The 220,860-nt window shown below is 38.8% G+C and overlaps 18 protein-coding genes and 1 non-coding gene across 28 annotated transcripts; 9 read left to right on the top strand and 10 right to left on the bottom strand.

Moving 5' to 3' along the window:
- Positions 1-1,204: 1,204 nt before the first annotated feature.
- ints3 (integrator complex subunit 3) lies at positions 1,205-16,693 on the top strand. Its single transcript, XM_014984189.2, has 29 exons — positions 1,205-1,545; positions 3,166-3,249; positions 3,380-3,463; positions 3,548-3,661; positions 3,985-4,069; positions 4,148-4,214; positions 4,835-4,976; positions 5,050-5,179; positions 5,650-5,747; positions 6,784-6,975; positions 7,055-7,142; positions 8,406-8,485; positions 8,576-8,667; positions 8,755-8,861; positions 8,946-9,065; positions 9,334-9,463; positions 9,555-9,609; positions 10,417-10,520; positions 10,601-10,765; positions 11,149-11,302; positions 11,418-11,486; positions 12,061-12,136; positions 12,220-12,333; positions 13,083-13,131; positions 13,209-13,376; positions 13,749-13,849; positions 13,938-14,010; positions 14,081-14,237; positions 15,769-16,693. The coding sequence occupies exons 1-29, from the start codon at positions 1,462-1,464 to the stop codon at positions 15,844-15,846; spliced, it is 3,060 nt and encodes a 1,019-aa protein (XP_014839675.1). The 5' UTR covers positions 1,205-1,461; the 3' UTR covers positions 15,847-16,693.
- A 3,916-nt stretch (positions 16,694-20,609) lies between these two features.
- LOC106916154 (C2 calcium-dependent domain-containing protein 4A-like) lies at positions 20,610-21,563 on the top strand. The gene is made up of 2 exons (XM_014984253.2): positions 20,610-20,716; positions 20,947-21,563. The coding sequence occupies exons 1-2, from the start codon at positions 20,656-20,658 to the stop codon at positions 21,501-21,503; spliced, it is 618 nt and encodes a 205-aa protein (XP_014839739.2). The 5' UTR covers positions 20,610-20,655; the 3' UTR covers positions 21,504-21,563.
- Positions 21,564-21,720: 157 nt separating this feature from the next.
- On the top strand, positions 21,721-38,781 carry gon4la (gon-4 like a). 3 transcript variants are annotated; one of them, XM_014984187.2, is made up of 27 exons: positions 21,721-22,275; positions 22,427-22,454; positions 22,532-22,786; positions 23,359-23,582; positions 24,390-24,464; positions 24,550-24,600; positions 24,680-24,733; positions 24,986-25,081; positions 25,686-25,778; positions 25,853-26,008; positions 26,365-26,575; positions 27,326-27,427; positions 27,542-27,582; positions 28,624-28,724; positions 28,808-28,988; positions 29,630-29,716; positions 29,823-30,000; positions 30,667-30,817; positions 31,799-31,946; positions 32,033-32,149; positions 32,618-33,286; positions 34,276-34,368; positions 34,951-35,148; positions 35,217-35,360; positions 36,594-36,829; positions 37,656-37,758; positions 37,837-38,781. In XM_014984187.2, the coding sequence occupies exons 3-27, from the start codon at positions 22,579-22,581 to the stop codon at positions 37,918-37,920; spliced, it is 3,801 nt and encodes a 1,266-aa protein (XP_014839673.2). In that variant the 5' UTR covers positions 21,721-22,275; positions 22,427-22,454; positions 22,532-22,578; the 3' UTR covers positions 37,921-38,781. The 3 variants fall into 3 exon arrangements, with proteins under 3 accessions (XP_014839673.2, XP_014839669.2, XP_014839668.2); XM_014984183.2 differs by having other exon boundaries at positions 21,722-22,275; positions 22,554-22,786; positions 28,805-28,988; XM_014984182.2 differs by having other exon boundaries at positions 21,722-22,275; positions 28,805-28,988.
- An 89-nt stretch (positions 38,782-38,870) lies between these two features.
- On the top strand, positions 38,871-46,865 carry LOC106916137 (protein disulfide-isomerase A3-like). The gene is made up of 13 exons (XM_014984214.2): positions 38,871-39,738; positions 40,694-40,772; positions 40,859-40,976; positions 41,567-41,674; positions 41,759-41,885; positions 42,785-42,898; positions 42,979-43,104; positions 43,777-43,959; positions 44,042-44,150; positions 44,475-44,603; positions 45,124-45,203; positions 46,179-46,236; positions 46,324-46,865. Exons 1-13 carry the CDS (start codon positions 39,575-39,577, stop codon positions 46,411-46,413), a joined length of 1,485 nt encoding a protein of 494 aa, XP_014839700.2. The 5' UTR covers positions 38,871-39,574; the 3' UTR covers positions 46,414-46,865.
- A 462-nt stretch (positions 46,866-47,327) lies between these two features.
- On the top strand, positions 47,328-55,175 carry cct3 (chaperonin containing TCP1, subunit 3 (gamma)). The gene is made up of 14 exons (XM_014984208.2): positions 47,328-47,425; positions 48,950-49,011; positions 49,361-49,411; positions 49,486-49,548; positions 49,658-49,754; positions 49,856-49,973; positions 50,904-51,090; positions 51,757-51,906; positions 52,662-52,794; positions 52,875-52,956; positions 53,638-53,818; positions 53,892-54,137; positions 54,708-54,839; positions 54,933-55,175. The coding sequence occupies exons 1-14, from the start codon at positions 47,398-47,400 to the stop codon at positions 55,023-55,025; spliced, it is 1,623 nt and encodes a 540-aa protein (XP_014839694.1). The 5' UTR covers positions 47,328-47,397; the 3' UTR covers positions 55,026-55,175.
- Positions 55,176-58,077: 2,902 nt separating this feature from the next.
- On the top strand, positions 58,078-62,443 carry glmp (glycosylated lysosomal membrane protein). Its single transcript, XM_014984240.2, has 7 exons — positions 58,078-58,228; positions 58,620-58,778; positions 59,236-59,334; positions 59,413-59,577; positions 60,214-60,432; positions 60,657-60,925; positions 61,003-62,443. The coding sequence occupies exons 1-7, from the start codon at positions 58,127-58,129 to the stop codon at positions 61,175-61,177; spliced, it is 1,188 nt and encodes a 395-aa protein (XP_014839726.2). The 5' UTR covers positions 58,078-58,126; the 3' UTR covers positions 61,178-62,443.
- A 275-nt stretch (positions 62,444-62,718) lies between these two features.
- jtb (jumping translocation breakpoint) lies at positions 62,719-68,888 on the bottom strand. Of its 2 annotated transcripts, none has more exons than XM_014984258.2 (6): positions 68,674-68,888; positions 66,794-67,066; positions 66,654-66,694; positions 65,727-65,812; positions 65,233-65,312; positions 62,719-64,487 (listed from the first exon to the last, which is right to left on the bottom strand). In XM_014984258.2, the coding sequence occupies exons 2-6, from the start codon at positions 66,880-66,882 to the stop codon at positions 64,331-64,333; spliced, it is 453 nt and encodes a 150-aa protein (XP_014839744.1). In that variant the 5' UTR covers positions 66,883-67,066; positions 68,674-68,888; the 3' UTR covers positions 62,719-64,330. The 2 variants fall into 2 exon arrangements, with proteins under 2 accessions (XP_014839744.1, XP_014839745.1); XM_014984259.2 differs by having other exon boundaries at positions 65,727-65,809.
- Positions 68,889-69,737: 849 nt separating this feature from the next.
- On the bottom strand, positions 69,738-75,653 carry LOC148156515 (uncharacterized). Of its 2 annotated transcripts, none has more exons than XM_088009896.1 (3): positions 75,490-75,653; positions 75,259-75,372; positions 69,738-70,081 (listed from the first exon to the last, which is right to left on the bottom strand). In XM_088009896.1, exons 1-3 carry the CDS (start codon positions 75,598-75,600, stop codon positions 69,959-69,961), a joined length of 348 nt encoding a protein of 115 aa, XP_087866022.1. In that variant the 5' UTR covers positions 75,601-75,653; the 3' UTR covers positions 69,738-69,958. The 2 variants fall into 2 exon arrangements, with proteins under 2 accessions (XP_087866022.1, XP_087866023.1); XM_088009897.1 differs by having other exon boundaries at positions 75,499-75,653.
- trnav-cac (transfer RNA valine (anticodon CAC)) lies at positions 72,583-72,655 on the bottom strand. Its single transcript has one exon. It is a non-coding gene; the product is annotated as a tRNA-Val (tRNA).
- A 1,513-nt stretch (positions 75,654-77,166) lies between the features above and the next one.
- Positions 77,167-122,825, top strand: rims2b (regulating synaptic membrane exocytosis 2b). Its single transcript, XM_014984173.2, has 39 exons — positions 77,167-77,703; positions 77,949-78,112; positions 82,812-82,844; positions 82,977-83,078; positions 83,322-83,532; positions 84,611-84,756; positions 86,730-86,907; positions 87,461-87,695; positions 89,229-89,510; positions 94,743-94,807; positions 94,909-95,028; positions 95,103-95,202; positions 95,941-96,064; positions 96,194-96,240; positions 96,962-97,050; positions 98,124-98,254; positions 98,954-99,125; positions 100,000-100,159; positions 101,471-101,539; positions 102,081-102,213; positions 102,463-102,570; positions 104,162-104,212; positions 104,299-104,364; positions 106,771-106,830; positions 108,728-108,837; positions 109,471-109,500; positions 110,609-111,139; positions 112,470-112,511; positions 112,665-112,703; positions 113,127-113,153; positions 114,135-114,157; positions 114,237-114,334; positions 115,449-115,595; positions 116,119-116,303; positions 117,312-117,447; positions 118,469-118,581; positions 119,364-119,465; positions 120,683-120,822; positions 121,950-122,825. Exons 2-39 carry the CDS (start codon positions 77,964-77,966, stop codon positions 122,136-122,138), a joined length of 4,743 nt encoding a protein of 1,580 aa, XP_014839659.2. The 5' UTR covers positions 77,167-77,703; positions 77,949-77,963; the 3' UTR covers positions 122,139-122,825.
- Positions 122,826-124,024: 1,199 nt separating this feature from the next.
- lrp12 (low density lipoprotein receptor-related protein 12) lies at positions 124,025-139,705 on the bottom strand. Of its 2 annotated transcripts, none has more exons than XM_014984190.2 (14): positions 139,557-139,705; positions 138,526-138,587; positions 138,143-138,442; positions 136,187-138,025; positions 133,206-133,283; positions 132,988-133,123; positions 131,604-131,806; positions 131,144-131,391; positions 130,516-130,665; positions 130,218-130,439; positions 129,529-129,795; positions 128,775-128,977; positions 128,559-128,691; positions 124,025-127,579 (listed from the first exon to the last, which is right to left on the bottom strand). In XM_014984190.2, exons 4-14 carry the CDS (start codon positions 136,239-136,241, stop codon positions 126,659-126,661), a joined length of 2,616 nt encoding a protein of 871 aa, XP_014839676.2. In that variant the 5' UTR covers positions 136,242-138,025; positions 138,143-138,442; positions 138,526-138,587; positions 139,557-139,705; the 3' UTR covers positions 124,025-126,658. The 2 variants fall into 2 exon arrangements, with proteins under 2 accessions (XP_014839676.2, XP_014839677.2); XM_014984191.2 differs by having other exon boundaries at positions 133,206-133,262.
- Positions 139,706-146,927: 7,222 nt separating this feature from the next.
- On the bottom strand, positions 146,928-154,266 carry LOC106916152 (coiled-coil domain-containing protein 127-like). Of its 3 annotated transcripts, XM_088009892.1 has the most exons (5): positions 152,516-152,645; positions 150,731-150,800; positions 150,402-150,513; positions 149,248-149,735; positions 146,928-149,164 (listed from the first exon to the last, which is right to left on the bottom strand). In XM_088009892.1, exons 3-5 carry the CDS (start codon positions 150,502-150,504, stop codon positions 149,120-149,122), a joined length of 636 nt encoding a protein of 211 aa, XP_087866018.1. In that variant the 5' UTR covers positions 150,505-150,513; positions 150,731-150,800; positions 152,516-152,645; the 3' UTR covers positions 146,928-149,119. The 3 variants fall into 3 exon arrangements, with proteins under 3 accessions (XP_087866018.1, XP_014839736.2, XP_014839737.2); XM_014984250.2 differs by lacking the exons at positions 146,928-149,164; positions 149,248-149,735; positions 150,402-150,513; positions 150,731-150,800 and adding exons at positions 150,995-151,526; positions 151,615-152,108; positions 152,991-154,266 and having other exon boundaries at positions 152,516-152,625; XM_014984251.2 differs by lacking the exons at positions 146,928-149,164; positions 149,248-149,735; positions 150,402-150,513; positions 150,731-150,800 and adding exons at positions 150,995-151,526; positions 151,615-152,108; positions 152,991-153,102.
- A 103-nt stretch (positions 154,267-154,369) lies between these two features.
- On the bottom strand, positions 154,370-158,163 carry ntaq1 (N-terminal glutamine amidase 1). Its single transcript, XM_014984254.2, has 6 exons — positions 158,056-158,163; positions 157,592-157,691; positions 156,447-156,497; positions 156,216-156,364; positions 155,415-155,539; positions 154,370-154,678 (listed from the first exon to the last, which is right to left on the bottom strand). The coding sequence occupies exons 1-6, from the start codon at positions 158,115-158,117 to the stop codon at positions 154,551-154,553; spliced, it is 615 nt and encodes a 204-aa protein (XP_014839740.2). The 5' UTR covers positions 158,118-158,163; the 3' UTR covers positions 154,370-154,550.
- A 602-nt stretch (positions 158,164-158,765) lies between these two features.
- bop1 (BOP1 ribosomal biogenesis factor) lies at positions 158,766-182,296 on the bottom strand. Of its 3 annotated transcripts, none has more exons than XM_088009842.1 (18): positions 182,206-182,296; positions 180,803-180,978; positions 167,871-168,081; positions 166,781-166,963; positions 166,114-166,200; positions 165,596-165,750; positions 165,399-165,516; positions 164,559-164,660; positions 164,272-164,484; positions 163,650-163,811; positions 163,491-163,571; positions 162,726-162,795; positions 162,183-162,315; positions 161,378-161,561; positions 160,556-160,847; positions 160,397-160,481; positions 159,147-159,254; positions 158,766-159,070 (listed from the first exon to the last, which is right to left on the bottom strand). In XM_088009842.1, exons 3-18 carry the CDS (start codon positions 167,985-167,987, stop codon positions 158,917-158,919), a joined length of 2,244 nt encoding a protein of 747 aa, XP_087865968.1. In that variant the 5' UTR covers positions 167,988-168,081; positions 180,803-180,978; positions 182,206-182,296; the 3' UTR covers positions 158,766-158,916. The 3 variants fall into 3 exon arrangements, with proteins under 3 accessions (XP_087865968.1, XP_014839682.2, XP_087865969.1); XM_014984196.2 differs by lacking the exon at positions 182,206-182,296 and adding an exon at positions 181,768-181,859; XM_088009843.1 differs by lacking the exon at positions 182,206-182,296 and adding an exon at positions 181,522-181,613.
- On the top strand, positions 170,716-177,496 carry LOC148156514 (uncharacterized). Its single transcript, XM_088009857.1, has 2 exons — positions 170,716-170,950; positions 173,492-177,496. The coding sequence occupies exons 1-2, from the start codon at positions 170,821-170,823 to the stop codon at positions 174,871-174,873; spliced, it is 1,512 nt and encodes a 503-aa protein (XP_087865983.1). The 5' UTR covers positions 170,716-170,820; the 3' UTR covers positions 174,874-177,496.
- On the top strand, positions 179,046-182,220 carry LOC106916115 (uncharacterized). The gene is made up of 2 exons (XM_014984165.2): positions 179,046-179,270; positions 180,836-182,220. Exons 1-2 carry the CDS (start codon positions 179,159-179,161, stop codon positions 181,636-181,638), a joined length of 915 nt encoding a protein of 304 aa, XP_014839651.2. The 5' UTR covers positions 179,046-179,158; the 3' UTR covers positions 181,639-182,220.
- A 7,054-nt stretch (positions 182,297-189,350) lies between the features above and the next one.
- Positions 189,351-192,932, bottom strand: LOC106916132 (uncharacterized). The gene is made up of 2 exons (XM_014984204.2): positions 192,640-192,932; positions 189,351-191,286 (listed from the first exon to the last, which is right to left on the bottom strand). Exons 1-2 carry the CDS (start codon positions 192,806-192,808, stop codon positions 189,689-189,691), a joined length of 1,767 nt encoding a protein of 588 aa, XP_014839690.2. The 5' UTR covers positions 192,809-192,932; the 3' UTR covers positions 189,351-189,688.
- Positions 192,933-194,044: 1,112 nt separating this feature from the next.
- On the bottom strand, positions 194,045-199,589 carry LOC106916123 (uncharacterized). Its single transcript, XM_014984192.2, has 2 exons — positions 198,993-199,589; positions 194,045-196,356 (listed from the first exon to the last, which is right to left on the bottom strand). The coding sequence occupies exons 1-2, from the start codon at positions 199,159-199,161 to the stop codon at positions 194,798-194,800; spliced, it is 1,728 nt and encodes a 575-aa protein (XP_014839678.2). The 5' UTR covers positions 199,162-199,589; the 3' UTR covers positions 194,045-194,797.
- A 1,133-nt stretch (positions 199,590-200,722) lies between these two features.
- LOC148156513 (uncharacterized) lies at positions 200,723-211,329 on the bottom strand. Its single transcript, XM_088009861.1, has 2 exons — positions 210,745-211,329; positions 200,723-203,562 (listed from the first exon to the last, which is right to left on the bottom strand). The coding sequence occupies exons 1-2, from the start codon at positions 210,806-210,808 to the stop codon at positions 202,190-202,192; spliced, it is 1,437 nt and encodes a 478-aa protein (XP_087865987.1). The 5' UTR covers positions 210,809-211,329; the 3' UTR covers positions 200,723-202,189.
- Between the last annotated feature and the right edge of the window lie 9,531 nt (positions 211,330-220,860).

Below are 220,860 nucleotides of genomic sequence, written 5' to 3'. Positions count from 1 at the left end.
AGGGATATTCCAAATTTTAAAAACAATTACATTTCCGCTAAAAAAGCAATTAAAACACACAAACCTTATTTCTAATATTTGTGATGATTTTCCACTTACAGGTAAGGATAAAAGACATTTAAGATTAGAATATTACACCTGACAAGTAAAACAATATTTTTAATGCAGGAATGTGAACTAAATGAAAAGCATGTTTAATAATATTTTACTTTTAATCTGACAAACAAACCTTATCAGAAATTAACACATATTCTAATTTACTAAATATTATTGTATTTTATGAGGCATGTCTGTGTAGCCCTGTGATAGACTGGTGATCTATATGACAACCTGTAATCACTCTTTGAAGGTGTTTATGGACATATTAGCAAAAAATTACATTTAATTAGTTTAATAAACAGGTATGTGCTTGGTACAGTCCACAAGTACAGTAACTTTATGGAGTTGTTAAGGCATCAGTTTAAAAATACAGAGTTTCAGGAACTTGCACTGTAACATGCTGTAGTTTTAGGTGATTTGAAATATATTTTACTAAATATTCCAGACCCATTTATTGGCACCACTAGTAAATATGTATAAAAAGTACTTTTTTATTCTATAACATGTGCATAATCTCTCAGTGAAAATTTTGGAAAATGTTATTGAAATCATTTAGTCGGGGTAAAAAGTCTTGTGTCAGGAATTACCTTTTGTAAGTATTAATTTGCATTAAGTTTTAGTTTTTAAAATACTGAACTTTGAACGTAAATTTTATTTTCTTTCTGATGGCATTGTTGTAAAATATAAACTTTTTTATCTGTTCCTCAGAACCTAAGTTACTTTTTTGCCAAGTAGATTTTTACTCTTACTTGAGTAATTTATTGGTATAATTGTAGTGCTACTCTTATTTGAGCAGATTTTTTGGGGGTAGTTGTTTTAATTTTCCCGTGTGAGATTATGCTATTACAATAAAATATGCAATCATTTTAAGCCTTTCCATGCATGCTTACCAGGGAAATCATGTGTTCTCACAATTTTTGCATTTATACGTTACTTGTAAACAAGATAAAGTTGTTTCGTTTCCATGCAGGTGGATGCCTGTGTAGTTAGTTATTCAGGGATTGGCCCTTGATTCTTTAGCTTGCTATTGGTTGTTACTGACGTTGCTCAGACCAACGTGCAACCTGATTGGTCATTGGGCTCCGTTGTTCACGCACCGTACCCCAGCTCAGTCTGTACGGATGTCCGTTATGTTACTGTGGTCGGACGGTGTTACGGAGTCAGACTGGTATCCAAGCTGCCTCCAAATAAGTTTTAAAAACACATATCAACTGGCCGAAGTGATTCACAGCGAGGCTCTGGCCCGGGCCACAGCCCCCGTGACTCTCCATTACATCGATACAGACACCCACAACATCACTGAAACGGTAGTCCCAACCCAGCACAGCTCCGCGGGGCCCCGGCGAGGCGCGGCGGGAGCAGATGGAGCCTGCACCGGCAAAGGCGAAGCCACAGGGCCGGCTCCTGGTGTCCACCCAGCTGGATGCTAAAGACGAGTTAGAGGAGGTAGGGAGACCAGGACTGGTTAGCTTGGATACCTAATTTTATTTTGGATGAACCGAGACAGGACGTTGATATAATAGACCCAATTAAATTAAATTTGTGCAAAAAAGCCAAAGGTACAAAGACATGGAACCATTTTATCAAGTGCTGCTGCTAACAGGCTAGTTAGCATAGCTAGCAGAAGGTTAGCGGCGGTAGTTAACAGGAATAGACCTGTGAGGTGTGTGAACACCTTGCTGAAGACATGGAGCTGAATGAGATAAAGTTGTAGTGTTTGTTTTCAGTGTTTGGGCTTTTAGAAACGCTGCTGTTTCTATTTACAATCTCCAAGTTCATGAAATATAGCCTAGCATGCTAATGCTACGTAAACATATGGATGAGACCTATGTGACAGTTGCGCATGCGTCCTGTTTCACATGTCAGAACTGTTGAGACCCTGTTTATTTTTTATTAAATTATAACTACTTGTGGAATCATCCACGGTTGGTTCAGAAAAGCAACCAAAGAAAAGTGCGTTTACTTTCACTTTTCCTCTTTAACCTGAAGACGAAAAGCTGAAGATGCACTGATTGCACCATTTGTAAGGCCACCATGTTTACCTTGACTGACTAAAAATACCACAATATTGTGGTGTTAACACAAAGATTTAAAAGTAAAATCTATAAAATGAGGGAGCTGGTGTTATTTAAACCACAAAAGCAACAAACATTCATGCTTCTGCTAAGTAAATGTTGAACTGTTATTGTTACATATTTAAACTTAATTTATTGTTTTGATTCTGATGCCAATATTTATGCATTGCGGCTAGTTTTAAAAGCTTAGTGTGTAGAACATTGCAATATTTATATTCCAAAGGACAGTTTGGAGTGCAGTACTTCTTGGTCAATATGTTCCAAGCGTTATGAACTTGCAGTGTATGCCAATGCAATATTTAGCCAATTGGACAGAGTCTCATAGCAACACAATGCTAAAGTTTACAAAGGATAAAGAGAGAAAAGAAGAAAGTAGGCATATATTTCAACTGGTACCCAAAAATCAACTTTTCTTTTGCTATTGCAGTTTCAAGAATTTCTAAAATTATTGCAAACATAAAAAGCATTTGTTCTTTTTCATTGCTTTTAGGTACATGGTCAGGGCTTTTTGCTGAAGTTTTAATCCACTAAGATTGAACTTTTAGCTGGATTTCTGAAATCAGCCTAATAGCCTGTTGGTTAATGTCTTTAAATACCAAAAGGTTAACTAGTTTATACATGAGTGAATTCTTCTTATCCTAAGGAAAGGTTCAAACTCCATAAAAAAAAGTATCTGTATTATTATTAGAGTTTAATGATGGTGTTTACATTGGAACACGTTGAATTAGCTTATTTTTGTTTCAAGATGAAGTATTTTCTGTCGCGGGTTTAAATGGTCATATTAGGACTGTTTTTTTATTGCACAAATCGAAGATTGTTTATTGAATGTTTCACGTTAATACTTAAATATATTAAATTAAGAGTATGGCTACTTCAGCTTCCACATTTCACGACTAGAAATATTTTCAAACGGTCTGCTTGTCTTTCAGCCAGCTGACCTGGAGTTTGTGTTGGTGTGTTTGATGGTTCATGTTTATTTTATGTGTTCCAGAGATTGGAACGGTGTGTTGTGATCGTCCAGGCACTGACCAATGGGCTGTCAGAACGGGAAGCCAACGATGCACTCACTGCCAACGTAAGAAACGCTCATTATGACAACAAAGTTAACGTAGTACGATAATGTGGGTTGTCAAATTAAAGGCTGGAGTTTTCTAAATGTTTTTGTGTGAAATCATTGAACAAACTTCTGTGTATCCTTTGTGCAGGTGTGTAAAGGCCAGCAGCAGCATGAGGAGGTCTGTCTGGGTCTGTTCACCCTGGTCCTCACAGAGCCGACCCAGGCCCAGAGGGTGAGTCGCCTCTCCAGGTCTGCTCTTCTTCAGCATCACTGCAACTGAATCATAACAGCCTTCTGATCTGGTGTGTTGGAACAGTGCTACAGAGATCTGACGCTGGTCAACAGGGACGGGATGAACATAGTGCTGGTGAAAATCAACCAGATCCTGATGGAGAAGTTCCTCAAACTGCAGGACAATCCCAGAACGCAGGTAGAACCCATCGTCGATGTGAAAGAAATAAGACAAATCAACCAATCAGTCGAGTTTATTTGTGTAGCAACAAGGCAGCAGTATTTTAAAGTTTCTGAGCTGCAGGGAGCCAGTGTAGGGACTGTAGAACTGGGTGATGTGCTCTAACTTCCTGGTTTTAGTCAGAATGCCAGCAGCAGCGTCTGGATCAGCTGCAGTGGAGGATTGTTTTAGGCAGACCTGTGAAGATGTTGTTGCAATGATCACTGCAACTAAAGATAAACACATGGATATGTTTCTCTAGATCTATGTGCTCAGAGTGTTAGTGGTTGGTTTGTGTGCAGCTGGTGTGGCTGGTCAGGGAGCTGGTGAAGAGTGGAGTAATTGGAGCTGACGGCGTCATCATGACTCTTCTGAAGCAGATTGCAGGTTAGATTTACACAGACTTCGTCTTTTATTTCAGAAACCAGGCTCTGTTTGTTCTGATGTTGCTGTTTGCTTCTGCAGGCGGAGACATCTCCGCTAAGAACATCTGGTTGGCCGAGAGCGTCCTGGACATCCTGCTCGAGCAAAAGTAAGCCTCACTCACATCCGTTCTCTAAAGAGGGCCTACTATGAAAAATTCACATTTCACGTGTTCTTGTCTGGGTTGTTCTTTAAGAAACAACCCAGACGCTTAAAGATATCCCCCAGCTGTTTTTTGGCAATGCGAAACGAGCCATTTCAAAAATCTTCCAAATGTTGAGTCACATTTGATGGGCTCTCCACTGTTGCCTAGCAACCCAAGCAGACCTCCAGCACATTTAGTCAGCTGTATGCACTGTACAATGGCTACTGGAAGAGTCTAGCAGCCAGCGGTAGAGACTGGTGTTTTGTTGTTGACTTGCCATCCAGAAACCACCTGCTGCATTCTTGCTGGATGTGCAGGAGGCTCCGCTTCTGCTTTTCAAAGATTTACGGTTGTACAATTGCGCATGTGTTTGTAGCCATTTTTACAATGTGTGAGTGTAAACGCTGAGTCACAGCATTTTATTTGGATTTAAAGTAACAGAGACCCAAAAACAATAGGAACTCAAAATAATGTTTTTAAAGCCTGTGGATCTGTCTTAACTTGTTCAAGGAATCATAATAGATCATGTTTACAGTTTGGTGAATTTTCATGATTAAATCTCTAAATGTTTTTGTTCTCTGAAGGGAGTGGGTGTTGAAGAGCGGGATGCTAATAGCGATGTCGGTGTACACCTACCTCCGTCTGATTGTGGATCACGGCACGCCGAACCTGCTGCCTCTGCGCCAGAAAGAAGTGGACTTCTGCATCAGCATGCTGCGGGAAAAAGTGAGGAAAGGACGATCTCCTGTTTCAGTTCTCGTTCTCACGTCGATAACTTTCTCTCTCTCTGTGTTTGTAGTTCATGGAGTGCCTCATCATCGGCAGAGATCTGGTTCGTCTGCTGCAGAATGTCGCTCGGATCCCAGAAATGGAGCTGCTGTGGCGGGATTTGTTGCACAACCCGCAGGTTCTCAGTCCTCAGTTTACAGGTGAGCTCAGCTTCACTACCTGAAAAACGGCCACAGGGACGGAAAGGTGCATTTTTCATCAAATAATCACTTCTTTTTTAAGATTTAATTTTTGGAAAGACCTGGATTTTTTCTCACCAATGCTTCGGTTTCCATAGTTCAGAGTGACGTCAGCACACAGAGGGCGGCCATCTTGTTTTAAAGCCTATTTTGCAGCTTCTGTTTATTTGGACTTTGAATTGAATTCAGATCAACTCTACAACAAAATATAAGAGTTTAGCCAAGATAATGTTTTTTTTACGAAAATAAAGTCATGATGTCACAAAGTTAAAGTAATAGAAATGCAATAATAAACTAATAAGACAAAAGGAAAAGATCAGAGATTTTACTTTTAAACTGTTTCGCCCAGTTCCAAATGTTGTTATGTTGTCGTTTTCTTTTATCTTTGTTTCCTGACATGTCTGTCTCCGACTGCGATGTCGTTCCTGCAGGGATCCTCCAGCTCCTGACAGCTCGAACGTCTCGGAAATTCCTCGCCTGTCGACTGACTCCAGACATGGAGACCAAGCTGCTGTTCATGACCTCCAGGGTAAAAACATAACCCAGAAGTATTCACACCCTCTGAGCTTCAAACACAAACCTTAGGGAACTTAATGACAGTGATTAAAGCTGTGCTCTGAGGCTCTTAGTGACTCAATAACTGTTGATTTAAATATGGATATAAAACAGATGCAGGTCAGTTTTTAATTGCTGGGCCTGTCACTTTAACAAATTTTTCTGGACGAAAAATTGATGCAGAAGTTATTATGATGAACGATGACATTGTTGTTTTGAGACAATTTTCAAGTAATATAATGGTAGAATAATGAAAGAACATGTTCTCAAAGATCAATAAACTTTAAATTCTAACAAACATTTAGCACTGGAACTGGAAGACATTTTAAATATCCAAAATAAATACATAAAACAATAGAAACAGCAAATAAAATGAATTATAAAGTCGCAGTAAACATGAAAAAAATGAAGACTTTTGTCATCTAGTTTTTATCTGAAAGAGAAAAACAATAAATCATACAAATGGAAATGATTGACTTTGTTTTAATTTATCATGCGATTAATTGGTTTATTGATTATTGCGACAGGCCTAACAATTGCATTGAATTTCCACAACAAAATTACACCAAATTTACTTTTAAATCTGTTTTTCTTGTCATGTGGTCCTAGTTACCATGACAACAGAAGTAAAAGAGAAAGCTTGGAAAAGATTAGAACTGTGTGTTGCGTTTTTCTGAGTAGATTTTGATTTAAAAGTCGTAATTTTGTCCTAATTTATTCTGTACTTCAAACTAAATTCAAATTTAAAAATACATTATTGAATCCAGAGGTAAATTTACATCTTCTTAAAGAAGATCATCACACTTTTCATATTTGAATTTTAAAGTAATTATAAAACTATGTATCATTTCCTTCAGCTTCCCAGTTTTGCTGTATTTTGTGTTGGTTTGTCTCATAAAACCAGTTTAAGTCTGAGGTTTTCAGTCAGATTACGGAGACGTTGAAGGGATGTGATGATTTCTGAAAGGCTCTGGTCGTGTGGTTGAATTTGCGTCCTCACCTGCGCCCAGGTGCGTTTTGGGCAGCAGAAGCGGTACCAGGACTGGTTCCAGAGGCAGTACCTGTCCACGGCGGAGAGCCAGTCGCTGCGCTGTGACCTGATCCGCTACATCTGCGGCGTCGTCCACCCCTCCAACGAGGTGCTGAGCTCCGACATCCTGCCGCGCTGGGCTATCATTGGCTGGTTGCTCACCACCTGCACGGTAAGAGGTCGCGACCCCAAGCTCCCAGGGGGGGAAGTGGTGTTTTTTAAACAAACTAACTTGTGATCTTTTCCTGCAGTCGAACGTGGCGGCCTCCAACGCCAAGCTGGCCTTGTTTTACGACTGGCTGTTCTTCAACCCAGAGAAAGACAGCATCATGAATATAGGTAACAATGAAACACCTGGCAGTTACTATGGAAACCGGTGTAACCATAAATATGCAAATAGTTCTGGATCTTCACATATCAATATTTAAAGCAGGTTTCAACAAATGTTTTATGTTTTGACCCATTAATTTATGCCATATTTAAAATCTGCTTTATAAATGTCTTAAAGAGACAGCGCAGCTCATGTTCTGTTTTTTATTTCCCCAGTCAGAGATCTCCTGATCAATACCAGCTTTCAGTTTCCTTATAGTCATACAAAATCCTATTATGCGAAATGCGTATTTGCATGTTTTCAAGTCTATTTGGGTTCAGCTGAAGAGTTAAAAAAAAAACTCCTGCCCATTTCTTGGCAATGATATAATATTTTTTGGTGTCTGAAAAACGACACGTTTAAAAAACATCCTGATTGTTGAGTCACATTCAATGGGCGCTGGGTTGTTACCTAGCAACTCAGACAGACCTCTGTTACCTAGCAACTCAGACAGACCTCTGTCTGTTACCTAGCAACTCAGACAGACCTCTGTCTGTTACCTAGCAACCCAGGCAGAGCTCTGTCTGTTAACTGGCAACCCAGGCAGAGCTCCGTCCGTTACCTAGCAACCCAGGGAGAGCTCCATCCGTTACCTAGCAACCCAGGCAGAGCTCCGGAAAGCTTGGTCAGTTGCTTTTACTGCTGTATACATTGGCCTGACGCAATTAATCAATTAATCGCATGAAAAATTAAAATAAGGTCAATAATTTCCACTTGGTGATTTATGGTTATTCTTTTTTCTCTCTTTCTGCCAGTTATTGGTAAAACAGGATGATAAAAGTGTTCAGTTAGGTGCTTTGATCTCAACTAACCTTTTCTTTGAAGGATAGATTTGTTTGGAGATTTCATAATTAATTTTATTTATTGTTTTGTTTATTTATTGTGGAAATTTAAAGTATCTTCCAGTTTAAGTGTTAAATGTTCATTTGAATTTAAAGTTTATTGAGCTCTCAGAATGTGTCCATTAGTATTATGTTACTTGAAAATGGTCTCATAAAAACAAAATTATAGTTTATTGCAGTAACTTCTGGGACAATTTATCATTCAGCAAAATTTGTTATTATGACAGTCCTAAATATGTGCTGTACAATGGCTGCTGGAAAAGACAAGTGTTTTGTTGTTTACTTACCATCCAGAAACCATTTGGTGCATTCTTGTTGGTTGTGCAGAAGGCTCCACTTCTGCTTTTCAGACATGTTTGGTTGTATAATTTTCTATCTATTTGGTTCCAGAACCGGCTATCCTTGTGATGCATCACTCCATGAAGCCTCATCCTGCCATCACAGCCACGCTGCTGGACTTCATGTGCCGGGTAACACGCAACCTGGATGCTAAAATACACACAAATACACACAAAATTGTTTCCAATGAGTAACACATCTCCTCCTCATTGACCCCTCAGATCATCCCTCACTTCTTCCCCCCGCTGGAGACTCAGGTCCGGCAGGGCGTCTTCAATTCACTCAACTTCATCATGGAGAAGAGGGTGCTGGCGTAAGAGCTGCGTCTCATTCACTGACTTATGTTTTTTAAAGTATCTACATGTTTTCCTCCCTCTAACTGATCTGGTTTGTCTCTCAGTCACCTTGCTCCCCTGTTTGATAACCCAAAACTGGACCGAGAGCTTCGCTCGATGCTCAGGGAGCGGTTCCCCGAGTTCTGCAGCCCGCCGTCTCCTCCCACCGAAGGTAGCGCATGCACACACTGAAAGCCGCTTCACAGTAAAACTCAACAGGAAACACCTTGAGCTGAAATGTTTCTGCGCCCTGCAGTGAAGATGGAGGAGGCGGTTTCCATGGAGATGGACAACCACGTCCTGGACAAGGAGGAGGGCTGCTACGACCACACGGAGGCAGCATTCAGCGATGATGAGGAGGAAGTCAACAATAAAGGTAGAAAAATGGAGGAGATTCACTGCAAGCTAAGGGTGCTCAAAGTGCGGGGCGGGGGCCATTTGTGGCCCCTGGACTGACTTTCTATGGCCCTCCCCCGAGGGGGGCAGATTCATCAATTACGTTTAAAGATTTTTAATCATATACATAAATAAGTGAAATAAAATAATTGGTACCTCTCTAGTACTCTATAATGGGTTGTTTTAGGGCTGCAGATGTTCCTGGTGGGACGTGACATCACTCTAACCGTTGACCAATCACTGTGCAGGAAAGAAGAGGGAGTTCCGGTTCCATCCGATCAAAGAAGCGGTGATAGAGGAGCCAGCTGACATCACGCCCTGGCTCGACCAATTAGACGACACCATGAAGGAGAAGGTGCAGCAGATTCAGAAGACCAGGTGAGAGCTCAACGCCGCCCCCTTCAGGTTCGGTCTGGAAGTACGGCTGTCTCCATAGTGATCAGGTTTCTGACGTCTGTCCTCCTCTCAGTGACACGGAGACCCAGTGCGAGGTCATGCAGGAGGTTGTGGATCTAATCATGGAGGTCAGTTCACTTTGACACAAAGCAGAAAAAAGTAGAAATTAATTAATTTGATCAAACAAATCTGTTTTTTCTGGAATCTTTAGTCGGATTTTCACAGTGAAAGAGAAACTGTGATGGGTGCTGCAGCTGTCTGTCTGTTTAGGTCATGTGACAGTTAGCACAAGCCTAGCTTTGCTTCTGCTTTTTAATTATAACAATAGTTAGAACAATTAACGTGCATTTCAGTGAGTTATAAAAAGATATTTGTTTTCTTATGGGCCATAATTAAAGCTGCAGTATATAACTAAAAAATATTTTTTTACATATTTGTTGAAATTTTTACCATGACAGTATAAAACACGTAGTCTGTGAAAAAACAGAGGTCCTTCCTTCTTCCAGCGCCAACTAGAAACAACCAATCAGAGGCAGGAGGCGGGTCTTAGTGCTACTCAACACCTCTCTTTCCCCCTTTGATCTCTGCTAATGCTGCTACAGCTAGCATAGCCTGTTGTGAATGCTATAGCTAGTTAGCATGGCCATGGATAAATGATTTTCCTCTAACGATAAGTTGTTTCTCTGCCATTATCATGTTTAGCAGTGCTTTCACAGGGTTGATTAACAGCGTTAAGACCCTCTTCCTGGCTGTGATTGGTGGATTCTGGTTGGAGGTGGAAGAGGATCTTTTCACAGATTGTCTGTCCCATGTTATATTGTCACAACATGGTGAAAGTTTTAACAAATATGTAAAAAACATAATTTTTATAAAAATTGCATACTTTGATCCGGTTAACCGTTTCAGCTCCAGAATGAGTTGTTCTTGTTTTCCAGGACGACTTCGACACGGAGCAGATGTCGGCTCTGGCTTCCTGTCTGGCTGAGCTCTTCAAAGATCACTTCAGAGGGGAGGTTCTCCCTGAGGAGATCACCGAGGAGTGAGTCCGTCCTCCCTGACCCGACCCGACGTCCCTCCGCTGGGTGCCGGTCCGTTTGACGCCTCCGCTGCTCTCTGCAGGTCTCTGGAGGAGTCCGTCTCCAAACCCGTCTGCCTGATCTTCAGGAACCTGGTCACCATGCAGGAGGACAACAGCGGCTTCTCGGTGCTGCTGGACATGTTGGCCGAGCTTTACCAGAAGCAGCCGAAGATCGGATACCACCTGCTGTACTACCTGAAGGCCAGGTGAGGAAACGGGCCAACGTGTTTTTTTATTATTATTATTATTGACCCTTTGCACGTATTCAGAACGCAACACAATCTCCCATGATGGGCGTTAAAACAACTGATGCGCTTCTGTAAAGCCTGTCAAAAAACTACAGCAGTGTATTAGTATGGAGCTAAATTAGTCTCATAAAGATTCACAAAGCGTACAATGAAATTTGTAAGCTGACTTTACGGTTGTTTTTCGTCTTTATTTTCCTTTTATTTTCCTTTTTGTGTTCCTGAATCAATGCTGCGTAGTGTCGGCGCCTGCAGGAGCGTTGCTAGCGTTAGCGGCTAATAGGCGACGTCCCAGACATTACATTATTTGATTCATGTGATCATCTGTGCGTTTGTGTTGACAGCAAAGCGGCGAACGGGAAGATGATGCTGTACGAGTCGTTTGCCCAGGCGACGGCGCTCGGCGACCTGCACACGTGTCTCATGATGGACATGAAGGCGTGTCAGGAGGACGACGTCCGGCTGCTCTGCTACCTCACGCCGTCCATCTACTCTGAGGTAAACACTGGCTGACCTCTGACCCCGTACCTCAAAGAGGTTCTGGAGAGGCTGTGTTGAGCAACTCCTCCCCCACGTGTTGCTGAACACATTCCCACTGAAAGCGTGTGCTTAGTTTCCAGATGAGACGCTGCGGAGCGGCGAGCTGCTCAACATGATCGTAGCCGTCATCGACTCCATGCAGGTAACTCCAGTGGCGTCAGAGCAACACCATGAATGTTCTTAAAGGGCCAGAACGTATGAAATGCAAAACCCCATAAAAACTGTTAAGATATTAACAGAACGCGTCTACATTCGATAAGCACTTCTTAAAATGAAATAATATTGAGCCTCTTTTCTCGTTGGATCCACCAGGACGTTACAACAGTTTTCACAATTCTTTTTTTTTTTTCTTGCTATCAAAATTACAGATTTTGTGGAACTAATTTAGAAATATTTGCACTCATGGATGACAGTAACTCCAACTTTTAGTTACTCGACATATCAGTGAAGTCAGTAGAAAATGAGTAAGAAACACTGCCACCTGCAGGTCGGAGTTAGCATCACTTAATCCTGACTTTCATGAGGAAGTGGAGGGATGGATTGATGTAATTTGGCAGTAAACAGATTAAAAGTTGTTTTGATTGATAGAATAATATTAAAGCACATAATTGATTTCCTGAAGTCTTTATTTATGTGTTCATCTAAGGGCCACATTAGAAGTGTTGGTGTGTTAATTAAAGTTTTTATGACGCTCACCTGGATGTGTCTGTGTTCAGCTACAGGAGCTGATGTGTCACGTGATGATGGGGAACCTGGTCATGTTCCGGAAAGACTCGGTTCTGAACATCCTCAGTAAGGAACCGAGATCCAGAGTGTGGTTCTGCTTCTTGTGGGTTTGTGGACTCCAACGTGTTCTGTTTGTTTCTCCTCCTCAGTTCAGTCTCTGGAGTGGGAAACGTTTGAACAGTACAGCACCTGGCAGCTCTTCCTGGCCCACAGCATCCCACTGGAAACCATCATCCCCATCCTACAGCACCTCAAATACAAAGGTGGCAACTTTCACTGGGCAACAGAATGTCCAAGATTAAAATAATAATAACGGATTATTAATGCAATTTATGACTGGATGATTGGTTGGGTGGTTGGTTGGTTGGTTGGTTGGTTCAATGGATTGTTGGTTGATTGGTTGGTTGGTTCAATGGATGGTTGGTTGGTTGGTTGGTTGGTTGGTTGGTTGGTTGGTTGGTTCAATGGATTGTTGGTTGATTGATTGGTTGGTTCAATGGATGGTTGGTTGGTTGGTTGGTTGGTTGGTTGGTTGGTTGGTTGGTTGGTTGGTTGGTTGGTTGGTTGGTTGGTTGGTTGGTTGGTTCAATGGATGGTTGGTTGGTTGGTTCAATGGATGGATGGATGGATGGATGGTTCATTGGTTGGTTGGCTGCTTGGTTGGTTGTTGGTTCAATGGATAGATGGAAAACTAATTGATTGGTTGGTTGACATATTGATTGATTGATGTATTGATTGGTTGATGGATGGATGGATGGATGGATAAATTGATGTATTGATTGATGTATTGATTGGTTGATGGATGGATGGATGGATGGATGGATGGATGGATGGATGGATGGATGGATTAATTGCTGTATTGATTGACATATTGATTGATGTATTGATTGGTTGATGGATGGATGGATTAATTGATGTATTGATTGACATATTGATTGATGTATTGATTGGTTGACGTATTGCTAACAGTTATTGGTTGTGTTTTTAAAACTTTCTGTGTTCTTGTTCCCAGAGCATCCGGAGGCCTTGTCCTGTCTGTTGCTGCAGCTCCGCAGGGAAAAGTACGACCAGATGAAACGTGTTTTCACGTTGTGACCCATCGCCTGTGCTAACGTCTCCGTCTTTATTCTGCCCTCAGGCCAAGTGAGGAAATGGTGAAGATGGTTCTGAGTCGGCCCTGCCACCCGGAGGACCAGTTCACCACCAGCATCCTGCGCCACTGGGCGTCCAAATATGATGACACGCTGGGGGAACACATCAAGGCTCAGCTCATCAAGAACAACAACCAGCCGCGCAAGAGGCAGAGGTGGGGACGACTACACATCCAAGGGGGCTCAAACTGGTGTGCAGGGGCCATTTCTCGTCCCTGAACTAATTTTTTTGTGGCCCCTCACCACAATTTAAGAATAAATTGAATAAATTTGGACAAAACTATCACATTTAAATCAGAATCTACTTATAAAAATGTTATATGCAATAAAAAGTGACCGTCTTTTTTAAGCTTTCTGGTTTACTTCTGTTGTCATAGTAACTAAGGCCACATCTACTCATTAACTCATACTCTAAAGTTCACCTTGCTACTCTAGATCGTTCCTCTTTAGGTCCAAAAAGTGAAAAATTAAGTTTTACATTTTTGTTCTGCTTATCAGTGAATCAGTTTCCTCTTGTTTACCTTCAGTCTTCGTAGTTCGAGCAGCAAACTGGCTCAGCTGACCCTGGAACAGATCCTGGAGCACCTGGACAATCTGAGGCTGAGTCTCAGCAACATGAAGAACAACTGTGAGCTCACACACTCACACACACACACACGGACGCAGACAGCAGCTGATCCTGCTCAGGTCGATGACGGCTCTCCTCTTTCTTTCAGTCTTCACTCAGACTCCCATCCTTCAGGCTCTGCAGCACGTTCAGGCCAGCTGCGACGAAGCTCACAAGATGAGGTCAGCATGCTACAAACACGCATTCATCACAATGTCACGGTTTCTTTTGACCGACGCTCTGCCTCTGCAGGTTCAGCGACCTGTTCGCCCTTGCAGAGGAGTACGAGGATTCCCAGGCGAAGCCTCTGAAGTCCAGGAGGAAAGCGCCGGCCTCGTCGCCTCGCTCCAGGAAGGGCGTAGCTCCGCCCACCAACAACGAGGAGGAGAGCGCCTCCAGTAGTGCCTCAGTACGTAAAAATAACTTCCTTTCTGTTTCTGATCGCTTTAGTGAAGCGAAGATTAAAACAGACCGTCATGTTTGCTTCTTAAACTGAAATGAGCAATATTTTTTTTCGCCCTTAAATAAATGTATTTTCTCAAAGATGCGAGAGGAAATAATTTACCCAGGAACACATCATGTTCACACTTCAGTCCGATCCAACTTTCACGTAATTGTTGTGAGACGTGCATCCTGAAAACCTTAACCTGTAAATACCTTAATTATCTTAAGGAAACAAAGACCCAATTTCAAGGTGTCAAATTGTCACATTTGATACATACAGCATTTGAATAACAACTATTGGTAACATAGTTAATAGATTGTGCTATAAAATGATTCTGTGTTGTTGGATATAACATAATACCCCCATTTAACAATCCTCTTTGACGTTTTTCTACAATAGTTTTTTCTTCCACCAAACTTTATAAGATAAATGCTCGTATTCAGCACTCCGAACCTTTTTTGTGATTTTATGATCTTCCGTCGCTTCCATCAGGTCATTAGTCTTCCATCAGCGGTTGTGTAAAATCATTTTTTAATGGTTTGATGTAATATTTTCATTGTCTGGATTCCATAATTATCAACATTAACAGAAATAAAGCTTTAAATATAGTAGTAATGAATCTATAAAATTAAATATTTTCGATGACATTCTAATGTATTGAGATGTATTTGAAATTCTAGAAAGGATTTTTAAGACCCCATGTCAACGTGGTGAACTCGTCCCAGCTTTATTGTGTTTTACAGAAAAACAAATTTATATTTGTTGAAATTTCTGTGGTTTTAAAGGTGCAGTATCACTTAACATCAACTTTTTTAGCTTTAAATAGTTTTATAATGTAATTCCCTCATGAACAACATACCTAGATTGTTGCCTTGATTCTTTCATGCATGTTTGAGAAATCCTTTAATCTCCATGGCAACCATTCAGCTGTACAAAACGCCTGGTTAGACCTAGCTCCGCCTTCGAGATGTAGCCCCTCCTCGTAGCTGCAGTTTCCAAGCAGCCCTCCCCTCTCGGCTCCTTCAGACTAGCCAGCAGCAATTAGCAAACACCTGGTGGAACTATACAAGCTATTTCCCAGTGTGACGCTGGTAAAAACATTGATAAAGGGTTAATGAAGGAGCCTTGTTGTGATGACTTCCTGAAGGTGCAGTTTCAGAAGCAGCATCAGTTTTTAAAGAGACAGAGGCCCAATTTCAAGGCATTAAATTACAAAGTCAAGTTTCTTTTTTAAGTCATATTTGGCATCTATAGGATTTTTGTAACAACTGAATTTAACAGTTACTTGACTATGCTATAAATCACATTATGAAAAACATGGAAAACGTACAACACTGCCCCTTTAAGAAATTATTTAGACATCCTGAACTTGTCCCAGCTTTATTGTGTTTTATATAAAAATGAATTATGTTTGTCTGTGTTTTTAAGCAAAGCTAAGGCTAAGCTCCAGGGGAAACGCATCATGACCTTGTTTCTGTTTGTCTGTTTGCTGCAGGAGGAGGAAGACTCAAAGCCCAAAGCGCCGAAGAGGAAGCGGAAAGGCTCGTCAGCGGTTGGCTCCGACAGCGACTGATTGAACCCTCTGACCAATCAGATGCCAACAAACACCGCCATCCGACCAGTCGCTCAGCGCTCCCCTCCCCATCCCCCACGGAGGGAGAAGAAGGCCCCAGGTTTGGGACTTCAAATCTGGGTCGTGGGCCAACTTCCTCCTGTTGAGATTGATGCCGTTGCCAGGGAGACGAGGCGCAGGCTGCTGGGTTTTGATCGCGCTGGGAGGAGAAACCACAAACTCTTGATCCAAATGGACCGATTTTTAAACATGACGAGAGGGACCCCTGTAGTTTTTCCCTGGAGGGGCGTGGACTCGTAACTTCCTGCTGTTTTTAGCAGCTACTTCCTGTTTGTCTTGCTGCAGTAAAAGCATCTGTTGTTCCTTCATGTCAGGTGAATTCTTCATAAACACAAATGATGGTTTCAGGGTCTCATTCGTTTGTTACTTGGGAGTTTTGATTGGAATGCAAAGTGGGGGTTGCTCAAAAGCACAACGGCAGCAACAGTTATCGTCATGGCAACCTTTCACTGTATTTACTGTTGTGTACAAAAACAATCTCAAATGTGGTTTTGATTTTTTTTTCAGTCCAGAGCTTCTGATCTTTTCTGACTTTTGGCAGAAACACGATAAGATGGATGCAGATCAGCAGAAGTATTTTTTTATCGACGGTGAATCTTTTACAGAGTCGCGTTTTTAAGGATCTTTGAAACTAAATCTTTAAGCTTTCCAAAGCCGAGTCAGAAAACAGCAGAAGTCCTCTGCCGCAGTTTTATTTACAGCCATATGTCTTTACAAAGCCTTAACTGGTTCAGACACAGAGCTGATTTTACAGGATGTGAAAAATAATAAATGAGCAAATGATGAACGGCTGATGTTTGTACAGGACGAAACCATTTATCTGTTCATGCACATCTCTGGAGCCAAATGGTGCCTCCTTGATCCAACCCCGGATTAAATGACTTAATTTTCATCTATGGATCAAAATTAGCTTCTTTCCAGGAAAGTACATTGTTTTGGGAAAGTATTTTCTCCTTAACGTTTTTTCTAATCCCTTAACAGGTTAGAATATGTCTATTAACATTATTGCATTTTTTTTTACACAAAATAATTTCTAGATAATTCAGGTTTTAGTCTATTTTTTAGCTCCTTTCAGAGTGAGCTGTTCCCCGAAGTCAACGTTTACACTCATTAAAATTGCTGCAAACAAGATTCATAATTATGAAATAGTGAAAAGCAGAAGTAGCACAACCAAAAAGAATGCAACAAGTGGTTTCTGGCAACTCTCATGCTAACATTAGCCTTGTATCTAAAATACAAGGCATTTTACATGATTTCATATGTATTAGCTATGTTTATCATACTGAATGGATTAAGTCACTGTAAATTAACATGCTGGTGCCACACGTTACCGACAGCATTTAAGCTAACCTTAGCATTTTGGATCATTTTAATTTATACACTAATGATGTCAGTAGCAAGTGTGATGTCACCAGCATCACACTTGCTGGTGACATCACACCAGTAAGTGTGATGTCACATTGACTTAATCCATTCAGTATGGTAAATATTGGTAATAAATATTAAATTATGTAAAATGCTTATTTTAGGTACAAGGCTAATATTAGCAGGATGGCTATCATTAGCATATTGAGTCACTAGCATGTCAATATAACTTGCATCTCTTAAGTTAAATTTAGGATTTTGAATAATTTTAATTTATAGCATACTGAATGGAGTAATTTTGTGTTAGTCAACATGCTAGTGATAACCTACGTCCTACTGGTAGTATCTACAGTCTAGTGACTCAATATTTTAATGATAAGCATCATGCTAACATAAGCCTTGTACCTAAAATAAGCATTTTGCATAATTTCATATTTATTAGCAATATTTATCAAACTGAATGGATTAAGTAAATGTAAATTAACATGCTGGTGACATCATAGGTGCTACTGACGTCACTTAAGCTAAATTTTGCATTTTGAATAATTTTAATTTATACCCTGTGTTAGCATACTGAATGGGGTAATTTTGTTTTAGTTAACATGCTAGCGATAACCCTCATCCATATGGTAGTGTTGATACTAGCATGTTGCTTCAACAACATGCTAGTATGTTGATAGTATGTTTATCATACTATAGCATGATAGTATGTTTATCATACGCATGATAGTATGCTTATTATACTATAGCATGATCGTATGTTTATCATACTATAGCATGATAGTATGTTTATCATACGCATGATAGTATGCTTATTATACTATAGCATGATCGTATGTTTATCATACTATAGCATGATCGTATGTTTATCATACGCATGATAGTATGCTTATCATACTATAGCATGATAGTATGTTTATCATACTATAGTATGATAGTATGCTTATCATACTATGGCATGATAGTATGATAAGCATACTATAGCATGATAGTATGCTTATCATACTATAGCATGATAGTATGCTTATACTATAGCATGATAGTATGTTTATCATAATATAGCATGATAGTATGTTTATCATACTATAGTATGATAGTATGCTTATCATACTATGGCATGATAGTATGATAAGCATACTATAGCATGATAGTATGCTTATCATACTATAGCATGATAGTATGTTTATCATACTATAGTATGATAGTATGCTTATCATACTATGGCATGATAGTATGCTTATACTATAGCATGATAGTATGTTTATCATAATATAGCATGATAGTATGCTTATCATACTATAGCATGATAGTATGCTTATCATACTATAGCATGATGGTATGCTTATCATACTATAGCATGATGGTATGCTTATCATACTATAGCATGATGGTATGCTTATCATACTATAGCATGATAGTATGCTTATCATACTATAGCATGATGGTATGCTTATCATACTATAGCATGATGGTATGCTTATCATACTATAGCATGATGGTATGCTTATCATACTATAGTATGATAGTATGTTTATCATATTGAATAGATTAAGTCATGTTGAAAACAAAGGTTATACAAACAACTTTCAAATGATCTAACTAACCTCTAAACAACTACCTAACTACTTGTCCTTTAAAATGACATAACAAACAAGTTTAAAAAGACTCAACTAACTCCTAAACAAACAATTATAAAATGACCTAACTACTAAAAAACCATTTGAAAATGACCTAATTACTAACAATTAGAAAATGACCTAACTACTAACAATTAGAAAATGACCTAACTACTAAGCAAACAATTTGAAAATGACCTAACTAACGACTAACAATTTTAAAACGACCTAAGTACTAAGCAAATAAATTTAAAATGAGCCAACTGGAGGAATGAAGGGCTCCACAGGTGTGATTTCATCCCACCTGGGCTCCAGCTCTAATTCCTCTTCCTGGTGGGTCTCTGGATGAACGAAGGCTTCCCTGGGTGTGGTTTTAAACCTTGGTTCCAGGATCTCTGGTTCAAAGTTTTCTAGATATATGATGTCTGACACATCATCTGGTGGACTGAAGGCCTTCACAGGTGAGATTTCATCCCACCTGAGCTCCAGTTCTAATTCCTCTTCCTGCAGGTGTTTGGTTGACACAGTCTCTGCAGGAATCAAGGCTGCCATGGCCGTAGTTTTGTTGGCCATGATGTGAGAGGTTTTGGGGTTTTCTGGCAAATTCACTGGAGCAACCCTAGACGAATGTCTCCGAATGAATTTAGTGAAAAACCCATTGATCCTCCCTGTAAGACGTTGGAACTTAGATTTTGGCTCATCTCGGCAGACAACGGCTTTCTTGGATTCCTCTGCATGCAATCTGACAAAAAGGTCTTTTATCATCACTTTGATTTCATCTACCATACCACTGATTGCTTCATCAACGTGATTGCTGGAATTGTCGTCAGAGTCAGAGTGTAAGCTAGAATTGACTCTTTCCACTACATATTTGACAATGAGCTTGTTTAAATTGGCAGTGTGTTCTGTTTGGACTTCTCCACTGACCTTCACGACTCTTGCAAAGGCTTCAGGCACCTTGTTGCCAACTATTGCTTCTATGGCTTCTGTGGTGCAATTGTCCTTTGGAAGACTATCCAGAGCATTAGATATAAAGAGCTGCAGGATATCTTCCAAAATCCTGACCAGAACGCAGGTGGTGGTGCGAGCTGGGTCTCCTGTTGCTAGACGCATCCACTCCATCCAGGTCAAGTGGATGAAAAGTGGATGGACTATACTCCTCAGGGTGTGGACTGTGACGGTCTGGGTTGGAGAATTCATTCTGCTTGGCATAATCGCTGTAGACTTCACTGATTTCGGGATAAGCTGAAAGTTTTCTGCTAAAATAGCAAGAACAAGTACTGAGCAGGGCTCTGCCACAAATGAGTGCAAAGTGAAGGTTAGAGAAGAAGACAATGCAACTAAAGACCCTGACGTTTATGACGTTTATTCACACGTCATAGACATCAAACCCGCCGAATTCTATGTTCTCACGTAATAAGTCACGTTTCCTAGACTTATGTTAAAAGCTGTGTCCGAATTCAGGGTCTGCATCCGGGTCCTTCGAAGACCTAGAATATCGACAACACCGGAAGAGAGAAGCTTATGTTGCATAGCAACCGTGACAGCGTGAAGCACAGAGCGGCGAAGGAAAAAAGGAGCCGAAGTTTGTTTTTTAGCCATTTGTTCTACTGATTTCTGTATTATTCTTCACCTTTTGTAGTAAAGGCTGTTCTATAGTAAAAAAAAAAAAAGGAAATCAGTTAGAACTCAGCCAGTTAAAACGTTTCAATCAGGCCTTTGATTGGTGTGATTGGTCCCACCTGCAGCTGCTTATATAAACAACACCATGACGGTCCAGTTGAGCACTGGTACCAGCACCAGAAACTGGTTTGTAGAGAACTGTTCAGGTAGGGTTATTTCATTATTTTTAAATAAGATGTTTATTTACTTATTTATTCTCTTCAGGAGTGGTCAATTTGTGGTTGTATTGGGGAGGGAAACTGCTTCAGGATTGTGAAGTTGAGTTGCTGGTTCGTCTGGACCTCATCGGGATTTTATCGGATCTTCCCTGAAAGTCTAAAAGTTTACAAAATACCTTCAAGTCGTAAATTTGATCCATTTGACTCTTTGTCTCAAGATAAAATGATGAAATCCGGAACGTCCATTCGGGCTGTGGTTCTGACTCCGGAACGGATCCCGACCTTCATCATCCCCTCTGCATACCAGGCCTCTCCGATGTTCCACCGGGACTCCCCGACCCGCTCCAGGCTCCTGTTGGAAGATGACGACGAGGACCCAACCGGAACCAGCCCGACTCGGTCGTCCTCCTGGCGTCGCCTGCGCTCTCCGCGGGCCTGCCGCCATCGCGTCGCCGATATGGACCCGACGACGCGAGCGGCGTTGTCGCTGCTGCACGTACCGAAGGTGACGACGTCTTACGGCTTCCGCGACGTGTTGGCCACTACGCCGTCCACCAACCGGAGGGAGTCTCTGTTTCACCACCGCAGACGCGTTAAGGTGACTGTGACTGCCGCGGCACCAAAGGACCCAGCGGAAGATTCTCCTACCGACGGTACCGGTCGGTCCCGGGTCAGCTTGCGGCCCGTTAAGGCGCTGGGCCTGAAGGTGATGGAGGAGCTGAAGAAACCTGCAGCTGCTCTGAAGGCGCTCAGTCCTGCTGCTCTTCTTAAATGAGATGATCTCGATTTACTCATGTTTTATAATAAGGCTATTTTAATAAAGATTTTTATTTCAGTTAATGTTCATTTCCTTTTATCTTCACATGACCATCTGCAGAATATACTTTAGTGTCAAAAATCGATGTCCTTTCAACTCTAAATTAACTCTCTGGGTTATAAATATCTGATTTAAAGAGGATGTGTTCAATATGTGACTAAGTTTTGTTTTTGGGGGGGGGGGGGACAAATCTGAACTTAAGACTGCATTTCTTTCCAACTAAAATACCAAGTTTAATAGCAGGAATATACACATTGAAAGTAAACTAAAATTGTGCTTTCGCGGTAGCTATAAAAGCCCCCTCTGTACCAGCCTTTGATTTGCTGCCGAAAAGTTGATGGGTGGTGCCGTATTTTCTAAAGTTAACGTATATAAATATACAAACGGCTTGCCATACACCCCTAGAAACCGCATATTGATTGCGTCACGTCGGCGCCGCGACGCCGGAAATGTAGTTTTTTTTTTTTTGTTTTTTTTTTTTTTTAGGCAGAATAGCCTAATGGTTGTGGCGGTAAGTGTGCGTGAGTAGCGATGGATCCTGGTGGTTAAGGTTCCCTCCACCCAGAAGCGACACCGGGCTGACAAAGACTCCTGGACGGGACGTTTTCACCGGAAATCGGCTGCGTTTGGAAGGAGCGGGCCGTTAGCCGCTAACCAGCTGGAGTGTTGTTAGCTTTGTAGCCTCATCCTGGGCTTCTTATCAGCCTTACCACTCGGAGACCCAACAGGCGTGAGTTTATCTGCGGGCGGCTGCTAATCAGACTAACTGCTTAATATCAGGATCCAACATTAACTTTAACACTAGCAGCAGCTCAGTGAGAGGTTACACTGGTGCTGGGGACCAACATCTGCTGAAATCTAACATTGTTTTCATTTTACAGGAGCTTCAGTCTGCAGCTGGAAGAGGCAGTGAGTTTCCTTTTTCATTTCCTGACATTTTTTTGTTCATTGTAAAGTGTTTCTACATATCTAAAGTTTAATTAAAGGATGTTCTTCTGTCTGGCTCAGAGATCAGAGGTCATGTTTCTCCACTATGAGCTCAGCCCGAAAACGCCTGAAATTAAGCCCAGCCAAGCAGCAGCATGCCTCCAGCAGCTCCGGTGTTGGACCAGCTCCGCTCAGCTCTGATGATGGCATGCTGCTGCCACCACCTGCTCCATGTCAGGCTGAGGAAGAGGAGGAGGAAGGCTACCTGCTGGTGGAGGAAGATACCACTGACTCCAGTCTCATCATCACTATGGGTAACACAAACACGTTTGTCTTCCTGTCTTCACATTCAACATGGATAAACTACTGATTGTTGAAGCTGGTTCTGAGCAAAAATATGAAGACATTTCAGAACTAATGAATATTTTAGTAATCATTTATTCTGATGATTATTCCGTCTTAAATTTCTTTCTTTCTTTTTAAATATTGAAGAAAAAATTTTTAAAACATGTAAAAAAGTGAATATTATTACTGATTAGATTTTTTGGGAAATTGCTGCAGTTGAAAATAAGTGTCTTGGTTTTTTATTTGTGTTATTATTTTTTGGTATTTTCTGCCAATTTTATAATTGACTTTTTATTTTTATCAAACTAAATTTAATATTTTCTTTTATCTTTTATCTACATGTGATTGTAGTGAAGCACTTTAATCACCTGTAATATAAATATAAATAATCTTTGAATTACTAAATGATTCCTGTTATTTCAAACTACAACTATTTAAACTCTTGACGTTATCCATATAAAAACACTGAAATTTGTGTTTGTAGCACAACAGAATGTGGAAACGTTTTTTTCTACTGACAAGTCAAACATCTCTGTCTCAGAGGACACCCGGAAGGAAGTAAAGGCTCAGAGGAAGAAGGCAGCGAAGCGAAAAAAACGGACGCTGAATGAGAAGGAAGTTGATGATCAGGGCAGGAAGTCAGAGACGGAGGAGGAGGAAGAGACGGGCGTGGAGGTGGAGATCGACAAAGATCTGGACCAGGCTCTGGAGACGAAGTCCAAACAGCACAACCTGACCACTGTGAACGTTAAAAACATCATTCATGTGAGTTCTGGTTACACAGATTGTTTAAAACTGTCACATTCTACCGGATTTTCACTTAACCACTGAAGCCTTTTTGATACAATATTAATAATACATTAAAAATGTAAATAAACAAATATTTAATTAAATAAATTTGAATAATATTTTTTTCACCTGAAATGCAATAATTGCGTTCCTTTAGTTATTTTGAACTGAGTGAAACTAAATGTGCCACATGAGCAATTAAACATATTTGCAGATAAAGGTGTTTTCATCTTAAATGCAAAATTAATTGTATTTTGAAATGTGTTGTAACTTTCGTGTAAAATGTATTTTATTGTATAAATTTGTTGTATTTTGCACAGTTTTAGTTTAGTTTCTGCTCTGAATATGTTTTTAAGCACATTACCTTTTTTGAGTCTGTATACTCCAGTTAATGATTAATCAATTTCTAAATTAGTTGATGATTATTTAAATAATTGATTAATCATGATTATTTCTATTAATCATTTCAGCCCTAATTGTTGGTCGATTGGTTAAATCTGTGTTTAACCACTTGGCCAAAGAAAAAGTCAAACACAAAGTCTTTAACAAAAAAAAAAAAAACTAATAAAACAATTAAAAATGAGTTTAAAATCTTATTTTAAAAAATAAATTGTGAAGCAACGCTGTAAATAATAAGCATAGGTCAGTTTTGTCCTTTGAGGAACAGGAAAAGACACTAAAATAATTAATTATTCAGTTTATTTTATGTATGGTGATTCATGTAAGCAAAATAAAATGTTTTGATCTGTAATGTTTCTTTTTTTTTGAATGTTTGTTTTCTAGGAAGTGATCACCAATGAACATGTGGTTGCCATGATGAAAGCGGCCATCAATGAGACAGAAGCCGTTCCTCCGTTTGTGAGTCTCCAGTAAAAAAAAAAAACTTAGTGCAGCTCCAGCTGAATCCTCACATTCTTATAATTATGAGTGTTTTCTGTTCCAGGAGCCTAAAATGACTCGATCCAAGTTTAAAGAAGTGGTGGAGAAGGGTGTGGTGAGTCTGTTTCTGAAGAGATAAATGATCTGAAATGCAGCTGCAGCCATAGTTTGTTCATGTTTCCGTTTCCCGTCAGGTGATTCCCACCTGGAATATCTCACCCATCAAGAAAAGCAGCGACGCCGCCAAGGTAAAACACAACAATGCAACATTTTATCCATAATCTGTCAGTCTGACAGTTCACTCCTCTTTAATAAAAACCTACATGTTGGTTTTTATAATTTCATGAACCTCAAATCTACTTAATTCTGGTATATCTGTTTAACTCATTAAAAATGAAACAATATTGTAAATAATTCAAGAACAGGAACTTTCTTTTGGTCTATGCAAAGCACGGATGTCGGTAAATTATGAAATTTAGTCCAAAATAATTTTGTTTCAGGCTCCTCAGTTTGTGGACATCCCACTGGATGAGGAAGACTCCTCTGACGAAGAATACCGCCCAGACGAGGAAGAGGAGGATGAGACGGCTGAAGATGTGAGGCTCTGATTTTAATGGCTAAATTTCATTTATTGTCATTAATAATTAATTCCTGTCAGGGATGGACGGTATGGCTGAAAAACGTATCGCAATGCAATCATTTTATATTGATCAATACTGATAATTATTGATTAGTTTTTTTGTTTTAAATATCTAGAATTCTGCCAGACCTTTCATGTTTTATCCAGTTTTTACTCCATGCCATTATTTTTTATTTTGAAGCAGTTATGAAGCACAGTAGTGAAACTTTAAACTGCTGCTGTGCCAGTTACTCAGTAGTTTGTTGCTAGGTAACCATAGATTGGGTGAGTTGCTAGGTAACCATAGATTGGGTGAGTTGCTAGGTAACCATAGAGAGATTGAGTCAGTTGATCCACCAACCTGGGTTAGCTCACATTCAGAGGTTGAGTTGCTAAAGTCTTTCCTCTGCCTACATCTCCCAGAATGCTGTACGGTTCTGGATCGGAGTTCAGTGAAATTATTGAATGTTTGGTTAGACGTATTTTCCATTGACATTGATCACGTGGCTATAGCGATATATATTATTGGTTTATTGCCCAGGCCTAATTTTATATTGTTTTTATTTATTTTCATTATTCAGACGTTCCAGGAGAGCGACATGGAGAGCACAGCTTCGTCCCCCAGAGGGACTCGGCTGAATCGAGCCGAAGACGACAGCTGCAGCCCCTGGCAGGTAGTGACTGATAACCACAGGATTGGCTGAAAGTCGCCATTATCTACGGTCACTCTGCATCTCTGTCTTCTCAGACATCTCGAATTCGGTCCCGGCGTTTGAAGGAAGGGTTGATGGGGCCCCCTCCTCCTCCTAAAGCCCCGCCCTCCAAAGGCGCGACTGACAGCAGCTTCCTGGAGAAGCTGCATGCGGTTGAGGAGGAGCTAGCTGGCTGCATGGAGCCGTACCAGGTAACTGTAGCAGGGACAAAGCCTTTTTAGGCCTCTAAACAGATTTCCTTTGGGACAGTTACTCAGTACTTAAGTAGCCTTACCAACCTTATTTTTTTTACTCTTACTTAAGTAGTTTCTTGGACGGGTACTTTTTACTATAGTACAATTTTTGAGTAATCTGGCGTTTTCTGTATGTAAGTGTGCCATATTATTTCAACTATTTGAAGATTTATATAAGCCTTAATTTCAGGACAAAGATGATTCTGATGGACTAAATATAAAAACATGCCACACTTTTCAGATTTTTATTTGTTTAAAACCTTGAAAACTATGTATAATTTTCTTTCTACTGGTGATTAATCTGACTTCCTCAGCCTATGTCTGAGTCAGAGGATGAGTCTGGGGTGATGGCGTACCGGACCCGGTCCAAGCGTCCTCTCCGCGACGTCCCGTTAGGCCAGCTGGAGGCGGAGCTCCGAGCCCCCGACATTACCCCAGACATGTACGACTCCAGCTCGGCGCCGGAGGACCGGGACTGGACCGACTGGCTGAGAGGCCTGATGAGCTCAGACGTTGATAACGAAGGTGAGCGACCGTCATAAGTTTAATTAAAAAATTAACTTACGAGTAATCTTTAACGTCCGTTAAATCTTATTTTAGTGATGTAGTTTGGCCGCCATCCAGCAGAGGGCGCCGTTGGGCATCCTTAAACGGAGCAGTTGAGAGAACTAAAGATGGCGGAGATAATAACAAGGAGGGAAAGAGTCACGGTCCAACCAGAGTCCGGTGTGGGATGTAAAGTGAACTTTATGCGGTTCTGTTTTGACATATAAACACTCGACAAGCTCCTTAAGTTTCGCTCTAATAACGCTAATTCAGGCGAACCGCTTGACCGGGAAGAGTCAACTGCTTGTTTAAAAAGGCGATTGCTATGCTACGAAGGCGAAGATGAGCTGATGACAGAAAAGAGGAGGAAAAAAACCCGTCAACCACAGACAATAGTTATGGATGAACATCTTTCTGTTCACGGGGAATTAAGTTTTTCACAAGAGACTCCTTTTTTGTTTTAGAAATATGTCTAATTTTAATATTGTGAGAAAGCCACAATACAGCTGACACCAAATAATATAAAATGTAATTATGTGTTTTTTAAATTCAGCATATTATGGAAAACTTTGCCCTTTATATTAAAAATTGTCAGTCCTGTTGATACAAGAGAAAACTCAGGTTTTTAAGAAACTGGTCGCTAGTCAAATAATCATTAATTTATGGATAAAATTAATCAACTTTAGATTAAGTCATTAACTGATAAGAAACTCTGTTTCCATCTTCCAGAGGAGTGTGATGATGAAGATGATCCAGAGTACAACTTCCTGGCCGACATCGATGAGCCCGACCTGGAGGATTACCGTGACGACAAAGCCGTCCGCATCACCAGTCAGTACAGATCGCCTTCAAACTAGTCATGCAGCTTTACTGTCAGTCATCAGGGATGAAACTGTCACCGTTTCCTTCAGTTTGTGTGATGATGGACGTTTTTCTCTCCTTCAGAGAAGGAAGTGAACGAGCTGATGGAGGAGCTGTTTGAAACGGTACGAAAGCACACTTCATTCATTCATTCATGCATTCATTGATGAGCTCACTGGTCATGAATAAACTACCAACTGTAAAGAAAGTATCAAATACTTTTTCAGCTTTTTTATTACTATTGATTGTTGTGGTAAAAGCATCAGTTTAATCTGGAGCTGAAGTGTTTCCAGGTTTCAGGATAGAATGAAAAACATTTGTTTCCAGATAGTTTTTCCTTTCTCCATCTTTTCATCTTTGTATCCGTCCATCTGTCTGTTCATCCGTCTGTCCATTTATCTATTCATCCATCCATCTATCCATTTATCTATTCATCCATCCATGTGTCCATTTATCTGTTCATTTATCTGTTCATCCATGTGTCCATTTATATGTCCATTTATCTATTCATCCATCCATGTGTCCATTTATCTGTTCATCCATCTGTCCATTTATCTGTTCATCCATCTGTCCATTTATCTGTTCATCCATCCATCTGTCCATTTATCTGTTCATCCATCTGTCCATTTATCTATCCATTTATCTGTTCATCCATCCATCTGTCCATTTATCTATTCATCCATCTGTCTGTCCATTTATCTATCCATTTATCTGTTCATCCATTTATCTATCCATTTATCTATTCATCCATCCATCTGTCCATTTATCTGTTCATCCATCCATCTGTCCATTTATCTGTTCATCTATCTCTGAATCATTCTTTTCTCCTCTCTGCCCATTTATCTGTCCAGTCAGTCCATCTTGCCCATTTATAATAAATGTTTCCATTTAGACTTTAACAGTAACTGAATTCTGGGAATTTGAGTTTGGAAAATGACAGAATTTTAACATAATAAAAGCTACAAACTGTTTTATTTCCTTAACTTATCCCTCTGATCTTCACGATTCTAGTAAAGTTTAATGTTTGCTAAAAAATAAAAACAGCTGAAGGTTTCAGAGATTGAACTTAGATGGGATATTAGAGTAAATTTGTATTGAACTCAGCAGCAGCTGTGGTAGTTAGCGCTAACCTGAAGCTAACGTTCAGATGTGTGTCTGTGTCTCAGCTGAAGGAAGACCTGGCCGGACAGGAAGTGGATGACGAAGATGAGGAGCAGCAGGAGGAAACGCCCGCTTTTCAGGCCTTAACGCTGGAGGAGCAGCGCGTGTACGTAACGTACTGACGAGCATCGCTATGACGACAGGGAGGCACGTTTACTTCCTGCTGACTGCTGGTTTCTACTTCAGCAGCGCGGCCGAAGATGAGGCTGAGGATGAGCCAATCACAGAGCTGCGAACGGTGAGGCAGCAGCTGGCTCTGATCAGGAAGCGGCGCCAGACGAACCCGATGTTCAGCACTCAGAGTCCAGAACCGTTGACCCTGACGCTCAGCCTGCAGCAGCAGCAGCGGCTGCAGCAGCAGATGCAGCAGGTACCGATCCGGGCCGGGTTCTGCTCTGCACCAGAACCTCAGCTCAACTCTGAGCTCTGACTAAAAGTGACTTTTACTTCAATTATCTGTTCTGTGAGTTGCGCAATGGAGTATTAGGGCGATGCTACAAGAATTTTAGTTTAAATATGAGAATTTAGTTATAATAGTAACAGAATGGAGACGCAAATTTACCAGCAGAACGACTTAAAATTACAAAAAACTCGTTTTCTATAATAGGGGGAAACAATGAAAGTGAAAAACTAAAAATACAAGAATAAAGTTGTAATATTACAAGAGTAATGTTATCATTTTACAATAATAAGGTTGCAGTACAATAACTGTATTCTTGTAATATTATGACTTGATTCTCTTAATTAAAAATGTTTTAAATCGTAGCATGACCCTAATATTATGTCGTAGATTTGACCTGAATTAAAAATCCAAATAAACAAAAGCTGTACAGAACGCTTGTCAAACAAGATGGCCGCCCTGGGCGCTCTGACATCACTCTGAAATATGGAAACACATTTTCATATTTCAGGAGTGGATTAGTGGGGGAAAAAAAATCTAATTTTCCAAAAATTTAATAAATAAGTTTCTCACCCAGCCTGACCTCTGACCTTTCTCTCTGTGTCTCTCAGCACATCCAGCTGCTGACCCAGATCAACCTGCTGACCTCACCTGTCCCCAAGCTACACAGTGAGGCAGAGACCACCAGGCAGTTCCTGGTAACTCACTTCTCCGCCTCTAGATTCAGATTTAATCCTCCATTTAGTTCGACTGTCAGACTGCAGGGAAGACGCTGCTGAAGACGTTTCTGTCCTCATCTTTCAGTTTGAGTTGGACATGTTGGCTCAGAGGGGAGAAATCCTCAGGTCTGCAGATGATCCCGGTTTCCGCAGTGCTTTCAGAAGCACCAACCTGCAGGGGGCGCTGGAGCTCCTGGAGGAGCTGCGGCAGACGCCTATCGACTACCGGCCGCAGAGCCACAAGCCTGACGGCAGAGGTCACAGTGAGTGTCTGTCCGACCTTCACAGCGCGACCGCAAGGCCTCAAAATGTCTTAAAATCAGTTATCTGAAATTAAGGCCTCAAAATGTCTTAAATTCATTAAAAAACAAAAAAAACTTAAGTCGACCTTACATATGTTAACCACAGATCTTAAATTTTGACGTGGCATGCAGTGGCGCCCCCAGAACATTTTCATAAAGGTAGCCAGAACCAGTAAAAATTTTAGAAGCTAAAAAAAAAAATAAAACAAGACATTTATATCATTTAAATTTTATAATTATTGGGTTTTACATTCGTCTTTGTTGAGTAAGGTTACTCTGTATGCCTTTCTATGACACGAACATGATTCTCTGGGGGACCCTGAGGGGTTTGCCAGTATTTTTTAAGAGGGGCCCATGTCCCCTCTCTCCCCCCCTCTTGGGGGCGCCCCTGGTGGCAGGACTATTTCATCTCATATATTCTATTTGGGATTTTTCTATCAGGCAAAAGTTTGAGTCGTGTGCAGACATCAGACATTACACAGTTTTGGTCCCTGCATTTCTTTTGTGCATCTCTGTGGTGATTAAACTTTAAATTTTATTTCTAATGGTTTTATAAAGTCAGAAATGTGAGCTGGTTCTCAGTACAGCAGCCTTACAGTTTCAGTTGGTGTTTCTCTGTCTCTTCAGTGCGCTGTTTCCCCGTCATGCCAGCTGAGCTCGCCTGGCTGTTCGCCACCCGACCCGTGTTCCTCTACCCTGAACTGCTGCCTTGTGCCAACCTGGACCCGGCGATGTACTGCCCCCGCAGGACGGCGGCCTTCACTGCAGCAGAGGATTGGTAACTCGGACACCATTAGAGAGAATCTACTTTATTGAGCTGAAATTAGAGATACAGTTTCTGGTTCTCCACAATCTCTGAGCAAGGCAAATAAATACATTTTTACTGATTAATCAAATTTTTGGTTTTTGAAAATTAAATTTTTTGGTAAATCTGTTTTTTTCTCTCCCAATGCACTGTTTGGATTTTCATAGTTCAGAGTGATGTCAGCGAGTCCGAGGCCGCCATTTTGTTTTGAAGCATTTTTACAGCTTATATAAGAGTCTGGCTAGGTTTTTTATTTTTCTTTCTTTCCTTTTCTTTTTTACAAAAATAAAGTCATGATGGGTTGTAATATTTAGAGAATGATATAGTAATTTTATGAGAACTTCAACACAAAAAAATGACAAAAAAAAGATATTCAAGCATTTTTCTTCATAAAAATTTCAGAATAAGGTCAAAATAACAGAATATGGGGTAGTAATTTTATGGAAATGAGACAAAATATTCAAGCTTTTTTCTCATTAAAACAAATGATAATTAAGTATTAATCTTGCAAGAATAAAGTTGAAATAATATGAGAATAGAGTCCTAAAGTTACCATTTCATTTTCTAGGTTGTACAACTTTATGCTGGTGAAACAATGAGAAACAACAAAAAGTTTTCAAGCTTTTTTTCTCAATACAACCTTTTTCCCCATAATTTTAAGACATTTTTCGGTAAAATTGTCTTTATATTCAACGAATATTATAATATTCTCATATTGAAACAAAAATTATCACAGAATGTCTGATAGTAAATAACTACCAGTAAATAAATGATAAAATAAATAAATAATAAATAAAAGCAACTTAATTATTTTTTTGTCATTTGTAGTTTATTTCTTTTAGAAAAGCAAGCAAGAAAAAAAGATTAAAAAAGAAACTTACTTTAAAGTGTTAGAGGGAGAACCGTAGCAAACTGGGAGTTGAATTTGCGTGTTTTTGTATCTTTTCCCCTCAGTCTGCTGGTCCTCGGCCTCAGGAACATGGAGGGAGCCTGCGACCCGCCGAAGCTTGTGTCTCAGTTTCTGCTCAGGAAAACCGTGGTGCAAGTCCGCCGCAGGATCCTGCAGTGCTGCAGACCTGGAAGTCCGGACAACATCGTAAAAGTATGGAGAAAAAAAAAAAAAAAGAAACACTCGCAGAGAAAACCGTCCGCTGTTCTCATCAGTGACCGACTCCTCCTCCTCTGCAGGCCTTCAGGTACCAGCAGGTGGTGTGGCCCATGCTGGTGGCCTGCAGTAATGTTGATCCGGCTGAAGTGCGCCCCCCAGTGGCGAGAGAGGAGAAGAACATGCCTCTCTGGCTCGTGGTATTAAAACTGTTTCTTTCAACAGAATAAAGTTACAGTGATGGAGAAGAGCTAAAGAAAACCATGAAGTCAGAGGTTCACAAAACAAACAGAACTGGATTTAAATGGATTTATTTATGACGTAAAAATGATCAAACTCAACCAACAGAAGAAATCAGAACCAAACGAGCAGCACAGAAGTTAAAACGTAAATATTTAGAATAGAATATACTTTGTTGATCCCCAAACAGATCAATAGGTTGTTAGTTGACAAGCGACTCCATCCAAGGTGTTAAATGTTAATGATACAAATATAACCACAAGCGACAAAATGTATAAAGTATATATACAGATCTGGAAAAATCGACTGCACTGAACCCCATTAAAACCTCCTGGTTATTCCACTCTTCCTGATTTAAAACATTACTCTTGTTGTTTCCAAATCAAAATATCAAGTCACCCTTCAATGTTCTGCTGTTTCTCCTCCAGCGGAGCCTTCCTGTTATCTGTCCTGTCATCAAACTCTTCAACAGCCCGCCCGGTTCCTCCCCGGAGGCGCCGGCCTCCAGCAGGCGGGGTAAAACCCGACACCTTGCGCTGCTGCGGTCCAGCTACAGCTTCCCGTCCGGGACCAGGTACCCGCCTCGCCTGCCTCAGAACCTGGACTTCAGACGGATCGGATTCGTCCTGCTGCAGCCGCCCGCCTCGCCTCCCGACGCCTTGGAGGGTCCGGCTGACCGTGCCTCCCACGTCCTCCTGAAGCGCCTCCTGCTGAGCAGGAAGGAGCAGAACTCTGACATCATCATCACCTCCACCATCTCTCTGCCGACGACGGAGCAGATTAAATACCACTGCAGGACGCTGGCCGGCCTGAGGAAGAGGAGGAGGAAGACGAGGCCGTCTGCTCCTGCTGCAGGGAAACCGAGCCTGAAGGAAGGTTCTGTCTCCTGTGTGGATGCTGCTGACGAAGACGAGGCCACCACTGAGGAAGAGCTGGAGGAGGAGAGCGACGTGCTTCTGGTTTTATCCGAATCTTCGCCCAGCGCTGCAGGAAGCGTCTCCCATGACGACGATGACGACCTGCCAGGTCCGACGGAGTCAGAACCGCAGAGAAAAGCAGCAGCAGATGATGAAGATGAAGAAGACGGCCAGCAGCAGGTAAATTAAACCCTTCTTCTTCTTCTTCTTCTTCGTCTTCTTCGTCTTCTTCGTCTTCTTCGTCTTCTTCTTCTTCGTCTTCTTCTTCTTCGTCTTCTTCTTCTTCGTCTTCTTCTTCTTCGTCTTCTTCTTCTTCGTCTTCTTCTTCTTCGTCTTCTTCTTCTTCGTCTTCTTCTTCTTCTTCTTCGTCTTCTTCTTCTTCTTCTTCTTCTTCGTCTTCTTCTTCTTCGTCTTCTTCTTCTTCGTCTTCTTCTTCGTCTTCTGTCACTGTGCATGAACAAAGCTAACAAAATTAATAAATGGCAACTCTGAGGCAAGTCCAATAATTGAATAAAATAATATTGTATTTTAATATTATATTAATGATTCCATTTATAACCAGAGTTGAGTAGCTCAAGTTACATTTACACAGTTACAATTTATTTGAGTAACTTTTTGGAAAATAATTACTTTTAGGAGTATTTTTACTGCCTGAACTTTTTACTTTTTGCTGTGAAGTTCTGCTACTTTTCCTTCAGTAATTTTTATCAAAGTATCGCTACTTTTAGATGAGTAAAATGTCTGGATTTTCAACCCACTGAATGAAAAACCAAAAATTCACCAGACACACATCTGCAGTTTTTGTTAGTTTCAGAAGTTTTTATTGAAAGAAACTAATTTGGAAAAATGTTTCTTCTCCCTGATTTTATTTTGCAATTGTTATTTATATGAATTATTTTAATTTCAGTCTCTAAAATATCAAAATTTCCACATACATTTACATTCTGTTTCGTCTGATGGTGTAATCTTTAAATGTAAAATGATTTATATTTTTGATCAGTATAATTTTTACCAAATATTTTTTACTCCTAAGTAATTTCTCGGATGGATAATTTTTACTTTTACTTGAGTAAAAATTTCAACGAGGCGCTACTCTTGCTTTAGCGTAATTTTTTGCTGCTCTACCCATCTCTGCTTCCTGCAGCATTAAAATCAAAATCTGTTTTCAGGAGAAGTTTTCATCGGAGGAAACGGAGGAAGAGGAGGATGATGGCCAGAGGGAGTCGGAGGACGTGGTGTTCGCTCAGGATTACCTCCACAGAGTAAGAACAGAAATACTCCTCACAGTACCTGGAGACAGTATTCACAGCTCTGGAGGTTTTCACATCACAAACATTATTTCTTGCTTTGTTGGAGTTGAACTCCACAGAATAACATGAAGTGATGCAGGATGAGGATTCGATTCAGTCGCGGTCATGAAGCACAGTGGTGAAACATTAAACTGCTACTGGGCACGTTACGCCACAGGTTGTTGCTAGGTAACCAAAGAATGAGTGAGTTGCTAGGTAACCGTAAAGTGGGATAGTTAAATGCTAAGAGTTTTAGTTGATTCCACCAATTTGGACATTTGTTTTTCCCAGCACAGCACAAAAATTTTAAATAATTAATATTAGTAATAATAACTGTACAACAGTAAATAACAATTAGGAGTGTTAGTCTTAAAAACACACATATACATTCAACATTTAAAACACACAACTCCTGAGACTGTGTGTGTATTATTAAGATCTCAATAGATATTAATAGTAAATATTGATCTCATATCTCTGTATATTTGATTTATTGTCCAGCCTGTTTTAAACTGGACTTTTTCTCTCTTTCTTCTCTGGCTGGTTCCTGTTTAGGTGTGTGAAGCGGTCCAGGTGCGTCCGGGCCTTTCTGAGCAGCTGCTGCAGGTGTTGGATGAGTTTTCAGCCTCGGGGCCCTCAGGGGCCCCGGAGGTTCTCTATGACAGGCTGGGCTGCTTGCTGCAGCCGTGGCCTCAGCTGCTCAAAGACTTCGCCGCCTTCCTGAACCCCAGACAGGCGCGCCGATGTGGACTGGTGAGTGGAGTCTCTGCCACTGTGATTTAGTTCAGGAAGCAAGCTGAGCTGCTCTTCCTCTCCGCCAGCTGCTGGAGCAGCAGCTGTTTGAGCGCAGCCGGCGGTTCCTGAGGCGGATGGGCCGCAGCCTGGGGGAAAGCTCGCCGCTCTACCAGCAGGTGGTGTCTGTGCTGCAGGGAAGCTCCGCCCCCTCATCGGAGGACGTGGACAAGGTAGGCGGCGAACACGGAGCATTCTCACGAGTCATTTATTTTATTGGTTACCATGGTAACCGTTAGTGGCATCAATCTCTGTGAGTATTCCCAAGATCTACAGTTCTCAGTGGGGGCGCACTGATTTACTGTCGCCAGGTTCCTTAGATCGGCCGATATTTACATGTGAAGCCGATCTCATCCACTGATCTCATCCACTGATCTCATCCACTGATCTCATCCTCTGAACTCATCCACTGAACTCATCCACTGATCTCATCCACTGATCTCATCTGCCTCACTAAAGGTCTAAATTACAGCCTCTGTGCTCTTCTGCTCTGCCGTTAGAAAGGTTTGACTGACAGACCGGCCCACCAGGTCATGTCTGCACGTTTACAGTGATAGTCACATCACTTTTACCAACTCTGTGACTGTCTTGCTGTATTTAGCGACATTTCAGACAGAAAAATATCATATTATAAGATCGGAATCACAGGTCAGGCTTTTTAAAGATCGGTAATCAGTGATCAGCTGTAAACCGTCAGTCAGTGCACCACTTGTTCTCTAGCGACATGCTGAACACAGAGGCTACTGACCTCAATTCGTTTGTTCCTGCTTTGATTCCTGGACCATTTGCTTCCTCTTTATCCTGTTTATGAAAGACAATCAGTGCCATAAAAATTATGTATTGTATAGATATGCTACTTATTTTAGTAGTCAATTAATCTAGCGATTATTATGATTAATTGATTAGAGTTTGCTCGTTATTCATTTATCCACTTAAGATTTTTTGTTCCAATATTAGAAATACATTAAAAGGTGCAAATTAACCAATAATTAATTTCCATTTTATAAAAATAAACATTTTATTGCCTAAAGTGCAATAACATTACATTTCTTCAGTGAATTTAAACTGGGTGAATATATAAAATATGCCACTTAAAGAGTTTTGGATAAAACATAATTACAGACGAAACAGTTTTTGTCTCAAAGCCAAAATGTATATCTATATTTTGTATATTTTTGGCTTAATATCTGCTCTGACTTTTTTTCATCAAATGGCCTTTTTTGAGTTTAGCTTCAGTTAATCAAATATTAACTAACTATTATTGTAATAATCAATTCCTCACAATGAATTGTTTTGGCCCATATCCATAGATAATATACAACATTCTTGTAATTTTTATGATAGTTTTGTAACTTGTTTCCGTCTTGTTGGCCCGTCTGTCTTCTCTTCCCACCGTTTCCTCTCAGGTTTCGTCTTTGCTTAGGAAGCATCCAGACCTGCAGGACGAGGTCCAGGAGATTTTCCAGCAGCTCCACAGCTGCTCCCAGAGCGCGGCGGACTCCGCCTGCCAGAACCCCGGCAGCGGCAGAGGGGAGTCCATCTTGGTGGAAGGTGATGAAGATGACGACAGGGAGCAGCAGGCGGTTTGTGCCAAAAACATCACAGTTTCCTCCAACGGGGAGAAGGTCGTGGTTTGGACCCGGTGAGAACAGATCACGTTTATAAAAGCTTCATAAGATCAGGACATTTCGTCATGTTTCTGAATTCACTCTCCGAGAAATTGGAGCTCAGTTCAAATTGTTGAACTCACTGCAGCTAATTTTCTGCCTTAATGTTCTTTGGCCTGACCTGTTAAATATTTATATCAAACAGCTTCAATGTGTTTTATATGATAAACCTGCACAAAGTAGCACAGCATTGTGAAGTGGATTAAATATAATATACCTGCGAAATGCTACGTTTTGCTAGCACTTAAACGACTGATCGAGTTAATCATGATCAATCAATTTCTGAAATAATCATCAACTTATTTTGTAATTGATTAATCGTTAATTGGACTGTAAAACAGGCCACACTCAGAGCCAATATTATGTCAAAACTACATTTAATTTAAGATAAAAAATACTTTAAATATATTAAATAAAACTCTGCTGTGAGTAATTAACTTTTTGTTAGGTTCCCTGTGGTTGTCATAAAATTACTGCTTCATTCTCCAAAAATACAACTTTATTCTGCTAATATAAAACTTTATTGTATTGTATTTATTTATTTATTTTTGGAACCTGACTCTTTTATCATAGAGTCGACCTGAATTCAAAGTCCAAATAAATAGAAGCAGTAAAAACTGATCGTTAAACAAGATGGCCGACCTGAACTGTGGAAACGCAGGAAGAGCGTTGGTGGAAAAAAATTTTTTTTTTCCAAAAATTTAATCTTTAAACACCAGAAATTCTTTTAACCTCTAAAATCGATTAATTAATCAACTTTGTTAATCGATCAGTTTCAAGCAACTGTTCTTCCTGTTCCAGTGATGCTGACCGCGCCATCCTGACTGCCTGCCAGCAGAGAGGAGCCACAACAAAGACATTCAGACAGGTGTCCGCCCTGCTGGGCAATAAGACTGTCAAACAGGTGAGAGTGGGCGGAGCCTCAGTGCTCGGGTGCATCGCCGCTTCCTGAGCTGAACTGACGCCACATGATTTCCTGCAGGTACGACTTCGTTTCCAGGACCTGATGAAGCTTTTCCTCTCCGCGTCCCAGAGGTCCAGTAGAGCAGAATCGGCTCCGGACTGATCCAGATGCTTCTGGAGGAGTTTGTTTCTGACCACAAAGCGGATCCATTTCTGGACCGGTGACCGGTTTACCTGAATCCAGCCCAGCAGAGGGCGCTCACAAGCTGCAGCTGGTTTAATTCAGGAACTTTAAGTAGAGGAGGAAGAGCCCAGGTCAGGACACTTCCTCTGAGGGGACAAACACAGAATCACTGTTAAAGTTATTCTCATTTTAGCTTTGATTTGACCCTGGTGCTGTGAAAAAGGTTCTGAAAGTCCAGCTTTCCTCCGAGCTTTAACCCTGAATGTGCCGGTCACTGTGAACATCTTAGGAGGGATTCAGACTTCTGGTGAACCAGCTTGAACGTATTTATTGTTGTGTGTGTTTAATATGTCTGTAATGACCTCAGTGATGATGGGTTGATGCTCTGAAGGTTTTGGTTTCAATCCTCCCACTGCCGAGCTGAAGACATAAGAAATGAGTGTAAAAACTGATGCTGGCGCTCTCCATGTTGGGTTCCTGGACTCTGAAATGCCTTAAGCATTTGGTTTCCCTTCAAAACCAAACCTGTTTTTACTGGCAGCTTTAATTATTCAGGATTGGTGGTCAATAGCCGTTTAATAGCATTTTAACATAAGTTGGTATTCCCTTAAGTAGAAATGCAGCTTTTGTTTTTGTTGTAACTTCTACTAACAAGTTGTTTTTATACTAAAACTCTGAACATCAGAAAAAACAATTATCTTGTCATAATAGAGCAAAAATAAAACTTAAGAGCCTTGATTACATCTCCAATGAAGGTTTTCTTGAAGTGACTGCTTATTTGTATTTAACATGGACAAAAAACACAAATTCAATAAAAAATGTCCTATATTTTTTTTAAAATTCTTTTTTTCTTTTTTTATAGATTTGCATCAACACCAAAACAAATGTAAGAGACCTTTTGCAGATGCTACAGCAGGGGTTTGCCAACTGCCTTTTAATTGTTTATTTAATTTCATCATTTAAAAAGAATATTTAATGGGACATTTATTAGTACATTTATTTTACAAATTCGTCTTTCCCAATGTTTAAAAGAAATTCTACCCAATACTAAATAAATGTATTTGGTTATTAATATAATTATCTATGCATACTTAATATAATTAGGGGGTAATATATTCTAGATTTTGTTCATAAAAAGTGAAGGTCTGTACCTTTAAAATTGGTGTTCTGTTTGACCAATGGCGTGCTTACATCACATCGCTTGCATGTCGTAGGACCAATCAGAAAAGAGATTTTAGAATTTCTCTCCGTATGTCCCGCCTTTTATTTGGCAGTTGTATATTTATTGGCATGTTACAGAAGAAACTATCGAAAGCCATTCATACTTCAAATTAAAAGCCGTTACTTTGATTTGAAAATTAAAGAGTATTATTTGGAATCATTTTATGTTAAATTAGTGCAAATGTTGAGAGTAACGGGTACCTCTTTTTAAAGAGATGGCGTCGAGAGATAAAAATAAGAAATCATTGTTAAACCGTCAACTATTATTTTGCTAGGTGTGACCGGAAATGTCTGTATTTTGAGGTAGCTTGACGCTAAATGTAGCGACAGTCTTCCCCGCTCAGTGACGGCTCAATTTCCTTCGTGTTTATTTAATTTTCCCGTCACATTTCGGTCCCGCTCTGTCTTCCTCATGATGCCCGTTATCCCTGTCCTGTCCGCTGTCTCGCTGGCGCTGGTGTCTCTTTGTCCAACCGCCCTGTGCGCGCGCAGAGACGTGCTCGAGCTCGGGGACGCGGACTTCGACTACCTGGCAACGGAGCACGAGACCATGCTGGTGAAGTTCTACGCTCCATGGTAACCGTTTCTCCGAGCTCCGGACAAATAGTCAGTGGGTTTGATTTGTTTCGTATGCCGCTGTAGGTTCCTGGGATTTTCTCATTAATTCCACTTCAGATTATCTGGATTTTAAAGTTACATACATAGAGATTAAATTCTCTAACTACTATCTAGCTACAAGAATATTATGACTAGGTTTTGAAACTAAACATCCATGCTAAATGCCTATTGCGGTTTGGGGCAGATATTAAACGTTTTTTATAAAGCTGTCAGGTACTAGTTATTTTGTTTCATTCATCTATCCGGCTTCCATCAATCATTCAGTCTATCCACCCGTCTATCTGTCCATTCAACCATTCATCCATCCCTCTCTATTCAGTCCATCTATCCATTCACCCAACCACTTCAGCCCATCCATCCATCCACCCATGCAACAAACCAACCAACCAATCATCTTCAGTCCATCCATCCATCCATTTCCAGTCCATCCATCCTGCATGAGGTTCTGATCTTGTTCCAGGGGTAAATTTCTGAAAATCCTCCAAAGTAAAATGCTCCCCCATCTACTGACTTCTTTAAATGCAGTAGAAGATGCACCTTGTTGTCGAAGCTCATTTCAGCTGCGTCTGTACGTGAACGTCTGAATGTTACTGTTTCTTGTGCACTTCACTGATCCAAAAAGAAAAGCTGTTTATCACTTTGAAGATATCTGGGTCAGAACGCGGACCCACCAGTGAGTCAAGACCTCCAGTTTTCTGTCACACCTAGTGGCAACATTACAGCATTCTGTCCATCTCCTGCTCCATCCAACCATCACTTATAAACAAAACGTAGATACTAGAGTTCGTTGGATTCAGTGGGATCAGAGTCTGACTTGGGCATAGACAGAGAGCGGTACACACCTCTAATTAAGGTTGACTCCATACTTGTTTACCTCTCCTCGTGTCTGGTTTCTTTCCCTCCCGTCTCTTAGGTGTGGCCACTGTAAGAAACTGGCTCCAGAGTTTGAAAAAGCAGCGGGTCGGCTGAAAGGAATCGTTCAGTTAGCAAAGGTTTGTTAATATTGTTGCTGTTGCTGTTGATGTTATCATCACAAACAGAAAAATAGAGGTTTGACTCATTTCCCTCTGGCTGCCAGGTGGACTGCACTGCTAACTCTGAGACCTGTGGTCGTTTTGGCGTCACTGGGTATCCGACTCTGAAGATCTTCAGGTCTGGGAAGGACTCTGCTCCCTATGATGGGCCTCGCTCTGCAAGTAAAAACATAAAACAAGAAAAACAGATTTAAAATTTAAAAACTAGAGGCTACACCAGGTGTAAAACCAGCTGTTCTTCCTAGATTTATATCCTGATGGACATCATATGTCCAGAAAAATAATCACTCCAATGGATTTAGACACAGATGTAGACAGACTTTGTTTCAAGGTTCTAATAATAATAAGATAAATATATAGATTAATATATTTATGCAAAAAGATTAAGAGTACCAGTAAAACCAAAAAATATTAACTGGATTAATGAAGTATCCATGATCTTTGTCAACTTCACTTCTTTGTTCTGCGTGAACTGCACACTTGAGTTTGTATTCTTTGAAACACATAATAGTAAGATAATTTGGGCTAACCCTTGAAAAAATAGAGAAACCTTTGTTGTTTTGTTTGTTGTTGAGTTTTCTCATACATTGTCTATATATCTCATAAATAAGTGGCTTGGTAGGAAAGACAATTTATTTGCCCTTGACATTTCCTTCAACGTGAGTATCATTGGAAGCATTTTTGAAAACCCAATAAAAGTTATTTTGGGAAAAAAGTTAAAAACACTGATTTATGTTGACATGTTTGTTCAGGTGGGATCTACCACTACATGACAAAGCAGACCGGTCCAGACTCGCTCCACCTGCAGAGTAAAGAAGACCTCCAGAACTTTGTCAACAACTACGACGCCAGCATCGTCGGTATGACGCCGCCTGTCCTTTTGGGCTGGGTCCAGCTGGGGGCGCTGTTGCTCTCTCATATAGTCATGTGTTTTTGTTCTCCAGGTGTTTTCTCAGGTACCGATGCGCCGCGTCTGGATGAGTTCCTGAAGGCGGCCGGTCTGTTGAGAGAACAGTTCAGGTTTGCTCACATCACTGACCTGCAGGTCGCCGAGGAGCAAACCCAAACCGAGTGAGTTTTCAGACACCAACACTGAAAAACACAACATCTTACCAAGTGTCTTTGGCCCAGTTTCTAGTGCTAATATATTCATTTAGTCTTATTTCAAGTTTACTAGCTTACAAGTAACTTTTTGGGAAGATTTAGGAGCTTGTTGTATTTAATAATAAATTATTTAGTCAGAGTTGGGTAGTAACTAGTTACATTTACTCAGTTACATTTAATTGAGTAAAATTTCTGAAAAAAATTACTTCTAGGAGTATTTTTACTACACTGTACTTTTTACTTTTACTTCAGTAAATTTCTGGATTCTCTGCCCACCATAAGTAAATTTACTGAACAAAGAACAACAATTTGATTTAACCAGAAAATCCAGACACAAACTGGCAGTTTTTGTTAAAATTCCACAAGTTTTTATTGAAATAATGTGAGTTTGACACACATGTAACTGTTATTTAAATGAATTATTTTCATTTTGGTCTTTAAAATACCAAAATATCCACATAGCTGTATTTTGGTCTATCTGATTATGTAGTTTTTAAATATTAAATAATTGACGTTTTGATCAGATAATCATTTCTAGAGTTGACTTTTTACCAAATACTTTTATACTCTTGAGTAATTTCTAAGATAGTTAATGTTTGCTTTTACTTGAATAAAAATATGTTAATGTTGTGCTACTACCATTTTCAGGTATGCTATAACAAGACATTTTAAAGCAGTATTTACATAAAACAAGCTGTTTTTCTAAAGTTACTTATAGGTTAGTTTGGTCTCATTTCAAGTGTACAAAGATATTTTCACTAGACACTAGGAATACTTGGTAAGATTTTGTGTTTTTGCAGATTTACACATCTTGAGAACAATTTGCAGAATTAAATAATTTTGCTCCGTTTTCTTGTTTTTTCCAGGAGCGTTTTGCTCTTCAGGCCTCCCAGACTGACCAACGCCTTCGAGGACAGCGTCGTTGTCTTCACCGATTACCTGACCATCAGCTCTCTGAGACGCTTCATCAGAGATAACATGTGGGCCTTTTTCTACTTTGCAGATAAAAGAGGAAATCTGTTTTTTTACTTGGTTTTATTCTCTGTTTTTCTGTGCACAGCTATGGCCTCTGTCCTCACATGACTATGGAGAACAGAGACCGCCTCAGAGTTCGTGACTTGCTGACTGCGTACTACGACCTGGACTACCATCACAATGTCCGGGGGTCAAACTACTGGAGGAACAGGTGACACACCGTCACACAAGACGGGTTTATTTATAGGTTTCTGTGTTTGCATGCAGGCTACAGAGTCTTTCTGCAGAGTGTTTAATGCTCAAACAAGCAATGGTTTTTGATTCCTTCATCTGAAGCATTTCAGTGTCAAGTTTTGAAATGGACATGTACTTATGGCTCAGCAGACGATCAGAGCTGTCATGTTTGGATATTCATTAGTTTGATCAGCGAAGGACAGATCAACTGTTCAGGGATCAATATTTAAATCTCTGAAAACAAACATTCAACACCTGGTCAGGTGAAGCTGACTATTATGGACGGACGGACTGACGGACTGATTGATTGATTGATTGATTGATTGATTGATTGATTGATTGATTATTGGACAGATTGATTTCTCTCTGATCGATTATTGGGTCCTGGTTTGATCAGCTCTTACAAATATTTCTAACTTGCCATGAAAACAATCATAAATCCTGGTTGGTCTGATCAGCGTGAAAAAATGTTGGATGTTATTTCATGTTGTTAAAACACTGAATACTGAAGCAAACAGCTTCTTATTGACATGTCAATAGATTCTGGCGCAACCGGCCCTTTAAGAACACTTTGGCCCAAAATGAAGATGAGTTTGTCTGTCTTGTAGAAACAAGTGTTCATCTCTCTCCTCTTCATGCTTGTTGCCAGGGTGATGAAGGTTGCCTCCAAATACAGTGGGCGTGGCCTAATCTTCTCAGTAGCCAATAAGAGGGACTTCCAGGCAGAACTGGAGGACGACTACGGCCTGGGGACGGCGGACGGCGGCGAGCTGCCGTTCGTCACCATCCGGACCAAACTGGGCCACAAGTACACCATGAGGGAGGAGTTCACGTAGGTAACATGGCCGACCAGGGCCGCGTGCCGCTGCGTCGGGTCGCCTTCTGCTTACTGAACGTGGCGGCGTGCGTTTCAGGAGGGACGGCCAGTCGCTGGAGCGGTTCCTGGAGGATTACTTCGCAGGTCGTCTGAAGCGTTACATCCGATCAGAACCGGTACCGGAGAAGAACGCCGCTCCTGTGAAGGTGAGATGGACAGTAAGGTTGTGTTCGTTCACTCGGCAGGAAAATGCAACAAAATCCACTTTTTTCGACATTTTGTTAGATTGTGAAGAAAAAAAGACCCTGAGCCTGATATTGGACAATAAATTGTCCCAGACGTTATCGCGATAAACGATAATATTGTTGTTTTGAGGCCATTTTCAAGTAATGGCAGAATAATGCAAGAAAACTTTCTCAAAACTCAATGAACTTTAAATTCTAATTTAACACTGGAAGTGCTTTAAGTGATTGATGGAATGACCTGTGGAGGTTCTGCTGTGACCTCTGACCTCTGCTTGTCTTCTGCAGGTGGTGGTTGCCGAGTCGTTTGATGACATCGTTAACGATCCAAATAAAGATGTTCTGATCCAGTTTTACTCTCCGTTGTGTCCACACTGCAAGAAGCTGGAACCGGTTTACAGGGAGCTGGCAGAAACGGTACAAGATTTGGGTTTTTTATTGCATTGAACGGATTTAGCTGCAACAAACTCATCGTTTCATTAGGAACAAACTCCACACCTCCAACTAGGGCTGGCAGTCAATCAATGTAATCAATTGATTGAATTATTGAGGATTTAATATTTGGAAAATCAAGGTTTTTTCCATCATTGGGTTTCCATAGTTCAGAGTGATGTCATCAGGCTGAGGGCACCCATCTTGTTTGGCAAGCATGTTTAGCAGCTTTTATTTATTTGGAGTTTGAATTCAGGTGCAAATAAATAAAAGGGTCAGGCAAATGATGATGTTACAAGAAAAAAGTCTTAATATTACCAGGATAAAGTCGTAATATTTGGAGAATGAAGCATTTTTAAGAGAACTCTGACATAAAATATAACAAAAAATTAATTATTCAACGTTAAAATTTTTTTCTCATAATTTTAAGACCTCTTCTGGCCGAACTGCGTCTTTGTTCAACTGATATGATGACAGCATTGATAATCTTCCTCTGTTTTCTCAGCTGTATTCTGATCCAAACGTCGTCGTTGCCAAGATGAACGCCGTCGATAACGACGTCCCGCTGGGATACGATGTCCAGGGGTGAGGTTTCACTTCCTACCACCACTTCCTGTTACAGCGGAGCTTTTTTACGTTTTTCTGAAATAACCAGACTCGTGGGTTTTGTTCCTTGCAAAAGTTTATCTAATTTTTATGCTTATTTATCATTAATTAGTCACAATAAGCTATTATTTGATTAATGGCATGATAAATTAAAATAAGCTCGATAATTTATATTCTGATCATATTTTTTAAAATGGCAATTCTGTTTACCGGGGCGTAATAATCCATTTTATTTAATGTTTCTGTTGTGTGTGGTTTTTATTCATTTTTTATTTATAATTTTTGGACATCTAGTTCTTTCTTTTGGATATTTAAAATGTTTTCCAGTTCTAGTTTAAAATGTTTTTTTACGTAATTAAAATGTATTCGTCTTTGAGAGGGAAAACAAGCATTATTTTTCCATTATCATTTTATTAGTTGAAATTTGTCTCAAAATAACAATTTCTGTTAAGATAGAAATTATCCTGGTCATTTTACACCAACATGATGTAATTAATTTTATTACCACATTTTTTCAGCTCTGGTTGTTTGTTTCGTCTGTTTTTCCAGTATTGTCTGTTATTTATCCCCATATATCCTCCCATTGGCTCTGACTAGCGTCCTTGCTGAACAAATAGTCCCACAGCATAATTCTGCCGTCACCGGGCTTCACTGTGGATGTTTTTAGGGTGATTTACTTGGATAGTTTTGCATGTGGGGTAAAAAGATTCAACTTTAAATTAGACTTTTTGCAGCTTTCTTTCATTTGTCTTTATTTTTTCTCTCATCTATGAGTGCATCTGTGAGTGCATGGCTTGTAGTTTAAATGTGCACAAATTTGCTTCTCTATCATATAAAATGCCAATTAAATCCATTAAAGTTTGTGTTTGTAAAGTGAAAAAGATTTAAGAAGTTTACTGAGGTAGGAAAACTTTCAGCAGATCTTTGTTTTATGCTGTTTTTCCCTCTTTCCAGCTTTCCAACCATTTATTTTGCTCCAGTGGGTAAAAAAGACGATCCTGTTCGCTACCAGGTAACTCTCAGCCGGTCCGGGTTCGGTTCTCTCAGGTCCAGCGGGTCGTCTCATGAGGTTTGATGACGTCTCCTGCTTTTTTCCCAGGGAGCTCGGGAGCTGAAGGACTTCTTGAAGTTCCTGAAACAAGAGGCGAGTCACAATCTGGTGCTGCCCGGGCTTAAGGAGGAACTGTGACATTTGTTTACCCGTCGATCTTAACCGAGAAAGAATAAATCACGATGTCAGTGAGAAACAAAGGGACAGAGTTAGTTCTGGTCTCTCTGATGGACCTGATGCAGAATCAGTGTGAAGCTCCACAGAACCAAGTCCGCCCACATTTCTTTCTTTATGCCCAAAATAATTTCTTATGTTGCCTCACTAGATTTATTTATGTATTTATTTATTTATGAAGCCATCACATATGCTTTGGGTTTATTTATTTGTATTTTAACCCAAGCTGAATGCTATATTTATTTATCACATGTACAATTTGTATATGGTGCTTTGTTGTATTTATTTATATTTTACGAGAGACTTTAAGGTTCATGACAAAGTAACAGATGTGATGAAACTGATCCTGAACTCTGCTCTGAGCCTTTTTACTCTGTAATCTTTGCTGGGACTGTTTAATAAACTGTTAACTCACATCTGGCTGTTTGAATAAGAGCTTGTGCAGTTTTTAAATTAAAATCTGTTTTAAGTTTTTTGTATTACTAAATGTGAATATTAATGTAGGTTACATGTATTGTTGTTTCTCCTTTTATTTCCTTTACTTCAACATATAATAATGACCCTCAACACTAAAAAACTGATTTATTAACTCTGCAGACCCATAAACATATTCTTAAAAAATTAAATTACCAGGAATGTGTATGTAGAGGTGTGAAGAATAATGTTAATATCTTTAATATTTCAAAAACATTTTAAAAGGTATATATTTTAAGAAACAAGAACAGCTTAATACAATTTGTAAGGGGTCTCGTACAGATTTTCTCCTTAAAAGGCGGATTGCGTGCGAAATTTATTTCATTCACTCTATTGGTGGATTAATGTGTCAATCAAATTAATTCTCTTCGCTGATTGGCCATATTTCGGGTCCACCCTTTCTGACCCTCCCTTCCTCTCGCCGTACCTCCCAGAACCTTCCAGGCGGCTGCTGTCCGGTGCACGTTGTCAAAAATGATCGGCCAGCAGGTTTTAGTGCTCAGTAAGTACTGAAATTCACCTAAAGTTCAGTTTTTATTATTTAGGTTAGAAATGGTGTTCGCCTGGTGTTGTGGTTCCACTCATTTTATTAGCGTTAACATTCAGAGCGGAGCGGCTGAAGCACAAAGCGGCTAAGCAGCAGCATGTGCTAACCAGGCTGATGCTGTTCGCATCACTTCCTCAGTTGGAGTTAGCATTGTTAGCTCCTGCTACACGACCATCACCACACTGAACGTCTCCACCCAGCCGGTGTTAGCATCTTTAGCTTAGAGGCGAAGAAAAGCGTGAGGGAGATGCTAGGCTAAGCTAAGCTAAATCGCGCTAACTGTCACCGTTACTCAGCATGATCATGTGCCTGTAAGGCTGAAAACTGACAGACATACATGTTTTTGTATCCATTTGTACTAAACATTGAGTTCTAAACACGGTTATAATTTTTGTTTTTGGCATGTAGTTAATATATTTAAGAAACCCGACTAGTTTAGGAAACGTCTAAGCAGTATTGGACTGTGTTGGGTATTTAATGCAACCAAGCTATTTTAAATTATTAGGAAAATAATTTCTTTGATATACTAGCGTTTAATATTTTAACTACGTTACTGAATAGATGTTTTGTTTTTTTATTTTAAGATATTTCATTAATACAGGAAGTACATTTGTATAATTTTTCACTTTTTTAATTTTAGTGTCATAAAAAATAGAAAGTGAAAAAAACGACACACAGGGTTGAATTTTACTTTAATGTTATAAGTACCAGGCAGTTTCCATTTGCACAAAAATGTGAAACCAGAACAGCACAAATTAGAATGCTTTAATTTAACACAGAAAAGCTACAATAAATACTATTAAATTAATATATAATTTATGCTAACTGTAATATTTATTAGAATCATTCACACAATACATTTTTACTCTGCTGGCCAATCCAACAATCTTTCACTGACCATTGGTGTGTTTTCTATTTTATAATTCTGTAGTATTTTTAGTATGTTTTATTCTACTTTTAGTCTTTTTATTTTACTATTGTCTTGGTTCTATATGCCCCACTGTACAGCAATAAAAAAACATTTTTTTATGTCCTTTATAAATAAAATGGATAGGACTGACATCCTTCTCTCCTGGTTTAGACTTAAGTGACCAAAATGCATTGGAGAATTGTTGTGAAGACTTTATGACGATGAGAAAGATTGATTAACCATATCAAATTATAGTAATCAGAGCAATATTGTAATTGTACGACATCTTGAATGCAATATCTGGCAGAATATTGCTTAAAGCAAATCCTGTATGCCAGTGGTGTGTTAGTCAAATTGAATGGAGTTTCACTACCTTTGATTCTTACTGTAGATGCCTAGTTTTAGTAGCAGAAACTGATTTCTTTAAAAGTATTAAATTTGAGTTGGTAATCCTGCAGAAATCTTGTTAAAGTCTTAACTAAATGACACTTTAATCTTAAATGAAGTTTTTTCTTCCTGATGCCACATCATGCAGTATTATTAACGTCTCTGTTTTTTTCCCCCTCCAGATCAGAACATAAAGAGAGAGTCGGGACGTAAAGTCCAGACAGGAAACATCAACGCTGCAAAGGTCAGTTTGAGCCACAGTGTTGTGGATTTCCACTAAATATTTCTCCTAAAACATCATTCTGCTTCTTAAAGGTCAGACACAAGCTGCGTTTCCATTGACCATGTAACTGTGCAGTTTGACATTTCAAAAATAAATTTGCTTAACGAAACCATGTCAAAGAATTGTTTCTCTATTAAGTGTTCTAAGCACCGCAACTGCTAATTTGTGTTTTTTCGACATTAGTGGAATATTGACAAACTTTTGCTTACATTTGTGATGGAAACGCAGCTGGTGAATCTGTTCACTACAGATCTGAACTTCATGACGGTTCTGGTTGTGGTTCTGTCTCTAACGGCCCAGTTTATTTCAGACCATTGCAGATGTGATCAGAACATGCCTCGGCCCGCGGGCCATGATGAAGGTGAGTGTGCTACAACATCCTCATTACGTCCATTGTCTGCAGTGGTCAGTAATCCTCCATGTTCTTCCTCCCAGATGTTACTCGACCCCACAGGAGGAATCGTCATGACGAATGACGGCAACGCCATCCTCAGAGAGGTCAGGGTCACTGATGACTTCCTCAGCTTGGACAGTTTGGAAATGTCCAACATGGATATTACAGCAGTTTGTCTTTGTTTTCGTCCAAACATCATGTCTGTGGCAACAGATTCAGGTGCAGCATCCAGCAGCCAAGTCCATGATTGAGATCAGCCGCACGCAGGATGAAGAGGTGGGAGACGGCACCACCTCAGTCATCATTCTGGGTAAGGATTTAGATTTTTTAAATCCACAGAATATTGCTTTAAAATAATAATAATTAAAAAAAAGGATCTGATTTGATCAATGATTTTTCTTTGTGTCCCAGCTGGAGAGATGTTGGCCGTCGCTGAGCAGTTTCTGGAGCAGCAGATGCATCCGACGGTGATCATCAGTGCCTACAGGCAGGCTCTGGAGGATATGCTGGAAACCCTGAAGGAAGTCAGGTAGACACCAGCTTTTCTCAGTCACAACTCCAGCAGGAAACCAGCCAAAAATAAAATGAAAGCTGTAGGACAAAGGGGCACCTGGTGTGCAAAGTTCATATTTTTGTAAAGCCATTTTATCTCTCTTGCTTCTAAAAACAAGTGCTTAAAATATTTTTTCAATTTTTTGGTAATTTAATGTTTTTTGGTGTCTGGAAAATGAGTTGTTTCAAAAACCTGTGGAATTTTAAATCACATTCCTGTGCTGTTGCCTAGCAACCCCAGTGGATTTCTCCCCATTACCTAGCAACCCAAGCAGATTTCCAGAACATTTGGTCAGCTGCTTTTACATCTGTATGTGTAGACCTGTTGCAATAAAACAATTAATCACATGATAAATTAAAACAAACTCAATAATTTCCATATGTATGATTTATTATTTTTTCTCTTTTATCTCTTTCTACTAAAAACTGGATGATAATTATATTACTTGAAAATGGTCTCAAAACAACAGTATTATAATTTATTACAATAATTTCTGGGACAATTTACTGTTCAGCAGAATTTATTATGACAGGCCTAAGTATGAGCTGTACAATGGCTGCTGGAAAAGACAAGTGTGTTATTTACCAGTCATAAACAAGTTGCTGCATTCTTGTTGGTTGCGCAGGAGGCTTTACTAATGCTTTTCAAGGCTGTATAATTGAGCATATTTTTCCAGCTTTTTCCACGTTTGAGTGTAAACGTTGAGTTGGGGAGTGTGGCCAGCAGCTTATTTGGATTGAAAGTGAAAAGATGCCCTAAAACAGAACTGACCAGACTAAAATCTCATTATCTAAGAATGATTTCATGCAAAAAAAAAGTAACATGTTTTGCATAGCCAACCTGTTCATGGAAGCATAGTAGGCGACCTTTAAGCAGATCACCAACCGTCTGTCTCTGCTCCTGCAGCACCCCAGTGGACACTTCAGATCGCTCCATGATGTTGAAGATCGTTCACTCGGCCATCAACACCAAAGCTCTGAGCCGCTGGTCAGAACTGGCCTGCAGCATCGCGCTGGACGCCGTTCGGACCGTCGAGCTGGAGGAGAACGGACGCAAAGAGATCGACATCAAGAAGTATGCCAAGGTGGAGAAGGTGAGACGGCCAGGATTCACTCAGCCTGAACAACACAAGAGGAGGTGTAGAAAATTCAATTCAAAAATACTTCATTAGATATAAACCTGCAACATGATCTAGAGCATTGCCATTAATCAAATATGTTACTTAAAATTATTCTTTTTTTTGTAAATGATTGGTCTTTGTTTTTATTTTTTGTAATGATAATTTACTAAAAATACAGTTAATCTGAATATTTGTTTTGGCTCCAAATGATCATAAAAACCATAATATTAAACCCCAAAAATGTTTTCCATGTATATTATGTAATATAAATACTGCAGGCATGTTCCACATTGTAAAGTAATATAACACTTTATTATGATAATCCAAATTAATGGAAGTGGCTACTTCCTGTTGAACTACACTTGTTTCTTTCCACTGTCGCCACATGCTTGCTGCTACATCAGTTAACTGTTGAAATTGAGAATTGAACTGATTGGATTGTTTTCAAGTAAATTGCTAAATTAAATATAGACTAAATTTAATCCTGAAATATTTTAAACTTGAACTTCTGTGCTTATTTGAAAACTTAACCTTAAATATTCTGTAACAGATCACTAGAGGAGCATTTTCAGAATAACTGCATTTTGTTTATAGCTGCTTTAAAGCTGCATCTTGTTCTAATTCCTGTGGTGCGTTCAGGTTCCAGGTGGGATCATCGAGGACTCCTGTGTGCTGAAGGGCGTGATGATCAACAAAGACGTGACTCACCCCAGAATGAGACGGATGATCAAAAACCCTCGCATCATCCTGCTCGACTGTTCTCTGGAGTACAAGAAGGGCGAGAGCCAGGTAAACATTTATAACCAGCCATTTTAATTGATTTTTTTTATTCCCCCTTGCTCTTTTCTGAAAAAATAAATTAACTTAATACAAATGACAAGCTATGAGAAGTTTTGATTACAGAAATATAGTTGTAATATTGGCAGAAAAAAGATCCAATCTTACCAGAACAATGTCTTAAAATTATAAAAAAGTAGTTTTAATGAGAAGAAAGCTTAACTAGATAATTATTCTACATACTTCTCCAAATACTACAACTAAAGAAATGTGCAGCTTTGAACACTTCCAGATTGTTCATCTTTGATGGCTTGGATGAGAGTCGACTTCCATTGGACTTCCGAAACAATCCGGTCCCGACTGATGTTACATATTCTAGTATTACTTGAAACTATGTTTTTGTAAAATCATTGCACCAAAAAGAAAGTAACCTGGCTGTCGCTTCGATTTTGTTGTAGAGTGCATTAGTGAAAAAAAATCCATATTTTCCAAAGGCCAAATGGAGAAAATCAGCTAATTATTATGCAGCTGCTTTTTTTTAAACACCATCTTGTTTTAGCTTCACCCTCTTCCACCCCCCCCCCCCCCAAAAAAAAAAAAAAACTCCAATAACTTTAACAAATTGACTACATGTTGTAATCAGTAACGGATACGTGAAAATACATAAAAACCTGTCGCACCATTTCAAAATGAAATGGTTCTAAAGCATTTCAAAACTGTTTTTTCTGAACTTATTCATATGAAAATCATTTCATATCATGTCATAGACTGACATCGAGATCACCAAGGAGGAAGACTTTGCCAGGATCCTAAAGATGGAGGAAGAGTACATCCAGCAGATCTGTGAGGAGATCATCCGCCTCAAACCAGATCTGGTCTTCACTGAGAAAGGCATCTCAGGTACTGAAGCCCATCACACCTGAACATGTGGCTTTGTTTCTGCTCCTCTGCCATTTTAACATTTTTTTTTCCTTCCTCAGATCTGGCTCAGCACTACCTGGTAAAGGCGAACATCACCGCCATCCGCCGTGTGAGGAAGACTGACAACAACCGCATTGCCAGGTACGCTGCAGTGTGCTTCCAGCTTTCCCACCACGTCTGAAGTCTATAAGATGATCAGATCTCCAGCATGGAAAGCAGCTAAAGATGAAATGACAACTTTGAGAAGGAAGTGGATGTGACGATGCAAAATTTATATATATTTTTTATGCTTCTGTTTGGGCCTCAACTGTGTCTAAAAGCAGACAAAATGCTTAAAAAAATAAAATAACACCAAGGCGGTTTTTGGTAATGAGTTCATGTTTTTTGGTGACTGGAAAACGACCCGTTTCAAAAACCTTTGAAATGTTAAGTCGCATTCATTGAGCACTGCAGCGTTGCCTAGCAACCCCAGCAGAATTCCACCGGTTACCTAGCAACCTAAGCTGAGTGCTAGCACTTTTGTTCAGCTGGTTTTACTGCTGTACAATGGCTGCTGGAAAAGACAAGTGTTTTGTTGGTGACTTAATGCTCAGACACCACTTGCTGCATTCTTGTTTTTTGTGCAGGAGGCTTTACTGATGCTTTTCAAAGTAATACATTTGTATAATCTCATATTTGTTTGTAACCATTTTCACACGCGATTGTAAACGTTAATTTGTGGGGCGTGACCAGATGTAACGACTGTTTTGTGTAGCCCAAAGACTTTTTCCTAACCTGTTTAAGGAACATTGATAAATCACCTTTAAATATTTTCTTCATCAGGGCGTGTGGCGCTCACATCGTCAGCCGGACAGATGAGCTGCGTGAACAAGACATTGGCCTCAAGGCGGGGCTGTTTGAGGTGAAGAAGATCGGGGATGAGTATTTCACCTTCATCACAGAGTGCAAAGACCCCAAAGCCTGCACCATCCTGCTGAGAGGAGCTAGCAAGGAGATCCTGGCGGTGAGAGCGCCCTCTACCTGTTATATCAGCCTGGCAGACTGGTTCGGTGTGTAACCGTGTGTGCGGTCTGCAGGAGGTGGAGAGGAACCTGCAGGACGCCATGCAGGTGTGCCGCAACGTGCTGCTCGACCCGTTCCTGCTGCCAGGAGGTGGCGCTGTGGAGATGGCGGTGTCAAAGCGCCTGACGGAGCGTTCCCGCGCTCTGACCGGTGTGGAGCAGTGGCCGTACCGCGCCGTGGCCCAGGCGCTGGAGGTCATCCCCCGAACCCTGATCCAGAACTGTGGAGCGTCCACCATCAGAGTGCTGACATCGCTGAGGGTAAAAGTCCAAAATAATGGCCTCCCTAGAGCTGAGAAAATCAATTATTGTGACGATAATCAGATTTTAAAAATAGGCATATTCTGCAGATTTTTCATTTAACCACTGGAGACTTTTTTAAACTAGAATTGAAACGATTAATTGTGATTAATCGTGATTAGTCATGATTAATACATTATTGAAATAATTGGGTAAAACATGTAAATTTCTTTTTTGTTATCTTAAATATATATATTTTTTGTACAGTTTTGGCTTATTTGCTGCTCTGAGTATGTTTTTTTTTTCCCAGCAAAATTTCCTTTCTTGAGTCTGTATACTCCAATTAGCGATTAATCGATTACTAAATTAGTTGACGATTATGTTTAATCCTTAGTTTGTGTCCATCAGTATAAATGAATATTTAATGCATCAGTCAGAAAATGCATCATGAAGAGGAAAAACATAAATATGTTGCAGGGCCAGCCAAAATAAAAAAAACAACCTTTGACCTATATTCTGGAACATACAGTATCTTGCCTGCTTTTTAAACCTGTGGAGCTCAGCAGGTTAAAGGTCGCAGTGTCTTTTCAGGCCAAACACACCCAGGAGAACAGTGTCAGTTGGGGCGTCGACGGAGAAACCGGCTGTCTGTCTGACATGTCCGTTCTCGGCATCTGGGAGCCGCTGGCCGTGAAGGCCCAGACCTACAAGACCGCAGTGGAGGTCAGAGCCGCAGCCCGATCAGAACCGCAGCCCGATCAGAACCGCTGCTGTTTATTACTCTGAGCTCTTACCATTCTCTCCTGTGATAAACAGACAGCCATTTTGTTGCTGCGCATCGACGACATCGTCTCTGGTCATAAGAAGAAGGACAAAGACGAGCAGATGGGAGGACACGGCGCCGAGTAGGTCCAGTTGGACCCGTGTTGACCCAGAACATCGGAGTCACTCCAGCTGTGTGTGTGTGAGTGGATGTGTGCGTTTAAACTCTGTATGTATGCATGTGTGGGGACCAGATGACTCGCTGAAACTTAATAAAAACAAATCTTGGAAACCTGATGCCTGTCTGCTGGTTTTGTTTATGTAAAAGTTTATTTTCTCCAGAGTTCTGTTGGTTCTGTTCTCACCTGAAGCTTTTATGGATCTAAACAGACTGGAGAGAAAGAATCCTGAAGTCTGCTGAGATAAATCAGAAGTCGAGCTACTATTGCTGTCTGAACAAACGCACCGCTCCGAACCAGAAACAACCAATTAGAGCCAAGAGGAGAGTCTTGGTGCTGTCAATCATCCTCATGAATAAGCTGCTAAATGAGCTTCTTTGTCGCCTGTGACCATGCCAACTAGCCTTAGCATTCACAACAGGCTACGTTAGCTGCAGGAGGGGATAGCAGTGCCACTTTGTGGGTGATTGACAACAGTTAGACCCGCCTCCTGGTTCTGATTGGTTATTTCTAGTTGGCACAGATGAAGTTGATTTTTTTTTTTTTTTTTATAAATAAAAAAATGTTTTATCCTCCCCCAGGATTTATACCATACTTTCACAGAAATAATTTTTATAAAAGTTATTGCATCTTTGAGGACTTATTGGTGTTATTTGTCTAAATTCACCAAAGGTTTAATTTTTGGTATTTCTGTTTCCACCTTATTTATAATATATATATCACTATATATATTTCATTTGAAGAAAAAGTTGAATTGTTAAAGATGAGTACAATATGTAAATTTGATAAATCAATATTTTTTCCAATTTTTTCTGTAAGGAGTTTTTGCAAGCCCGACCAAAATATTGTAGTGTTCAATAAATGTTCAATACTTTCGCCTTCACACTGACAAAAACAGCAGTTGTTGCTGACATCTGGAGAGAAGCGACAAATGTTATTTTTAACTGGATAATATCTTTGTAGAATCTTGAATTAAAATTCTTTGATCCTATTAGTAATTATATATTTATGAAGCAATAAAAATATTGCACTCCACAACCTTTTGCTCAGATAATCCCATCTATGTTTTCTTATTGGAGTGGAGAAAGTTTGTGAGTTCTAATAAACCCGATTGTAAATTTCTTATTCATTACATTAGTTCCTTCAATTGAAATTGAGTCATGAAGGTTGAAATCGTTTGGATGTTTGGTTTGTGCTAAACAGAGCAAACTATGAGGAACAGCTTTAATGACAATTTCAAATTCTTTTTGAGATATCTCTCTGTTATTGTTGTTCATAAAATGCTCATACAGTGGGGAGAACAAGTATTTGATACACTGTTGATTTTTCAGGTTTTCCCACTTGCAAAGCTTGTAGAAGACTGTAATTTTTTATCATAGGTACTCTTCAACTGTGAGTGATGGAATCTAAAACAAAAATCCAGAAAAATACAATGTATGATTTTTAAATAATTAATTTCCATTTTATTGTGTGAAATAAGTATTTGATCATCTATCAACCAGTAAGAATTTTGGCTCTCACAGACATGTTAGTTCTTCTTTAAGAAGCCCTCCTGTTCTCCACTCATTACCTGTATTAACTGCACCTGTTTGAACTTTTTACCTGTATAAAAGACACCTGTCCACACTCAATCAATCAGACTCCAGCATCTCCACAATGCCCAAGACCAGAGAGCTGTGTAAGGACATCAGGGATAAAATTGTAGACCTGCACAAGGCTGGGATGGGCTACAGGACAATAGGCAAGCAGCTTGGTGAGAAGGCAACAACAGTTGGTGCAATTATTAGAAAATGGAAGAAATACAAAATAACGGAAAATCTCCCTCGGTCTGGGGCGCCATGCAAGATCTCACCTCGTGGAGCATCATTGATCTTGAGGAAGGTGAGGAATGAGCCCAGAACTACACGGCAGGACCTGGTCAATGACCTGAGTAGAGCTGGGACCACAGTCTCAAAGAAAACAATCAGTAACACTCTACGCCGTCAAGGATTAAAATCCTGCAGTGCACGCAAGGTGCCCTTCCTCAAGCCAACGCATGTCAAAGCCCGTCTGATGTTTGCAAATGACCATCTGAATGATCCAGAGGAGGAATGGGAGAAGGTCATGTGGTCTGATGAGACAAAAATAGAACTTTTTGGTTTAAACTCCACTCGTCATGTTTGGAGGAAGAAGAATGATGAGTACAACCCCAAGAACACCATCCCAACCGTGAAGCATGGCGGTGGAAACATCATTCTTTGGGGATGCTTTTCTGCAAAGGGGACAGGACGACTGCACCATATTGTGGGAAGGATGGATGGGGCCATGTATCGTGAGATTTTGGCCAACAACCTCCTTCCCTCAGTAAGAGCACTGAAGATGGGTCGTGGCTGGGTCTTCCAGCATGATAACGACCCAAAACACACAGCCAGGGCAACTAAAGAGTGGCTCCGTAGGAAACATCTTAAGGTCCTGGAGTGGCCTAGCCAGTCTCCAGACCTGAATCCAATAGAAAATCTTTGGAGGGAGCTTAAAGTCCGTGTGGCCCAGCGACAGCCCCGAAACCTGAAGGCTCTGGAGGAGATCTGTATGGAGGAGTGGGCCAAAATCCCTGCTGCAGTGTGTGCAAACCTGGTCAAGAACTACAGGAAACGTCTGATCTCTGTAATTGCAAACAAAGGTTTCTGTACCAAATATTAAGTTTCATTTTTCTGGTGTATCAAATACTTATTTCACACAATAAAATGGAAATTAATTATTTAAAAATCATACATTGTATTTTTCTGGATTTTTGTTTTAGATTCCATCACTCACAGTTGAAGAGTACCTATGATAAAAATTACAGTCTTCTACAAGCTTTGCAAGTGGGAAAACCTGAAAAATCAACAGTGTATCAAATACTTGTTCTCCCCACTGTAAGTATACCACTCACCATTGCTGTCGAGTAACTGATTTGAACATTTGTAATGTTTTTGCTGAGATTCTTTCCTGCAGTAGGTGACGTAGTGACGTATGTGGGCGGGGCTTCTAGCAGTCAGCTGACGTGAAAGAGGCGGTCATGTGACTCATCGCACAACGGTCACAACAAAGATGGCGCCTGCAGGGACCGGCGGAATTTTCGTGATTTTAGTCATTTTTGTTTTTAGTTCGTGTGAAAGTTTGTTCAGCGGAGGAGATTCTTACAAAAGAGAGGTAATAAAATAATCAAACGCCGAATATGTTTTAAATTAATCGCGTTAAAGGACTGAATTACAGCAGTGACGAACAGGAAGTGAAAGTGTTTATTAAACAGAAAAATAGACTGAAATCCTTCACTCTTCTTTAATGGGATTCTTTAAAACTTCTTGATAATTGTTTAGTTTTCTGTAATTAATTTTTTAGATGCTACTAGTGTGGGGAAAGCAGGATAAAACCCAGTATACTGATTTAAAATGATTAAAAACAACACTTAATGTGACCTGAGAGTCGAAATAATTGCATTGACTTTAACAATCTTATCATAATGTACTCTATAAACTGATAATGACATTATCAGTGCCTCTATTTGATCGTTGCTGATTTGTTTTCTTCTTCTGTGCTTCAGCTGACTGTGAAGTTGTACCCGAACTCGACGCCCTCTGGCGGTGAGCTGCTTCACGTGAGAGCTGTGGGCGGAAACGACACATTGCACTTTCTCTTCTGCAGCCAGGGGGCGCCAACACTGCTGCTCGTTCACACCAACTCTAATTCATCTACTGTCGAGGTTTGGACATGATTCATCGGCACTGAAACGCCTAAGAAATAACAATTATTATACATTAATTAGCTACTTGTTTAATCGGGTGGTCACTGTCTTAAATATCTGATTGTTCTACAAGTATTTAGTTTATTTTTATCACTACACAAAGCTTAGTAAAGTTAGCATGTTTCATCTTTTGAGATAAGCCCAACAAATCCTCATCAAAACGTTTACTGGCATTAAAGTGGGGAAGAAGCTTTAATGTTTTTTTTTTTTTTTTTTTTTTTAATTAAGAGCATGGAAAGCATCCTTACAAATATTTAATATCGCAAATGTTCGCTAACTAAAGCAGAATATGAGGTGTGTCTTGTTTACTCTTGTCTTAAATCAAGAGCAAAATAATGTCAGGCCACAATAAGTCATATCAGACATTTATTTTTTTAACTTGTCAGGTATCTAAATGTGTCTGTCTGTTTTTCAGGTGAACTGGCCTGAGTTTTTGGCTCGTAATACCAGCGGCAGCCTAAAGGTGGAGCCGCAGAGCAGCATCCTGTACAGCACCGCCATTGTCTTCAGCCGGGTCAGAACCAATCTTTACCCTTGTAGAACAAACCTGACGGTGTGTTTACTGGAAAACCTTTTTTGTTTCTTCTCTCAGCTGTTGGAGTACAATGATGAAAACAACACTGCCGAGGAGAAATCCGACTTCTTCCCCGCCTATGAGCTGAAGGATTTCATCTGGACTCGGATGAACCTGTCCGATTCCACTGCGACGCTGTGCGGGTCTCCCACAAGGTCCGGCAACGGGTCGCTCTGCCTGCAGGTGGGACACTGGGACGACCCAGGACAGTCACTCCAATCACCAACAATAATAATAATATTATTATTATCGCTGGATTATTTCTCTAGATGGTTAAGGAAAAATTCAGAGCTTTTATGATTTGATACAAAGTCATAAAAATTAAGTAAATTTAATAAATAGCTTTTAAATTTGACTCTCAAATTTAACTTATTTTCTAAATATAAATGAGTTTTGATCCTGATCCTTGTACTATAAAATATTATCCCATAATTAAGGCTTAAGTGTTTTATATAATGAAATACAAAGACTTAGTTATATCATAATTATACCATAATTATGTGAAGTGAAATCGACTTAGGGTGATTCCAGATTTTTTACTAAGATTTTTCATAATTATATGGTGGTGCACAAATAATGTTGAACTCTTATTATTGCTAATGTAATAATATGACATAATTCTGGTATATTAAAATATAATCTAATTTTCATGTAGCTGTTTATCGTCCCTGTTGTCTTTCCTATAATGTTGTTAAAGTATCTTGCATATATAAGTGTTATGACTCAAAATCGAGTGATATTCATAAGATGGAGGCAGTATTATTATTATTATTATAGGTTTTCATATTGCCTTAAATTTCCTACCTTTTTGTTTTCCAGTTGTCTGTGTTTGGCTCAGAGGGGCGTGCCGACCTTTGGCCCCGCCTCCTCCATTCTGCTAACTCCTCCCAGTTGGAGGTGTGGCTTAACGGCCTGCCGCCCCGCTCCAATATGTCCAGGTTCGTGTTGGAGCTGCAGGCGGTGGGCGGGGCTTATCCACTGAGCACAGTGAACGTTCACCAGTTCATCGACGACGAGTACACACCTTCGATATTCCAGGTGACAAAACTATTTATTTTAAAGTACTTTGTTTCTTTTGTTGTTGTTTATTTTAGCATTTTTTCTCTATGAAAAAAAAAGTGAACAAGTTAATTTTCCGTGAATTATTTGGAGTCACATTCCACAGAAAACTACATGAATATTGGACCGTGACTAGGCGGGGGTTACGGTGTAAACCGACCGGTTCTGCTGCCCTTTAACCGGCTGTAGTTCCTCTCCTTCAGATGTCTCAATGGGTGTCTTCACCGAACAACGGCTCAGACGTCCTGGGTTTCGCCCAGTGGAAGCCAGTGGCGTACCGGACGCCCCATGCGACCCTGGAGGACGCAACGCCGTGTCGTAACTCCGACCCACAGCAGCAGAGCGGGAACTCGACGTCAGCTTCATCGGCTCTGATCAAAGCTTTTTACTCCGACCCAGCAGCCATGGGGTTGAACGTTAGCTTCGGCATAGCTGGAGAGCCTTACTACAACAGCACCATGTTCCTCAGCTGGTTAGTTCGTCTATTTATTCTTTATTTAGTGTTTCTGATCCGCCTGTCATTAAGTCGATGTATTCCTTCTCCCTCAGGACGATGCTGGTGGGCGTCGGCTCCCCTCCGGTGGACTCCTTCTCCCCGATGGTGATCGGCATCTTAACGGCTGGTCTGGGGATTCCCATCCTCCTCCTGCTGGGGGGCGGAGTTTACGTCTTAATCGCGAAGAAGCGGGAATCCTCAGGAACGGGCTACGAGCCAATCAACTGACAGCATAGTCCAGGCCAATGAGATGTTGAGACTTTTTTTAAGTTTCGGATGACATCACTGATGATTCAGCCAATCAAAAAGCAGTTGGTTTAACATTTCAGCGATAACTCACATCCGTTTCAGTCAGTAGACTAAATTAGCAGCAAGTAGAAAATTGTTTTAATTAGAAACATTGAGCATGAGCGAGATTTAAAAGCATTTATTGTATATAAGTGAAATCTAATTTCATTCTTTTTATAAAATTTATAGATATTTCATATGATGTTGAGATTTTAAAGCAAAGTGATTACTTTGTATCTCAGGTTTGAAAGTAGCTTTCTAGTTTAAGCTACTACAACATATTTATTTTATTACATATTTTTTGTTTGGTTTTTATAAACCTGGAGGAAACGTTGCTTACACAGCAAAAACACAAAAATATCAAGTATTTTTAGTGTAGTTTCCAGTGCAAATATCTCACTATATTTGAAGTAAGACTAACTTACATGTAACTTTTTAGCAAGACATAGGAGTTTGTTTTAATTGAATAATTATTTAATACGGATAAAAAGGTACTAGTTCCAAGGGATTTTTGACTTAAAACAAGCTTCTGTATCTCGCTAAAATTTACTTGTAAGTTAGTTTTGTCTTATTTTTAGTGTACAAATATATTCGTACCAGAAACTAGACCTAAAATACTTAGTAACATTTTGTTACCAGTGCATCTCAGTTCAGATAAATGTACCTAAATTATTGTTGGTTGAGCCTGAACATCACATATTCTGACCCAAACTGCATCAACCAATCAGGACTCGCCATGTAATCACCTAGAATTTATTTAGGACATGAACACAAACCTCATTGTGAGCTTTAATGCTATTTTTTAAAAAATCCTTTATGTAATCTTTGTATTTTAAAGATTTAATGTTAAATTCAAGATTTTGTTTATTTGATGTGGAGCTGCTTAGCAGCTTGGTGTCCAAAAAAGCTTTTCTACAATAAAAAGTGGAATGTGTTATTTCAGTGATTTGAAGCGTTATTAACCGTATTTTGAAGCAGTCTGAGTGTTGATCAATCATTTTTTGTTTTTGTAGATTTTGGGTAGCTTTGGATTTTGCTTTTGAGACTTTCCAGGTCTGGATAATTGGAAAAAGAAAAGTGAGCAAGGAAAATGTTTGATTTTCCAAATAATGTTTCTGTTAAGTAAAGGAATGACATTTTAACAATCCTAAACAAATGTAGTAGTTTTCACTGTGATTTGCCACATAAATCCATAATGTTTAACAATTCTGCCTAATTTAGTTGTGTTTCAACTAAATGTGTACTCATACCTAATTCCACCTGTGTGAAACTTAATTTCACATTAAACTTGAGCTGTGGTTCTTAAAATTAGTTTAAAATGCCAAACAAAGTTGCTTTTTAAAAGATTTTTAACAAAATAAAGGGATCAAATTTCACAGACTGCTTTAGAGAATCTAAATTCCCAGATCCTTGTTTAGTTGGTCCAAGACTTCTAGATATTGAAAAAAAGTTGATCAAATTCCACAAAATACTGAGATTGATTGTATTTGTAACGTATTTATTGAAATAATAAAGCAACAGACTTTTTGAACTAAATCAAAACAGGTAATAATACACTGTTTTATGTTTCTTTTCAGTTTATTTTGTCAGAAACTTCACAGAGAAACAAAAAACGTCCAACATAAACCTATTATTTACAATAAAAACAGAATGAGGCTGAAACACTTTGATAAAGGAACATAAAATTAAAACAGTGACTGTTTTAATTTTAAAATTTCTCTCTATTCAGAGTGAAGCAGCAACCAATCAGAACTCAGCCAGAGGAAATGTGAACCAATCAGGTGAAGAATGGGCGGACCTCAGCGATGACGTCAAGTTCTGACCAATTTCAAACTTTTAAATCTTTCCAGCGCATCCGGGATGTCGAAATGAGACATTATCAGACTTCACAGTAGATTTAAAACTATAAAAACACTAAAAAGTTCGCCGCGAGTTCGGGTAAGATTACCATACTGTGAGCTGCAAAAATAAATACAGAAACAGGAAGGAAACAATGGTTCGCATGGCAGAATACAAACTTTTTAAGTAATTTCGTTTCTCTTAGGGATGTAAGTAATCGATTAATGAGTTACTCTAAAGTTTGTTGATAAGCGGACGATCTCTTAAACAGTTTTCTCTTGCATCAACAGAAACCCGTCTTTCTAAAACAAAGGGCTAACTTTTGTACCATATACCGAATTTAAAAAAAGAAACAATATATTTTAACATTTCTTGAGTCAGCTGTATTAAAGTCATAACTTCAGGAGCTTGTCGAGTGTTTAAATTTCTAAATGGAACCGCAAAAACTGCAATTTATATCCCACAATTGACTCCGTTTGGACCATTTTTCTTTCCTGTTGTGATACAGCCGCCATTTTTTTTCCAGATCAACGGCTTCGCTTAAGGATGGTTTCCGAAACCACAACACTGAAAAAAGGTCTAAGCAGACGTTATTAATCGATTGGAATTAATTTTAACCTAACGAACCATTAATTGTTTATTTATCCAGAGCTCAAAAATACTTTTGTCAAATTTCTGCACAGGAACCGGAATACAGCCACATAAACCAAAACACGGATGTAAAAACAGTTTTTAATGGCAAACTGAAACAGAACTGCATCTTTAAATATCAGATTTGAATCTTTTTCAGACTTTTATTTCGTATTTCTGCAGGAAAATGTTTAATCTTGAAAGAAAAAGATCTTTGTTCCACACTTCATAAACAGCTGCTCCCAATTGTCACTTCCAGAGTCCATATAAGGAAGTTCCTGTCTGACATCAGCCGATGCAGGAAGAGGTTTCAGCTTCTGTTCCTAAGGTTCGTCAGTTTCACTTCTGTTCTCATCCAGATCAAACTACTCCTTCCCTGATTTCTCTATAAACTCTGTTCACTAAAATATAATCTACAGTTTGCATCATAAGTCAGGACTCATTGTCCGGGCTTTAGTGTTTTTTTCCTGCTGTTTTAGCAGAGAAACAGTCGCTGGTGAAGAGGAAAAACTTCACAGATGGGGAGCTGAGCTCAGCCAGCTCCATGGAGGACGTCCACCAGGTCCGGTCCAAACCTGGATCCATTTTAAAAATACTGCCACATGATTTAAAAACCCTCTCCTCCTAGATGGACTCGATCTGTCGGCGGACCTTCTCAGAGGCAAGGCGATCCAGCCAGCGCTGGCGGATGACCACCAGGACGGCGAAGACGACCGTCAGAGCCAACATGGCCGCCTCAAACTTCCAGAAGAGATGCTCCTCCATCAGGGCGGAGCGGCAGCTGGGAGGAGGAGGAGAACGGTTAGTGTCTGTTTACACTAGAAGAACATTTGATCTGGATCCACTTTAGATCTGATACCGAGAAATATTCCCAGTGCTTGATCTTAAATTTACACAAATTTATGGCAGATATTTAAATAGAAGGAAGGAATTGACAGAACAGAAGAAGAGCACAAGGGAGGGATAGAGGAAGGAAAGAACAAGGAATTAAGGAAGGACAAGGAAAGAACGAAAGGAAAGGATGCCAGAAAGAAAGAAAGGCAACAAAGAAGAAAGAAAAAACACAAGGAAAGACAAGAGAGGTGGCAAGGGCAAAAGAAAACGGGGTTAAAAGAAGGAAGGAAGAAAGATAGGAAGCAGAAAAGCAGAGAGGATGGAGGAAAGTTCAAAGATGAGGGAAGAAGAAAACAAGGAAGGAGTGGAGATAGGACACAAGGAAGGAAAAAAGCAGAAAAGCAGAGAGGATGGAGGAAAGTTCAAAGATGAGGGAAGAGGAAAACAAGGAAGGAGTGGAGATAGGACACAAGGAAGGAAAGAAGCAAGAGTACGAGGAAAGCATACAGATAAGGAAGGAAGGACATTTCTTTTTCATTTCTTTTTCCCATTCCTGTCCTGACTTGAGAGATGAAGAAGTTCACATCGACTGGAGTGAGGAGAGTTTTAATCTCCCAACAGAAAAATCCCTGAATGTGTTTCTGTCTGACCTCAGAGGAAACTTCAGTCTCGTTAACCCTTCAGGTTCTGACCTCTTGTACTCCTGTCTGCTGGTCTTGGTGCAGTTCACCCGCTCCACGTATCCCGTCTGTCTGCAAACCGTCTGCGTCTTCTGAAACACACACACACACACACACACACACACGTTTGAAGACGTCATCAGCCAATCGAGACCCAGCTCTTCACCGTCTCAGAATGGCTTCCTGACTGAATCTCAGATATAAAACTGATTCTTCAAGTACTGAAGCTAAACTAAAACTCAGACGGAATGAGATTCCCTTTGTGAGCTAAATGACTGAAAATACATCAATTATTACATCACAATCTGATTAATGTAAAACAGAAAAGATATAATTACTCCCACTGCTCCTAAAATTACACTTAAAAATCTAAATCATTCAATCATTATTTTAAAGACACTTATGAAACAGCAATTGCATGATTGCTTAAATGACAAGCGATACGATAAATGCCCACCCCCAGTAATCTGTAGATTAATGGAGCACAACAAGCTGAGTTAACGTACAGCGTTGAAGTCGCTGCAGCGGTTGCATTCCTCCAACACGACAAAGTTCTCCAGCAGCCAGCAGGGGGCGACAACAGGCTTCACTGCTGATGCAGAAGAACAAAAGGTCAGAAAAAAAAAATGTGAAAAACATGCAGAAGGTTTGGTCTTAGCTTTCAGATTAGTCCTGCTGTTTCCCAAAAAGATCTATACAGATACTAAAATGATAAATAATAGAGTAGGAATATCAAATTAACAGTGTTTCGAGGTGAATTAGAGGTAACTGTGAGTGCTTTAGAATGAGTTAATGGGGTTAGAGGAAAAAAAAGCTATAATTTGTTCAGATTCAAGGTTTTATATTGTGTACAAGTCATTTACAATTTCAGGATTAAAAATGCTGGCAGAGGTCAAAATTATGGATTCCATCACAAATTGGAATCGTAGGAAATTGGAATAATTTTGTGGAAAGTGCTACAAAAAAGTGAATTTAAATGCTAAAAAAGTAAAAATGAGGTTAAGAATACAGTAAAATTATACATTAAGAAGAAATGGAAGATGAGACGATGCTAGATTTGATCATAGTATCCAAAAAAAAAAACAAAGTTGGGAAATTTAGAAAATGTATTACAATAAAGAAAGAAGATATTATATGTAGGATGAGATTTGGTCACGCAGGATTAAAAATCATTCTTTAAAATAATCAGGTAGGTTGCTGAACAAATGGAAACAATACAACATATTTACTATGGTAAATATCCACACAAAAGAAAGATTTAAATAAAAATATAAGAAGTTTTAGGTAAAAGAATTGCTTCAAATGTCATCTGGGTATGTAGTTTTAAGTTTCTTAAAAGGAACAGGTATTTTGGAAAAAGTATAGTTTTATTAGTATGGATGCCAGGCGACATAAAAAATAAAAGAAGGATGTTTGAAGCAGTCGAGGCGTACCTGTCGTCTTCTCCTCGCTCAGCAGCGCCGCTCCGAACACTCTGGAATGAAAAAGCATCAAAATGGACTTTTAGCCCCAGAAACGCTGCTCTATTGAAACACTCTGAGGCTCTGCTGGAGGCCTGCGGGTCCAAACCCACCTGAGCGAGACGAGACCCCAGAACAGAGCGTGGATCAGGAGGACCCGAGGCCGACAGCAGGCGACTGGGATCCGGCAGTCGCTCTCCATCAGCCTGCCTCTCCAGCTGGAAGGTGACAGCGCCGCCACCCTGTCTGCTGCTGCTGGTTACTCACCAGTAACCCACTGGTTCTGGAGCTGGTGCAGGCTAACGCTTGGATTGGTTTGCTGCCTGGTTTGTTTACATGGTGCTCAGATTTAACTGGGGTGAGTTAAGGCAAAAGGCTGCAGAGACCTGGAAGAGAAAACAACATAAATCAGTCTGGAGTTTCTCCCTGTTATGATCTGATTTAGAACAAAAACATGAAAATCTATCATTTACATTAAGAAATTAGTTTTTTAGTCTTTTTTGAAACTATTGTAAAATCCCCGTTTGGCCTCACGCTGATTTTTGATTGTTTTATATTTGCCACAACATCTCTAGCTACAGTTATATTTACTAGAGCTGCAACTAATGATTATATTAGCAATTGATTATTTTCATCCACACACTTTTTAAACAATATTAGAAATAAATTAAAATATGCAAATAAACAAATAATTCAATAAGAAAATACTAATTTTATTGCCAAAAATGCAATACCATAGTATTCCTTTAGTTTACACTTGATCATTTGTAGATCAATTGATTAATCAACAAATTAGATTGGGCTCCATCATCACAGACTGCAAGCAGTTTCTTTGTGAACTTTGGTGCTTGTTTGTTTGCTTGAACAGCATAAGCAACATTATTGCGTAGTTTGACATTTTAGACTCAGTGGTGAAATGGCTCTTTTAACCGTTCTACCACAAGTTTATTTAGTCAGAAACTCAATAAATAAAATAAAACTCAAAGTGTGATGTGACAAATCACAGATAAACTATGGAAATTTAATAGAAATCAAAGACAATTAATTTAATAAGCATATTACACTGAGAGGAAAAGAGTGGAGGAAAACTATTTTTTATACTCATGCAGTTGTTGAAAATTGTGAACACAAATTTCTAGAACGTGTAGGAACTTTTGTATACAGAGGAAAGAAAAACCTCTATATACAAAATATATAGAGGTTATATAAAAAATAAATTTATAAAAATGTGTAATATATAAAAAAGACAATACAAAGACAACCTTTTACAAAAAGACACCCTTAGGAGAACTATATTCTATCTTACTGATGAAAAATACATTATAATATTTTAGATTTTTATGCTAAGTTTAAATAGTCTCACTCTCATAAAGAAAGAAAACAGTTGCTCAACAACTCAAAGCTAAATGATCAATTTCTAATAAAAATACCAGACCAAGTTGTGTCATAAAGATCACAAGGTACAATAAATGCAGTGAAAATAAGTTAAAAAGCGACACAAAGTTCAAATAAATCTGCCACTTGAGAAAATTACTAAACAGTAATTGTACAATTTTGGAAGCACAACACAAAGAAGAAGAAAAAAAAAAACAAATCAGGACTTTCCTCAGGGTTGTGTTTCATAGCAAAGCTAGTAATATTGTTTTAATATTGCCGAACTAGTAATATTTTTAAATTATTAAGGATTTTCTCCTTATTTTCCGCCTCTTGTAAACATCTGGAAACAAATGTTTAACCAGATTGGGATTATGTGACCAACAGATGGTTTATAATCAGCTGACTGTAATCACAGTTGATCAATAACGACTCAAAAACGTTCAACCGGCTAATAAAGTAACAATTTATCAATCTGAACTCTGGTTATTTACAAATTTTAGAAATAACTCGGATGCTAGGATGAGGCAGCAGTGATTTACAGCCCTCCTACTCTGAGTGTTTACCTAAAGAAGAGAAGCTAACGTTAGCAGCTGTTAGCTCAGCTCTGAGCACTCACCGTGATCCGCTGAAACAGCCGCCATTTTTAGATCCAACACGGCAGCTGAGAGGAAGAGCAGCTGCTTTACAGCGACGGTTGAAACACAATGGCCGATAAAAAAAAATGACCTGAGATCAGATAGACACTTCTGAAATCCACAGGCTGTTACCGGATTGTCTGACGGGCGGCCTCTGCTCACGACGACACGATTAAGCCGAGAAACGTCACAGTAAGGAGACTTCAAAATAAAAGCATCTCCACAACGTTAAGCGGATGCAAAAGAAGGCAGTTTTTTTTTTAGTGTATTTATTTAACATTGCTTACAAAAGGGAAAAAAAATAGTATGAAAAAAAACAAAGGTACACAGTTCACTATGATCTAAATTACAGCAGCATCATCTGAGCCTAAAATTATTAATCACTTAAAGAAATACTTACATAAATAATGGTGTACATGAAATATAACCTCGACTCAAACACTTTCAGCAGGAACAGTTAAATTAATAGCATTAACTCATTGCAGTCAAAAGATCCTGTATTTATATTATTGCATTTAAATTAAACAACTTCTTAATTTACTTCTTCACAAAATGCTTCACAATCTTTGACAAACTTTACTTTCAATATAAGGTGTAGGATTTCATCTTACCTTTACAAAACTTTTTATCTATATTAGGAGCAAATGTTTAACAACACAAAATCAGAACAGATCATGATAGTACATGTGGTTTGAAGGTTTTCTAAGGAGTAGTTTAACCTGTTTACAAGGTTTTTCTGTTTGGAAACTCACAGACGTCATGATTCGCCTTTGTGCAAACTTCCCAAAAATGGATCCAGTCCCCGTCCACTGTCCAAACATCTCTTATTGTTATTAGTGATTGTAAATTGTTTGGTGTTTATAATTTTTATTCTCACTCAATGCCAGGAGGGATTCCTGAGGAATAATGTAACGTTGACTATGCCATTAACATTTGTTGTGAAGGGGAGACAAAGTCACTTCCGTTAGTTTCCTCAGCTGCGTTGGAAACGTAAATGTTGGCGGAAGTCGGTCAGATGATCCACACCGCCGCCTAGAGGCCATGACTGAAAATTACATTACACTTTATAACGTCAAAATCAGAACCATGACTAAATGTTTTGCACCAATACAGATAATTTTTTAACATTAATATAAGAAATAAACCTCATAACCTCTGCAAAAGAACAGACAACATTATATTTTATTTTTTAAATATAGAGTTTACATGAATGTAAAGAAAAACCAGCAAAAGCAAATCCTTCAGTTTGTAGTTTTTTGTTGTTTTTCAGATGCTGTGAAGGAAGAAATGTGAACACCTGGAACCTTGAGGGCAGCGACACACCTGGCCAGGTGGAGTCTTCTGTCTCCTCCACCAGCTGCGGCCCCAGCAGAACTTCTCTAGGTTACACTGAGAGAAAAGAAAAACAGAGGCACCGATAAAGTCAGACAGGTTTAGTTTAGTTTCACACTCTGGGGTCCCACACCTTTCACTTTGGGAAATCTATGGGTTTGATGAACGTTTAGCTAAATTTTAAAGAAGAAAAGTGCAGATTATGTTACTCATAATCATAAAGTAAAAAATTGCTAAAAAAAATAAATTACATCATTACGAAATATCAAACATGGGCGGCAGAAACATACATGAACAAATCTCAGTTTTCCACAACCTAAAACGTTTGAAACTGATACAGTAGGTAATGTAACATAATACAGTACAGTTCAAAACACTTCTAGTATGAATATATATGATTTATTAAATTTTCACTGCAAAAACACAAAATCTTACCAACTATTTTTGGTCTAGTTTCTGGTGCAAATATCTTAATACACTTGAAATGAGACCAAGCTAACTCATAAGTAACTTCTCATCACAATATTGGAGTTTGTTTTAAGTAAATAATTCCTTAATATTGATTTTAAAAATTTCTAGTTCCACTGGAAGATTTTTTCACTTATACAAGACATTTTCCTACGTTATAAGTGAAATAGTCTGCCAAAGGATTGAGTACTTTTCATCAATATTAAGGAATTATATTGTAAGTTAGTTTTGTCGTATTTCAAGTCTGTTAAGATATTTGCACCAGAAACTTTTGTGTTTTTGTTCAGTTGACCTTTAAATGGCACAACAGGCTCAGCAGGAAAATGCATTAGAACAATGAAGCTTATGTAGAAAGCAGAAGTAACAATGAAAATGTGTCTGTCTGTCATTCTTTGTTTTTTCATTCCTGTGTGAGAGTTGTCATGGCAACTGTCGTCCTTTACCTCAGGGGTGTCAAACTCAATTTCACCGAGGGCCACTTCAGCATATTGGCCACCCTCAACGGGCCACATTGACTGTACAAATCAGGAGGGCATCCCTGCTAAAACACCCCAGACAAAAGGTTGACTTCCCTCATTCAGAGGCTTATAATGAGTCAATGGTCCAGGTGTGTTAGAGAAGGAATCCACCTAAAGCTGCAGATGGTAGCTCTGGAAAACTATTTAGGCACCCCCAGCATAAATGTATGAAAATACAATGTTAAAAATAAATTAAACACCACCTCATATAGTTAAATAAGTGATTTTATGTATTGAAGTTTAAAATATTACATTTGAGTTTCCATGGATGTAAAATTACTGCTCAGTTTAAAAATTACAATATTTAAATCAGTGTTTAAAGGTAAGCAAACAAATAATAAAAACAAGTCACATGGGCAGACATTATAGACTTTACGCAAAGATTTAGTCTCAGAGGCAACTGAAATCAATTAATTAAAAAAATCCTTTATGAATATCATCTCATGGTCTCTGAACTAAATGCGTCTTTCTGACCGGGAGCTGACAGCGTGTTGAAGAGTTATGGACCGGACGCTTTGGAGCGACTGGTTAGGAAGCGCATTACAAACCTTTGGTTGAAATGCGCTTCCTAAATTCAAGTCTCCATTACAGACCAGAGAAAACTAAAGAGAATGCAGCGTTGTGTTAATCCATTTGAGGAGCCGGTAGTTTATCTTGAGGAAATAAATGACGATGCAAAAGTTAATTAGACTGTAACATGCGCAGTCCGCTGCTCAACCACTGCGGACTGCGAAGACTTAGAAACCGCTGGAAGTAACTCATCCAGCGGTTTTAACAAATGGAGCCTTCTGGGTTCACGTTACCCAGGAGAGCGGCGTTCTGGAGGAGCTGCAGACGTAACATCTGTCCATTTCGGAGAAGTGAAACTACGCAAAACAAAACAAAACAAAAAAAAATAATAAAATCCTGGTAAAAGCGCACACCAGACCACGCAGGGTAAGACACTCAGAGTTCATTTGATCTGTTTGGATCTGACAGATGCAACTGACTGATGAATTAGCGCAGATTTTTCTGCAGATGGGAACCAGGAGGAAGTGCATTCAGACCCCAGCGGGTGAAGTGATGCTAATTTAAATGAAGTCGCTTAATTTAATTTATTAAAAGTTATTGGGGCCTCAGTCAGTGGTTTTTGTCACTACGAGAAAAATGTAGATGTAGACACATGTGCATTACGCCATAGAACTGCCAATTGGTAATTGAAGTAAAGTAGCTTCGATTTCAAAGAAGCCTACATTGAAGTCGATTGGCAAATGAACCATCACGAAAGAGGAAGGCTCTTGTTGTCTCGCTGCACCCCAAGAGATGCATAACCAACAAAAACTGTTTCTGTCTGGTTTTGAACCAGAGACCTATTGCATGTAAAGCAAACGTGATAACCACTACACTACAGGAACTGAACTTCTCTGCTTTGTTTCAGTTTGAGGTTCCAAAGTTGATGATGTGAGATGCAACGCATGAAAATTTCAACTGAGGTTTGCACCTCAGATGCCTGGATTCAGAGTACAGACCATGACACCACAGAATCTTGTTGACCTTTAGTAAACACCTGTGATGAATAGAACATGCAAAATCTGTTTCTGTCTGGTTTCGAACCAGAGACCTTTTGCGTGTGAAGCAAACGTGATAACCACTACACTACAGAAACTCATGCTCTTTGCAGTGTTCCTGGTAGAGGATCCACATTTTGTTAGAGACTAATGTCAACGATGGGCATGGAACAATGTCAAATACTTACAGATCCTCTCAGAGAGCACAGTAACTTGGTGAACAAACTGTCAAACTTATAATTGTGCCTAATTTCACATTACAGTCCATAAACTAAGCCTGGGATCAAAAACTTGTATTGAAGATGTCATTAGCAGAGACAAATGGTTCCGCAGAGACTTGGCTAAATGGCTAAAAAATAAAATCAATACTTACAAATAAAAGATGGTTCAAAAATAAAATTAACACATTAAATTAAAAAATATCTGTGAAATACAATCAACACTTCAAAATACACAATCTCTGGAAAATAAAATATTATGTATGTTGTTTTGAAAAACATCAGAATATAAGCACTTTTATCGAATCTTCATTGTGGTAAGATCATGTAAGTTCTTCTTAAATCCATGGAAACCCAACAATTTGTAAGGTAGGTGAGTTAGCTCAGCAGGTTAGAGCACCGTGCTGGTAATGCTGAGGTCGTTGGTTCAAACCCTGTATGGGGCAATTCATGTGTAAGGTCTTTCAGACAATCAACACTTCAAAATAAATAAGGGTTCAAAAATAAAATCAACACTCTACAATAAACAAGGGTTCAAAAATAAAATCAACACTCTACATTAAATAATAATGCTTTACAATCAAAAATAAAATCAACACTTCAAAATTAAAAAATGGTTCAAAAATAAAATCAACAGTTCAAAATGTATAATGGTAACTGTTTCTGTCTGTGCAGTCCATAAACTAAGCCTGGGATAAAACAATATATTGCAGATGTCATTAGTAGAGACTTGGCTAAATGGCTAAAAAGTAAAATCAATTCTTACAAATAAAAAATGGTTAGGAAGCACATTACAAACTTTTGGTTGAAAATTCAAGTCTCCTTTACAGATCAGAGAAAACTAAAGAGAATGCAACGTTGTGTTAATCCATTTGAGGAGCCGGTAGTTTATCTTGAGGAAATAAATGACGATGCAAAAGTTAATTAGACTGTAACATGCGCAGTCTGCTGCTCAACCACTGCGGACTGTGAAGAATTAGAAATGTGAAGTCGCTTAGATGTGGATACATTTATCTGCTTAATTGGTGATGGGATCTGGATTCACGGTGAATATTAACTAAACCGCATAAAATGCGACTAAATAGCCGATGTTAATATGATTGTAATTTCACGGATAAAAATAGTACATGACCGATTTTTTTCTTATGTTGTCGGATAACAAAAAAAAAAGTCTAACGCGACCTGCCGCCCTGACACCAACTCACACACATCTTCATTCACAGTCTTACTTGTAAATCGATTTTTCTTTTCTTGGACGTTTTGATGTTAGCGTGTCGATATCTCAGTTTTATTCGCTGGGAAAATCAATAAGCAGCTTGAGGTGACTGTGCTGCTCTCTAGTGGCGAGAAGCCGTAATGTTGGCTGGTAAAAATCGGAATGCATTGTGGGAGATGTAGTTTGTAGTCAATTTGTGCTCAAAACCTATTTTAAGTAAATCATCGGCCTATAAAGTGCTGGGGGGGCCACATAAAATGACATGGCGGGCCACATGTGGCCCGCGGGCCTTGAGTTTGACACATGTGCTTTACCTTTTCCATTCAATATATTTGCTCCTTTCTAGACTTAGATTTGCTCTTTTTTTTAATAAATTCATGCAGTTTATTACTAATCTAGGCTAAAACATCCATCCTTCATCCAAACCTGCTTGTTCTTACACTGTATCGGGTATTTATCTCCAGTGGTCATTATATTTAATTCCTTTTCCACATGCTTTGGTGTGGGAACAATCATCTCATCTTGAATGTGAAAAAAAAATAGATGATTGAAGATTTCAGGAGAAACAGAGTTAGCTCAAACCCTATTTCCATCATAGGAGGAGAAGTGAAGGAATATAAACACCTCTGTGTTAATTTGGACCTCAGACTGGACTGGAGACGCAACAGTGAAGCGTCTATAAGAAGAGACAGCGCAGACTGGACCTCTGGAGGAAGGTAAGATCCTTCATCTATAAACCTGTTGTTGAGAACGTCATTTCATCTGCTGGGGCAGCAGATCAGAACCAGGGACCTAAAGAGGCTCAACAGCCTGATAAAGAAGGCTGGTTCTGATCTGGTTCTGGTCTGAGGAATCTCTGGAGATGACGATACAAAGAAGGATTGTTCATGAAATCAAGAAGATTATGGACAGCTCTGACCATCCTCTTGATGGGACTGTCTTAGGAAAACAGCGTCTTCAGTCAGAGGCTCACCAGTAACCCACCGGAGATCCTTCCTGCCGACATCCATCTACAATAACTCTTTGAAGAATTTGAATTAAAATTAGTTATAACAGCACTTTTCAATTTGAATTTGAATATCATCGCCTTCCTAAAATAATGGCCTAAGTCAATTTTGGCAAAAGTGGTATTCTTTTGCCAAAATCACGTTCAGTAAAAATGACTTTGGCCATTATTTTAGGAAGTTGATGATATTTTTATCTGTAGGCAGGAACCCTGATGTTAGGGCTGATTTTGTGTCTCTGTTGACAGAGTGGAGATATTTACCACAATCGTGACTCTGCGTCGCTTCAGGCGTCGACAGATTCCAGGAAGTCGCATAAAGCCTTTTTTCCTCAGAGATGTGACGGTGTTCGACTCCCAGTTTGCAGAAACTTTTTCCTAAAAGCAACCAGAGAGATGAATTACCCTCCAAAGGATGTGCAGCTACTTTACACACAGTTGGTGTCCAAGTTCTTGTGTTTTAGTTGTTTGTCTGGTTGTTTTGGCTTTAGCCGCCTGTCCTACCTGCAGCGTTGCTGTGGCCGGAGTGAAGAGCGGCAGGCTGCAGTCGGCCCTCCGCAGAGGGCAGATCAGCAGCAGGAACACAGCGCAGGCATTCGGCTTCATCTGTCGATCATCTACTGATCAAACCAAAGAATCAATAAATCCTCTGAGCGTCCAGATCCTCCCGCTGCTTCTCCGTCCAAAATCGAACAGGCTGAATGACAAATATGACAGAAGGGAAAACAGAATAATCCTCTTAGTCTGGTTTACGAGTCATGTGACCACATGATGACATCACTGAGCCCAAAAACTACTGACAGATCATCGACACCACAGCAAACATGCAGCAGAAGGAGCTCAGGTCAAAGGTCGCGCCTGGCCTGAGTTCCTCTGGAAACACAGTCACAGCTGTGCTTTAGGTGGTGGCGGCATCATGCTGAGGGGATGCTGACGAGACGAACAGGGGAGAAAAATACGGGAAAATCCTGGAGGGAAACCAGTTGGAGGTTAGAGCTGCAACTAGCGATAATTTTAGTAATCAACTACTCTGATGATTAATCAAATAAGAAAAATGGTACATTCTGCAGATCATTTAAGCCGTTTTATACGATATTGCAAATACATGAAAAAATGCAAATAAACAAGTAACTTTTCATTTCAGTTTTTAAGTAACAAAATATGCACGATTACAACAATTAGTTAATCACAATTAACTGTTTCACCGTTTATTACAACATATAAGAACATTTGATGAAAAATCTTAGCTTCTTTGAAGTGAAAACAATATAAGCTCCCAGCTCTGTTTTTAACATGTCCTTGATTAAATACATGTGAATTGAATTGAAATATGAGAGCTTATTTGTTATCTCAATATTAAATAACTTTAATGTTGACAAAGATATAATTTAGAGAGTTTCAGTGAGCCTTAGTGTAATTTAATTACGTTTCTAGTTCAAAAGACCTAATTTACTGGAGACTCCAAAGCTTTTTTCTCACCTTAATAGAATCAATTTTAATTAATCGATGGTTTAATAGAAATATGGAATAATAGAAAATTAAACTGAACATAAAGGAATCCATGCACTAGCTTAATATGCATATTGCCGCTGTTTTTAATCAATATTACCAGTATTATTGTTGTTTTTAGTATTGTTATTGGTTTTATCCAGCAGAGGGCGCTATTTATGTATTTTTAGTGGGGAATTAATTTTATTTGTGAAATATTTTTTTTATTAATTACTTAACGTTTTAGGGGTGTTAAATGTTGATTATTATGAACAAGATAAAAATATTATATTATATTACATTATAGAATGTTATAATATTTTATGTTATATTATGCACTATTTTTGGGGGGATATATTGCTTCAATTCAATGTTGGCAGTTTAACAATAGCGTTATTGATTATTATTATTATCAATATTATTCTTATTACTGTTATTATTAATATTGTTCACTCAGGGGTGTAGTTTTCTTTATAATAACTCCCAAATTTTACTGTATTACAGACATATATTTCACAATTGTCTTACGTTTTCGGGGATTATATATTATATTATATTATATTATATTATATTATATTATATTATATTATATTATATTATATTATATTATATTATCAGGAACTAAATATTTTGTCCGTTTTCCCCCCTCTTATTTTTAACGTTAAAAATATAGTGTTTTATTTATTTATTTATTTTAGGTTACCTGATATAAATATCACCGTTGCTATTCTTATCACCTCTTTGTAGATCCAGAAATAGTGTGAAAAGCTCCCAGGCCGAGTGTTTTGGAGTCATTTATAGCTAATTGATTGATTGACTGCTGCGAGAGCTCGGTTGTATTTCTATCTTTGGCTGCAGGTCTATGTTTAGCCTGTGGACAGCGGCCTCCACCACCGCCCACCCGCCCGACGACCAGCTGATCTTTGTTGCACGTAAGCGCCGTCTTGTCGTGGCCCCGCCCCGCTTCCTATGGAGGATTTATTTATTTTCTCCTCCGTTTCCTCCTCCTCTCCCGCCGCTGCGTCCATTATTACCGAGAAGAAACGGAGAATGAACAGCGAGAAAACGCGACCACTGCAGGCCGAGCGGACCGCCTCGGAGGACTGAAGGATGAGCGCCGACCGCGGGACGCAGAGCCGACCGGAGCCGCCGCCACTGAGCACCGGAGGAGGCAACATGAGCTCGGACTAAGCAGGCGAGAGGACTCCGCTGCGTCCGTCGGTAAGGGATGAATGGATGGATGGATGGATAAACAGGTGGTCTGATGGCGGATGATGATGATGATGATGGCACAGCGCCGCACGGAAGCGCACCTGGAAGAAATAAAATGAGCGCTCTGCGGCTTTGCAGGCTGCATCATCAACATCATCATCGTCATCATGATTTATTGACGGTATTGACGGCTCTCGGCCGCGCTGAAACACCCCGACGCCGACTGGATTGACCCTGTCCTCCTTGTCTTGCAGCGGCTCTCGGTCGGGATGTCTGGAGCGGCCGGACCTGCACCGCCCACCGGGGCCGGACCGGAGCTGCCGGACCTGAGCCATCTGACCGAGGAGGAGCGGAGGATCATCCTCTCCGTGATGGAGCGACAGAAGAAAGAGGAGGAGAAGGAGCAGAGCATGCTGAAGTGAGTGTTTTTTTGTTGTTTTTTTTTGTATTTTAAATTAATCGGCAGTTATCAATATTTCCCTGGTACCATCTGCTGCAGAAGACACGATGTTCAAAAATAAAAGGCTGCCATGTGCAGTAAAGATGAAGGTTATACCTCAGATATTTACTCACTTTCTCAATAAATAAACGGTAAAGCTGAGCAAGGAATCAATCACTGCAAATAAAGGCTAATAATGAGAAATAAAATAAAGTTTATGGTAATCAAAATGGTAATTAGATGAAATCCAGAGGAACCCTGACCTGAAAACAACGTTTTGATAGATAGATAGATAGATAGATAGATTAGGAACACATGCACTTCCAGGTTTTGTACATTAAGGCCTACTTAGAAAAACAAATATTTCTGCCACATTATTTAGAAAACTAACATTGTACATATGGCATTGGTTTCAAAAGAGTTTCATCCTCATGAATTCACACCTGAGCGTTGTTTTAAACATGCCAGACCCATAGGGGGCGTAGTGCTAAGCTAAAGCCTGTCACCCAATCAGAATCCTTAAAAAACAACATGACTTCCTGTAAGGACCAAACATGGCGCCCAGAGGTTTGTTTGTGTGGATGTTTTTTAAATCTCCACTTTGATCTGAGTTTTTATAAATAATTGTTTTTAGTGATTTTATACTGAGTTTTTGAGTGGATAACAGGCTGAAACATACAAATGTCTTAGCTTCCCCAGATATTACTACGTGTGGACTCGGCCTATGTCTGTGAAAAGAAAATCTGCAAGAATCTTTATCAGTTCCAAAAGTTCCCTTAAGCTCAGCATTATCTCTAAAATATTTTAATTGCAGCAAAAAAGGGGAGAAAATGTAACAGTTGCTATGTCCGGTCTCTAAGTGGTGATGTAATGGAGTAAAGCATGAAATATAAACCAACAATTGTAGTGAATATGCCTAAAATCTGCTGTTATACCTCAAGGTTGTGGACCAGAGTGATGGTCATCTAAAAAGTCCAACATCTCAGTGATATCTGCTCATTGTTTAGCCCTGAAAACTACAGAGATGTTCTGACGCTACCGATCGGATTGCTCTTTGCCAGCCACATGGAGAGGACATCATAACCAAGTGTGTTATTTAATTTCCCTTTGGGATCAATAAGGTATTTGTAAATTGAATTTAATTAATAAAACTTTTGGCCCCCAAAACCTTGGAGCCCTGGGCTACCGCCCCAGTTAAACCTTGCTGAAGTCCAGTCCAGCATGCAGAGCAAGCATTCTACAAACTCTTTAAACAAACTCTGTTTCAAAGTATCTGAAATTAGTGTTGAATAATTGTAGGTCCAACTAGTCTAAATATTGATACGTTGAAAGTTGTCATGAAGACAAAACTAAAGAAGAAAAAATGGAGTCCAGACTCCTAGAAAGAAAATGAAACTTTCCTTTACATCAGCTTTATGAATCTCAATTCAGAAACCAGCTCTGCAGTTATTAGCTAGCAGTTTCACCTGTTTTTTCAAGGGTTAATTTCGCCCCCTGGCGCAGTGGCGCCCTGGGCAAAGAGCCATTTGCCCTTTTTGTTGTTGCACTACCACAGAAGGATTGGTTAAACAGCTGAAAATGAGAAAAGACGATGATCATCAGTCTGGGATCTGGGATCTACTAATAGAGGATTTCCCCCAGAAAACTTGCTAAGCTTGGTGGTTGGGCGCTAGTGGTCTGGTCATCCAACGACCCGCCAAGTTTTTGAGTTAAAAGATGTTTAAAGTTGACAGAAAATTTGAAAATGTCCCTTGATAATTATGCGTTATTAAAAGATAACACCAACTATAAAGTCTTAAAATTGCAAACATTTGAAAAAGACTGAAATAAATAAGCAATGATTAGCCTGGTGGGGGCACAAGTAAAGCCTGGTGGCCCGCCAGGCTGATAATACACTGGGGGAAACCCTGCTAATAATAATTAATAAAAGTAAAAACTGCCGCTTTTGCATGATTATAAAAGAAAATTCAGAAGAAACTGTACTTCAGACCAGATCAGAACGGAGATCCTGACATGTGGTCTTTACCCAGAATGCACTGCTCTAGGATCTGTGTGCTCATCTAACGTTTTGAAGCTAAAAACTGGGGTTTTTCAGGCTGCACACTTGTCACCTGCAGCCCTTCTGTTTCTGTTGGTTTTAATTGGGCTCCAGACTAAATCCAGTTATCTCATTAGTGGGAGTGTTGGTGGATCGGTGGCTGTGGTTTAACACGAGTCAAAGTGTCTTGAACTTTTGAGGTCTTTGAAAAATGTAAAGACTTTGTGAAAAAATCTGTGTTTTCTCTGCAGAATAACGTTCAGGAAAGAAAGGGGACGAATAAGTAGCTCTTCCTTGAACATTAAGGAATTTATTTTGAGTGAAAACAAAACGGACATAAGAAAACGATAACATCAGTTAGTCTGTCATATTACTAATTATTGCACAGACTTGTAAGAGTAACTTGAGCTGTTCATTGATCATGTTGCTATAACCACATTTCGCCACCAGATGTCTCTAAACTCAAACCTCCACCTCAATGAAGTAGGAAGACTTGAGTTTTATTAGGATCTGATACATAAAGACAATATTGTGATTATTTTCCCACAGAATGGAAAGTATTGAGGAGTTATACTGTAAAAACACAAAATCTTACCAAGTATTTTCTAGGGAAAATATTTGGTTCACTTGAAATAAGGCAAAGCTAATTTATAAGCAACTTTTCAGCAAGACATAGGAGCTTGTTTCAAATAAATAATTAATTAATATTGGTTTAAAAAGTACTGGTTCCACTGGCAGATTATTTTATTTATAACATGAGATAAATGTGTTATTAGTGAAATAATCTGCCAGTGAAACTAGAACTTTTTCATGAATATTAATGAATTATTTACTTAAAACAGGCTCCTTCATCTTGCTGAAAAGGAAGTTGTAAGTTAGTTTTGTCTTATTTCAACATTTGGTTTAGAAAATACTTGGTTAGATTTTGAGTTTTTGCAGTGTAGGATGATGAATGGATGATTCCCCCCCAGGTCCCGGTTTTCACATCATCAGTCTTGTCTGTTGTTCTTTAATTTAAGTTTTTATGTGTTAATTCATTTACTTTGTTTTGTTTTTTTATTTTCTGTGTCAGAGTTTCTGGAGTCATAAAGTAGAAGGAGATCAGAGGTGTCTGATTTTAAGAAATAAACAAATAACAGATCAGAACTCACAAAGGAAATAATTATAAAGACATTACAGCAAAACAAAAGAGTAACAAAAGAGTAAATAAAAGCTTAATTTCTACTCGCCTACAGAGATTCATCAATGACAAATTTAAAATATTAATTTTATGAATCAACCTGTCCAATCAGTTTGAGTCTAATTGACTGAATCTCTCTTTAATTAGTTAGTAGATATTGCTGGACTCAACTCAAACACTGATTTCATAACACTGTTTGGTTAGCAGGAGCTGGTTTAAGTAAATAATCCCTTAATATTGATGAAAAAGTTCTAGTGAAGATATTTAAATCACAGATCTCCAGAAGCTCTTCATTAACGATTAGAGTGCCATCATAACTTCTACAACTTCCTTATTTATCTCATAAAGATCTTGTCTGACCAGCATAACTTTATTATCGATCAAATTAGCATTTTATCTGTTCTTACTGTCATTATTAATTATTTACAGGTTACTTATTGACCAGTAGAACCTGATCATTAACGACCAATGTTTCTTTTTCACCGACTGCTGAACCTCATCTTGGCCTCAGGAATCACTTCATTTGTCTCTGGGACTAGAAAGACACCATATTAAGGACATGCTCACACAGCATATCCTGGATGCTCAATCCTGATTATTTGTTTTGCTGGAATCAGATTTTTTAATTTATTTATATATATATATATATATATATATATATATATATATATATATATATATATATATATATATATATATTTTTTTTTTTTTTTTTTTTTTGCGTAGTCGTTCATACTACCGAATGATCCAACAAAAATCAGACTTCCAAAGCGATGTGCGCTTTTACGTCAGATATGTTTGTGGAAGTATAATGGACGGTTTTATTTGGCAACGGGAGCCGACAGTAATGTCAGAGAAATCATGACAACACCAAGTAGATAACAAAATGAAAGCACAGCTATGAGCGACAGCATTGACTGCATTTTCTGTACAACTGGATGTAGTCGGAGCTAAAAGTGGTGAGATTGTGATGTGATGCTTCAGCGACACAGACTGCTTTCATATATTCATAATTATAGTTTTCATTCATTGTTTATGTCCTGATTTACTGAGTCTGGCTTCTTCTGGTGCAGAATTATGACATCAGTGACGTGAAAGTTGGACAAAACGCGACATGACTGTTCAGACTGCAGACGCTTTGAAAACAATCTAGGTCCACGTTTAAAAGTGACTCAAATTTAACTTTTTAGGGATTAAAACATCAGAACTGAAATGAAAAAGTTGGATATAACAGTCACTTTTCTGACAACTGCTCTTTTTACATGACAGGTAAACTGACAATACGGAGTTGAAGTTATCAAAACGTGACTATTTTACCTATCAGCCCATCATAGTTCGTCTTTCTGTTCTGTCCATGTCTCCATGTTTCTGTTCAGTTTGTGCTTCACTTTTGGTTAACTTCTCTCTATTGTTTTTGTTCTGTTTCATCCTCATCCTCATCATGGCCTTTGTGTCTTCAGGGATGAGGAGGAAGTAAAACCTCTCCCAGCTTCGTAAGTACCTCAGAGTCCGCTGTGCTGTTTGAAACCCCAGAACCAGAACCTCCTTCCTGTTTCCCAACCTGACGCCCCAATCCCATGGCGAACCTGCTTCCTGTCCGCTGACTGTCTGTGTTACCTGGACAGGTGGAATCCGTTCTCAGGGTTCAGTCAGTTGGTCAATAATGTTGCAGCCAATGTGTCCGAAGTTCTGCAGGTTAAAAGTCCGACTGACAACGAGTCGCAGACGTGAGTAAAACCGAGAAGGTGAACTGATCGGAGGTCTGTTTCAGGCTCAGCTCAGGTGTTGATCGATTGTTGGATGTTTTGCCAAATCAGATTTGATCTGGATCATTCATGAGGATCAGATCAGTGCAGAAAAAGTCTCCTTATCACAAGCTAGTGGAGAGATTGGAACCAGTTGTAAAGTAGGTAGAGTTTGACGCAGCATTTGTCCTGATGTCGGTGTCTGACTGCTCCTGTTCTTTACAGGAAGTTACATCAGCAGTTTGAGATGTATAAGGACCAGGTGAAGAAGCTGGGGGAGGAGCCTCCTGCGGCGCAGACGGCGAGGGCGGAGTCTCCCACCTGCGGCGTCTGCCACAAAACCAAGTTTGCCGACGGCTGCGGCCGAGCCTGCTGCTACTGTCAAAGCCGCTTCTGCGCGCGCTGCGGCGGGCGCGTCCCTTTAAGAGCCAATAAGGTTGGAGTGTGAGGTCGTATTTCCTCCTTTGGACCTTTAGTTTTTCTCTTTGAAAATCTTAACGTCCACGTTTTTCAGCTTAACGTTGAACATAAACACAATATCATGTCTTTGAATACGTTAGTATAAGTGTTGATGTTTTCTTCTATATGATAATTTGATTTCAAGGTGCCTTAACTCCCAAAAGATAAAGAATATATTTCTAAATAATTGTTTTATTTGTGGATTTAAAGAGTAAAACATTGAATAAGTCATGCAAAAAGTGTTGTTAGGTGTAAAAACATAATTAACAGTTAATTCAGTCTCACTTAATCTCAAAAATCTGCAAATAAAACAACAAAATGTGTCTTTTGCAAAAGCATTTATGCTCCTTGAACTTTCACATTTTGTTTCATTGTGTTTTATTTGGATTTTATTCAATAAATCAACACAAAGTGATTCGTTTTTGTAACTTGGAAGGGCATTTATTAATGGTTTGATGTGTTTCAGCCCCATCTGCTCTGATATGCTAAGATAAAATCTAGTCAACTAATCATCTAATTAGAAAATAGTTTCCTCCTTTGTTTAATTTAATCTTGGCTTCTCTGTTAAATATCTACTCGTTTGTTAGTGAACAAAAAGCATCATGAAGACCAAGAAACCCAGCAGATGGGTCAGAGATGAAGCTGTTTAGGTTACAAGACGATATCCAAACTCTGAACATCTCACAAAGCTTCAACTATCATCTGAACATGGAAGAAAAATGGAACAACTACAAACTTATCAACCTAAACCAATTAAAAAGCAGCCAAAAAGTCCCATGTAGTGACCAGTGTGAAACATAGAGACGGCAGGGTAATGCTGTGGGTTGTGTTTGTTTCTCATGGATGGGAACGCTGGGAGAACAGAAAGAAAACATGTTCAAACTCAAGAGCTGCAATGAAATGGATTAGATCCAAAGGATAGAATGGTCCAGTCAAAGCCCAGGCCACTTTGAAAGCCATTTTTCAACGTATTGGTCTGCCACATAAGATCCAAATAAAACACACTAATGTTTGAAATCTGAGCATACATAAACGTGTGTGTTGTTGTGTTTTAGGTGATGTGGGTCTGCAACGTGTGCAGGAAGCAGCAGGAGATTCTGACCCGGTCGGGAGAATTTTACCCCAACGCGTCGCCTCCACACGGGCCGATGCAGGGAGCGCCGGGGGCCGTGGGGCCCCTGAGCAACGGGGCCACGGAGCAGTAAGTGTCACTTAAAGTATTAGACAGCAAACACTCTTCTAGTGGAGGATAGAGACACAACCCGCCATCCAACTGGACCAGATTCGACCTCTGATTGGGTGATGGAGAATCAGGAAATGCAGCATTTTAACGGCCACTTTAATGAAACTACGAGAACGACCAGAAGCAGTCACTCTGACCGCCGCATTTAAACCTCAGTTAATTCACCTGGCAAGCTTGGAACTAAAATAAAACTTAATTTAATTACCAATGCACTGTATTTAGCAATAAAATTATTTTTTAATTGAATAAATTAAGTTTAATTATTCATCAAGCAAAAATCAAACACTATAGATTTTTAATTTCTTCATTTAACATTTTTTCAAACTTCTTTTTGCAATTTTGTTTTGAATTGGAAAAGTCAAAAAACGAACTATGCATAAATATAAATTTTATTTAATCTCTTGATTCAGTAAGATTTAGGTTTAATACCAAAACAGATTTTTTGTGTGAAAAAAATTAACAAATGGAGCACAATGGGGGTAAAAATCTGAAATTTGAAGTGTTTTCTAGAAGCTGCTTAAGGCTTAAAGGAGTTTTATGTGTGACACACCAAAAATAAATACGTTTTACTATTTTTAAGTGAAAATAAACCAAACATCTGATGCTAAATCTGCAGCAACAGGTCAGAAACAGGCAAAAAGGGATATTTTTCTCCTTTTTTTGTGTTTCTTAACCATTTAACCCTCAGCTTTGTCTGCAGATTTTTACTGCTGAGTCAGTAAAATTCAGACTCGTCGTTTTGACGTCTGACTCAGTCATAATTAGATCACACACATAATTTACCTCCAGACCCCATCTCCAACACACACACACACACACACACACACACACACACGCACTCAGACTGTGCCTGCCGTCCCCATCAAACACGCACAGCCCCGATACACACAAACTCAAACACACACGCTAATCAGATTAACAGAATAATAATCCCACAGCTCACTGGGGATTATTGCTGCTGCTAAATACAGCAGGCTAACACACACAGGCTAACGCGAGCTAGTAGCGGTGATGTAATACCCCAGGTGGGCGGAGTCAGAGTGAGATAGAGGGCGCTGAAAGGGGCGGAGCTTCAGTCGTACTCCTGCTGTCAGGTACAAACCTGCTGAGTGTGTCAATGTGTGTCAATGTGTCGAGTGTTGAACCGGCACAGAAAACAGAAACAGGCTCTTTGTTTACGTCCCTGAGCAAAAGACACACGACTCAAACACGATGATGTCTGGATCTACTCAGAGTTTCATCCGCCGCCCTGCAGCTGCATGACGGCTGCGTTGGTGCGCACTGACAGGAAACGCATGTAAGTCTGCGTCTCGCACATCCAGTTACAGGCTAATGCGGAGTTTGTGATCTTTGTTCAGAGAAGATTCAGTGAGATTCTGGGTGGTTTGAGGGAGCAGTTTCCCTCAGAGAAACAACATTAATGGAGTCCGAGAGGTTTATTATTTATAATGAATTCATGCCCCTCAGACTGATGAAGGAGGGAAGGAGGGATCTCTGGTTAGGCTGCTGGACGACGTTCAGTGGAAAGAAAACATCTGGAATTTGGGATTATTGGATCTGGATGAAGAAAAACGAAAAGAAAGATGTTAACTTATTCTGTCTTTCTTTCCTTGTTTCCTTCTTTTCATCCTTCCCTCCTTTTTTGTTCCCTACTTCCTTTATCTGCTTCCTTCTGACTTTCCATCCATCCATCCATCCATCCATCCATCCATCCATCCATCCATCCATCCATCCATCCATCCATCCATCCATCCATCCATCCATCTCTCTGTAAATTAAGATCTTCCCTTGTAAACTCATCTCTCTCTCCTGGTCATTCGTGAACCGCCATGTTGGAATCACTTCAAATAAACAAACAATCTCAGCGTCTCTTTGTTTACGTGAAGCAGCGTCTCCTGGCTCCTGATTGGTTCGCTCCGTGTGTCCGACAGGAGGCGGAGCCCCTCGGCGTCGTACTACGATGGTGGCGGCAGGATGCCTCGCTCGCCTTCCGACCACGGCTTGGACCGCCGCCCCCACTCCACGCACAGCTACCATGGCAACGGCGAGGAGGAGCTACGTGTCCAGAGGCGACCAATCAAAGACCGGCGCGGCCGCTGGCACTCACAGGTGGGACAGCGACGAAACGCCTCTAATGTCACAGAGTGGTGATTTAATTTCCATGATGGTGTAATGTTCAATGTTATGTGTGCAAAAAAAAGAAAGAATATTGTTTTTATTTCTTCATTATTATTTTTTTTATCTCATTCAATAACTATAAAATATTTATAAAATAATTTAATAAGCCGGTTAGAAAAAGCAGGAAGTGAATGAAACATGATGGATGGATGGATGGATGGATGGATGGATGGATGGATGGATGGATGGATGGATGGATGGATGGATGGATGGATGGATGGATGGATGGATGGATGGATGGATGGATGGATGGATTCCATGTATCTTTCTATGTGATGATTCAGATTTAAAGGTAAAAAAAATATTTTTTTATTTAATTTATTCAAATATTTCAAATGTTTCCCAGTTTTAAGTTTCAGTTTAATCCAGATTAAACTCTGGATTAAACTTTAAAAGCTAAAGCTAAATCTGAACCTGAAGCTAACTGCAGCGTTTTCTGCTAGACCTGTGTTAGGAAGTTCACCTGTTCTCCTTCCTGGATCAGGACCACCCTTTTGACCCGGTTCTGGTGGACCGGGAGCTGCGGCGCCGCCAGGAGGAGGAATTCCAGGCTCGCTACCGAAGCGACCCCAACCTGGCCCGCTACCCGGTCAAGCCGCAGCCGAGCGAGGAGACCATGAGGATGCTGGCGCAGGTCGGCCGGGTCCGGCACCAGCGCCGGCACAGCGACGTGTCGCTGGCCGCAGCAGAACCGGAACACCTCAACCTCAGACACTCAGGTCCGGATTTACTCTTTGTTTAGCATGTTGCTCATTTCTCTTTCCCACTTCCACTCAAAATGACCCTAGATTAATTAAAACATAGAAAACAATAAGAAAAAAATCTGAACTGCTGTGTTGCTGAAAAATGCTATTCAAATAAATTTTGTTGATTGATTGTCTAATTTCTGGTGTAAATATCTTAGTAAATTTGAAATAAGACAAAATTAACTTAACTTACTTTTCGACAAGATATTGAAGTTTATTTTAAGTCAATAATTTAATATTGATGAAAAAATACTAGTTTAATTGGCAGATTATTTCACTTTTAACATGGGAAAAGTGTCGTGTTATAAGTGAAATAATCTGCCAGTAGAACTAGAACTGGTTGCTAGGTAACGGGCTGGGCTGGGCCACGGTTGCCAGGTAACGGCTTTAGTGCTCCTTGCCAATAGAACTAGAACTATTTCTTACCTGAGTGAAGTTGGCCCCCCCACCTTCTTCAAATCAGACAAAATTGGTGTCAAACGTTTGTGCTGGTTTGTGCAGCAAAAATTTTCGTTTGTGCCGCTATCATTTTAAAGATATAAAGAAATGTTTCCAGAGGTCATCCAAGGTCAACCAACCCCCCACCTTCTTCAAATCAGACAAAATGGGTGTCAATCAACTCGGCTATGTTTGTGTTGATTTGTGCAGCTAAATTTTTTGTTTGTGCTGCTTTGGCTTTGAAGATATTAATGAAAGTGTAAAGGTCAAAAGGTCAACCAGCCCCCCAACTTTTATGAAATCCAACTTTCTTTATATCTTTAAAATGATAGCGGCACAAACGAAAATTTTTGCTGCACAAACCAGCACAAACATAGCACTAATGTTTGACACCGATTTTGTTTGATTTCATAAAAGTGGGGGGGCTGGTTGACCTTTTGACCTTTACACTTTAATTAATATCTTCAAAGCCAAATCAGCACAAATGAAAATTTTTGCTGCACAAATGTAGCCGAGTTGATTGACACCCATTTTGTCTGATTTGAAGAAGGTGGGGGGTTGGTTGACCTTGGATGACCTCTGGAAACATTTCTTTATATCTTTAAAATGATAGCGGCACAAACGAAATATTTTGCTGCACAAACCAGCACAAACGTAGCACAAACGTTAGACACCAATTTTGTCTGATTTGAAGAAGGTGGGGGGACGAACTTCACTCGGGTCTATTTCTTCAATATTAAGAAATTATTAACTTCAGTCCAGCTCCTACATCTTGCTGAAAAGTTACTTGTGAGTTAGTTCTGTCTTATTTTAAGTGTACTAAGATATTTACACTCGAGACTAGACCAAAAGTACCAAATAAGAGTTTGTTTTTGCAGTGTTTTCCGTTTGTTCTGTTGTCTAGTTGGTTATTTGTTGTTTTGTAGATCAATATGTTTATTTGATAGTATGTAATATTTGTTTTTTGCACACTATTTGGTGAATTAATAATAAAAAAGACACATAAGTGAGTAAATATCAGATTCCTGTTACTGTTTTGCTTTATTAACTCATTATTTTGCTCCTCAGCTGTCCGCCAGAATCGGCCTCAGGGACTGATTGGGTCTGGAGGTCAGAGGTCATTCTCAGTTGACAGGACTCCCAATCACCTCAGCCCCACGTCTCCTCGCCGCAGCCCGTTGCCACAGCAACTCCTGGACCCGAGCTCCGCCCTCAAGAGGAAGCCCACCAATGAGAGCATGGCACAGAGAGGGAGGATGATGGGGAAGATGCACGTGATTGGCAGCTTCAGCAGTTCAGAGGAGGAGCTGCTGACCACACCTGAGTACACCAGCTGTGATGAGCCTGACAGTAAGTACTACATGGAGAGGAAAGCTACGTAGAAACATCAGAACATAGAAACACACATCCAGAGTGTCAGAACATAGAAACACACATCCAGAGAGTCAGAACATAGAAACACACATCCAGAGTGTCAGAACATAGAAACACACATCCAGAGAGTCAGAACATAGAAACACACATCCAGAGAGTCAGAACATAGAAACACACATCCAGAGGGTCAGAACATAGAAACACACATCCAGAGGGTCAGAACAGAGAAACACACATCCAGAGAGTCAGAACAGAGAAACACACATCCAGAGGGTCAGAACATAGAAACACACATCCAGAGTGTCAGAACAGAGAAACACACATCCAGAGAGTCAGAACAGAGAAACACACATCCAGAGAGTCAGAACAGAGAAACACACATCCAGAGAGTCAGAACATAGAAACACACATCCAGAGAGTCAGAACATAGAAACACACATCCAGAGAGTCAGAACATAGAAACACACATCCAGAGAGTCAGAACATAGAAACACACATCCAGAGAGTCAGAACAGAGAAACACACATCCAGAGAGTCAGAACATAGAAACACACATCCAGAGAGTCAGAACATAGAAACACACATCCAGAGTGTCAGAACATAGAAACACACATCCAGAGGGTCAGAACAGAGAAACACACATCCAGAGGGTCAGAACAGAGAAACACACATCCAGAGAGTCAGAACATAGAAACACACATCCAGAGGGTCAGAACAGAGAAACACACATCCAGAGAGTCAGAACATAGAAACACACATCCAGAGAGTCAGAACATAGAAACACACATCCAGAGAGTCAGAACATAGAAACACACATCCAGAGAGTCAGAACATAGAAACACACATCCAGAGAGTCAGAACATAGAAACACACATCCAGAGTGTCAGAACATAGAAACACACATCCAGAGTGTCAGAACATAGAAACACACATCCAGAGGGTCAGAACAGAGAAACACACATCCAAAGGGTCAGAACATGGAAACACACATCCAGAGTGTCAAGATAACCTTAAAGGCTCCTTCCAGACTGAGCCGTTTTAGGGCGTCTTGTCACTTTAAATCCAAATGAGCTACTGCTGGCCACGCCCCCAACTTAATGTTTACATTCACGTGAAAATGGCTGCAAACAGATGTACAACTGTACACCTTTGAAAAGCATTAGTAGAGCCTCCTGCACAACCAACAAGAATGCAGGAAGTAGTTTCTGGTCCTTGCTGCAAGGACCAGAAACTACTAGATTTGTTTTCTAGAGAAGCGCTAAAAATTGAGATTGAATTGAAGTTTTGGCTTGTTTAGCCGTGAACAACAATAACCCACAAGTCAGAAACATAGTAATTTTAATAATTCAGGGTAAAAACCCTTAATAATAGTAGTTACTCCTTTATCTTGCTGAAAAGTTACTTGTAAGTTAATTTTGTCTTATTAACAAATGTCTTAGTTTGCTAAGATATTTGCACTAGAAACTCATCAAAAAATACCTGGTAAGATTAGTTGTGTTTTTGCAGTGTAACTGTCGTAGTGATATATGAACAACCTTCCTGTAACAGAATGTCACATTAGTTTAAATTGTCTTCTGCCCTCTAGTGGAGATGTTAGGTATTTTTGCCTTTTTCCTGGAACTTGTCTTTCAGTGTTATATCTTAAGTTTTCAGGCTCTGAACTGAGAAACAGGAAGGAGGGAGAGTGGAAAAGGAGACGCTGTGTGTGTTCGCAGTGACTTAAATTAGCTCAGTGTGATAATCTTCTTACAGCTGAATCTGGCTTCACCTCCAACCAGCTTCACCTGCACTTCCTCAGCCTCACAACAGAGGGATCCCCTGAGAAAACGTTCTACTTTCCTCACATCGTTTCTATATTTTGGTTGCAGGTTTTTGGTTTGTTATGGTGGTACGGTTCCAGACTGGGAACTTTTTTCCCAGTCTGTTACTGGGAACGGCCTGGGAAAGCGGGTATCACTTTTATGTTTAGTACCTCCAAATCCCACCACTAAATGTTGCCGAGAGTTGTCTCTAATGGATTGGTTTGTTAAAGATCAGCATTTTTGAACTCTAGTTGTTCATTCTGTGTTTCTTCTCTCTGTATGTTTCTGAAAACACAAAAAACATTCAGATTCTACATTTTTCCAGGCCATTTTACAGCACAACCAAGTAACTGTTACCTTCAATTGTTATAAAAATGCTACACATATGAAATTTGACTTAAAATAAATTTTGCTTCCTGATTTCACGCCTTAAAATTGGGGCTCTGTCTCTTTAAAATCTCTTGCCTTCAGGAAGTCATCACAACATCCAAGCATGAACTCACTGCAGCTCAGACTGACATGAACTTAAAGTGTCCGTGCATCCTTAAAACGTCTTAAATTCATTTTTTAAGGCAAGTTGGCCTTTAATATGTTTCTCAAAGGTCTGAAATTTTGTCTGTTTGCACTGTCTGATCTCATATAGTCTATTTTTTATTTTTTATTTGTGGGACTTTCCTGTCAGGCAAACATTTGAGTCGCATTCAGTCACATTTGTTGCGTTTTGTGACTTGAAGGTTGAGGCTGCTGCTAACTAGCTGCTAACGTACCGTTAACTAGCTAGCGTTTTTTTGTGTCTTAGTCATGTTTTCAAGTTTATCTCTAGCTGGCTGTTTGACGTTTGTAGATTTCTGTGGAGATGCATGTCTTAAATTTAATTCATAACGGTTTTAAAAGGTCTTAAATTTGAGTTGTTCAAACCTGAGAAACTCTGGTTTGGAAACGAGGCTCTTGGCCCTTTCCAACTTAAGTCACCATGTAAACCATTTCTCTATGAAGCTGTGCTGGTTTTAGTTCTGGTTTTTGTCCACTGTTGCCATGGTAACCCGTTCAGATGCGCTGTCCTCCTGAGAGTCGGTCTCCAGGGTTTCGGACTCTGACGTCATGAACGTCGGCAGAGTTTCAGTTTCCACGTTCTGCGTTCGGTTAATCTTCTGTGTCTACGTCTCAGGGACCAAAGTCATGAGAGACGATGGGTTCTGATTGGCTCAGAGTGACTCCTCCCATCGGGGTCAGAGGTGAGAGATCAGCTCAGAGTCGCTGACGCTGCGTTACTGAAGACACCTGGACCGCAGGACGCGGCATAAAAACCTCCAACAAACTCGAGTGGAAAACAGAACGGATCCTGGAGAAGCTGGTCGATAATCTGACCATGGTGGGAGACGAACATCTCAGCCTGCCGGTTCTGATGGGTCACAGAATCAGCGTTGATGCTGAATTCCGTCAATTGGATTACAAGTAAGGAGTTTGGATTACCAGGAGGTGCTGCAAGGAAGCAGGAATAGAAACAGCGCAGGAGGGAACCAAACTGTGGACAAGGCGCCTGGATCTGCTGCTGAGCTGCATATTTTGCTCATTTTCCTGGAAATCTGTTGGATTTTTCCAAGTTCTTAAGGTTAAAAACTCAAGAAGGTGCTTGGAGTTGCTGAAATGTTTCTCCCAGTTTGCCGACTCTCTGACCCAAAGTGAAGCAAGCAGCAGCAGGTTAGCAGCCGGTGAAGTTCAGCTGAAGCGACGATGCTGCCGCTGACAGAGTCGGACTCTGTGTTTGGCCTGAGCTAATCTTGTTACAGACAGGTATGAGCCGCCCTGCAGCCTGCAGGCAGCGCTCGGGGCAAACTGCGATCCCTCACCCACAGAGGAGGACCGAGGAGCTACAGGTTCCCCTCCTGCTCTTCTTCTTTTCTTCTTCATCTAAACCTTCGTATTTTATCATGGCGTCGTCCTCTCAGACCTGTGAGTACTGCAGAGGTTTCTGGCAGCGACCTGCACCTGATGACGGGTCTAAGTGGACTTCCTGTCCGTTTAAAGGCTCAAACACTCTGTTATTGCTCTAAATTTACCTGCATTAATCTTCTTTGACTGATGACAGAAAGTTTATAGGTTGAAACTGCAGCTGACGTACGATAATGCTGCATAAAACTGATCCCAGAGCTGTTTTCACGCCAACAAAACCAAAATATTACCAAGGAGTTTTGGCCCAGTTTCTACTATAAATGTCTTGAAATAAGAAAAAATCTAACTTAGAAGTAGCTTTTCAGAAAGAGATAGGAGTTTGTTTTATCTGCAACGGAACAAGTACTTTTTAACCAATATTAATACGAATTATTGACTTAAACTCCTATGTCTTGCTGGAAAGTTACTTGTAAGTTAGTTTTGTCTTTTTTTTTTTAAAGTGAATTAAGATATTTGCACTAAAAATTAGACAATCAATAAATAAGTCAAGTTTATTTTTATACCACATTTCAGCATCACAGTAGTTCAAAGTGTTTTCATTGTGAAAACATAACAAAAAGGAAACGTAATTTAGTCAACAGTTGTGGAAACCAACAACAGACGTTACATTTTTCTCAAGAACCATCAATTCACATGAAAATGTCTGTCAATGCTCAATTTATAATGGTTCAAAAGCAACTAAACAGCTGGGTTTTAGTCCTCGTTCAAAGAAACTCAGTGTTTCGGCTGGTCTTCAGTTTTCTGGAAGTTTGTTTCAGATTTGTGGAGCATAGAAGCTGAATGCTGCTTCTCCATGTTTGGCTCTGGCTCCGGAAATGCAGAGCAGAACCAGAACAAAAATATTTGGTGAGATGTTGTGTTTTGCAGAGTTATGCAGCATCATTGGGACTCAATAAAGAATGAAAACAGAGTCAGAAAAAAGATCTGTGTTTCTCCTCTGTGGAGGAAATGGATGTAGGTGATCAAACTGGCTTTTGGACAGACTGTCCACTGAAGGAAGTCAGAGCAACTCCTTTATCAGCAAAGCATTTCTGTCAACAACTGAGAAAACTGAAGCTGGATCTAAGAAGAAAAACAGTCAAGGAATCAAAACAGAAACACACCAAATTCACACGGGTCGATTGAAATCGTTCCCGTATTGTCTTTTTAAATACAATTTCTTTTCAAGAAGATTTTAAAGGGATGTACATCAGCAAAGGCCAAACCAAGAAGAGAGACTTCCTTTAAAAAGAGAGAACAGGAAGGGTTGCCTTAACAAAATGTGTCCATAAATATCAAATAGCTGAACGGTGTTATGCTGGATCTTATGACCATATGCTGAAGACAAGCAGGATTTCATTTAAGATGCATTTTAAATGAAGGAAAGAGAAAAAACTAAATGGACCAAAGATGAAGTTGTTTTTTTTTTAATCTTTAAAGTTTTAATTGTTTTTATTAAATTTGTTGTTTCCAGGAGACATGGAGAGCCAGTGGTGGGATCACGGTACCTGGCATGGCGAGCCCGCACCTATGTCTATGGTAACCCAACAAACACGCCCGCCATCATAACATCCACTACCTGTCTGCCTTTCTACCTGTCTGTTTCTATGAATTAAACTGTGTTATTTGTGATTCGTTAGCAGCCGGTCACATGGCAACCATCCAAAGATGGGGAGCGTCTGATTGGTCGAATCGTCCTGAACAAGAGGATGAAGGACGGGACGGTTCCTGCAGACACAGGAGCCCTGCTGGGCCTCAAGGTGGCGCTGCTGTTTCTCTTATGATCTCCCTGGTGGCGTTCAGTGGCTTGCTGACGGGCGCCGGGTTTTTTCAGGTTGTTGGCGGGAAGATGACAGAGTCTGGCCGTCTGTGTGCATTCATCACCAAGGTGAAGAGAGGAAGTCTGGCAGACACAGTGGGACACCTGAGACCAGGTAAACACAGCTTCTGCTCATAGATCATGTCTCTTCTTATGCATTAGACGTTGCTTTTTTTTTTTTTTCAAATTACAGTAGTTATAGTTTAACTTACCAGACGTCTGATTTTCTGTTTCCATCAACCTGATTGTTTTATTTTAGTTTCACTTTGTAAAAAAAACTTTCCTTGTCATATTTTTGGGGTCATCTGCATCGGTATATATTACTGGGTTGGACGTCACATGACATCACACATCATGTCAGTCGGTCGTCACGACAACGGGTCTGTATGTAGACCGACCCGATTTGGGTAATAACTAGTTACATGTACTCAATTACATTTACTTGAGTAACTTTTTTTAACTACTTTTAGGAGTATTTTTACTACTCTGTGCTTTTACTTTTACTTGAGTAATTTTATTATGAAGTATCTCTGCTCTTACTTGAGTAAAAATTTCTGGACTTTCTACCCACTGAATGAAAAACAAACATGTTTTACCCAAAACTGTACCAATATAATTTTAAATGATTAAATAATTGATAATTTGATCAGTTACTCAGTATGTGAGTAGACTTTTTACCAAATACTTTTTTACTCTTACTTGAGTCATTTCTTGGACAGCTACCTTTTGCTAGCTATAGCGGCTAATAGGCTCCGTCCAGTCCAGTAATAAATATCACAGCTCATCTAGTCGGTGCGGCTCGTTTGCCTTTTGAGGTGTAAACTGTAACATATGTTGCATTTTTGATCTCCAGGTGATCAGGTTCTGGAGTGGAACGGCCGGGTTCTTCAGGGCGCCACATTCAACGAGGTCTATGACATCATCATGGAGTCCAAACCAGAACCGCAGGTGGAGCTGGTGGTCTGCCGACCGGTCCGGTGGGTCACACACCTGGTCCAGTCCAAGCTAAAAAAAATAATATTCTCCATCTGAGATCATTTCTAACTTTAAAGTAGGTTTTATTAGATGCTAATGCTAACGGATATCTGTTGGTTCTTGCTCAGCAGAGACGTTTCAAGAGCACCAGATGCCTCCAGTGTTCACCTGGACTCCAGTGAGTTTTTACACAAACAATCCAACACAAGCTTACAGAAAACCAGAGCAGTTAAACTTTTTCCCTCAGAGTCCGACATTAAAATGTTCCTGTTTTAGCTCAGTTAGAATTAATCATATTATTAAAGTTCAAATATTGATCCCAAAGGGAATTTAAATGTTGTTGTAACTCTTACTAATTTGAATTTTTCAAAGAATTACTGCAGATGGTGATGGCAGGAAAGATCTGCTGTAGCAGTCTGTGTTGCAGCGACTTTGAGGAAGCCTCTGACTGAAGACACTCTGTTATTGTTTTAATTTTCTACATTAGTTCGGTTCTTTTTGGAGGCTTGTTATTTATTTTTAATTTATTTGGATGAGATGTCACAGTTAACTTTAATGAGGTGGATTAGCATTGATTGCTAATTGAAACTGAGCTGTTAGCATGTCAACACAGTCATGAGATTAGAGTCACAACATTTAATTTCCATTTGGGACGGTTCCTTTTGGTCTTTTTCTTGCTAGCACAGAAAATAAGCATCAGAAATAACATTTAAACATTTGTTTTATTTATATTTTATTACAAAATTACTGAAAAATATAAAAAATATAAAAGTTATTATTTTTTTCCTCATCTTCTCTCCAACCTTGTGAGGCCCCCATTTTGAAAACCAGTGTTGTAAAGTGCTGCGTGTTGGATGAAGCGGGCTCCAGTGGAACTGGTTCTTTTTTTCTGTGCTCAGGCTCCAGTTCCTTCGACTCCCAGAAGGTCGGCCCGTCCATCTCCGTCACGTCTCCCATGAGCCCCAGCGTTCTGTCGGGACAAGTCTCCGTAAGTTCAGCCAGCGTCTCGTACCCAGAAACCCGTCTGCAGACAGGCGTTTCCATGGTGACGTGTATGTGTTTACAGAGCGTAAACAGGCCTCCTCTGGTTCCCAGGATCCAGGTAATCTGTAGAGAGTTGGGCTGTAGGTTAGCTTGTTGTTAGCTGTAGAGTTCATCGGTTTACTGTAAAACAGACGCTTACCTGCAATTTATGAACAGTTTTTCCAAATGTGTGTCATGTTTTCTCGTGATCGGTACAAGAAAACATAAAACATTGTACTGAAGTAAGACTTCAACATATTTTTACTCAAAGTAAAAAGCAGCTTAAAATATTTGGTGAAACTGATCAGAACATCAGTTATTTAATATTTAAAATGACATCATCAGATGGACCAAAATATAAAATTATGAGGAAATGTTGTCATGTTAAAATGAAAATAATTTATATAAATAACAATTGCAATATAAAGAAAAATTTTCCAAGTCAGTTTCTTTCAATAAAAAACCGATGAAGCTTTAACAAAAACTGCAGGTGTGTGTCTGTGTCTGGTGAATTTTTCGTTAAAACTTAAGTTTGTTTTTAATTCAGTGGGTAGAAAATCCAGAAATTTTACTGAAATAAATTAGCATTGCATCATAATAAAGTTATTCAAGTAAAGGTAAAAAGTACAACGTAATAAAAATAGTCCTAAAAGTACATTTTTGCTAAAAATTCCTTAAGTAAATGTAACTAGTTGCTAACCGACTGTGGCTGTGATTTTTTTAGAGAAAATTTCTCCTTTTTGGCACACAGATACTTTTATTTTAAAGACGGTTCTGTTGGGATCACTTTCTCTGTCACATGTCCAGAGAAAGTGAAACAACAAGCAACAACAGGATGGAAATAAATATTAGCTACTAAAATCAGCCCAATTTTACAATAAAATATCATGATTAGAATCTCAAATAACAACAATGAGGGACGCCCCTTAAAAAACTGGAGCCCTGGGCTGCTGCCCTTTATAAAGTTTACCCCAGTATGAATGGCTCAGATCCGCTCTCTGTTTCATGGTTTTAATGTTATTTAATGTTTTAAAACAGATCAAACTGTGGTACGATAAGGTTGGTCATCAGCTGATCGTCACGGTCCTTGGAGCCAAAGAACTTCCTGTTCGGGACGATGGACGACCTCGAAACCCATACGTCAAGATCTACTTCCTGCCGGACAGAAGGTAGAAGAGCAAAGAAAAACAAAACTGCATTACTGCTATAATTCCTGTAAAAGTTTCACTATTTGATAAAAAGTCCACACAAGTACTGAATAACTGATCAAATCATTAATCATTTAATATTTAAAGGCAAAAGGTATTTTAAAATATTAAATTATAGTTAATATTTAAAAATATTGAACATATTTTAAAATACAAAATATATTTTATATATTAAATATTTAAAAAATATATATAAAGTTAAGTGGAAATTTTGTCATTTTAAAGACAAAATTTATTATTACAAATATCACAATTATAAACTAACAAAATCAGGCAAAAATGTTTGTTTTTTTCCAAATCAGTTTCTTTCAATATAAAATGCATGAAACTTTAACAAAAACTGCAGATGTTTGTCTGTTTTTGGTTAAAACATGTTTGTTTTTATTCATTGGGTAGAAAATCTTGAAATTTTATTCAAGTAAGAGTAGAAAGTAGAAAATACTCCTAAAAGTAGATTTTTTTTCCCAATAAGTTACTCAAGTAAATGTACCAAACTAATAATAATTTATAAAAACTAGCAAACACACTCTAAAAACTAACTGAATTAGAAAAAAAGTCACAACAGAATAAAACTGAACTACAGTGGAAAAAACCCCAAAGCTATTATAACCCGCTCTACACTTGATGTAAATCCTTGTTCCTCATCTGTTTTCCTCCCAGCGATAAGAGCAAACGCAGGACGAAGACGGTGAAGAAGTCCCTGGAGCCTCGCTGGAACCAGACCTTCATGTATTCCCCGGTTCACCGGCGCGAGTTCAGGGAACGGATGCTGGAGCTCACCGTCTGGGACCAGGCCAGAGTCCGAGAGGAGGAGAGCCAGTTCCTGGGAGAGGTGAGCACACCTGGAGCAGACGAAGAGCTTAAAGCAGTCTTTATTATGAGGCTGGTCCGCGGGAGCCCCCTGGTGGTCATCGAGGTACTGCATGTAAACGACCGTTTGTTTCCTGTGATGTTAGGTTATCTCACAGTGCGACGCTACAGCTAGCTTAGCAAAGGATTGTGTTTAAAAATAATGGATGAATGGGATAAAACCGGGTCACTCACAATAAAACAACGCCAGGACTACTTATAAGATCGGAGGAAACTAAGTTAAACCTGCTGAGAGTTTTGACGTGTCGTTGGTTAGCGATTCATTCGATTCTTTTGAACGGCTCTCCCGTGAACGAGTCTTTTGGTGAGAACTGTTTTTTTACGACTTTGCTAGCATATTATGGTCTGCTCACACTAACGACTATTAAATTAAATTAATTAAATACAATAGATAAATGCAGTTGATAGAAATGGATGGATGATTTTATATTTAATTTTTGTTTCTGGCAAAACAACTCATGTCTGTTTTTCTTTTAATTGTGCTTCTGAATTACAAGCTGTAAATGTTATTAATGCACACGATACTTGGTAGTAAAGAACAGCTTGTTTTTGATTTCCATGTTTGACATCATTGGAAATCCACTCTAAGAATCTGTAAATAACTCAAAACACCCCGACTAGACCTGTTGATGGCTTGAAAACAACAATAAGTGCGTTAAGAGCCTAATATTTTAATTTTAGGTTGTTTATATTGACATGTTGCGTTAACGAGGGGTAATTTGAAGCTGGATGGTCCGTAAGTGTTTGTTAAGTAGGTGAAGTGATCCTCAGACTGAACAGGTTTGAGGATCTCTGGCTTTAGGATCGGCGTCCTGACGTTCCCCGTGTTTCGTCAGGTGCTGATAGAGCTGGAGTCGGCGCTGCTGGACGATCAGCCTCACTGGTACAAGCTGCAGCTTCATGACGTTTCGTCGGTGCCGCTGCCCAACGCCTCCCCCTACCTGCAGAGGAGGGGACTGCAAACGGAGCCGTCGCAGAGCAGCAGGAGGCTTCAGAGTGAGAGTCACACCAGAAACACACCGACTCTCACTCAGTCACTTTCTTTTTATTATTTTTATTGCTGCTTAATGATCAATTTTTAGAAATATAGATGTTTATTTTGTCTTTATTCCATCATGTCGTTTTTTTTAACATCTATTTTTTGTTTGTTTGTTGTTTCACTTCTTATGATCCGTTACCAGATAAAGGTCCTTACTTTAACTCAGGTAATAACACCTGTGTGTGTGCCTGTGTGTCTGTGTGGAGTCCTCTGAATTTTATGTTGCAGTTTTTTGTTTCTGCAGCCATAAAATCAAAAACAATCAGGATGGACAGTTTGTAATCCTGTCCATATAATTGTTAAAGGGGACCTTTTATGCAAAATTCACATTTTGCACATTTTTATATTTCCATTTTAGTTTCTACTGATTCTAAAACAGCCCAAGCATTAAAAAATGAATTGCTTACCAATATGTTGATGTTTTTTGGTGTTTAAAAAATAAGCTGTTTCAAAAACTTTCCGATGTCAACGTTTTGTTGCCAGGTAACAACCTGACGAGCCCCGTCCTGTTACCTAGCAACCCAAAGGAGCTTCAGCACATTTTGTCCGCTGTTTTTACTGCTGTACAATGGCTGCTGGAAAAGACAAGTGTTTTGTTGTTGACTTACCATCCAGAAACCACTTGCTCCATTCTTGTTGGTTGTGCAGGAGACTCCACTTTGGCTTTTCAAACATGTACGGTTGAATAATTGCGCATCTGTTTGCAGCCGTTTTCACGTGCGAGTGGAAACAGCAGCAGCTTATTTGGATATTAGACGTAACTGTAATTTTCCTTAAAGCATCAATGCAGATGCTGTAGCAGTCAGTGTTATGGAAGCTTCTGACTGAAGACACTCATAGAAGTTTGGTTGCTTTCTGTTTGTGGATGAAGGATTGTTATGGTGCGTTTGACTCATAATTGACATTAACAGGTTAAGTGCGGTTCCCTCTATTCACTCCCCATTAACATTTTCACATTTTGTCATGCTACCCCACAAATTTCTAAGTATCTTAATGTGATTTTGGGTGACTATCAATACAAAGGAGTGACTCATTCTCAAGTGAGAGGAAAGAGATAATGGTTCTTAACATATTTTGTTACTAAAAAGAGGGCCAACACTTTGCACAACCAAAGCTTTTTGCCTCACTCAGGGTTACATATTTATTTTCTGTTTTTATTCTGCTCCTGAGTTTGATGGTTTTCTGTTTGTTGTGCTTCCAGCTAAAGATGATATGTGGTCTTCTAAACGTCCTCCTTCTCGTTTCTTCCTCCCTCTGTGTGTTTGTAGGATCTCAGAGGATCAGCGACAGCGAGTTTTCAGATTACGACTGTGAGGACGGCATTGGCGTCATTTCAGGTATACGCAACATCCCACAACGCAATTCACTCATCTTTTGAAAAGAAAGGCTGTAGGAAACATTATAAATTTCTACTAAAAAACATTAACTGGAACACAATGTCTCCATTGGTAAAAAATAGCATTTTTATTGATAAAATTTTTTTTTTTTTTCCAGTGGGATTGGTAAAAATCTGATTTTTTTCTAGTGGTTGAATTTACTTTTTTCTAAAAACTAAATTTTCAAATTCTCTTATTATTGCTACTTTAAGGTGACATGAGACGTATTTTATTGATCCCCGAATTGGGTAATTATTGAGCAGCAGCACCAAGACATGCAGAAATAACAGACAATATTCTCAATATAAATAAAAAAATACACAATAATCATGTCTACAAAATAAAACAGAAGTGTTATCTATTAATGTATGTACATATTTCTGATTTTCCGTCTCTGAAGTTAGAAACTTAGTTTTTCTCACAAGTTGCAGTTTGACTCAACGTTTATCTTTAGATCACATAAATGTAGACGGATAAACCACGTTTATTTGTTTCATTGCAGATTACAGACAGAATGGGCGGGACTTCCACAGCTCCACCCTCTCAGTGCCAGAACAGGTGATGTCGTCCAATCACTGCTCCCGATCTGAGATGGTCCGCAGGTCACGGTCGCCAAGCCAACCGCCTCCACAGAGGTAATATATTATGTTGGTAAAAAATTGGATCAGATTTTATTTTTAAACCATATTATTAGACGATTCTAGTCTTAGATTAGGAGATTAAAGAGCAAAGAGGTGAGATTTGTTTTTATGAGTTAAAATTACTTGCCACTTTTCGAGGCACAATATTTTTTGTTCTTTGAAGTTCGCCTTTTATTTTTACCCAAACTTTTCCTCTTCTTCTCTGGCTCTTTACCTCTCTGACCTCTGACCTCTGGTTGCCAGCGGCAACCCTCTGTATCCGTTGTACCGGGAGGACGCGGTGCGGCTGCTGCGCGGCTCCAAACTGAGCCGAGCGTACTCTGACGCCTGTCAGTACAGCAGCCTGGACAGGTAACCGAGGGAAACAGCACCAGGTGTGCAGTCCAGCACACCTAGACTGCAGCTAGAGAAGCATGGAGTCCGGTTCCGGCTTAATTAAACATTTTAATTAATAAATCAGTATTGAAGTTAACAAAGAGCTGCAGTTGGATCATTGATGTAATACTGGATTGGACATCACGTCAGTTAGCGCGCGTCATGGCTGTGCTTTGAGTCAGGAATATCTGTGGTCGGAAAAATGACACAGTAACGAAAATAACATAAAAAAACGCCATTTTTTTGTTATTTGACAACACAACAATAACTGGATAACAAAGGTCCAATTTCAGTGGTCAGGAAAATGTTTTAATTAAAAATAATGTAGAGAAAGTGAGAAGTTGTCAGTTATGCTAGCTAGACTTCAACAACCTTAGCATGTCCATGTGCGATGTGTTTCGGTTCAGTTAGCAATAAAATAAGGCGACACACACCAACTCTGACAAATCATCAGCAGAGCAGCTCTTTAAATTAGCTAATCAATCACCGTTGTGTTCAGATGATCACTTATCAATAATCGCAAACTAAAAATCAAGCCTGGAAACATAAAACTAGCAGACTGAATGTTCTGCTTTGGGGTTTTTCGGTGTTTATACATTTGAACATGAACGCAGCTTTGTTGGCTAGCGGAGCTGTTGTCAGTCGGTTACCGTGGCAACGGGTCTTTGGGTTTAGAGTCAACTCAGAGAGCAAGAAGAAAACAAAGCAGAATACAAATGGTTTTGAGTTGCTCTTCAACTGTTTCTCAGCGTTGTTTTCCCTTTGCCGTGACGCACTGCAGCTGCTGTGATTTATAAAAGTTCAACAAACGACAAAAACCTGAGTAATAGCTTCCTTTGTAGATTGTTGCAATATTCATAACAATCATCAAATAGGATGAAATTTTATAAAGTTTAGGAGCCATACTTTGTTAAATTTGAACAAACTTTGGGACCAGTAAAGATGTGAGATTTAATTATTGACCAACATTAAAGAGAAATTTGCTCAGTCCTCTTGCATTTTGACAGAACTGATAGAAACCAAACTATTTATAGATTTATACCAAGGGATAACGCACATCAACTTTCTAAGCTTTAACTGATTTTACTGAAGACATATTTTATAGAAATCTGTTAAGAAATAAAGGTGCTACGAACATTTTTCTCAGATTTTGCATCATTACTGTGACTCGCTGCACAACAATGGCGCCCGCAGGAGCGTCACTAGCATTAGCGGCTAACAGGTGCTGTCCGATCCAGTATGATGTGCTGATGTGTTGGACCATGAAAGCAGACACTGGTCTGAACTGGATTTAATGCGCTTTAGTCCTGATGTTACAGCTGATCTATGTTCAGCTTTTAGTTTTGAATAACTTTGTCTCACTGTTGGTTCCTGAACTCGGTTCTGGTTTTAGTTCTATAGTTTCACAGTCCAGACCTTTGGCTTAGCATTAGCCTCCCTTAATGTTGTAGCACCGCTTCCCTTCTGTCTTTGCTGTTTTTGGTACTTTGGTAGTAGAAGTTGTGGACATTTTGGTGTTTAGTTTGTGCTGAACATCTGGATTCAATTCCTCCTCCTCTGTATTCAGGCGACACCTGAGGAGAATGTCTGTTGCCAACTCTCTCGATTCCTACGACAGGTACCGCCGCAGTAGCTAGTGTAGTACCAGTAGTTACATTTTAAAGAGTAAACATGTAACTGTTGATATGCTTCTCTGCATGTAAGATACTTTAACGGTCCACAACAGACCTGGACAAACCATGTAATGAATGGGAGTTGTGAGGAATACAGGTAAGCTCTGCTAGTTGTTAATTTACAGGTGCTATAGGTGCGTCTATAGGTGATCCATATGTAGATTCAGTAATTTAATTCAAAAGAAGAAACTCATATGTTACATAGATTCACAGGGCCGTATTTACAAGGATGTGGGGCCCAGGGCTGGAGCCAGCTTGGTGCCCTGTCCATTAAACAAAATGTTTCCTAAAGAAAAATACGGAGTATAACTTCATAATTTTCATATACAGGAATATTGTTTATGATCATAAAAATCCCAAAATATTGTTGCACCGCAACTAATTTGGGCATATAAGTTTTATATAAAGTGCAATATTTGCAAAATATGTATTCAATAAAAAATAAAGAAGAAAAAATCTTTGAGTGCCCCCCCATTGGAGCCCTGTGTTACCGCCCCAGTAAGTGCTTTCTAAAGGGTGGCCCAGTAGATTAATTACATACAGAGTGATTTGTTTCTAGATTTTAAACCACTAAATGCCACTGGTTGAGAAGTTTATTTGTTCATGGAACGTTGTATCTAAAAATATTAAAAGAAAGTTTAGTGGAAGGAAAAATGTTTGTTAGTAAGAGGTGCACAAGTAACAAGGATGATCCAAACCTGAAATAAAGCAAAGTCATTTCAGGAGTTTGGGGAACATTCACAAAGTGTGAACTGTAGCTGGAGTCGGTGAGCGAAATGAACTCAGAGTTATAATAGAAATTAGAGATGTGCCGATCAGGTTTTTTCCTCCCGATACCGATACTGATCACCCATGAGGGCCGATCACCGATACCGATCACCGATACCGATCACCGATACCGATCACATAATTATATATATATATTTTTAATCATAAACCCTACTGGTTACATTATGTGGAAAAAGGAACCATAAATTCACCTTAGTTTAGACAAAAACTTGTTTTTAATAACTTTTTTCAAGAAGAAAACTAAACAAAACAGGCATTGTGCAAATTGTACTGCTATTGATAATACTATCTTTAACAGACTGATAACATATGAAGGCTCTGAAGAGGCTAAATAATGCAGAGAGCCAAGATAAAACCTCTCAACATTGCCGAAAAAAATTCAAGTATAAAACTTAACATTCAAAGGCAAAAACAGGATCCATTACAATAAACAATCCAGAGTTACTGAATGAAAACTTCCTGTTAGCATGGCGGCTAGCTGATTACTGCTAGCTCTGATTGGCTGTTTCTGACTGAGTGGAGTAATTATGCAGATCAGGGAGGAGATCGATTATTTTTTCAGAGATTATCTGTCTCATGTCAGGACAGCGACAGTTTTAATACGTATGTAAAATGTATTTTTTTAGGTTAGATGCTGCAGCTTTAAGCAGGTTGGTGTGAGAGTCACTACCAGGTGGAGCAGAAGCGAAGCTCCGTCTGTGAAATATTACTACCTGTAGCGTAGCAGCGGTTCAACAGCGAGAGCAGAGCCAGCGTTTTACATCGCAGCTCGAAGACTTAAATAATTTTCCAGGTTATTTGTTTAGCTTTCTGACCGTCATGCTAATCCGGGTGAGTGTTTGTAGCTGTGCGCTGCTTTACCTGCTATCTGATCCTCCGTATGTCTTTTTTACTGCAGTGAACCTCGATGTAGCCAATCTCCGTCAAGTATGGCATTGTTTTTATGTCGTATTAGCTTCGTTGTGTTGATGCATTTTGACGTGCTTCACCCACGTGCTTTAATTTTCCGCCGCAACACGCAAACTTCCCCATTCACTCAGTGCGTTATACAGTAGTTACACATCGCTTTGGATTTGTTGCTGCGCGTTTGCGCAGTGTGAAGGAAAGAGGAGACCAGCTGCACAGGCAGGCTGGAAATGAGATGATCGGTATCGGCAACAAGAGCCAATGATCGCCGATCACCGATCATGCACTTTTTCACGAAAATCGGCCCGATTATGATCGGTGACCGATCGATCGGCACACCTCTAATAGAAATATTTTCTATTGTTATGATAACAATAAAAATTATTGTTCTTGAAAAATATTCTCATTTGAAACAGGATTCTCCAGGATGCTACTTAAGATTTATACCACCAAACTACACCCACTAACTACATTTAGTCATATTTTCTGGTATATTTATGTTCTCCTTGAACAAATAGTGTAGAAAATATTAAAAATTACAGTTTTGTTTTTAAATATTAAATAATTTTTTAATCTGTTATATAATCTGAACTTTATGGTTCTTGTTGCTGTTTTTTGGTAGAAACGGAACTTTGGGTTTTCATTAGACGCGAGTCAAATATTTCCACAATGGTAACAATATATCACTCTGTGTGCAATAAATCAAAATAATGCATGAGTGTCAGATTTTGAATTGAATTACTGAAACGGTAACGTAGTGTAGAAACAGTGGAAGGTTTTGAGTGTTTGACGTTGTTCTGTTCTGCAGTCAGGATTTCATCCCAGACTTTCCCTACGAGCCAGAAGCTTATGATGAGGAGCTGCTGAGGTAAACAGACCAGCTACAGACCGGAGGAAAACCAGTTAGCTGTAGCTGTAGTGAGAGAGGTTTGGAAAGTGCTTCATATTCAAACTGCGTAATTTCACAGTAAAATGTAATCTAACGATTTGATTAAAAGCTTAAATTTATTGTTGAAACCAGAAATTTTAAGATAATAAAAAGACACCTAAACATTGTTATCACAGTCTATAGTTAAATCAAACTAAACATTTCTTGTTTTAGGTCAGTTAGAATCACTAAAATTATTTATTTTTGCTAAGCGCTAGAACATTTTTCATAATAACTTTTTCAGGCTAGTAACATGTATAAAGAGACATTTCAAAACATAAAATTTTATTTTATTTTAGTTTAAAATATTGCCACAATATATTATTAACGTTAATATATGATATAAACTTGTGAGTTGAAACTGTCTTCTTTAGTTAATTTGTGTTGTTTTTATCTCCAAAGTGGTGCTGGAAAAGTTTGGAAACTTACCTTGAAAATGCTTGAGAAGTTCTTGAATTTTTCTGTGGGAAAAGTGAACGAACCCAGAGAATAGATTGAAAATGCCGACTGAATCGTCTTTCACTTCTTATTTTTCTTCTGGGAACTCTGAGCTCTTCCTCTCTGAATCCCTAATTTATGTCCTTCAGTTTTAGTTAAAAGCTTTTATTTTTCTGTTCTCACCTGTTCTGAAACTTCCTGGGAAACATCGTGCCAAATATATTTCCTCTCCTACAAACAGTGCCTTTTTACTTTTGAGATCCACAGGTGACCAGAACAATGTCCTCCATGTGACTAACCTGTCCCCCAGGTGCAGCGGTTGTCATGGTGACAGTAGTTGACAGTTGTCATGGTGATACGCAGGTACAGCAGGGGGATGGACCGGAGGGATTACTACAGCCGCTCTCGCTCAGCCGACCAGCGAGCGATGGCCGACCGACCCGTCTACGCGCGGTCGCATTCGACTGACCGCACTGACTCCTCCTACCTTAGGTCTGGCCGCTCTGCCCCCCCTTCACCTGCACTGATCAGGTGACCCGCTGCTGACCAATCAGGAGGCGGCTCAGTCTCTACGGTGTTTGGAGCATGAAGTCCGACTCTTTATTTTTTCACTTTAACCCTCTTTGTTTTGTTGCATGTTCGGCAGCCTGACTTGTTCGTTGCCTTTTGTTCATTTGATTTGTTGTTTTGGTTTGTCGGTTATGTTGCAACCATGCATGTGTGCAACCCAGAGAGAAAACATTGAATTTATCGTCTGCCTGCTTGGCTTTCCTGCAACCTGCTGTTTAATCCTCTAACACACACAAACACACAAATACTGTCCACAAATAAAAACTGGACAGAAAAACTGTACATACATTATAATATACATTTATTTGAAGGATTGGTTTATTTTAATTAGGGCTGGAACAATTAATTGCGATTAATCAATTATTAAAATAATCATCAACTAATTTAGTAATTGATTTGCCATTAATTGGAGCATACAGAATCAAAAAAGACAGTTTGCTGAAAAAAATGCCAAAACTGTGCAAGATATATATATATATATATATATATATATATATATAAAGACACATAACCCTAACCCTATTTCCAAATATTGTAGTTTTTCTTTTTTTTTTTGCATAGAAAAAGTTTATGCGGTTAAATGAAAAATCTTAACAATTGTGCCAATTTTTAAACCCAGTTAATTGATTAATCGTCAAAATAATCGATTACTAAAGTAATCATTAGCTGCAGCCCTAATTTTAATTATTGGTGTTGTCTTTAATTTACTAATCAAATGCATGGTTCCTAATCAGACATTGACATTTGACCTTTCTTCCTTATTTCTTGTTTGTAGTTTATTTTCTGGATACTCCATTGCCTTATTATTTACTTTATTTTTTTAAAACAGGGCTAACGCTCGCGTCGGATCCAACATGACGAGTCCCACCGGAACGGCAGTCTCCCTTCGCCGCGGACGCCAGCTTCCTGTTGTCCCGCCAAAAGGACCTCTGGACCGAAGTACGTTTACTGGAGAACAGCTGATCTTATTGCCAATCAGCTAATAATAATCAATATTATCTGCATTCAAGATATTTATCTACTTTTAATTTTAATTTGGTTAATTTATTCTGCATCAGTTCATGCATCTTGAGACACTTTATAAAACAATCAAATTTATATCCAGAGATGTAAAATCACATTCAGTTGGCCCTCAACATGCTACAGTAGGAAACAAAAAGTAAACCACAGAGTTTGAGGTTAAATAAATCTGTTGGTGTAACAAAGATAAAGTTCATTTATTGTTTTCTTTACTGCTTCTAAATGAGCAATTTTAACTGATTTCTCCTTATTTCTGGTGCTAATTGAATACATATAGAAATACTTAATGTGCTTGTTTCCACCTATTTGGCCATTTGATCTGTAAATTAATTTTAAAATTTCATTTACATGAATGACCTGGACAAAAAAAGCACTAAAAAAATTTACTTTGAAAATTTTACAACTTATTAAACATCAGCAATCATCAAACTATAAATAAAAATGTTAAAGTCCTGCAGCATATAGATTCACCTTTTATAAAATGAGTGTTTTCTCTGCAGCTGATCCTGCTGAGTGTAGTTTAACAGCCTAACGCTGAGTTGTTTCTTTCAGATGGAGAACCTTTTGACTGTGTTCAGACAGGTAGTGACTTCAGCACCTGGTTAGAAATAGAGACATTCTCTGTATGTGTTGGGTCTTTAAGAAGAGCGTTGTGCCATAGCTGTAGTTGTTGATCAATGGAGGATAAAAGTGACGATTAGATGGAACAGATTAAGATGTGTGTGTGTGAAAACACTCGTGGACGTCATTGGGTTGATTAGGGCTTTGTGGGAAGTCCTAGCTGCGTTGCAATGCAGGAGGGTCAGGGGTTTACCTGCATTGAATGTCTGAGTGTTCAACTGGTGGATCTGTTGGCTGGTAACTAGCAACCAAAAACTTCCTAAAGGTGATATATTATGCAAAATTCATATTTTGCACTTGTACTTCCATTTGGGTCTCAACTGCTTCTAAAAACAGCTCAAGAGTAAAAACAAAAAACATCCAGCCATTTTTTGGCAATAAGTTCAAGGTTTTTGGTGCTTGGAAAATGAGCAGTTTCAAAAACCTTCAGGTTAAATTACATTCCACAGGCACTGTGCTGTTACCTAGCAACCTCAGCGGAGTTCCGCCCGTTACCTAGCAACCCAAGCAGAGCTTCATTACGTTTGGTCGGCTGTTAGTAAGGCTGTATGGGCTGTACAGTGATTGCTGCTGCTGACTTACCATCCAGGCACCACTTACTGCATTCCTGTTGGTTGTGCAGGAGGCTCCACTTCTGCTTTTCAAAGACGCACAGTTGTGTAATCGCACATCTGTTTGCAGCCATTTCCCCTCAGCTCAAAATGGGCACAACTGAGCAGACTAAACTTTCATTATCTAAGAATGATTTTGTGCAAAAACACTAACGGACATGTTTTGTGCAGGCCTCAGATCTATCCTGACCTGTTCAAAGAAGCATAATAGATCACCTTTAATCAATGAAGTTGATTCTCAAAGTTGAGTGAATTCAGTGGAAAGGATCTGGAGTCATTTTCTTCTTCTGCTACCTGCTGAACTCGATGTCTCCTCTCTGTGTTTTAACTACAGTAGTGATGTGATTGGTCATGTGACTGGTTAGCTTCTGAAGCTGGTCTTGCTGTCATTAATCCTCTCATTGTTTCTGATCATCTTCTTGTTTCCTCTTTCTTTAAACTGAACTGCTGTTCATCAGTTTTGGCCACTCCACCTGCAGGAGCACCAACAGCCACAGCTCCTCTAGTCAATCACCAACCTCCTCCAATGATACGAATTCAGGGACCACCAGCTCATCCACCTCCATCCACCCCTATTCACCCTCCACCTGTTCCCCCACCTGTACGCGCACCTGTGCCTACATCTGCACCCGTTCCCCCACCTGTACGCGCACCTGTGCCTACATCTGCACCCGTTCCCCCACCTGTACGCGCACCTGTGCCTACACTTGCACCCATTCCTCCACCTGTACGCACACCTGTGCCTGCACCCACCCCTGGTCCTCCACCCGCACCTGTACCTCCCGCTGCACCCACAGTCACACCAACACCTATAGCTGCCCCCGTTTCTGTTCCAACACCTGCACCTACCCCGGCCCCGCCTCCTGCTCCTGTTCAGCCCCCTCCTCCTGTCGTACAACCACAGCCACCTCCTGAATCCACTTTACCCCCAACTCCATCCCCGGCCCCTTCACCAGCTCCCTCACCAGCCCCACCCCCTCAGACTCCAGGTGTGTATTTCTGTGGGCTGGTAGCCTGACATTGACCCTTTGCGTCTATATCACCTAATTGTGTTGCGGCGCCACGACAGACGATGGGAGTATTGAAAGGAGCGACTGCGATTGTTTTTGTAGCCTTCCTTTTACTTGCTCAAGTCAAGCTGATTTGTCTGTGGAAGTAGCACATCTAGTTGGGGCTCATAAATGGTGGTATTTACAAAAATTGGACATAGCTAGCTAAGAGACCGACCCATAACTTCTCCCTCATATTTAATCAAATCGTCGACTTTGCCTGAATTCCAGCCATGTGGTTTATACCAATGTCATAAACAACTTTTCCCCTTACACTGGAGCGTAAGAAAGCGTACAAACATCCAGTTGGAGTGTTTCCCCCAGTGTATTATAAGCCTGGTGGGCCACCAGGCTTTATTTGCTCCTCATCAGGCTAAGCATAGATTGTGTTATACGCCAGTGTCTGTGAGCATAAAGATGGATTTATAGTTGATGGGTGCGAACCGGTAGAGCCGTACCTGAACCTGCAGGTTAGCTTCACATGCTATTATTTTAAATTTCGATGTCTGCTTGTGCTCCTCTGAATTTTTGTAACTTCTACACAAAAACACAGACTGTCCTAGCACCTCTACCACTTAGCTTAGCAGGTTTTCTAGGGGAAACCCTGAGATGCTTACTAGTTTTTCTCAAATATGGTTGGCTACATGATGATGTGGCATTCTGTCCAGGCTTACTAAGAAAGAGTCTGCGAACCTTAGCTACCGTCTACAGACAACGGCCTCCAGACCTCTAATGGTGTTTCATTTTGACTTTTGGCAAATGATAGATAATGTTTGCTGAACGTTCATGGGACTCTAAACATTCAGTGCTAGAGTGATAGACATGTACCTTCTCCATGATACAATGTTTGATTGCATCTTACTAATCTTATATATGAAGATTAGTAAGTATATGAACATTAATCATCAGTAAAAGTGTTTACTGCAAAAAAGACGTGCAACAAAATGACAAATTTGGTTAGCTGCTTGTCTTTAGCACTTTACGATCATTTTTACAGTGAAATCAACTAGATACAAGTGATATTTAGGGACCGACTGCCTGTTTTTGATTAAATTTACAGGCCTTGTCATGCAGACAGGTTGTTTTGACATCCATTATGGCGGAGCGAGGCTATTTTCTGAAAAGCGTGACGTCATGCAAAGGGTCAATTCAGGAGTTTAATGCTAGAATGTTCCACATTCCTCACATCAATGCTGTTCATTCATTTAATGCTTAATTTATTCATGTGTCCATGTTTGTTACATTATCACCTCACGTCTGCATGTGTCAGACCCAGAGAGACGCTCAGCTACACCTGGCGGCACCAGAAAAGGCAAGTCCACTCAGGGTGGTCTGATGATGAGTTCAGGTGATCCCTGAGCTCGTAAACTGAAGCTTTGGGTTGTTGTTGACGACAAAGAGGGGGTCACCTGAATGATGTCACTGTGGGTTTGACCAATCACCTGTCTCTTTCTGCATAATGCAGAGGTCACATGGGAGGACCAGCAGAGGAAAACACCCAATGGTACGGCAGCACCCTCTAGTGTTTAGATCGTAGTCACTGCAGTCTGGAGAGGACACGGTTTGCTTTAGTTGGTATCCCTTTAATTGTTAGTAACCTTCCAGGTAAAGACCTGTCAGCCATAATTTGCTTGTTACCATTATTGTCATAAAAACACTGTGAGTATTACCCTTTTGAATTATTGTTTTCTTGTTGTATTAGTGGCTTGTAGCTAAACACGACACAAAATACAATTTTTATGACAATAAAATGGGACCAAGAGCTGAGCTCTGAGGTACACCGAAAAGGTGTTTATTGTAACTGGTGTCTAGTGTGGTTTTTAGAGTGTTAATTGGTGAAACTGATAATGCCGAGCCCAGCTCTCTCATTTCATACATGTTTTATCCTCATGAGTTTTTGTTGTTCATTGATTGTTGTCGTTTGAAGGAGACGTATTGCCAGCGAGTGGAGAAGGTAAAGATACGTCGCTTCTTTCTGCTTGTAGTTTAGATTTGAGCTGCTTCAGAGAGTTTTCTAGTGCTTGACTCAAGCTTGGTTTTCATCTCTGGTCTAACAGATAGAATGAAAAACTGAAAGTAGTCATCCTCTTTACTTCGTTTTTGAAAATGTCTGACCCCTGATAATTTAGTCCTGTTTTCTGTGGTAGAGACATAAGAGCAGTAATGAGCACCGCTAACTAAAAAGGTTGCTGGGCTAACCCTACAACACTAATCATAAACATTAGATCTATTAGCGCTAATGTGCTACAACATGGTATTTAGTAGAAGCTAATGCTAAACTGCTAATTTCAACCATGTTGACACCCCACCATGTGTCAATGACACAACATATCAACATGCAGCTTCAAATTTGTTTTTGAGCACCTATCAACCTTTCACTCAATATTTTCAGTTTTATAGTTGCTGAGTTTTGCCAACTCTGTTGCTGATTGACCACAGAGAGGCTTCGGTCAGAAAGTGCATTTTATACATTTTCCTGTGAAACAGCAATGCATTCTGGGTACAGAATAAACATGAGAGAAAATAAAAATGCTATATACATGATCATCGCTCACTTCAAAATAACGGCATGAATGAAAACATCTAACTACTCAAAAATATCCTGACAGTCAATAAAACGTAATATATTCAAGTAAAAGTTTAAAAAAGCACTTTAGAGGAGATTAGGGGAAGCTAAATGTGCCAATAGTTTTCAAAGCTAGCAAAAACGCTAAGCTAAAAATTAGCTGCTCTATTAGCACACTAGAGGAAGTGTTTCCACCACTGCAAAAGAGCATATTCTGAATTCAAAAACAACTTCATGTTAACATGAGACAAACCTGAACATTACTGTTTTAAATTAAACTTTGATGCTTCACAATAAGATCCCATGTTAACATTTTGTGCCACATTTTTATTTTTATTTTAAACTGATCCTCCTCTTGTGTCTCTGCAGGTGTGATGAAGGACCCCACTAAGGTAAAACCCACACCAATCCAAACCAACTGCTTGTGATGTCACGGCCTTACTCGCCTGTTTGCTCGTCTTCTGTCCTCAGATGAGGGACAGCCTGTCCTTTAAATCGTCAGACAGCGACGTCAGCGATGTGTCTGCCATGTCCAACGCGTCTGAAACCAGAACCGCCCTCAAGATCAGGTGAGAAGCCAGGAACCAGCCTCACAGTATTAACATTTTCATTAAGTTTGCCTCTTTTTGTCATCTTATAACACAAACGATCAGTGCTCTTTATTAGGTTATAGCTCTCACATTCTTTTACAAATTAAATATGAACATGTTGATGCAAATTTGCAGCTAGCCTCTTTTGCTCTGAGTCTTTTAAATTAAATGTAACCTTTTAAATTTTGACCTGTGAGCAAGAACTGCAAGAAAAAATCCAGAAGAAATCTTGTTTGCAGTTTGTCACCAGCAGTTTTGGTCAGATGAATCTAAAGTTTAACATTTTTTTAAATTTAGCCAGTAAAGCTAATTCTGATCAAATCTGTCACTAAAATCATGAGAAAATACATTAAAGGTTGCGATTGTGTTGGAACGTGACAAAATGTGGACAAGTTTCAATTTGCTTTACTCTCTCATACATTAAGTTAATATAGGACAGAAACAATTAATTGTATTAATTGTGATTAATCGTGATTAATCGATTTTTGAAATAATTGTCAATTAAGTTAATAATAGGCTAATCGTTAACTGGAGTACGCAGACTCAAAAAAGGCCAATTGCTGACAGAACAACAGACTCTGAGCAGTTAATAGATAGATAGATAGATAGATAGATAGATAGATAGATAGATAGATAGATAGATAGCGTGCACTAAAGGAATGCTATGTTACAATTTCAACAATAGAAAGTTTTTGTTGTCATTTACAAAATTAATTAAACTATTTGTTTATTTGCGTTTCCTTATGCATTTCTAATATTGTATATAAAAAAGCTTAAATGGTTGGTTAAATGAAAAATTTGCAGAATTTACCAATTTTTTCAAAACGTGATTAACTGATTAATAATCAGAGTAACAAATTAAAAATTAATCGTTAGTTGCAGCCCTGATCGATGGAACGTCTAAGCGTCCGTCTCAGATCTGTCGTCTTTTCTTTTTCTTCTGCCTGCTTTATGTGTTAAGTTTCGCTTTATTTATTTTTTGCATGTTTTTTATTTTTTGACGATGTTTGCATGTGAATGTTTTCGTCTGCCATCTTTTTGCATGTTTCTCCATTTGCATGCTGCCATCCTGTCCTCTGATTGGCCGAAGCAGTAAGGCAGATTCTGTGGAGGACCAATCAGGGGATTTGGGCGGCGGCTCAGAGGGGGCACAGGAAGTAGAGGGAGCAGCAGAGGGCGAGTCTCAGCTCCATAAGAGTGAATCAATCGAGGAAGGGCTGGAGGAGGCACAGTCTGAAAAGTAAGAATCCTGTGCAGTTTACACTTCAAACACACAAAACTTTACCAAATAGTTTTGGTTCAGTTTCTAGTGCAAATTTTTAGTACATTTGAACTAAGACAACATTAACTTAAAAGTCAGTTTAAGTAAATAATTACTTAATATTTCTGAAAAACTTCTAGTTCTACATATAATTACTTCACTTATAATATGGGAAAATGTCCTGTTACAAGAGAAACTGGTACCTTTTAAATTATTTACTTAAAAAAGCTCCGACATTTTGGTGAAAAGTCACTTGTAGGTTAGTTTTGTCTTATTTAAAGTGTACTCAGATATTTGCACTAGAAACTAGACCAAAAATACTTGGTAAGATTTTGTGATTTTGCAGTGCATGTTGCCCTCAGCAGTGTTCATGTCGCCCAGCTTCTGGTGTTTTTATTTATTTAGTTTTTATCCCTCTCAGTCCTGTTAGTCTTCCACTCCTCTGGTTTATTTGACCTTTTTTTTTTTATAACCGATAGAAATATTTTTTGCTTTATTTCAGAGCTGCATCTACCTCTGGTGCTCCTCTCACCAAGTCCTCCAGCGTCGGAGGAGAGATTTGCTCGTTAGGAAGAAACGACGACGACGATGACGACAAGAAGCGGCGCTCCAGCTTCGGAGCGAGGATGATGGGAATGGTGGGACTGGGAAAGAAGAGTCAGAGCGCGTCCCAGCTCAACCCAGAGGGTCGGTCCCAGTTCGGTCAAAGCTCACAAACAGGAAGTCAGATCCTAGTGGAAACAGGAGAACATTTAAGAACCTTTTTGCTTTTTATAATTATTTATGTAATAGATTCTCTTTTACCTGATATAACAATTCAATTTGATTCAAAAATACTTTATTGATCTCAAAAGGAAATTAAATGTTGTTGTAACTCATTTCTTCTTTGAAGAACATAATACTTCTACTACGGTCATTTTAAATCATAGGCTTAAAGCCAACCTCAATTTCCATTTAAAGAAAATCAAAAATATTGTGATTTATTTTACTCTTTCCCATGAACAATGAGCAAGAGTAAACTTGGAGTAGGACAAATCTAACATAAGTAACTTTTCAGCAGGTTATAAAGGCTTGTTTTAAGTAGATAATTGCTTAATACTGATGAAAGAGTTCTAGTTCCACTGGCAAGGGGCACTAAAACTGTTACCTAGCAACCCCACCCAAGCCCAGCCCGTTACCTAGCAACCAGTTCTAGTTCCACTGGCATATTATTCCATCTAGAATATTTTTCCCATGTTAAAAGTGAAAGAATCTGCCAATGAAACCAGTATTTCTTCATCAAGGTTAAGGAGTTATTGACTTAGAACAAACGCCGATGTCTTTCTGAAAGTTAGTTGTAAGTTAGTTTTGCCATATTTCAAGTGTGCTAAGAGATTTGCACTAAATACTAGACCAAAAATACTTAGTAAAATTTAACATTTTTGAAGTGGCCATGTTTTCTAAAAAAAAACAACTTTTTTTTGTTTTTTAGATTAAGCTCAGTTTTTTGGCAGACATTTCCTTTTTTTATCTTCCTATCTGCAACAAGCTGCCATACATTTCAGATGCTTTATGTTAGCTCACTTCATGCAGTCCAGAACAAGTTTTTAGTGTTTCCATCAGCTCCTGCAGGAGATCTACAGCCTAACTGTTGATCAGTTTCCACCAAACACTCATCCAAATTTGTCTTCAATCTCTTTCGTTTGTTTCTCTCAGAGGAGGAGAAGAAGAAGAAAGCGATAAGACTTCCTGTCCAGAGGAGCGTAGAAACCGGTTTGGCCATCGAGTTTAAATCTCGATTCACCCGACAGCCGAGTCGAGATCCGGACGCTGAGGACCCAAAACCCGGAGCGTACGCACTTTTCAGTTCAACACTCGTTTCTGTTTCCTTCTGTTTTGTTCTTGTCACTTTCTCTTTAAAAAAAATCACACTACCTCCATTTTAACATATTTTATACATAATTTCCACTGAGTGTCACAATGCTGGTTGGGCTTCTTCTTTTTTTTATGGTGGTTGACAATAAAAGTTTAATGTGCATCACTGCCATCTGCTGGAGTAGATGGTATATATATCCAAAGGTGGTAAAGAATCCCAAAAATTATACTCAAGAGTAGCACTAATTTTATTCAAGTAAAAGTAAAAAATATGTTGTTAAAAGGCTATTGATTCACTGATTATCAATCATTTAATATTTAAAAATTATATCATCAGACAGACCAAAATATACAGTAAAGTGAAAAGTTTTGGTCTTTTAAGGACAAAAATGACAATAATTTACATAAGTAACCAAAAAAATAATAACAAAATCAGACAAAAGAAAAATGTTTCCAAATCAGTTTCTTTCAATAAAAAACTTTGGAAACTTTAACCAAAACTTCAGGTGTGTGTCTGTGTCTGGTGAATTTCTGGTTAAAACATGTTTGTTTTTCATTCAGTGGGTAGAAAAGCCAGAAATTTTACTCAAGTAAGAGCAGAAATACTTCAAGTAAAAGTAAAAATACAGCGTGGCAAAAATACTCTTAAAGGTAAACTAAAAAAAAAGTTACTCATGTAAATGTAACCAGTTATTACCCAACTCTGGATATTTCTCTGATTGGACAGGTTTGTATTTTCCGTTTGCCATAAAATTTCAATTACGTAAATAAATCAGCTTAATTGAAACACATCAGTAAAAAAAATCTGTTTTTTTAATAAAGTTTTGCACTACCATGAGGTGAATTCCAGCCAAAATATTAACATTTTTGTATTTCGCATTTTTTTGCATGACACTACAGGTTACTACCAGAATATCAAATAAGTTTTTCACATATTCGTAATGAGAGAGCTGTTAATGTCTAATAATATTAATATGCCTGCCTGTTTGTCTCGTCAGTCTGATATTTCCAGGAGTGAAGTTGGCGTCAGATAAGCAGTTCACCGGCTTCCTAGAGGGATTAGGTCCCGGCCAATTGGCTGGACGCCAGACGCTGGCCACGCCCCCCATGGGTATCAATGATCAATATTTAAACATAATTTATTCATTCAATCATACATCATCCTCATGCAGTCATTCACATCTATACTTAGTTATTTATATCAGAATTTCCACTTTTTACCATAAAAAGTTTTACTTTTTTTTGTCAATTACTCATTTATTAGTTTGGAAAGGGTGGATTTAAAGTTACGTGTTGATTAAAATAATTTCATTAAAATTCTTGGTTATTTTTAGTGCTGAGAATGTTTCTTCGTTTATTCTGTGACTAAAACTATAGAATAATTATTTGTTTACATGTTGCAGTATTTATTCTGTTTTCTCATTCTTTCTAGTTTCTGAGAGGATCTATCTGTCTTAGTTGATGAGTATGGAGGGCCAGCAGTGACAAAATTAAGTAAATAATAAATAAATATAACATGAAATATATAAATGTAATTTAATGTGTTTAAAGAAAAGTTTTTCTTTAAAACATAATTTTTTACTATTTAAATTCATTGTTTAAAAAATATTTATAGGATATTTAATTATTGAATTGCATATTTCATAATTTCATGATATAGTTTTAGTGGTATATTTAATTATTTAAGGATGTTTTTAATTATTTTATGATACATTTAATTAATAAAAAGGATATGTACATGTATATATTTTATGGTATATTTATTTATTTAATTTTGTCACTCCTTGCCGTCCATAGATGAGGTGCTGTAAGGATAAAAATATCTGCAGGAAGTGTCTGTCTGTGTCTAGAAGCTCATTGAAAGAGGCTTGATGGCGGCTGTGTGTTGATCAGGGGACATCCAGATCGGGATGGTCTACAGGAAGGAGCGGCTGGACGTGGAGGTGATCCGGGCCCGGGGGCTTGTGGGTAAACAAGGCAACAAGAACACTCCAGGTGACGAAACAAACATTTTATAATGTTGTAGATTTAAAAAATTAAACCAGTGTTGCTGATAAACTAGGCTGGAACTGAGACAACAACATGAAACATGCAGACAGAATTACAGTGGGATGCTTTAGATCTAAACATAGCCAGAACTTAGAATGGCCTAGTCCAAGGGTTTGTGACTTTTATAATCTAAAGAGCCATTTTTGCTCAGTCCAGCTAAATAAAATTTGATTAGAGCCGCAAATGTTACATAGCATGAAAAAATACAACGTATGCCAGCTATTGAAAAATATTTCATTTTCAAATGAGCCCCGTACACTGTAAAAATAAAATCATACCAAGTATGTTTTTGTCTAGTTTCTAGTGCAAATATCTTAGTTTTGTTTTATTTCAAGTGTAATAACTTATAAGTACTTTATCAGCAAGACACAGGAGCTTGTATTAAGTAAATAATTTATAAATATTGCCTGTAGTGCTTGTTTCATTAGGAAATTGTTTTCACTTATAATTTGTGAAAAATTTGTTTTTTAAGTGAAATAATCTGCCAGTGGAACAGGCTTTTTATCAATATTACAAAAAATATTGAGTTAAAACAAGCTCCTAATTCTTGCTGAAAAGTTACTTTAAGTTACTTCTGTCTTATTTCAAGTGTATTAAGATATTTGCACTTGAAACTAGACATAAATGTTTGGTAAAATGTTGTTTTTGCAGCGTATCCGCTACTTTTTGATGGTCTTATCAAATAAAATCCACATGTAATAGATGAGGTTCTGTCCATCCATGCTGAATAATTCATGACTTGTTTGAAACTTTAATAAAACTGTAAATAATAAAAGGGATTTTTTTTTATATGATAACTGGATAATATTGAATTATAAGTCTGACTGGAGTGATGCTGATATTAAAGGAGAGCCTGCAGCTCCCCCTGGTGGTGGGACGTAGCATTTATCCAGAGAACGTTAATAAAACAGGACAGGATGTACAGACACATGTCAACATGCTGTTCCCCTTTATTACCTAATATATATAAGAATCTATAATTTATCCACATACAGTTTTTCAGTCTTCTACAATCATCTACAACCAAAACTGAGAAGAAATGTCATGTGTATGTAATAAATTATGTTATTAACAAAGGACAGAAATGCAGCTATTCTTCCTGCAGATGAGCTTTTTGTGTGTTTTTACAGACTGACTCATGATTCTGTTTGCTTGTGTTGCAGCACCTTATGTGAAAGTGTATTTAATGGATAACGGGAAATGTGTGCTGAAGAGACGAACGCGTCTGGCAAGAAAAACTCTGGACCCGCTTTACCAGCAACAGCTCCAGTTTGAAGAAAATCCTGAAGGGAAAGTGCTGCAGGTACTCACAGCTCTGTGACGGACAATATTGATCTAATCTGAGGATTATTGATGAAAAACAATCTATTAACGTTTTTTTTTACTACCTTTTGTTGTTTAAAAAGTAGAAAAACAGGTCAAAGGTCAAATTTTATTGTGCTTACAAATATTATTTGCACTTTTTGTGTCATTTGATGTTAAGAAATGTGGCATAAATAAATAAAGCCTTTTTGAACTGAGAATGAAGTTGCAACCTGCAGAATAGTGACGATGTTTTCTGTCAGTTAATAAGAAACCTAATGAAAGTAAAATGTCCTCCTCGAATGTGAGTTCAAAAGTTTTAGATTTATTAGAAAGAGGAGGTTAGGAGAAATGTTGGAGACCTAAAAGACGAGAACCCTACATGGACTTTTAAAAGCTCTGTACAAAGAAGACTACCTGTAATTCACCACATTGGACTGTTAGAGTTTGGTATAAATATCTATTCCAATTCTGACCTGCATTCTTTCTCTGAGACACTTTGGTGTCAACCAGCAGTTTATAATATCTTTGTATGAAGAGTAATTTATATTAAGGAGATATGCAACACAGTAGCTGTGAAAGGAAGCAGCTGAAAGTCTCACTTTTCTATCCGTAATCAGTCACTATTTTAATCTTGAGGGCTAAACTGCAATACAGTAATAATCAAGTCAACACATCATTCTGAGGACATTTAGCCATCCGTAGCATCAACCTAACGCTACATCCGTTAGCTAAGCTACAATACCGCTTTTCAAGTCAGTCCAACAGCTAGTTATTGTGATCAAAAGCCTGGATAAAATGTTTGGTGAGCGTGGTTAAACATCTACAGACGTCAGAACAGTTTGTACCTACAAAATGCAAAATCTGCTTTAAAACAAACTTTATGCTCACAAACAACACCTGGATGGTCTGACTCTGGTATAAAAACAAAGCCGTTTTCATGCAATATATGCAAGCATTTTCCACAATAAAAGGCAGTAATAGTGTTTTATAAAGTAAATTGTATATATTTTGTTTGCAAAGTATGAGCTTTATATATATATATATATATATATATATATATATATATATATATATATATATATATATATAAATTCACTTTAAAACTGAAAATGTCTGTCACTGCAGATCATCGTCTGGGGCGACTACGGACGCATGGATCATAAATCCTTCATGGGAGCTGCTCAGATCCTACTGGACGACTTGGACCTGTCCAACATGGTGATTGGCTGGTTCAAACTGTTTCCTGCCACCTCATTGGTGGACCCGGCGTTGGCGCCGCTAACAAATAAGGAGACCGAAGGCGGCAAATCGTAGCATCAGGAGACGGGACCGACTGCGTCGTCGCATCAAACGGGCCTCGAGGCGAGCCGGAGGGGACAAACGGTCGCTGGGTGCAGTGACCCTCCTGTGCTCCTGCATGCTGCATGATGATGTCACAACGATGACGTACCAGTGCCATGATGATGTCATCGGGGCGGAGGGAGGCTCCACCCCTCGCCAAGGAGAGGGCGGGACCGGTTGGGCAAAAGATGCTTTGAAAAAGAGAGGCCAAAAGACTCGCAGCTGCCAGCCAATCACAGCAGCTCCTCTGTGTCATGTGACAGGCGGCCTCTGTTTCCATGGAGATGCAGGAACATGGAGGTCTACTGCGGTGTGTTTTTTGCATGGAACAACAAAAAGATCAGAAGAAAAAAAAAAAACCGTCAGAAACTTCAGCAGGAAAAAAAAGAGAAAACAAACCGACACCCTGGGAATGTCGCCTGAAAACTGGAAAATAGTTTCATTTATGATTTTTGTAAAATATCCCTGACATGCGACTCATTTTTCAGAGATTACATAACGTGACTTTAGATCCATGAAGGTTCTCTAAAACATCGTCAGTCCTGTAAGGTTTAACGTTCTGCTGCTATGCCTGCTACAGCCTTGTTTTAAAAAACTGGGACGCTGTATAAAATGTAAATAAATACAGAATGCAATGATTTGCAAATCATTTAAACCATATTTCCCTTTGAAATGTCTTCTGTTTGTTCAGACAAGAAGTGACTCAAGCACAAAAAAGGTACAAGAAATGAACAAAAGGTGCTCTTTTTCTACATCTTATGTTAAAATCTTTTTCACGTAATGGATTAAACAATTTTCTTCCACAACTAACAATCTTCTTACAAGTAGGGCTGGGCGATGCACCAGTTTTATTTATTCAGTTTTTGTTTTTTGAAGATTTAATCTTTGGAAAATCTGCATTTTTTTTGCCCTCCTGCTGTTTCCATAGCGAGTGATTTCAGAACGTCCAGGGCGGACATCTAGTTTGACAAAGTCAAAAAGTTGCAAGAAAAAATTTCTAATTTTGAAATTAATCCAAGATATTTTCAAGCTTTTTTTTTTTGTATTAAAAAAAACCCTGGAAATTTGTTAGTTTGAAAAGTTTGCAAAAAATTAAAAAAATCAAATTTTAAGATTAATTAAAAAATTTCTAGAAAAATCTTGGAAATTTCTGAGTTTTAAGGGTTGAACAGTTTAGACTTTTAAAACAGAAATTTCCACGTTTGTTCTTAGATGTTAGATTTTTTTCTTCCTACAGTGGCTTTAATAAGTTGTCACTTGAATGCCCCTCTGTAACACTGAGAAGTGATTGTTTATACTTCTCACAAATTAATTTTAAAATATAAAAGCATTATATTCATGTGAAGTTAGCGAAGCTTTAGCTTCTTATTTTGTTGAAACACTTTTTTTAATCGATCGTCTTCTTGGTCTCTGCTGGTTTCTACCTTTCTTCTCCACAGAGGCATAAATCTTCAAATTCATCTTTATGAGCAGCATTTTGAGAAAATACTTTTTTTCATGTTTCATTTGCTTAGAAATGTTATAACACGAAGCTTTTTTGCAACACATCACCAGCAGAGGGCAGCAGAGGCAGGGAAACTATAAAACATGAAATACAGAAGACTTTACTTTTAAAGATTTTACATAGATTTTTAAAATCAAAATTAAGAGTTTTTAGAGCGTACTCTGAAACTTAGCTTAATTTTTTTTATTTGAATGAAATGTTCAATAATGATCAAATAACAGACCTGCTAATTTAGACATCAAATGCCAAAAAAACTAATTCAGGAGGTAATTTCTGCTTACCATAACTGCATAAGGCAGACTGGAGTGCATTTGGTGAAAATGAAGTGAAAGAAGATTAAATCTCTCGAGTCAACTCACTTGATGTGAACTTTTAATCCTTAGTGCAGTTTACCAGGTTTTAGTTTTACAGACTCAAAGAAAAACACCAAACAAATTGGATCATGCAAGTCAGAAAAAACAGCTCCACAACAACACAATAATAATAACCATAGTAATATTAATAATAATAATAAATATACACAATCACACTCACACAAGGTCAGCCGAGTACCAAAACAGTAACGAGGATCAGAAATACAGACGCTTGAATGGCTTCAGTCTGGGTCGGGAAAAGAGGAGCCACAAACTAAAAACACAACGTTTATAATGGAGATGTGATCGGTGCTGCTTTCCGTTCCAGTTGTGGTTCTTCTTGGACATTTTGGTCTCATTTCTTCTTAGAAACTGTCAGAAGTGAATGAGAAGAAAAACCCAACAACTGGAGCGGGCGAGACAAATTTTCCAATCCAGAACAAAACGGCATGAAGGACGGGGAAAAAAAAACAAAAAACTTTGAAGACCGCGATGAGGATCACATGACCTGGATCTCAAAGTCAGGATTTAGTTTAAAAATATTAAACTAAAGGTTAATAAAATGACATTGTGCTTTATATTCAGTAATATGATAAAACGTTGTCCCAATGTCTAACAGCTGACGGCTAATAGCATAAAATCAAGATTAAGATGTTTATATTGGCCACAGGGAAATAAAACTTAAAATAAAGTCAGCCCGCTAGCAGGCCTCTTTGGAAACCTCCACTGGTCACATGATCCTCATCATTTCCCTTACAGACTCAACCAGCAGCCTTAGAAATGGAGGGACCTTTGAAACTTTTCCATTTGATCAGGAGTTCCCACAAATCACCCTGTCGTATGGTTTCCTTATCAAACTATTCCGTTCTTGCCAACGGAGAACCATCAGTCTGTTCAGTCAGGGATCGGTTTACTGTCGTACCGTTAAGCAGAACGTTTGCCTGCGATGAACAACAGAACTTGAGGGCTTTGGGTCATTTTGACTCATTGCCGACAACCTCTGTGTATCTGTAAACAATAAAATGTGTACCTATATCCTTAAGCCAAGGCGTACCAGTTTACTTTTTGCTACAGTTAAATATTTTCATGAAATTCTGTTTTAAATGGCAAGAAGAAAAGCCCAAATCTCACCCAGAATTTCTTAATATAATTCTAAGTGACCTACTGCTGGTAGATGTTGATTGGAGTCTTATGACCACATTTCCTTGTGTCTAACGGTTTAACTTCTCATACTAAAAAAAAAAAATCTGTTAAACTGGTAACATAACAGCGAAGTGGCGAAATGGCTGGTGGCTGAACGCGTGGTTGGCAGGCGGTAAACAAACAGCAGAGGAACCACAAACTGTTTTTTTTTTGGTCGTACCAATAGGAAACAGTGACATCACACCCAAGACTCTGATTGGTACATTTATCTGTAACCTTTAATCCAGCTAGCATGCTAACAAACTGTAAAATAAATTAGACAGAAGCTCTAGTCCAGTGTGACATGCTAGCACTGTATGCTAGCTAGCCATTTGAAGTGAAAGCTCTGGTTGGCATCTATAGCATTAGCTAGCTTGTTAGAAATGAAGAGCTAACTTGTTACTCTGTGTTAGCATGTTAGTCTCGCGTTTAGTGAGTTAGCTTGGTACAGTTTTACAGAAAAATAATTGCAGTCCTGAAGCAAACGTGTTTATAATGTTACTTGGCATGTTAGCAGATCAGTTAGCGTGTTAGCTAAGGTATGAGAAGACGATGAAGCGCCATTTGTCTGCGAGAGGGAATGAGGATCATGTGGGATTTGGGTAATTTTGCCTCTCTGCTGACTACCAGTTAGTCTCTTCTTACTTTCATTTAGTACCTGTGAACAAGAACATTTGTACCACCTTTATTATATGTGAGTATTTTCATGAAATTAATTAATAGTGAGAAGAAAAGCCCAAATCTCACTGAGAATTTAATAATATAGTATAAGGGATGTATGACGCAAAGTTGTTAGCAGTGTTGTGATCAAACCAAAGGAATGCTAAGTGACCTATTGCTGGTAGATATTATTGATTGGAGTCTTGTGTCTAACGGTAAACAGCACTGTTTCATACTCAAAGAAATTTGGGTAACAAAACAGCGAAGTGGCGAAATGGCGGCCGAACATGTGGGGTTGGCAGGCGGTAAACGAACAGCAGAGGAACCACAAAACTTTTAATTTTTTTGGTCGTACCAATAGGAACCAGTGACATCACACCCAGGTGTCTGTTTGGTACATTTATCTTTAACCTTTAATCCAGCTAGCATGCTAACAAACTGAAAAAGAAATTAATTAGTAGCTTTAGCCCTGTGTGACGTGTTAGCTAGCTAGCAAGCTATTTGAAGTAAAGCATCTGGGTGGCATTTATAGCATTAGCTAGCTTGTGAGAAATGAAGAGTTAATTAATTTTAGCATGTTAGCATGTTTAGCGACTTAGCATGATGAAGCTTCAGTCTAAAAGAATGGCAGCCCTGAAGTTAGCGTGTTAGCTATCAGAAGAGTAAATTTAAGAGATGTGTTAGTAATGGTACTTGGAAGTTGGCATGTTGTCTTGTTAGCGAATCAGTTAGCATGGTAGCCAATGAATGAGGAAACGCTGGACAGTTAGCATGTTAGCTGGCAGGCTAGCCTGCTAGCAGAGCAGCAGCAGCTCGTCGTCGCTGCTCTCCGTCTTGCCCGTGGCCTCCAGGCAGGCGTCGGGGATCTGAGCGGTGTGGACCATCCCGCAGTGTTCACAGGTGCCGTCCCGCCCCCCCCGGCCGCTGGCGCCGCGGTGATGATGGTGGACCGGGCCGGCGGTGCAGGACGGGTGCGGCTCCAGCAGAGGCTGCCGTATGTCGCTTAGCGATGAAGAGGAGGAGGATGAAGAGTCCGAGTCAGAGACAGGGATGAGGAGCTCAACGTCTTCCTCTTCCTCTCTGCTTCCCCATTGCTCAGCAGCCTCAGGGTCGTTTCTTCCCGTCTCCAGCTGGCGCAGTGGGCTTTGATTGGTCCACGGCTGGTTCTGCTGGTTCTGGTTAGTTCTGGTCAGATTCCTGGCGAGGCGGTGCAGGTTCTGGGCCAGGCGCTGCAGGGCGGTGGACGAAGGAGGCTGGGGCTCGGAAGCCTCCGGATCAGAGCTGGACGTCACCACGGTAACCGGGCTGGATGGGGGCGGGGTTTCTCTGGGCCGGTCTCGGTCTCGGCTCGGTGTCGAGGCCACTGACGCCGCCACCGACACGACGGCCTCCACGGCAGAGGGAGGCGGGGTTTTGTTAGGCAGCGCGGCGACGGGCCCGCCCACGGCGCCGACCCCTCGCCCTCTCTCGCCCTCCGTATCGGTGTCGTCGGAGTCGGGAGACAGCAGGTCCGAGCCGGAGCTCCCAGTGCTCCCAGTGCCGGAACTGTCCTCCAGGTCAGCAGAAACCAGAGCCAGAGAACCGGAGCGGCGAGATCGGGAGAAGGTGAAGAGTCTGCGCCACAGGTTGCGATGGCGGCCAGAGGAGGGAAGTCTGATGGAGGTGAAGCCGAGCTGAGAGCGCACAGCCTGGCGGAGGTTCTCCAGAACCGACGCCTGAGGAAGAACGGACCAGAGGAAACCTTCAACAGACGGGTCCATTTAAAAACACACAGCTGAGCAACAAGGTCATTTCACTAAGGGAGACTGGATGCAGACAGGACATTTCTCCAACTAACCGTTTTAAAAATTAACATATTTTAGTGCAGCTTTGGCTCTGATGGAGTTGTTCTTTCAGCAAATGGATTTTTTAAAAACGATTAATCGTTTGGTAAATTAGTTGACGGTCGATTAATCACTAGTAATGTGATTAATCGTTTCAGCCCTACATTTCTATTTCTGATTTAGATCTTAGAAAACATTTGATTCCTCGAAAAGAATAGTTTGCTATTGGTTTTTCATTTGTCTATAAATGATTTACAGTTTTCAGAATATCCATTCACTTCTGACCTTTTTGGACATTTAATTTCATAATTATAACTTTGAAAGTCAAAAAATATGATTAATTTTCTCAATTATGATTTAAGACTCAAAATCATATCAGCGTTCACATTTCTAAAGTATTTCTTCAAACGAGCTAAATTAATTAATGATCAGTTGAATATTTAAAAGTTGAATTTGTGACTGTTGAACAACCTAAATAACAGACAAATATGAGTTAAATATATTATTTGTCGATTTAATAATTTAACAGCAAATATGGTTTTTGAATTGAAAATGTTATTGTCATTTTGTCGATAGGTTTTGATTAAATGATGAACAAACTACAGATTATAATCATTAATCAAATTTTTACTTTTATTTCTGAGAGTACAAGAGGCCGTGCAGATATTCAATAGTCAGAATAAAGTCACCTTAAAGCAAGACATTAATCGAGAGAGTAACTCCACAATCAAGTTTCTGTTGAATTCCTGACAAACTTTCAGTTCTGATGATTTTCTGTTTCCTTATTGAGCAGCGATGCAGAAAAGGGGCAGTGAAAACGTATCCAGTAAGCTGAACGATGTGTAGTCATGCGTCTCCGAACCAACTGTACCTGGTTGCCAGAGCAGACAGGGAAATCCTCCACCGGGGGGATCAGGCCCTGGGCGATCAGCTGGCCGTAGGAGGGCGGAGCCTCCCTCCTCAGCAGCTCCGCCTCCACCCTGGACAGCTGCGTCTCGAACGACCTGCGGCGGCAACCACACAGATTTTATCCCCACCCGTCGTCCGGCAGAGATCCGACAGCCTGCGGCGCGGCGCGAAGCCTCACCTGCGCTCAAACATGCGCAGCGAGTAGAGCTTGCAGGTGCAGCCGAGGGCGATGACCAGCAGCAGGCCGCAGATCAGGCTGCCGATGACGGCGGCGGTGATGACTCTGGTGGGGACGATGATGGGGCAGCTCTCCTCGTCGCTGCCGTCGCCGCAGTCGTCCTGCGCGTCGCAAACCCACGACTCGAACACGCAGCGGTTGTTCTGGAAGTTAAAAAACTAGATTAGCTCTACAGAACCAAAAGGGCTAAAAGTTACACGACGTGTTTTTAAACCGTAATAAACTCTGAGGCTGCAACTAACAATTACTTTAGTAATAAATTATTCTGGAAACAAATCTGCAGATTTTTCATTGAAATCACTTTTTATCCAGTTTTGGAAATGCATGAATAATTCAGCAGATATAAAGTGAATTTGAACTGAATGAAGCTAAAAACTCCACTGAGGAGCTTTTGGCTGAAACACGTTTACAGACATTTAAGATGTTTTCATCTTACATATATATATAGTTTTAGGTTAATTACTGCTCTGAATATGTTGTTTTTCCAGAAAATCACATGTCCAGTTTACTCCAGAAAACATTTAACTCATTACTAAATTAACTGACAATTATTTCAATAACTGATTAATGTGATTAACTGATTTAGCCCAAAGCAAGAAACAATGTCTCTTCACAATCACAGGCAGATAAACGATGAAACAAAGACGATTATAAAATTTGCATAGTTTTATATGAAGTCGGCTGATCGTCTCACCTTGCAGTGGAAGTTTCCAGGTTGGCAGAAGAAGCAGTTCTTTTCGTCCGACCCGTTGGGACAGCGGTTCTGGTAGTTGCAGCGGTCGGAGCGCGGGTAGCAGGCTCCGTTCCTGGAGCAGGGGAACTCGTCCTCCTGGCAGGACGAGCAGTTCAGCTCGTCCCGGCCGTTCGGACAGTGCCAGTAGCCGTCGCAGCGCTGCTGCTCGGTGTAGCAGCCCCAGTTGCCCCCGCAGGGAACCTCCCAGGGCAGGCAGAACCCGTCCACCTGCAGCAGAACAGAACCGGCTCAGACACAAACACAGGGATGCAATGCAAACTGATAAACATCTCAGACAATAGGAGAGCTTAGAAATAAAATGTGGAAAGTTTTTCATACCAGATCCAATTTCTAGCTTTTATTTTTTCTAAAAAAAAAGAATTGATTTTATTTGTTGTTTCTGTTTTTTGTTTATTTTGCATATTTAAAATGTTTTCCACTTCCAGAGTTAAATGTTCATCAGAATTTAAAGTTTATTTATCTTTGAGAATGTGTTCTGTCATCATCATGCCATTATTTCACTTGAAAATGGTTTCAAAACAATATTATTGTTTATCGCAATAAATTCTGGGACAATTTATCGTCCAGGAAGTTTGTAATCGTGACGGGAATAGGAGTGAAAATCGTTTTAGGACCGAGTCTGGGCCGACCTGGTAGGTGACGTTGAAGCCTCTGGCGGCGTTGATCTTGTCAGCGTAGAAGTGAACTCTGAGCTGACCGGAGGAGGAAACCACGGCGACGGGCGCTCTGGAGTCGAACGCCGTCAGCACCCGGAGGAGGCGGCGAGGGTTCTCCTCCAGTCCGTCGTAGACTTTAACATAGTCGCCGTATCCGGTCCCGTCCAGCTTGAAGTCGGTGAACCTGAGGATGACCTGCAGGAGGAAGAGCAGGACGATCACCCAGGTTCTCCTTCAGATTTCTGTCAGAGCCCAGGGGGTCAAAGGTTACCTTCCGGTGGTCGCCAGTGTCAATCAGCCAGGTGCAGTTGCTTCCTGGAGGGTAAAAGTCGGGGTAGTTTGGGGAGCTGAAGGAGCCGTAGAAGTTCCTCAGCCACTCGCCGCAGGTGGGAACGTCGCAGTCGATCTCATCGCCGAGATCCTGAGAACAGAGAAACACGAACTTAATCAGAAACGGTTTTTAATTAGGATGGAAAACTGCTGAGAGAAAAAACTGAATTAATCTGTTGTGTCTCTTAATCCTTTTAGCCTTAAGTTTCAAATCTCTGCCTGGATATTTTTGCTTATTTTAACTGGACCCAGTTCTTTAAATGTCCTGTGAGTAAATATTTTTGCCCATTTCTCCATAACAACTGGAACTTTTAATATTTGGCTGTTATTTTCACAATTTACCGTCTATTCGAAGAGTGGACCCTCAGATTCATTTCACTTCCTGCTCCGGCGGGAGTGCAAACCGCATCGTCTCCCTTTCAGACCGTTGGAGTTTTTCACACAGCGCAAAGTGTGGTGGAATTACGCTACTGTTAATTTGGCTGGACTGTTGGCGCTACGATGGGTCCAGAAGGGTTCATTAAGCCATCGGTTCTGTTGGCGTCGCCTGCTTTGAACCGGACTCTCACCTGGCAGTCGATGCTGCCGTCGCAGCGCAGGCTGTGGGGCAGGCAGGTGTAGATCCGGGTGTACCGGGACAGGCAGGGGAACTGGTTCAGGTTGCAGGGCTGGAAGGAAAACGGCGAGTCCACACACAGCTCTTCATCCGAGTTATCCCCGCACTCGTCCATGGAGTTACAGCGCCACCAGTCCGGGATGCACTTCCCATTGGAGCAGTGGAACTGGTCCACGTCGCAGCTGGACGCCTCCGGTTTACCTGCAACAACATCCCGATTAGCGGCAGCTGGAATCTCTCGTGCTGCCCCGGCGTCTCCATTTGGTCCGCGCTCTGAGGATTTAAATCTGAGACTAATCCAGAATTACATCACTGCTCTCTGAACAGCCGTTACGCAACAAACAGGACGACGCGCCAGAGATCACAGGATGATGGAGACGGGAAGGACCCAGAGCTGAGCGCACCGTCCTCACCGGTGATGTAGGACAGCCGGAAGCCTTTCCCCGCCAGGCCGTCGTCAGAGTGGAAGTGGATCCAGACGTGATCCTGGGACGAGATGTAGGGGGGCGGCAGGGAGGAGCCGCAGACCCGCAGGCCGTCCAGGCTCCTGTAGCTGCTGATGGACATCCAGTCTGAGGTGCAGCGGTGAGAGCCCTGCAGGTCGAAGTCTTGGAAACTGCAAGAGAATAAATAAAAATGTTCTTCATCCTGGGAGAGAATGACTGAAAAATACCGGAGAGGAATAGGCCACTGAAAAAATAAAAATATAAATATTCTGAGTTTTTAAATCAGAATTGATTTCAGATCTAGAAGAAAACGAGTCAGAAACTAAAGTCACAAATCAGAGGAAAAAAATTTGAATTCTGTGAAAAAGCCAAAATTAAAGAAAAAGAAAAAAAAGTAAAATTTGAGAAAAATAAGTCAGAATTCTGAGGAAAACACTGAGAGCATTAACAAACAAACACATTAACTATAAAAAGCAGGAAGTAAAAACGGTTTGAAATGTTTCCTAAAGCAAACTCTGAAACAGGCTTCAACTTTAGGCCTGAACGACAGCCTGAACTTTGACCTCTGCACTGAAATAAACCCAGAACAGACGGACAGCAGGCGACCACAGGAAGAGCAAAAGCACATCACGAACCGAGCAGCCGGCCAAGAAAAAGGCCAGTTTTCTAAAATAATCCCTCAACTTCAACCAAATATGCATCTGAAAACATTCAGGAAAACCAACTTTCCTTCTTTGGAGAGAAATGTGAGATTCAGATCAGGAGTCTGAAAACTTTATAAGCAAAGGATCCATTTTTTTAATCCTCAGATAGAAAAAAACTCGCTTAGAGCTGCAACCTAAAAAGACCATTAATTGCTGATAAATATAAATATTTACTTATATTTTTCTTAGTTTGTGGATACATTTTCTTATTTTATGTTGATGTAATAAAAGCAGAAACTTTCCAGTGACAAGAAAAAATATATATTTTGTTGGTACTTTTAGTGACATTTTGTTGTGGAAATTCAAAAACAGACAAAACGACTGATTGGTGGCCGGCAGACACTCATCCACCTCAGCAAAGGAAAAAAAAATCTGCCTCTGTCCTTTTCTGCTCTGCTTTCAGAGGCTGGACTGAAGGACCGGCCCACCGGGTCATGTCTGCTCGTTTACAGTCAACAATAGTCACCCCACTGTCACAATCTCAGCAACTTTCTTGCTATATTTAGCGACACTTCAGACAAGAAAAGTATCAGTCAGAATCAGCAGGTCAGGCTTTGTGAAGATCAAGCTTGATGCTGAAGAACTGAAGGGTTTAAATTTATATTAACACCCAGAAACATGCTAGATTGCGGCGTGGCGTTTATCACCTGATGGTGATGGAGTCCCCGGGTCGGGCCCTGATGTTCCAGCTGCAGTTGAGCCTGGCCGGGTACTGGAAGGGCCAGCCGGGGCTGGTGATGACGCCGCTGGACGCCCGCAGGAGCTCAGCCACGTCGCCGCAGGCTGCATGGAGGGAAGACGACTTCTGTTACAGTTTCACCGCAGGAATCGCTAAACACCGACAGCTGAGAGACTCTGAACGCACCGTTAGAGAATCCAGACACGTAGACGTTGTCATTCCTCTGAGAAGAAGCAATGCATCCTGGGAGAAACAGGGGGAACACTGAACAGCACATTCAGACGTATTAGGCTTATTCTAAAGAACAAACAACAGATTATTTTATTATAGTAATCAGCCAGAAATGCTTAAAGGAAACAGCTTCATTTGAAAGAGCAATCTGTGTTTTCAAAGCAGAACACTTAAAATAACTAAAAATATGAAGTTTTTATTAAATAAGTAAAGAAATATTTCCCACAATAAACATTACAGTCAGAAGAATAATACTGCGATGAATAGCATTATGCTGATGATCTGATTATATCCCTGCAGTGCATCACTTTAATGCTTTTCCTGTGGAGGATTATGGGACGGCGTTCTCATTTCACTGGTAAACACTGGCTTAATGCAACAACAAGAGAGAGAGAGAGAGAGAGAGCGAGCACGGATTTCTGAACGTTTAATGATTCTGTCACCGCTGAGCTGAATGTGGATCTGAACCTTTAAGTCCAGCGTTACACCTGCATGGTGAGGAGCGAGCTACGGTCGGCTCACCGAGCAGAAAATAAAATATACTTTAGTTTTATTATAACTAGGGCTGTTGTAAACGAATATTTTAGTAATCGAGTAATCTATCGATTATTCTTACGATTAATCGAGTAATCGGATAAAAAAAATTATAAAATGAAATATTGGTAAATCTGGCATAATACCGGTGTTACTATCAGATATCAATATCAGTCCAATTTTTCATATTTGAGCATCCCTAACAGTTGCTTTTTTGTAGTTTAGAAAACTAACCTGTAACAATAATAGCTCACTTTCTAAGTTAACCAGAAGAAAAGTTATAGAAAAATCTGAAATTATATTGAATTTAATAACAAAGAGGCAGGCTCACAAAAATGCTTATAAAAAATGTCTACAATCCAGCTTTTAGTTTATGTATTCATCTTCAGTGAGTTTAATAGATTAATTAAACTCACCTTGCCACCTAACCTGTCACGCTTTGGGTTTGAAAATACGGGAAATGCCGCCTGGAGTGGGAGGAGAGGGCGAATGAACGAACATAAGATGGGGTGGAGGGGAGGAAATAGACCAGCGGACTGACGAACCGTTAGACCGGGGGACGAACACGGGGGGAAGCAATACGGGATATTTACGACACCTTCACTGGTCACACTCAGAAACTCATCTACCAGCCATGTACGATGCGCTCCGCCACCCGTTTCTTCAGACCGGGATATGAAATTTATTGTGCGGTTCGTCGGTAAAGCTACATTTACTCGGTAAGCATCAGCTACTCAGCCGCCCGCCCTGTTCAGGCTATCCGCTCACCTCAGCGCTCTTCCCGCCGTTCGCTTTCAACCAGCAGCCCCGGAGGAGAAATGCTGCCGTACTCCAGGCATTCCCCCAGTCATTTTAAGGATGCTTATTGGTTCCCCAAAAACGATAAAAAGTCGGGCATTATCATCAATCAATAAAATCCCCACGGGCCAATCTTGAAGATTGGACTTTATGCCGCTGAGACTTAGCTTTTGTCAACAACTCAGAGGCGGAAGTGAGAGCTCCGCGCGACGCAAATGAAGTCCCGGCCGGAACACGGTGCGCTAACTAATAAAACATAAATTAACGAAGCTTCGAGGCAGGTAAATTTTTCTCGAGGAATTTTAGTAATCGAGGTACTCGAATCATTCGAGGAATCGTTTCAGCCCTAATTATAACCAAGAGCTTCATTTTTAAAAAATGACTAATAAAAAACTGCAAAAACACGCAGTTTTAGAGCATTTTGTTAAACATTTTGTTTTGCAGTGATTTATTTAAAAAACAGCCAAATTTTAACCTGATCAAATAAACGTGACAATAAAATTTAAAGTTTTATTTTAAAAAATGTGAATGTGAAGTTAAAATAAGCTGCCTCTTAAATTGTAAACTAACAGCAGGGACTTTTTAAACTTTTTTAAAATGTTAATTTAAAATAATTTAAGGTGACAAATTTACTTTGTTGCATAAATTGGAATTATTTTTAAATTTTCTCCAATTTCTGTTTGATTAAAAACAACTAACTAATTTATGACATATATTGCACCCTCAGATGAAAGAAATTGCACTGAATTACATAAATTGAAATATACCAATAACCAGCACATTAAAAAAAAATCTTCTATAGATTGTAGACAAAAAATCCAAATAGACACAAAAAATTGTCATAAATCAGGGGGAAAAAACTGAAACTAGTATTTACCAGGAAAAGTCACATCTTCATTTAAAGGTTTTTCAATGCAACATAATGAGGCCTGTCGCAACAAATCAATTAATCGCATCATAAATTAAAACAAGCTCAATAATTTTCATATATAATTTGTCGCTTTTCTCTCTTTTTACCAAAAACTGGATGATAAAACTCTTCATTTTGGAGTTTTAATCTCAACTCGCCTTTTTTTTTTAAGGACAGTTTTGTTTACAGAGACTTCATTATTCATTTTATCTGTTGTTTCTGTTTTGTTCATTTCTTTTGAATATTTAAAATGTCTTCCAGCTCCAGTGTTACTTGTTCATTAGAATTTAAAGTTTATTGATCTTTGAGAACAAAATGTTCTTGCATTTTTATGCCATAACCATTATATATAACTTGAAAATATTATCATTTATTGCAGTAACTACTAGGATCATTTATCGTTATTGTCAGAGACCTAAAAAAAATCATCACATTAAGGAGCAATTACCAGAAATACAAAATAGTTATCCATTTTTAAGGATCTTTACAGTTTTATATAATAAAAATCGAAACTAGAGGGGAGATTTTAATGTTTGTAATGAGATGACACCATAAAAAATTAAGTAATTTAATCGTGCAATCTGTTTACAATAGAATAGAGCTCAATAACTAAATAATTTGATTAATTTTACACTAATTCAGAGATTAAACAAATGCTTCCTGACCCATTTGAACCCAGGAAGTGAGCTCTTACCTGACAGGAGCAGCAGGTAGACGACCCTCTGCCTGCAGTCTGAACTGAGGGCCATAATAACCCTGGAGTCGGAACCAGCTGTTGGGCTTTTTCTGATCGATCTGATGCGATGATTACCAAGGTCACGGAAGAGAGCGCTGCATGTCAGCTGACCACATTAAAAATAAAAAATAAAAAACACCCGATCCCAGCCTCAACGCATTAAAATCTCCATAAAATCCTCCCCTAACGGCCGCAGCTGACCTGCGCCGCTGGAAACAAAGACATCCGAGCCCGTTAGCTTCAGCTAGCAGCGCTGCGGTTCTTACTAGCTGGTTAAAGGATTCATAACGGGAATAAGCTCCGCTGGTTCAACACTCCGACACATGTTGAGATGAAATACGGTTATCTAACTGCAACACAAATAGATATTCCCCCCCACAGAGGAGCGCTAACAGGCGGACTGCTGCTAATGAGCCTAACGGTGGAGAAAGTGGCCCAGCAGCCGAGACATGCTAACGGAGCTACATGGCCATCCAGCCCGTCCACCGTCAAGCAACCAGAACCCGAACCCTGCAACAGGCCAGCTGACCCGATAAGAGTTCAAAGAGCCGGGACTGAGGCCAGCAGAGCCGCCGTTACTCTGTTTATGGGTCCAAAAGCATTTTTACGGTTCCGGTTAGTTGTTAGCTTCGAGTCAGACTGAAGAGCAAGAGAGAGAGAGAGAGAGAGAGAAGCTCCGCCAGTGACGTCACGATTCTTCTGTTTTCCCTTTTTCTTTCTTCAATTTTTATCTATAATTTTTTTCTTTTATCGTTTTCTTTCCTTTACTTTTAATGTATGTTTTTCTTTCTTTTACTTATACATTTAAATTTGTTCGCTTTCCTTTCTCTTTTCTTTTAGTTTTTTTATTTTCACTTTCTTCTTTTTCCATTGTCTCTTTTTTACTTTTTATTTTCTTTCATTATTTCTTTTCCTGTCTTCTTTATTATTCTTTTTCTTTTCTTCTTTTGTCCATAAATCAGGACCATCATATCAAAACCCCAAATAAAATCACTCAGCATTTTATGAAAAGTTCTGAAACACTTTTAAGATAAAAACAAAAATGCCGTGTTTGTTTTCTCATCATCTTTTTTTATAAATCAAGAAAACACAGTTTGTCTTTCTATTTATTTTTTAGATAGATTTTTATTGTTATTTCACACACATCTACATATGCCCCAGTTTTTAAGCTGAATAAATCTTCATAACAGCATAACATTGTTCTTTTCCACAACAGCAGCACATCTGTTGTCTGTTGCTGGGTCTCACTTTCTGAACAGCAGCTGGAGCTTTTCTCAGCTGTCCTATTGTTGCCTTGATTGGAGACTCAAACCCCTCACAGGCCCTAAAACCTGCCCATCTGCTGTAAGCCCCCTCACCCACAACCACATGCCACAAAGAAAAGACTATTACTGAGGTCACAGAGCTTTACATTAACATATCCAAGTATTTAAGGGGCTCAAATGTGATTAGCTTCATTGTAGCACCACTGATAATCAGGTTTATTTTCAGGTTTTAGGTTACAAAATATGTATTTTTATCAAGTTGTTTCCACGTCACATTGTGTAAGATCTTAGCGGTTACTTTTTCCAATTCCAACGACAGGAAACATGTAATTTGATTCTAATAGGAATTGAACTGACAGCCACCAAACTGAATTAGGGATACGGGAAATAAAAGCAACAAAAAGAGCTTTATAACATATAACTATAGATAATTTTTAACCAAACACCCAAAAAGTTACGTTGTGAATTTTGTGGCGAAGTTCCTTTCAAGCTGCAGCTGAACATTTAAGCACCTCTATAGATCTTGAAGAAGCTGTAGACGAACAAGGAGAAATATTAGCAAATAACCTTCAGTACATGATTGGGTTGATATTCATAGTTATATTGTTTATATCAAGGCTAAAATAAAATAATTTGTAATCATACTCACGTTTTCAAAGCCTTCCTCTTGAATGGTCTTCCTAAGATCTCGCCTCCATTTTCCTGTTTTTTCCCACATTTGTTTCCCGTGACTCATTTCAATTCCGGTTACTACGCTCAGAAAATCAGAAGCACAGTTGTCATCCACACGAAAGATTTCTTCCAAATCTTTCTTGACATCGCGCTCCAACACCAAAGTGTCCGCTGTGTGCATGATCTCTTCCTCCAGCTGCTCCCGGAAAAACTTTGGAATGATGAAGCTGCAGAAGACTTCTTGTCTAATTTCCAGGAGTCTCTCCAGCACGTCTATCTATGAAGAAACATCATCATTTCCCTTTTTATATTCTAACACACAAAGTGTAAAATGAAGACTCAACTGTGTAAAATACAAACATTTTTGTTCATCCTTTGCAGCTCCAGCTCTCTCTTTCTCCTCATCTCCTTGTGATTCTTCACTGCCAGGAAAGACACCAAGTCTAACATGAATATAACAGCAAGTTTAAGATTTTAGAGCACTTTGAAAGGAGATTATGTTTCCAGCCACCTTACTGTTGTTAACAGACTCTGAATATCTGAATAAATTAGAATGTCATTAAAACGCCATTTTATTTCAGTAATTCAATTTAAAAAGCGAACCTCGCATAGATTTAATAAAGACAATCCAAACAAAATATTTGTTAGATAACAAATTTGTCAAAGCAGTGCTTAATGTGATATTCTACTCAGGAAGCTACACTACACTGGAGTAGGTTGGCCAAATAAAGAAAAACAAATTATAAGGGATCCATTAGTGCCAAAAATATGTTAATGTGTCTTTGTAAGGTGTGTATTGTACTGTGTTGTATTGATGAGCTACGCCTAATGTAGCGCCCTGACTTACAGCATTTCTAAGTGAACACTCATGCTCTGAACTTTTTTAGTTTTTCTCTGTCAATACTGAAGGTGAACTTCAAATTAATTCCTTGATGTCTATGGAGCTCAAAATACCAAACGCTACAGTAACGCTCATCTAGAATAAATATTCAAGGCAATACTTGTCACCCATTGAACATCAAGATTACATAAAACCAGTGCTAGCTTTATTTTCTAAAATAGGTCATATGATAGGCACAAAACTGCATGGAAGTGTGAAAGAATTCAATATTAAACATGCACAATACATATATACCATAAATATATTACATAGATACAAACATATTTTAAGCCCATAGTTTTAAACCTAAGACTTATTTATATTTTGCTACACTAATGTGTATTTTTGCATGTTAGGACTGTGCTGTTACTCTTAAAAATTATCCTGAAGCAAGAGCTTTTAATTTATATAAAAACCTTACAGCTGTAATTAAATACGTTTACAAATTTGCACTGCAGAGGTATATGTTTCTATGTAACTAGCCTGAATTGCATTTCTCTTCTGTCCTTACCTATATTCTCATATGCTGAAGTTAATCCTGTATAAGCACCAATAGCAGCGGCTGCTATGAGAAGACTTGTGCTCCAGCCTCCCCCTCCTGATCCTCCATCTTGGTTAGAGTTGCGGTTGGCAAGCAAGCGTTCGCTGAAGCGACACTATAATCCAACAGATAGCAAAGAATGGAAATGATCACTTTGTGTGAGCAAAACAATTAACAAGTGATAGCATTTACATCAAACAAAATGGACGCCTTTTCACCGACACATTTCCATAGACATATAAATGTGTTCAGTCTTTCAGCTTCTATGCTTGATCAACAATATAAAATTAATAACGTTTACTTTTTTCATTGAGTTATCTGCTTGTTGAATTGACACTTTAAGATTATCATTAAGTATTTATTGGTCGTAATTACTTTTAATATGAATATTTCAAAATAATGCAAAACAAGATTCACTTCACTTAATGTCCAGTTTAATTTTAGTACTTAGATATTTTTATGTTCCCACATCAGATATAAGGTTTCCAAAAATAATCCAAGTTTAGAGTAAAAACATTTTAGACCCAAGAGCTGTGATGTCTCTTAAAAATGTTTTCAGATTACGATACAAAAGTTATTTGATAGCTAAAAGCTATTAATAGGTGGATCATAGTTCACCTTCTAACAAAATATGTTGTAATGAAAATTGCTTACTTTACCTGGATGTTGCTCTACAATGTCTAAAGCTGATCACCGTCTGTTTCTTGCAGTGAGGTCATTTAAAAACTAAACACACTCTAAAGTATCATAAGCCACTCCTCGGTTACAAAACAAATGACCAGTTCTGGATTAACCTCATCAGGAAGAAAAACTTCAACCCATTTCTTCCATTCATTAATAAATATATGAACACAATGACAGACTTTGGAATGACAGATGTGTGTATTTATTTCAGATGGAACAAATGCAGGACACACTGATATAAAACAGAACAAAACGCTTCCTGTTTCTTTCATAAACAGAAAGCGGAGAAAGGTGTAGGTAAGACCTTTAAGGAAGATTATTACGGTGATTTCAAGTATCTATTGAGAAATCAAAAAGACAGCTGAGACTTGGAGGGATGCACTAAACAAATCCTTTAAAAACCAAGGCATTGGAAATGTCAGCATGAAGAGCTGTGATGTCTAGATTAAATAATAAAAATACACTTTTATGGCAATTATTGGAGAAGAAAAATATAGTCTGATATGTGATCAAACAATAAATAAATTATATTTATTTGATTGCACCTTTTTTTCAGCTTCTTGAAGATCATTAAAATAATTCATCATCTGTTTTAGGCTTGGTGTGACTTGGCTCTGTGCAAATAAAATGTAACCCAAATATAAGGAATCTGTTTCTGTTCGCATTTAAGAACAATGAAACCCTTAAACAGCTAAAATCTTAAAATTAAGGTTAAATTATTCTAATTTGTTTCTTACTTTTTTTTATCTTTGCTTCATTATCTCTGCTTTGGAATATGATGGTGGCTGCTTCTGATTTTTTTTTGTTACTCTAAAGAAATGCATTTTTTCTTCTACTTTTAAACTTTGTTGTCTTTGTTTTCATGAGACGTTGCCTCTTCTCCGTGTTCTTCTTTTTAAATTCTGTTTATTTAACCCAGAAAATCTCAGTGAGATTAAGAACCTAATTCTGTCAGCCAGCAGACAGACCACCATCAGTGTGTGATTGTGTGAAAGAATGGGTGGGTGAATGAATGACTTAATGTAGTGTAAAGTGCTTTAGAGTTATCTGGATTAGACAAAGTGCTAAACAAACACGGGCCATTTATCAAGTTTAGATTTGACCTATTTCAGGAATCTTTAGATGATCTGTGCACAGAAAACTAAACAATGGGTGTTTATTCAGCTAATTCAGTCAACATTTTTTTTATTTCTACTGAAATTTAAAGGTTACATTTAATGCAAAATTCACATTATGCACATTTTTGTACTTTCATTTGGGTCTTCTAAGAACAGCCCAAGAACTTAAAAAATAAAAACACTCCGCCATTTTTTGTCATCTGGAAAATGAGCCATTTGAAAAACCTTTGAAATGCAGTTCCTGATTGTTGAGTCTTAATCACTGAAACTGTACCGTTACCTAGCAACCCCTGCCAAGTCCAGTCCCGTCACCTAGCAACCCACGCTGGAGAGACAGGAAGCTCAAATCGTGGAAGTGGTTGCTGTCAGCTGTGAGTAAGCCACAGCTTATATGTCAGATTGAATGCAGAATATGAATAATGTTATTTCAAACAAATGAACAACAAAAAGAACTGATGCAGCGGCAACAGCTGGTGACATCATCATCTCAAAAATAATTATTTAAAAAGAGGCAACAGAACTAAAACGTTTTCCAGCGTTTCCCCCAAAACACCAGCAGCAGCAGCCGTGGCAGCTCTGACACACTCTGGCCACCTAGTGGCAACTAGCATCACTCCAGTAAGTGGAGTGTCTCTATGTACATATTAAAAACATAAATGAACCCTGAAGGAAGACCTTCTACCTGCCGTCTGGATGGGCGCGTACGGAGGAGGAGGCGTCTTCCAGGTTCCATCAGGGTTCCTCATGTGAGACGCAAAGTTCAACAGGAAGCTGTCAGCAGGTATCACATGCAGCTTCCTGTCACAGACACCAGCAGACATTACTGTGGCATCATCAAATGTGTGACCTGTGTAGTAATTACTGTTTGTTAGCTGTGAACGCCTCTTCAAGCCACCGGGGGTGGGGGGTCAGAAAGGTGGAGGGAAGAGAAATAATAATAAAAATCAATAATCATTGCATTTTAATTATATTATTTGCATAAAATCTAACCTATTTTTAATTTATTACATAAGATAATGTATTAAAATGTAATTTCCCATGTTAATCTCTCTTATTGGCGATTTATAAAGCTTCTTGTTTGTCGCTCTAGCATAGCAAGAGCAAAATGGAAATGTTTTTGACAATTAACAGATCAAACCGCACCTGCCGACTAAAATCAGAAGGTTTCAAGCAGCATTTATGCTAAACAAATGTAACAATTTAATACTGAATGAAAGTGAGGAACAACATTCTAAATGTTAAAGTTTCTTTACACATTAGCAGTGTCTGTGGGGTGGCAAAAGGTGTCCATAGCTAGAAATTAATGCTATTACTGCAAAGGTAACCCCTGCTAATATTAGAGCAGAAATTAGAGAGATTAAATAAACAGGTTGCTAAGTAACATTAGCTAAAACTAGCATTGAAATACAGCACCTCGTTAGCATACCAAAGCAATATTTAGCGATCGTTATGCTCCTCTTTCATCACAAACAGTATGAACCTAACAAAAAATAACTGCCGCCAACGGATCAATATATAATTTCTTAGCGACCCCTTAGCTGTCCAACAAGGCGCCTGATGTAAAATGGTAGTTTTTTTGTTTGTTTTGTTTTGTTTTTGTACACCAGCATTGAACAAAGACGGCCAAATAGGCAGCAATACTAGGGAATTTGTAACAGTAGGTTACCTGTGGTATTCGGATGGGAGCGGAAGGCCTGAATCATGATAAACAGCCTTGTTATGCCTTGGACATCATAACTAACAAAACTGCTACATTGCTTTCATAGACTTAAGCTTTTTTTGCCAAAGGTAGCAAATATCTCAAACATATTTAGCCCTTTAACTCTTATGTTAGAAGCAGAGTTTTAAACAGGAGGGAGGGGCTGACAGCTCTGTGTGAGAGCCCAGAACATATAGAGAAACAGAAAGTTATGCCTAATTCTCACCGTCTTCAATATAGAGCCTTTAAAACCACTAAAATAAATCTGAATATTTTTCTGTATAAACCCTGGTGCTTTAAGCGTTATGTTTAAGTTATGATACTTCCCAGATATTTGATATTTGATCTCAGCTGTCCAGAACATGACAAAACTAAAAGTGGATTAAAAATAAAGCAACTTAACAAGTTATAATTTAATTAGCCCCTCTTGAGAAAGGAGATTTGGCTATATATAAAAACAGGCTTCAATGCCGAGAAATGATCAAATGTTGCAAGTCATACATGTCATACAAATGGAACAGATACAGAGTATGATTTGGATGGTATCAAAAACAAAAACACTAAACATAATTGGTTCCCAATCACAGCCACTGAATTGTTCAAAACAATTGTACAGTAAGGTAAGAAAAATAAAGTAAGACAAGCAAAAACAAAGCAGATTTAGCTGTAATGCTGAACTCTTGCCTGTTGAAAACAAGAAATACTTTATTGTCTGAAAAGTAAGTAAAATTTAATTTGTATAGCAGCTCTCACACATAAAATAACAAAGACGATAGATTAACATTATTAGATTAGCACAGTTAGATTAAGATAGATAAAAGTATGGCAGATTAGCAATGGAAAATACAGTTGAAACAAGATGTTTTTGAAATGAATACCACAGGAACAGCTCCCTCCTGTGGCAGAATAGAGAATTACAATTTAAAATGTTCGTGTTTTACAGTTGATGTTTCAGTTCCTGTCTAGGTAATTACAATGAAACATCCAGTTTCAGAGATGTCGGGGGGAGACAAGGCAGTGACCATTTTGAGGTTGGACAAGTAAACACCTTTTGTGCAGTTTAACACCTGGGACTAATAATAACCTGGCATGCAGGCTGTTTAAGCATTTCACATCCAGCAGATTATTGGTTGCTAACGTGCTAAGGTTAGATGGTGAATTAAAATTAGCATTGTCAGCTATCATGCTAGCAAAAAACAACTTAATTATGATACCCTTTAAGCTAATATAATTTTAGCTAATTTGAGCTTTTACATTGGTTTTTCTGTACTGCACGTAGTATGTTTTTGTAGTGACCATGCTAGTGCTACCTTAGATACTATAGTCAACATTTTAGCTAGCTTTGGGTTTTTAGCTAATTGTACCTTTTACATGGATTGTTTCATTCTGCGTAGAGTATGATACTGTAGGTCAACATGCTAGTGCTAGCCTTGGAGCTAGCATTACTTTTTAGTTAACTTTAGATTTTGCATGGGTTTCTTCGCTCCGCATGGATTATGTTACTGAAGGTCAACATGCGAGTGTATGTAAAGTTCTGGTCTCAACTGTACACAGGAGAACTGACCTTCACGATTCAACAGAAAAAGATAAACAGGAAGCAGCTAACAAATAGATGACCCTGTTAGTCGTCTTTCTATGGCCACACAGGCCGTAGTTTGGGTAGGCTAACAATAAGTGGAATTTTCACTCAAGTATTTTTCTTTCCTCACTGCTCTCCTCCAGTATGCCAGCTGCTTCCACATCATTCTTCCATTCTTTCTTTTATCCCCGGTCATGAGGTATGACAGACAGGAAGCACAATGGCGATCTTCTCTGAAGATCTTCTCCAGATTTGCCTTTACATTCTTCTTGTGGAAAGCTGGTATTTTACCAGCTTTCTTAATGATCTCGTTCTCCAGCTGCTCCCGACATGATCTTGGCGTAAAGTAGCTGCAGAAAAGATGTTGTCTTTCCACCAACATGTCCTCCAACTCCTCCAGCTGCGATAAATTGAGCAGTTCGGTTCTTTCTCTGAGCTCCATTTTTAGTGATTTTGTTTTCTCCATTAGTGGCATTTCAAAAAGACCGAAAGCACTTTTCAGTGAGATCCACTGACTCCGTTGAATATAGACAAGGTTTCTTTTGATCTTCAGCTCCATTTCTTTCTTCTCTCTCTTTGCTTCAAGATTTTTCCAGTCTAAGTCATGGGAAAAGTGGGAAAAAAGCTTTAAAAATATAAAACGGCAAGACGCCTTGGCAAATGTTACAAAGCGGCTTAAACATATCCAGACCATTTTTAGAAAAAAAATAGAAAAGAAATAGTTCACAAACTATTAACCATTTAAAAAATATACCACAAAATTGGTCTGTTTCTCAAAACTTTTCAGCCTGAGGATTACTTAACCTATTTAACAAATGTCAAAGACCAGCTGAAATTGCCCAACAATAACACATCTTAATGTAAACAACCTGAAATGAAAATATTATTCACCCTTATTGTTTTCTTTGTTCATCCATGCCGTTTGTTAAATGTGAAAAGCCATGAACAGTCAGGGTGTTTTGAATGATTTACATACTGTGAAAGTGTGGCTTTCCAATGATGACAAACATGGAAATAAAAAAAGAAACTTTTCTTTACTACCAAGTGTTGTGTGCATTAATAACATTTACAGCTATTTATTATTTAGAAGCAAAAGAAAAACAGACGAGTTGCTTTTACAGAAACAAAAATCACCTTCTGCAACATTAATGTAAAATTATCCAACCATTTCTATCAATATCTATCTACTGTATTTAATTTAATCATTTTTAGTTGAATAAAAACAACAATAGTTGTTGATGTGTGAGCAGAGTATTGTTAGCATAGTCATTAAAAGCGAAGAACAGTTCACACCTACAGACTCGTTCACGGCCGAGCCGTTCAAAAGAATCGAATGAATCGCTAACGAACGACAAATCAAAACTCTCGGTGGGTTTGACTTAGTTTCCTCCGATCATATAAATAGTGCTGGCATCGTTTTCTTGTGAGTGAGAATCGTAAATTTTAAACTTAAATGCTGTGATTTGACTGTAACTTACAAAGAGCAGCCACAGCGACACCTGCTGTTGCAAAACAGAAAGTACTGATCCAACTTCTTCCTCCGGTTCCCTCTCCATCCTGTTCGGTGCTGCCGATGCCACTCATGGCTGCTCTGAAATACAGCTGAGTTATGATATGAAAAAGAAGTCCGACTGAAAATGGGTTGGGTGAGAAATGACATTAACAGGAAGCATTTCACTGGAGCCTGACCAATCAGACCATGTCCTGTCTGATGTAAACACGAGTTACCTGTTCTCTGGACCGCCAGATTTACCTTACAGATTAAAATCATCGAGTTGTTAAGAGATGAATTGTTAGTGGAGAAAAGAAAAGAATTGGATAAAGTCAAATAACCTAAGCTCTGTTTTTGTGTACTTTCACTTACATAAGGGATAGATGGGTGGAAATCCAAAGACATTAAGATTCATTCAACCTTAGAAATGACTAAAAACTCCTTCAGTTTGTTATCATATTCAGTCATATTTTTCAAAAACTTGAAATAAAACGAGAAACATGAATGTAATTTGATAGTCTTGACAAAATTTCACATAGAACCTGAAATAAATTAGCTTTGTTTAACCGGCCATAGTTTGTGCTTTTCAAAAGAAAATCTACATTTTAGGCGACTTACGTGATCCGGTTGGTGATGTCCAGTCTGACTGTGATCAGCTTAATAATGACGAAACACACACCTTCCTGTAGACTTGGGTCAGTGTAGCCACTCCTTTCACCTTAAAGTAATGAGCCTATCATGCTGGAGGATGAATATGTGGAGGAACAGGTTTCATCAATCATCTGTTTATTGATCAGCTGTATCACTGAGCAGGACTTTAAACCAGTTTCTTCCCGTTACTGGAATTTACAGACAAGGTTAAAGTTTTTTTTTTATTATTATTACCAAAGTACAACCAGGTTTCCAGCATGCAGAAAGACATAAAACCATAAACACCTCGTAACATGGAGCAGCGTTTACCTGCAGATGTCAGCCAAGCCATATGATTAATGACAAATTACAGTAATTATGAGCTTCTCCTGATTAACTGCTTACCTATCCATCCAATCTGATGTTTAAGGGTGTATCACATCAGGAAAGCACTTTGGACTGCTTGCTTGGTCCGGTTCCAATGCGGATGTTATTTATTTAGCTTATTGAGGTTTGCTTTCACTTTCACTTTGTACTTTTTGCAAGTAAACAAAACCAAGAGGGTGAACCTCATCGCACCCATTGGACAGAGCAGAGTCAAAACCTGATCAGTAGCTTTTACTGTCTACTAGAAAAATGTCTCCAAAAGGGCAAGTATGTAAATTTATATTCCTACATGTATGCTATTAACACATATTTTAAACCATACCCTGTTTAACTATCTTAATCATAACCATTGTCTTTGTTTTTTAGTTAGGCTGTTAACAGCTGTTATTGTTAAATTTATCATTATGTCATGTCAATGTATTATAATCTGTTTTATCGCTTTGTTCCCCCTATAATCTGCAGAAATAACCAATCAGAGCCAGGAGGCGGGTCTTAACGCTGTCAATCACTCATGCTCAAAAACACTAATGCAAACAGCCACTTCAGTAATTAAAAAACTACTAGCATAAAACCTAGCATTAGCTGTATTTCCATAGCAATTGTGGTCAAACTTTTGTTGATTTTCTGCTAATGGCACAAAAGCACAATTTTGTAATCGCGGTGTTTCCATTTTATAAGAAATGAAATTAAAATCGCACATTGTAAAAAATAACAGAAACAAACCATCTTTCTCCTACCACTTCCTGTCGTCTTCTTTGTAACATCCGGCTGTTGACGTGAAGCTGCGATATGAAAAAAGTGTTTCCATTGCAATTTTGAGAAACATATCTAGTTCGGTATGGCTGAAAAAACCCCTCGACCCAGCACAAAAACTTTCTTTGTTTTAATCGAAAAACGTGAGTTTGTTTTTTTACTTTTTTCTAAGTTGCCGTGTTTCCATTAGAAAACTGTATTTGTGCAATTTCAAAAATTGTTGAAAAGTCTAAACAAACCAGTCAACATATCAGGAAGAGAAATGAGGATCTGCATAAGTCCAGTTTGTCCTTGGGAACAATTTCCAGATGCTTGAAGCTGCTGCGTTCATTACCCAAAAAGAAACATTAAAATCTACATTACAGTTCTCAAATTCAAAAAGGGACAAAGATCTTCATTTTTGGGTCACTGGCTGTGTTTACATTAATCATAACTGTGAAAACTGAAATTAAGAAAATAAATTTGCTAAATGGAAACATGCAAATTTGGAAAAAAAAACAGTTTTTGCTAAAAAATATTTTTTTGCATTAGAATGAGGTGGTTCATCTGCAATGGAAACTCTTTTCTCATCATACGAGTTATGATGAATAGCCTGATGTTTCTACTGGCAAAAACAACAAAAAATATATTTTACATAACTGCTTCACATCCGTCACTGCCATGATGAGATTTCAATAGAATTTCTTACTTAATGGAAATGGCAATTGCAAAATTGTGTTTTCTCAAAATTCGCAGAACATAAACAAAGATTTGTGCACATTTGTGATGGAAACGCAGCTCCTGATAATGAAACGAAACAGAAACTCAAAATTCAAATTCAAGAATACTTCATTGATCTCAAAGGGAAATTAAATGAAATGAATGTATCTCATTAGATTAAATTCTTCAAAGAGTTATTGTAGATGATGATGGCTGTTAGCTGAAAGATCTCCTGCAGCAGTCTGTGTTGCAGTGAATTTGAAGAAGCCTCTGACTGAAGACACTCTGTTTTCCCAAGACAGTCTCATGAAGAGGATGTCTATAATTTTCTTGATTGGAAATGTTTGTATGATTATGTCCCTATAAAGGCTCTTATGACACCAAGCAGAATTGAACATTAACTCCCATTAAATAATAAAAACATTTATCAACATTTGGTTTTAGATTTCCTGAAACCCCTGCTGAGTAAAGTTTGCTCATGACCAAATTTAATTAGCGCTGAAAAGTAGACCGGAAATTTTCTTTGTCCTCAAAAACCTGTGAAAAAAAACAAAGAAATTAACAACGTTTAGTGCAGGATATTCCCATGTAAAGTTTAAGCTACTCTGACTCATGCTCACTTTTTTAAAGTCCTTGTCTTTGATATTTTCCGTCGCCGCTTTCCTCCAGCCTTCCAGCATCTCCCACATTAGTTTTCCATTTTTTCTTTTGTCTCCAGTCCACAGGTACGAGACACAGGAAGCACAGTGACGATCTTCACGGAAGATTTTATCCAACTCCTCTTTTTTTATTAAATTGTACCAAATCAAAATATTGGCGTTGTCCTTTATTTTCCTCTCCATCAGCTCCAGTCGAGACTTCCTGGTGAAGTAGCTGCAGTAGAAACGCTGCCTTTCCACCAGCAGATCCTCTAAGTCGTCCAGCTCTGACAAAAGGAACTGTGTTCCTCTGCTTGCATAACCGTTGCGTACAGCATTTCTTTTCTCTTCTGGAGGACTTGAAAACGTAGAAAAAAATTCAATAAACGGAATAACCTGACTACGGTGGATGGAGAGACTGTTTCTCATGAGCTTTACTTCCATCTCTTCAATCTTTTTTTTTTGCCACCCTGGAGAAGCAAACAGACATTTCAACAAATGTAGGGTATGTTTTAATTATCTAAGTAACTTAAACAATTGTAACTTATTGATCTAAAAGTGGTTGTTAACACTTGAAGGTCTTTCATGTCTATGCAGACAGATGAAATGAATAAAAGTGAAAACCTGTTCAGTTGCTTGTTAGCAAAAATACAAATAGGCCAATACTAACCTAAACTATACTAAGCTAATGTGCCGCCATACATATCTGCTTATGTCAAAAATGCATTTAAAATAAAACCTTCATGCAGCATAAATACAAATCTAAATCAATATTTTAATTTGTACTATGTTGTATGTTCAAGAGCTGTTGCAAAAAAAAAAAGTATAAATTTCCACCAAAAAAAGTTAAGAAAAATTATTGATAAAACTTGGAAATTTCAGAGCTTCAAAAGCTGAAAATATTTGACTTTTGAAACTAAGAAATTTCTGAGATTTTCCTAGAAAAATTTCTAAGATTGATCTCTAAACTTCAGATTTTTTTCTTCAACTTTTCATAAATTTCTCCTCTATATTGTTGGCTCCCTCACAGCAGAAAATACAGAGTTTAATCTGAAAATAATCTCACTGTGGTTTTAGTATGATGGGCCTCTTCATGATATGAAAATAAAAAATCTAATCAGTTTTCTGTAACTTACAAAGATAAAGACCAACAGCTCCTCCTGCAGCAGCCACACAAAGAGCAGGAAGCCAAGTTCCTCTTCCTCCTTCTTCGGGTTCAGTGTTGCGGTTTGCACTCATTTCTCTCTACTAAGAGACATTTTGACTTAAAATAGTTCATAAAGCGTTTAAATAACATCCTACTGAGAACTAATGAAGATCAGGTGAATCAGTTTGTAACAGGCTTGACACCCAGGGAGTCTGTTCACGTTTTAACACTGTGTTCATTGTTTTCTTTGTGCATTTATTTCCTGCTTCAATTGGCTGATAAACAACAAAACGTCACATTTTAAGTTAAAACCCTTACCGTTTGAAGCTTTTGTTGAATTGAAAGTGGAGCTGATCAGCAGCCTGTGGTTCTTCCTTAAAATGAAGGTCTAGAAGGAAAACAAACGCCCAGATTTTAACTGTCGACCTGCCACTCCCCTCTGCTGCAGGGCAGGTTAGAGCGGGATTATATTTAATCTGGGAGACGGTTAAATTATTATTATTTTCTCTGAAATACAGCAAGCACCAAATGCAGTCTGTGTTTGTTTACCAAGTTAAATCAGGAGGACAATGGACTCAGAGATTTAAATTTATATTTAAGTTTATTTATATAGCAGGCTTTCACAGATATTTTTCACTAAAAATCCACAACCAAACAAAATGCACAGAAATATGCAACGTAGAAAACAGAAACCACACAGTCATAAATGTCAATCATAAAAGCCCAGTCTATCAAAAACTACTAAGAATTAAAATGTTTAACTTCATATACCATGTTGCTTTGGTTGCCTCTATCTTCGTAATTAATGAAAGCATCAGTGCTTTTTGTATTTACTGTGTTTGATTATTTGAGATATCCAAGTTTGACCAAAGAGCAAAAACAGAGGAAGGGAATAAATGGTAAATAACACAGCAGAACTAGAGGTTTTGAGCCGTCAATAAGTGTCTATAAAATGTTCCTCTATAGGCAAGAAGAATTGAACATTAACTCGGATAATAAAAACTTTGGTTCTTGAGATCCTGACAACCTGACAGTACGTAGACGTCTGCTTTGGCAAGACGAACTTCTTCATGACCAAACTTAATCAGCGCTGAAAAGTTTCATCCTCTAAAATCTGTGGAAACAAAGACAAAAAAAAATTTAATGCCTTGTAATTTTCATAAAGTATAAGCCACACAGATGAGATGAACCTTCATACTCACTTTTTTAATCGAATCTTGTTTGACATTTTCGTTTAATCTCTTCCTCCACTCTTCCAGCATCTTCCACATCAGGTCTCCATTTTTTCGTTTGTCTCCAGTCAACAGGTACGACAGACAGGAAGCACAGTGACGATCTCCACTGAAGATCGTATTTAGGTCTTGATTTGTTGGTATCCCAAAATAATTTAAGCCGCTCTCCCTCATCTTCTTCTCCAGCATCTCCCGGCGGTTCTTGGATGTGAAGTAGCTGCAGTAGAGATGCTGCCTTTCCACCAGCAGATCCTCCAAGTTATCCAGCTTTGATAACAGGAATAACGTTTTCCTGATTTCATAATTGTCAAGTAATAATTTTTCTTTGTATTCTGATGGATTTTCATTTTGATATTGTGCATCGAGAAACGATATAACATGAATGCATCGCATGTAGCCGGTGTTTCTCTGGAGCTTCACTTCCATCTCTTTAATCTTCCTCTTGGCTTCACGATTCTGCCACCCTGAGGAAACAAACAGCCATTTTTATAAACATTTAGGGAATCCTTTAGTATTCTGGCTTAAAAACTACCTTAGCAGTAGTGATAGCTCTACTTGGTGATGTAAAGCTGGTTCTTAACAGACTAAAAACTGGTGAATTCAGAATACTTGAGGGTTATTCAGGTGTATATACTGTGGACAAAGGTATATTTAATTGAAATTAATAGAATCCTTATCACTTGTATCCCATTGGTCATATTGCTAATCAATTATTTTACACAGCATCAAGGTGAAAATGACTTTCAGAGAAACCAACCAGTTTTATTACAACAAAGATACAGAGTTTAATCTGACATGATCCGTCAATGATGTTATCATTATGAACTCTTGGTATGTAATTAAAACATGTAATGAGTTTATTTTAACTTACAGAGGAAACCAGAAACAGCTGCTGCTGCCACACAGAGAGCAGAGCTCCAACTTCCTCCCCCTCCTGTTCCTTCATTGGGTTCAGAGTTCCTGTTTCCACTCATTATTCCTCTAAAAAGAGAGATTTTGATCTGAAATAGTTCAAAACATCCTGCTGAGAATTGATAAAGATCAGATGAATCGAGGTTAAATTAATAAATCAAGGCTTATCAAGGCTTTTCAAGGCTGAACTCTGCTAATTTTAACATGAGCTTTTATTATTGTGCATTTATTGAATATAGATAGCTTTAATTTCTTGATTAAACAACAAATACACTCACATTATCTAGTTATACTCTAACCCAAGTTATTTAAACTTTCCTCCAATTCAATAAACAATTTGCAGATCAACCCACGTTAACAAGCATAACCACCTTGGCATTAATTTCCAAAAATAAACCGTAGTTCACAGTACAAACCCTCATTTAAAAACTTACTGAGCAAAGCTTTTGTGGTACCGAGTGTAGAGTCGATCAGCTCCCTTTGCTTCTTCCTGATTAAATGTACCCTCCACATTTCCAGGAAAATCAGTCCAACCCATCTGGTTTTAGCAGGTGGTTCTGCTGCAGAACAAGTTAGACCGGGACCGAATTCATGAATACGAGGCTCAACTTATTTCCTTTCTGAACACAGAAATACAAATGATGTCTGTTTTGGCTTACCTGGGTTAAATCAGAAGAATAAATGACTCAGACCTGGACTTATCCTGGTATTTAAATAAGCAAATGTTTATTTACCCAACTATTGTTTAGGTAAAGCTGAGAGTACAGAACGACCTCCAGAGAAATTAAAGTTGAGATCAAGATACCTTAAAGTCAGTTTGCACCATCCATTGTTGTTTCAGCCTAATTGGACTTAATGGGAGCAAATCAAATCATAAAACGTGAGGCTGGACTGAACCACAATGCCGTGAAGCTTTTTGGAGAAAGTCTTTTGGACATGTGACACAAAACTTAAGCTTTTCAGCTCTTTGTTCAGAGAATGAATGAAGCAGACCAGGAAAAGGCCACTGTCCCGACTGTAAAGCATGAAGGAAGGTTTCGTTCTGGCTGCTTTGCTGCAGCCGACTCAGGGTGTTTTCATCTGCATCAAACTGTCCAGGCATTCTGGGGAGAAATGGGCCGACCAGTTACACAAAGTTTGGTCTCAGCTGCAGTTCATAGGTCTTTCATGGGACAATGACCCAAAACAGCAAAACACTTTCTCATCTTGTTGGAGATGTTTAGTACATCCAGTAGAGGGCGTCAGCGACATCTTAGGTCGGTGCACAAATGTGACATTTGAAATAATTACATCCTCTCCCTTTTCTTATTTAAATGTAATTCTTCTGTTTGACTGTAGGAAACCACATTGACTAAGTGTGCAACACAAACTTTTAGTCCCAGGAACCAAATCTGGCTAATTTAAACCATTTGCAGGCCACAAAGACCTTTATTTCAAAGGTCGGTGCACAAATGTGCACCGACCTTTGACTATTTCAAATAAAAGTTGAAATAATACTTTTATAGAGTAAACTAAATAAACTCTATTATACTTTTATGTTGAGATGCACCAGTTTGAGTCATTAATAACTGATTGAGGCAGGAGAAAAACTAATAGTTTCAAACAGTTTTAGATGTATATGGAAGTCTAAAGCCTGACCCTAAAAAATAAACAACCACTTTTTTAAATCTAATTATTAAATGAAGCCCTTTTTTGTTTCTTAATCAACGTTTTACTGACGTTGTGCTTTTTCCAACTAGCCTGATGAGGACAGAGTGTGTAAAGTTGTTTTCCTCAGCCTCTGATTTTAATGTCAACATGTTCAAGGATTATAAAAAAATGTTTTTATTGCTCAGACAATGATCCACAGGTCAAATATCTGACAACGTTAGAAAAAACTAAAGGATCCGACATCAGAACCAGGATAAAAGTCCAACACAACCGTTGATTCTGAACCACCTGAAGCAACAATGTCATGAAACCACATCTGCTGCTTCTGGTGGCGTTGAGGAAGATCAGGATGAAGACGATGCTGTGGACGGGTTTCCAGTGTATGTGAGCAGGAAGTGATCCAGACTGTAGACGGTTCCCCAGCCGTCAGCAGGGCTCATGCTGATGAAGTCATCCAGGTTCATCTGACTCTCTGAGGAGGAGAGGCGTCAAACCAGTGACATCATCATCATCATCATCATCATCACAGAAAACACGCAAGTGACTGTGTAGAGATCTGGAGCAATAAGTACAAAACTTAACTACATAAAAAAGAGAAATAAAAAATCTATAAGGTGGGATATTTATTAACATGGTTTTTGTAAAACCTGAATTATTTAAATTTATTGACATAATGAAACTATAGACGACTCCAATTTTGTACAAAGCCAAAAATAAAAAATTACTGAAAAAACCTTCAAAAACTATTTAAGACTAAGGAGCAAATTTCCTATTTAAAATATAGAAAAAAAACTTTAGTGCATCAGTAAGTTATGTTTGGACAATAAAACTTGTCCAAACATAAAACTGTTAAAATTATTTTATAAACATATAATTATTGTTAGATATAGTATATAAAATTGTTCAGTTATTGTTTTTGTTATTGATGCTAGTTTTTCTTTTGGTGATATTTAAAGTAGTAATGATTGTTTTTGCCACTGTAATTAAAATTAATTAGACACTAAATTGATGGCTTAACCATTAAATACGGGTTTAGTTCTTATATGTACGGATTATACATGTAGTAAATCTAAATACATATGTAAAGAGTGGGAGTATTGATAAATTTATTCAACTTTCTTGAATATGTCAAACTAAAGCTTTGACATTATGCTTCATGCTGCATCTCTATTCAAAACATAAATAAACCCAGAAGGAAGACCTTCTACCTGCCGTCTGGATGGGGGCGTACAGAGGAGGAGGCATCTTCCAGGTTCCATCAGGGTTCCTCATGTGAGATCGATCAGACGCGAAGTTCAACAGGAAGCTGTCAGCAGGAATCACACGCAGCTTCCTGTCACAGACACCAGCAGACATTACTGTGGCACCATCAGAGATGTGTGACCTTCATCTTCCTAATTGCTGTTATAAATTCCCTGTACTGTTTGTTAGCTGTAAATGCCTCTAAGCTGGAAAGCCAGCCCAGTGCTTTTCAAAGTGAGGGCCACCAAGGTATACTAGCGGGGCTCAAAAAATAGAAGAAATTTAAAATTTCAAATATTTTTGCTTTTTTTTTATTTTTATTTTTCATAAAATCAAATATATTTTTCAATCATTGTACATGTTAAAATAATGTATTGAAATGTAATTTACTGTGCTAATCTTTCCGATTGGCTGCCAGTTAGATTTAGAAACTTCGTCCAGCATGACATGACAAAGGTAACCCTTGGCTTATATTAGCGCAGAAATGAGAACAATTCAAGTAGCAAAGAAACATTAACTGCAATTAGCGTTGAAATACAGCGCCTCATTAGCATACCAAAGCAATATTTAGCGATCGTTAACGGATCGTTATGACCCACTTTAATCACAAACGATATGAACGTAATGGAAGAATAACTGCTTCATACATAATTTCCTAAGGACCCCTTAGCTGCCCAACAAGCGCCTGATGTAAAACTATTTATTTTTTACACCAGTATTTAACAAAAACAGACAGTAATACTAGGGAATTTATAACAGCAGGTTACCTGTGGTACTCTGGTCGGATGTGGCGGTCCGAGCGGAAGGCCATGGCTCCGTAGAGCCGCAGGCTGCAGGGAAACGACAACACAGAGTCCAGATCGTAAACCAGAGAGTCCGACTGAGGGCGCACCTGAAGCAGGATCACATGGTAGTCCTGAAACACGCAGAGATGCAGTTAATGACGCCAAAACAAAACAGCATCATCAGTCAGGGATTAAGATGTGGAGGAAACAGACCCAGATCACAGGCTCGTCGCCATGTCCGGATTTCTGCTTCCACAAAGGAATCTGAGGGAAAACAGAGAACATCATCAGCTTCAGAGGAAAATCAGCTGCTCTAAAAGTTTCAGGACCGAGACAGTCAAAAAATATATTAAAAAATTGCTCAAGATCCATTTTTTATTCTTTGGCGTTCACTCAGTTTGAGTCTTTTATAATGACAGGTATGGAGAATATTTGTAGTTTGTTTTTACTTTACAATATACAGCTCTGGAAAAGTAAAAGACCACTTAAAATGATCAGTTTCTCTCACTTTACTTTTTATTAGTATATACTAAGGTATATATGTTTAAGTGCAATCAACATTGACATGTCTCAGAATTTCCAAGTAATTTAGAATTTATCTGCAGAAAATGAGAAATGATCAAAATAAAAAAGACGCAGACCTCAAATAATGCAAAGAAAACAAGTTCATATTTATTTTGAAATTACAAACTAATGTTTTAACTCAGGAAGAGTTCAGAAATCAGTATTTGGTGGAATAACCAGGTGGTTTTCAATGGGGTTCAATGATGTGGACTATTCATTTTTTTCCAGAGCTGTATATATTTTTCTTGTTCTTATTGATATATTGCTTTATTTAGTTGAATGAATTGTACAGCACTATGATCAACATCCGTTTCTTTATGAGCTGTATTAAATTAAATTTTTTAGGGTTTTGTTATGAAATCTAACCTAAAAGGTGGCTTGGAAAAATATTTACACCCAGCTTCAATTGTGATGTTTTTCAGTATTTAAAAAAAGGAACCACCTCCTGCAGATGGTGGTTCTACAATCTGCCCCACATTTTTCAGATATTTATTAGCATTAAAAAAAAACACTTGCTTGTACTTGCCAGTAATGTTAGTAAATGTAAAAAACAACAAAAAAAACCCTGATCTTTATATCTCTCTATATCCGAGTGACAAAAGTTAGAATATCAACAGAAAGTCTTCAAATAATCACAATCTTATTCATTTTATATAATTATTACAAGAAAGTAAATACAGTTATTGATAACTGGATAAAGATTGCTTTAATCTCAACAAGTCTCTCACTAACTGGCTTATAAGGAATCTACATTCAGTATTAGTAGAGGTTCATATTTATCCCGAGCTTCTCACCATCCGTTTGTCATTAGAGATAAAAACGACAAACAGCTGTTCCAGTGGAGCAGTTCTCTCTTTCTGAACAAACTCGCACAGCTTCCACACATTTTCTTCACTGCAAAACAAGAACAGAAAATACGAAAATCAACAGGAAAATCCAGGCTAATGAAATAATGACACCTACAGGACAACGGTTCAGCACGTTTTTAAATAAACCTGTAAAAGTTGGAGAAAATACACCAAAATACAAAAAGCATCAGTTTTTTAGACCTGATAAGAAATATTACATTACAAAATAAGTTAACTACAGCTCGGATATTAATTGATTTATTTAAAACCAACACTTGTTTATGTCCTTTATACTTATTTACATTCGAATATCAATCCCCCCAATTAGCACTAGCATAAAGCACAATCAAATAAATCAACATGCAAGCGATCTATTTTTAAAGTATAGCGGTTGTTTTAATCATATTTACCAATAACAACTGGTGTAAACACAGTTTTCGCGGATCGGTGTGATTCTGTGTACTGTCGTCATGGTCTGGTGTTACACCAGAAAAGGTCCGCCGGAAACAAGCTGCGACTTCACATAAAGCTTTCAAACTAAAAGTTCCTAACTGAGGTTTACAAGCTTTACAATCCAAAGGCATTTATTCCTTCAGTCAACAACAAAAAAAATACATTTTACTACAGGAAACCTGTTTGAAATTTTAAAGAGCAATATTTTTATTCCTATTTTTAGATTTTAATAGAAACATTTCTTTTAAATGAGCACATTTTCTTATACATGTGATAAAGCAATCCAAAAAAGTACATGTACTGTAAATAATATAAAAAGGGATCTGAACTCTATTTCCATTATTATTTTTTTAAAAAGCTGCCTTTAGTAAAACAAAATGAAACCCAAAATCACCAGACTGCTATAACACTTTGTACCTTACGATGTTAAATATTAACATTAATAACTAGTTTTCTGCACTAAATTGTCAAAGATCCCAATAAATGTGGGTTCCTTTTGTTGAATAATTTTCATTCAGTCAGTAAATTGATTTGCTCCGATAAGGGTCAGAATTGAACAGTTAAACAAAATGGTGGATTGGTTCTGATTTGTTTTAAACCCCACTGAATCTGTTTTGGTGGTTCAAAACAGATTTTTCTGCAGATTAAAACAACTGAACATGAAGAGTAAGAATGTTATATTTTATTGAGTACAAACGAACACAAAAACTACAGGAAAGGACCTCCTGACTGCTGTATCCTAGCAACCAGTTAGATCTGGTTGCTAGGATACAAGTAGGGCGGAAGAGATCCCTGCCTCTGAAATAAAGGGCCGGTTCTCAGGTGAAGAGTCTGATGGTGGCGTCGGCGCCGGACGAGAACACCCAGGGCTGTGTGGGGTGAAAGGTCACGTCCAGGACGCCAAGGTCATGCGTGATCACATGACCCCGGAGAACTTTGACTGGGACAATCAGCGGGTTCTGCAGCAGATCGCTGAAAGAGAAAAGAAAAGCTGAAACATATTGATCTTTAAACAGGTGTGTGGCATGTGAGCAGGCGGAGGCGTTACTTGTAGACGGTTCCATGGCAGACGATGACCGATCCGTCGTCTGATGCCGAGGCGAACAGCGGGTAACCTCTGTGGTACGCCACACTCCTCACCGCCTTCTTGTGATGCCTGACGGGCAGGAAGAAACCGAAGCGCTCAGTATATATAAAAACACCAAAACAAAATATAAAACCTACAATTAAACCATTCAGTCAAACTTCTATTTATATACATGAATTCCTTACGCACGGGAATACATTTCAAATGTTTTATATCTGATAATTCAGATAAACTTAAATAACTTAAAGTTAAATAAACCCAAAATGTTTATAATTAGAGCTGTGCTAATATTTATTCTAGTAACAGACTATTCAATCGGTTTTTTTTTTATAACTAATTTGGTAATTAGACATTCTGCTGATTTTTTATTTAACATACTTCAACTTATGCAACATTAGAAATGCATAAAAGTGCAAATAAATGTTCAATTTCCTTTGAAATTAAACCAAAAACATTTTATTGCCTAAATAGCAATAATGTATCAGAAGTTTGTTTTTAAAATAGAGAATAAATATACATAAGATAAAATGGAAAGATAAAAGCAAACAAGCATTTAAAAAAATACATTAAGCCTCTGTGTATTAATTATTCATACACAGAAGCATAAAGCATATTTTAAATGCTTGTTTGCTTTGTATATTTATTCTGAATTTTTATATATTTATTTTTTAAGCTCTACTAATATTGAGTTAAACACAAAAATACCAATGCGATTGTCTTACGATGTATCTGTGTGCAAATCATAATAAATTGTATTTTATTCTGATCCTTTATTGTACGATTGGTCATTTGTGGAAAAAGATGCATCTGCATCTTTTTTCCTTTTTTTCCTAAAAAAAAGGAAAAAAAGAGTGACTCAATGTCATGTAATTTACTGTTAGAAAACTAGAATCATGGATGATTCTAGTTTTCTGAATCAATGTATGATTCAGCTGGAATTATTTTTTATAAAGTGTCTTCAGACGACATTTGTTGTGAACTGGTGCTGCATAAATAAAATGAACTGAACTGAAAGTACTAGTAAAACTTTCTGAAAACATAACTATCACAAACAAAAACCTGAAATGTGTCAGTGTGTTCAATTCATTTTTAATTCTGAGCTAAAGTAATATTATATATAGTTAACTAACAAGTCCCTTAAAATGAAAAACCTTAAATTATTGAGATGAATTTGTTCATTAATGCCTAGATCATTAGCGATAATAACGTACCGCAGCATCTTGTACGGTTTGGTTGAAAGGTCGAGGTCGAACCAGCTCAGTCTGCAGTCGTAGCTCCCACAGATCACATGATCACCTGCAGACAGACAGGTGAGACTCAGGCTCTGCCCCCAGCAGTGACACTGGACTGAACAGAACCTGTCCACCTACCTCCAGAGTGAACGGCGATGCTGGAGATCCACTTGGAGTTGGCCTGGAGCTTCTTGGTCATTTCCTGCTTCACCAGGTTGTAGATCCGGACCGACCGCTGCGTCGCCACGAAGAAGTAGGGCCTGATGGGGTGGAAGGACACAGCCTGGACCAGGCCTTTGTTCCTCCTGAAGGGGTTCTGGCTCCGCCGACGGCTCAGCTGGTGGATGAACACCTGCATGTGGCTGGAGTGGTCCGGCATCACCGACGCCAGGTAGTCTCCTTTGCTGTGCCACGTCACCTGGTGGACCGGCTGAGGAGACGCATTCTCTCCGTTAGTTCCCTTTAAAGCTGCAGTATGCGACTTTTATCTAAAAATGTTGTTTTTAGATAAAACATTTCTATGTTGTTTATCTAAAAACATAGATAACATGTTTATCTATGTTGTTTTAGATAACATTATCTAAAAATGTTGTTTTTACATATTTGTTGAAAATGTCAGTATGTTGTCAGTTTAATATGACGCAGACCAAAAACAACCAATCAGAGCCAGGAGGCGGGTCTAGGCGCTGTCAATCACGCTCATGTACTCGGTACTTAATGTGAAGAAACAACTTGCCATTACAGGAAAACTATATCTGCTGTTATTGGTGGCTATGCTAACTAGCTTTAGCATTCATAGGAGTGCTAAGACCCACCTCCTGGCTCTGATTGGCTGTTGGAGAATGCACAGGAGCTTGATTTTTTTCGCAGACCATCAATCTCAAACCACACTGTCATCACAATGTTACATACTGCAGCTTTGAATCATGGCTTTAAATCTATTCATGGGAATCATCTCACCTTGGGATGTTGGATTTTGAGGCGGATGCCCTGATTTAGCTCCTCCCCCTCCGTTTCTGACCAAACTACAGGCTGAGACCCTTCAGAGGGCCCTTCCTCCTGCTGGGCAGAGAGAAGCCTCTCTGACGCTGAGATGACCTGTTTATCGGCCAGAGCTGGAGACAAGATCAACACCGCAGAGTCCCTAAAAGAACCAACAAGAACAAGATGTGAGACATAGGGCTGGACAATAAATCAATAACAAAATATGTTGTTATACGCAATGTCTGATAGAATATTCAATAATTTCACTGATTTCAATCCAGAAACGCAAAGCATTCTGGGGGATGTAGGCAGAGGAAAGGTTTTAGCTGCTTAACCTCTCACTGCCAGCTCAGCGCAAAGTTGGTGAAATCAACTGACTCTCTCTCTCTGTGGTTACCTAGCAACTCACTCATTCTATGGTTACCTAGCAACTCACTCATTCTATGGTTACCTAGCAACTCACTCATTCTATGGTTACCTAGCAACAGTCTGCTGAGTAACTGGCGCAGCAGCAGTTTAAGGTTTCACCACCGTGCCTCAAAACTGCTTAAAAATAAACAACGTTGTGGAGTGAAAACTGGATAAAACAGGAAAGGTCACATCAATAGTTTGTCAGTATTTCAGATATTTAAAACAAAAAAACTAATCAATAACTATCAATATCAACTGACATGAAGCGCTTGTGTCGTGCTACATTTTTTCAGCCAAATTATCCAGTTCTTGTGAGACGCGTAGGGGATCAGACGGAGCGTCTTTACGCTCTGAAAACAGAGACGCTTACACAGTGACAGCCACGAGGCAGAGCGACGGGTTCGGGTTCCAGGCAACGCTCTTCACGGCTCCGCCCACCTGGACCGTCTTCAGGCAGCGAGACGAACACACCTCCCACAGCCGGACCGAGCCGTCGTCACTGCCTGCAGACACAGCAAACGACTGATTTTATTCAAGAATATATTGTTCAGTCAGCATGCACATTTTCATTTTACTAGGCTCGTCATTAAAAAGTGATGGATTTTACCAAAAGTTTGCATCACTTAATGTCAGAATACTTTAAAGTTTTGTCTGGTGAGGGTGAACTTAGATAACTGTATGTTCGTATGTTTGAGAGAAATCTTTTATATTTTAACCTAAAACTTGGACGTCATTTGGTGTGACTATTTGCCTTATTACTGTTTTATTTCTGTCACATTTTATTGTCTGTTCTACACAAATGAAATGAAATAAATACAAATGCATCAAAATCCAAACAATAGCACGTTACAGACAACATTAAGGCTTTAATAATTAATGCTGTATGATTTTGTTTGACAGGAGGAGTTGTTACCTGAAACGAGCCACTGTCCTGATGGCGACACGCTGATGGAGCGAACCAGGCCGCTGTGACCTCGATACACCTGGACACAGAAACATGCCAAGGTAAAGATTGAAACGAGGCCTGCAGTTATCGATTATTCTACTGGTTATTCTGACGATTAACTGGTTTGTCGGATAAAAACAATTGGACCACTTTGCTGATTTTTAATGCAATATTAGAAATACATTTAAAAATCTAAATTCAATTCTTTTTTTAAATAAAAAAATATTTTACTGCCTAAATGCAACAAAGCATTAATTTAGTGAATGCTTGATAACTTGTAGCAAATTATGAATCTGCAGCTAAAAAATATACTTCTAATATCAAAATGAGAAAAGTTGACTTATCAATACATTATAGATGATCTGTAGATTATTTTTGGATTAAATGATTAATTATTGGGCAGCAAAAGGTGATTAATAGGATTTTTAATCGCAAAATTTGAACCAGATGAAGCTAAAACTGCTACTTGAGGAGTTTTGGGTAGAGAACATATTTATACACAAATAAGTTTTTTTATTTTAAATGAATAAAGTTTATATTTTTGTACATTTTTTGGTTGGTTACTGCTTAAAGTTAGTTGTTTTTTCAACAATAGCCTTTTTTTTTAATCGCCTGTTAATGACTAATCAGTCACTAAATTAATAGATGATCATTTCAATAATCGATTAATCGATTCCGCCGAAGTTGAAAGCATCTAATTTTTGCATCTTTTACGTTTTGTTTTTATTTTACCAGAGCCTGGGTTGTTGGAAACGGCTGCAGGTCCTTTGGTTTGGGAAGTTTGGGGATCAGATCTTCTGGGTTGACGTTCACCTGCAGGAAGACGGGGAATCGTTAGTGCCACAAACCGGCTCCACCTGCTGGACGGAGGAGTAACGAACAGGTGGTCACCCTCATCTTCCTCTGCCGGGGACACAGGTAGAGGTCGAGGCAGCGCTCAAACCTCTCGTGGATGAACCGAGAGAACGCTGGAACCTGACGGAGGCTGGGATACTTTTTGGGGATGAAGGGCAGCTTGCGGTCAGACGGGTCCTGCTGCTCCCAGAGAGCTTTCTGTGAATGGAGAGAGGAAGAAACAGACACGAGTCAGGATCATTTATACAGGACAATTCAGAAACAAACAAACATCACATTTTGGCAAACGCCATAGTCAAAATCGTCAAATATGTTGGTCAATGTTCCTCTTACTACTAATCAAAAGCAACTGAACAGGAGAATTTTTAGTAGAGATCTAAAGGGTCTCAGTGTTTCGGCTGTTTTGCAGTTTTCTGGAAGTTTGTTCCAGATTTGTGGTGCATAGAAGCTGAATGCTGCTTCTCTACGTTTGGTTCTGGGGATGCAAAGCAGAACCAGAAGACCTGAGGGGTCTGGAAGGTTGCTATGACAACAGTATTTTATAGTCTAATCTCTGAGCTACAGGGAGCCAGTGTAGAACTGGGTGATGTGCTCTAACTTCCGGTTTGGGATTAACTGATTTATTGCTTATTGCCGTTGGTCTTAGCAGGAGACCAACCTCCTCGTCTGTGAACATGAACTCCGGCGGAGGGTTGTAGGATTCCTCGTGACCCGGCAGAGGGATCTTAGGAGCCGGCAGGTGCATCTTGTGTTTGGCCAGAATGGACGAGTCCTCATTGGCCCACAGGTCGTAGAATCGCCCCCTGCTGTCGTCCTGGACCCGCCGAGGTTTGATCCAACCCATTTTGATGGCGTGAACCAGTTTGGAGACCTGCAGGAAGGTGAATTCAAACATTTTAGAGACGTGAGAGGCTGATAAAGTATTCGTGTATTGGTGGTTTTTACCTTCTCCTTTTCGATGAGTGAAGGGATGAAGCTGCGCTTATCTGCAGGTCTGTTTGTGACTGGATGAATCATGACGTCATTACTGAAGAACTCCACTGTGGGCTGAGGACGAAGCAGAGCTGAGAGTCAGCAGAAATATCACAAAACTGTTATCTTGTTTCTTGTAAAACTTAGATTATGTAAGTGTATTACAAGACCTGTTGAAGAAGTTCATAATTATTCTGATGCTGTATTATTATTATTATTATTATTATTATTATTGTTATGGGTCAGGAAAGTTCCTTGTCCTGTTGTGAAAGTCAATTTGTAATTATTTTGTTTTTATTTGTTGGATGTTTAGCTCTGTAAAGTGAACAGACATGTTAATATGTTTTCTTTTATGAGTTTACAGTGTTAGCTGGAGTTCCTTGGAGATTTGTTTTAGAACAACAAACAGGAAATTTTCTGCTGCTTTGATTTTCTGCTGCTTCATGAATGACAAAACGAAGGTTTAATGATCTTGTGTTCGTTCTTCATTTTGTCTTCTAGCCATTGACAGGAATTTAAATATTGTTTTTCTACTTCTTTACTTGTTTTAGCATTGTGTTTTTTTCATTTTTAACTTGTGTATAAAAAAGTTAAAGCTTTCAATATCAGGTTTTTTATTACATATTTCTGATAATTACTGTCAGTAAGTGATACATTTCATTAAACTGAGATAAACTCACTTCTTCCTCCTCTTTTACAAACAGAAAAGTTTTGGTAAGCTAATTATTTTGTTATTGGATGTGTTTGCACATGCTTCCTCTTGTCCTACTTGTTTGAGTAGTTTTAAAATTTGAAGTAAACAAACATCAATACCTCGTACTCATTGAAGTTAACGTCTCCAAACTGTCCTTTTTGCAGACGGTTCACCAACTCGATCTGCTCCTCCGACAGCACGATGTCGCTCGCCGTCTTCTTGTCGTGAACAGTTTTCCTGTTTAGAAAAGCATCATCATGACTTCCTGTCTGAAACTACGAGGAAAACAGACAGTTTTCATCCTTCCTGTTCCTACCAGTAGTCGGGATTCTCCATTTTGTCCAAGAAGTCATCAAGCTCGTCCTTGTTCCTGATCGGCTTGAAGATCTTCTTCCCGTCTAAATCGTAGCCGACGTGAGGGAAGTCTTTGTACCACTCCATGGGGATGTTTCCCACCGTGTTCCTGATGTCCTGCAGGACGATTCACAGCGTTCACACACTTTTCCCACAGTAAAACACAAACACGTTTCAAGCATTTTCAAGATGAGTTTTCAAAATTTTCCAGCACTACACTTTGGAAATAAAAAAACAAATAAATACATTAAAGATGACAATTTCAATTCATCATTATGTGACACCATAAATAATTGTTAACGTATGTCAGTTTATATGCAATAAAACTGCTTTAATGTGTTTAAAAAAGTGTAGTTCAGATCTGATAATAAAAAAGTTGCATTAACTTGAGAGTATGTAGCAGATTATGAATGAACCGTCTGAGAAAACAAAAACACTCGAGATCACAGAGAGCGTCTGATTTTCAAAAACTCGTCCCACCTCCTCGTCTGACGTGTCATGGTCGTATTCGTCTTCCTTCTTCACTTCATCTCCTCCTTCCTTCTTCTTGCTCTTTTTCACAGTCGACTGAAAAGTACCACAGCAGCCAATCAGGTGAGCTGAACAGGTGAGTCTCTACCAGCCAATCAGCAATCAGGTTCATCAGGGGTCTGAAACATTTACAATCTAAAGAGCAAAATTTCCCCTTAGTTCTACTAACAAACTCCTTTAGAGCTGCTAATGTGATATAATCTGTTTAGGCTATTTTCAAGTAATATAATGGTCAATAACCACCATTTAAATTTTTTTTTCAATATATAGTTTCCACTGTAATATGAAAAATAGTTCTAAAAATGACACTTGGTAACGTAATTAGTCAATGAATAAACAGCTAAAAACGGCATTTTTTAAAACTGTACCTAATATTTAAAAACATTATTTGTTTTCTACACTACGTGCAAAACACACACAATCTCACCAAGTAATTTTATCTAATTTCTAGAGTAAATATTTTAGCTCACTTGAAATAAGACAAAACTAACAACTTTTCAGTAGATATAGAGGTTTGTTTAAACTAAACAATTCCTTATTATTGATGAAAATGTACAAGTTTTACTAATAAGACATTTTTCCCATAAGTTAATTTATCTGCCAAAGGAATTAGTACTTTTTCATTCTGGTCCTGTTCATCCTCCTCATCCTCATCATCATCATCAGATCCTCCATCGTCTCCCTCCTCTTCCTCTTCGTCAGGGTCACTCCCAGAATCCTCCAGGCCTGAGTAGACGCTCTCCTCGCTGTCTGATAAATCTTCATCTTCTTCCAAAGATTTGTTGTTCAAATTGAAGAGCTGAGGAGCAAAAGGACATTTAACACCAAACTCCAAGACGAAATGTAGTAAACATCTTAAAGGGTCAGACATGTTAAAAAAGCACCAAGAAACCCTAAAATCCCCCCCTTTTTTCCCCCAGATCAGTGAAAGCAACATATTTACTACAAAGCTAATAATGAAGGAAGATGTTTTAAAGTAACATTTTAGTATCAAGGCAGTTTTAAAAATAAAGCCAGAAGTGAGAAGATATTGAAATAAAAACTATTTTCAGCAAAAAGTCTGTGGTTCCTTCAGGCTGCAGCAGAGCAAGAGAGAGCAAGACTTAACAGATAACATGAAAGCTACATTAGAGTTGCTTTGTTTTATCCTTTTGAGGTTTCAATCTGTCGTAGATAGTTACTCTGTTCTTAAACTGCTTTTATATAAAATACTTTTTTTTACTCAGTCTTACTGGAGGGATATTTGTGTGTACATGTAGACAGTGCTGCTCAAATCAACAATGTTGTATAAAGTTGTTGTTTGCAGGTGATTTCATGTTATGCTTAATTAGAGAACAGGTTATATTTAGCATTACAGATGTTGTGCATTTTATTTGTAAGGTGTCCAAAACTGTTTTATTTGATGTTGGGGAATAAACTTTTACGTGGGCTGTCATCTCTTACAGCAGTTTCCCGGTATAACTTTAATAAACTCTGTTCGGTTAAAGGTCACGGCCCGGTCTGCAGCTCGTAAAGGATTAAATATGATCCTTTAAGAGATTTGATCAGAACAGAAAACTGTCTCCTTTTCTTCAACCTCAAACAATCCCTCAACTGTTTTGCTTCGCCTTCTGTGTTAGCATATGCTAACAGCTAGCCACCGGGTCCTGACCAGTTCACCCAGTTCGCCTCCTCTTCCTCCGGCTGCCTGTCAGTGAGAGTCTCACCTGATCCTCCTCCTCCTCCTCGTCGTCCTGTTTACTCCTCTTTTTGTTCGTTTTCTCCGTTTTCTTCATCCCGGCTCTCTGTTCGGCTTTCTGCACGTTTCCTCTGCTCGCCTCCATTGAACCACGTGGGAAACCTCCGGGTTCAGAGGTTACGCGGCGGAAGTCGAAGAATGGTTTATTTCTGGCGCCACCCTCTGGTCAGATGCAGGAACTGAACGGAAAAGCTCAAAATACTAAAAATAGATCTTGAAAAATAAATCTATTTCACTATTAAGTTTTAATTTAAGAAACCGTGTTCGTCTAACGAGGGATGAAGAGTCGAATTATGATAATTTAGTTCATATAATTTATTTTATTCATAAATACAGTTTCCTGAAAATTACATCATCAACATTTTAAAATTAATTTAAGTGCTTAAACATTACAACACAAAAACCCAATTTTGTACCAGATATGTTAATATCTTAAGCTAAGATTTAACATTTCTTTGGTATTTTCAATATTTGCTGCTTTATTTTCATCACACTATGCAGTTTTATGTGACTATTCATGGATTTAAAAAAAGAAGAAGAAAATAAGTTTTGGACCTCAAGAAGCAGATTCATTACTTTTATCATGCTGTGAAACTTTTTCTCTGCTAGTTCTCACTAGGTGTATATAAATTTTGTGTAATGTATGACAAAGTCCATGTCGAGATCAAAAATTCTTCAAAAATTCCAGATTCTGGAATCAAAACAATGGTTAAAAAATAAATCAACTACCTGGTCAAATAATTACATGAAATAACCTATTTTAACTTCTCAAGATTTAGTAAATTCAACTTACTCTTTTCAGATGACTGAATCATTTATAACTGTTAAGATCATTACTCAGAGAAAAGTAGTATTTGTTTTCAAACCAAATAAAACTAAATGCAGATAAACTAAAGTGTTAAGTGGACCAGAAAGCATACTTGCAAAAATTTAAAGTAAAAAGTCATTTTTGCTGATTTTTTCTTATTAATCTGATATTTGAAAAGCTATATTAAACATACTAATATATGATGTAATAAAGATGTCATTTTACTGAATTGATCTTGCACTAAAACCTTATTAAGCAACGCTTTTACTACAAGTACTTATGTAGATATGTATGCAATAATTTAATGTCAGGTTTAGCTGTAGATCTTACTTACAGTTCGTTATTAACCCTCTATGGCATACCGTTGCCCTCAGGCAACAAACCACAAATCTGTCCCTCACGTTGCTCCTTTGTGTTATTTTTGGGGTTTGATGATTTAAAATACCTCCAGACACATTTCTGTCCAAATAAAATAGGTATTGAGGTCCATGTGACCTTTTATTTAGAAGAGCAGCAGTCCTTTTCATGAAGCGAAGGTGCATGCTACACCTTGCCTCCTACCTGTAAGTTATACATCACTTTTCTTCATGTTTAAATTTGGGACACTCTAACTAAAAATATTTTCATATCTGTGAATATGTAAAGAAGCATTATAGATCATTTCAAGACAATTTTTTAAATTATTTATATGCAAAAACTGTGTTTTTTTGTTTGTTGCCTCAGGGCAACATTGTGCAGTTAGGGCCCTTTTGCTCAGACAATATTATTCTAATGTGATGATATTCAATTGATTACAAAATAATTATCAGAGCCAATTTTTTTACTTTATTATTGACTAACAGCAACAGGAGATGGATGCAAGGTCATTTCATGGACAAAATGTGCATGGTTCATAAACTGGGGTCATTTCCAATGAAAACATGAAGATCCATTGTAAAACCATTATTTCATTGTTTGTTTATCCTCAAAACTGACTTCAGTCCCAAAGGGTGAAGAGCTGGTCATCAATGAACAAATGGCCCCATTCCAAGGCAGGTAAAGACTGAAGCAATACCTGCCAAACCCAAAAATATGGGTTTGCAGGGAACTTCATATGGCTGGTGCAGATGGTGTTCCTTACAACCTATACAGAGCGAGTTGTGCAACCACCAAATCTACCAGATATGGGAGCTGATGAAAATATTATCCTGTGCTTGGCTCAAATTCTAACAAAGAATCAGAACTACAAACTTTTATAAAAAGAACCTGCAGCCCTAACTATAGTGACTGATGTGAATCTGGTCACTACAACCCATAGATAATCAGATAAACAGGTGGTGATTCCCAGGTACGCCAATAATCAAGTGTCAAAAATGTGATATACACTTTTTTCACATCAGCAAGCAATTCCTTCCTGATGTTTAACATATAATGGGGAAAAAGACTAATTTCAACATCCTTAGTGATTCTAACTCTGCCAAACATACACATGTACAAACACACAAATGCTCGTTTTAGTAATTTGCTCAAATGTACCATTCATTAATGAAAGTTAGTCGTTTATTTTATATTTGGTGAGTTGGAACCATGTCTGATTTATTTTTGTCAAAAAAAGTGTTTTTATGAATATAGTTTTTGTTTGATTTGTATTTAATTTCTCATAATCACTGTAGAAAACTTTGCATTTTAGACCCCTTGTAGCACAATGTTGCCCTGAGGCAACAAACCCAAATCCGGTTCCGGGAGGCATCAGGGTCCAATTTTATGATTGATATGTAATTAAGGGCCAATAAGCTCCCATAAAATGCAGGAAAATATTTTTTCCCCAAAAAAACAAAAAGTCATGCCATAGAGGGTTAAGGTTTATGTTAAAAATATTGATTATTGCTTATTTCTTCCTAACAAATTTCGCAAGGAGGTTTTCAAATGAAGTAGGGAGCAATAATTAAATTCAGAGACCGTTTTCGCTTCCCCTCTCCAGATAAACGTGAAGCGGAACGAAAGGTTGGGTTCCAGTTTTCCCCCGGAGCGCCATATTGAGACAACAAGTCATTAATAGCAGCGTAATAGATCGGATTCCCGTTTGTGAGTAGAATTAGATCATTTTAGCCGTAGAATGACGCTAATGTGAATGTTTACAACAACATGTTCAGTTCGACCTCTTAAAGAGTTCATAAAAGCGACCGAAGAAGAAGAAATGGATTCAGATCACAGGCTGCTGGATCTGAACCACACACCTCAAATAACCCGACATGGAGCAGGTTTGTAACACCATCGGGATTAACAGATTTGATAAAACCGTTTTAAACGCACTTTGTAGGTTGGTGTGTTTATTTATAGATTATTATTATAGTGATAAAATAAATAGTGGAGTGAATGACAGCAGACACAGAAGAGAATAGAAATAGAGAAATGCTTCACTTTTCCTCAGTTTGGAAACTCTACTTTTTACTTAAGTACAATTTTTGGGTACTCTACCCACTTCTAACATATATTAAAAACAGGATAAAAGAAATGTTAATTTTTAAAAAGATGTAAACACTTATTGAGTTTGTTGGGAGCTGTGATGGTTAGAATCAAACACCTGCTATTGTGGAGAAAATATTCAGTTTGTTTAACTTGGAAGATTAACATGGTTTAAAACATCAGGTCTCACTCCAGATGTCAGTTTGCTTTTCTTCTAGTTTTTGTTTCGCTGAGAAATTGAATTATGCAGCTTGAGGAGGTTGAATATTTATTTCTAATTTTAGAAAAAAGCTCATTTTCTGAGAGTCATGTGAAAAAGATTGTAAAATTGATAAAAGTAATTTTATACAACTTCAGAATGATTCGAAATCGTTTGCCATTTCCTGCTGCTGATGTTTTTATCCAGGCTGTGATTGTGTCTGAACCGAGTTATTGCGTAACCTCCTGGTCACAAGCAGCAGCCGCTGTAATCGAACTACTGAGAATGAAATGGAGATTTGAAGATTCTAGATAGAAAACTAATTCAAACTAAATTAAAGACGTGATTAGTGACATCATTTTATTTAGAGTCCTTATGTCTCCCACCTGCAGTGGGTCAAACACACAGCCGTCCTTCCTGATGAGCTAATTGTTGTAAAAATGATTACCTGCATCTTATTCATCTAGATCAGGGGTCCCCAAACATTTTGCTGTGAGGGCTACATAACTTTCCCTTCTCTGGTGGGGGGCTGGAGTCAGTTTGTAACAGAAAAAGTGACGATTGCAGGAGTGCCTAAATGTAAAAATTTCTTGTTTTCCAGAAAGCACAACCAAATAACCCTCTCTGGGTTCTTCACAGAAAACAACACTATTTATGAAATAAACACCGTATTTTCTGGACTATAAGCCGCAGATATCTCTGCTGCTCCAGGTTTTCTACAGCAATGCAGCAGCAGCAGAGGGGGGCGGACACCCAAAGTTTGAGTCATAACAGGTCAATTGAATATCACATTTATTACGGTTGAAAAAGAAAAATTTGCAAAGTTTAAATTTAACTGAACTGATTACGGAAGTTTCTGAACTGTAACAGTAAAAAGTGCTGATCCTTCGTGTCTGCTACTAGCATGTGCTAAATGAAAATGGGCGCTTTCTTCTTCTTTAGATTTCAAAGGCAGCTTGCATCAATTATTGTTGCACTACTGCCATCTACTGGATCCTAATGTCTATACCTCAAATCCCAGTATTATTTAAAAAAACGAAAAATCTTATTTTCCCCCTCAATGCCATTTAACTGATCAACAACATTCTCAAATTCCAATTCCCTATTAAAACCCAATTCCGTTTTAATGGGGACTTTCTTCTTTTATTTCCAACTTTGACTTCCAATCATTAACTTCCTGCTAAAGAGCCCCCTGGTGGTTGAAGAAAAATCCACATATAAGCTGCACTGGGCTATAAGCTGCAAGGTTCAAAGCGGCTTAGGAAAAAAGTAGCGGCTTATAGTCCGGGAAATACAGTATATGAAAAAAAATCTAAATGCTCTCTGGTATTGTTCAGGGGGCCGGACCAAATGTGGAGGCTGACCGGAGCTGGCCCGCGGGCCGTAGTTTGGGGACCACTGATCTAGGTCATTAAAGTTAAACTTATTTTATTTGGAGTCGCATCAACATTATGAATTTCCTCAAAGTGTCGGTTGTGGCAGTATTATTTTCACTGGCTGATTATTTCACTTATAACAAGATATTTTTGTGGCATCTTTTTCAAAATGTTGCAGTCAAATTTGTTGTTTTTTTAAAAGATTTATTCTTAAAAAAATCTTCAGTCTTACAAAAATGTTAAAATTGATGCAGATAAACTTCACCCGAAAAAAGACAGGATTTTAAACATCGTTAATATTTAAATGAAAACAAGATTCTCAAGTACCTTCTTGAGATGGCACCAATAATACAGATAAAATCATGTCCCGAGGAGGGGTCAAAGGTCAAGCGAAGAATTCCACATTGGTCATTCAATTAACATGAACCGTTTACACAAAATAAGCGAATCCTACAGAACTTCTCAAAATGATTTTTGCAGCAACAGAAAAGGCAAATGTAAGAGTTTGGCGTTAAACACACTTTCATCTTACAGATTCAGCTTTCAAGAGACGTCATGAAACAGGAAGTTAAGTTAGAAAGAGGCTAAAGGTTTTCCAAAACAATGTATCAAAACCCTACTCAGTTCAATACACATACAGCTCACTAGATTAAAATATTAATGAACTGTATGGATAGTAATTAAATCTAAAATTCATATTTTTAATCTGTAGATCACAAAGTATCCTGTAACATTGTTCCTTTGTTTGTCTGCCTGTCCAGATCTTCGACAGCAGAATTTCACAGATCATCAACACAGGAACTGTAATGTGAACCAGGAGAAAGAAGAACTTGTTCAGATTAAAGAAGAATGGGATGAACTGAAACCGCTGCAGATGACAGACAGCAAGAAGCAGCAGGAACTTCTGAATGTAACCGAGAACCAGGTGGCACTACAACATCAGGGGACAAAGAACGAACAGGTGGAACTACAAGTTCTGCAGGTCAAAGAGGAGCACAAGGTGGAACAAGAGACTCCGCACAGATCGCAGAATCATGTGGAGCGAGAGAATCAGCACATAAAACCAGAACCAGAGGAACTGGAAATCCTGCAGGTGAAAGTGGAAGAGATGGAAATGTGTATTAGTCAGGATGAGGAGAAGGTTTCACTGAAGCAGGAGGCTAATTCCTTTGAGGAAAGAGACAGTGTTGCACCAGAACTAATCAGGAATGGACCCGACTCCCAGGACTCTCCAGAAGCTGAGAACCAGAATCAGGAAGGGAGCAATCCTGAAGACTCCGAATCAAGCCGGGACGAGAACCTGTATTCCTGTGAAGTTTGTGATAAATATTTCACACTCAGCAGTTACTTAAATGATCACATGAGAACTCACACAGGTGAGAAGGCGTTCGCCTGTCTGACCTGTGGAAAGACGTTCACTCAGAGATGTAACCTGACCCGTCACATGAGAGCTCACACGGGCGAGCGACCTTATCCATGCGAAGTGTGCGGCAAAGGTTTCAACGACAGTGGGGATTTAACTCGTCACATGAGAACACACACGGGTGAGAAACCGTTCTCGTGTGTGACCTGTGGGAAGGGTTTTACCAGGCAGGTCAGCCTGACCGCTCACATGAGAATACACACGGGTGAGAAGCCTTACCCATGTCTGTCCTGTGGGAAAAGTTTCACTCAAAGCAGCGCCTTAACCGTCCACATGAGAACCCACACGGGTGAAAAGCCGTATCCCTGTGGGGTGTGTGGGAAACGTTTCTCCCGGAGCTGCCACCTAAACGTCCACATGATCACTCACACAGGCGAGACATTCCCGTGTCTCACCTGTGGGAAACATTTCACCCACAACAGTGCCTTAAACGTCCACATGAGGATTCACACAGGTGAGAAGCCGTATCCGTGTGGGCTGTGCAGCAAGTCCTTCTCTCGGAGTAGCCTACTGACTGTTCACATGAGAACGCATTCGGGAGAGAAGCCCTATCCATGCGAAGTGTGTGGGAAGTACTTCTCACGGCGCAGCCACCTGACAGATCACATGAGGACCCACACAGGGGAGAAGCCTTTCTCCTGTCAGACCTGTGGAAAGTGTTTCAGTGGCAGGCATAGTTTGAAGTTTCACATGGGGACTCACACACGAGAAAATGTTTAATCTGAGAAATCATAGAGTTCATTAAGCTGCACTTCTTGGGCACTTATGTAAATAATTGATCTTGAAAGCTTAAAAAGAGTACAAGTTTCAGTTAATTCAAAAGTAAATAATATAACAACTTATATTTATAACTTATTTTATCTTTTAAACATTTAAAAAGAAATATATATATATTTATAGCAAATATACCCATTATGTACACTTTACTTTTTACTAAGGTTTTTTTTAAGTGTGATTATTAATGTTTGATTGTGTGTTATTTGTAGAATAGAGGTGATTGACACTAACTAAAAAGTTAACTCTGCTAACCCTATAGCACTAATCAAACATTTCTGCCAACACTAAAGCACTAGACCAACACGGTATTTAGTCAAAGCTATTGCTAAAACACTAAACTCAATCATGGTGGTACCCACCATGTATTAATGACATGGCATGGAGTATGACGCCCTATAAGAGGTGAAATCTGTCGCTTCACGCCTACCTGTACGGTGGCACTTCAGGGGGAGATTCTTTAGAACAGACATTTCCCCTCATTGTTTCAGTTTAATAGCTGTTAAGTATTGCTAACACTAATGCTGTTGCTGATTTTGCCTAACTGACCGGTCAGAAAGCACACAGCACATCAAGAAGATTTTAAACCATGGAACAGTAATGCATTGTGGGTACAGAAAAACGTAATCACAGGTGGAGAACAGGATGAGTACCAATAAAAAGACTCAAACAATTAATAAATGTGAACGTTTGCGTGTATGGGTTTAACACTTCTGGTTGTTCATGTAAGTCTTGTATTTGTCCGTAAACCTCATTTATTCGTTTGATGTACTGGCTCATTAAAGTTCCTGTAATAAAGAAAGAATGTGAAGATGGGAAACAAAACTGCTGCATAAAGAGTCTTCTAACATTTCAAAATAAGTTCTCAAACTTTATTAAACTAAAAGTTTATAAGAAAGCCAAGTCAATTATCGCTTTGAAATTTAGATGGAAAATTTTATGTAGTGGAAGCCAAGTACGCTAAATGTTTTAAAAATGAGTAAAAACGCTAAATGACTGCGCTAAAAATTAGCTCTGCTAGTAGTGGATTAGCAGACTTTCTAAAGTCCTATGTTGGTTAAATACTCTTACTAAAGGAAATCATCAACCAAGAACTTTTTTTATCTTGGTCCCACATTAAAATTTTGCTAGAATCTTAGAATAGAAATATTCTTTGCTGTTCCACAAAGGGGATATTTCTGTGCAACATCTACAAATTCACAGGCTCACACAACAATTGAATATAAAAACATATACAAAACATAATAAGGAATGAAAAATACTTTGCAGTAAGGGCAAAATTTCAACATAAATACCATGTAGTTATAAAAATTACTCCAGTCCAGACGACTTTTGTGACAGTAAATATTAAAGCCTAACAAAGAGGAAAAAGAAGAAATCTGCTGCTTTTTTCACATCACTGAAAATAAGTTTGCTTCTTATTTTCCATCTGCACAACAGTAATGTTAGAGTTGTCAATGAAAGTATATGAATCGCACTTCAATAAATTAGATGTAGTCAATGTTGGCCATTTTTTCTTATAAAGGTAACATTAAATGACACCAAAGACGGAAAAACAATCTCAAAACTGTCATTCATAGTTCTGATTTTGCAAACAGTCTTTAACTGTTTGATCAAATTAACAATAGCCCAGTTGTGAACATAACATTTTGTCAAAGCCATTTCCCAAGTGATATTAATCCGAGCGAATAATCCATCCATCTCTCCCTTCAAACGCCTCTTTTATTAAATCTTTAAACCCAAACCAAACTAGAGAAACACTCCATTTCTGCAGGGAAGTCATGACAGACTGAAGTATGCCAACAGCCTGGGGAAATGCTCTGCCGCCTGGAAGCACACCCTTTGGTCGGACGAGATAAAATTAAATCTCACCGGCCATAAATGCATTGTTTATGTCTGGAGAAACAGGGGAAAGGCCCCACAGTGAAACAGCTACAATATCTGCAATGGAGGATTCCTGTCATCAACAATAAGAGACCATTAGGAGACAGACACGGGTACAAACATCGCTGAAGAACAACAAATCCAATCTGCCTCCATTTATGTGTACTTACTAAATTTAAGATGGTATAAAGGCTCCATACTGTTAAAAATATTTCCCCATGTTAACCCCATTTGTGACGGGAGTAAACTTTACTCTCTCTGCCACGTTTTCGTCGTGACCAGGCCTAACAGCATTCTGGTCTTCAATTTTTGAAGCTTATGCAGGAGTTTTTAGAGTCACCGTTCATCCATTTCTTTCTTTGGTGCATCAAAAAAACGATGTTTCTCTCACAAAGCCGCCATTGAACTGCATGTCCTGCTCCTCCCTTCTTGCCCATCGGCTCATTCTCCTGAGCTAGAAAAGTCACATCTCCACAGATGGATCTGTGATGTTATGATTTTTTTTTAAATGAAAGAATTAGATACACTCTGACTTAACATGGCGCCCTCTATCCATTTGCTCTTTGGATAGTCACTGTAAAACCCCATGGGGGCTTTGTGTTGTTTTTTCCCCCCATGTCCTGTTTTGAGTGTTTATTTTCTGTGTAAAGTTTAATAAATGTACATTGACAAAAAAAAAAAAAAACCCTGGTGGCTTCAGTGCCATTATTCTCTATGCATTTGGATGCTGTTCCCACTGTAAAACATTTGGGTCACATTTAGTTGTGTCTACCGTTTTCTACTCTTTAAATCAAATACATTTTGCCAGTTTAGATTTTGAACCTAAATGTGAGTTTGTGAAAGAAACTTGCAGCAGTAAGTTGTGTTAAGTTTTTTTTTTAATTAATTTTGTCAAACCTCCAAAAAATTGAACAAACTGGAGTTTTTAGGACAGCACTTAAAACTGAAAGAAGAAAACGACAGGAGTGGGAACTATTTCCCAGAATGCTTAGCGGCATGTTTTTGTATCTGAGATGGAAGTGAGTTACATTGATCTGACTCTGGTGTTTTACTAAAGCAAATGTTTATTTTAATGTCCTGTTCACACTAAATGTTTCTGCAGAGAATATAATAAAATTTATTTTTAGATCAGAAATTTTGTTCATACAATTTGAAACAAGAATTTAAATTATTTAAAGTAAAATAAGTATTTATTTTAACTTGATATTGTAAGTAAAATAAGATAAATGTGGCTCTTTAAAACTCACAATTCAAGGTTAATGAACTTAAAGTTTAGATAATTTGTCTCTTGTTAAATCAACGTCATGAACTTTAATTTCTAAGTTAAAACCAAAACAATTTTCTTGACTTAAATTGCATTTTCAAGGCAGCAGGTGGAATTTCATTTTCAAGTTAAACCAACTTCAAATGTTTTACAGTGCTGCTGGAGAGGTTTTTGCTTTGACATTTGTACTTCCAGACAGTTATGATGCATAACCGTGGTAACATGGTTTTGTTTTCACAACTGCAAGCAGCTGATTAGCATCTCAAAAGCTCAAAGAAAGCGATTTAAATCAGAGCTGCAAAAGCAAACATGATGGATTAAAAGTGTTTTCCAACAACTGATTGTGTTTTGAACGACACGTTACTTTGGAATATCGTCTCTGCGGCCTGAATATTGAGCCGTTAGCATGTTAAAGTCTTCAATCAGAGGCCTCTTCAGAGTCCTTGTAAGACTGACTGTTACCAGAGATCTTCTGCCCACAGCATCACCATGAACAACAACTCTTTCATGATACTTCAATGATAAGATGGTCCTTTACTAATCCTGTGTGAAATTCAGGCATCTTGGCTGTGGCATCCATAAAAGTTAAAAATACACACGGTCCAGTGGTCAAAATTCACATCATTTACTTTTATTAGAAACAACGATTTTTGTATTGGAGACTTTTTGATTTTAGATTTTCAAAAAATGTTTATCAAATGTGTAAAAAAATATAATCTACAGAAATCCAAAAATGCCACACCAAAGCTGATGGTTAGAGCTGAGACAAGGAGGCCGTTTGTGATAATAATCCAAAACTGCAATATTGCAATACCCATATTTACAGCAGCATGCTGAAAACGTCATGCTAGCTTCACCTTAATTTTACCAAAACATTTTGTTATACTTACTCCATTTCCAGTATTGCTAATTTTAAGTTCAAATTAAAGCGGAACTAAAGTTAGTTCACAGTTTCTCCCAGAGCGTCACAGGGAGAAGCACGGGAGATCCAAACAGAGCCTGACAGCGTTAGCTTTGCATCCGAGACTGTCAGGAGGCTCCATCTGTTCTGTTAGGCAAAGCATTTCACTGTTTGCAGTAAAAATGTCTTCAGTTCAGCCTCAGAGAGCGCCAAGTAAGGAGCATGAAACTCCCGCTGAAGAAACATTTCCTGAGTTTAAAGAAATCATCGTCAAGTCCGAAGAGGAGGTCGATGGTAAGCTCAGACTGCTGGACTTCACACCGATAGATGTGGAAAAACACAGTGGCGCTAATTTATTTCGGCTTTTATGAGAATTTGAGCTAATATGGTGGGTTTAGTTTAAAGTCGACACTTCCACAGCTTCATTTAATCAGGTAAATGCGACTTCGGGCCCATTCGCCGCGGTCAAGCCAGCCCCCATTCCCAGAATATACGGCGAAGCCCTCAAACGAGCCAGACGCCACATTGGCTTCGTTGTCCAGTGGACACAATACGTCATCGCGTCCGCCATATTGAGAGTGGCAAAGGTGCTGTTATACTCGATGCAAGCATCCTTGGAAAATATTTTTCTTGTTGTTTTCAAAGAAACGCTAATGTTTACGTTCATATAATTTTGTTCAACCATTTCAAACACAAAAATGTATTAATTCTTCCTCTAGTAATGATTTAGACAAAGTTAACACTCTTCAGTTAAGATACAACTTTTTGGTTAGAATTCAGTTAATGGATAAACGGACATCTCGTGGATACACTAAAAATTAATAATAGAGAACATTAAAATAAATTAAAATATACAAATTAAGATGCAATATAAAATTATGAAAAAATAGATTGAGTGTAATAAGACAATGGAAAGTGTTTACTTTTGTGTATTTGTGCAAAGTAATAAAAATAGTCTTTTTGCAAATAGACTAGTTATGTCTTGATTATAATCATGGAACTTAATTTATTACACCTATTCTGTCTCATAAATATTGAGGATTTGAATCTTATAAACTTTTTATGGTTTCAAGAAAGGGTTAACTCACTAAGCTTGGTCTTAGTGACATCTAGTGGAGAAATAGGAGACTGTTTAGTTGAGTATAATTGTCCCAATGGGCTTTTTTTTTTTTTTTTTTTTTAATGAAAGCCGTTTTTATGGTGACCTGCTACCCTAAACATGCTAATTTTTCTTTGCACAAAATTATTCTTGGATAAAGAGATTTTAGTCTGCTTAGTTCTGCCCATTTTGAGCTTCTTTCAGAATGAGCTGTTTTAGGGGGTCGTGTAACTTTAAATTCAAATAAGCTGCTGCTGACCATGCACCCAAACTCAACATTTACACTTGCATGTGAAAATGTTTGCAAACAGATGCCCAATTATACAACCCGTACATCTTAGACAAGCAGAAGTAGAGCCTCCTGCACAACCAACAAGAATGCAGCAAATGCTTTCTGAATGGTAAATCAACAACAAACGCATGTCTTTTCCAGCAGCCATTGTACAGCACATACAGTGGTAAAACCAGCTGACTAAATGTCCTGGAGCTCAACTTGGGTTGCTAGGTGACATGCCAGGCTCACCTGGGGTTGCTAGGTAACGAGGCCTATCTAACGTGACTTAACAATTGGGACACCAGACATCAAACGATATTAACTTGTGTTGTTCTAAGTGCTTAAGGTGTTATTAGAAGGAGTTGAGAACCAAATGGAATAACAGAAATGTGAAAAATGGGAATTTTGCTTAACAGGTTCCCTTTAAAGTGAAGGCGGCTTTCTTTTACTCACATTTCTAATCTTTTCTTCTTTCTTTTCATCCAGATCTGCCTCAGTATTATGACAGTAAAGACGACCAGCAGCCCTCTCACAAGGAGAAGAAAACCAGTTTGGACGAGGAGGAACCAGAACCTCTTCTGATGAAACGGGACCAAGAGGAAGAAGAGGAGCAGGTGGAGCTGGTGCATCTGGAGATAAAAGAGGAAGAGGAGGAACTCTACATCAGTCAGGATCAAGAGAGCGTTGTGTTCAAGCAGGAGATTGATACTTCAATGATGACTCTTTGCAATAAGGAAAAATCTGCTTCTAAACGTAACCAGGAAGTTCCTGAATCTAAGAAACAGGATCCTGAAGACCCTGGATCCAGAAAAGACGAAGAATCAAATCAAAACAGCTTCCTGAAAACTCACACATTCAAGAATCTGTACTCCTGTAAAATCTGTGGCAAAATTTTCCCTCAAAACAGTCACTTAACGAGACACATGAGAATTCACACAGGCGAGAAGCCGTTTTCATGCGTCACCTGTGGAAAATGCTTCAGTCAGAAAGGTAACTTAGCGTATCACATGAAGGGTCACACCGGCGAGAAGCCCTTCTCGTGCATCACCTGTGGAAAAAGCTTCAGTTTCAAAAGTATTTTACTCATTCATTCAAGAATTCACACAGCTGAGAAGCCCTTCTCATGTCTGACCTGCGGAAAAAGCTTCACCCAGAAAAGCAGTTTGACGTACCACATGCGAGTTCACACGGGTGAGAAGCCGTTCTCTTGCATGTTCTGCGGAAAAACCTTCAGGCAAAGATCGAAATTAACTCGTCACACCAGAATCCACACTGGCGAGAAGGCCTAAGACTGAAGCATCGAGGTGCTTTTGAAACTCAGCTGTTCAGAATCTGGAGTGATTAATGAGTAATCACAGTTAACTACATTTTTCTGATGAAAAAAAAATTAATAGCACTAAAATATTAATTACACTTACTTGTAATGTCTTTCTGCCAAATTTGACCTCCCAGTTTAAAGGGAGGTTCAGTCGGCGAACCAAACAATGCTGATGTTTGATCTTTTTGTCTTCCTCTGCATGGATCTTCATCGACTTCAAAGCAAGTCTGACTTGTGATGTTTTTCCAGTGTACTTTTTTTATATGCAGACTGTTTTTGTTTAAGAATGTTTAGTTTAGAGAATGTGTTGATAAAGTGATTTAAATGTCTGATTTAAAAGTGACTTGGAATAAAAAAAAAAGTCTGTAGGTTTTTACAGAACAAAATGGACTGATTGTGAGTTTTTTCTCACAACAAACATAAAATCCTGGTTGCTAATAGGGACCATTGAAGTTTAAATACATGAAAGCATAACTGACATTTTAATGTGAATGTTTTCCTTCGTGTTCAGTGTTATGAATAGAAAAGGAATAAAAACCTGGTTGATGCCGCATCATTGTTGTCTCTGGAGTTTTTTTAAAGCAAGTGTCGCGGCGTTTTATGTTCCAAAGCCAAAGATTCCAGCAAAGGCCGTGGGTGGTTTGATTTGCACACACTTCCAACTTGATTGTTTTATAAAAATATATGATTTCTTGTAAAAATAAAGACAAAATAATTACTAAAAATGTCTTGCAACTTAGTTGAAAACAAAAATAATCTTAATTTGATGTTTCAAGCTCAAAAAAGTGGTCAAAAAAATTATTTACACAACCTGCTGTCAGAAACACACCAGACATTTGCCAAACAATCCGCCTCCACCAAGCACCCGGTGTTTTTAATTACTCAAATTAAAGGGAGGGTTTGACAATCACCAACGTAATCTAAACAATTACAAACATACAAATTAAATACAGATTTTGGTTCTAAACTAACTTAAATATATTCCAACTCCCCAAAGAAGAAAACTAAATTGGCAGAAATGAAAATCCGTGTTTAAAGTTGTAAATGACAATCCAGTTTATGATTTATTGACACATAAAAGAATCAGCTAATTTATTTCTGCAGGTTGTCAAAAAGCTGGTTGTGGTTAAACTTTTAAGCAGTTGTATTAGATCGAAATATGACAATAGCACATAGAAAAATTCCTGTTGCAATTAAGCAACAAATTATCACTTAATTTTCTCCGCAGGGACATACGAATGCTTTCCTTCTATAAATGACATGAACAGCTCCAAATATGCAGTCCAGGATCTGTCTCAATACTTCTGTCAATTAATTAAATATTAGTGCACAATAGACTTATAAATAAAACGTCACAAAAAAAAGTATAAACTTGTAAAACACAAGCAACAAATTAATGTTACGACCAGGCGTGGGAAACGTTGCACTAGACTGCTGCCGAAAACATTGAAGTGAAAGAGCGGCACACTTTCATTCATTTTGTGGATTTCAGCCGTTATTCTGACAATATTTATTTTTTATACTTTTAAATAGAAATGATTATCCTAAAAGAAGCTCCTATATTTTGCTGCAAAGTTATTTGAAATTAGTTTTGTCTTTTTTCAAGTGTACTAAGATATTTGGACAAGAAACTAAACAAAAATACTTGGTAAGATTTCATGTTTCTACACTGTACCATCATTTTTGTCCAAATCTGTTTTAGATTTGGTTGAATCACAATTAAAAAATAATGTTTTTTAAGGGTTAACTTTTAGCACATTTTTATTTATTACTTTAATTAGTTTTAGATTTTTTTTTTTCAGTGATCTTTGTGGGCTTTTCGTTCATTAACTGGAGTACCAAGTGTGTTTGTGTCAGTACTATGAGCAGAAGATGCACCAAAATAAAATCAAAGATGCTTAAAAATAAATGTTGCTAAAAACATTAATGGATTATTGAGAGATTAGTGACAATCATTAGTTGCAGCCAAACTTTTATAACTGAACTGTAAATAAAGCCTCTGTAGAGCCATGTAATAATTACAGTGAAAAATAATTTATTTTACACATATTTAAAAGATTTTCCTTTTTTCATTATCAGAGCTTCCCAAACTTTGTGTATCTACAACAGATGAGTTTTTCACTGACCAACATTTCTATGACCAGGAGAGGAGCAGTAGTGCAGTCCTGGAGGAACCGGAACCGAAACATCTGCAGATGAAACAAGCAGAACTTCAACATCAACAGATAAAAGACCAGAAATAACCAGAACACCTACAGATAAAACAAGAAGAGCAGGAACTCTGCATCAGTCAGGAAGAAAAGACGCTGGTGCAAAAGCAGGAGACAAATACCTTCACATTGATTCCAGCTAATCAGGAAGAATGCCACACCGAACCAGAACCAACTGGAACCCAAATTATCTTCCAGGTTGCTTCTGAAGCTGAGAACCAGGAGCAGATCTGTGTGACAACAGGCGATGAAGATCCAAAGCAAAAAAACAGTAGATGTAGGAAAACCAGTTTTCAACTGAAAAAGAGCAAGAAAACTCTGATAGATAAGAAGCTGTAATCCTGTTGAATTTGTGATAGTTTGTTTTCTCAAAATAGTCACTTGACGAGACACATGAGAACCACAGAGGAGAAACGAAGGAATGTGAACCACAGTTCAACCAGTCAAAACAAGGAAGCCTAATAAAGTAGCTTGAAATGTTTAGTGGATCCCAGGTATTTAACAAATAATTAAATTCTATAAATAATTGAGGCCCCCTCTAAAATCTAAAGAGCCTATTTTAACAGCTCAAACAACAAATATGGGAAGTGTCTCAGCAGTAGCACAGAAGCTAACATGTACACTTTTCCTCATCGCTGGTCTTACAACCAATCTGAGTCAAGCAGCAGTACGTTTGGTTAGGCCAGCTTCCCAAGCTGCAGTTTCATTTGTGTACTTTAGATCTACAAAATATTTGATTCTTCAAAAGAAGACTCAATGAATCTGTGGATACTGAACCGAGAATAGAAAGGGGTCCAGTGTAATTCTCTTCTACCAACTCTTTAAAGTGATTTCTTCAAGTTAGAAGTGTCTTAATAGAGTCCTAATCATTTTTAGATTGATACTTTAAAAAGACAACTGATTATAATGGACTCCGTTTAAATTGAATCATTTAACCTTTTGATTTACAAATGTCACTAACCACATTTAGTTACATTTGTTTTCAATTGTTATTTGAATCTGTCAATGTCTGTAAATTAAACTTGCTACCTGAGGAGTACTTTTAAAAATAACGAACATGCTGCTTTTAGCAGATGATTTGTGATGTACATAGTAAATACAAGTACTTTTTAAAGGTAACTAATTTACATAAACTTTTATAACCTTTTTATGATGTATTTTAGTTGCATTAAATAAAATCAGTGCACTAATCAACTCTATATACTCTATATATAGTCTACGCACAGACATATATATATATATATATATATATATATATATATATATATATATATATATATATATATATATATATATATAAATAAACATTTTACAATTAAAATGAAAAAAGACCATCATCATCATTGCAAACTGACTTTATCACATGACACTTAAAAATAGTTTCACTGAGTCACTTTCATACCAGAAATTGAATCTATATCAAAATATTTTCAAACATCCTAAAAACCTCCTCAAACAAACTGTAACTGATGAAAAAGACATCAGTAGAATAACAACAATTTTGTTTAGCTTTATCAAGTGTCAAAATATTTCAACAAAAAATTGAAAATATCTCCATCATAGTCATCCTTCCAAAATCAGAAATCTCTTATAAAATGTAAAGCTGGCAGAATTTTTTAAAAGTATTTTAATTAAAACTCTTGAGAAACTTTTTTTAACAGCTTTTAATGCTGTAATAACAGCATTAAAAGGTAAGTTACAGAGGAACCTTACACTTCATGTTCACTTTAAAACATCACAGCTGTGTGATTCCTCATGTGAACAAGTAAATTCTTTTTTATTGGTGAAACTCTTTCCACAGGTCCCACAAAGGAAAAGTTTCTCACCTGTCTGACTTCTCATGTGAGAAGTTAAACCATCTTTGGTAGACAGACTTTTGCCACAGGTCCCACATGAGGAAGGTTTCTCACCTGTATGAGTCCTCATGTGATAAGTTAAAACAGATTTATGTCTGAAACTTTTTCCACAGGTCTCACATACGAAAGGCTTCTCGGCTGTATGAGTTCTTATGTGAGAAGTTAAACCATCTTTTGTAGAAGACAGTTTTCCACAGATTCCACATGGGAAAAGTTTCTCACCTGTATGAGTTCTCATGTGATGAGCTAAATTGGTTTTATCGATGAGCCTTTTCTCACAGCACGTGCATGTGAAAGGCGTCACACCTGTATGAATCCTCATGTGAGAAGTTAAACTCCTTCTTTCACTAAAGCGCATTCCACAAGTCATACATATGAAAGGCTTTTCACCTGTGTGACCTTTCATGCGAGTAGCTAATTGACCTTTCTGAGTGAAACTATTTCCACAAATAATACATGTATAAGGCTTCTCATAACTTCTCATATGGGAAGTTAAATAAGACCTGCTTCTGAAACCTTTTTGGCAGGTCACACATGTGAAAGGCTTCTCTTCTGTGTGAGTTTTCATGTGAATAGTTAAATTGCTTTTATAGGTGAAATTTTTTCACAGCTCTTATATGAGAATGGACTCTCCCCTGTATGAAATCTCATGTGAGAAGTCCCTGCTTTCCCTAAAACTCTTTCCGCTCATCAAACATGGGAACGGCTTCTCACCTGTGTGACTTCTCATGTGAGAACCTAAATGACCTTTTCTAGTAAAACAGTTTCCACATGTAGTACATGTAAAAGGCTTCTCGCCAGTATGAATTATCATATGTATTGTCAAATGATTGTTTCGAGAAAAGATTTTGTCACAAATTTTACAGGAATATAAATTTAGGTCCCCATGAGTTTTCTTGTGGGTATTTTGTTTTAAACCCTCAGAAGTGCCTTTCTGCTCTTTGTTTTTCTGACATCTCTTGTTTTGTTTCTGCTCGTTGTCTCTCTTTTCTCCTTGGTCTTCAGAATTGCTTCCTTCCTGATCCTGGTTCTCAACTTCAGGAGAAGCATGAGAGACGAGTTGGCAGTGTTGTGTTCAAGACCACCTAACCCGAGACCAAGACAAGACCAAGACCAGAGTGTATCGAGACCGAGACAAGACCAAGACTTTTAGGGTCCGAGACCAAGTCAAGACCAAGACCGAGGAAAGTCGAGACCGAGTCAAGACCAAGACCAGCGGCCATGCTACATGACACAATAAAATGTAAAGTATGATCGAAATTGCTTCTCAGAATAATCTGAAAGATCCATATTCCCATAAAAACACCTAGATATTAAATACTTAATACATTTTACCAATATTAAATATTCCATTTCTGTGTTACAATGTGTGATGGTCTCGTGCCATCCCTAAAAACATAACACCCTGGGAATTTGCCCATATTGCTCATATAAGAATCCACCACTGTTGCACCATTAAACATAGCAATTGAGGCAATGCCCTGATGGTAAATAACACTCAACTATGAACACTGACCAAGGAGCAACAAGCAAGAAGTAACCAAACAGAAGGCGCTCATCGGGACTGTTTTCACTCTCTCTCCCAGTACATGAAGCCAGGTAGTCTGACACCATGGCAGACATTACAGCTGCCACTTTGAACAAAAACAAAGAGCAATGTGCATGCTCTGCGTGCTCTTTCGTTCTTGTGTTTTAGTTATTTGTTCATTTAAATATCAACGTACATAATTAAATAATGATGCAGTGTACTCAGAGCATTACTAGAACAAAGAACGGGTGTTCTGTCAGGTCAGATCGTCATACGCTTAACACGAACTCACGGTGTTCTGTCAGATCAGCATACGTTGTCAGATAGTCGTACTCTTAGCTCAGACATGCATACGCTGTCATTACCATATGATTTTATTTAATCAGCAACATAGAATCATGACGTAGATCATCATACACTTGGTTATTAACAGTTGTATGGCATCCAGCTGCAGCCAGACCTACTTTAAATACACTTTGAAACCACGACAACGCATGTATATCTATCTAGTTATCATATTATGTCATATTATAAACAATTTAATGACTTATTTTCGTCATAACTTGTTGCATATGCTGAACTGACAACTCCACTGACGGTCGGACTTCTTAAGGCGCATGCGCTGGCATGGTACTCACTGCATGTATGCTAGGAACATAGAATCATGACGTAGATCTGTTATTAACAGTTGTATGGCATCCTGACTTAGCGGTTAAGTGAGTTTTACACGGGCGTGTGTTGTAGCTGACTCCAGCTGCAGCCAGACCTGCTTTAAATACACTTTGCAACCATGACAACACATGTATATCTATATAGTTATCATTGAAAACAATTTAATGACTTATTTTCGTCATAACTTGCTGCATATGGTGAACTGACAACTCCTCTGACGGTCGGACTTCTTAATGCGCATGCGCAGGCATGGTACTCACTGCACGTATGCTATTCTGACAGTGTATGGTAATCTGATAGAACAACGGCTCTCAGTGAGTGACACTCCAGTCCTATCTAATAAATAAAGAGCCGTGGAGAAGAATCGACTGTTTCTGAATGTCACATCACTATATTGCAGACTTTTGGACATAGCTGTCCTATATATGCGACAGGTCAGTCAACATCTCCGCACAATAATTCAGGCAGTGAGTGACTTTTTTTCATCACAAATTCTTATGTGTCTCTGCAGCTAGCTTTGCTAACATCACGTTAACGGGGCTTACCTTCTTTGAGCTACTTTTCTAAGTGACGAAAATAGTTAGACCTTGTCCCCATCGTCTCTGAAAGCGAAGCGCTGCTGAGTTAGCTCTGGCCATCGGATTTCTTACTATTTATGCAGCGCTATTATATTACTGACGATTAGACAAACATTTTCTGCCGCTGAGAGAAAACCACTGCGCATGTCCTGGAGCGCCGCGTGCGAGTGAAAGGTGGGGAGGGGGAGGAGGGAGGAGGGAGTAGCGCCGCGCGGGAGTGAAAGGTGGGGAGGGGAGGGGGAGGGGAGGGGGAGGGGGAGAAACATGTAGTTGCTTGGATTTTAATCGGTGAGTTTTGCATCCACTGAAAACAAAGATGTTAACAAATAAACTGGACAGTATGCTGCACGTTTAGTGATATTTTCACAGTTGCGGTCTCGACTGGTCTTGAAATAAAATGCCGAGTCCTCAGAGCCCGAGACCGAGACAAGACCGAGACCAAATACGGTCGAGTCCGAGACGAGACCGAGACCATCAGAAAACGGTCTTAAGACCGGACTCGAGACCAAGACCGATCTCGAGTACCACAACACTGCGAGTTGGTTCCTGTTTGGTTCTGTTTCATTGTTTCATTTATTTGCAAATTAAGAGGAGTCAAAAAAATGTCTCCAGTCTCCTGTTTCATCACAAGGTACTCTTCATACTGAGTGATGCACAGTTGATTCTCTTCAGCTTTAAAATGCTGATGATCTGGCTCCTCCTGCTCGCATTTTATCAGTAGATGTTCTGGTTCTTTTTGGTCCTGTTTTATCTCCACAGATTCAAGTTTTTCTTCGCTTAAAGCCAAGTTCTCATCCTCAAAGTTCACTGCTAAACTGAAAAAAAAAACAAGACCATCATGATGATAAATTGCACTTTATTTTATAAGAGTTACAAAAGGTTTTACTGACAGTAAAATTATTTGAATCTATATCACTAAAACATTTACTAACATCCAGAAAAAAAACATCTGAAACACAAACTCTGTGTAATGGATGACAAGACAAATGGGTAAAAAGAACTTTACAATTTAGAATAGCTTTAACAAGGATGCTATCAATGAAGATATTTAAACCAAAAAAGTAAAACATCTCAGGTCTGATAAAGATTTAGTCAACCTTATGCATAGATTGTGGCCATATTATAATCAGAAAGATTTCAAGAGCAACTTGATATTTGAGGTTCACATAATTCCGTCTCACGTGTGTATTCTCATGTGAATAGGTAAACTCTTTCTGTTGGTGAACCTTTTTCCACAGATTTCACATGAGAAAGGCCTCTCGCCTGTGTGACTTCTTATATGAGCAGTCAAACCTCTTCTTTCCCTAAAACTCTTTCCACAAGTGGCACATTTGAAAGGCTTTTCACCTGTGTGACCTTTAATGTGATCAGTCAAATGACCTTTTTGAGTGAAACTTTTTCCACAAGTTATACATGAGAAAGGCTTCTCCTCTGTGTGAGTTCTCATGTGAACAGGTAAACTGTTTCTATTGGTGAAATGTTTTCCACAGATCCCACATGTGTAAGGCTTCTCACCTTTGTGAATCCTCATGTGAGAAGCTAAACTATCTTTGGTAGACAAATGATTTCCACAGATTCTACATAAGTACGGCTTCTCCCCAGTGTGAATTCTCATATGAGTAGCTAAATTGCTTTTTTGAGTGAAATGTTTTCCGCAAGCAACACATGTGAAAGGCTTCTCGCCTGTATGAATCCTCATGTGAATAGTTAGCATAACTTTTGTGGAGAAAGTTTTTCCACAGGTCGCACATGGGAAAGGCTTCTTACCTGTGTGACCTTGCATGTGAGTAGCTAATTGATCTTTCAGAGTGATTTTTTTTCCACAAGAGAAAGGCTTCTTGCCAACATGAATCCACATGTGAGTAGCTAAATTACTCTTTTTAGTGAAACTCTTTCCACAAGTAATACATGAGAAAAGATTCTCACCTGTGTGAACTTTCATGTGAACACCTAAATGATATTTTCGAGAGAAAGTTTTTCCACAGGTAATACATGTGAAGGGCTTCTCGCCTGTATGATTCCTCAAGTGAGAAGTTAAACCATCTTTTGCAGAGAAACGTTTTCCACAGGTCCCACATGAAAAAGGCTTCTCATGACTTCTCATATGGGAAGTTAAATAAGACCTGTTTCTGAAACTTTTTTGGCAGGTCACACATGTGAAATGCTTCTCTTCTGTGTGAGATTTTATGTGAGTAGTTAAATTGCTTTTATAGGTGAACTTTTTTTCACAGCACTTACATGAGAAAGGCTTCTCGCCTGTATGAATTCTCATATGAGAAGTTAAATCTCTTCTTTCCTTATAACTCTTTCCACATGTCAAACATGTGAACGGTTTCTCACCTGTGTGACTTTTCATGCGAGTACATAAATGACTTTTTTGAGTGAAACTTTTTCCACAGGTCAAACATGTGAAAGTCCTCTCATCAGTGTGTCTCATTATGTGTTTACTCAAAAGACCTTTTCGATTGAAAGATTTTCCACAAGTAATACATGTAAAAGGCTTCTCGGTAGTATGAATACTCATGTGTATTCTTTGTGCATTAGAAGGAGTCACCAAAATGTCTCCAGTCTCCTGTTTCAGTGTAAGCTGCTCTTCATCCTCACTGATGAAAGGTTGATTTTCTTCCTCTTTGATCTGTTGATGTTCTAGTTCTTCTTGCTCATGTTTTATTTCCAAATGTTCAAATTCTTTTTGATATAAAATGGAGTTCCCATCCTGTGTGGTGAGTTCAGTGAGAACTTCATCCTCTTTAGGCATACAGCATCGATGGCAATCTGGAAAAAAAAGATAAAGCCAAGGCTTATTGATTTAAATAAAAAATGAATATTTCCATTCAGTGTTTCCCCTATCACAACCCAAAAGGCGGGAGGCGAGACAAGACCACGAGCATCCCCCAAAAATTCATGGCAGGTGTTCACCAGGCCTGTCGTGATAAGCATTGAACAGAATTTGATTTAAGGTGCCCTCTTCCTGCTAAGAACATCAGCTTCACTAACAGTGTTTCAATATAAATTTTGTGGAAACTGGGATATGGGGTGGAGTTTAATTGACTTAGCTTAAACGCAATCACTGATCACTGTAATTTACTGAGATGTATTTGTGAACAAACAGAGTTCAAACACAAAGATTAAACTCATAGCATCAGAATGTAGCTACGGTAACACACCAATCTAACCGAGAAGATTGTTATTTACACTTTCACAAAGTGAACTTGTCAGCTCCTTTAAATCTTGAATTTATCTATCCTGAAACCATTACATCAGCACTGACATTCTCAATAAACAAATGTTAAAATGCTAAATCAATTATCTGTGTTAAAATGTTAGTATTTATTGGACCCCAGAACGTCTGGAGGAGCTTAAGAAGCTGTTTCGTTAATTCTTGCCTCAGGTCGGCTCTAAATGTGATCAGGATTACATCGTGTTTGAAGATCCACTGGCTGACTACATAATTGTGATTTTACAGAATGCAAATATATTTTATTTGTATTTTATTTTTTTTATCACTATAGTTGTGTTTTTAAGAATTGTCAGCAATGTCTACCATTGCAGACAATGTCTACATTGTTGGACAGGATAGGAAATGTAATAATATTACATTTTTAAATACAAAAAATAGCAAGTTTTCTGGAGGAAAACCTGTTCACAAAGGAAGGAACTGCATTAAGTTTCTTTAAAAATACTGCTATAATTGATGTGTATTTGCATATAAAATAAGTAAACAGAATTTAATTTACAATTTGTGTCATATGGTAGCGATCAGCATGATGTTCAGAGAAAAAATAGCTCTTGTCTTCAAAAAGACTGGGCATCCCTGATCTTAAATAAACAGATATATAAAATTACACAGACAATATAACTAAAACTAAACAATGTACACAAAAACTATAACCAGTATGTAAAGAGGTGGAGCTGAGATAAGGGACCCACGGATCACAAACTGCAATTTTGATATTACATAGTAAATAGTTGAGGTCACAAATGCTTATTCTACGTTTTAGAGTAGTTTTGTTATTGCAGTCGTTTAGTTTGGTGCAACGACCCTTTAAAGAGGATGTCGAGTTCAGAGACGGCCCAGACAATTTTCTCTAACCTGTCTAGTCAGTAAAACGTGAGGGTGTTTCCTACCTATTCGATGTAAGATTATCTGGGGTAATCGGGAGAAATCCAGCAGTCTACGCTGATCGTCCGTCTCTTCATCGGATTTGACGATGATTTTACAAAACTCCGTTAATGTTTCTTCAGCCGGACTTAACTGCTCGTTGATTGACTCTCTATGAGGCGGAACTGACGACATTTTAACTGTAAACAGTCAAATGTTTTACCCAAAACACCAAACCTGTATTCAAACTACATTCTAACAGAAGAAAAGCGAACGCTGCGATCTGTGATCTGTTTTCATTTCTCGCGTGTTTCACTGTAGCTCCACGGAAGAAACTGAGAAGGACTTTTAGTTCCGCTTTACATTTTCTAATCTCCTATGAATCACCTCTGTTAATAAAGTGATTTTGAATAAATTAGGATATTAATTAAAAGTAGTGTTTTTTCTAGTAGATCAATTTACTAAGTGAAACACTCTATAAGTTTAAACACAAAGAATTATGTCTTCAACCATTTACAATAAACAAATTAATTATAAGAATTTTACACACACAGCTAATGAAAATACGCTTTTTAAGATTAGAATATTAAATAACTATTTAAAAAAAACTTCAATGCAAAAATCAGAGCTACATGAGACTATAGCTGGCAAAAGTTTACGTGTACTTTTCTGACAACCACTCTTGGAATTGAGCAAAATTTGTACATTATGTTTTTTCACTATTTTGTGAACCAAAAACTTAAACTTGCAAAATAAATTTATTAGCTATCTGAATACTCCAAACAATAACAGATGTAATTATTTTGTCTTGTTAACTATTAGCTCAGTCTCATTTTAGACTTTACAGTGGAACATGGAGTTCAGCATAATTCAGCCATTTTACTTATTTATTTATTCGTTTGTTATTTTTGTATCAGTGAAAAAAAGTTAATTTATTGATATAACAAAAAGCAGTACTGCTTCAATTTCGGGGAAGGATCTTGATTTACTAAATGAAACATGATATACAGGTGAAAACAGACATAACAATTAAGTTTACTATGTCTATGGCTAAAAGCCCCCATGATGTCACAGTTTCCTTCCTGAAACACCTCAACTTAGTGTTGCTGAACCAGATAAAAAGGGTGTTTGTTAAGTTAATAGTTATCATACCAGCTTTAAGTCATTTTCAGTCCGTCAGCAAGATTGCTAGCACTGACAATATTGTATTTATTATAGGTAAAACAAAACTTGTTTAACAAAAAAACAGAGCTGATAGAGAGAAAATTTGATATTTTAAAGATGATTGCACATCCATTTTAGTCAATGAGTGTTCAGGGTGTCCATGTTTGGTTCTGGTCCTGGCTCTGCACCGTCTCACTGCCGTCCTGCAAAGTTATAACGGATCCTATTTAAGAGTCAAAATCCACTACGAGATTGAAAAATAGAACATGCTGGTAAATTGACTTTATTATATAAGAAGTACAAATAGTTGTGATGACAGTCACTCATACATTTACAAACATCCTAAACAAAACATTCTCAAACAGAGACCCTGTGTAATGAATGAAAGACAAGTAAATAAAATTAATTTTACAATTCAGAGTAGCTTTAGCAAGGATTTATATATTTAATTAAAAAAAAGTAAAACATCTGCAGTATCAACCCGATTTAGTCAACCTTATGCCTGCGTTGTTGAAATCTTATAATCAGCATGATTTCCTTCCTGAATCAGAAACAGAGCAAATAATGAAAATAATAATAATGTGTGATAATTAGATTCGAATACAGAAAACATTATGAATCCCAATGGGTAATTACCAGTCCATACATGAACTCTTACCATGAATCCACTAATAAAAAACATTCAATAATTTAACAAAAACTCTGTATAAATACAGCAAAAAGATAAACACAAGACTTTATAGGCTTTACATTCTAATTGTGAAAATCCAAACCACTGATTTCTTCAAGACACCCTTCAAATCCATTTCATTTAAGATTCCTGGTGATTATTATCTCAAATCTGGTTTTAAGATGTGAAATTAGAAGAATAAGATGAATTCTAAGAACTTCAGCTAGAAGTCTTATTTGAAATGATCTGACCAATGACCAAGCTACAACAAATCAAATATATGATCTAGATGTAATTACAGCACAAAAGTTACAGAGCACCTTGGTATTTGAGGTTCGCATAATGCCGTCTCACATCTGTGAGTCCTCGTGAACAGGTAAACCATTTTCATAGGTGAAACTTTTTCCACAGATCCCACATGAGAAATGCTCCTCTCCTGTGTGACCTATAATGTGACTAGCTAAATTATTTTTGTGAATGACTCCTTTTTCACAAGTCATACATATGAAAGGCTTCTCACCCAAGTGAAGGTTCATGTGTTTGACTAAATGATCTTTTCGTGTGAAACTCTTTCCACAAGTCTTACATGTGAAAGGCTTCTCTGCCAAATGAATCCTCATGTGAGAAGTTAAACGAGACGTGCTTCTGAAACTTTTTCCACAAGTTCCACATGAGAAAGGTTTCTCACCTGTATGAATTCTCATGTGAATAGATAAGTCAAATTTGATTCTGAAACATTTTCCACAAGTAGTACATGTGAAAGGCTTCTCACCTGTGTGAATTCTCATGTGATTACCTAAATGATCAGTTCGAGTGAAACTTTTTCCACAAGTCATACATGTCAAAGGCTTCTCTGCCATGTGAATCCTCATGTGAGAAGTTAAACGAGATGTGCTTCTGAAACTTTTTCCGCAAGTTCCACATGAGAAAGGTTTCTCACCTGTATGAATTCTTGTGTGAATGGTTAAATCAGATTTGATTCTGAAACTTTTTCCACAAGTAGTACATGTGAACGGCTTCTCACCTGTGTGAAGCTTCATGTGATTACTTAAATGATCTTTGCGACTGAAACTTTTTCCACAAGTCATACATGTGAAAGGCTTCTCGACCATATGAACCTTCATGTGAGAAGATAAACACGATGCGCTTCTAAAACTTTTTCGACAACTCGCACAAGTAAAAGGCTTCTCGCCTGTATGAGTCCTTATGTGAATAGTTAAATTTCTTTTGTTACTAAACTTTTTTTCACAAGTTCTGCATGTGAAAGGCTTCTCTCCTGTGTGGCTTTTCATGTGAGATATTAAATTACCTTTTTGAGTGAAACTTTTTCCACATGTAATGCATGTGAAACGCTTTTCCCCAGTATGAATCCTCACATGTGTCATCAAGTTACCTTTTTGAGAAAAGATTTGATGACAAAATTCACAGGAATACACATTTTGGTCCTGAGTTTTTTTGTGCTTTTTTTGTTTTGGACCTTCAGTAGTTCCTTTTTGCTGTTTGGTTTTCTGACATCTCTTGTTTTGTTTCTGCTCTTTGTCTCTCTTTTCTCCTGGGTCTTCAGATTTGCTTCCTTCCTGATCCTGGTTCTCAACCACTGGACCCTCCGTAGTGCCTGAAAAGTGGAAGATAAGTTGGTTCCTGTTTGGTTCTGTTTCATTGTTGACTCTTTCCTCATTAGGAGTCACCAAAATGTCTCCAGTCTCCTGTTTCAGCACAAGCTGCTCTTCATAATGACTGATGCAGAGTTGATTTTCTTCTTTTTTGAACTGTTGATGTTCTGGTTCCTCTTGCTCATGTTTTATTTTGAAAGGTTCTGGTTCCTCTTTATCCAAAGCTGGATTCCCATCCTGGTTGCTGAACTCAGTGAAATCTTCCTCCTCTTTACATGCACAGTTTTGTGGGAGATCTGGACAAAAAGAAAACAATAGTTTATACATTTAGGTAAAAAAAAACTTCATGTTTATCCATTGACACAACTGAAACAGGCTTTATTTCATATGAATATTAAACTTAATCAATGTGGTTCTTCTGATGGGAGTAAATAGATGCACGTCATAATACAATGCAGACGTAGGCCTGTCACGATAACAAATTTTGCTGAGCGATTGTCTAAAAAATTATTGCGATAAATGAAAATATTGTTTCAAGACCCTTTGACACTGATTTAATGGAAATTACGTAATAATCCATGCTATTTACTGCCATAGATACACTTTATTTTCAAAAGAACACATAACACTGGAGCTGATAAACTAAATAAACAAAACAACCAAAAACAAAAATTAAATGGATTCTCAGTCTCCATTAACAAAAAATTTACTTGAATAAAACTAAACAACATGAAGCCAAAGTGGAAATAAATACTGCATTCAACCAAAAGAGTGCAGATTATGAAGTCTGTATTGCCCTTCAGTAATCACTAGATTTAAATAGAGAAGATGGGCACATCCGACGACCTAATGCAGTAGTTCAGACTACACGATTTTTTGCCCCTATTTTCCCCTTATGACAATCTTAGATTGTTGGCAGATCTAAGATTATCGCTGGTGATTTCGTAACCGATCATCCTGCAATGTGATTTAGATCGTCATGGCCGCTAAATCAGGGGTTTTCCCAACTGGGAGCTTAATGCAGCCTGTTGAATGTGACAGGTAGCCAATCAGAAAGCGCAGATTCTTCTGAGGGGAAATTACGGAGGGGAATCCCAAACACCTGACATGGTGCAACCCAAAATCCAGCGGACATCAGAGATGATATGTGGAAACAACATTAATATTTATTTAACATTTGGTGCAAAGAATATAGAAATGACAAAGGGAGGAGTCGGAGCCAAATTGCTACCGCAGTTGATAAACCTGGTAAGTTTTCAGCTGCTCTTCGTTAACGTGACATAAATAGGTTATAATGATTTTCATTCAGTCAGGACTTTACACTGAATCTAGCCACATGCATCACAGGTAGATTCTAGTAAAGCATTAATGCCCGATTTTAAAATTAGTTAACTGGACTTGTAGCCATTATTTTGTGCTACAAGTCCAAAATAATGGCTGTGTGGCTGGACACCACACAGCACGATCGAACCCGATCAAACCGTTATGCCTAGGATTTCTGTCGGCTAATGTGTGGTGGTCTGAGGTTTTGAAAATGGGTCGACAACTCGTGTCGTGTGCGCTGGAGATTACAGTAAGGAAATGAGAAAGGGAGGGTCAGTGGAGAACACCAGAGTTGATCCTTTTTTCATTCAGTGTCATCAATAGAAAGAAAAAAAAGGCAGGAAGAGACGATAAAGCCGATAATTAAAATGAGGTCGATAGGTTTAATTTATCGTGCGATTAATTGATTTATCGTTTATCGCGACAGGACTATGCAGACGTTCTACAACCTTCAGACTAATTTATTGCATCTACTGTTAATCTTCACCTTTCAATTAAATCAACTTTTAAAGGACCTCCATATGGGGATGACAAAATTAAAATATACCATACTTGTAAATTTTCCTTTAATGAATAAAATATATCATGAAATTATGAAATATTCAATTAAATAAATGACCTCTAAAATAATTAAATCTACCTTTTAAAAAAATTAATTTTAATTGTAAAATGTAACTTTAAGAAAAACATCTAAAATCATTTCACTGTATTCATTTGAAGTGTATTTGTAGAGCACCTTTCATCTTTATATCATGAAAACAAAATTTAAAAAATCATAAAAATAACACAGTCACCAACTTGAGAAACCAGTTAAAAAAATTACATTTTGATGAGTGCCATCGTTAAAATCACCATTACACATCAAGTATGTTGGTAAAAGTTTATTGTGGTTCTAAAGAAACTAAACAGGAGTGTTTTTAGTCGAGATCTAAAGAATCTTAGTGTTTCGGCTGTTTTGCAGTATTCTGGAAGTTTGTTCCAGATTTGTGGTGCATAGAAGCTGAATGCTGCTTCTCCATGTTTGGTTCTGGGGATACAGAACCAGAGAACCTCAGAGGTTTGGAAGGCTGATACAACAACAGCAGATCTTAAGTGTATTGTGGTGCTGAGCCATTCAGTGATTTATAAACTAAACGTATTTTAAAGTCTACTCTCTGAGCTACAGGGAGCCAGTGTAGGGACTTTAGAACTGGGTGATGTGCTCTAACTTCCTGGTTTTAGTCAGAACTCCAGCAGCAGCGTTCTGGATCAGCTGCAGAAGGAGCATTGTTGTTTTAGTTAGACCTGTGTGGACACTGTTGCAGTAATCAATGCGACTAAAGATAAACACATGGATGCCTCTCTCTAGATCTTAATGGGACATTAGTCCTTTAATTGTAGAAATGTTCTTTAAGTGGTTATAAGGCTGACTTTGTAGCAGTCGTTTCTTTCGTTCAGTCAATGCTATGTACTGGCATGTTCCAACTAAGCCGTGGAATAGAACTGATCCGTTTCAGGTGTTTATTGTTGTAATCTTTTAGCATTTAGTTTCATGCCGAAATTCAGAGTCGGTCCCAAACAACTTTCTTTAACTTGTCTCTAATAATTAAGACGGGACAGTGTTTCCTACCTATTCGGTGTAAGATTATCTGGGGAGTCCGCTTGCAGTCCAGCAGTCTGCTCTGATCGTCCGTCTCTTCCTCGGACTTGACGATGATTTCTTTAAACTCCGTTAATGTTTCTTCAGCAGGAGTTAACTGCTCGTTGATTAACTCTCTCTGACGCTGAACTGAAGACATTTTTACTGCAAACACTCAAATATTTACCCAAAATACCAAACCCGTCTTCAAACTACATTCTAACAGAAGGGAAGCTAACGCTTCTACCTGTGCTGTTTTTATTTCCTGTCTGTTTCATTGTGGCTCCACGGAAGAAACAGTGAACGACTATTTGTGGCACGATAGAAGACAATGCTATTGCAAACTCTCAAATATTCCTACAAAACACCAAAACCCTTGATCAAAATGCCTTCTGACAGAAGAAGAGCTATCGCTGCTATCCGTGCTGTTTTTGTTTCCTGTGTGTTTCACTGTTGCTCCACAGAGGAAACGGTTAACGACTTTTAGTTCCGCTTTGAATTTTGAAACTCTCCTTGAGCCACCTCTTTTAAAATATAGCTATGCTAAATAAACTGTAATAAATAAATTACAATGTCAGAATAAAGTAGTAAAAGAGTTTTTGGTAAAATGTCTACTCAGGTACTGTGTAACTTATCAAATTATCAGTCATTTATTATTTAAAATTTACATAACCAAAATATAAAGTTAAGAATGCTATTCAATCCTGTATGACCAAATCTTAGTCTAGATATATCTTATTCTTCTTTAATTCTATTACCTTTTCTAATGTTGAAGACCGTTTAAGGTTCGCTGATCCAGGAGATTCCAGAAGAGTCAGTGAGTTAAAATCAACCAAAGTTTATTAAAAAGTATAAGGTATATCTTGGAGATTCACTCAAGGATCAAACATGCATACAGTTACCCAAAGGAAATCCCAGTGAGATCTTAGGTTTCTTTGTCTGGGTCTCCTACTACATAGCCCCCCCAATGACTGCTCTGCGGCCTTTACTTTGTTTATGCTGTGAAACAAAGTAAAGAATAAGCCACATATCCTGGTGTGTTTTTCCGCCCCCCCCCCATTATCTTGTTACATAAAGTTTCTGTCATGCTCATGTCTTAAGGACTGGAAAATTCATGTTTGACCTGTTTTGCCTCTTGCGTTTTGCACATAAGTCTGTGGTGCATTTGTATAAATATAAATCTACATATATCTCAAAAAAGATATTAACATGCATAATAAAACCTTAGAAAATTGTATTGTAGGAGAAAGTGTTTCAAGATGCAGCCTGAACTAGAGATGCAAATCTTAGATTTTAAAAGATTTTTAGGGTCACGATTCAACGCTCAAGCAATTTTCAACTCTGAATCGATTTTTAATTCACAAACTATTTCTTCTAGTCAAACAATCTAAAGTTTAAATTATGACTGATGACAGAAAAGTACAGTGTTAGCAAATATCAATTTAAAACAATTCTAAAAGGTTCCAAACTGGATCAATTGCAACAGTTTAGATTTAAACAAAATTAGGTTTATGCATAAAATGCTATAACTTAATTTGACAGCATTACGTTAGCTGTTTTTTCTCAATCAAAAATACATTAAAATTATTCAAAATATAATTTTTCAAATATCAACCAGACTAAAATTTGTCTGTGAGCAGACAAATATTAAGCATTTCTTTTATTCTGAAGCTGTTTTAGAAATGTGCTCCAAGTCCAAACTGAAACACTGAGATCTAAGGTGTTGTCAGATAAAAGTTTCTTTTAATATGCAAAACAGTAATACAATAACAAAACATGTAACATTATGTTACAACAAAGTACTAAGACCTCCACAACGTCTGCACATTGATATAAAGGTGTGTTATGGTCATTTTAGATGGATAAAAACATACTGCTCAAAAAAATAAAGGGAACATTTCACTTTAATTTTGTGTGTGGCTCCAAATCCAGGCCTCCATTGGTTAATAAATTTGATTTCCATTGATAATTTTTGTGTGATTTTGTTGTCAGCAGATTCAACTTTGTACAGATCAAAGTATTCAATGAGAATATTTCATTCATTCAGATCTAGGATGTGTTATTTGAGTGTTCCCTTTATTGTTTTGAGCAGTGTAATTACATTTCTGCCAAAAAACTGGAATTGTTTGTAGAAAGAAGCAAGGAAACTTATGAGCTTCAAAAAGTGGAAAAAAGCTACAAAAACCCCTAAAGCTTTTGAGATTAATCTCAGAAACTTTGTAGAAAACATCGGCGAGTACAGAAACGTCATCCTTTGGAAATTTTCTAAATTTTTCTAGAAAACAGAAATTTCCAAGTCTTTTCTAGGAAGCTTCTCAGATTAATCTCAAATTTTCCAAATCACATTTGGCACATTGGTCAAGGCAAATGAAGGAAGAGAAAAATTTGCAAAAAAAATCTTTAGTAGTTGAAAACCGCAGTATTTCTTGAAGTGACGCTGTCCAACAAACTACACCTTTAAATGAGTCACAACCCACAGCTAAACTGGAAAAAGAAAACCATCACAATTGGAAATTTACTTTATTACATAAGGACCACAAAGTCTGACATTCGCTCTGATTCAGGAAAGAAATCCTGAATAAGAAACTGAGAAAATAAAATAATAATGTCTGATGTTTAGATTCAAATACAGAAAACATTAATCCCAATCCTGGTAACTAGTCTACCAGTCCATACATGAACCCATAACATGAATCCAATAAACACAATCATTCAATAATTGAATCTGCAAAAATTAAACCCTTTGTTCCATTAACTAGAGTTATAATTCCTATTTGAAAGGCTTTCTTAACTAAGCTACACATTTTAAAAAGTGATCCAGCTGTATTTACTACCCAAATGAATTTGCCCCACCTTCTTCAGATCTGACAAAATTGGTGTCAAACTTTTGTGTTTTGTGCAGCAAAAACTTTTTGGATATGAATCAAAAAGTTTCAAGAGGTTATCTGAGGTCATCATCAAAAGCAGCACAACTGATGTTTTTATTTTATTTTTTTTCCTGCGCAAATGTTTAACACCAATTTTGTTGGATTTGATGATGGTGGGGGAGGAGGTGTCAACTTCATCTTCCCACCTGATTCAGGTGTAATTACAGCATAAAAGACAAGTTACAGAAAAACTTGGTTCTTAGGGTTCAAATTATATAATCTGACCACCGAGTACTGTGGCCGCTCCTGGGTACAGATAAACTATGTATTTTTATAGGCGGAACTTTTTCCACAAGCCATATATGTGAAAAGCTTCTCACGAGTATGAATCATCATGTGAGAATCTAAACTCTGTTTGCAAGTGAAACTCTTCCCACAACTAATACACGTGAAAGGCTTTTCGCCTGTGTGAATCCACATGTGTTTATCTAAATTACATTTTTGAGTGAAACTCTTCCCACAACTAGTACATGAGAAAGGCTTTTCACCTGTGTGAATCCTCATGTGAGAAGTTAAACTACATTTTACAGTGAAACTTTTTCCACAAGTCAAACATGTGAAGGGCTTCTCACCTGTGTGAAACTTCATGTGAGTAACTAGATGAGGTTTCCGGGTGAAACTGTTTCCACAAGTGATACATGTGAAAGGCCTCTCGCCTCCATGAAACTTCATGTGTTTATATAAAGTACTTTGATGAGTGAAACTCTTTCCACAACTAATACATTTGAAAGGCTTCTCACCTGTGTGAATCCTCAAGTGAGAATTTAAAACTCCTCTTTCCGTAAAACTTTTTCCACAAGTCATACATGTGAAGGGTTTCTCACCGGTGTGAATACTCATGTGAGTAGCTAAACTTTGTTTATGAGAGAAACTCTTCCCACAACTAATACATGTGAAAGGTTTCTCACCTGTGTGAATCATCATGTGAGAAGCCAATTGTCTTTTCAGAATGAAACTCTTCCCACAACTAATACACGTGAAAGGCTTCTCACCTGTGTGAATCTTCATGTGATAAGTCAAACATTTTCTTTCCGTAAAACTTTTTCCACAAGTCATACATGTGAAGGGCTTCTCACCTGTGTGAATCCTCGTGTGAGAATCTAAACTGTGTTTATGAGAGAAACTCTTCCCACAACTAATACAAGTGAAAGGTTTTTCACCTGTGTGAATCCTCATGTGTCTTGTCAAAGAGTCATTTCGAGGAAAGGTTTTATCACAACTTTTACAGGAATATAAACTTTTGTTCAAGTAAGATTTTTTGTGCTTTTTTGGGGGGGGACCTTCAGTAGTTCCTTTTGGCCGTTTGGTTTTCTGACATCTCTTGTTTTGTTTCTGCTCTTTGTCTCTCTTTTTTCCTTGGCCTCCAGAATTACTTCCTTCCTGATCCCGATTCTCATCTTCAAGAGAAGCATGAGAGATGCATTGGTTCCTGTTTGGTTCTGTTTCATTGTTAATTCTTTGCTCATTAGGAGCCACCAAAATGTCTCCAGTCTCCTGTTTCAGCACAAGCTGCTCTTCATCCTGACTGATGCAGAGTTGATTCTCTTCCTCTCTGAACTGTTGAGGTCCTGGTTCCTCTTTATCCAAAGTGGACTTCCTCTTCTGGTTGCTGAGCTCTTCGAGAACCTCCTCCTCTAGACCAAAAGACAAAACAAAAGCTTAGAAATTTAAGTAAAAAAAAACTCTTTATTTTAATCTATTGGTGCATCAGAACAGGCTTTATTTTGTTTGTAAATTAACCAATGTCCGTCTGACTGAAAGGAAACTAGGGTTTTCAAAATATATTACATTATGTCAGAGATTTTAGAAAAGAAGAGTTTTAAAAGTTGGTACAACCCGACTTGATGAAATTCAACAAAAGATTCTTCTCCACTTTCTGCTCACTTCAGTTCCTATCATTCTAGTTTCTTACGTTTTACAAAAACAATCCAAATAGTTTGGATGTGGTTTTAGTTTTTTCTTTATTTTCCATTTACATAAACAGTCTTTCATGTTTATGTCTTACAGAAGGACTGGAATGTTTACATTCAACCTATTTTGCCTCTAGCGTTTAGCACATAAATTTGTGGTATGTTTGTATCTAAAAGAAAAACATAAAACTAAAGATATTTCAAAAATGAGATACCAAGATACATAAAATCAGATTCTCTTCACATTTTTAGTGTCATGATTCAATTCATAAACGATTCTTGATTCTGTAAAAAAGAAAAAAAACTGAATTCAGAAATCAATTTTTTAAACAGTTTAGAGATTCAGTTTAAATTATGTGACTCACAAATGAAATTTTGTCAGTCAAATACTCACATGCTCCTCTGTCTCTACCAGAAGCCAGGCTGAGGTCTAAACTGTGCTTCAACATGGTGGCTGTTGGAATGGGTTAATGTGATTGGCTGAAAAGTAAGGTACCCAAGGTGGGGGTCTGTTCATGTGATTGGGTGAAACAAAGAAGCTTCTGATTGGTTGCCGATCATCCAATCAGATAGACCATTTATTAAAATTCACACAAAAAAATGCAGCACAACTCACAGGCCAGAAACAGCTTGCAAATCAAGATATTCTTGTGTTTGCATCAAAAATACAAATGTAAGTCTCGTCCTGTTCATTTGTGAATTATGAGACTGTTTTAGCTCCATAGACACTGTAAAACTGACTCAAACGTGCCCTTTTAGGCTATATGTGTCAAAACCGTATTTATTTAAATTAATCTGTGAAAAGAAACACCACTTTTTTCAGGCTTACATGGTGTTATCACCCAATAGTCAGCCACGCCCAATTACCTCCCCTCAGACTCCAACAGACTGACTACTGTCCAGCTCTCCGTCTAACGGGTCCGAGAAACCTCTAATTCCTGAGTATTACTTCAGATGAGAAGTTAGAGGACATTCTGTTTAAGCTGGGAGGGAGAAAGATGCGCATAGACTCTAACTACCTTCAGATCCAGAAGCTATGACCCTTAAAGTAGCCCGGCAAAGTCTGTTCAAAAACCACTCCTGTTAACGGTAGCTCTTTCTCTATTAATAACGTGCACTTGTTACAGTCTAGATAATTTTAGAGACTCGGCACAAGTCCCAGGGTCATTATTTATCATAACCAAAGAAACGTCTGAAGCCCCCTAATTTACTAGGATCATGAACATTAATTTTATATTAACCAGAAGAATTGGTTTTTAGTTGACTTAATTAATTTAACTGTCCACAGCATCAATTAGACTTTAATATTTTATTAGCAAGCTTTAGCAGGGGAAAATGACATACAGCTTCTTTAATCAAAAATCAAAAGAATAACATATTTAAGAAATTTAAAATTTTCCCCTCCTTCTAATCCCTAAACTGTGTCACTGATCTAAAGAGAGGCTTTGGGATGCAGTTCCACTCGTACCCAGATGCCGAATTGATCTTGGCAGCAGAAAACTTTAATATCCATGGTCAGAGTCCTGTCTTGATGTAGCAGAATCCTTTTTAGAATAGATCCAAAGGTGAACTGGTGAGAATCCTCAGTGTACTCAGTTCTTTATCCATAAGCGATCTTTGTCTATCCCCCATGTCCACTGCAGCATAGTTGAAATCTTTTGGGTTGAGTGTAGGGCTGTTGTCAAATCAGAATCCCGGGTTGTGGGTAAATGGATCTTGTTCCCTTCTTGAGCAGCGCGCAGTCTTCACCATCCCGGGGTATCAATACGCAGCCCTCAGTTGATTCTGCATCTTCGTGTGCTCTTGACTCCAACGCTGCGGAACAAAGAACCCCAATTCTTCCTTCTCATGTATTTTTGTGCTCTCTGTGTTTTGGTGGTGAACGCCCCAGCAGCTGGCATACTCCCTTGACCCAACTTCCCTTTTTCCAGGGCGTTGTCAATTAACTGCTGAGCATCTGTTCTCTTGAACTTCCTTTTACCCCCCAACTCAGTTATACCTCCACCCAGCCTCATGTTGCGACACAGTATAAGACACTTCTATCTAATTTCCACCTAATCTACAGTCATTACTTTAATCCAGGGTTTCCCCCAGAAAACTTGCTAAGCCCGGAGGTCGGGGCGTCGAGGCGTTCCACCGGCGGTCCACTGTGTTTTGATTTAAAAGATGTTAAGTTGACAGGTAATGTAAAAACATTACTGTGTAATTTATATGTTACGGGAAAAGATCTCGAGTGAAATGCTATTTAAACCCACAACTAGTCTAAAAACAACAAATTTGCACTTCTGTTTAATCCAAATTAAGTCAGCAGCTCCATCGGGCCCCCAAAAGCTTCAGGGTCCCCATAAACGCTAATATTTTAAAACAGATCACAGATACATAAATGTAACACTTGTTTATTGAGATGATCAATGCTGTTAAATTTGATTCACTTGTTTAGGCATATATAAATTAAATTATTTTAAATTATTTAACATTTAAATACAAGATTTTAAGGAGCTGGCAAGTTCACTTTGTAAAACTTCAAAGAACAATATTCATAGTTAGATTGTTTTGTTACCATAGCAACAATCTGATGCTGAGAGTTTAATCTTTGAATTTTCAAATCCAATTTAGTAAACTGCAATTATAACTTATTGCTTTTTAGGCTGGCCAATTAAACTACTCCCTTCTCCCATATTTCACTAAATCTAACACAGAAGCTGTTAGAGGTGCTGATACTTTTAGGAACAAAAGGGGCCCCTAAGTCAGATTCTGCTCCAGGCCTCATACAGCCTTGGACCGGCCCTGCATGATGAGGTAATCTGCTGCACTACGCAGAGATGCGCAACAAACAGGAGATTTAATTCAATGTTTCTAATGTGGCTTCAGTAGCTCTTCCAATTCGTGTCTGTTGAGTTTTTGTCACAGAGACAATTCTGGTTGGTCAAGTTTATGGGACGAGCTTCTCAGATCTCCGTGCGGCTGCGCGGATTATCTCTAAGTAGACAACGCATTTCATATGGTTTGATGCATTGTGTAACTGGAAAAATAATAAAATTATATTAAATCTACGTGATGCGTGACTCCGAGGAAAGCGTTAAAAACCACTCCAAAGCGCAGAGGTGTGATTGGTCTGCGCGCTGTCGGGTTTAAATGCATAAACTATAAACCTATCTATTATAAACCTATCCTTTAGGAATAAATCTGCTTTGCTAGTGAAATGCTAAGAGCAAAAGAGACGCTTGCAGCCCGGCTTTAAAAAACAAACAAAAACAATTCCCCCCCCCTTTCCTAGAAACTTAAACAAGCAACGCTTAGCCTGGCGGCGGGGCTAGTAAAGCATGGCGGGCCGCCAGGCTTATGATGCACTGGGGGAAACCCTGGACTTAATCCATTTATGACCTCTGCTTTTCCACTTTCTAACCAGAATAACATAACTCATAACTTTAATTAATAGTACATTCAAAACAAGCTCACATAAATTTCAATCATTAAATCATAATACAAAATTACTTGTTGTCTCTCGGCCTCTGTGACCCGTTTTCTGTGTGTCCTGGAAAGATCTCAGTGAGTCCAACCAGGTTTCACGACAATGGATAAGAAACATGATAATGTTACAAATATTTTTAAAAGTTGCCTCGTCGGTCATATTTCAGTCCGTTAGAGCGATGCACATTTCCACGATAGGTATTCAATTCTCAGCATAACACGTGTTACGAGGGCGTTCCGTCAAATCGACACTTTTTGAAACCACACACACACACGAAGTTTGTTTTCTATTCCAGCTTCCGATTCGGGACATGGCTAAACGGCGATTCCACCTTTAGCCAATTTTTCACTACCTTCTGTCGAGGAAAAATGATTATTTTTAGTGTTTAATACAGTTAATCTTACAGCATGTGTAAAAGGTATATTGAACATTCTCATTTTGAACAAATTTCTTAATTTTGAACAGGTTTGTGTTAATGATTTAAAAACTAAACTATTGATGGGTAAGTATTCAAAGTACAAGAAGGAAAATGCAGATCAAAAGGGAACTCTCACTGAGGCTCCTGTTGTGTTATCAGAGAGGAACAGGAGGTCATAAAATTAGCATCTCCAGGAGCGCAGTATCACTTGAGCCTGGGAGAGAGAAGTTTGCTCGGTTCACGGAAGATCAAAAGTCTTCTAGAACTAACATTTGGGATGGTGTAAAATTTAATACAACATAGAATGTTAAAACCACTAACATTTAATTTCTAAGACATTTTTCTAAGTACTAATAGCATGTTTCTAATGAAATTTGTATTATCTAATTTTAGAATTACTAATCTAGTAAATTGTACTATCTGTGACAATATCTGAATCAAATGGAAATTGTTTGAATGAAAATGTTTTGTTTAATATTAGAAAATTGCTTAGGATTTATGCTAAATGGGGTTTTGGAAAATGATTGTGTTAACTTGTATACTTAGGATTGGATATTATGTTTCGTAAGTTAGAAAAAAGGAATTTTACCTCATTTTGTTCTGTTGATTTTATGTGTTATTTTTTGGTTTAAGGCAGGACTCAATCTTTTGGGGTGCTGAGTGCAGAAGAGCAAAACTGGGTTTGTGAAGATAACCTTTCCCTGAACCAAATTACTGAATTTAAGTTTGTTCCTGAGAATTTATGTAAGGAGAGATAGCGGGAGAGACTCCAGATTTCACAGCTATCTGTGAAATACTTTTCTTATGTTTTTCTTTGCCCAGATGGCCTTAGAACCGCAGGAGGCCAGGATAAGCTCTCCGCTCTTTTTGTTAAACAAAAGGGCAAATGGCCTTTGATCTTTACGGTAAATTAGGGGAAGTTCTAAGTCTTTCTGAGTGTCCAAGATAGCTTCCAGTTGGTCAAGCAGAGGTACGCCTTATTTGAATATATTAAAGAGGAAAAACACGCCTACATTATAAAAGTTCGTGCCCAGGAGTAATAATTCAGATAGCTGCCACTATTTTGCCTTTTTGCACCAGCTCTCTCCAAAGACGCGTCTTTGCCTTTTCTTTTCCTATCTTTTTGTCTCAGGTAATGAATGTATGCCTCTGTTGTTCTGCAGTCTTGTTGTTAATTCATGCGTTGTTTTCTATTGGATTAAACTCTGTAATTCTGTGACGTCAACACACATTGTTGTTTTCCTTGTGGCTACACGTGGCTCGCCGAGAGGACCTGGGATCCAGAGGAAGAAAGAGCCAAACTTTTTCCAAAGTTAACCAATTTAGAATTTCTTCCTTAACACTTCCACATCTTTATTCGACTCTAAAAACCACAACACCTGGACTCTTGTTAAGAGAGGAAAAATTCTTGAACTTTAAAAACCTTTTGACTCGTTAAATCCTCTCTTATGCCCGGGTTCAGAAAAATGCTGTGCGCAAAGACTGAGATCACGCAGAGATAACAGCGTCACAATAATCAGCATTTATTCAAGACAGATGCATACTATCACCAGAAAAGCACATCACATAACATCAGAAAACCTTAGAGCACAAACAACACATGAATTTACCTGAGAGAGAAAAAGACAAAAGATGGAAACGACAAACAAAAAGCAAAGACGTCTTTGGAGAAGTTGCAAGCGCAAAATCTGATTTGCTACTTCTGTGTAGAAAGTTTTATCTTCTTTTCTTTAATTTATTCAAACAAGGCGTATCTTTGCTCATCCAACCAGGAGCTATCTCTGACCCTCTCTCAAGCCAGAAACCCCTGCCGTGTTTACGGCCTTTCACAGATGAGTGTGAAAAGCTGGAACTTCCACTGTATTGTTTTCCCACAGACAAAAGGCAGTTCAAACGATCCTAGCAAACCATCTGCTGTAACTACAAGCAAAATAAAGGTCAATAGGCCAGAATAAGTTACTGATTTAAAACCACAATTTAGGCCATTTGAATCAAGACATGTTAAGTTTTAAAACTAGCATATTTAAAATGTATTTTCTCAACACTCTTCAAACCTGGACTGGATTATTCTGCTCTAATAGCAGAATATTTAAAACTATGTTTGTGATTTGTGAAACTTCAATAAAGGTTGATTTGACCACTTTTTTGCATCTGGATCATACTAGAACTGCTTCATCTCCTAAAATACAACTCATAGACTCTTGAAACTAGATTATTCTGCTCTACCAGCATAATATTTAGAACCATGTTTGTGATTTGTGAAACCTTTTTTGTGAAGCTTCAAAAAAGGGTCATTTCACCACTTTTTCTTTTATCTTTGTCACATGAGAACTGCTCTAATTCCAAATCTACAACACAAAGTTTCACAAATCAGAAAAAAGTTTCACAAATCCCAAACATGGTTTTAATATTCTGCTACTAGTTGAGAATAATTTAGTCCAGGTTTGAAGAGTTCAAGTGTTGTAGATTTGGAATTAGAGCAGTTCTTGTGTGACCAAGATAAAAAAAAGTGGTGAAATCATTTTTTGAAGCTTCACAAAAAAGGTATCACAAATCACAAACATGGTTCTAGATATCCTGCTGTTAAGAGCAGAATAATCCTGTCCAGGATTGAAGAGTCTGGGTGTTGTAGTTTTTAAACTAGAGTCGATTAAAGATGTGGAAGGTAGTGAAAATTAGGTGAAATCGCCCTTTAGCCATTTCCCGAATCGGAAGCTGGAATCGGAAACCAACTTCAGCTTCGTCACACACAATACACAAAATAAAAACGTTGAAAGGAGTAAAAGACCCGGCATCTTAAGACCCCGGGAGGGTTAAATAGTTGGAATAATGTATTTTTCCTGCTTTCTGCAGGCGACTTGCTCAGTAAAGTGGCTGCTGACGCTACGTGACGTTGTTGACAGGCATGCGTTTCTCGGCGTAACACGTATTAAAACTCCTTAACTCCAACTTTATTTAACCTATTTCCAACTCTCTCTAACCCGTATCATCAGTAAAACGTGACGGTGTTTCCTACCTATCCGGTGTAAGATTATCTGGGGAATCCGCTTGCAGTCCAGCAGTCTGCGCTGATCATCCATCTCTTCCTCGGATTGACGATGATTTTATAAAACTCCGTTAATGTTTCTTCAGCAGCAATTAACTGCTCGTTGACTATGAGGCGGAACTGAAGACAGAGTTACTGCAAACACACGTTTGCCTAGTTATGCCGGTCCCAATACTTGCATCGTTCTTCTGCCGTTGTCTTCTTCAAATGGAGGGTTTGGGCGCGACGTGTGTCCCACACCCGCCCTTTTCAGGCTCTATAACAGCTGTTACGTCAATCCGCGTTTCCCCATCAGATACGGTTCCCCCCATAGACATAATATAAGGATAGACGCCTCATGGACCGCTCTCGCCTATTGTCGCTGACGAGATTTAGGGCGGCCATCTTGGAGCGGTACACCACTCCACTCAGCCTTATGTGTTTAGCAGCACAATGACGTATCAGCGGATTTAATCGATCATAACACACTTTTTGTTACTGGAAACCATATTCAAACATCTATCAAAGCAACATTTATAAACAATTGTATTTTTTAAGTATGTTTTTAATACATAGTTCATCATAGTTAAATATGCTTAGTGGCTATAATAGAATAGGAATGGAATATTCTGATATCGATGTATGAAGAGCAAATTACAAAGCACACACCCGTTCATAATTTATTTAATAAATTATTTAGTAATATCAATACATATTTTATATAACTATACAAACACTAATAAATAAAGATTAATAATGGCACAAATAAATAATGATTAATACTGAATTATATATATATAAACATGTATTTATATATATATGTATATATATGTTCCCTTTCAGTCGATTCACTCGGTACAACACATAGAGTATGGGATATCACGCCCCCGCGTGGCCTAACTGAAGACACCTTTAATCACGCCTTTAGGCAAATGACGTGTGATGACGGGTGGCAGGCCCCGCCTGCATATAAATACACCCCCATCACAGTCATTATTCAGTTCTTACGCTCTTCACCTCGCTGAGAACACCGAATTTCCAACCCGTGCTTTCTAGCTGCTGCTAGCTAGCATCACTCTTGTTTTTCTTTTTCCAAAACTAGCTTAACTGCTCCTGTTGGTGTTAGCTACTGCTGCCTGCTGGTTAGCGTGTCTGCCCGCTGAGCGCTAGTTGTATTTTCTCATTTGTCTAATTTTATTTACCTTGGTTTCGTGGTTCGGGATGAGCACGAAGCAAAAAATGGCGAAGCAGAAGTCTTCCGTTCGCCCCTGTCCTCAGGAATGCGGCTTCACGCTTCACGAAAAGGACCAGCACGAAGCATGCCCCGTCTGCCTTGGAATTGTCCATGCCAGAAGAGCGTTGTCGGAGCCGGACGCTTGTGCTTTTTGTAGCCAGCTTCGGCGCTCCACGCTCGAACGGCGGGTCAAGTTTGTGCAGAAAGTGCTGGGAGAGGCTACCGTATCACAACAAGACCCCGTGCTCTCCGAATCTATGAATCCGGTTTCGTCCGAATCTGACGAGGACGGAAGGGCCGAAGCTTCCACTTCCAGCTGGGCAGCCCCCGCTTCCAGCTGGGCAGACCATATGGAGTATGTGGACGGTTTAGCCGAAACGGTGCAGGACGCAGCGCCATCTCACTATCATCTCGAGGCTCAGGGTGATGATGACGTGCTAGACATCGGTCTCAGTCTTTCGGAAGACGAGGACGAAGACTTTTCCGCGGGCCAGTGTCCGTCTGCTGCCGCCGCCTCTCCTGTGGGTCAGGACGACACATCGTTCCTTTCCCTTTGCCGGCGTGCAGCTAATAAGTTAGACGTCGAGTGGCCAACCGCTCCTCCTGCTCAGAAGGTGTCCCGGTTCACTGGATTCTACCTTCCGACGGAGCCGGCTGCGGTTAAGAACCGCCTGCCCATGTTCCCAGATTTTGTTTCGGAGCTAACGTCGTCCTGGAGCAAACCTTTGTCCACGCGGGTTACAGTACCTGGCTACGGGCAGTACGTGGACCTGGAGGGTGCCGACAAAGCCGGTCTGGTTAATTTACCAACAATGGAGGCGTCCTTGGCAGCTTACCTGGCGCCATCATACAACCAGGGTGTGGGCGGCGCTGCCACCCTACCCTCAAAACAATGCAGGTTTTCCGCGTCCCAGTTGGAGAAGACCTATCGCGCTCAAGCAACCACTGCTCGCGCCCTGAGCTCGGCCACCATGCTTCAGACATATCAAGCTATGTGCTTGTCCGAGCTAGGAGTTCAGATGCCTCCTGATAGCCATCTGACTCCCCTCTTAAAAGAGATCAGAGTCACTGCGGATTATATTCTCCGCACATCCCGCTGTGCGGCGCTGTCACTGGGGAGAGGGATGGCTTCCACAGTGGTTGCTCAGAGACACCTATGGCTAACGCTGTCTGACGTCACCGATAGGGACAGGGCCATATACTTGGACGAGCCAGTGTCTACGGATGGGCTTTTTGGACAATCCCTTGATGCAATCCAAGCTAAGTTTGAGCTTAAGAAAAAGCAAACTGAAGCTCTTCGTTGCATCATTCCCAGACGTGACGCTAGGTCCAGGCCCAATATGAGCGCACGCAAGCGGGTTACGGCACCGGCGCCACCAAAGAGAGCAGCACCGCCCGCAGCTCTCAACGCTACAGTTTCAGAACCGTCAAAAAAGCATAGTCCCCGCCAGTCGGCTTGGAGCAAAGGTCCTCCTCTGGGTTTTCAACGAGATTTGACGTCTCGAAAGAAAAAGCCTCAGTCATCCTAACGACGTGAGACGGCGTGACAGAAGAGGGGCATCAGAAGCAGGGAGACCTGATTGCTGCTCATTCGTTTATGCGCAAAAGGCATCTTGTTTGTTCTGTTCAGGGTCCCAGCCCCAAGAGGCGCTGCGTTTTCCTAACACAGTCTCCCAAGCACAACAACCCAACGCACACACTGTTTGCACTTTCAGCCCCAGGTTCAAGTGGGTTAAATGTTTCTCAAAAAAACGAGAGAAAATGTTCGGAATGCTTATGTAACTGTTCCACATGTTTCAATAAAGAGTGCAATTCCCTTGCCAAAATATCAAAATCAAAACATTGTGTGCCACAACGTGCACAACAGTCAAACGGAGCTGCTCCTCTCCGTTCCAGCAGAGGGCAGCACCCCCTTGCCAACAGTGCGTCAGGTCAGCTGTCTGGCTGCACACGTACCTCTGTGGCGTGCATGCGCACTTTCCCCATGGTTAGAAAGGACCGTTGCTACGGGTTACCAGTTGCAGTTCCGGATAAGACCCCCGGTTCCAAGCAGTTATAAACACAACTGTAGGGTCCGAAGCAGGGAAAGTTCTGAGAGACGAAATAAACACGTTGTTAGCAAAAGGAGCAGTGCGTGTGGTTCCCACTTCGGAAGCAAACAGAGGTTGGTACAGCCGCTATTTTGTTGTTCCGAAGAAGGGGGGTGGGCTACGTCCCATCCTGGATTTAAGAGTGTTAAACAAGCACCTTCGCAAGTACAAATTCAAAATGTTGACGCTGAGACAGCTTTTGAATGCTGTCAGCCCAGGCGATTGGTTTGCAACAATCGATCTGACGGATGCTTACTTTCACGTAGCAATACACCCAGAACACAGGCGTTTTCTGAGGTTTGCTTTCGAGGGAATAGCGTACGAGTACCTGGTCTTACCCTTCGGTCTGTCGCTCGCACATTTACGAAAATTGTGGAGGCAGCGTTTTCCATTTTCTCTCAGAGAAAAGGGAATTCGCATTCTAGCTTATCTGGACGACTGGGCTTTAATAGCCAGTTCCAGAGAGCAAGCGGCAGAACAGCTGCTGCAGGTGCTGTCCCACATTCAAGCCCTGGGTTTTTCGGTAAACTTTCAGAAAAGTTCACTGAACCCGAGTCAACAGTTCTCATTCCTGGGGCTGGAAATATGCTCCCTGTCAGCTCGAGCTTGTCTCTCGGAGCACCGTGTGACCGCCTTTCATCGGTGCCTCGCTCAGTTTCAGTTGGGGTGCAAACTGCGCTTCCGGACTGTCTTACAGCTGATGGGAATGATGGCGTCCATGATGGCAGTGGTGCCGCTCGGACTGTTAAAAAATGCGTCAGATGCAGCGCTGGACACGCTTTCACCGGCTATGCACGTCACGGCACCTGCACAGAAGGTTGACGATAACTGCTGCTTGCATGTCAGCCCTTCGCCCGTGGAGGGAGCCCGGACTGCTGTACCGTGGGTCTCCAATCGGCAGGGTTTCCTTTCGCAAAGTATTGTCCACGGATGCCTCTCTGAAGGGGTGGGGGGCAATGTGCGATGGAGTAGCGGTGAGAGAGGTCTGGACATTAACCCAATCAAAGCTCCACATAAACTACCTGGAGCTGCGGGCGGTCCTGCTGGCTCTGAGACATTTTTGCAGGGTTCTGATGAACCAGCATGTTCTGATAAGGACAGACAACACCACTGTGGTGTCCTACATAAACAGACAAGGGGGCACTCATTCACTTCCCTTGCTGAAATTCTCACAAACTATTGCAATGGTGCAGCGTTCATTTTCTGTCTGTCAGAGCAACTCATGTTCCTGGGCACCTGAATTTGGGAGCAGATCTGCTGTCCAGGGGAGGCCCACTGGTGAGGGAGTGGAGACTTCATCCATCCGTGGTGATGCAGATTTGGCAGCGGTTCAGCAAAGCGTCAGTGGATCTCTTTGCCACCAAAGCCAACACCCACTGTCCCCTATTCTTTTCCATAACGGATCACAGTGCTCCACTGGGAGTGGATGCCCTGGCTCACTCATGGCCCAATGTGCTTCTGTATGCATTTCCCCCAGTGGAAATGATTCTGCCAGTACTGGACAGAGTACGCAGATGGGGCCTATCCTTGATTCTGGTGGCCCCTCGCTGGCCAGCAAAGTCATGGTATGCAGAAATAATCAGCTTGCTGGTAGCAGAGCCTTGGAAACTCCCCACCCGTCAGGATCTCCTCTCCCAGGCAGGGGGGGAAGTATTTCATCCACATCCAGAATTATGGATGCTGCATGCCTACTTGCTGAGAGGTCCAGCTTGTTAGCTAGAGGCCTTCCTTTAGATGTTGTTGCAACCATTCAGAGTTCCAGAGCAGCTTCCACGAGGGGTTTATATGCATATAAATGGCGTGTTTTTGAACAGTGGTGTCACAGCAAAAACATTTCCCCCTTCCAGTGCTCCATTGTGGATATTTTGACATTTCTACAGGAGCTGGTGGATAAAGGTCTGTCTTTCTCCACAATTAAGGTTTACTTGGCTTCTATCTCAGCTTGTCATGTTGGCCTTGATGGAGGGACGCCAGGTGCTCATCCCATGGCTGTGCATTTTTTAAAAGGGGTCCGTAGGCTGAGACCAGGGATAAAATTTAGCGTTCCTTCCTGGAATCTCACTGTGGTCTTGGATGCTCTTTGTAGCACTCCATTTGAGCCCCTTGAGTCGGTTGATTTGAAATTTCTATCATACAAGACAGCTCTGCTTCTTGCTTTGGCAACTACAAAACGGGTTGGGGACCTGCATGCACTTTCAGTGCACCCCTCTTGTGTTCAGTTTTCAGCTGATGGTTTAAAGGTCACCTTAAGACCAAATGCGGCATATCTCCCTAAGGTGATTCCTTCGGATTACAGCACAATGACCATTGAGCTTTCTAGTTTTTATCCCCCTCCTTTTGCTTCTGAAGAGCAAGGTAGGCTGCATTTGCTGTGCCCTGTGTGTGCACTGTGTCTTTACATCAATAACACTCAGAATGTGCGACTGTGTGATCAGCTGTTTGTGTGTTTTGCCAATCCAGCTAGAGGAAAGGCTCTGTCCAGACAGAGACTCTCTCATTGGGTCGTGGAGGCTATTTCTCTTGCTTACAACAGCAAGGGCCTCCCTTTACCTCATGGTGTGAGAGCACATTCAACCAGGGTTGTAGCGGCATCTTGGGCCCTTTTCAGAGGGGTCCCTGTGAGTAACATCTGCGCTGCAGCCAGCTGGTCTTCACCGCACACTTTTGTTCGGTTTTATCGTCTGGATGTGACAGCCCCTTCTGTGGCTCACTCTGTTCTTTCTGCTGGGTTGGAGGTTTCAAATTAACTCAGTGCATTTGTCTCGGGTTTGATGGCTGCTCTGCGGGGCGTGTATATATGTCCCATACTCTATGTGTTGTACCGAGTGAATCGACTGAAAGGGAACGTAAGGTTATGCATATAACTACTGTTCCCTGAAGGAGAGGAACGAGGTACAACACCTTTTTCTGCCCCGCTGTTTCAGCTTGGCTCGGTGAAGAGCGGCCATCGAACTGAATAATGACTGTGATGGGGGTGTATTTATATGCAGGCGGGGCCTGCCACCCGTCATCACACGTCATTTGCCTAAAGGCGTGATTAAAGGTGTCTTCAGTTAGGCCACGCGGGGGCGTGATATCCCATACTCTATGTGTTGTACCTCGTTCCTCTCCTTCAGGGAACAGTAGTTATATGCATAACCTTACGTTTTTCAGCCGACGAGTCCAAAATCCGATGTGAGATTCATCCGTGCTGCAGTGAATCCGTCTCTCTTTATAGATATCTCCCTCTTCTTCCTCACATCGTGTCTTTAGGAAACTTTCAAAACAAAAACGCTAGATTTAGGATGTATCTTACTTTTGACAGAGTGAAAGAATATAAATAGTCTTTACCACCTGTGTAAACTTTGCCGGTGAATGTTATAACACATAATATAAGTTTTATAATATGTGTTATATTGTTTCATTTCTAATACAGGCTCTTGTGTCAGATAATCTAAGTCAAAGTTAGAGAATAATTAATTTTTTTAGATTTACGGAATCTCAGTTAGCCTTCATAGCGGGGCTGAACCCGTATCACACCAAGCACTGTAGCTAATATTAGCTGGTATCTCGCCGGTGGACATAAATACAGTAAAGTAATATTCTAACCACAATATATACACAATAATATGTCCATCTTACTTGTGAAATGTTGTCTGTGGAGCCCTCACATCAATAATCCATCGACCAGAACAACAATATCCCTCAGTGCTGAGGCATCTTCTGCTGTTTTGATTGAGCAAAGTAGGAGGATATACCGCTCCAAGATGGCCGCCGTATTTCCTGCGCCGGAGCGGTCCATGAGGCGTCTATGCTTATATTATGTCTATGGTTCCCCCTGCGTCGTCTTGCCGTTCCGCCCAGCTCCGCCCACGTGGCAAAATACGCGCGTGCTCGTGATGAGCACTGAGAAAGCGCGCGCGTAGCAAGCACGCGCTTGTTCGGCGCGCTTGTCTGAGGGGACACCGTGAAAGCTCAAACAACATGTTTCGGCAAAGTTGTCACACCTTCACGTTTTTGCGGGAAACTAATAGTAATAATACTAATAATTATAATAAATATATATGTTATACATATTATAATTATAATAAATAATATATATTTTATATATGTTGTATACATTATAATTAGATAGATAGATAGATAGATAGATAGATAGATAGATAGATAGATAGATAGATAGATAGATAGATAGATAGATAGATAGATAGATAGATAGATAGATAGATAGATAGATAGATAGATAGCATAGTGCTATATGAATTAAAAACAGGGCAATGCAATTTAATGCTCAATATTACCCATCAGATACCGTTTCCCCTGTTTTAAAGTGGGGTTGCTTAGCTTACTTATGCCTTGGGCCGGCCCTGATCGAACTACAAATTTACACACTTTTTCAGTCTAAAGGCTTCAGCAGCATGAACTACTGTGATGCGCTTTTATTTGGAGTTATTAAAGATCTGATAAATATTAGAAGATATAATGCAAAATCTGAAAAAGAAAATTTATTTTGATTGAAAACAATAAACCTGCAGCACATTTTTTCCTCATATGTTATAAAACTGCATTGTTTTTGGACTAAAACACGATTTTCCATTAAAACATCTTCCTACTTTGAGCCTTATATGAAACTGACTCAGTTTCCTGAGTTTCCTGTCGCAGGAAACTTTGCTGCTGACAAACAGCAAAGTTCCAGCAAGAAAATGGAATAACCTGTGGAGTCAAACTACAGCAAAAAGCTCTGATACATTAAAGCTACTTTGAGTCTCAACACTATGACTAATGCAATGTGGTGGATTGGCAGGAGGAGATTCAGAGGATTAAGGACACTTAATGTTGATTGTTAGAATTATTATGTTTTGTTACTACATTAATAGTTTTATATGACTAGTTTGATTTTCATTTAAAGGTTTTAGTTTTCTCACCATAGAGAGAAAGAACTTGATAAACTTTCCCTTAACCTTGAGCATGTTTTTGCAGGTGGGGTCTTATCTTCTTGAGATACTCCGTAGTGGTGAAACTGTCTGTGTGCAGAATTTAGTTTCGGTGTCCCCCGTCCCTGCTATTAAGACAAAATGCTGCTTTCATTCTCACACATTGCATTCTCTCCCTTCCTTGCTAATAAAAGACAAGCTTCAGCAGAAGAGCGTCAGAACGCACGGTGATCGGCTTGCAGAAACTGATTCTCTGTACTTTCCCTCTTGCAAGAGTCTGGCTGAAAAACTAAGTGACATTGTCTGTGGTTCTTTTTATATAGGTTGAGGAAATATCATTGATTATAAAACCACTGGTTAAAATTTAGGCCAGAATAAACAAACATCCTGGTATTTATTATTTTGACTACCTTACCACCTATAGCCTGCCTAGTATCATGCATTACACCATCTAATTTTGCTCTGTTTTCAACAAGTCATAAAACACATTTGAACACCCAAATGGAAACACCCAACTTTGGAAAGCAAAAATACCTTTACTGTACATTTAAAATCTTTTTTTTTTTGTTGTTGTGTTGGAGAAAACTTTCAGTTGACCTCCGGAACAAGGCTGTCACACACGCAGGTGTGAGTAGAAACGATTGCAAAACATCAGCATGTCAACCAACTCTGAGAACTTTCTGACAACCAAGTTCCTTATTCCAAGAAATTAAAAGGTGTGATGTACCTCATATGCATCAGAGATGTATCTACAAGTTATTAACTGCATATCCTGCAAGGGTGGGTGTCAATATTTTCCCTATGATCAGCCAATGTTCTAGCTGATGTCTTTTTCTCTATTCATAGGTGCTAAAAACTGACCTTGAACTGCGACATGTAAGTCCAAGCAGCATCCTGCTTCAGCCCTGAGGCGAGGTAGGCGGCTAATCCTTTTCCTGTTAAAACAGTTTCCTGTTAAATGCAGACACTTCTGCTCCTTAGTTTCTGCTGACAATTGGCTTATGAGACCATTTGTTCTTTGCATATATGGCTTCTGTTGAATAAGTATGCATCAGGCTTCAAACAGTATCAACACCTTGATTTTGTTGTTTCTTTAATATGACACTAAAAGTAATGCTATTTGGATATAAGTATATGTATGAGCTTCACTAAGCTTAATGAACTATGTGCAAAAGTCGATCCCAGGACTTTAAGAGTCTCAGGGTAGCTTCCTATGTTAAAACAAACCAAAATGAACCTCATAAAAGTTTGGCACCCGGGTCAAGTTTGATGCATATGAGGTCAGGAACATCAGGGAGTGGTCAGAAATGATTGTAATTCAACAGTTGTACTTTTGAACAGCATAAATGGCTTAACAGTGACCGACTGATTTATTTTGAGATGTATTAAAGTTTTAAAAACAATATATACATAAACCATTTGAAAATATTACCCAAAGTGCAACTTCAGAAATGTATTGTTTGTATATATTTGCAATATATTTTTAAATTGTGGATTTGAAATATAAATTTTTACAAATACATGTAAACTGTATTTTTAAGAGGATTATCCCAAAGTGTAATTTTAGTAATATATTTAATCAGAATTTAAAGTATAGCTTAGACAATTTATACTTTTAGAAAGTATATCAGAATACATTTTTAGTGTATTAGAAGTTTTTTAAATTTTTTATTGTTTTACATTTTTAATATAATCTTAATAAGTATATCCTCTTGATAACAAACTAATAATGTATTTCAGAAAATTATAGCATATTTAAAATATACTTAAATTCATTTTTCGAAAGGGTTCTCAGAGGAGCTGAGGTGCAAACGCTGCAAATCCGGATGGACAAACAGCAGGAATTTACTATTATACGAGTCCTGCTGCT

Source organism: Poecilia mexicana, unplaced genomic scaffold (genome assembly GCF_051168715.1).
Source record: "Poecilia mexicana isolate PSO_F unplaced genomic scaffold, ASM5116871v1 scaffold_11, whole genome shotgun sequence".
In the NCBI taxonomy this organism is placed as follows: domain Eukaryota; kingdom Metazoa; phylum Chordata; class Actinopteri; order Cyprinodontiformes; family Poeciliidae; genus Poecilia; species Poecilia mexicana.
This window is presented reverse-complemented; position numbering and strand designations above follow the sequence as displayed.

Bases quoted from the DNA above. Each gene is read 5' to 3' on its own strand.
- LOC106916154 (XM_014984253.2), top strand. From the start codon at position 20,656: ATGACGGTCCAGTTGAGCACTGGTACCAGCACCAGAAACTGGTTTGTA. The intron at 20,717-20,946 runs GTAGGGTTATTT...CTTTGTCTCAAG, and splicing joins GTTTGTAGAGAACTGTTCAG to ATAAAATGATGAAATCCGGA.
- LOC106916115 (XM_014984165.2), top strand. From the start codon at position 179,159: ATGTCTTCAGTTCAGCCTCAGAGAGCGCCAAGTAAGGAGCATGAAACT. The intron at 179,271-180,835 runs GTAAGCTCAGAC...CTTTTCATCCAG, and splicing joins GTCCGAAGAGGAGGTCGATG to ATCTGCCTCAGTATTATGAC.
- ntaq1 (XM_014984254.2), bottom strand. From the start codon at position 158,117: ATGACGACAGTACACAGAATCACACCGATCCGCGAAAACTGTGTTTAC. The intron at 156,498-157,591 runs GTGAGAAGCTCG...GTTTTCCCTCAG, and splicing joins TCTCTAATGACAAACGGATG to ATTCCTTTGTGGAAGCAGAA. The intron at 156,365-156,446 runs GTCTGTTTCCTC...TGCGTGTTTCAG, and splicing joins GCGACGAGCCTGTGATCTGG to GACTACCATGTGATCCTGCT.
- LOC148156514 (XM_088009857.1), top strand. From the start codon at position 170,821: ATGTTTACAACAACATGTTCAGTTCGACCTCTTAAAGAGTTCATAAAA. The intron at 170,951-173,491 runs GTTTGTAACACC...CTGCCTGTCCAG, and splicing joins AATAACCCGACATGGAGCAG to ATCTTCGACAGCAGAATTTC.
- glmp (XM_014984240.2), top strand. From the start codon at position 58,127: ATGGCGCCTGCAGGGACCGGCGGAATTTTCGTGATTTTAGTCATTTTT. The intron at 58,229-58,619 runs GTAATAAAATAA...TCTGTGCTTCAG, and splicing joins GAGATTCTTACAAAAGAGAG to CTGACTGTGAAGTTGTACCC. The intron at 59,578-60,213 runs GTGGGACACTGG...TTTGTTTTCCAG, and splicing joins ACGGGTCGCTCTGCCTGCAG to TTGTCTGTGTTTGGCTCAGA.
- LOC106916137 (XM_014984214.2), top strand. From the start codon at position 39,575: ATGATGCCCGTTATCCCTGTCCTGTCCGCTGTCTCGCTGGCGCTGGTG. The intron at 40,977-41,566 runs GTAAAAACATAA...ATGTTTGTTCAG, and splicing joins TGATGGGCCTCGCTCTGCAA to GTGGGATCTACCACTACATG. The intron at 45,204-46,178 runs GTGAGGTTTCAC...CCCTCTTTCCAG, and splicing joins CTGGGATACGATGTCCAGGG to CTTTCCAACCATTTATTTTG.
- LOC106916132 (XM_014984204.2), bottom strand. From the start codon at position 192,808: ATGTCGTCAGTTCCGCCTCATAGAGAGTCAATCAACGAGCAGTTAAGT. The intron at 191,287-192,639 runs GTAGGAAACACC...TTTTTTTTCCAG, and splicing joins GATAATCTTACATCGAATAG to ATTGCCATCGATGCTGTATG.
- lrp12 (XM_014984190.2), bottom strand. From the start codon at position 136,241: ATGGCCCTCAGTTCAGACTGCAGGCAGAGGGTCGTCTACCTGCTGCTC. The intron at 133,284-136,186 runs GTAAGAGCTCAC...TGTGCTGTTCAG, and splicing joins CTACCTGCTGCTCCTGTCAG to TGTTCCCCCTGTTTCTCCCA. The intron at 129,796-130,217 runs GTCGGCCCAGAC...GTTCTGCTGCAG, and splicing joins GCTTCAACGTCACCTACCAG to GTGGACGGGTTCTGCCTGCC.
- LOC148156513 (XM_088009861.1), bottom strand. From the start codon at position 210,808: ATGGATGATCAGCGCAGACTGCTGGACTGCAAGCGGATTCCCCAGATA. The intron at 203,563-210,744 runs GTAGGAAACACC...CTTTTGGTCTAG, and splicing joins GATAATCTTACACCGGATAG to AGGAGGAGGTTCTCGAAGAG.
- rims2b (XM_014984173.2), top strand. From the start codon at position 77,964: ATGTCTGGAGCGGCCGGACCTGCACCGCCCACCGGGGCCGGACCGGAG. The intron at 83,533-84,610 runs GTTGGAGTGTGA...GTTGTGTTTTAG, and splicing joins TCCCTTTAAGAGCCAATAAG to GTGATGTGGGTCTGCAACGT. The intron at 111,140-112,469 runs GTGTGTATTTCT...TGCATGTGTCAG, and splicing joins CCCACCCCCTCAGACTCCAG to ACCCAGAGAGACGCTCAGCT.
- ints3 (XM_014984189.2), top strand. From the start codon at position 1,462: ATGGAGCCTGCACCGGCAAAGGCGAAGCCACAGGGCCGGCTCCTGGTG. The intron at 11,487-12,060 runs GTAACTCCAGTG...GTCTGTGTTCAG, and splicing joins CCGTCATCGACTCCATGCAG to CTACAGGAGCTGATGTGTCA. The intron at 13,850-13,937 runs GTGAGCTCACAC...TCTTTCTTTCAG, and splicing joins CAGCAACATGAAGAACAACT to TCTTCACTCAGACTCCCATC.
- LOC148156515 (XM_088009896.1), bottom strand. From the start codon at position 75,600: ATGAAGCCGAATGCCTGCGCTGTGTTCCTGCTGCTGATCTGCCCTCTG. The intron at 75,373-75,489 runs GCGGCTAAAGCC...GGTTGCTTTTAG, and splicing joins CAACGCTGCAGGTAGGACAG to GAAAAAGTTTCTGCAAACTG. The intron at 70,082-75,258 runs GTAAATATCTCC...CTTTTCTCTCAG, and splicing joins GACGCAGAGTCACGATTGTG to TGTAACCTAGAGAAGTTCTG.
- jtb (XM_014984258.2), bottom strand. From the start codon at position 66,882: ATGGAGAGCGACTGCCGGATCCCAGTCGCCTGCTGTCGGCCTCGGGTC. The intron at 66,695-66,793 runs GTGGGTTTGGAC...TTTTCATTCCAG, and splicing joins TGGGGTCTCGTCTCGCTCAG to AGTGTTCGGAGCGGCGCTGC. The intron at 64,488-65,232 runs GTCAGAACCTGA...TCCTCCTCCCAG, and splicing joins AGCAGACAGGAGTACAAGAG to CTGCCGCTCCGCCCTGATGG.
- cct3 (XM_014984208.2), top strand. From the start codon at position 47,398: ATGATCGGCCAGCAGGTTTTAGTGCTCA. The intron at 53,819-53,891 runs GTGAGAGCGCCC...TGCGGTCTGCAG, and splicing joins CTAGCAAGGAGATCCTGGCG to GAGGTGGAGAGGAACCTGCA. The intron at 54,138-54,707 runs GTAAAAGTCCAA...GTGTCTTTTCAG, and splicing joins GAGTGCTGACATCGCTGAGG to GCCAAACACACCCAGGAGAA.
- LOC106916123 (XM_014984192.2), bottom strand. From the start codon at position 199,161: ATGTCTTCAGTTCAGCGTCAGAGAGAGTTAATCAACGAGCAGTTAACT. The intron at 196,357-198,992 runs GTAGGAAACACT...CTTTTTGTCCAG, and splicing joins GATAATCTTACACCGAATAG to ATCTCCCACAAAACTGTGCA.
- bop1 (XM_088009842.1), bottom strand. From the start codon at position 167,987: ATGGAGGCGAGCAGAGGAAACGTGCAGAAAGCCGAACAGAGAGCCGGG. The intron at 166,964-167,870 runs GTGAGACTCTCA...TTTGCTCCTCAG, and splicing joins AGGAGGAGGAGGAGGATCAG to CTCTTCAATTTGAACAACAA. The intron at 164,661-165,398 runs GTATTGATGTTT...CTTCGTCCTCAG, and splicing joins TTAACTTCAATGAGTACGAG to CCCACAGTGGAGTTCTTCAG.
- gon4la (XM_014984183.2), top strand. From the start codon at position 22,579: ATGAGCTCAGCCCGAAAACGCCTGAAATTAAGCCCAGCCAAGCAGCAG. The intron at 26,009-26,364 runs GTAACTGTAGCA...TGACTTCCTCAG, and splicing joins GCTGCATGGAGCCGTACCAG to CCTATGTCTGAGTCAGAGGA. The intron at 27,428-27,541 runs GTCAGTACAGAT...TCTCTCCTTCAG, and splicing joins CAAAGCCGTCCGCATCACCA to AGAAGGAAGTGAACGAGCTG.
- LOC106916152 (XM_014984250.2), bottom strand. From the start codon at position 153,094: ATGGGTTGGACTGATTTTCCTGGAAATGTGGAGGGTACATTTAATCAG. The intron at 152,109-152,515 runs GTAAGTTAAAAT...TTGTTTCCTCAG, and splicing joins AGCTGTTTCTGGTTTCCTCT to GGTGGCAGAATCGTGAAGCC. The intron at 151,527-151,614 runs GTGAGTATGAAG...TTGTTTCCACAG, and splicing joins AACAAGATTCGATTAAAAAA to ATTTTAGAGGATGAAACTTT.